We start from the raw sequence: 247,116 nt of genomic DNA on the forward strand, positions 1-247,116 counted from the left end.
GCTGGGCTTTGTGGCTCCAGGAATTTTCATTTATTGTCACTTACAAGACTGGATGCCTCCAAAAGGACACTGACTGCCTCTCGTCACCCCGTGGATCCACTTAATCCTTCTACGCATGATCCGATGACCTGCGTGATGGCGTTCACTGACATGACTGACATGCACGGCGAACAACAACGCGACGAGTCCTTACAGCCCATCATCGCCGGAATACAATCACTCCAGCGGCGAACAACAACGCGACGAGTCCTTACAGCCCATCATCGCCGGAATACAATCACTCCAGTAGCACTGACGACACATGCCGCATGTTCGTGCCGCACAACGGCATCCTCTACCACAGCACTATCAACGCTGATGGCCCTGAGTTGCTCCTTGTCCCTCCTTGTCATCTGCAATCTGTTCTTGAACGTCACGATGCACCGACGGCGGGACACCTTGGAGTTTTGCGTACATACGATCACGTACGACACCGGTTCTTCTGGCTGGGTCTCTACTGCTTACTGCACTCTTATGTCGCAACTTGTGAATTGTGTCAGCACCGAGAGAAACCTCCCCGACCACCTGTCGGATGACTCCATCCAGTTGAAGTTCCTTCCGAACCGTTCTCTCGCTTAGGCCTTGACTTGCCTGGCACTTTTCCGACGACTAGAGTTAACAAGTCGATTGCCGTCGCTACTGATTACACGACACGCTACGCGATAACAAAGGTGTTGCCGACTATAGTTGTGCAACAGACATCGTTGATTTTCTCCATCACTGTTGTGAATGTGACCAAGTTCTCGCGGCATTATATTGTAAATACAGTCTTTCTATACTTCCAACATCCCCATAACAGTATGCTTTGCCTCTGGCATGTTCATGATCACCGATGGCATACAAAATAGTGATGCAGACTAAGCTTCGCAAAGAATTAATGTTCCATCTCTTCCTTACAGGCTGCTGTGTTTCAACTAAATCTGCATTTCCTGTGTCCAGTGGTCTCGTTGCTCAATTAGTGCTTGCCTATTTCTGTTGCACTGCAACCCACTAATGTTAAAATGTGATACTTCTCCTCTTTTCCGTTGTCCTCCTGTCCTTTTACACTGCTGCAAACTTTTAGATTTTGATGCTCGAATGATTAATACAACAATTGATGCTACCATATTATGTGAAGACTGTCATGACGGCAATAATTTAGGTGGACCTGAAACTAAATGAAAAAAAAAAGAAAACAGACGTGTGAGTAGGAATAACTTGTGACCAAACTGGCTCCATGCTAAACTTTGCCTCAAGGAAATTGGTCTTAAAAGTCTCAAACCCTTTTCGTGCTCTCGTGACTGTCTAATAGACAGTCACGGAAGTTGCACAAAAAGGAGTGCCTTTCTGTTGGGGAACTGTTTTTATCACGAGTATGCTATACAGCACCGGTTGTGCTATGAGCAGGCACAACTGCACATACAAGCTATAGCCTGAACTTTAAAATAATTTCAGATCTATTTGTGAACTTCCCAAGCCACTTCACAACTGCAAGCTGAATCTGATGTGTGCTGTCTCAGGGTCATGACCTATATTTGGGGGAAGACTAAGAATGCAGCCTGTGACTGAAGTTTCAGTGTTTTGAGCCCACCATTTCGAAATGCTTTTTATGTGCACTCAGTAGGAGACAGTTCTCCAAGCTTCTTGATATGATTTTCAGTGATACTAGAAGCAAAGCTTATTAGTTGTATTATACTAAATTTTCATATTTTCTCTAATATACTGTGGTCGTGATAGCACCACACTGCTTAAAAGGCATTGAGAATAAAAAAGCTACTTATTTGCCCTAGTATAATGTAGAAATCGGCATTCTGCAGTCTGAAAAGTGAAAACAAAAACATTATCGTTGCAACATTCACAACCACTTTAGCTGCTCATAAAATCATTGATGTACATGTAAAGAGCCTCTATGTTGTGTCTGTTAAAAACATGCTCCATCATGCTGCAGCATTATGCACATTAGCTTCGTGTAGAAGCCACAGCTGTTGCAATGTGCTGCACCGCAATGCACCTTGGTTATGTGGAAAAGCTACCATTGTTGCTATGCTCTTTACTGGTATACACGTCAACCTTGTGGCAAAGCCACTGCACTTCCAATGTGCTGCACCTCAAAACGTTTCAGGTATGTGGGAATGCACACTTGCATGCGCTAGATTTGGGCATTTTTAATGCAAATAATTATTTTTTCATACCAAGCACTTTGCAGTAGGCAATTTTACGTCCCGACTCGTTTCGGTCTTCTGCATTGAAAACAAAAATATGTTACAGTGACCCCGAACCTGTTTCCCAGCATAACAACCTGACACTCTAGCCATTTGACCACTGTCGTGCACATACTTCTTGCTCCCCAATGCATTGCTGTGTGTATGGGATAGTGGCACGTGTATAACAGTGCATAATACATGTCAGAGCATGTGTGCATATACAAGTTGCTTATCAAACTGTGAGCATGTCAGTCTCTCCCATTCTTCCTTTGTAGCTGGACTTCGAGGTGCTTTGTTAGAATGCACCACCTTCGGGATTCGCTCACATTTCCAAGTCCCCCTCACTGTAGCAGCTAGCACAACATGGACACTGTACCTTTATGCTGTAATGTTTCTTCACTGGAGTACAAAAAGGAATTGTGTAGATCCAACATACATGTTAAAAGTGGTTAATGAGAATCTATGAAACATTCATATTTAATGCATTGTTGCAATCCAAATGATGGAAAGCGTATTTGCGTTGGCAAGCTAGCAGTAGCAGATGTCACAGGCATGTTATGCAGGGAAGCCACCTTATCACCTATAGCTGTTCTCTGTGCAGTGAGGATGAAGGTGACATGTGCTTGTTTAGTGAAGAACGTTGACAAGAGGTGTATGCACAGAGACATATGACACTTATCTTAATACTACATGTAAGGCTTGTATACTTGTGTCGCAGCGACACATACCCATTCTATGAGATGGGCCTAGAATAGGCACGTGCCCATTTGCGCATACTGCATAAGCCAAGTTTTCCACTCGTCAAAACAGCTGCCACCACAGTGTTAGGAAAGAGGCAAAGAAACCATGCCTTTGCATTCATACTCTCCTCACAAAGCTTGTGTCATATATGCAATCACTCGCCATACACAAACACATTGGTCAACATTGCAATGTTTGGAAGAACCCAAACCAACGCTACATAGCCATTTACCTGCAACATAAATCCCGACTGTGTCTGGAATCTACATAATGTTTCTTAATTTTTCAGGCATTTGGTGGTAGAGGCCAGCGCATTAGACAGAAATCCTTCTTGACTGCAGCAATGTTCAGAATGTAGTATGAGGTACTCTGTCTAGCTGGAAGTTGAAGATAGATGTTATATTAGTAGTTAAAATATAGTAGCTAGTATTGAAACTACACATGCAATCAAGGCTGAGCCACATGCGAACACGGAAGAGCAGACACACACGGTGGTCACTTGAGCTGGCATTGTGTAGCTTTACCAACAAGCCCAGCTGGACACTGAAGTAAGGCATGTTGTTGGGCTAGTCAGCTTGTAGCTTCAGCAAAATTTTAAACTGTGTGAGGAAGACAGGACATGAACAAAAGCATAGATGCATGCGCAAAGTATAGACTTCCGACTGGCTTTGTTTGGTGAAGGCAGAGAGTTCTTCAAATGGCAAAACAAAAAACATTCGCAAAGAAATTGTGCAAGAGGCAGATATGAAAAATAGCAAGGCCACCTGTGCATTAAGAGTGCAGTAGAGTCCCAAGGTGCCCATCTAAGAATTCTATTTCTTTCCTTGATAGGTATCAAGAAGGTGAGATAACTTAGTTGTCACAAATTTTAGCGATGTGGAATGCTTTGATGACTTCTCTTTCTGCTTTTGAGCTTGCCTTCGAAAGGAATTTATTCTGTTCCAGATGAGGCAGGCAGCTTTTGCTGTCGCAGCTCCTGCACTGCAAGAGGAGATTCTCAAGGAAAGAATTACTCAGATGGGCACATTAAGACTCTCCTGCACTCTTAATGCATACATGGCCATGATATTTTTCATCACTGCCTCATGCACAAATTATTCGCAATTGCTCCTTGTTTTGCTAACTTGAAGTACCGTATATATTCTCTGCTTTCACGAAATAAAACCAGTTGGAAGCCTGTGCTTTGTGTGCGCCTATGTTTCAGTTCATGTCCTGTCTTCCTTGCGGAGTTTAAAATTTTGCCTAACCAGCTGTATAGCTTGTGTATACAATGAGTAATTAATATTATGATGACTGCAGCACAGCAATGGTCTAGTGGCATAGTGTCGACATAGTGTAGAGATCGTACTAAGTAAAAAATCTGGAAATGCCATAAATTGTGAAATCAACCCTTATCCCTTGGTTTCCTACAGCTGCAGAGCACTTGACCACTGCAGCAGTCAGGCATGCTGTATATTGACACGTGTACTTTATCGGGCGACCACTTCTCGCCACCTAACAAATGTAATCGCGCTGCGCAGGACGTGCCTGCATGTAAAAGAAGTTTCTGGAAGTTATCGATGGGTTCCATCCACTGTCTTTCACTGCAACTTGTGTTATCTAAATGCATGTGTGCGTGACGTGAATAATATGAAACTTTGTGAAAGGCACGCGGGTCCCAGCGATTGCTCTGGAACATTCGACGACAGATGTATAAAGGCCGACGCGCTTGACCCGCTCATCAGATTTTCGACGACCGCCGATCGTGTTCGCGGCTACCATCCTTCTTTGAGTGTAGCCTGTTTTTGAGGGCACAACTTCGCCCAATAAAATGCTCGTTTCATTAATCAGAGTTTTGCTGCCCACGTGACAATATTGGGGAGTGCCAGGAATTGAGAGATCGAGACAGACCGCCACTAGAAGTTCCCTGGGCCAGGTGACAACTCAAATGCATCCCAATATTTCTATATTTCACTATATAAACTTTTGTAGAATGAGGAACTTTTCAAGGGTGCAGTTGTTTCACGCAAAAGAAAACTATTACTAAATAGTGACCAGTTTCTTTTGTTTTGTAAGCCAGATTGCATGTATTTGACATTGCTTACTGACTCTTACTTATTCTCGCTGTCCGATACAAGCATATGCCTTCACATGTTTTCAAACAATGTGTGGAGCCATGTTTTTGGTGGAATAAAATTGGTCCCAATACAGAGCTTCGTGGCACACCGGATCTTACTAGCAATCACGGAGAAGAAAATTCATTAGTAGTTACAAATTGGTTCGCGTTAGTTAAAAATTTAGTAATCCAATTCGTAGTCCTGTCAATTCGAAGTTTACTGTCTTTTGTGTATTGGACCAAGCCGATGACCCCTGGCCTGGGCGGGCCCTGGCACTTTACCTAGTGGTGGCCTTTGAAAATAGCAGTGTGGCACCAGTGGTTGCATCAGGATCTAGGCTCATGAAGATAGACAGCAACGTGCACAGGGCAAGGAGTTTGGTGGCCTGGTCCTCGTCACAGTTGTGGAGAACACTATAGTTTTTGCGAGTCCTAGCCCCTACCTAGGGTACCAGTCTGTGCACTGTGTATATATATATATATATATATAGGATGTGCAGGATTGCTTGTTGGCAGCATGTGATCATGCGGCAGCTGACGGGCCTTCTATGTGTTTCGCCCTGGTAGTGCGGTCGTCTTTGTGATTCTAGAGCTGTGCTGGCATTGCCCAAGAACAGGATCTAACGGCATGGTGCAGAATTGCAGAGTTGGGGTGCTCCATTCTATTCCCACTCCATTCCTTCAGAGTTGTGGTTATGCGATTCCAGTCCTTATAACTTGTCAGAATTCTGACAGTTGGACCAGTCCCACTGTTTGAGTGGTCAAACTAATGTACTCCAATCCTCCAATTACAGTAAATAAAACGCTTCCCGTATAATTACTTACTACTTGCGCCCCGATACAGCGATAGCGTAGAGGTAGAGCATCCGCCTCACGTGCAGAAGGACTGTGGTTCAAATCCAAGTGCCAGCATACTTTGCCCCGGCTGACCTTCCACATATGCCCCCATGGGTAATGTCCAAAATACCGGTACGTCTATCTATTCCCGGAATTTCTAAAAAATCGCGAATACCTACCGTCGGCCTCAGACATTTAACACTTGAATATATGTCGAAAGAATATGACTCCTTGGTGAGCGTGTATACAGACGGCTCGGTCTCGTCGTATGCATCTGGTGTGGCTTTTGTCGTGCCTGCGCATCAAGTCATTCGACGGTTTCGTCTGCATAACAAGACGACTACAACATCTACGGAATTAGTGGCAATAAGAGAGGCCGTTCAATATATTGCGCGACAGCCTCCTCAAATATGGACAGTTTTCAGTGACGCAAAATCGGCTCTTCAACTACTTAGAGTGGTGTTGAAAGAAAGCGCTTACAGAGTGTTGGCTCTTCAAACTGCCGAGCTCTACACTTTAGCGCAAGAAAACGGCCACCAGATCACATTTCAGTGGATTCCTAGTCACTGCGGTATACAGGGCAACGAACTGGCCGACGCCGAAACGAAGAAAGCACTCGAAGAACGAGAGTCACTGCTTTCAATTCCTTTTTCAAGAGCGGACGCCAACTGTCTCCTCTCCAGTGTCATCTGAAAATTGACAGCAAAGCACTGGGACAATCCGGATAATCGCCACAGACGACTCCAGAGATCGGACCCCACCATGAATTTTAGGCTACCACCGAAAATTCAACGAAGCTGTGCCAGTCTTCTGCACAGACTAAGGCTGGGGGTAGCGTTTACGCGCGGATACGTGCACCTCATGCGACGCACCGAGTCTCCACACTGTGAGGTGTGCAATGTGACTGAGACTATAGGTCATGTGCTTTGTGACTGCCCTAAGTTTGTGGAAGAGCGTGATAGGTTGGTCAAGGACCTTACGCGTCTCGACGGCGCACCGTTGTCGGAGGACGTTATTTTAGGCCCTTGGCCAGACGCTCAGTCGAGTTTCAAGGCGATCAAGGCATTACTGAACTTTTTAAAAATTACGGGCCTGGATTGCAGACTTTGAGCATGCCAAATTGCTTGCCATATGTTCTACATCTTCCTTCTATCGTCATCGTCACCCATCATGCACCTCTTTCTTCCCTCTTTCTTTCCCTCTTCCCCTTCCCCCAATGCCGAGTAGCTGGCTAGAGGAATATACCTCAGGCCGACCTCTCGGCATTTCGTGTCATTAAACTTCTTTCTCTCTCTCTCCAGGTGCCACACAATTTTCCACCAGATAAAAAAAATCCATGTTGATACAGTTGTATAAACAGGCCTGGTGGCCTGACTCCAGTGACCAGAACTGGTAATGCACTCCCTTACCAGAGCAGGATTGGCCACAACCTCCTATATGAATAGAGCAATCAAACCCAGGTCCTCGGTCCCCAGCAGCTGCGAAGCAACTGACCACAGCGGCGGTCAGACCTGTGACGCCGCAGAGGGTGCTAATAATCTCTGGATCCGGACAGGCCACCATTGGAATCTGAACCTGGCAACGTTTAACGCTAGAACGTTCTCTAGTGAGGCGAGTCGAGCAGTGCTATTGGAGGAATTAGCGGGCATTAAACGGGATATAATAGAGCTCAGTGAGGTTGGGAGGACAAACGAAGCATATACAGGGCTAAAAAGCAGGCACATCCTGTGCCACCGGGGCTTAGCGGAGAGACGAGAACCAGGAGTTGGATTCCTGATTAATAAGGATATAGCTGGTAACATACAGGAATTGTATAGCATTAACGAGAGGGTAGCAGGTCTTGTTGTAAAACTTAAGAAGAGGTACAAATTGAAGGCCGTACATGTCTAGCCGCCTACATCCAGTGACCAGCAAGTGGAAAGCTTCTATGAAGACGTGGAATCGGTGATGGATAAGGTCAAAACAAGATACCTTTCTCCAGCCTGCTTCTTGCCTACCCTGGCATTGAAGTCGCCCATCAGTATAGTAGAGTTTGCAGAATGGAATAATTTGCGGACAATGAATACCTTCTTCCGCAACTGGGATAACCGAAAGTGGACTTGGAGGAGCCCGAATGGCGAGACTAGAAATGAAGTAGACCTCATACCCCGCGCTAACCCTGGCATCATACAAGATGTGGACGTGCTCGGCAAGGTGCGCTACAGTGACCATAGGATGGTAATATCTCGAATTAGCCTAGACTAAAGGAGGGAATGGAAAAAACTGGTACATAAGAAGCCGATCAATGAGTTAGCGGTAAGAGGGAAAGTAGAGGAATTTCGGATCAGGCTGCGGAAGAGGTATTGGGCTTTAACTCAGGAAGAGACCCTCAGTGTTGAAGCAATGAACGATAATCTTATGGGCATCATTAAGGAGTGTGCAATAGAAGTCGGTTGTAACTTCGTTAGACAGGATACCGGTAAGTTATCGCAGGAGATGAAAGATCTAATTAAGAAACCAACCCTTATACATAGCTTTCATTGATTACGAGAAAGCGTTTGATTGAGTAAAAACCTCAGCAGTCATTGTGGAATCGGGGTGTAGACGAGCCTTATGTGAAAATACTGCAAGATATCTACAGCGGCTCCACAGCCACCGTAGTCCTCCATAAAGAAAGCAACAAAATCCCAATAAAGAAGGGCGTCAGGCAGGGAGATACGAACTCTCCTATGCTATTGACGGCGTGTCTACAGGAGGTATTCAGAGACCTGGATTGGGAAGAATTGGGGATAAGAGTTAATGGAGAATACCTTAGTAACTTGCGATTCGCTGATGATATTGCCTTGCTTAGTAACTCAGAGGACCAATTGCAATGCATGCTCACTGACCTGGAGAGGCAAAGCAGAATAGTGGGTCTAAAAATTAGTCTGCAGAAAACTTAAATAATGTTTAACAGTCTCGGAAGAGAACAGCAGTTTACGATAAGTAGTGAGGCACTGGAAGTGGTAAGGGGAATACATCTACTTAGGGTAGGTAGTGACTGCGGATCCGGATCATGAGACTGAAATAATTTGAAGAATAAGAATGGGCTGGGGTGCGTTTGGCAGGCATTCTCGGATCATGAACAGCAGGTTGCCATTATCCCTCAAGAGGAAAGTGTGAAACAGCTGTGTCTTACTAGTACTCACGTACAGGGCAGAAACCTGGAGGCTTACGAAACGGGTTCTACTTAAATTGAAGACATCGCAACGAGCTATGGAAAGAAGAAGAATGATGGGTGTAACATTAAGGGGATAAGATGAGAACAGATTGGGTGAGGGAACAAACGCGAGTTAATGATATCTTAGTTGAAATCAAGAAAAATGGGCAGGGCACGTAATGAGGAGGGAAGATAATCGATGGTCATTAAGGTTTATGGACTGGATTCCAAGAGAGGGGAAGCGTAGCAGGGGGCGGCAGCAAGTTAGGTGGGCGGATGAGATTAATAAGTTTGCAGGGACAACATGGCCACAATTAGGACATGACCGGGGTAGTTGCTGTTTACGCAAGCATTTTGCAAATGCGGCTCGCTTTTAAGCACCCCTCCTTATGTCTAAAAAAACAGAAATAAACATTCAGTATACTTTTTCAACTTTTACTAAGCTTATCATATAGCTCAGTGTTAACATACAGTAATCACAGGCGAGGTTACAAAAAGCAGTAATAATTGACAGTAAACACTGCTTGGATGGTGAAAAACATGGGAATCAGGTCATTTTATTTTTGACAACAACCTTTTTTGGCATAGGAGGCTCGGGAAATGGTGATGTAGCAACACTGTAAAGACTGAATAAGATAGATGTGGAATGCCTTGATGACTTCTGTTTCTGTTTTCTTTATTTTGTCTTCGAAAGGAATTTATTCTGTTCAAGATAAGGGAGGCAGCTTTTGCATCTGCAACAGAACATCGGTGGATGTTGTGCGAAGCACTTTTTCTTTGCTTTTTCACTACCTGAGCAAGGTAACTTTTTTTTGTGCTTCATCGCGCGATTTCTACAGTCAACTTCCATTAATTCTACCCTGACGAGACTGACGGGTCGAATTAAGATGCAAAAACCTGCTGAAACACCGTTGATTCATTTGGCAGTATGTGCTTGCGCAATTTCCCTCTGAATCGAACATGCATCAACTTTCTATTTGTCCAAAGTATAAAACTAAAGTAGAAATGACAACTCCAAACCAAAGTGGAAACCTACGCATACCTGATTTTTTAGTATGCCAGCCAACTTTCTAAAGTCAGCTTCGCTGTATTACAGCCATGATAAGCGGTAAAGCATATACTGAAAAGATTTCGCGCCAAAGAACAACACACACAAGAAAGACGACGACACCATGGGCGCCTGTGGTGTCGTCTTTCATGTGTGTGTTGATTTTTGGCGCAAAATCATTTCAGTATGCAAGATCACCAACTAGCCCAGCAGTTAACTCTTCTAACGTGAAGCATATGAATGCTACAAACATGGTTTTAGTTTCGCACTTGATTGTACAGCTAGGCAATTTTCGGCTCAATGTCCTTGGAAAACAAAAACTGTTCGTTAGAATCAGATACGTACTACAATCAGACATTGTCAGCTACCGTTACAGCTTAAAAATCTTTCTCAGCTGGGTCAAAAATAAGCATTTCAGGCAGGAGATAGCGTTTGTATAACACATTCACTGTCCCCTAAGCTCTGCTCAGGCAGACGTTGCCACTAAAAGGGGTCGTTATTGGGGTCTGGTCAAGTTCGCATTATATGGCGAATGCCAGTTTTAGGATCAAAATACTGAATGTTTAGGCCCATAGAAATGCATGGGCACCGGCCAGGACCGAATTAACTGAAAAATCAAATTAACGAGAGTCGGATTATTGGAAGTTTACTGTACACCCTTTTCTGTTCTACAAGGACTTGTCATTTTAATACGTAGTTTTCTTCTATCAGTGTGGCAATGGTGCTAAATTTAGCATTTGAAATCATCCATCGTTCCAAGGACAAGTTGCAAAGTAGGGGCACACTTTGAGACTTGAAGCATTTGCACATATAAAGGCAGGACACATTAACAGCTGTCCACTTAACATAAGTTGGCTGTATTATCTGCATAGTATGTGGTTGCTTTTTTGGAATGTGGTCATTCTGTAAAAGAAAGTTTTATTTGTTTCAAATAAATTGCTGAACTATTGCTTGTGTGTTTTCCTGTGCTCTCTGTGCTGATTGCGCTTTTGAAAGTGCAGTGAGCGACTGCAGACTGAAATGCACAAGGGTTCACTTCATCATGTCGGGAAGGATTTTTTGGCATGACCAAGGAGCCTTAACCCCTACCATGCATACACACTTTTTTGTATAAACACATCAAATGAAAGAGAGCGACCTCATCTATTTTAAAGCCTGGCAATGTTAGACAGAGTGAAGTACAAATACCATTTGCTGTTAAGAGGAAGCTTTAGCTCGGGCCCATCTCCGACGCGGCCTATTCAAATACATGTAAAACGCAAAAATGTTTTTCTGAGACTACACCTGGACTGATTTTAATGAAATTTGTTGCATTTGAGAAAGAAAGTTAAATTCTAGTGACTGTTGGAAGTGGAATTTCGATTTAGGGCCTAAATTTTGTTAAAAAGATTTTCAAATATTCGACCGTTTGAAAAAAAATAGAAGCACGTTTACAAATTCATAGGTCTGCATCAAGAACAGACATCGCGGTTCGGTTAACAGCATACATTAGATCATTCAAAGCGGACAAATTCGATAGGTCATTTTACATCTTACGTGAATTTGTTACGTTGGTTACAAGGGTTCTGCAAAAGTTGTATTTCCATATTACTAAAATTTTTTATATTCATGTGTACATCAATTTTGTCCGCTTTAGATGTACTATTAGATGCAATTCACAGAATTGTATTATCTTTCATCATTGTCAGTTAGAGTTGTAAACTTGATAGCTTCGTATCTTGGAAATTTTCAATTTCTGCCAATATTTAATAAAAAATTAATGACCTATATCGAAAATTCGGAACCAACATTCACTAGATTTTAAGCTTTTCTTTTAAATGCAACAAACCTCATCAAATTCGTTGCAGTGGTTGCTGAGAAAAATCAATTCTCCTTTTACATGTATTTAGATAGGAGCACCTGAGCTAAAGCTTCCTCTTAAGTATTGCTGCTAAAACCTCATGTTTGTGTATAGTATGCACATGCAGTGCTGGCTATGCCGTGGTTGATCCCCGAAACAGCTTTCTCCACGCTGCTTGCTATAGCATTGCTGTGTTCTGCAAACTGAGGGCAAAACTATAAATATCTAGAAGTTCATCAGCGCAATTGACAGCTATTTCCGTATGTTTGATGCACTCCTGGCCAGGGACTTTTCGTCCTGTAGGCAAAATAGATGGCCGCCTCGGACGCTGTTTTGGAAAAAGTGCAGCATACCTCGAAAGCTTCCTCAGAATGCTTCACCAGCAGGTTCTGCTAGCGAGTGAAGTGGGGCACAATAATCGGACTTTACATGGTGCGGCACAAAACCTTAAAATGCTGCTGCTTCTGGCTTCCATTTACTATGACATGCTGGTGCACCTCAACATGGAGCAACCCCATTTTACTAAAATTCTGAATTCTTCTACCAACATGGTGTGGTGTGGCTATCTATGATCACTGTATAAAACCAGGGCAAAAAGCATGTCTAGAAAGTACAAAAGCTGGTATAACTGTAATGAATGACCTGCAGTCATCCAAAATGTGTAAAATCGCAAGAATTGGTCAAGCTCAAACACTGCAGAGTTTAACTAGTCCTGGCACAATTTTTTTTCTTATGCATGTGTAGCTGTCATTCAGTCAATTACACTATGAAACTTCAAATTCCTTCTATGTGCAACAAATATATCCTTAATGCAAACATTTAAACATGTGCCAAAGGCAGTGTGGCCCCATAACCTGGTGACAACATTGCATGGTAGGTCACAAACAAATGATGCATGCTGCAGTGCATAAGTAAGCCATGCCATTATTAGGTCATTGAAAACTGAGCATGTTAGGACCACTATGCAGCACGACATTGGTCTTTCCTTTCTGTCTTGGTGCACACTGTGGAGTGGGTGCATGTTAAAAACCTCAGGCGATTAAAGTTAAGCCGGAGTCCGCAACTATGGCATGCCTCGTAATCGTATCGTGGTTGTGACTTATAGAACATTAGAATTAAATTAATTTTAATTTAGATGTTTGAGAAGAGTCATAAGAAAATTTATTTAGTGAAGCAAGTCTTAGCACACATTAAGAATCCCTCAAAGCACACGCAGCTTTCAGTGGCATGGTATGGTCATAAAAGTTGCCATGTAGAACCAGATTAATATAAAAAAGTCCAGTCCAAAAGTTTAATGTCAGTGCTCCTTTACATGTAAGCATGAGGGACACATCTTTAAAGGCATCATCTAAATCCTGTGTAAGTATATATTGGTGAATATCAAATGGCCCTACATCTAAGGAAGTTATAGGGTGTTATAACAGGAAGCCACAAGATTTTTGGTATGCACTCTTCCTATAGAGACAATATAGGGCAGCAACAAAATAGTTGGGCCTTGTGAAGAATTCATTCAAGATCTTTGCCAATTTGGCAGGTTCACTATTACTAGAGATAATGAAGGCCAATCACCATGAAATGCTTTCCCAAACCTCATCAGCATTGCATCACTTATTTCAAATAACTTTCTTTTTGTCATTTTGCCAAATTAAAGTTCTCGAAAACCTGCTTGGCTGGTTTCAAGAACTTTTTGAGAACGGTTTGGTTCCATTCGAATGCAGCATTGTCAGTCTTTAGTGAACTAGACCCATCTTTACTGATATGCAATCAAGTAGATCAAAGCAGATGCTGTCAAAGTGCATGTGACAGAGTGTTAGGAGTGGGCATTCCTGGGTGATGTTGCCAAAAAGGGAGTTGTGAGCTTAATGCACATAGCAGCTGTAGCATATGAAAACCAGCACATTACTAATTTTTTGGATACCGCAGGGCTTGCACTGATGCTGGTCATAGTCTACTATAATTTCCACCATATATGGCCCTTGTAATCACAAGTTTTTATTGTCCTACAATATATTCCCTCTGTGTAGAATCAACATCTCTGCCAAGGACAACAGAAACAATACGATTGGAAAATGCAGAATTCTCCATCTGCGGAGGTGGCTGGCTGATTGCCGTATAAGATGCTTTGTGAGCTGGCATTGATGTCTAAATCTCAACTCATCTGCAAGCGTGCAAAATAGGCTTTGGGATACTTTTACCACAAGCAGAGACTAGAATGACTGTTGCCTGTGACATATGGCACATACCCATGACGAGGGATCAGCTAGGATTCCCCATGAATACAACGTCAAATAGCTTTATATTCCCACTAACTTGATAGTACATAATACTGATATGTAACAAAAATAAACAACAAAGTAACTGAAAAACGAACAGGTCTACTACGATTGAGCCACAAAGGGATTAAGATGGAAACATTTGTGTTAATAGTATGAAAAATATGTGCCTAAGATGTCATCTTCCCAGCAGCAACAACATGATCATGCACAAACTAGCATTACTCTTCAGGTGCACCCCAGGCTGCTCACACCATTTTCTACAAGATTTGAAGCCCAACAGGCAGAAGGGGTCACAATTTGGCCAGTCAGAAGGGCAATGCGCTAAATACAAATAAAAAAAAAACCTACAGGCCCACTATGCAATGCTTTTGCCAAACTATCCCAACCTTCAATGTGTGCAAGTCCACAATGACCAGGAAAAGAAGTAAACAAATTCCTTAAAGATGGAATGAAAAAGTGTTGCGGCAATTCAGAAATGAATTCTTTGTACTTTCTAGTGGCACACGGATAGACAGCCGGTGGGCACAATTTGAATTTGAACTCATGGCAGTGCTGCAGGGGCAAATACCACACTCATACTTCTGAAAAGCGTTGGTTACAATGCTGATTTGGAAGGGAAACATTGCAAATACTTCTTCAGAAGTTCAAGCATCTGACCAGTAAGTTGTTGAGCATGACTAGGGGAAATATCAATTTCACAAATAGCACCATTTCAAATAAACTGGCCCACTGCATTACTATTTTTCTAAAAGCCTCTGTGCGCGTTAATACAACCTCAACCTGAGGCAGCTTACATCTAGGTCCCATGGAATCAAAAAATACAGCGGCGAGTATAACACTTAAATTTGCTATCTTGCGAACATGAGCGAAAACTTCAATTTGAAAAGATTTGCTCGAAAGGAAAACTCACGGCTGTAACTCTGCTGCTCGTCGCCAGTTGTGTTAATAATAATAATAAAAAAAACATCTGCACGATGAATAGACACTTCGATATTTGAAGCAGCTCGTTAGTGGATATCAAGGAATGTGCACTGGAAAAGAGCGAAACATGTAACCGACCGACTGACGGAAGTAAGGCTCACAGGATAAGTTTTCTCTTCCTACACCGATAATGCAGAACGTATTGTGCAATTAAATCGCCCGTAATGCGCAGCAATTACCGCACTCGATTGAAGTCGCCATCGCAGCGACGCGCCATTTATTTCAGGACCACGAAAAACAAGGTATTCACTTAAGTACAGCGGCGGTTTACCTGTCGGCAAGCCCCTAACTCGCATATGACGAAAGCAAATCTCACGGAGTCCAAGCCCACGATTGCTCAAGTCAAACTGCGCTCGCACGAATATCGCGCACGTTATACGCTTTCGACACGCACAAAAGCGCGTGCAGAACGTCTTGCAGCCGACACGGCGGCAATGGCTAATCTACGTTCGAGAGTAGCTTTTTCAAAAACGTAAAAACAAGCAACAATGTGACGTCACATCCTACAAGAAAGAGTTGTTCTCCTCTCTTACCTTCTTTCAGCTCACGCATGCGTAGCGACCGCGGAGCCCTCGGGGGCGATGTTCAGGTCTTCCACAACCACTTGCGCAGTTATTCGCATGATGCAAAAGACGAACACGGCGCAACGCAAAATGGGTAGATGGATGCTATGAACGTTCTCTTTGGATTAGAGTGGTGGGTTGCGCCACTACCCCCTTGATATAATACTGTTGAAAAAAAAAAAAAAGAAGCTTCTTGAAGATTTCTCATCACGAAACCTGGGAACGTTTCTTTTTTGTATGCCTTCGTTGTTTGTCGTTTGTCTACTAAAGATGGGTGGAAGGATGGATAAGGCTGAACCCTTTAAATTGGGCGGCGGCATCAACCTCCTTCACTATATACACTCTTAAGCAATACTACCTTTTGCCACACAACGATAATCGTCATCTGTCTTGTCCACGTTTCTTTTCTTTAACGCGGCGAGCCCGGTACTTTCCAGTAACGAAAGGCATGCGAGTTATCAGCATGACAGCATTCCCGACAGGAAAGTAGCGGGCGCGGCGTTTCAAAGGAAACGCAAGCAAGGCAGATGACGATTATCGTTGTGTGGCAGATATACACTCCAAATGGGGTAAACTTTTCCTAAGTGTGTGTATATATATATATATATATATATATATATATATATATATATATATATATATATATATATATATTCTTAGAACGGTTGCACCTATAGAGTTTCTCACTATAACACGATTATTGTTGTGCACTCTAAGAACAGTTTACACCCTTTGGCTTGCCCCTTCTGCCACACAACAATAATCGTCATCTGCCTTATGCGTTTCCTTTCTTTAACGCTGCGAGCCCGGAACTTTCCAGTAACGAAAGGCACGCGCGTACGCCGTTCGTTACTGGAAAGCTCCGGGCTCGCAGCGTTAAAGAAAGGAAACGCATCAAGGCAGAGGACGATTATTGTTTTGTGGCAGAAGGGGCACGCCAAAGGGTGTAAACTGTTCTTACACTCTTAAAACGGTTGCACCCTTTGGGGTGTATATTTGTCCCACAACAATAATCGTCATCCGTGCCGCCCGCGTTTCCTTTCTTTAACGCTGCGAGCCCGGTAGTTACCAGTCACGAACGGCATGCGCCTTATCAGTGTGACGCAGCATTCTCGACAGGAAAGTAGCGAGCGCCGAGTTTTCAGGAAAGGAAACGCAAGCAAGGCAGATGACGATTATTGTTGTGGGACAAATATACACCCCAAAGGGTGCAACCGTTTTAAGAGTGAACGATAATCGTCATCCGCCTTGCTTGCGTTTCCTTTCTTGAAAACTCGGCTCTCGCTACTTTCCAGTCGAGGAGCTGCCTCACACTGATAACGCGCATGCCGTTCTTGACTGGGAAGTACCGGGCTCGCAGCGTTAAAGAAAGGAAACACGGGCAAGACCGATGGCGATTATCGTTGTGGGACAAGATAAGCCCCAAAGGGTGCAACTATTTTTACACTCTACACAGTTCTTAGAAAATAGCTAGTGCAACTGTTTTTAGAGTGTACACTGTACACTCTTAAGAAAAGTTTACACCCCTTGGGTTGTATATTTGCCACGCAATAACAATCGTCATCTGCCTTGCTCGCGTTTCCTATCTTGAAAACTCGGCGCTCGCTATTTTCCTGTTGAGAATTCTGTGTCAAGCTGATAACGCGCAAGCATTTCGTGACTGGGAAGTATTGGGCTTGCAGCGTTAAAGAAAGGAAATGCGGGCAAGACGGAAAGAAAAGTTTACGCCCTTTGACTCATATCTTGCCACACAACAATAAACGTCATCTGTCTTGTCCGCATTTCCTTTCTTAAACGCTGCGAGCCCGGTACTTCCCAGTAACTAACGGCATGCGCGCTATCAGAATGACATATAGCATTGCAGACAGGAAAGTAGCGGGCGCGGCGTTTTCAAGAAAAGAAACGCAAGCAAGGCAGATGACGATTATCGTTGTGTGGCAGATATACACCCCAAAGGGTGCAAACTTTTTTACACTCTTAGAAAAATTTACACCCTTTGGGGCTTATCTTGTCCCACAACAATAATCGTCATCTGCCTTGCCCGCGTTTCCTTTCTTTAACGCTGCGAGCCCGGTACTTCCCAGACACGAACGGCATGCGCGTTATCAGTGTGACGCAGCATTCTCAACAGGAAAGTAACGAGCTCACTGTTTTCAAGAAAGGAAATGCGGGCAAGACAGATTACGATTATCGTTGTGTGGCAAACATACACCCCAAAGGCTGTAATTTTTTAGAGTGTTGTGTGGCTGATATACAACTCAATGGGCGTAAACATTTTTTAGAGTGTACTCTTAAGCAATATTACACCCCTCTGCCACACAACAATAATCGCCATCTGCCTTGATGCGTTTCCTTTCTTGAAAACGCCGCGCCCGCTACTTTCCTGTCGAGAATGCTATCATGCTGATAACACGCATGCCGTTTGTTACTGGGAAGTACCAAGCTCGCAGCGTTAAAGAAAGGAAACGCATCAAGGCAGATGACGATTATTGTTGTGTGGCAGAAGGGGCACGCCAAAGGGTGTAAACTGTTCTTAGAGTGTATGATTGTCATCTGTCTTGTCCGCATTTCCTTTCTTTAATACGGAAAACCCGGTACTTCCAAGTCCCGAACGGCATGCCCGTTACACTCTTAAAACGGTTGCACCCTTTGGTGTGTATATTTGTCCCACAATAATAATCGTCATCTGCCTTGCTTGCGTTACCTTTCTTGAAACTCGGTGCTCGCTACTTTCCTGTCAAGAATGCTGTCATGCTAATAACGTGCATGCCGTTTGTTACTGGGAAGTACTGGACTTGCAGCATTAAAAAACGGAAATGCGGACAAGATAGACGTTTATTGTAGTGTGGCAAGATATGACTCAAAGGGTGTAAACTTTCCTTAGAGTGCACCATACACGGACCGCGCGGAATTGTGTTACTCTACTAGCCAATCACAGAAGCAAACGAAGTCGTCATTATGCGATGTTTTCAAAATCACGTTGTACTTGATGCCTCCGGAGCGCCTGCTGTTCTTGATGGTCTTTTCATTGGTGGAAGCGATACATTGCGCAATAGACATTGACAAAGTGTATCGAGTCTGAACATTTCCCTCTTCGAAAGTCTACGGTACAATTAATTTCACTGCTGAGTCCGTTTTACTCATGAAGCTTCAATGCCGACTGAAGTGAAACTTGACAGTAATAGTTGCAGCGACGTGAACATTTTATTTCAATTCAATAAAGAATTAGGCATTCAACATTCCGATACAGTAGACGAGTGAAAACGTATAAAATTACACGCCAATAATTTTATTTTTGTGGTTACCGACTTGTTTAGGTAACAGGGAAAATTTGAAGTAAGAGCCATTTGCAGCCTAGCGGAGGAACAGTGGCTGGCGGTTATGAGGACATGGGCGGGGCTCCACTGCAGACTTAAGTTGTATTAGACTATAGACCAATTTGTTGCCATATCGTTGATCGTCCAGCTACTATGGGAATGATGGGTAGAACATATTACTCTAAACAAAGTTTACCCCCTTTGGGGTGTATATTTGCCACACAACAATAATCGTTATCTGTCTCGACTGCATTTGCTTTCTTGAAAACACTGCGCTCATTACTTTTCTGTCGAGGATGCTCTGTCATGCTGGTAACGTGTATGCCGTTCGTGACTCGGAAGTACTGGGCTCGCAGCTTAAAGGAAATGCGGGCGAGACAGATGACTATTATTGTATGGCAAATATACACCAAAGAGGGTGCAACTGTTTTTAGAGTGTAGATGCGTTTACCTGTGCTTGTGTCTTTATACATTGTGTCCTTGACTATTACGCTTTATCTGCAATCATTTTCTAAGCAGATAACGGCAACATGTCTCTGTGCACATATGCAATCATTGCAGATTGCCAGATTAATAACGTAGTACGTTTTCGCAAATGACCAGTTCGCAATGTTATAAAGTCTTTTAAAGCAAGAAGTACAAAGTTTAGGCAATACCGTTTTACCACCCATCCTGCTGGCTGAACCATAACCTCTATGGGCTTAACCCCATACTTGCAAGCAAGCTCCCATAAACAATACTAACAAGAAAAAAAAATTATACTGTATTGGAAATGCTCTGCTATTGGTCACAAAACTTCGCTATAGCCAGCAATGGCAGTACAGAGCAGTGTACAGAAACCGTGCAGCTAAATTGCACAATCATTTGTATAATTTTAGCTTATGATAAAAAAATAAAATAGTAGGATTCTATGGCAGCCGCTGCTTCGTAAGTACTTGGATTTCACAAGATCATGCATTTTAGTTCGAAAGGGTTATTAGAAATTGTGACACTGCTTGTTTGCCTGGCTCAAGTGGGAAAAAATAAAATGAAAGACCACAGTTATGCACGCACCTAGTCATTATAGAAGCAATTAGGCTGCTGCGGAGATGTGGACAGCTTTTGACTTCTGCAGGCTTGATGACTAATAGAAAATTTCACACTAGGTCCCACAACAGTTTTTTACTGTTAAAACAATTCACCCTGTAGAACCAGGAATCTGCCGGTGCTGACAATCATTCTTGCATGGGATCCGCAGATCTTTTTCGTGGAAGAACCAGGCAAGTAATACTGCCAAGTGTTTTCATGAAATGGGACGAGCCGTCCCAAAAAATGCAGTTCTGTCAGAAAATTTATGTCCAAGCAAAGCAGAGGTAAGCATAAAGTTTTCTTCTGAAGTTGGAGATAAAAACACAGTTTAAAGCAACTGCAGAGCAAGAACAATGGAGCACCTTGTCAGCGGCTTGTGCCTTTCTGTGAATGTTTGCAGATCACCACTGACCACCCAGACAAAGCCAGGCTATAGCGCCCAGAGAAACGGCACACTGCTTTGTGGCCATTGTGCGTACTAATATTAACTTTCCTTTCTAAGGGAAAAATGTCCCCATTTGAAGCTTTTTTAAAAATATACAATCATGGTTACAATCCCAAGCTATCAGTATAAAGAACAAGAAATGTTTTAAAAAAGAACAAATTTGAAAAACACTTAGGTGCAATGTGCAAGAACATTTGAACAAAACAAAGTTTGCTGAAACTTATCAAACATTTTATATATATATATATATATATATATATATATATATATATATATATATATATATATATATATATATATATATATATGTATGTATGTATATGTGTGTGTGTGTGTATGTGTGTGTGTGCTGGTAAGAGATGACAAACTTTTTGGAAGAAGAGTTTATTAATGTTCTCGGCTGGTGGACCAGCCAAAAACGCACACACACACACAAAATATTTATTACTTTGATTACCTAGTCACGCAAATTTTGATATTTTAGATCAATCGTTCTCAGCCATGGATGAGTCGGGGACCCCTTGTGGAATGGTGGAAGTGATGGGAGACCCCTTGCAGTGACGGGGGGTTATAAATTAACACAACATGCAGTGTGCAACAGGTTCCTTTTATTGCTACCGGGCAAAGAATGGTCAAACAAATGCACCACATCAATTCAATATGAACAGCTTGTCAATGCACGGTGTTGTCACGTTTAAGCAAAGTTGCATATCTGAAGTCACATTCAACCTGTTTCTGAATTTGATTTTCAAGCATCCAAGCCTGAAAAAAGCATGCTCGCATGCATATGTCACAGAAAACTGCAACAAATGCTTTACAACCATCTCAAGGAGAAGGGGAAACAGTTCTGCAGTCCCCAACCAGAGAGCACTATGGCTTGCAATGGCCAAACCCACACACGCAAAAAGTGTGGGTTTCGCAGAAACCCCAAAGATGGCTTCGCAGACCCCCATTTAAGAAATGCTGTTCTAGACCAAAAGGGACAAGACCTTAATTTAAAAAATGTATTCTACCTAGTGAAAACTGCCTTCTCTTAACAGGTGCACAAATACTGGGCAAAACGTCACTCTGTTTAGTTAGCAGCTGCAAACCTTCACAATAATCTGCATAAACTTAAGATAGGATATAATATTGCCAAAATTTCTATGACATCTTGGTACAATAAATCAATCACTCGTAAACGAACAGAAAGTGGAACTCACTGCTGAACAGCTGGAGACTGTGTGGGCTGGCTTTGCAGGTCTCCATTGTCCAAATTTTAACTGCATCACCTGACACTGTCCCCATACTCGCTGCTACTATAGCAGCATCCAAATAAACATCTAAGGACACAGCATAATTGAGGAACTGATGTCGTTCACATGACAGCTCAGTTACCAGAGTGTCTGCAATTTTTGCGATCACTAATGTGCACAATTGCTTCCTCATGGCAAAAAGATATACGCAGAAACCAAAAGTTAACATCTTCGCTTGCATTCTAGATGGCACGGTGAGTTTGCAAGAGTGCCAGGATTGGTCACCCGTGATCTGTGTTTCTAATCGATGTCACCAATACAAGCATGTTTATAGATATCAACACAGGCGTGCCAAAACAGCAGCTCACTGAAATTGCATATCTGGGGTATAGATATACTGGATTACACTTGCATTATTAAAGAAGCAAAACCACCCTGTATACTACCATGCCACTTTATTACACATCTTTGAAGATGAGGGGGAGAACTACGACAGAATTCTTTGCTCCTCGCAAGTTCCACCACCGTCCTAATCGGTGTTCCTGACCCACTGCTGCCACCAGGACATTTCCAGAGCTGTTGAAGACAAGGGCATTCACAAACCCTTCCTAGAAAGAAACAGGAGAAAACAAGGTGGGCCTAATAAGTGAACATATACACCCAGTAAAGCTCACCTTATTCTGCATATAATCTGAACACTACCGTATTTACTCGCATAATGATCGCACCCCTGAATTTTGTCGTCAAAATTTGATTTTTTTTATTTCCCGTGTAATGATCGCACCCCGAACTTGCTGCAGCGATATGTTGTGTGCCAAGTCTAGCTAATGATCACGCTTACCATCTGTCGAATGCTACGCGAACGACTCTTCAAGACGAACCAAGCGGTTTTGCACGTTTTCTCACTTATCTCAAAACATGTTTATGGCTCACTTCACTAGACTGTCGGAGTGATAGCTCATGATCTACAACAGCTAGAGCGCTAATTCTTTCTTTAGCAGAAAGCCTAATCTACATATTAAAAAGTGCTGAGAGCAGAATTTCAAATTTGTGCATATGTATATTTCCATTTTATGAATTTTCTTTTGGTGTGGTAGCCTTAGGTCAAGGAAAGAATTTTGATCACCTCCTGAATGGCTAATTAAAATTTGATTTGAAAACTTTTTGCAGCATTGCAGTTATTGCACATTATAGTATCTAGCCATGCAATAATATTCACTTTCTGCAGAGCCGTTTTTTTTTCATTGTCTCCGGAAACAATAGAGTGGCAGCACGGTCAATCTCCTGAACTAATGAACCTACAAGAAAAATTATTGCATATTTGAAATCAGCACGAAAAACTATGTAAGCTTGTGCATTTTCATCAGATTTGGCCATAAGATGCAGGAAATAATCGCCACAACCCATGTCCCCCCCTTAAGTAGATGCCTCATTTCATTACTTTCATAACTTTCTGCACTTCCATGACTAAAAAAAGCTGCAACCAAACTTGCCTTTATTACGTGTAGGCTTTATAATGGTTGTGGTCAACGACAAAAAGAGGCCCCTTTCGTTTCTTCTCATCTGCACTCGTGGGCACGCAACAAATCGCGAGCAGCAACGATAGCAGCTACCAACGATAGTAGCCACGTTTACACTGATATGTTAAAAGTGTACCCTATTCATACGGCGATGCTTGTAATGCAGCTAAAATATTCGCCCACCCTTAGCGGAAACGTGCTGTATTAGGATAGTAGTGAAGACAGATGCCGCAGTTTCCGCAGCATGCCGGCCATGTGTTTCTATGTCACTGGAAGTTAAGCGCACCCATCTGTATCTGTCCCCTCAAAGTGGACATGGCTACGTTATTGCCGCAAACTTGCCGATATTAACGATATTACTCATTACTGATACGGAAGAAACTGTTTCAACGCACATAATGCACTTACGAGAAGAAAAAAAATCGTGTTCGGCGCGTTCAGCTTGCTTCGCCGGCAGCCATTTTTGTTTTGGTGTCCCGCAGCAAACGCGGGATGAAAAACTTATTTTTTTCGCGGGAAATTTAACTCGCGTAATGATCGCACCCCTGATTTTGCGTCAATTTTTCTGACAAAAAAGTGTGATCATTATGCGAGTAAATAAGGTATATTCAATTGCATACACAATCAAGCCTCCATTAACAAACATATATAACAAAGTGTAATTCTATCACAATTTCTTGCAAACATCAGCATGTAATGAATATATGCTTATAACAAATATTGCATATAGTGACGGTATTTTCATGTTGAGTGCAACTTCATCACAAATTAACAATATAACAAGGTTTGACAGTATTTGACAGCTCACATGCATCAATTCAAAGCCACGACAAGCAAGTAGCAAGCATGAAAAGGTCTAAAGAAAGTGCGGTATAAATGCACAAGGAACAGTCGTTCAGGAGGTCAGCAATGCAAGACACACACAAAAACAACATTACCTCATCTTAAACTTTAAAGTATGTTACCCTCATTCTGTTTCACCAACATACCACTGGTATGCTTGCAACTTCTTTCAGTTTCTTGCACTCTTCTCCGGAACTCCATAGCTTCACTTCTCCATTCCAGGAACCTTAGAGAGAAACAAAAAGAGTGCTCTACTTGTGTACACCATGAGAACACTTTTACTCACAGAACTGGCAACACTTCTAGCCACCATTAGCAAGCCCAGGTCCTCAATATTTTTCACATATCAGTTCTGCATGCAAACTGCATATGGTACATGTGTTGTAGTGCAACTTATATCTCTGCAACAATACGTAACCTTCATTGTGGCAGTTTCAACTAAACACTGCAGTTTGCTAATACATCAGGGGCAAGCAATGCTATAAACAAATTTAGGCTATAAAATGAAATTACAGCGGAGGAAATAAGTGCATTGCATTTAGTTTGAGAAATCAAATAGTGCTGAAGAGAAACACATGATATCTATAAAATTCAACAGCCTGCTTGACCACTAGTCCATTCATTCTGCAAAACACGTGCACCTGTGAACTAAATTACACAGACCAAAGGTTTTGTGAAAAAAACTGGATTCCTCTAACTCGCACATCAAACATGAAATTGGCAAGTTCAGTACACAACATCAAGCTAGGACTGCAGTCCTCGACTTCAGATTACATGCTTAGAATGTGAAACAGCTCTTTTCTTTTACAAAAACCTTATTGAGTATATTATTACCAATAGGTGTACTTTATACAATAGGTGTATTACCAATAGGTGTATTACAATAGGTCTAAATAAAAGCTCTCTAAACATTTGTGTTTATCTTGGTGCTTGAGCAAATGAGAGAGTTGTACTTGGCCCACTGCTAGAAGTGGGTACATACTGCCTTCACTGCACAAAAAAGAGAATTATGCAGATTCAAGGCACATGTTAGAATTTATGAAAAGGAACACTTTTGTGGAGCAGTGAATTGAATTCTATGAAACTATGCTGCACTGCATTTTGCAGCTTAGTGATTACGTGCCTGCCCGGAAAGATGGCAAGATGTCCTTCATCATGTGACCCATGCAACTACGGACCACACTGTCTTTGGGGTGGCGCAGTTTACTACTTGATTGCTTCCAAGACTGGCCCACTTTACTAAGCGAGAAACCAACTGTGCAAGCATGCCAAACCCCGGCGAACAAGACACAGAAAGCTTCACTTTAATAAAGGAATTATGCACTTCAAGATGTGTATTTGTTGCAGTGAGGATATTCAAGTACCGCTTGTTGTTTCATTGCATGAATCGATAGAGAACCAGGACAAGCATGTTCCAGTGTACCTCATTAGAACATCTGTATGGCTATTTACGAGCCGATTCGTTATACGAATGCTGCCCTGTGTGTGAGAAATTCGGCGAGACAGCGGAAGCTGCAGCAACTATGGTCAGCAAATTTCGGGAAGGTTCACACAGGAAGCTTCCCTTAGAAAACTGCAGTTTTGATGTACCTGAAGCTATCAGGTCTGTGCAACGTAGGGCAGCTACTGCAGTAATCCAGAGTGGGGCTCCATCCTGGGAACCGTGCGCTTGATGAACCACAGAAGTCGGTTTCTTCTTTAGAGCAGCCCAAAGGCTGAGTGACCTGCAAGAAAAACAGCATTAATTAAAAACCCTTTTATTACTTTTTATGCACATGAACAGCTTTGTTGAAAATCTAGTGATGCCACACCACGTAAGCATTAGCCAGATAGCATTAATTAAACAGTACTCTATCAACATCTACGAATAATTTTGGTCACAGAAGCTGTATTTCTCTGCCATGGGAAAGCAAGAACACCTCGCATTGGGTGCTGAATCAAAAGTTAAAATTGACAGTGCAGCCTCTCCAGCATCCTTTCAGATGTGAAATCCAGTAGTGATTAGCTGAATAATGAGTTAGGAGTTTCTTACTCTCACTTCCGTCTTGGCTTTTATGTAGGTTTGCTTATACGCTGATGAGCAGAAAAGCCCAGCAAAAAACTTTCATTGTTGTTTTTCTCTATTGTACTTATGCCAAATGACTGAACGCCTATTGTAAACCAGGAACCTATGGGGCTGTCAGTGACTTTTCTTTTTCGTTTGTTGCCGGTCCCCATTCTCAGTGTCCCAAGTCACTTGGGCAATGTCAGAGACCTCGTGGTTTGCACACAAAGGTCACTAAGTAATAAAAGTTTGTCTCAGTGAAAAAGTGCCCACAAATAACTCATCTTTTTTCACTGAATACCCCAACACAAGTTACATAGGCATGGTAACCAAGGTCAAGTCAATCTGAACCTCAGTTAAAGCACAGCATCAGTTACACTTGGGCACACAAAAAATTTCAACACATTTATTAGGTTAACTATGGTAAGCGCATGCGTTCATTCAGTTCTTGTAACTGAGCATAACATCATGGCAGTAGATGAGGTAGGGAATAATTGCGCTTAGCGTACCTGTGTAGTTAGCATTTCTGCGTTAGCATACCGGGTACATATTAAAGGTCAATTTATGATGTATATCTGGGTTTTTTGTTTGTATTAAGAACTCCATTAATGAATTTGTGCACGTTTAGTGCACTTGTCAAGATGTGAATCATCGAGGAATGAACAGTGTTTTGTCAGGATCAATCATGGTAAATTGCCGTGGAAAAAAAATAAGCAAATATAGCAAAATATAGTGGCCTCAATAGGAAAAGGACAATCATAATGATGAAAAAAAAAAGCAGGGCATATATAAACTAGCAGCACAAAATAGCAGCTGAAAGAAGTGCCGTCTTACCCATCATCAGCTCCGGACACAAAGTGCTGCTCGTTGATCATTTTGACACAGTCAACAGAGCAACTGAAAACACAGGAGAGTGAATTGCATTGTGAGAAATGCAACACTAACTCCTGCATGACTGCACACACACATGCATACAATTGAAAAAATAAATAAATAAATAAATAAAATAAATACTAAGGCGGCATAGCATGTGACAAGCATCTCTTTAGTAAAGGCTGTCTTAAGGGACCCTGAAACACCTTTTTAACTAATAACAGTTGACATCACTATCAAATCACGTGGCCTCACAAATCTCCTGCCCCAAAAGTATTTTGAATCTTTCAAGCACAAGCGAAGTTAGACATAGTTATTGGACTGATCAGCGGCTTTCTTTCGTTTCATTTCCACTAGTGCACTGGAAGCTATGCAGGGGAGATGGCAAGGGGGCACAAGGGAGAAATGCCCCGCTGGCCCCGCACAAATGTTGAATGCAACACGACTCGCGGCAACCGCGGTATCTGTGCTACCTCAGAGGCAATGCACAGCAGAAGCAGCAACAGGAAACTATCATGTTTATACCCGCAGCGCTAAGAGGAAATGGTTTTTCTGTCTTTTTGAGATTGCAGACATTGTTAAGAATGGCGAGCTGCAAGGCAAAATTGCCACCCAATTACGACTAGGGGACAAGACGCGCATCCCCCACTCTCCGTTGCTGCAGCCAGGAGGCGTTCGAAGAAGCGGGCTTTGTGCTCAAAACCGCCTCCATCCACCAGCCCCATCGCCATTGTGACGGAACGAGTTCGGTGGACGAACAATGGTGCCGGAGTTCTCCAGCGCGGACCTGACCTGCTACGCATGAACAAGCTGCCGCGGGAAAGCCGTATTATGTTGCTTCCCAGGCCTCGTCCAGACGCAAGACAACGAGCTCCCCACGATTGGCGCCGATACTTTCCGGAACGGCACCCCTCCAACGCCGGCGTCGGGCATCGGAATGTGTGTGCCTTTGTGTACGTAAACTGTTCTGCGGAGCGGCGGGAAATTGGCGATGAGTAAACGAACAGTCGCCGCCTCGTATGGCCGGCAGACCGAGTGTATAAAAACTGTTGTTGTGCGAATGCTGGACACACTTCTCTTGAGCAGTCATGTTAGACTGATACACTTCTCTTGAGCAGTCATGTTAGACTGATACACTTCTCTTGAGCAGTCATGTTAGACTGATACACTTCTCTCGTGCAGTCATGTTAGACTGATTTAATTTCTGTAAATAAACCCATATTCCTCGTTCTCGATGAGAAGCAGTTCTTCACTTCATCAACGTCCTCAGCGTAAATAAGTTGGACGACGGCATGGGCCAGCTACCTTCGAATTCATGCCGTACTCCAATCTTGGCAAAGGACCACGGGCGATGGGATTGAGCCCCCAATCCTGACAACATATATACTTCTCATTTATTTAACTCAAATGAGCAATACTTGTATTACTGAGAATGTTCTCACGATCATAAAATAAACCGATAGTTGTTGCGTGTGCAGCTGCTTGCTGTGACACTGCAGGATGACACTGCAGAAGCGAAGGCAAGCAATTCCCTGCTTTTGACATGAGATTCTAAATTCTCTGCTGCATGCAGTGAAATAATATTTGGTTCACATGTTCACAGAATTCTTATTAACAGATCGGCAATGTTTTCTTACTATGTTCAAGAAGTGTTTTACGGCACCTTTAAATGTCCTTTCGTGTTGGAGTACAAGTTTTATCAGCTATACACAGCAGAAAAATTCAGCCAGGATTTCCAACTGGCACAGCATATGTTATACAATACTAAATGTTACCTGACACATTGAGCAACATGCCGTGATTCATGTTAATATGGTGAGATGTCCTCCAAGTTGGCTTCAACCTTCATACGGACCATTCCATTTTATCCCAAATTAAAAAAACTGCTGACGGAAATACCATCCTCAGAAATAGCTGCAAAGCTCAACCAAAACATGCACAACTAACTGCACCAAGCTTTTAGAGCAAGGAATTTTAAATATAAAGCTATTAAGTCTTGGGGTACCTTCCCTAGTGAATCCAGAATTCAGAGGTGCAGTGTGATGGTTGGTTGCATGGTAAAATACGCACTAAACTTTTCACTTCTGGAGAGAATACATCAATAGTGATCAAAAGTCGTTTTTTTTAAGAACCCGCATCACAATAAGTTTTGCCATTTCAGGGCACACATGGCAGCAAGTAAAAGGCTCGAAGTTGAGCTGGCAAAAAAAGAAGCTTTTGCTAGAATGTTAGATGACTGCAGCTAATGTGACAGCAAGTAAAGGGAAGCTGGCGCACACCTATGACTCTGGTAGACAAGTTGAGACTCCTCTGGGATTTTCCAGACTCGCACCGTGTTGTCCCGACTGCCTGCAGTGACAGCACGCTCACGGGTATAGCTGTCAATTGCAGTGACTGTGTCCTGGTGGCCAAAACTGAGGAAACAAAAGGGCATCTAAATTACAATTTACTGAAGTGGCAACGATGCATTTATTTATTGAGATACCCCCCTTTGCCGAAGGACATGTAAGCAGGAGGATTACAAATTGAAAAAAAAAAAAAGCAGATCATTAATACAGCACACGTGGTCAAAAGACAACCAATTACACTCTGTTACAGGTTGGGCAAGAAATAAATTAGCATAAAGGTTCCTTCTAGTCTGGTGTTCTTGAATTTTAAAGTCATGATCAGATCTTTCAGATATGTAGAGCGGCAGTTTAAGATAAGTGTCCTTGCTGGTACCAGTCTTGCTATGATATATCTGAAATAACTTCAAACGCACTTTTCTGTTGTCAATAGTTTTAAAAAATACGGTTACCTTTTTTTTGCGTAAAAGACACATAAACACATTTTTTCACATTTAGTGCCTTTTTTAGCTTTTCACACCATGAGACAATTTTTGCAAGATTAGTCTGCAAATCAATAGAATCCTGTTCATCTGTGATTTTTCTGTATATGAACGACACAGTCGTCGGCAAACAAATTATATGAAGACATCCCGGCAGGAATATTATAATATAAACCAAAAGCAATAGCGGCCCCAAAACGAACCCCTGAGGAACACCCAATGTGACCTCGACCCAAGAAGGGGTATAGTTCAGTATAACACATTGTCGATGCCGTGACAAGTAACTGGCAATCCAGTTGTACACTTTCCGATCAACATTTGCACTATGAAGTTCAATGCGTCACAAACCACGTTGAATGCCTTTCTAAAATCTGCCCGTCTTCATCCACCTCAGGGACAGAGGCTCTGGATTATTTCAACCATCTGGGGTTAACAGGCACATAGAGCACAATACATGAGTGTTTTTGCATTGTGCCCTCATCAGAAATGTGGCCACTGTGACCATGAATTGAATCCATAAACTTGTGGTCAGCAACATAGCTGCTGAGCTGCTATGGCGGGTAGGCCAAGAGCAAGTAACACATGGAGATAACTGCAGCTGCACTGCACCAGAAGTGTGAGGTGCAGCTAGTGTGGTCGACATCCATATTTAAAAAGAAAGAGAACTGTAACAACAGCAGACAATGAATAAACACACACGCACAGCAGACACTTAACATGCAATATTTTTATCTTGTTTCAAAGTCTCCACTAGTGAGCTCATTTTTGCTTTGCCGTAAATTCTCATTTTTTTAATGCTACTTTGTGCAATAAAAGAGATTCCAATAAAAGAGATTAGTTGTGATGGATGTGCCTGCCCTCTGTGTTCATCGTCTGCTGTTGGTCTGTTGCAATTCTTTCCCCATCAGGCAGAACCAGAACTGAAGCTCTTATTTTCAATGAACTCATGTGCTGTCTTCCTTACAGTGTCTCAACGTAGGCCATCTCATCCAGGTTCCAGACCTTCACAGAACGGTCGGCTGAGCAACTGTACAGCTGGTGGCTTCCAGTTCGAAAAGCAAGACCCTGCATGAGATGAACACCTGATGATTGAATTTATTCTGTAAAAGGATTCCATGTTAACATAGCTTGCATAATTAGTACACAGTTTTTAGTCATATAAAACACAGAATGTGGTGAAAAGACTGTGATAAAGAAAACTGCAAACAGATATTGCACCTGAAGAGCAAGGAAAAGAATGAGGTTCCTGGAAGTGCGACATTAAATGACAGGAAAAAGAAAGAAACGGAAATATGCTACAAGACAGTGGTGAAAGTGAGCGCAATACTTTTGTAAGAGTATTAGAGAGCATGTTGCACTGCTTTATGTACATACCATAACTGGACCTCTGTGACCCTGAAACATGTGGATCCGTTGCATTGTGGTTGGGTTCCAAATAAATATAACCTTGAGTTGACAGCCACTTGCCTGCAGAAAAAGGAAATGGATGAGTGCTGGATACACATCCCGTTGCTCTTAGAGAAAACAAGCCACTGTTCAAAAGAATCCATCTTTAACAGAGCCTAAATGTACTCTTGTGGACACAAATAAGTTGAAGCTAACTAGAACACATTTTTGTTTGTTTCCGATTTCATGAATTTATGTAATGTCGGCATGACTTTGGCTAGTGCGCTTTGTGGGAGACCTGAAACATCTTTGGCGACCTAATAAGCAGCGGTGCAAGATAGCCCTCTTGAGTTTTTATTTATGAAAGGTGCTATATTTCGCAATTTCCCATTCACATTTCAATTGTCTGAACCATCTTTGGCGACCAGATCAGTAGTGGTGAAAGATCGTGCTCTTGAGATTTTGCTTGTGAAAGTGGTTGTACTTTGCAATTTCTTGTTCACATTTCAACTGTCCATAATAATACATGTGTATTTGGTATAGTATACATTGTAGCAGTTCCAAAGGGCATTGAACTGCTACACACCTGTTCAATGACCTTTGGAACTGCTACATACCAGTGTAGTGTTATCACTGGCTCAATTAATACAACACTATTAAAAAAAAAAACATTACAGTGTGCCCTCATAATGTGAGTGGCTGCTCACTACATGCAGATCAGTAAGGGTGGTGCCCAAAATGCATGTGACATTTCATTATCAAAGCTTTGGTGCCTGCTGTCCCACAACAATACGCTGTTAAGCTGGTATCAAAAGGTGTATTAGAGTATTCAATCCATGCCTTTGACATTCTAGTAATATTCATTTAAGGTCATGTTCAACATGATGTGTGATAACACTGAAGTCCAACATAAATACACCCTTTAAGGTTACTGTGCAACTTGCCCTTTCAGTAGTGAAACACCACATTGTCAGAGGCCACTCATAACCTGATGTACATTGTTGCATTGTCAGAAAGTTGGACAACACTTAATAAAAACAATGCTGACACATAAATTATAGAAATCATTTACTACTGCGAAAGAAAAAAATTATGGGGTTTTACGTGCCAAAACTACTTTGTGATTATGAGGCTCGCCGTAGTGGAGGACTCTGGATATTTTGACCACCTGGGGTTCTTTAACGTGCACTTAAATCTAAGTACACGGGTGTTTTCGCATTTCACCCCCATCTAAATGTGGCCGCCGTGGCCGGGATTCAATCCCGCGACCTCGTGCTCAGCAGCCTACTGTGAAAGAACCATTACACCAACAGAGAACCATTCTTACATTTATTATCTCCCTTTGATGCTAAGTCAGATTGATTTTGCTACTTCTAAAACAGTTAGTGATAGAAGAAGGCTGGTCGCTTCTGAAATGACATTTTTGGAAATAAAAGTCCTCTGCAGATGCAATACTGAATATGCTACAGGTTGCTTCCGTCACATTTAAAGGGCATATATTGTATTTGCGAAATATAACAACAAAGACTCTACAGCTAATAAAAAAAAGAGCACTTCGAATAATAATAAAAAAAAAACCTGTACACCACAAAAAAAAAAAAAATGGCACTAAATAAAGCCACATTCTAAAATATTTCAACAATTTGGGACTGTCTTTCTCCATGCTCTAAAGAGAGCACTCATAACAGTAGGGAAGTTAAATTGCACTTGCATACATGTAATTGGACATGTATGTAGCAAACCACTTTTGTGTGGCCATGGCAGCAAATGATAAGACCTAAAGTTGACATGTTCAAAAGAAGCACTGATTATGCAAAACACATGAATACTGTGCCTTTTTGTTAGCGCTCAGTAAATGACACTGAAAAAATTCAATTCACCACCAATAGTTGTGGTCATTCCCACAGACAGACTTCAGTTCCCATCTACTGAAATCATCAAAGCTAAAAGGGTAGCATACAAATTCCACACAGTTGAGTTAGTCAATATATTGTTTAATGCTAACTGACCAGGTATGTGCCATCCGAAGAAATGGAAATGGCTAGGACACGGCCTCCATGCCCAGACTTCGGATCTTGGTTTTTCTTGGCACCTGGTACGGTGAAGAGCTTCTTGCCTGTCTTTGCACACCCTGTGTTTAGAGAAAGTAGAGACTTAGAATAACAAGGCAATAGTCCAGGTGAACACTTACACTTGATTATGCTACAGTCTTTGGAGCCACTGAAGATGTGCTGGCCATCGTGCGAGATCGTCACACATGTTACGGACAGCTTGTGTCCTTTAAGGGTCAAAATGTGCTCCTTGTCAACAGCTTGCACCTAAAGGCAAACAGTATAAAATGCATGTATAAGGCATGCTTAATGTGAGCTTTTCACGTTACCAGGATGCAAAACCTTAACTAGCTGATAACAACCTTTCACACTCACCTTCTCTGCAATCTTCTTGTGAAGCTGTCCGCTTTGTTCTAACTGTTAAAAGAAGAGTAAATGACAGTGAAAAAAAAAGTGTAGCTGGAAATCGGCATGACTTAACGTACCCAACAGTAAATTAATGGCAGCTACTTACTAAGTCAGTACGCAGTCGATGAGATACAACAGAACGGTCTATTTCTTCGGCATCAAGCTTTTCTCTCTCTAAAGAAACAAACATCATCATTTGCCACAATCCTGTCACTTAAAATACGTCATGAAAGGTCGAAATAAAGCGTGACCCACTTACCCTGCTTCTCAATTTCAGCGAGGTACTTTTTTGCTAGCCTTAGCTTTTTCTCTTGCTCAGTTTCAAGCTCTTCCTCGTCCTCCGAGGCGTGATGACGGCCGAGAACGATGCCATTTCTAGCAAGATATCAGGTTCAAGTTCAGTTTATTTCAACATCAACATCTACAAACAGTGATGCTGCGGACAGCGGACAAAAAGCCTCAAGATAAGGCTCGACTGCGTCCACTGACCGTCTACTTGACAGCAGTGCACATAAAGGTTGCATACAAGAGTGTCAAATGGAAGAACACGAGAGGTAATAAAGACACACACTTAGAATCGCAGAAGAAAAAAAAAAGCAATATTATTATTACAAGAAGGCATATGTAAACAATCAGGCACTAAATATATAAAAATAATGTGTACAAATAGCAAACACATATCAAATGCAGGAGGACAAATATATATGAGGACAAATATATATATGAACATAATCAGTTAAGCAAGTTCGGGAGTTGGAAACGCAGCATCTGATCACTGTATTTTGTTTCACCGTATACAGGTCACAGGTAAGACAAAGCACCAGCAGGTCAACCATACATCTACAAAAATAAATCTATCTGTACACAGTAATTTGCCGTAGCGGAAAATTGAAAGCGCTTCCTCGTGGTGCGACAATTTTCACTTACTCTGCTTCCGATTCACTCGACACAATTTCATCAGCACGTCTGCCCTTGGAGAGTACTCTGCTCTTTTTGCTGGTGTGGTTTGCTTTCGCCGAACTTCCAGCGCGTTTCTGGGTCGAGAAACATAACCGGTCAAACAGAACTTCACATAACCACTGTCAAATGACTGACTGAAGCTCGTCTAAGCCACTTACCTTGCGGTCTTTCAAGCGTGGCTGGGACCGACTTCCCCCTCCTGCATTTCTTATGAAGAACGACATTACTGCCTGCGGTTGTTATACAACTTTTCAAAAGTACTGCGAAGTTTCCCTATGCAACAGCAGCAGACATCGCAACACGCAACAGCGTGCTTGGCAGCGTGCGTGCGAGACAACTTGCTAGACGCTAGCCAACGCGCAAGCCACCGCAAGGGGTGATAATGATGATGATAGTTTTGGCGGCTGTTTTAACAGCAGAGTGCAGAGTGGACGGTGGTTTTCTCGCAGGACACTTGCGCAAATATATGCGCGCAAAAATTAGTGCACGACAGTGTGCCTTGTGGACTTAGGAAATATGGCGAGGGGTGTTTTACCTGCAATTCAGTGTTGGCTGGCTGCAAGTGCTCCGTCTACACGTGTCAGCTCAAATCATGGCTCAAATAATCAAGTAAGTGCCATAACTCAAATCACGGAGGCTCAAGACCTGAAGCATTTTGTCTTTGCATAAAGTTAGTATTGTACTAACTCTGTTTCCAACTAGTCACACCTCTGGTACGTGACACATAGGTGCTTCGAAATGCGCCGTAACTATACTCAGCGTTACTCTCTCTTTCCTCAGGATTACGCGGGCAGTGCTCAACGCAACCACCTTTATTCAAAGCATAGTTTTCAATCAGCTCTAGCCTTTTGGCATGACATCACAGCTCACTTAGCGAGGTTTTCTGCCATACATGAATTTCTGGCTTTCCACGGCGAAGACACAGTCGATCGTCTTGTATGCACTAAGATTCTAACAAGCAGCGAGGAAAAAAAATGCATGCGTACTGCATTAAAGCTACTGACGGAGCCCAGCGGGTAATAATTTATAAATATACTAAGCTCAATGTGAAGCAGCGGATACAATTTACAAGAATAAGATCGACAACATATGACTTGGCGCGCACGCACACAGGGGCTACGCGGCGGCGACCGCCGCTCGCCTCGACACCAAGGCGAGGACACGTACACAAGACAGTCTCACGAGACAATACACCAGCGTCACAGTCAAGTTGGCGAGAAGTACGAACACAGTCACCAAAGCGTTGAACAATTCCACCGCCTGTTGGCGCAGCTTTCGCACGTCGGGAGAGGCGATTTTCGGGAAGCCCTTCTTGCAGTCCGCAGCCGTGGCCAGAGCGGCGCTAGAACACGACAGCGGCGCCGCGCACGGATTCTTTGGAGACGTCGGCGTTGGGGCCGAGGCACTGGCCTTGGGCGACGACAGCCTGGATGACGTGAGCTTGCACCGCGAAGGCCTGACCGACCTGTCCCCGGAGCGGGTTTGTCCGAGCGCGGTGCTGGGCATCGGGATGCGCCTTATCGGGCTGCAGCGCCTGGACGTTGTCGGTGCCGTACGTGGGGGAATCGTCGATGCAGGAGGCTCGAGGCTGCGCTTCCGCGCTGGAATTGCAGGAAGTGGTAGCCAGGTCAATTAGGGCAAGTAAGCGGATAACCATTTCAAAGCAGCACGATCCACATATTTCCGGAGTTTTACAAACTCTGCGAAGCGCTTGTCGCAGTAAGAAGTGTGTATATATAAGAGCTTTTCATGGGTGGGAGGGGGTTATTGTTCAAGCCCTCCACCTTATACACTTTCTTTATCACATCTCGAGGACATTCAACGAGATATGAAAATCAACTATGAAATACTAAACATTTTATTTTTTTCGAAAATCTCATACCTTGATCACTTAATTCTGCGTTGTCATGCGCTCGGCTGTGCTGCAATGTGCATGCATTTGGTCCTCAGCCATATGGCTTCCGCTTGTCTCAGCTATGCTCTAGGTGCTAAATTTACAAGCCGTTGACGGTTGCGTAGTCAAAAATTTGTAGAGTTTTTTTCAGAACTCTCCTCATCACAAAGAGACTGAAAGAAGTCACATTTTCTTAGAAATAGAAAATAACTCCCACAAAAATTTTCCATTGTCATTTTCAAGCAGTAGGCATTAACAACCCGGAAGCTAACAATGATAACTTGAATAAAGGTCCCAGCGCTTATACATCCCGTTCTCACCCGTTTAAAACAAAAGCTCTTATGACCAATGCTGAATTATATATAGAAGCTCAGCTGTTACAGTGCAATGCCCTGCTCAGAAAAAAAGCAGCAGCAGCTGTTTTTTGGCTGCTGCAGCAGCAACAGCCATTTAACGCGCTCATGAAACGTGTGCGCTCGATTTGACAGTCAAAGAGAGGTTGCAGATTATTGAATAGCTTTCTTTGACCTCTTTCACCCCTTCACCAGTGGTGGTTGGTGGTTGTACTTTCACCGCCGATACAAAGCTGCCGATGCAAGGAGAAAATGCTCTCGCGCAAACGATTTACGACTCAGACAACACAAAACATCACCTTGGGTGTACCGGAAAGATCCCAACGTCTTGACTTTGGGAAGTTACCGCATGCAGAACACGAGACTTGAAGAAAGGGACAACACAGCTTCGTGTTGTCCCTTTCTCCAAGTCTCGCGTTTTGCTTGCGGTAACTTCCCAAAATCACGAGTAACCAACTGACCTACACCCACACTCTGCTATGTCACATCCGAACGTCCTAGCTTTTTATGGGACATACTGAGGGCGTCCACCGCACCATGCCTACGATGAATTTTAAACATAACATATACTGCTGGACATATCGCGAAGTTAACTTGAGATATATCCGAGCAACATCGTCAGCAGGATGTCCGTAGGACGTTGATTCCAGGTGTACTTATTTGGGAGCTTCATGCTTGCCCGAACGATATTGCGCATAACCAAAAACGGAATCCAAATGGCACTGCCTAAAAAAAAGGCGTTTATTTGTAGACTATTTTGTTTTAAACATTAATTATTATTATTATTATTATTATTATTATTATTATTATTATTATTATTATTATTATTATTATTATTATTATTATTATTGGTCGTGGTGTCTAAAGCGCACTTTCCACCGATGGTCCTCTTGAAGTAGCAAAAGCAGATCTCGAGAGCTATGCTATTGCAAGTGCATAGATGGTGCTGCACCTAGTGTAGTTCGTTTGATACCAAACTGCTTTTTAATGGTGGCAAGAAACAAAGAGGCAAAATTCCTGAGATTTCGGAGCACATGAAAGTGCGTAAATATCAAATCGTAGCCCTTACATTGTGGCTTCTCATATCCAAGCTGCGTTATGCATATATTAACCCACTTCGTAAATAATGTATTGCCCTGTAATTCCAGTGTCAAACAGTAGTGCCTTGGAACACGTCCTGACATCATCCTAAAATGGTCCTCCAATTATGTACCTGGCATGTTCACATTATCTACTCGGGACGGACAAATGAACTCGGAATCGTAGCATGCGTCCCGCGCGCAACCGCAAGCGAGCAACATGAAATTGAAGGCCTCTGTCGTACCCGCGGCCGCTTCTGGAGCCATTTTCAGTCGGGAAGGCTGCCTGGCTGCGCTGGCTACCGTCGGTGCGTGCGAATTTGGCTTGCGACGACGGGCTTCGGGGACCGGCGCGTCCGCAGTCTCCTGCCGTTGCTGATGCAGCGCCGTCGAGGACGGCGTGGCAGCGGCGGCGGCAGGCGGCTTGTCGCCGCCGACGATACACAGCGCGTGCAGCAGAGCCATGGCGGTCCACACGGCTTTGTACAGCTTCTGCACGAACTCCTCGCAGAGCGCCATGGCCCATCGGCCGATCGTGGGCGGCCCTTCCCCGTCACCCAGCAATACCGGGGCACGCAGGAGCGGGGCGCCCTCGCGGCGACCGACGTCGCCGTCGCGCCGGATCGCTTGCACCGGCCCCGTTGCCCGGCGAGCGGCCATGATCGTGAACGGCCCCGCTGCTTCGTCTGCCTCGACCTCGCTCAGTAGAACTGTACGCGCGCTGCTGCGTGTACGGGGCGACGTCTGCACACAGCCGTGATTGTCGGGACGAGCTCGGAACACCAGCAAAATTGGAAGGCAGGAACGAGGTACACAGCAGAAACTTTATTTATGCGTTGTGTCCAACGTTCATATCGAACCATAGCTGCAGATGTAGTGGGGCGCTAATATCTGGTGTGCTAGGTGGTAAATAGAGGGATAGGATCGGGGAAGTGGCTAGACTTGACTAATAACTTCACTAACCCCATCCGATTTTTGGACAATCCCCCTTGTAGGTATGAGCAATGCATAGAGGATAACCTACCAACCAGCGAACTAAAAACCGAACTGAGGCATCCCTTTGGTCATTGAGCGTATAGGTGACCTTCTACTATTGTAGCATGCATATATTTCTATCAAAGGCATAGTTTTGTACATTGTACTCCACAATATTCAACCACAAGGTTCATTCAATCTATAGCGTCTATCCTTAGAGTGATAAAGGATGCACATCTGCTGAGTACCAGTAAAGCGCTGACCGTAGCATGTGTCCCCTGACCAGGTCCTTCGGTCATCGTGCACATGATCGTGCTCGTCGCCAGACAACCGAACTCCCGTTACCCCGACACACGAAGTTTTGTTTTAATATCAACGCACTTCACATCCATTTAGAGCAAAGTGATCATCATCGGCATTGCTGCGGCCAGGCCTTAGCTGATCCAATCCGGACGACCAGCGAAGGACAGGATGCAGCTGGCGCGGCTGGCGTCCCTGTGGTGGCGGACTTGCTCCGCGGCCACGGCGTCGGTGGTCAGCAGCCCGCTGTGCCGCGCCCTGGGCGTCCTGCTCCGCATCGCGGTCATCGTCTTCTTCTGCCTGGTCGTCATAGCGCTCAACTTCTTCAACTTTCTGGGACCCAGGCCCGCTGTTGACGACGTCCCCAACAGAGGCACGTGCCACGCGACCGGCGCTTCTCTACAAACACGCTTTCAGCTCACAAAGATGGCTTGGTGAGCTAGTTCGTCAAGCATCTTAAAGGGTTAACAGCGCACACTGACAGGGACAGAGTGAAGAACGTACGCTGTGTCAGCGCTGTGTCAGCGCTGTGTCCTGTGGTTCGATCCTCACTCTGTCCCCGTCTGTGTGCGCTGTTAACCCTTAAGGATGCTTTCAGCGTCGCATTTTCACTGACGGATGCGATCTGCGAAGCTTTACCGTTGGCAGGTTCACCAAATCTAATCCCGTTGGCGACACATCTCGCTCTTGGCCGACGGCACCCTAGAGTGATTAATCAGATGCGGTGTCAAAAGCTAGTTTCGGTGGGAACAGCCTCATGCACTGATCCTTTATATTTCTAATATTAGTTTCACTACTCTGCAGACCAGGCACGCCTGTTCTTTGAAGTCTCCCTCAAGGAGGCGCGGCGATCATTGCGATTGTAAATAGCTAGCACTCTCAGATCTATATCTAAGCACACACAAATAGCGAAGTTTGTGGACGGATTGATGACCGTTGCTATAGAACAACTGGTAGTGCATCGCCCGCGTAATGCGAAGATTGTGGGTTCGGTCTTCAACGGCGACAACTTATGTTTTCGTCCACTTCCATTTCATTTCATTGTTCCCATTCATTACTTTCTAAATTTCAATTTCAACCACAACTAATTACCCTTATGTTTTTCTTGGATTCATTTGTATGTATGTATGTATGTATGTATGTATGTATGTATGTATGTATGTATGTATGTATGTATGTATGTATGTATGTATGTATGTATGTATGTATGTATGTATGTATGTATGTATGTATGTATGTATGTATGTATGTATGTATGTATGTATGTATGTATGTATGTATGTATGTATGTAACAGGGCGTTCCATTCATGTGTGCTCCTTGCAGATTGCAACGGCGAGCCGCATCATTATCTTGCCGCCTTGGACCCGACCAGGTCGGAGTGCAACTGCTCCAACTACTGAACTTTGTGCGAACAACCAAGGAACTATCGAGTCCCACTCGAGCCGACGCTAGCCGCGCTCGTGCGGCGACTTCTGTGGACAAAAAAGATAGCCGCCGAAGATCGCGGCGGGCTTGTCATGGCCGCCATACAAGCGTTGGGAAGCGCAGAAAAGCTGCGCTATGGTCCTGAGCGCTCTCTCGAGCTAAATGTTGAATTCCCGTAGAAGGCACGACTCCGCAAAAAATTACCGTTTCGGTTACACATTGAAGTAGGGCACTTCAGTTTCAACAGAGGGTCAATTAAAACGTGCTTACTTGCCTTTCAGAAGAGACTTCAATGCCACTGTAGGACTGGAGCTTGTGCCGCTGGTGCTGTTCGTGTGTCTTATTGATCGATTACAGGAGGACTACTGAACTGTTTCAATAAGCTTAAGATAACAATTGTTGAGTCACCTACCCGGGAATACTTTTCAGAGGGAAGGGGGTGGACGCTTGACTGAAAATGGAGGTAGGGTAGGAAAGGGAGGGGAGGCACGTTTCTTGTTTGGCAGACACCACTACCTTGCTTTCAGGCAACACTGAACGCATACTTTACGTGGTACCCATCCAGAGTAACTCTTCTGGACACAATGTCCAGCTGGCGCGCGATCTTGTAGCGGTTCTGAAAGCGAACCGTTCGCTTGCCCTCGCGTGATTCGTCAGTAAAAGCGCGGTTCTGACCAATCAAGCGAGGGCAAGCGAACGGCTCGCTTTCCGAACCGTTAGAAAATCGCGCTCCAGAACCTGATCAAATTCCGCCATGTTGGCGTTTTTATAGTCAGAGACGGCGTAGCCGTCCTATGAGCCAATCGGAGCGGACAAGATGGCGCTTTCAACAATGGGGTGAAATTGTAGTGTCCAGAATGGTTTAGAATAGTATCTAGAGCTACGTCATTTGTAGGCGAACACATCACGTGTGATGGAAGCGCCGGTATGAGCTATTAAAGACGGCCGCCATGATTCACCCAATATCGATACATCTCAAGCGCATGGTGGACCCGCCGAAGCAAATGGGAAGTACGAAGCAGACTAGTGAGAATTGCCGCGATCTGCCGTACAACCACTTTCTCAAGGCTAAAGGCAGTACTCCGGAGCGTGGGCGTGGCGTGCTCCCAAATTGAATTTGTCGATGACTTGATGCGCTTAGTTTGAGCATGCGCTTTGAATCGAGTGTGCCGCCACAAATGACATGTATATCTGTGCAGCTTTCTTTTAAATCTTTCGTCACCTATGCGCTTTCTTTCGGTGCTTTTACAGCAAAGCTGTTTACCTGACGGACCTGTATGGATGAACCGTATGCCTGGTCTCGTAGGGAGGTTATCTGGGCTCGATGTCTGTGAAGTGAACAAAAAAAGATAACAAACGATAGTACTGCTCAGAAGAAAGAAAGGACACGTGATTTCACCGCGCGCCGCACCTACGCAGTGGGGAAGTGCCCTCGCGCTGGCCGCCGTTGCTGCCGGCTGCGCCTGCTGCCATCTGCCCTCCATACAACGGCGCGGCAGTTGCGGCGGGAACACACGGGTTTATGCGCCGCAGTAGCCGCCGGGGTGTGTAAGAACCGGATTGTGCACTGCAAATGTATACCATTGCAACAGTTGCAACTCCAACAAAAATGGGGAAAATGGGAAGACCGCGCATTGTGCGCACAGTCGCAGAACAAGCCGAGTACGAGGAGAGGCGTCGACAGCAGAGACCAACGACAACGTGCTCGTGCGAAAGCGGAGAATGAGGCCAGTGACTCAGCCTCCCAAGAGCGTCAGCGAGGAGTCTAATCGTCGGTGTCGAGAGCAGGCTACCGATGAAGATAGCGCGCTGGAGGCCGTTCGTAGGCGTCAAGCTAGGTCGTTCGAGTCTGCGTCAAAGCGGCAGAGGCGTGAGTTGCCACCTCCTTATAGAGTTTCACAGGGGCGAATTCCAAATTCAAAGAGAATGTTTCTGGACGCGGAGTTCGGCCATAGTTGCTCGGCACAGCTTCGCTGGCTAATCCGCCATGCACCATATGAATGGTTCGGTCCGAAATTTTGTTTGCATTTGATTTCAAGACGTAATGGTCGCAACGTATACTGCGATACATAATGTTATAGCCTGATCACCCGTGTTTTGAATGGATCTATAGCACTAATAATTTCTCAGACAATTGTTTTAGAATTCCCATGTGAAACTCTAAAGAAGCACTTCAAGGAACACGAATGAAAGTAATAATTTGCTATTTTAGTACAAGTACTGAGAGTAACACATATCTGAAATATACAAATTGTGCACGTGAGTTCTAGTTTCCAACGTTTATGATTGAGATTATGCAAAAAAAATTATCATGAAGAGTTGGTGGCATCAATAGCAGCCATAGCGATGACCATGCTATGCGGGAAGGCAGTACCTTCGGAAATGTGAAAACAGGTAAGTTGCTATGTACAAGGAGCATTTGTTTGCACTCGTTGCGGCAGGCACCTGGTTTGTCTTTTACTGCATTCTTTAGGCTCGTGTAGCAATTGTTGTCGGGTCAGGGAGCATGCAGAAGGCTTCTCATACATGATCATTGCGTTCGATCAGCTTTTCTGCGCAAGCAAGGTAGTCTAGTATGCATTGAACTGGCGCTGAAGCATCCACGTGCTTTGTTCAGTTCCTGTACAGTGCTGTACAGTAATGTGGAGTGTTGGACAGTATTGTACAGTAATGAATAAGGGCACTTGCATAGGCGGTGTTCAGAATGTAAGAGAGAGACAGCTAGTCAAGCTTGGCGACTGAAGGTTGTCGGTGAAACATATTTGCGAAAGGCTTGCTGGCCGCTGTTGTAGCAGTACTAGGGTGTTACTTATGGATACGAACTAAGCATCGCCAGCACAACGTGCCAAAAGTAGAATTTTATTACGTGAGCCTCGAAAAAATTTCGCTGTCTAGCCGCACGGTGATTGACTTTCTTGCCAGGTGGTCCCTTGCGTGTAAAAGAAACACAGTTTGGATGATGATTGCGTATATTGGTTGGTAGCTTGATGTCGTTTTATTAGAGCGCAGCTCTTTGGCGTCCGTTCCTGGGTTTCGCGTCGTCGTCGGCGTTGTCGTCGGCCTCGTAACCAGCTCCGCCCCCCTTTCATCCCCCCAGCGCTAGCAGCGACCGACTGATACCGCTGGATGCCGCTGACGCCGCTAGAGAGTCAAGATAACGTGACTGCATAGAACACCGTCGCCGCCATGCAGAAAGAGGAGGAAAGGGTCCCCCCCCCCCCCCTGTTCTTGTGTGGCGGATAGGGTGCTCTTCAGTTGCCGACGCGCCGGTTATTTCACGTAGGCCCCGGCACGTCGACGAATACGTGACCACCTTCCCACGGCTAGACCTGGTTCTTAGCGCTGCGGAAGCGAGGGTATCATATTGTTTGTGTCGGCATCGGCGGCGTTGTCTCTGAAACCAACTCCGCAGCTGGGGTTGACTCACTATCGGCGTCAGCGGCATCAGTCAGTCGCTGCTATCTCTTCCCTCCTCCCTTTATCGTGTTGTCCGCTTGCTGCGCGTGCTTCTGCCCCCATCGTTTGCCGCTGGGTGTACACGCCGCCCCCCTCCCCCCTCTTCCTGCGAGTCTCCGGTTGTCAAAGCGCCGGCTCGAACTTAATTCCCTTCTTCGCTCCTCCTCCAATGCAACCCCTGTGCGGTGGCAATCAGAGAGCCAGATCGGTGGCGGCGGATCTGTATATGTGCACCGCCCGAGCCGAAATTGCCGCTGCCGTTCGCCCTGTGCGGTGGCAATCAGAGAGCCAGATCGGTGGCGGCGGATCTGTATATGTGCACCGCCCGAGCCGAAATTGCCGCTGCCATTCGCCACTGCGAAATTATCTGCCAGTTCTTTCTGAGCCATGACCGAGACGACCGATGGAAGTCCTCCGTCTGCTGCTGCTGCTGCTGCTGCTAAACGAGCTGCCAGAGCAGAGCCGGGAGACATACAGAGCTCGCGAGGCACTTGTATAGATCTCGTCTTTGAGAATCAAGCATTGGTGTACCAAGTCGAACATATATCAGTCTATTTCTCCGACCACAAAGCTTCCTTCATGACTGTCAAGAACTGTTAGTGGAGTCTTTGTTAAAGGAATACGTGTGGAAAAAAAAAATTCTGTGATAGCGCATACATGTGTTGCTCGATTTCTTTGCCTCAATCTATCGAAAAGGTGAAACAGCTTATTTGCTGCGCTCAAATTTCGCATTAGGAAGTAACGTAATCGTCGGTAATTTTTTTTAGACTGGAGTCCTCCGAGGTGTTGGAGCGCAATAACTCTGCGCAGGTTTCAGCTCTCGAGCATTTACTGCATGCGATAATTGAAGCTGACTGCGACGATGTTTCAGCTGCTGAATACAACTGAAGTAATTAATGATTCTCACAGAGGCTGCGTTGTTCGTGTTCACTCGTTTTTAATGACGCCTTTGCTTTTTGCAGAGAGTATTACAAATATGGTGACATCGCGAAGCGATCGTTTAGGGTCACGTGTTATTAACTGAACTCAGATGCGACGGCTTTGAGTTTCCTGATGAAGGCTCATCGCGGCGAGCACAATCTGTGGTCACCTATTCCGGCAACGCCCTGTATCCTGTAGTCGTAATATAACCAAATTGCTGGTAAGCATAGCATCATTAATTTTATCGTGGATGTTGTTGGAAGTGCCGCGTTTGATTGTTCAGTAAGTTAGGCCGGCGGCTGTCGAACGATTATTATTTTACAAGTCGCCTACGAGATACACGGTAATTCGTAATCTCGGCCTTATATACGAACACTTGGTTCAGACAACAATACTTTGCTATAAAATGTGAAATTCTGATACATGGGTGCTGCAGACAACAATGGTATCTCAGCGACGTACCGCGAACGGTGCGCGACAACGACGCTATCTACGGCTCCTCGACGTACTTCGAGAGACATCTCCCATATAACCACGCAATTTATATTATAATTCACAGTGTTCGTTCGTTTCTTATTGCTTTTCGGCCCGCCAAAGCAAGAGCGTACGAGAAAAAAAAAAGAACGTTCTCAACGCGTAGACACCGTGGTTAACCGGTGTCGGGGCTACACCGCTCCGATGCAGCAGCCTTTCCAGATGGCGGCAGGAGCCTCGGCGTCTTTGTACACAAGCCCATCGTAGGTGGCTGAGAAAAGAGAAAAAAGAAATGGAGGAAACAAGTCCGCGCTAAAGCCTATTCTGCAACAAGAGATATACAAGAATAACGAGTGCTGTTGAGCGGGCACCAACGAAGATACTAACTTGCACTGCACTGACAGTTTATTGTAAATACGAAATACGTCAATCCTGCAGGCTTTTAGGGAAGGGAGCGGTTGGGAATGTGCCAGAACACGACACAAAAGCGAAAGGCTGGCGGCGGCCTCACGTTGGAATTCCTACACCAACTAAACTCCCCAGGGCGTCATAGCCTACTGCAATGCCAAAAGCGTGGTTTGCTTAATTGATTGTTAAGAACAGATTTTATCTGTTCTTATCCCCGACTGCAGCAACATCACCATCACCACCATATTAAAATATACTTACAATACTAACGTATTGTAAAGTATTTAGCAAGTATAAGTATTTTAAGTATATTTAGTAAAGGCGTTGGTCCCGGGTTCGAGTCTCGGATCAAAACCAATTTTTCTTCAACTGCGAGGCTTTTCTTTCGACGAACCCGTAAGTGTTTCCTTTGTAGCAATTGCTACAAAGGAAATTGCTACGATTGGGTGGATGTCTGGCTTTCCCGTTATTAAATACTTTAATAAGTGGATGAGCGCTAAACTTTGAGATCTTGTCTTACATTTCAATAGCAAAAAACAGAAGGAAGAACCATCTCTTATGCGTCGTTTATAGATACAAGACGAGTCAACAGTGCTTGACACCGAAGAAAGACAAGATCTTCTTGGGCCCATTAGTGTACCACGTGGTTCGTTGCTTAGACTGCACCACCTTCGGGATCCGTCAAGATACTTGAACTCTGAGCTTAATTTGCATCAACTAGTTTTGCATGATGCGGGAGATCCAAGACTGCACCATCTCCAGGATCGGCCCACATTTTAAGTTGAGTAAAGCCACACTTTCGGTTCCGCTTTTAGCCGCACGCGCAGTGTGAACGTGCGCACATTGGCTTAATTTCGGCCTTTTTGAGCTAATTACGCCTTATTGCTGTTGCGTACGTACATAGCTCTGCGCTAACTTGTTACATCCTTTTCATTCCAATATTCAGTCCGTGCCTTTTTCATTTCTTTGACGAGACGAAAGTGGCCAGAAAGTGGCAGCCAGATAACCACATCCCACGAACACCAAATCAATTTCAAGTCGTCAACGAGTCCTCGTCCTCAAAAAAAAAAAGAAAAGAAAGAAAGAACACGCACGCGGAAAACCGACAAAACTTGTGACTCTGCAGTTAGGATGCTCACAAAAGTTAGACCTTCATTCGCTAAGCCAATTAGGGGTAGTTCATTCTTTTCTTCACCTTCTCTCTCTTTCTCTTCGTCGAAGAAAAGCAAAAACGTGTTCTGCAATAGTAGTCCGATTGCTTAGACTCGGCGAAGTTCAATCAAAAGCTTTGAAAAGCAGCCCTGACTTACAAATGGGTTGGTGGTGAATACAAAATGTGGAGGGGAAGCAGGAACGTGCCGTTATAACTCACCCTAAGTCTAGGCTTCGTTACACAACTACTTGCGTTGCGGCAAAGCTTTTACCGCAACACTAGTAGCTGTGCAGCGAAGCCTACAACAACAGATGTCGGGGTGAGCGATAGTGACTGCAACTAGAAAAAAAAAAAGAAAAGAAAGAAAGCTGCAACGTTATTAGTAGGCCTATTTCATAGGCGATCATTAGACTACTGCTGCAGCACGAGAGTGCGAAGTTTGGCCCGTCGGTTTGAAGTCCCATACAACAACGCTTGTCACCTGCGCTGTTTTTAGAAAGTGCCAGAGCGCAGTCGCAGTATATGCTGGAGTCGCAGGTTTTCGTCACATAATAAATAAATAAATAAATAAATAAATAAATAAATAAATAAATAAATAAATACCTTTCCAATCGCCGATGATGAGGTCCTTGGAGAGGATGTCGGAGCGCGTCGTTGCAGGCACGATCAGGCTGGGCACGAAGTTGGCGCGGCTGAGCGAGACGTTGGCCGCGCGGCCTGGCACCAGCGCCCAGTGGGTGCCGTCCGAGCTGGCCAGGAAGGACTCGCCCGACGAGTCGGAGGCCAGCATGCGGCTGGACTCCGGGTCGAAGCCCAACAGGTGGTTCACGAACGGCTCCAGTACTGCCATTCACGACCACGCGCGAAACGCGTTCACGTCACTACGTAAGCTCTAACGTGGGCTGGAAAGCGACTACAGAGGACTTAACAAAATACACGCGAGACGAATCGATACCCTGAAACGGATATACTGGGGGATACAACGCCGCGCGTTGAATCTAATGGAGCATTTGACCAGTGGTTTCTGAGCACGTTTGCGACGGTTGACAAACGTTGTTTGACAAAGCAACTAAGCTTTACATTACAATAAGCTAGTTCATACAGAGCCAGGACACTAAGAGATAGATTCTCACAAAAAACAAAATGGCAGTAACTAGTATATATCTTAATTATGGCGGACTCCTCAACCGCACAACTATAGTGCGAACGAAGCAGAATGACGCAAGTAAATTTCACTGTTTTCCCAATACCATCGTAGCACTTTGACGGCTCTCTGAGAGAAACTGTCCAATACGCAATAAAAAAAAGAAGACTGTCGTCTCGTTACCTCAGCGTTGTTCCTCCCAAGGACGTATTAAGGACTAGCCCAATCGTCGGTCCTACTGAAGAGTATATTGTATAAGGGCATTGGACCAACTTTCACAATATAGACTCTTACACGTCGTCGACAAATCAATGACAATAAATTATTTGCTCATTGGCAGATTCAGCGATAACAAAGCTGTTCTTTTTTCTTTATCTTTTCCCTGCATTCTTTTGTCAGTATTTCCATCAACCACTAACTTATCTTGAACGTTGCTTCTGTAGAAGACTTGTTATGACTAGATTTCCAAGTTTCTCGCGCGCCCCCTATTAAAGACACATAGATTACGATAAAGAAAAAAATGCGACTTAGTGAGTCATAATATGCATATGGATAAGTGAAGGGAGGCGTACTTATCCAAGTTTTTCCTCCGTCGTTGGAAGAGAAGCAGGCCAAGTGACTGAAACAAAAATACATGGCGCTCAGGGTGGTTCTCACTACATCTCTGGGCACCGCCATTGCAAGCGGCAGTTGTAAATTGTGGCGTGAACGAACTCTGTCTTTCCGTGGAAGTCGCAGAAGTAGACGATGTTGTTGGTCGTGTCCACTGCAAAGTGGCGCGTTTTCTTGGCTGAAAGAAAGAGAAGGATTGCTGCTGTGAGTTTACTGACAGCTCGCGAAAAGAAAAGAGCTCTTTTGTTACGTTTGGAATGAAATGCACAAACACTGAACATCAAAAATAGTAGCACATAAGTACAAAACCTAAAGTCATGTGAGGCGGTTATCCAAGTAAATGTCTTCGTATAATACTAAAAATAACATCATTCTGCTGCATATCATAATATAATGAGAATAGAAGAGCCTCACTGCAAAAGAAAAAGAAATTTAAGAGAGATACGCGCTCTGTTGTTGTTTTTGTGTGTGATGATGTTGCAATTTTCTGGAGGGCCAGCATCGGCCTATTGTTTAATACTGCCTACGGAAATAAAAAAAAAAGACAGAAGCGGGAATCCAGGGACACGTGCACATGATTAGACATAGATGTATACGCACTTTTAACATGAGAGTACCAGGTATTGTCCTCTTCACAAGCAACTGAAAGAAAAGACAATATTTTTTTAGTGGCTTCTATAGTATACTGTCAAGAAATACATTGACCATCCGTAACGTGGCGAACTTGCAGTAATAAATGTGGAAATGCCACATTAACTTCACTGCATTACATGGACCGCGTGTTCTAATATGCACTCACCAGCGGCTCACAACATGTTTTGGCACGTCAGAATTGTCTGCTGCACCGATGAAGACTAAAGAGACGATAAGCTAAGGACCCGCAGAACGATCGATATAACAGTAAATTGTAGGTGTAACGTTAAGAGACAGGACGATGGCAGTGTGACATATGGAAAGCGTGCAGGCGTAGCTGATATTCCGGTTGAAGATGTGGACTCGGGGCAGGTTATGTAATGCGTGGAGCAGGTAACCGGCCGTGTATTGGAGTGACACAATGAGTGACACAATGAGTGACCGACGATTACGTGGTCTGATAAGACTAGAAAGCTTCGCAGGCCTATGATGGAGAGCGCTAACGCAGTACAGGGGAAAGTGTATAGCTGGGAGTTGACATCGTCCTGCAGTGGACATGAAATAGGCCGCTGATGCTGCTGATGATAATGACGGCGATGGTGCACCATGTTGTAACACCGGCTTTTTCGATCGCTGTCAACACTGACCGGGATCAACTCTCTCGATTGCGGTTGCGTCCTTTGCGCAAGCTGAGAAAGGGGGCCCTCCCGTGTGACCAGGATATTACTCACAGGTCCTGCTACATTCGTCGTCATTGTGGCTTTCGCGCAAACATTTCATAAGCTTTCCAGAAAGGCGTGCAACGAAAAAGGCACTTCGCTCACAGCGTGTGCCTTTTCACCAGTATCTCGGAAAGTGGGAGCATGAATGAATTAATTAATCAAGTATTTAATTAATTAATGCTTTGTCGCACAATTGCATCCACGCTAACAACATACGGCTCCTTTGTGCTCGTACGGAAGTATCGGTATAGAAAGGCACTTTTCTATTCCTTCCCAGACGAAATGCAAGCACAGTGACATTTGTAAGTTAGATTACGAAGTGGCCACCGTGCAATGCAGTGACACGTTAGCTAAGCGTAGCATGAGCTAGTTCTGTGAACACATCTATATAGGATAGTACCTCCGTGCTCCTGGTTCAACTCCTCGATATAGCATCCATACAGCTCCAGCTGCATGCCGACCAGGAGCTCGTCCTCCATCTGCGGGTCGGACGCCTCCTCAATGACGAAGCGGATTTGGCGCGCCTGGATTGTCTTCTCGAGCCGGTCGATGGCCACGCCGTTCTTGTGGTCCAGGGATCGAACCTGTGAGCCCGAAACAGCGCTTCGACATGAATACCTGCTTCAGCTATACGGCTATTTGTTTCATTGTGAAGGCCGAAAAGCACACCTTGTTACTATACAGTAATAAAACACGAATAAAGTTCTAAAAGCACCCGTACATCATGGAAACAAATATAAGCGTCAGGCCTCCCTAGCGTTCTAGACCGCATCCTTTCCAACAACAAGAATCGCTCTACTTGTTCGCAAGCATGCAAATGTGTATACCTCAATGAAGGCGCTTCCGACGTATATTCGACGCGCACATCTGACGCGCTGAGCAAGAAGCCTATGGGCTGCGCACTAGCATGCGCATTACCTCGGTGTCACAGATTTTGCCCGACCTCACCGCGCGGTCATCGCGCAGTGTAGCACGAACGCGTCGGCACTTCGCGGCGTCACATGCATACGCCGAGGCGCGTTCCATGGGGTCAGCGCTTGACCAAGGCGTTCTTTGCTGCCGCACGCGGCATCAATTCTTACGTCTCCGTGTTTGTGCCAGTCCTGGCCGTTGTCGCTGTAGAGCAGCCGGTACTTAGATACCCGGCGCGAGCCCGGCACGTACACCACCTCCACCTGGGACACCCTGGTGACACGCATAAAGTTCACCTGCAGGTAGTCGTGCTGTAGGCTCGCCTTCACGGCCGGGGACCACACTGCACATTCACGTGGGGCGACGAAAGGACACGGGTGTAGAGGGTCAAAGCGAGAGAGAGAGAGAGAGAGAGAGAGAGAGAGAGAGAGAGAGAGAGAGCTCTTAATTGAAAAACAGTCATCTCTACCGGCACGTGTACCGGATGCTGAGTAAATAGAAGTGCCAGTTATACATCATTGTTCCAGTTAAACCACGCTCATTCGCTCGAACTCGAATTCCACACAGGGATGAAATTTCACGGTAGATGCAGTTTATTGTTACGTGTGGTCTGCAACGATGCCATAACAAACAAACAAACAAACAAACAAACAAACAAACAAACAAACAAACAAACAAACAAACAAACAAACAAACAAACAAACAGGGTGGTATTGCGCTAGAGTACCAGTAGCGCCGTCTGTAATTGTTAGAGCGAAACCCAACGCTTGCATTGTTTTGCCGTTAAAGCGTGCTTTATCTTAAACATTGTGTTGTGATTCAGTTGCGCGGCAGGAAGATACTTTCCTGCACAACCAGCTTACTGAACCGCAAATATTTGTGCAGTTCGGAAAACGATGACAATAAAGCTGCACGGCGCGGAGAAACAACAGGCGGTGTGGACAAATACGACTTGAGCCAGCGTTACACGGGCTCTGCCTATGGTCTGTAGAAACAACCGCTAGGATGATACGTACCACTGGATCCGCCCTTGCGCACTTCCCACGGCGCGTGCAAGGTGTCAGCTGCCGACGAGGCCGTTATCTGGCAGTTTTCGATTAGTCCACTTTGCAGTCCCAGCTCGAAGACGCACTCTGTGAAAACAGTTAATAGCCACAAGAAAGTAAAGAAGAAACATTGCACGCGCTTTTCAGGTGTTCAAGCGTGGTGCTCTGGACGGCATACACATGAATCATCACAGAGGTTGCACGACTGCCACTTTCTTCACGGAAGGAAGAACAACCATTGTATAACAGAATGACCACAATGTTAAATATAAATGAAACATGCACCACAGGACAAGCGCTTGGAAGCAAGGACGAGCGCACTTTATTGCCACATCACTTATAGGAAGACTACAGGTGAAGTTCCGCCGTCGCCGTCGCCGTGATGTTCAGTATACAAAGCGTTAGTGCGATAAGATCGTATCATGCGCCGCGGTTCCATATGTTGCAGCTGCGAGGGAAAGCGTGAGAGGGTGAGCCTAGAAGGATGGTGGCTTGATGCGCGTCGTCTTCCCACTCGCCAAGTGTTGTGCGCGAAAGGGGAGAGGGGGAGGCAGGTGAGTGGGCGGCTCCAATTCTAGCCCGGCTGTTGCTGCACGTGGCGCGGCTAAGCGCGGCCGCGAGGGCCCTATCTCGGAGGTAATCTGCGGTGGGGTACAAAGGTAAGGCGAGCCGAGATTGCTCGTGGCTCCATGCGCGCTTAGTTCTCGCGCGCCTAGTGTTGTAGGGTCACGTAATTTCAAACTTCGGAGACGCGTTGAAGCGTTCGCTCTCCACTAGAGCTCTTCATAACGCCAGCATCCTGACAGCAAGTGTCATCGAGCGAGATCTGTTCGTGTTTGCCTGTGCGAGCGTGGCACCATGCTTGTTAATACAATGAAGTAAGCGAATGTTTACTGCAGGTTACACGGCCGTTAAAACTACTTAGCTTACTTCGTATAGTTACCTAATAATTTGCTATCGCAGTCAATGTTTCGGCTTTCTGGCGAAACTGCAACTTTGTTTTTCTTTTTGCAGCTTCCTTCTGGTTACGTGTAGTTACATGGTACAAAGTGCACAAAATCAGCTAATACAGTCACTAAGCCAGACCATTGTTTGTTGGAATCAAGTAGCGCTATTATATACGGGTGTCGAAGGGTCTGCTTACTCCTTAATTTTTTGTGCTATGAGATTTCATTTTACTGCTACTGTGCGACCTAAGGCTTTTGTTTGGTTTTATGTTAGATTACTAGCTGTGTGAGCGCCCGATCACGTTCCGCGTGGCCAGTCCTGACATCCTGGGCATGTGTCGTGTGTCGAAGTCATAACATCAAGCGCTTGCCGCGTGGTGCATACAGCATGTGGTGGTGCATACCCGTTTCTCGTTCTTCTCACAGGGATTAATCAAACTACGAGGTCAGCGATGTTCTGACAATGAAGCCCGCGTGCTATCCTTCTGACCAGACCATCGCTGCCAGCAATATACCGTTGGTATCACCCGAACACGATCTATCACCCTCACAGCGTCAGTCGTTAAAAGCTCACCCACGATCGCTCGCGTCCTACACCCGTGCGCTGCCTGTCTGACACCGACAGCACGATCTCGCGGAGTGCAGGGAAGGGGAAGGGCTGCGTCATATTCAAAGGATTTTAATTCAAAATTATTTCACAGAATAATTTTGGCAACATTGTAGGACTGGTAATTGTCGAATAGCTGCCTCAGCAGAGGACGCGTGCAGCTGCTGGTTAGCGGACGTGACGCAAGTATCAGAATGTCGCCTCTGAGATTTTTCAGCGCACCGCGGGCAGCAGCGGGCGGTTCCTAACCGCGGAGGTCGTGCCGAGCCACCAGGCATTCTGAATCACTTCAGGCGAACGGTAATGGCGGCGTTTTTTTATTTTCAGTTTTGGTATTCAAAATGTCCAATTTCTTACGGGATTTTTCTGACTCATTCTCTCTTATTTCTAACGTAAATTTCTGCACGCAGGCTATATCTACACAATCCCAAACTAGACTTTCTACGCGGCCCGAAATTTTGTTGCAGTGGCCTTGATTAACAGATACGCAAGGTACCCTGGAAGCGCGTACAAGCACTTTTTGTCCCCCCCCTTGATATTTGGTTTCAGTTGTGTGAAACCCAATGCACAGAGTCGGCATGCACAGACCGTTGCTGTTGACGGTGAAAACCAAGTGGCTGGTGTTGGCACAGGGCAGCCCCTGCGCCTGCTTCTGCGATCCCCTGGAGGTCTGGTCGCACAGCACGCGGTACGGAATGGTGGCCAGAGTCTCGCCCTTGCCGTAGCCGCGCTTGTTCTCCGGGTCCACGGCCAGCGTCATGTTCAGCTCCACTTGGTCGGCGAACATCAGCGTGGGCAGCTGCGCGTTTATGTGCCTCAGGGCATCGCGGTTGACGCCGCATCGCAACAAAGTTGGCTTTTCCGTTAAACTTTACTGCTGCGCGCGGAAGCCACTTAGCGCGTGGTCACTATGTAAGGATGTTAAGGGGAAGCTTTAGCTCGGGCCCAACTCCGAGGGTGTCTATTAATATACATGTAATACACGGAAACGCTTTTCTGAGGTAACCCCTGATCAAATTTAATGAAATATGTTGCGTTAGAGAGAAAAACTACTTCTAGTGACTGTTGAAGCGGAATTTCGATTTGGGGCTCGGAATCGTTAAAACTTGCCAAACATTGGTAAGCTTGAAATGGAAGCACCGCGTTCACAGCTCCGCAACTCTGTACCGTAAGCGGATATCGGAGCTCTGTAAGCTGCATTTGTTAGAATATTCAAAGCAGACAAATTTGATATATCAATTTATATCTTACGTGAATTTGTTACAATGCTTACGAGAGTTCTTGCAGAGTCCTACTCACGTAGTAGTGGTGTGCTTGAGAGTCATGTATTATACATAAACTTTGTTTGCTTTATATGTGCTATAATATGCAATTTTCAGAATTGTGATACCAAATTTCTTTGCTGAGTTATAAAGTTATAAACTTGACAGTCACGTTTTTCTCAATCTTGCAATTTTAACAACATTTAATAAAAGATCGATGACCTAAATAAGAAACCCGCTTCGTACAGTCACTAGATATTAACGTTTTATGCTAAATGAAATAAATATCAATGAATATGATGCAGTGGTTGCCGACAAGTAAAATTTTTCTTTTCCCATGTATTCATATAGGACGCCCCGAGCTAAAGCTTCCTTATAAGCTGGATTGTTAAAGGGACACTAAAGGCAAAGGGTAAGTCAAGCTGAAGTGATATAAGAATGCTAGAGAATGCCTAAGGCGCCCGATATTAACGAAAACAAACTTTAGTAATCGAGAAGTTGAGGTAGATGCAGTACACAATGTGAGGCTCTACAGGAATATTCAAGTACTAGCCCGATAACGCAGCGACTCATTATAATTCTGTCCCTGGTTGTCAACCACTCGTATTAAAAAGATAATTGCACTGTATATATAAGACCGAAAGAAATGTCACTTGTCTACATTATTCGATTCTTAGAAAAAAAAACTTTTTGACGTTACCCAACGATGCGGGCGGTCGAAATTTAGGTTTCGTCCTTTCTCGACCCTGCGCCACCCGCGCTTTCGCGTTTAGGTAGTTTCGTTAACGCGCAGTGCTGCGCTGGTTTTGCTGACTCGCGAAACTTGCACAAACTGCAAGTAGCAAAGAAAGAGGCCATTCACGACGAGTGTGGAAGGTCTCGCTTATGATTCAGCGCGCGCTTTCCCTTCCTCGTTCGCACTGTCGGCTCTATCTTGGCTCAGTTTCTGGCCACGCTTTTGCGTTTTGAGCAAGAAACCGTAGCGCCGGCTGTCGGCCGTCATTTTACTCACCGATTGCAGTAAAGGGCGATGATGGCGTATGCAACGTCACGACTGAAGCCCCTCCATCAGCTTACGCTTTTCTTTTTCTTTTTTCTTTCTTTCCTTTTTTTTTTACAGCGGCAGCAGTATGAAGGGGTTTTATATATAGTCACGATAGCGCGCTTGGTGGCGGGCGACTTGAATTGCGCTCTCTAGAGGTATGCGGACCCTACAGACGCAATTTTCTCTTAAACTAAGGATTTTCTTCGCACAAAACAAGCGCTGCCGGGTTTCTGGAAAGCTATTTATACAGTCAACGTTCACTTAGTATTCGCCTTTAGTGTCCATCTACCCTGCACTTCCTTATGTTTCACTCACTCACTCACTCACTCACTCACTCACTCACTCACTCACTCACTCACTCACTCACTCACTCACTCACTCACTCACTCACTCACTCACTCACTCACTCACTCACTCACTCACTCACTCACTCACTCACTCACTCACGCACTCACTCACTCACTCACTCACTCACTCACTCACTCACTCACTCACTCACTCACTCACTCACTCACTCACTCACTCACCCACTCACCCACTCACTCACTCACTCACTCACTCACTCACTCACTCACTCACTCACTCACTCACTCACTCACTCACTCACTCACTCACTCACTCACTCACTCACTCACTCACTCACTCACTCACTCACTCACTCTCACTCTGAAGTTGAAGCGCTAGCTCCTCGTGACGTATAATACGATTTTGACAGCGTCTGATCGCAACTAATTAACAGGCTATCGAAAGACAGGGACTACATTGCATAACAAAAGAACCAAAGAGTCGAGTTAGCGAGCTGTGCGAAGACTTTGAGGAATATTCCCAGGGAGCGAGGCACTCAACCTTCAGTCGAAGCGTTGAACAGTCACATGCGCCAGGGAAAACGTTTGCGTTTGGTTTCTTATTTGCCCGGAAGATTTAATTTCGTGTTTTGCTTGTTTTCAATATACAAGAAGACGGAATGAATGATGATGGAAGAAAAAAAAGTTAGATAGCATGTTACACTCCTGTAACATGTGAAGGCGAAAGCCTGCTGAACACGTGGTAATGCATTAAGTTATTCGATCGAAGGGGGTCAGTCTTCTTGCAGGACATAACGAGCCGCAGTGTGAAATAAACGTATGGCGCTGTAGATCGACCTCCTCAACGACACATGACAGCCCCTAATGGACTATCTAAAGGTTCTTTCGTTCTTTCTTTCGTTCTCTCCATCTTTATTCCTTTGTTTTTGCCTTCGTTTTTTTTTCGTTTCTTCACTCATATTCCGCCATTGCATATTTGCTTGCTTACGCGGGTATGAGTCATTCCTGATGATAATATTGTTTGCATCACTGCTTTTTTGTATCATTGGACTTTTTTCGGATACGAGCCATTGCAAACGAGCCACCTAAGGTCTTCGCCTTAATATAGCACGCTATCGGTCGATCCGGGCCTACCAGCGGCTTCTGTGTTCTTCGAAATTTATGCTATCTTTATTTACCGCGAATTTCAGAATGCACGTAATTAGAGCAGCAACCAGCCCGCTTTCTAGTACAGTTTACTATCGTGAGCTCATTATTTGATGCCTTCATTTTATCTTTTTTTGACAGAAGGAACGCACTCAACTAAAAGATAACACGAGCCCTAAATAAACGGCACCCACCTCGATGTCGACGCCGGTGCTAGTGTTCCTGACGACGGGTTGGTAGTGGCTGACCGACACCACCTCGACCAGCGACTCGAAGGTGATGAAGAACGGCAGGAACAGGCGGAATACGAGCTTGCTCGGCTCAGAGGTCGAGTCGTCCGAGTGACGAATGTACGCCGCAATAGAGACCCGGTCCCTGCGCCGGGGAAGAGGTTGCAGACTTCGTTTGGCGTCGGTCCGGTGATACGGGAAGTATAACTGACGCAGAAGTCGAGTGAACCCGCAGTAATTATTGTTAGCCCTATTTCGGAGCGTCGTAATAAGCGGTTACAGTAGGTTGAGCCCGTTGGTTTACACATGCCCACGGTATCCGCCGCGGTGGATACGGCGTTTCGCTGCCGAGAACGAGGTCGCGGGTTCGATTTCCAGCCGCGTCACGAGCATTTAAACGAGGACGAAACACAGAAACGCCGTGCATACCTCGCTTTAGGTGGACATTAAAGAACCACAGGCGGTTAAAATTAATCCCAAGCCCGTCGCTCATAGTCCACTGCGAAGATTCGGGACTTCAAACCCTGCGCTTTAATTTTTTGAACATTATAACACGAAAGGACGCCAAAGTCCTCATTGTGGAAGCGTGCAATCAGTCTATATATAAATTCGCTCGGGTTGCCACCCGGCATAACTTCAGGATACTCGGCTAGAAGTGCTTCTGTTCGGTCATAAGCCAGAAATTTCGACGCGGGTCACTCTCGAGCTTTCGCCAACGCGTCGGCTGTTCGCCGCAAGCGACACGGGGGAAGCCGCGCTCACTCCCTCTCGTAGACGCGGCTGTCGTCGACCAGCACCCGGGCGTCGACCAGCGCGCTCTCCTTTCCTGTGCGCACGATGCGCAGCATGTGGGTGGCCGTGGCGCGCCAGTGGAGCGCGCTGACCTGCAGCGTCACCGGGTGACGGCTGCCGTCGTCGGCCACCGGGTGGTCGGTCATCTCGGCCAGCACCTCCACCACCAGGTCGTCGTCGCCCTGTTGCAGTTTGTCCCGCACGTGGCTGTAGCCTGCGACGCCAAACGGAGGACGGGCACGTCGCGGTGAGAAAGGAGCGTGGATGATGCGAGTCTCACATACCGGAGACGAGTTTTTCGAACTAGAAGTCGCTCAAGACCTGATGCAAAAAGGACAGCTTCTACATTCTATATCATCATGGTTCATAGCCTACTGTACTCTAACCCCCAAAGCTGTGATGTAACGAACTAAAGCGATGTCACTAATTATCAACGTTACGAGCGTAAAATGTATTCCGCCTTTGTTGACCGTGCCCACATTAGGACTAAGACTGACTGTATAGCTTATCTGGAAGAAACAGAAGTCGAGCATGATCTTTGCCGATGGTACTGAAAACCCAGGCCCCCTCATCCTCGGCGCTCGGCACTTTGTATCGGTTTCGTACCCTACAGGTACGAAACCGGAGTAACCGGAGTGTACGCACGTGTCAATGAAAGGTGGCGATGCCGCGTGATCTCATTTAAAGTGAACAGCTGCTTCACTCCGTCCACGCACCGAGCTTCTCTCGAAGCCAATCTCAGCGCTGGATGAAGTTACGTATGGGCAATTATTCCAGCAGACGAGGCTTTTTTGAAACCATACGACCAAGTCCAGGTCGTATGGAAAGATAAGCAGTTGGATGATCACGTATAACGCAACGATATACGAACTCGCACGGTGTTACTCTTTCCCTTAAGGAACGCCTCTGCCGCAAGTTCCGTAATGGAGGAAAAGATCAGAGCGATCGAAATGAGCGCAGCGGTGGCAACCGACCTGGGTTGGCATAGAAGCCCAGCGACGCGGACGCCTTGTCGGTCTGCACGCTGGCAAAAGACGACGTGAGCGTGAAGTTCAGAGGTCGGCTTCGCCAGCAAGGAATGTTGCGGCCCACGGCCTCCACTCGCAGCCCGTGTAGGTTCACGATGCCACTCTTTTCGTGCACGGCGCCTCGGGCCTCGACCTGCGCATGCGCTCCATTTTATTCGCGCTTCTGATCCGCGCGGCACTCACTGTTCGCTACACAATAATGCAGCCTCATACGTGCAGCTCGGCCATGGTTCCCCTTGCCAGGGTGATGTTGAAGGGGATCCAGAGCCGCTGTCGAACTCGGATGTCTGTAGGACCCGGGTTAGAAGACTTGACCTGGGGATCGCCCTGTAACGTCGCCTGACCGTGTAAGTACGCACACAACACAACACCGCGTTATCCATGCAGCGTACGCGGTGGGTACTAACTATCTGTTATGTATGGCCTATAGCTATCGAAGCCGCTGAGTCTGCTCATTTAGGCACCTGTAGTGGACCGTTCCCAAGCACGTACCGTTCCCAATGTCTGGTCCGGCACATCTACGATGCGCAGTCGGGTAGTCGCGGTCTTGCGACTCGATTGTCCAGAGACAGCGGTGGCAGTCATGCTGACCTCCATTCCTGGTAGCAGGCTCGAGTTCCGTTTAAGCAGTAGCGGCACCGTGAACTTCAACTGTGGGCAGAATTGTGAAGTGGTCATGCGGTCTGGCACCGTTTTCGATTGATGGTCATGCCACAACATTCCTGGCGACAGCACTAGGGCATTGACGCATATATGCGTAGTAAATAGAAAATAGAAAATGTGTAGGAGGGTAGACTATGAGTTACAATTCTGGTCATTATTTTTAGTGCCAACAAGTGAACTCATTTATCCCCTTTCTGCGTAATCATAAAAGTTCTGGGCAAATAAATTGTACGAATATTATATAATTGCCATAATTTACCACACTGCATTGATACACCGCGTTTGTGTTACTGTGAATCGGCATTTTCTGACGAACAGCAAGGAGTGTTCTTACCATGTTCTCTTCCTCAGTCTTCCGTTCGATGTACGAGTTGCAGATAAGGTGCAAGTCGTAGTGCCCAAATATTCTTTTTCTGTTGGACAAAGTGAGAAAAAAAATTGCAGGTTATAAGGAAGATTTGGGATGCCATAGCTCTGCTAGAGAATGCGGCCAGTTTAACTAGATTACTTATGGCTAAATTAAGTGTTGATAATTAACAAATATAAGTGCTGAGCACATTGACATCCTTAGCCTTGGTGTTATTTCCAATGGTCAGAAAAGCAATCCACTGTGTTACGGGCACATGTTGCTCCTCGATCAAGTGCCTGCCATGTATGCAAGGCACACTGTCGTAGTCTGTGCCAGGCTCTAGTTAACGGTTGTAACAAAGCTACATTTCCCAGTAGCAGAGTACCACAACTAATGAGTCTGCAAGGCGAGTGCCTCTACAGGGGCAATTTCAGTTGTGCGAAAGCTTAGCGTTGTCGAAGAGGGCTAGCAGGTTAGTTGGGCTGACATGTGTCGTTAACGGTGCTTCTGTACGGAAGACATTGCACTATATCGTAGATGGGGAAGCGATGACGTTTGCCAGAAGAAACCCTCGACTCTGAGCTCTTTGCGACAATTCTTCAGGCGCAACAACTCACGCTGCGTTGACCGGCAGCTTGCTCCACTGGCTGGGCTTGACGCACGGGTAGTTCATGCCCAGGTGCGAGACCCCCTCGTGGCACAGCTCGAAATCGTCCATGGTGGCGGCACCTTCGTCCAGCGTCAGGTCGAAGTTGAGCGTGGACGCGGTGAACGGCTCGAGCTCGAGGAACAGGGTCACCAGGAGCATCGCCCCAGGCGCGAGGCTGTGCAAGGTGGGCTCGTGGGGGCTGACCATCATCTGCCGAGGGGGCTTGGCGAGCTGTGCAGGCAGACGGCGATGGGTCATCACCGATTCCTAGTCACATGAGCCGTTCGATAAGGCCGACAGTTGGAGCTATAACTGGTCTGGGGTCACCGTAACTGGAAAACTATAGAGAAGAAGCCTGCAAAGAACTGCAAGGATTGAACGTGCGCTCCTTGCGGTTCTGCATCTACTTGTTGTGGAGTCGCACCGTCTTCCAGTAACCGTGAGGAATGCACTGCGCTGCTATACGATCTATACTCAGCTGATTTAAGAACGTTCTTTTGACAGAAACTTGTGGCTCCGATCGCTCATGGGCAGCTATAAGCGAAGCATCATTTTCCCGTTAACTATCAGTGCAACTGTCGTAGCGGAATCAGTTCAGATATGTACACTGAAATGCGCGGAAGTGTACGGCAGTTTCTGCCCCTTCCATTTAGATTTCTGCTCAGGAAACGTACAGACACTCTCAGTGACCTCCCCGCTTGGCACCCCACTCAACCCTATACCTACTATATCATTGATCGGCTCTCCAAGTATGACAACATTCATCAGGCTGTTTACGCTCCGGCGATATTGATAACACTTGCAATTCCTACTCCCGGCCGCCACTGACGCATCATTCAGTCCGCTGAGTGCGACGGGCGCGCACACCGCACTCACCGTTTCGTCGTGCTGCGGCGTCCGCGCGGCGGCGCCGCTGGCCACGGGCACGGTGAGGCTCTCCTCGAAGTTGCCCTTGGAGCCGTACGAGATGCGGCACTTGAGCGCCTTGTTCTTGGTGGCCGTCTCCTTGACGCGGATCATGACGGAGAAAACCACCGTGTTCGGGTCCAGGTCCTTCACCGTTCGCATGGGGTACGTGCCTGAGCGAGAGCGACAGCCCGTCAACCGCCGCAGCGATGAATGTCTTAACAAGCGATGACAGCGCGGGGTTAAAGGGACTCTAAAGCACTGTTCAAGAGTGTGGTTACACATTTCCCGAGGTCAGCCATCGCCTCTTGGTTGTCCTTGGTAATATATTCACGAATGTCTAACTCCAGCGTTACTGTTACAAGATATAACATTTCCGGCGTAATTTTATCTCTATTTTTCTCTCTCTATTTAGTTTGGATAGGTGATGGTCTTCTCGCTATTACGTCGATTGTTATCATAAATGGCGAGCATCCAAACCCTGGCCAATGACGGAACGCTCTTAACATAAGAGAAGTTTCATCAATACCATAGCCGAAAGGTATTACAGAGAATATCTCCTAACGACCGGCTGTCCTACTTTAGCCCCAAATTATGTGCGTTGGGATCAATCCATTTCAACTGACACTAATAAAAGAGTACTATACGCAGTCACTCGACTTCAGCCCATACCAGTATCGTTCACATAAAAAAAAAATTCAGTGCTAAATTTTGAGCCCAATGTTTCAGCGAAGGTCTCAAACAAGGGCGCAGTATCTGATCACCGTGTAGTCGCACTTTTAACATGCAGTTCATCGTTGTTCACGAAGTAAATTAAGGAGCCGATGATGCTGAACTCGTGTGGCCACGAAGGCGCCAGAAGGTATCTTCCTCACCGACGTTGGCGAGAGCCTGCAGGGCGATGGAGGCCCTCTTGTTGCCGTCGTTGGGGTCGTCGTGGAGCGCGTACGTGGCCGGCGTGTCGGGGTCCAGACAGGGCATGGTGTCGCCCACCGACTTTATTTTGAGCACGCAGACGCTCACGTCGGTACTCGCCGTGCTCACTTCGACCAGGTACAGGCCCATGCTGCGTGGCGGCGCCTTGAGCACCAGCTCGAACTCGGCCACCATGCCGGGGACGATGGGCGACGTCCACAGAGGCCGCGTGTACGCGAAGATCGGGTTGTTCTGCGCCAGAACGTGCGACGGGGCATCAGGCGTCAGTAATGGGTCCGTTTCGTGAAGTAGAAAGGAGCAGTCAGCTACCGGAGTCTAAGAACGGCGCGTCTCATCGAAATATTTGTGCCTGAAAAGTAAACGACGCTACACAACTGTCACCGTCTTTCGCTTCATTTTAATCGTTTGCCTCTGCCGAGTGGTCATTTTTTTTTCGTGTACGTTGCGAACAGATCTCAAAGGTCCAGGTTAGGGAAAATAAGTGAACGTTTCGGAGAGTGATACTTTTGCAGAAATAAAACAAATAATTACTCTGTAAGTGGGGTAGTGGTAAAAGGGGAAGATGGCGGAGGGCCGTTACTGCATTATTATTAAGAACAAATGATAATCCAAAAAATTACATTTCGTTAAAACTGTCTTCATCGCTTGCATATTATGTCATCCTGCGTTCGTAAACCATGCATCGCGGTGAAGTGGTGATTCAAAACAGACGTGGGTCTCATCGTGCTTATGTCTTTAGGCGTTTACTCGAGACTTGGGACAAATTGCGCGTTCAACTTGCTGAATCTATACGCCATCTTTACCCACCCCTTCTTCAACCCAGCAGTCATTCAGTGACATGCAGGGGAGATGTTCACAACATCAATGGCTAATTAGCTCGCGGTACCGCAGTACACCGTAATGTCTTCCACAGAGCTTTTCAGTCTTTCTAATCAAACCAGACTTGCTAGATGGGCCAGCTGAAAAGTATTCTCGAATGTAGGATAGAACTGGATAGGACTGGTAGGAAGAATTATATTTCTTGACTCGTTTCCCCCCCTACTTTTTGTTTATTTGTTCGCCCTCTACTTGCTGCTCTACCCACTAATGATAGGAGGTCCCCCTGGCAGTTTCTCACTCTGGGACCCCCTGATGCTGTATATAATATGTAAGCCCGTTTCTTCTACAAGCAATAACAATAAACTTGAACTTGAACTTGAAGGTGCATGAAAGCGCACCCGTAGCAAGTCCTTGGAGGGCCCCCTTGTGGCGGCAAACTTCTTCTCCTCGGTGAAGACGCTCTTGCCGCCAATGGACACGGTGGTGACGATGCCGTACGGCGCCCCGTTGGCGAACTCGGCGTCGTCCTGTATGGTGGCCACGAAGTTGATGATCATCTTGCTCTCGGTCAGGTTGCTCAGGCTCTTGGGAATGTGAGACACCGTGCCCAGGGACACCTGCCCCGAGTCTGTGTCGCTACGGGCCGGGTTGCTGCGATTGACGGAGATGAACCAGAAGATTCTACGCTTAATTTCCTTCGCGTAATTTGTTAATTCGCTCACTCGCTCCTCTCGCACTCACTCGCTATCTTTTTACTCACACTTACCTACTAAATCACCTACCAATCTTACTTAGCTGCTCACTCGTTCGTTCGTTGTCAGTCGCTCTCGTACACATTCACTTGCCTCTTTCGCTTAATTGCCGGCTTACTAACTTGCAAGCTTACTTTGCATCTTTTAAAGAATCAGCGCAAATCAAGGCAACGGAGGCAGAAAGAGGGCCACATATATCCTCTCTTTAGCACGCACGCACTATAAATGCAATGCAGGACGCTTTCTCACAGCTTGGGATAGCTGACACCCTCCATGTTGATGGTGTCGCGTACTGCTTGCAGACAGGGCATGGCTCGGCCCACGAAGGACAGCCTGGCGCGGCACACGTGCAGACCGGGCAAGCTCGGGTTGTTCTGGCCCGCCACGTCGACCGTGATGTTGGCGTGTGTCGAGCCCGCTGGCATCGAGACGACCACGTCCAGCGCCACCGCGCCGCTCACGTACAGCTCCCGCCATCCGACCGCGTCCAAGATCTTCACGTCCGGGTTGTACATGTAGCGCTGAAAGGAGAGTCGACGGCACTCACGACATTGTGCCACTTGCAGACCGCAAATATGGTTATTGAGCGTCACCCGAGCTAGTATTTACGAGTCTTCTAAGGCGTTTTTTGAGTAAAGGGCGCTGCCAATACGTGGATTTTATGAAAGGCTGTTTTCTTAAGTTCCTTCTAACTTTAACAAGCACTGTTCATGACCAATTCGGTGGCAGTGCACAGGTGGATAAAAAAACAACCTTAGAGTGTACGCTACGAATCACGCGGCTTCTGCGCGCCCTACCTTAGGTTCGAGGGTGAGCGCCTCGAAAGGGACGAGCAGCCCGTCGTCTCCCTTGCCGACCTTCATCTTGATGGGGAACAGGTTTCCCTCCTTGAGGTTCACGTCCATCGTGTAGTCGACGTACACGAACACCTCCAGCACCAGAGTGTTCTCCCGGGCAGAACTCACCGTACGCTGCACATAGCGGAACGAGAAATCCGTGCTCGTCTCAGAGTATACGAATCAGTGACACGCCAAGGGTTGACTGGCTTGTACAGTATGGACTCTTATTGTAGAAATGCAAGGCGGTGTTCACAAAGTGCTTGCAGATACTAGAATCGGTGTACGAGAAAACAAAAGAGAGAGAGACAGAAGACATTTATATCATTGGGGGCTATGACAGGGGAGAGGGCTGTGACGGTAACAACTTCCTCATTCATGTTTCAGAGCCCCTATCATGTGCATGCGGTTTTTACGACGCTATGTAGAGCTTTAACAGCAGAGGATGAAAAGAAAAAAGAATTAAACATATCGGTCTAAGTTGGTAGAGCTTAGGAGTTGGAAGTGTTTCGGTGTAGTTGTGGTTCAAAGCGACACGTACGGGGGTAGTGCGGTAGTAATGGCCGCTCCGAAGAGGCTTGCAGGCTCCAGTAAAACGATTTTTGTTGAATATTTTAGTGGGTTTCATGCCACTTTCACGTAACTTCAACAAAGCTCTGCGCCGTATATTGTTTACTTCTTCGATCTTCGTTTCAATTTACACGTCATATACAAAAAATATTTACCAGCTGGTTTGATGGGTATCTAGCGTTCGGCTTTATTTTTACCGGGACCGTGTAGTGTAGTGCTTCCTTCGTGAGGCACGAGAACCCTATTACGAGTAGCACAACGATCGACTGCAGCTGACCTGGTGGGAGACGAACACGCGGCCGAGGTCCACCACGTAGTGATCGTTCTCGAGCGTAGCCTCGGCCGAGCTGGTGTTGACCCAGGGCAAGTTGAAGCCGCTTTCCTCGAGGTCGAAACGCGCCGAGCACAGCTGCATCGGGCTTTCGGGATCGACCTCGGCCATCACGCGGATCGCCGTGAAACCGCCGGAAGTGACGTTCAGGTGGAGCGTAAACTTGAGCAGGCTGCCTAGCGTTGTCTTTGTCAGCTCTGTTATCGGAAGGACGTCCTCGATGTTGTTTGTCTGCGTAGCGCACATGGAGGCACACTATACAGCTCATATTTGGTATAAGGTCTGGAGAATATTTTGGTATAAGCACCTGTCGACATAACGCGTCACACATCAGTCACCTTTCCACAAGGAAATCGAAGTTATAGTGGCCAGATATTACTCAGGTGTTTCCTTTAAGAATGAACCACACTGCATGTAATGAGTTATCTTTAGTAAATCAGACCAATAAGCAAGCGTCGACGTAGTTCTTAGACGTAGTTGTAGCACTAGAACGTGCTTAGAACTACGTCTGAGCACGTCTAGTGGCGAATTCTAAGCCGGATAATGCGACAGAACAATAGTGCGGAGCCTCGAGGCATAAAGTCTCGCACTGCAGCCCCGAGGCTGCGTCAATGTTTGTCGTTTTCCCTTGGCGCTTTCTCGTCCTTTCGTCATTTGTAACGCTCGTCAGTGCCACATGGCGAGGGTTGCAATCGGATGTAGCTTGCTCAACAGCAGCAATGCTCGCTCACTAAACAGTGACGACGACGCATATTTCTTTCCTCCGACGTCGTGCACAAGCGTATCGGACCACAGCCGCTATCGTAATCGCAGCTGCAACAACACACTTACTGACGCAACGGAAGCAACGAACGATTGCGAAGAATTCAGGCGCAGCAAGAAGGAGAAGGAAACTTTGCGACAACAACGGAAACGCTGCAACCGTGGCGAGTGTCTGTGCAGCCTGCTTTGCAGAGCGCGATACCAACCGGCTCGTCGAGGTTGATGTCCGTGAGGTTGACGTAGATGGGCTCCTTGTACATGACCTTGTTGGCCACGGTGATCTCGAGCATGGCCGTCTTGGTCTCGCCCACGTACTCCGGCTTGTTCAGGGCGAACAGAGCGAACGTGAAGCTGATCTTGTTCTCGTCGATTCGGGCCTTCTGGTAGATCGAGCCTGCAAAAGAACACGCGGGCAAAGGCTCACCCGTTCGTAGAGGCAGTTCAAAAGGTCGCACATCAAGTGCGATTCTGCTATAGGCGCGTCGCTAATGGCCCTCGACGACGTTGTCGACGCCGGTTTTCTATAGAACACGGAATTTGTACGGCACCATGCTCCACTGTATCTTGCCTCAAGAGCAGAGGGCGGGGGGGAGGGGGGTACGTTCGAGAAAGCGGCACCAGAAGGGCATAGATCGCGTTATAGCTTGTTAATGATTATGAATACATTGGAAAACGGCGCACAGAATACTAAGGACAAGCAAAGGAGACAGGGACGACCACAAGAGTCTTGTGATCGTCCCTGCCTCCTTTTCTTGTCCTTAGTATTCTGTGGCGCCGTTTGTCATCTTGTAATCGTCCCTGCCTCCCTTTATTGTTCCTCGCGTTCTGTGGCACCGTTTGCCGCTATAGTGAACCAACTAGCCCAACAATACGCCCTCATTAGTAATATATATTTTTTTCGTGTTCTTGGTTTGTCTACGTTAATTTTTGAAATTTTCTTTAAACAGTTACTATATTTACAGAAGAGCTTGCTGTTTCACATTTCAATGCCAGAGTTGGCCTTCTGACTGCTTTTGCTCGTTGCTAACAAACACACGTCAAGTTTATGTGGACGGCAAGAGTATAAGTTGGTAAATTTTACGTAGTTTGGAAAGAATATACAATATTGCATGATTATGACGCAGCGGACGGTGGTAGAGTAGCCAGCCGCGAGCTGCAAGTAGGCGCGTGAAGAACCGCCCCTTTGTCACGTATATTTATGCATGGCTAACGGAAGGCGTCGTGAGGTAGATCTTGCAATATGTTTGAGCTTTGCACGTGAGAGAAAATCCAATTAATATACCAGTGCTTGTGATGAGGCCCATGTCGATTTTGGCAGCGCTGTAGGTCTCCTTCGTCGCCGATGGCGTGAGCTCCGTCTTGTAGTGGTTGATATCGTTGGGAACGGCCCGGTAGTTTTCGCTGAAACCTGAAGAACAATAACGCACCTTGAAGATTGCGCGTGTGAAAATACCGACACCTCACATTCGCTCAGATTCAGCAGAAGCGCGCCTTCTATATCCTCTAGCGAAAAATAAAACCACACGGTAACGGAACACGCACGACTACGCACGATAAATGTTTTTAATTCATTAATATATGATCGATGTAGTAGGCGAAACTTACTGCTTGCTCCATAGTAATTGCAGAGAGAAAGTACACACTCAACAGATATTTCCACAACATTTCGCTTGTGTACTCACACACGCACAGATGTACAACTCTTTCACAGGTTCACGTAACAGCAACATCATCTGTAGGAGCTAACGCACAGGCGAGTGGTCGTGGACGCGTTGCAACGTCTTAAATGTAGAAAAAGAGCTGTGCTCGAGAGAAACATAAAGGAAGCGAAGATGATAACAATAGATGTAAAAGTAGGAGGAATAAGAAATGGCCAGTATAAATACCGGCTACATACACTGTGTTGGGTTAGGGAAATAAATAGAATGGGAACGGTATGGAATGAGAACAGTTGCTGTATAACAGGACTCTTACAGTGTATGCATCCGACTCCCGTTAATTCGACTCTTGCCTGCACGCAAAATGTGGTCGAATGATCCAAAAGGTCGAATTTAGAAACGGCGGCCAAATGCAAATGAAAAAGTAATAATTATAATAAATAATAATTGCCCGAAGCTGTTTGTGATGTCTTTCTGCTTTTGCTCTTGAAGCGCGACTCAACCTGCACGCGGCAACAAGCGCCCACATGTTTAGACGCTGCCTTTGCGTGGAACTGAAAGGAAAAGTAAAGTTCTGAGTGTTCTGAAAATAAAAGTAAAGCAGAAGAAAATTAAAACAGCTTCACGCCTCGGGAAGCAGTAGCGCTATGTGCTGAATTTCTTGCGTTTTCTTGCCTTAGTAACCACCGCGGGCACACAAGGGAATGCCGGCGGGGGTCGATTTGAGCGAAACGGCATGCTTTCCCTTTCAAACTAAAATAATTTTCCCTCAATGCCAATGTATGGTGCGTTCCCAGTACGTTCGAATTAAGCGAGAAGTCGAACTAGCCAAGGTCGAATTACCGAGAGTCGACTGTAATATTGTTTTCCTTCGGGAACTTCGAGCGCGCCGTATTTACTCGTCGCTTTCATCACGCAGGCCTCCTTCTTTCATTTTAGATCATAATTCTACGTACGATGCAACCAAAGTCGATAGGTACAGGGCTATCTCGGGGCACCCTTTAGCAAACAGAAAGCAAAGGTGAGTTTTATGCGACTACACGTACGCGCATTGTAGGCCGCGTTACCGTCTTCGAACTCGTTTTAAGTAGTAATAACTCAGCATAGGCAGCTTAGGATGTGATATATGGAGCCTCACAACTATACCGCGCAAGAGCCGTCTCCTTTCTTTTGCATCTGCGCGTTATCGTTCTGCGAAGCTCAAGGAGCCCTCCCCGTCTCCGAGCGTGACATCACCAGCCTCGGAGCGGCAGCACAGGTTAAGATAGTTGCGAACGGACGAATGAACCCTATTGTAACGATCCGTATGTCATTCCAACAATGCCGTGTGTGTCCGTATAGCTCTTGGTTTCTTACGGAATCTATAAAGATTCCGTATGAATTCCGTAAACGGTCCATAAGAGATATACGGAATTGCTGGAATGCATACGGAACGTTTCAACAGCGAACTGACACATTCAGCCAATTTCCACGCTCATAACTGCTGCGTATCGCAAATGTAGGAAGACGTGCACAAGCGTAGAAAAGAGCTCCACGTCCGACGTAGTGGAAGAACGCGCGTATTTTGACTCGCAATACGCTCGTGATTTAAGCGGACACTCACTGGATACCCCAAGGTTTCCGACAGCGAGCAGGTCCTCGAGGTCGGTGGGTCCCGTGACGGAGATGGTGACTCGGTCCGAGCGCATCCTGAGGTACATGTCGACGGTGTAGATGCCTGCGCTGTCCAGCGCGATCTCGTTCGGCCCACTCACATCGACCTCCAGGTTCTTCTCGTCCTCGTTCTGCCATGAGCCACCATTGAGCCATTAGTATTCATTTTGTGTGTGTTTAAAACAGATAAAAATGAAGTAGCCCAAGAGGCATTCTCTGTGTCAGCTTTTCCAGAGCAATTTATTTATGACAAAACAGAGATGAACAGAATACAAATGCCCGCTGAAAAACTGTATGTAGTCTAAATCAATCCAGCGTTTTCTACTTCAGCGCCATGGGTTGTACCAGTGCAGCTTGGGATGCAGACGTAAGGAATTGCTTATTGTGAAAGATGGGGAATTTACAAAATGAAAAGTGCTTCATAGCATCACAAAAGGTGCACTCACCGCTTTGGGCGGGTTAACGGTGACTTCTGTTTGGCCGACCCAGACGTACGTCTCGAAGTCGAACTCGGCGCCGACGGTGACGTAGTGAGTCTTAGACGTCATTCGTGTTCGCACGGCGGTCACTGAGAAGCGGACGAGGATGTTCCTGCTGGTGTCCGGATTGACGATGTTGCCGAATTCTACCACCACCCGGTCGTACTGGGAAGTGATGACGTTCGCCATTAATCGAGCAGCCGTTGGAAAATGCTTCGGCCAAGCAAATGATAAAAGCGAAAGTCTAAGATTATCACAGGTATGACGTCCCGCTTAAGTGTGCCCCGCAGTGAGGGACATTTGCTGTTATGTAAACTTTCTCGTGTGTGTGGAGAAAGGGGATTTATTGGAACGCCTAGGTACTTTTCAGCCCATTTTGGGTGCAAATATTTGGCGAGACTTTCTGTAAACGCACGTGACTTGATTTCTGCCCGGATTCGATTCCGGACTTACAGCATGTTCTCAAAATTTGTTATTTTCGCGACTGAATATTCAGATCCATCGAGACAGTAGTGCACGCATTTCGGAGTGATCCACTGGAAGAGTTGGACTCGGGCTACCCACCGCAAGCAGTGCTTTAAGAAAGACCTGTTCTGTTTTAGAAATAATATGTGGGCTATACAGCAAGGAGGAACTTGCTATCTCCAATCGCTGACAGGCCGCAACACTCACCACGTTCCTCAGGGACTCACTGAGGATCATCTTGGGCTCGGGCTCCCCGACGCTGAAGGTCATCTCGGGCGGCAGGTCCGTCTTCACGTCGAAGATGGCCAGCGGCGGCACGTAGTTCTCCGCGATCACGTCCTTGGTGAAGATGTCGACGAGGAGGTCCAGCCTCTCGGTGGGCGGCACCGTGATCTGCAGCTCGTACTCGAGCACGCGGCCCAGCTCCATGGAGGCCGGGTCGCCGCTCACGATGTTCAGCTTGAAGTCGGTCCGGTAATTCTCCGAGTCCGTCGACGACGGCGGCGCCTGTGCGACCGTACGGCAGCCGTCACTCGTGGCGTGTATATAGTACACGTATGTGTTTTGGCTGTTATTTTGCACCACCTGACGTACCGCGCAATTTAATTGTCAAGTTCGCTTCACCACGTTAGAATTTTGACCGCGATATTGATTTACTTGTTTTATTTAATGATTTAATGAACACGGCAACTTTTGCGCTGTCTCTTCGATAACTGCTGATATTTAACGAGGAGTCTCAAATAACGTGACATGTTTTAAAATACGCTTTCCCGTGGCTAAATAGAGTGATGATTTAAAACAAAGCTAAGTGACGATTGAACAAATTAGAGTTTGACAGCTGCACACGATGTCATCACGGAAACAAACTCGTCGACTATTTACTACCCTCAGAAAGATGCCGTCACGCGGACGTATCCGCTTATTTAATATAAGCGGGAGTCGGGAACGGAACTGCCGTAATTCATTGGTGGTGAGCCCTCACCTGGCGTTTGGTGCGGTTGTGAAAATGGCGAGCCCTGTCAATGTCTCCAGTCAGCGCGTGGCTGTGTTCCTCGTGGTCCTCGGCTGTGTCCAGGTAGAAGGTCACCTGAGATGGGGAATCGGCGAAAGGTGATAAGCTTAGCACAAAAGGTTTTGTCATAAGGCATTTTAACTTTAGCTACCACTGAGCACCATGAGCAAGCTTGTTATCAGTTTAAATTCAGCCTACGTCAGCTATCTTCAAAGAGACATCGCCTGGTTTTAGCTTTACTGCACACCTTTAGCGCTATTCAGCAAAGCCAAGCAAACAAGCTTAATTTTGAATGGCGAATTCTCAGCAGTGGCTAAGCAGATTAAGAGGGCAGCTACAATCAGATAATCATTACCACAATCTCTCGGCTCCGAGGCCACGTTTAGATGCAGGAACACACACAAAAAAGAAAGAAAAGCAATCTTTATTGTATTTACATTTCGAAGACGCAAAGTACGATTCTGTCTTAACGGGTACATCTAGTTAGCAACCCATCTATCGATTACAACATGAGGCATAGCATAAATGCCTGCAGACTATATATTGTTAAAACATAGATATATGCCTGACGCATCACTGTAACTACATCTTTATCCGATCATTTTGAAGAAATATTGTTGCTGTGTTGGTTTCATTGTCATTTAGGCGTTCCCGTTAAGGTTGATCCAAATTGTACGTTAAAAAGCCCCTATCGTGGCATTATTTACGACATAAACCACCGTCGATCCCGTAATCTGGACGCCAGCATTGTTATAGGCCGTTTGCAATTATTGCCACCTTAGTACTGATGCCTGGTCTGTCACTGTAGCTAAAGCTGGCAAACTATCAATAATACTTTTACAAAGATTAGTCGAACTAGGTTACTTCTGCACCTTTCGCTAGAGAATGGATGCCTCTGAAGCCACGTGCACGGACAACTTTCCTCTAAACCGGCACAAACAGTGTTTTGAAAGATGAACGACAAGTGATCGCTCTGCAACCGGAAATGCACGACTGTTGCGTCGTTACCTATGCGCAGATAAACTGTATGTTGGTGGCATCAATGCTTGCCGCCTGGACGGTGTCTTTATGATAACTTAACCTACTGGGGGGAAGCGGCAGACAGCTGGTTACTGAAGCGTTGCTTCTAGGCTTTTACGATGAGCCAACTCTGAAACGGCAGTTTATTCAACCTTCACTTGAGTGCAATCGTTTCAACCTTCAGGTAGTTTTTTTTATTTTAGGCACGTGAACGTTCCTACCTTGAAAGCGTTCGGCTGTAAATATCAACTAGTTTTTACTGCTCCCTTGCTTGTCATTAATATCCCCTTGAAGCATGCCCAGTGCATCGGTGCAACTCCTCGGTCTCTTGTATATGACACACAACGCATGGTTAATACACGATATGATGATTCCACAATGCTTTTATAAAACTGTCCACATTAATTGTAACGAGTTTATAAACACTCTCTGTTTTGCTCTCTAAGCACCATCTGCAATGTGCACGCCACTCTAATAAGTTCTTGTTCTTATATTCTTTAAACACTAGCAATGACAGCGAGACTTCGGTGCAAACCTGCATGGTCGTGTCCGGGTCGGTGTCGTTCTCGAAGCTGCCCGGCGACCAGGCGCCAAAGGTGACAGGGAACGGGACGCCCTCGACCAGGTGGTGCGGGTCTTCGAGAGTCACGTGGCCGGTGACGTTGTCCACTGAGAAGAGCTGGTACCGGTTGCCAGCCACCATGCCGTAGCTGTTTACCGCGCAGGCGCACGGCTCGCGGCCCTCGCACGTGTCCTCGAGGTCGCGGTCCTTGGCCACGGCGCGGAACACGGGCCGGGCGACATCGGGCTCCGAGATGCCGACCACCTCGGACCGGGTCGGAAACGACGGCGGGTACAGGTCCACTGGGCGCCGTTTCGCGCGGTGAAGGCACGCGTCATGCGTGGTATATGTGGTCTATATTTCGACATTAATGGTTCCTGAGTGCAGTTAGAGCGAGGGAGTGCTACTCTGAACGTTTACAAACACCGCTAACCGCGAAATTCGCCATCTTGTCAGCTCTGATTGGCTCACAGGGCTGCTACGGCCTCTCTGATTGGCTAAAAATTCCAACACGGCGGAATGTACAGTGCAGCCAGGGTGCAGTTGATATTCTAGCTGAATTTAAGAAGTATAGTGACGTTTGACAGGTCACGTCATGAGCAGAACTTATAACCGGTGGTCTTCCAGAGCAACAAAATGGCTTGCGAAAGGAATACGTATCTGCATGAATCGGGTTTGCATGCTTGCATGTAACTGCATCCCTCCCCCCCTCCCCCCCCCCCCCCCCATAAGAAAGAAGATATGCAGTCGAGGATTGCAGAGGAATAAGTGGGGTTATGAGATCAGGAGCTTTGCAGGCATAAGGAGGAGTTGAGCTGTCAGCGTCATGGATATATTAAACATGAACGTTTGAGCGCAGTGGGGTCGTGCGGGGACCCAAGGGGCCTGGGAGATTGCAAATTTCTTGTCAAAATAAAGTTTTTTTTCCTCCTCCTCCTCCTTGGCTGATGCAAACTGTGGTTATTGGAGACCTCTGGGAGAGGCTTTTGTCCGGCAGCGGGCACAAAAAAGGCTGCTAACGATGATTAGCGTATTTGAGCAAACCGCCAGTCAGTCACTAGTATGGTGCCCACATGATCGTAAACATCAACTCTTGTTGTATATTGCAACCTGCATATTTTAAACTCCGTATTAAATTAATGCTTTTCCTTATAACACGGAACACCACAGGTAAAAGGAAATTTGTCATATGACAGCACTGTACATCACACACTCGACACAAAATCCCCTCATAAAGAAACACGCTTGAATGATACGCAGGAAGGAAAAAAAAAATATTAAGCATCCATGTTACCGTCACAGACTATCACAGGCAGAGAAAATACCGAACAAAATGCGCCTCACCAAACTCGTCGCAAGAGTCACCTTCCCAGCATGGCTTACAGATACAGCGGCCAAGTCCATCACAAGCTCCGTTGATGCACGGTATCGTTCTGGAAAAGAAGGTTACAGTTTTGCGCTTGCCACGCCAACGTAATCAACTCAAGTCTTAGTCATTATATATATAGTTTCTCCGCTCGTTTAGTCCGAAATGACAATGTCAATGCGCACACAGGCGAATCAACGTGGAATCGTATAACGAACAGTTAAAAACAGTTGGAAAGCTTAAATCTCTTTAAGCAAGCTTCTGTCGATACTCAGGTTGCAAGCGGGTGCTTAGGCGCATATCAGCGTACCTTGATACCGACATCGGTGCACATCATGCCCTCACGGTAACGCAAGTGAACATTGAACGCTGGTGTTAAAGTATCTCATGAGTCTGGTCTAATCTGCTTTCTTGTTATTGTAGGAAAAGGCTTAGGGTAAATCAAGCTTGCTTTTCAGGTATGTGCTGTCGTGTTCGAATGACTTAGCCTCTACTTTAACAGCAATAACGGGTCTGCGACCATGACGTGAAAAGACCAGTTGAGCACTATCAACTAATGTTGAAAACATATGCACTGGTAGACAGACGTTGGTCTTCCTATACTTGAACTTCAGGCTCGTTTCTTTAGAACTGAATGTGGCCGAAACAGTTACTGAGGTATACCTCGACAGCTTAAGATGGCCGGAAAATCGACCATAGAGAAAAAGGAAAAAAAAGGGAGAGAAAATAAAGAAAGAAAAAGGCAGAAGAAGCACATGAAGCTGTATAATCTGGAAGTTCCGTTTGGTAGCTCTTGTGGCGCGTCGTAGAATGTTGTGATGGGAGTTTCGCGTGCCTGGTCGTACACGCGATGGCACACTTTGCGTGCTTGACCTGGGAGAGGAGCAAATTGTGACGACGTGGACAAGACTCCCGAAACGCAACATCATGCTCTTGTTGGTTCGCGCTGAGCAGTTCCTTAAGCGTGCTAATACCGTTTGAGCGTGCCGATGCTTGCATAGACACACACACACACACAAAGAGAGAGAGAGAGAAAGAAAGAAAGAAAGAAAGAAAGAAAGAAAGAAAGAAAGAAAGAAAGAAAGAAAGAAAGAAAGAAAGAAAGAAAGAAAGAAAGAAAGAAAATTATCGTTTGTATTTTGGTGCGACTTACACTTTGCAGTCGCCATCTAAGCAGCTTTCCACAGTTCTTGTGCAACTGCTTCCGTCTGCTGCCCCTGTAGCAATAGAACAAGCTGTGAGCTTGGTCTGAACAAATGAAATCAATGAATTTCTTAATCAGGGAGCCAATGTTCATATTTTTTAGACCGGAAATAGAGATAGTGAGAGAGCGAAGTACAAGAATACTCACTCCAGGACAACAACAACAACAACAACAACAACAACAACAACAACAACAACAACAACAACAACAACAACAACAACAACAACAACAACAACAACAACAACAACAACAACAACAACAACAACAACAACAACAACAACAACAACAACAACAACAACAACAACGACGACGACGACGACGACGACGACGACGACGACGAACAATAAGATTAAGGGGTTAAGAGAAAAGGTTATGTAGATGCAACGCACCTATATGTGAAGCGAAATTTTCGTAAAGCGGTTAATCAAATTCTATAAAGTTGCCCATTTCAGTCCCTGCTTCAATGGTGTAAAAGGAGACTGGTGCGCGCGCATGTGCTATGCAATGTGACACAAGCGGCGATCATTTCGAATAGCTAATTGGCGTTGGCACAGTAGAAGCATAGCTGCCATTGCCGCCTACAATAGGGGTAAAAAAGTGCGATTGTAATGAAGCACACTGGACAGAAGCAATCTTGACGATGAAGGTAAAAAAAAACAATGAAACAGATGGGTAGCAAGGAAGATATCTATCAATGTTTTCGCGAGCATCCATTTGCAATGTACTCCTAGTATCCAAGAATTGGTGCGGAATGAACGTATTGTGCGCATCGCCTTCCAGCATTTATATGACGCACAGGGTCCTTGAAGCATTAATTTGGGCATCGAGCTGTGAGCGAACTAGCAGAACGAACTTGTTCCACTCCGTCAAACGCGGTGGACTTGGACTCGTTCACTAGTTTTGCGGCTAGATGTTTCGCGTTTTATTTTTGTTCGAGACCGAAAGATATCGAATGCGACTGTTCAGATTACTTCCAGAATGTATTGCAAAGTCCAGTGAAGACATGTTCGGTGCTCGGAGAGGATGCATGCACGAACTAGTGCACTCTGTCGATATGTTGGCTGTCAGATTTTCTATGACATACTTCGCACACCGTTTATAATAAATATGCAGAGATATATTACTGACACACTCATTCCAGAACCTCTATATCAATTGACAGAGCGTGGAGGACAAAGACAAAATGTTTTAAAGAGAGTTAACAAATGTCTCCGGTTAAGCCACACGTAAAAAAATCCTTCAACTTGCACACGAACACGCTACCAGCGACAATATGGCTTGTGCGAAAAAGCTCTGTTCGTACCCTGGACGACAAACTGTGTACTCTGCAAGAAGCCTGATACATTTAACACTGTATCTAACGAAACCCGATTTTACGAAGTTCCCGATCTCCGAAGTTCCCGATCCCCGGCAGGTACCCATAGTGTTCAATGTTGTCATCAACCCGAATTAACGAAACTAACTTGGCCCAACTCGATTTAATGAAGTTGTTTCCCTAAATAAAAGTTTAAAACGCGGTTATTTGTTTTTAACTTTGACACAGACGGGTCTTTCTTCGAGCGTGCGCTCTAAAGCTAAGGCGTTAAAACATCTAGGCGCCCTAGTCGAGGCCCTAGCTTTATTTTGTCGAGGCTGCGCGCTGCGCCCATGCACGGAACTGCGGACTAAGCACCGCCTTGGTAGGGGAGGCGGTGGTTGCTTTCGTTATTTCATGGTTTATGCGAGAGGTGGCTGGATTAGCGGCAAATACGGTGCCGCGGTAGCTTTTGCGTGTCGCTACGTTACAATTTTAGGTTTCGAAGGACCGAAAAATTTCTTTCTCAATTTTACAAACTTCCCGATTTAACGAAATAATTCTAGCGTGGTCATCACTTCGTTAAATCGAGTTTCAACTGCACCATTGAGCTTGTTTTCCTGGAATGCTGGGACCCAGCTTTTCACTGGGGCATTCTACAGAGGTTCTGAGAACTGGCTAACCTCCTTATCTTTCAGTCTATTCCTGTTTCCACAGAGGACTATTAAAACAGAGATACCACTACCACTCGATCAGATAGGCATCAGGTTTCTATATAGTTGATGCCGCGGAAATGCCTTATGACGAAGTTATGCTCCTTGGCCTCCACAGCTTGTGAAAAGCGTGCACGCAGGCTAGACACGCTGATGTCAATAAGCGCTCAGTACGCGGAAATTTCATAGAAAGTGTTTGCCTGGACCACGTGATTTGACTAAAGTGCTTGATGACTTAGTTGTACTAAAAATTTTTAAAGCCGGTTCTATTCTGTTTTGTTTTCACAAAACCAGCAATAAAGAAAAAAAAATGCGATTTTGTCGTAATGGTTAGAACGTAGGGCTGCCGTACTGGCGGACCGAGGCTCTCAACATCGAGCACGTAACTCATTTCTTTATTTTTTATTTTTATATGTAAGCTATGCGACATGAAAGGAACATCCAGGAAAGTGCGTGGGGGGGGGGGGCGTCACAGAAACTTTCGCTTTAAAATAACAGGATCAGTAAGAAAAAAAAATTGTGGGATACGAGTGGTACGTTCTCACAGGCCCATCCAAATGAATCAATCAATAAACCGATCAACGAATAAATGCATTAATCAAAACTGCTTTACCTAAATGCATTAAGATTGAAGGGCGAAACATCCGACCTTTTTGTAATGTTGTTTGCCATTAAGCCCGCAATGAGGCAGACAGCCCACATAACCAATGAAGTATAAAAGTAAGAACACTGCATTAGCAAAAGACTGTAGTGCAGTACAGAGAGGAGAGTCAGGGAGTTTAAATAGACTTTGTCTAGTTTGAGTTTGCTACATTGCACTTGGAGAGCGTGACGGGGGAGTGAAAGAGAGATAGACACTACGGGAGTTCAGATAAATAACGCGTACTTGACAAGATGCATCGTGTCTACAGCCATGCACTTTTGAAAGTCCGTCACCCTCAGGTATGCTGTACATGAGCACGTGAAGATTTCTTGGGCTGGTGAGCCGTGCAGCCAGGAGCCCAAGAACATTGCTTCAGTAAAAGATGATCGCGCAATGCTCAATACGGTCAGAATTATTTCTGAGTTTCAGTTAGGTGTAGCACTGTTCTGAATTCAACACCCAGAAAATACAAGCGGTCGTTCCCCTGTAATCCGCCACCAAGAGAATTGCTTAACAGACTGGAGTTTTATTTTGACAAAATGATTGCATTCTGTTCTTCAGATTTCTTGCTCCAGACACAAGTCTGACAACAAGACGAGACAGCGAAGAAAGGAATGGAAGGGAGGTCAACCAACCACGTATATGGTTTGCTCCCTGCGCTGGGCGAAGGAGATGAATGGAGGGGAAGAAAAATAGAAGGGTTAGAAGTGCAGTAACTGTGCGTGTACCTGAAGGCGTGCCAACTAGTCTATTAACTCCACTGTAGACCTGACGAGCGGAGAAACTACAGCGATGCTCGGGAATTTGCTTATGCGTCAGCGATGCACGTGGCCACAGTCCAGACGTATTTGAAAACGGTCTCGCGTTAAGTTGGTTAACGCTATGTGGAGAGCGAGGTACTATACTTAGCAGCGGGCACGAAGGTACGGGAAGAGCTCAATATAGTCTCTTCCCTTTTCGCATCAGCGAGATTCGCGTATAGGTGTTCCACAAATGTGCTTATGCCATTCATTGCTATATCAATCTTACGGGCTGCAGTAAACAAGTCGTTACTCGTCTTGCTTCAACTGCTGCCCCCCCAACCCCCCCTTTTCTCTTGTTTGTGCTTGAATGATTGTCGGCGTTTGATGACCATTATGACGATGATGATTTATTGGCATCCCCTTTGAAACGGGGCGGTTACAAATATTCATCTATCCTGCTTGAGCTAATCGGGTATGCTATACATGCTTTTCAATCTAGCATTTTGTCCACATCTCCGTACTTTTTTTTCTATTTACAAAATCTATATGAAACTTGTACCATTACCTGTTCCTGTAACGGATCAGGCCCTATCAATTTCTTTCGGCCAATCCGCTGCTATCATTCTCTTTCCCTTCAAGGTCGAATCTCGGCGGCCGTTAGAGAAACTACCGCTGCGATGCATGGTACGACCAGTAAAACACGTTGTAGGGCTAGTTGGTGCATTGCATTACGAAAAACCATCCAACACACTGACACAGGAAACATACAAAAAGACAGCAAAAAGGCTCTTTCCTGTCTTCTTGTATGTTTTCTATGTGCGTTTTTCGGTGTGCTGGTTTTTCTTAATGCATGGTACGAGCTATGCAGCGCGCATCCCGAAGCGTCCAGTTGGGCTGAACTAGACTAGCTGCAGGAACTGAGATTTGGACTATGGGTCTAGATTGGTCTGCTTTTCAGTAGCCCGGTCTGCTAAGTGGACAGACCGCTTGAAAGGTATTTGAATAGCGTTGCCGTCGGAACCTCTGTCATTCTTTATCTGACGTTCCGCGCATACGTGACCTGGGTGAGGGAATTCTGGAACTCATTTGCGCGATTTTATTAAAGTATTTTAGTTGTGGAGCCACACCGTTTGTCCGTTCTCATATCTTGTGCTGTGCTTGAACCACAAATGAGGCTAATCTCGCCCGCAGATGTAGCAAACCTCGGTTGTTCTGCGCGATTTCGGGGTCGTTCTTGAGGGACACGGCTGAGTGAGGGAACCCTGGTCTCCACACTCTTTAATCTCTTTTCTCTTATTTTCGCATTCCCGAACGTTATATTTCTTTTCTTTTTTCCCGCTGTGGATGTACGTTTATTCATTGTCGAACGCGGATCGACTCCCGGCACGAACTGCGACAACTGCATCGAGCACATGGAAGCACAAACGGCGATTGGGCTACAGGAGGAAAGAAAGAAAGGGGGGGGGGGGCGCTGAATAAAGAGACTAATCTCCGAGATTGCGTCTCCGAGCCCCGGAGCCCCTGCGCGTGCGCAGCTGTGGCAAGCAGCGGCGGGGCTGCTTGGCAGTCGGCGCGTCGTGCGTGCCGACCGAAGCATGGCCGCGACGGTCCTCCGAGCATGACCGCCGGCACGACCGCGCTTGCGCTGCAAGGAACACACGCACGCAGAACGCGGGTTCCGACGCAGCTGCCGTCAAGGTCGCGCCGCCACCTGAAGGGCACCCGGCTGTGCCCGTGCATCGCGCTGCCTGGCTCCGGTGGATCGATTAAGCCTGCTCAGCGGAGGACTCGTTTAGCACTTCGAATAATAATAATAACAACAACAACAAAAAAAAACGTCGATCACTAAAAGTAAGCAGGCAAATGTCTAAATGATTTTGCGAATAGAGAACAAGAAAGAAGAAAGGCACATTAGAAAAGAAGTATGCAGACCAGGCGCACATTTTGGAAGCTGTGCGAAAGCAAGCTTTCGTGAAGCGGTCAATGAAATGCTGTAGAACTGTTCATCGTCTGCAAAACACTTTGCAGAATAACGATTAAGTGCACGCCTACACGGCAAGAGATGGAGACCCGCACCACAAGTACGGCTTATTACACTGCCTCCGGAATCGGCCAACTTTGCTATGACGCAGTCTCCGGCGTCGGCTCAGTTCTTAATTGCACTGTGTTCAATGTTTTACTATCGTAAAAAAGTAGTGACGCTTCCATTTTTACCGTTGCTGTTCTCTAGGAATTGTGATGTAAGCACGAGCGGCCGATAACACGCGACGTCGGACTTGTTGGCTGATCGTGACACTGAAGCGGCACTTGCAACAAGGATACAAAAATAAGGCGACGCGATTCGCCGACGTGTCGCCTTCTTGTTGGGTGAGTCGGTGCTTGCTAAACGCCGACTTGCGTAGAAGAAAATAAAACGCTGAAAACAATATTGAGTGCACGGAGTACTCTGGAGAACCTGGCTTTGTTGCATGATTTGTTTAACGCGTTAGCATTAGGAGTGTCAAAGGAGGAGAACGTGTGTGTGAAGTGTGGGTAGCCGGTCACGCGGTAGAGATGTTTGCGCGTATGTGTGCGTGTGTGTGTGTGTGTTTGTGTGTGTGTGTGTGTGTGTGTGTGTGAGAGAGAGAGAGAGAGAGGGAGAGAGAGAGAGGGGCAGGAGGTGTGTCGGCAGGAGGTGTATCGAGTGAGCTCCTCAAGAGAACTCTGCAATCTGGCGAACATGGTTTAACTCATGGATCCGGAAACTCAGAAAGGTGCGACGTAATGCTAGCGCATATTGCTCGCATTTACCGCTAAATCGTCCCTGAACTTTTTATATTTCTTTTGTTTGTCGTTTGTGTTTACAAGGTGCAGTTAGAAAGGTTAAGATCCTGGTGTGAACAATGAAAAGTGCGTGAGGCGACATGCGGAACGTTGAAAACACGATATTGACACGTGTACTTATCTTTATCGGGCGACCGCGTTTCGCCGCCTAACAAATGTTATCGCACAGCGCGGGACGCGCCTGCATGTATCCGAAGTTTCTGGAAAGTTATCGATGCTTCTATCAGCTGTCTGTTGTCCCCGAACCTTATGCTATCTGATTTCATCGCCTGACGCGAATGGTGAAGAACTTTGTGGAAGGCACGCGGGTCCCAACGATTAGTCTGGAACATTCGACGATTGATGTATAAAAGCCGACGCGCTTGACCCGTTGATCAAATTTTCGACGATCGCCGACCGTGTTCGCCGCTATCGTTGTGCTATAAATGTAGCCTGTCTTGTGGGCACAGGTTCGCCCAGTAAAAGTTAGTTTTGTCGTTCACAGTATTGCTACTGTGTTCTTCAACGTCACCACCACGTGACAATATATACGAGTGGCGCTTTCGTTAATTTTTTTCCGGAAGTAATCTGTGACCCCTGTACAAGAGCACGATTCTTGCACGCTATATTTAGGAATATCCAACGCGATCTGAAGCGTCTCACGTGCACGTTCCCAAAAGCCTTAAATATACAGCAGAGAGGAGAAGCAAGTTTTGGTTACTTCTCATAAAGGTCGACTGCCGTGGTATTTGCGTACGATCTTATGCAATGGTTGAGCCAAGCAGCGGTGGCACTAGTGATACACTGCCATAAATGCAATTCAAGTGGAATTCAAGCTACTATACCTTGTTAAATGAACAAACGGACCATTATCGGAAAGCGATGTTCCTTCGGCAGAAAAATGGGAAAGACAAGCCATCTATTATGCGTTTCTAATTTTAATTTATAAGCAACGTTAGTTTTTATTTATAATTTATAAATATACATTTATAAGCTCAACGTTACGGTTTATGCAAGAAATAAGGTTGTGCCAGAATGGGGGGGGGGGGAGGGGGATGAAGGGGAGGCGTGCCCATCACATTTAAGACTAGCTGTACTCATACCTGGTGAACGCTCTGATTTAGCCGTTACGTTCGTGTGGCTGTATTCCATTCGCGCTCGAGTACCAATCATGTAAAGCGACAACAAAAAGGATAGCTAAGTAAGTGGCATGTAATTTACATAAATGGCAGACAAATTAAGCGTAAAGGTAAATGCAAAAGCAAATTCTTTTAACTGATAGTGTGCTAACGCGGAGGTAATTATAGTTCATTCTTTAGCCAAAAGTGTGTTGTGATAGCTTTAACTTATGGCACCGTCTTTAATATTTTACTATTGTAAAAAGCAGTGACGCTTCCATTTTTGCCGTTGCTGTGTTGCCGTGCAGCTTTCTGTGACACGCAATGCACGGTGAAAAGCTAAAACGATCCTTTATTTTACTCGCCATAGCAAATATGGCTAGCTGGCTGAGTGAGGGATTAGGGGTTGGCCGAGACGGAAGCACTAAATAAAACAACTACTTATCGAAGTAAAGCCCAAGGGGCCACTTGATATTGCAAATTCAATGGCTTTTCGTCTCTTTGAATCTTTAAGTAAGCTATGCAAAGCATATCTTTCGCTCATTACCCCTACATCCCGCCAAGTTCACATTCAAGGTTGCCAATGGTATGGCTCTAATCTTCGAACCGGCTTCCGAAACCTTTCTCTTTTGCGATGCACAAACGAATGCATTTTAATACGTTGGCGCCAGGGCGACGACATTCATTCATTCGAATTCATTCGAGGCATCTGTTTAGAATTCAGTTCATTACAGAAAAAGAAAGGGAAAAAAAGACGACGACCTAAAACAGCGTCTTCATTCTCGTTTTGCAAGAAGCGATTCCTGTTTTCTATCCGCGTTGCTGACATTCGGCAGACGCCTCGCCAGAGCGTCACGGCAGACGTCACGCATTTGTGAAACCCGCTACGGTGACTCAGCGGTCTTAACTTACTGCTGCTGAGAGTGAAGTCACGTGGGTTCGACTCGTTGCCTCGACGGCTGCATTCAAATGGAGGCCGAACGCGGAACCAGTTGTGCACTTAGATTTACGCACGCACGATCAAGAAGTTGATGCGGTCAAAATTGACCCGTAGCACCCTCCCGCTCCTACTGCAGCCTCTCTTCCAAAGTGTCACTCACTTGGAATTTGGCAATAAATAAATCAGTGAAAAATTCGGAACAGCTCACTGAGCACTATTCACCGCGGTAGCTCAGTGGCTATGCCGCTGCGCTGTTGAGCACGAGATCAAGGGTTCGATTCCGGCGGCAGCCGCATTGGCGATGGGGGCGGAATGCAAACACGCTGCTCTATTGTGAATTGTGTGCACATTAATGAATCGTGATCAAAGTTAATCCGGAACCCCTACTAAGAAAAAAAAATATATATATATATATATATATATATATATATATATATATATATATATATATATATATATATATATATATGCATAGCTGTTGAGAATGAAGTCACAGGGTCGACTCATTGTGCCGACGGCTGCATTCAAGCGGGGAGGAGGGGCTAGTCAAGCTGCCGTTATGCCGGTTTTATCCTGCCATCCCCATCGCTTTGTATACATCAGTGTACTTATGTGGTAAATAAACATCAAACTGCAAATATATGTGCATGCGCCGTAAGAAAAAGAAACTACGTCCTAGAGCCAAAATGCCCACAGCAAACTGTCCAATACACACGAACATATAGATTTCCAAAGCGGAGGCAAGTCGCACTACACTGAGTTCGCACACATAATCAGATCGCGGTGTGGCACGTAAAACCCTGGATTCTTTTCCTTATCACTGATGGCTGCGTAAAGAATGGTGTCCCCTGTGTTGACGAGCCTCTCATATGCAGTAAGGAATTAAGGAGTTTAACAGAAGCGGCTGAGAGCTACCATTACGGGCAACGTCCTAAATCTAAACATGTGCCCTTCACGACGCACGAATGCCGTCAAGATTGGAATTGAAAGGCTAACAGCTTAGGTGCAACTACAGGAATTAAGACGCAATAATGACTGCCTAGAGAAATATCTGCTACAAGCAGTTCAACGGTTCTCTTTATGTATGTAGACCTGCGGCGTAATTAAGCTTTTTTATTTACTTTCCGCGGCAGTTCAGTGACGAATGCGTCCTGTCGCAGAATCATTTAGAGGAGAGCGAAATACACGGTCTCTTGTGTGGCTGAGAATTCACTGCATTACAGAAACATGAAGTGTGCGAAGTTAATCCAAAATTATAAGCCGATCGCCTATTGTGAGTCTTGAACGTAAACTTGTCAACCCGAGAGAGACCGAAAAATAAATCGTGTGCAATTGGTAACGTGCTGCCGCATACCAACCAAAAAAAGAATGAAATAGAAAAAAAAACTATAGAATAGTCTCAGACTGAGCGAGTAAGCGCGCGCGGCATGCATAAGGTAGTATAAAGAAAAGGCATAACGCTGGTAAGAGCTCTGTAACCATTAGAAAGCTTCCGGAATTGATTATAAGCTGTCCCTGTGCTTTAGGTATACAGAACTGCAAAAGCGGGAGTGTCATCACTCTGACAAGATTTACCTAAGATTTAGCGCATACACGGACTAATGCATGGATTGCAAATCACACCCTTTTGAGGACAACTTTCGTAGCATGCGCGACATGATTCCTTGTTCACCGTTTGTCCCTTCCCAAACGTAGTCCCAAGTGTCGTGATTTTAAGCATTTCGTTATCATCGCCTTCCCGCTTAATACGTTTCGCTTATCTATAGGCCGGCATGAGCGCTACACGTGTGATAAGAGGAGTATAGACAAGACAGCGGGTACACTGTCAAGGCGCGTCATAGCGCGATAACCACAGGGACATAAGAGGATACATTGTACAAACACGCCGGACTCCAGCTTACATCTCGACCCTGGTTGGTTACGCTACATAGAGGCCCTTGCCCTGAAAATTCATTGCAAGGACTTCGACCTGAGCCAGAATAAGTGATTATGGCTGATCGGTGGGTTTTAACGTAGCCAAAAAGCACAAGGGCGATGGAGGGCTCTGGATTAATTTTGACCACTTGGGATTCCAGTGCCCGGAGCTGACCACACGAGCGTTCTTGCTTTCAAATCCCGGTGGAAGGCAGCCGAGGCGGCCTAGGAATCGAACCCACCGGCTTCTTGCTAGACCATAGCTACTCAGACAAAACGTCGGCTGATATCGTTTTCCACAGCGCTGATGAGTGTCGACTGAGACGCCAGTGAACGTCGCCACATTTCTGAGGAAGTAGTTATGTAAGCTGTGCTACGCAGGGAATATCTGCTAAATATACTTCATTACTATTCGACTTCAATTATGCAATTGGGATGCGTGACATAATGTCAATAACTACAAAGTTGAACGTTATTGATTACCTAGCCACACATTAAAATTTATAGTAGAGGTAACGTTCACCTCTGCAAATGCAATCTAGCTGATGTCACATAATTGCCCTATCACCCTGGACAATCATTAATAAGTATGCGCATCTACCCAAAAACATACGCAGTACGTACTCTGAGCAATTCACTCTGCTATGACACAACCGTCGTTCCCATTTTCCCCCTAATGCAGAGTAGTGAGAACTCTCCACTGTTTCCATGCACAAATACTCATGCTCTTTCACTCAACTTGCAAGAAATACGCTCTGACGCAAAGTGGGTGACACGGCAAGTGCAAGAAGAGACGTACCGATGATGTCTTGCGCTGAGACCAGAAGACATCCTTGGGTGAACAGGAGGCAAACAAGCGAACAGAAGGACAGCAGCAGTGGCTGTCGCCGTTCCAGGCACCGCGAGAAGGGGTACATCCTGACGCGGTGGCACTGGGCACTCGACACTGGCGACCGACCCTGTGACACAGGACCTGGTTCTGCCTGTTGCCCTGGCGACGGTTCAATCTAACTCGGTTCCTGTCCAGTGCGTTCCGCGACGTGCCCTGCCTCGCATTGCGACGCTGCCACCGGCTGCCTCTTCGCTTCATTGTCGCCTAAATGGAAGCTCTGAAGCGCACCTAGCTTAGACGCTTATGGACGAAGGCAATGTGGAGCGCAGACTTGAACACAGTGCGAGGAATACTGGGAGAGGGTACGGGCTGGTATGAGCAGAGTGAGGCGCACGGTGATGGAAGAATGTGTTCCTGTCATTTGAGCGTCAAAATGAAAGGGACACTCTGAGAGGGATACAGTGATAGGCATAGAGTGAGCAACACGGTGATGAAGGAATCTGTTCCTCTCAGCGAAAACAACACTGAGATGAAAACAGCCAGATGGAGACAGTTGTAGGAACAAAGAAGGGCACAGTGTATGTGAAGGAATATGTTCCTCTCTCAGTGAAAGTAACTCTTAGTGTGAGAGGAACAGAATAAGATGAACACAGAGAGGAACACAGTGAGTGAGAGATGTGTTCCTTTCACCGTGTCCGTCCACATCTGGATGGACACAATTCTTGATTACGGCCATGCGGCTTACCACTCTGCTGAGAAAGAAATGACCACCTATTGTCAAAATTGTGTCGTTGCTCCTACAACAGTCAACTGCTAGGTGGCCGCCATCGTTAATGTACATTGCTTTCATTTCTTTACAGCGAAGCTGTTTATGCGGACCCTGTGCCGTGGCTGTCGGGAGTCCGCTAAAACTATCGTCATCAGCAATGGCACGAACGTCGTCGTCTTCCACAGCTGGCTCCGTTGCCGCTCGTCATTCCAGCGTAGAATTTCACTTTTCTGTCGTCGTAATGGGGAAACCGGGTTTACGGGGGTATGAACCATTGCTTAAGGGGCTACGAGCCATTCATTGTCTTACGTGACGGACAGATTTAATTTTGAAGAATCGCAAGCGGTAATGCCAGGCGGATGCTGCTAACCACGCCACCGAGCCAATAGACATCGAACGCAAGCGACAACGGCGGACTGCGGGCATACCGTCACAGGCGTCATTTCCTCCGTCGCAGCCTAACGTGTGTGTAACCTGATTAAGAAACACAAAAACGTCAATCGTCAAACTAATCCAACCAATCGGTAAAACTATTGCAGCGCCCGCGTCTACAGTGGTGGGCCTGTGCCCAATATACGGAGCTTTGGATTAGTGGTTCCGCACATTCCATCCCAGCTATACAACTATGAGAAGACCACGAGTAGTGCGTACTCCCGAGGAAGAAGCTGCCTACCGCAAAAGGGGAAGTGAGGTGTAAAAATGGTGAACTAACAAAAGATTTACAATATAGACTACTTGCAAAGTTTAACTTGCATGGTGTAACACTCGGTGTAATTAACACAGCTTCACTGTTCAACTATCTTCACGTGCTGGAAGGCGCGGTGATTTTTTTCTTGTTTCTTTGTGATGTAGAATGTCCCAACGCGATTACTGCTGTTCATATCGTTGTTCGGATATGTTGCCGACTGATGCCATACAAAAAACAAGGAGGTGGTTTACAGAAAGATGGAGGCTTGATGTGATTAACAGTGGTAGAACAAGGAATGCTGCTGAAGCCAACGTTTCCATAAGGAAGGAAGGAAGTATTTTAATGATTGGAAAATGTAGAGAGGTCGGCCGGATAATGGAGCATCTGGCCTGCTACTCTACGTAAGGGAGGGGGAAGAGGGGAAGAAAAGGGGTCACAATGATGGATGATAATGGGAGGAACGAGGTGAATGACACGTTACACAACTGGTATCACAGGCGTGAGTCCAGGCCAGGGTCACCTAGGAAACGTGAAAGTGCACGCATTGTCTCTGTCGTCTGCCAACTCTGTGGCCACGCGCCTAGCAAGAGGTCCTCCGACAGTGGTCCATTGTGGAAATGTCTCAATGTATCTGCGAATGTCAGTCTTTCTCGCGCATACTCAGGGCACACCACGAGCACATGTTCTATAGTCTCTACAGCGCCACACACTGAACAGTCCGGGGAGTCTGTCCGTCCAATAATGTGCAAATATTTGCGCGTGAAGGCGACGCCTAATCGCAGTCTGTGTATCAGGCATGTATGAGGGCGTGGAATTCCACGCAGAATAGGAAATTTCCTATCGGGATCCAGGCTTTTAAGGCGGACGTGACGGGCGTCTGGCTGGGCCCAGTATGATCTCGCCGCACCCCTCATTAATTCCGACAGGAGGCATGTGATGTCCGGTCTAGAGAATGGCACTACAGTTCGCATGCCATTGCTGAGGGCGCGCCTTGCTGCAGCATCGGCCATCTCATTACCGTTGAGCCCACAGTGTCCCGGGATCCATTGGAACACTATGCGGTGGTGTTTTTCTTGAGCGTATGAAAGTAGCTCGGTGATCTGCAGGGCCAGAACCTGATATGCGGTGTGGCGCAGGAAGCATCCCAAAATTTGCAGCGCGGGTTTTGAGTCCGTGAAAATGCACCACTCTTGAGGTCTTTCCCCGCAGATGTGGCGAATCGCTTCTCGAATAGCATAAGGAGATTTGTCTTCATCAAGGCAGCAACCGTTGCTGCCCTAACGAATACAACTCCATTCGTTGAACCGTTGGCTTCAGTATAGGGGGGCTGTGGCGTTATCAACTTTCGTTATTCGACTGGTGCCATATAATAGGAAAAGATATATTCGACTCATCAAGCTGCTTATGCGGCGCTTTTTCCTAGACCATCCTCATGCAATTGATCGGCAAATAATCTTCACACTAAATATGACATCTTTTGGGTTTAAAGCAAACCTACGGGCTGCGCGAGACGCCATAGTGGATTGCTGCAGATTAAGTTAGACTGCCTCGGCTTCTTTAACTCGAGTTTAAACTTAATTGCACGAACGTTATTGCATCCCACCCCAATGGCCGGGCATCGAACCCGCGACCTCGTGCTCAGCAGCAGAACGCCTCTGAGCAAGTGCGGCCGATCACCGTCAACCTTCACGCACCGCAAGTCCGGTGTCATCGCGAGTCACAGCAACCACGCTGGAGTACATAGGACAGCCCTGCGGCGATGTAATGACGCGCCATCAGAATGATGGATGGGGAGTTAATTCGCGAGCTTACAGTACTTCCTCCCTTGTTTGAAAATCCTACGGGCAAGCAAGGAGTTGGACACAATGAGATGGAGAGCGTACAGAAAATGCTCAAGCACCTGGTAGAGTCAATGCGCGTGATTCTCGGTGGTCTAGAGAATCCGGCCGCTAAATGTGCCCCGCAGGTGCTCGCCGTGCTGGAGCCGCTTATCGCAGCTCTGTACATGCTATAACGCTTTTGTGTGGTGCTTGTGCTGATCATGCAGGAGAGGCCCACACACCAGCCTCGTCCTAGCGCCTTTAAGTTCACTTGAATTGGTGACTACAGACTTGATACGGAACCTGATAGTTGATTCATGGATAAGAGTTCTGAATGTTTATCATCAGAATGTTGAACTCGCTTTCACCATTGCGCATCCCTCTTTCTATGTCATCGTCATTATCCCTCATCATACCTTTATGTCCCTGTTCCCCCTCTCCATGTGCAGAGTAGCAGGCTAGAGCGCGTTAGCTCAGGCCGACCTCTCTGCCTTCTTTCAATTAAATTATATCTCTCTCTATCTGCGCCAGTATTACGTAATGATTGTTTTCATTTTCCATTCTTGCTTGTCATTCGTTATTGGTTCTCACGAAGCCGCGTCCTGGCCGTTGCTGAGATTGGTCACTAGGCGGGACGGATGATAAGAAATGCATAGATTCGGACAAAGATAATCCTTACATAATAGTCAATCACACCATCGTAGTTTTGTGATGGACAGAATAATTCAATATTTACAAATGTTATTAGATTTGTTTAAGTATTTCTGCGTCTTCGGTAGGCAACAGACGCAAAAGTGTGGCCTTACAGAAAACATTAGAGGCTTCTGACATATACCGGATTGTTTTCCTCTTAACAAAGCTACACTATTGCGGTAACTGCGTTTATTTTTAAAAGGAAGTGTTCTTTGCATAGTTTTTCGTGTGTGGCGTGGCTGCCTTCCTGCTTGGTCGGTCGCTATTTCGGCGGACGTATTTGTGAACATATATACACAAAGCACACTGCGAAAGTACCTGCGGTGTGACTTATTTGACCCTTTTGTGCTGACAAAGTGTGCGCAAAAAAAAAAACATTTTACATAAAATCTGAACATATACTGTCGGCTCGCAGGCATCTCTAACGCACACCGATATGTTAAAGAAATGGTCAATTACATTTTACAAATTCTTTCATGTACTTTACTTTCATAGATTTAGCTATTCGGTGTGTGCCACTGGGCGTGTGCCCGGACTTGGCCAATCCTCCAGAATGGGTGTGTCCCACTTAGAGATGTAAAATTTCATGAAATTTGGAGAGGCGTGAGAAAACTAGCTTCTTTCATGTTTTTCCCCATAACAATGCGATAAATTGAAAAAAAAAGACGATTGTGCCCAGAGCTATGAAAAACCCGAGACATTTATTTCTTTAACACTGAAAAGAATATAATTGTTCCATTATTGCATCACAAAAGTCCCAGCAGAGCTTCCACGGGTTCAAAATCTAGGCAAGATTTCCCGTCAAGGCATTGATTTCACATCAGAGCGCCAAGACCGACATTTATATCATTCTGCGTCCGATTCATTTCTACTTGACGCGTCAACGCTTCGCTGAGCAGCGGACGAAGCCTTTCCGACGTTGAGGTTCGAGTGCACGTACACAAGTTATTGCACGCGATCCCCTGCCAGCCTGTTGCGTAGCTTGGTGCGCACATTTCCCCAACTTGGACCAGTTTCTTTCAGATGCCGCAGAAGAAGGGGGGATCTGCAGTACGCTACACGCGAGGGGGCTGAAGGGTTGGTTGAAGCAAAGTCCTTGCCGCCACATGGATGGATCCAGACGCTTCGCAGACTTCCAAACTCCTTCTTTTGATCAAACTTTTAGATACATCGAAAGGAGGCGCATTGCAACAGAAGAATTCTGCGAGAAAGCTCTGTTTTGTCTTTTCTTCAATTTTATCCTGATGAAACCTGTTCTTTTCCGAAATTTTCAATGTTTTTTTCGACCGCTTACATATCCAGTCCCACTGTGATGCAGGAGATACAAAGTCTCAAAATGCTGCTTGAAAACGTCTCGTACTTTTCTGTGCATGTTCCTGCCATCAACGTTACTCGCTCGACAAGCATCACACATAACCTTCGTCCTTGTGACATCGCTGCTGCGAATGCGTCTCGCACAACGCATCCACCTGAGTCAGAGTTTGCATTTAGGCTTACCCTGTGAACGATGCAGTACATAAGCATAAAAATTGTATGACACTAAAGCTGTGACTTTAGTGGTGGATAAACGGCAAACGTTTCAGGAGATTACACATTGCATATGATGAGAGTAAATAGCACGCATGAAACACTACGCATCGCCCGTTAGTAGTAGAGCATTTATTTAAATGATTTACATAAGCTTCGCTCCGCATACATCCCAACATGTGCGTTGGATCTGCGTAAGTTTTCCGTCCTTACAAATATTGCTGATAGAAAGCATTGCTCAGATACCCGAAACGCCTCGACCAGGTTGCACGGAATCCAAAGGAAACGAGCGCGTTAGCAGAGCGTCCAGTAAGAAGCCTTTGTTTCTTTCGTCCTTTCTTTCCTTCCTCCCTTCTTTCTTTCCTTAGCGTCAGATCTCCTCCAAGATGCCATCGTGCGCACTCCGTACTGACCTTTGTCCCACTCCCAAATTGTTCCGCTATGGTCTCTACGGAAGGGAGTAGCGTATTTCTATCTTAAGACCGTATACGAACGTATCTTCTTGGTTCCTTTTCTGTGCGTTGTACATTTTAGTTTGTAGTATGTGTTACAGGCGAGCGGCACGGATCGTCGCGCTTGAAACTTGAACTGCGAGACGGATAAAAGCCGGTAGACAATATGCCCGCCATTGTCTCTTGTTTCGGAGTTCGCCCGCGGCTTCCGTGTAAGTGCCTCCCACTTACACAACAGGACAATCTGTCTTGGCGATTACGCTTTTATTGTATACGGGTCTCCTCAACTGTAATAGATCTTCCTTTTCGGACTGTCCAGCACCTTCAATGCGGAAGTGATGGTGGGCAGGGTACATAGCCTGAACACTGTCCTCGCATAATCTTGAACAGTGTTCCTGTCTTTCTATTTGCAAGTATACCAGGTAGAATGATTTCCTCCGGTACTCGAAACTATGGTTGCGCCCTGAAAATGGTGATACCGCTCGATTACTCTGTCCTTCCTTGTTCATTGAAGTAGCGCAGAAGCAACAAGACACAAATAAAATGAACATAAGACGAGCGGTATCTGACAACACAAGGTTTATCGGAAAGCAACGTGACGTGTATCCTGATATTACATAACAAAATGTACACTGATAATGGAAACGTTCCCATGAACTTCCAGTTGTCAGACAGAGTTCTTCATATATTCATTGCGCGCTATCTCAACGGACATGTTCGAACTCGACCGGCTTGCCATTCTTCTGCACTTCCTTGTTCGCAGAGGTCAGCTAAAAACGCAATGAAAGCCGAGAGATGGCTCGAACGATCCCAAGGAGATTCACAGATGGTTTTGAATGCACAGTGTTGAGAGTGTCACTGGAAACACTCGGATATGGAAGCAATTAAGTAGCTTTAGTGCCGGTGGCGTATAGCGAGGAGTGAGTTTCAGTGTCAGAACACTGCCAGGGTTTCATTCATTCCCCTTGGAACAATAACAAACAGGCCACGTGCCGGAGGTGAACAGCCTCGGAAAGCAAGTCCTGGCTACGCTACTGCTTGGCCCTGTAGGTCTTGCCGCGTCAATCGACTCGCTTAATCGAGAAAAGAACGTGAACTACAAAGGACGTGATACAATGTACTGAGCGTACAGGAATTCGCGCTAAAATTACTAAAGGAAAATCTCACCCCAGAGTCGTTTAACCACAGTGCTAATGGTGGGTAGAGTCGGACGCATATGTTGAGTAACCGGTGGCTAATCCTAATGGCGTACGCACACTACAGGTTATACATAAATTAAAAAAAGGATAAAAAAATTTGCCGTGGCTTTGGTAAGAAGCCCACTGCGGCTTCTTTTATTATTCTTGGTGGTTGAGCTATGCTGCGGGCTATGTTCACAACTGTTATGCTCACAACTACTTACTTGTTAATTAATTGTTTTAAATACTTCTCCTTTCTATAGGAGATTAGGGCATGGAATAGTTTCCCTAGATTTACGTCTAGTTGAAACAATTTAGATAATTATTAGTTGAAAACAACTTCAGCGCCTCCCAAATATTAACATTAAGTCTATCTTCTCACGTGCACTTTTGCCTAACCTTCTCATCAAGCACTGTAGCACTGTTTCCTACCTTTGTAGTAATGTGCTTGCCATATGTTTCTCGCTTTGGATTAAGTTGAAAAATGTTTTGTAAAATTTATTCATTTTGTACTTTCTTAATTTTCTTGTAACTATTTATGTTATGCTTGTGCCCTTCATGCATCAACACCTACTGGGTATAGCGGTATGTATACAATAAATAAACCTATATGACGTAATTTCTAAAAAATAGAAATAAGCCCGGACACTTTTAAGCATGCACATCACTAAACTTTGAAGACATTTGGGATTTAAAGCTCACTACGAGCGCATTTAAAAAATATTGTGTAGTGTTCTTCTTTTGTAATGTTTTGAAAACAGTAGGACGTTAGAAATTAGGGGGCAAAATAAGGCGAATCACTGACAAACAGCGAATTCGCGATGACGGACTACGTTAGTATAAGAAACCAGAAGACCTGAGAAAGGGCGACGTTCATAGAAATCTGTAGAGTACATCCATCATTTACGAAATGGTTAAAGCGATGTATTGCCGGCGCTCGTAGACACTATAGCGCCATCGGTGCGCAAGCGCATCAATGGGGGTGCAAATAACTTGACATGCGTCAGGCATAGCTTTCAAGGTCTTCCCTTTCACTGATACAAGGGCACCAACTTCAGAAACGGTCCAGTTTGGCTCGCTTAAAGTGGACACATCTTTCATTTAGCGCCGCTATTTCCATCCCGTGCGTTTCCCCTGTGCTCCGGCCTCGTCGCGTTCAGAGAATGGCGCAGTTTGCACAGCCAGCTCCGACCTGCCCAAGTTCCACAAAAAAGGGTGCATATTATAACAGCTGCCCGCAGAGGTATTCACAGCACGAAACCGAACGGAAATTCCTCGTAGCCTGTGTGTGCAGTTGGCCAGCGAAAGTTGCGTGCGCTGTCCGCAGTGACGTTCACTGCATGGACCATACACGATGATTGATTGATTGACTGTCCGATTCAGTAATGGCGCTGACGTTCCATGACAAACACTTAATTGTTGTATGGGAAACACCGTAGCTGGATGCTCCAGATTAATTTTGACCATCTTGTGCTCTTTAATGTGAACCTAACTCTAACAACTTTTTTTGCCCTTCGCCCCCTTGTTCTTTTCCCCTCGGGTAAACGCGAATGAAACGTCGGCCATGTCTTGGTATGGTTCCGCGGTTGCACTTTCTAACTTCCGTTAAGCTGTACGCTACATGTAGATAACTGATTCCTGTTTCGTCTAATTTTGGTTATCACAATGATTGACCCCATTCACGATGAAGGTCTTCGCCAGGGGTCTCCAATTACTCCGCACTGAATCAGCCGAGCCTATCTCATGCTTGCACGTTTTCTACTGTCAGTACTACCTAAACCTCACCACACTGGAATGCGTTTCCTTTCCCTCGGCACCCATCCTGTTTCTCGAATAGAGCACACATCTGTTCAACGTATCACTACATGACTCGTCAACTTCCATTCTCACTCTTAACTACGACGCCATCTCCCAAGCGCTTGTTCTTTAATCCTTACTGCCGTATTTATATTTATGAACCTCACGCCTATCGCTTACCGTTCCGTCGCTCGATGCGCGTGTACATTTCAGTGGCCGTCGAATACGGTTCACTCCTAGGTGCGCCGTTGTTCTGACCACGGGGGAGCCCTTCCTCAGAGGTGCTGCTCCGCCAAGCAAGCGTGCCACTAAAGCCGGCGGGCACACGTGCCTCTTGACGCTGGCGCCGCCTCTTGGCGGGTCGCGCCAGGTAGCGCCGGGCACCACCGCCCGCGCTGCCCAAGGGAAACACGAGCTACGCCGCGGACCGGCTCCATCGGCGTCGACTCCTCGGCGGCTCTTCTTCTTCGCCGCCGCCGCCAGGTGTGTAGCGTCGTGTCCTCCTCGCTTATCCGCGCACGTCTTCTCTCCCAACGCTGCAAACAGCCGTGCGGCGCTCGAGGCGAGCGCGCGACGTCTGATGAGCCGGCCGTCGCGGCAGTTACTCTTCCCAGGCGCTCCCTCGTCGTCGTTCGTCGATGCCCACCGGTAGACGACACAGCGACCATACGACTCGGGCTCCTCGTCGCAGACATCGGGAAACCTTGGAAGGATTAGGGCATCCTCTTCGCCATCTCTGTGGAACATCTCCGTCGGGACATCCTTGGAGGATACTTACCGGACTTGGGCAACGCTGCGACACCATCAGTGCAGCTGCGCGGCGGGGGCAGTCACAGGTGTTACACTTAGCGACTAAGCGAAGTCACCGAGCACTACGCTGATCGCCTACTGCCCAGATCGGTCGACGATTTCGAAGTGTTGCGAGCTCATCCTAACCTTTTAATCGAAGAGGATACGAGAACTCGGCGGCAACTCGGCGACGCCGGATTGTGAGTGGCGCACCCGCATAATTAGCGAAAAGCAGCGAAACTCTGTTCGACATTGACGGAATGTTGTGTTTGTGACTTCCACGTTTTTCGGGTTTCGTTCGTTGGACTGATCGGTTTGAAACGGAATGACGTAACTGTGGATGTGCGCAGTTTGTGTGTGGAAGTGCATGGGAACTGAATGATGGGCGTTTCGCTGTTTACGTCACGCATGGCGCGCTACGCAAGAAATCTCTCTAGCCCATGCTTAGTTGCGTGCTAACGGGCTATTTGAGAGTGATTCGTCTACAGCGCGCTTATTCAGTTATCCGTGAACAACGCATTTCCATTTGCAAACAACACTCGCCGGAGCTGCAGGCGAATGAGATGTGCTGTTCCATTTAAACAAGATTTTTGCTTAAAAAGGAATCGTCTGAGTCGTTGGTTTACCAAATGATCTGCTTAAACACCGCTACGTTTTTTAAGCAATAACGAAGTTTATTTCATGATAATTCAGAACAAAGTTCACGCTTACACATTCAAGGTGGCAGGTCGGAGTATTGCTTCGACACCTGACGGCTTTTTTTCTGTTGTGCCCCGATTCTGCCAGTTGTGCAAGAAGAATATCGCCTAGTTCTAACAAGGATAAACATAGTCCAGGATTTGTCGAAAGACAAGCCGATTTATTAATAACAAGTTATCACCGGCCTGCGTTATCAGCGCCATAAGCCCACACCTGCGCTACGTGATATAATTCCCACGCTTGTCGTTCAGCGCCCTCGTACGGAATCTCCTACATCGTCGAGTTCACTGCAGCACCACTCTAGGCAAATTGAATTTTTCGAGAAACAGTGAAAAGTGATCCACAAAACCTTGTGCTTCGTTGCTAGCTACACGGGTGCCATCACGTGAAAGGACGTTCCAACAGTCTGCGCGGGAATATCGCCGAAGTTACTCAGGTAAGGCTTGATCAGAATCATTACATGTTCTGTTTGATTACCTATGCTGTTTAAACTAACGCTTTCACATTGCCACATACAAATGTTAGTGAAGAAAAAGTTGTCTTGTGCCCGTTGCGCTGAACTAAAAAAACAAAAAAAACAAAAAAAAGAAGCACCCATATAGGTTGGCAAGTAAGCGTCGCCATAACTGATGATATATTGCGAGCAATACTTCAGTTCTCAAACTTGGAGCGCTTGAGCGTTTTTCTGAAAACAACATTTTTTAACTACCATGTCTGTTGGAGTACAGTACGCACTGACGCCGCATAGGCGACGCACTGACGCCGCACTGACGACGCGCAGTACTCTGGCCATAAGGTATACACCTAGAAGCATGCATGCTGCCTGTCATCACTTTGAGCGATCGCCAATATCTGGCGACCGTCACCCATTCGAGGTGACCGGCATGCTGGAGCGAGTCGCTCGAGCTGATGCAGTGGCTGCTCTGCACATTATATGGCTAGAATCTGTTGACGCTAAATGTCTGGGTGTTCAGTGCTGCAAGTCGCAATTGACACTCCGACTCCAAGAAGAAAATCCACCAGTGGCTATCAACATTTCGATGCAGCCTTTAGGACCGTGCTACCTACACTTCACTAAAGTGCTGTCAGCACGGCAACACCATACGTAGACAAAAACGCATAAGTGATATATATTTTTATTAATATGAGAGAGAAGAGAGAGAGAGAGGTATGGGGATGAAGAGAGAGAGCACAGTTTCGCGTTATTAACATGAAATTAAAGGAGAAGTTGGCGCCTCTATCGGCACCAGCTGCTTCTCTTCGCAGCACAAGTAAAGCTAAAAGCAAAAGCACTGTAGACAGCCAAATAACACGGACATTTGTGAAGTTCCGCGCACAGAAGGGAGTAAAAAAAGGGAGAGTAAGAGAGACGCACAGTTCTGTGAAAAAGTAGAATTGCATTGAATGCCGGGATTAATTTTACGTGCCAAAGCCATAATTTGATTATGAGGTACGCCGTAGTATGGGACACTGGATTAATCTTGACTACCGAGGAATCTCTAACGTGCCTCCAATGCACGGAACACGGGCGTTTTCGCATTATTTCGCGCCCGTCGAAATGCGGGCACCGCAGCCGGGATTTGATCCAGCGAGCTCGTACTTATAGCTACAGCGGCGCAACACCATGGCCGCTAAGCCACCACGACGGTTCTTTGTAAGTAAGCGAAAATGTACAAAAGAGTCAGAAAACATGCACATCTCTTGAGTTTCATAGACTAAACGGCTGGCTTAGTTACACATATCTACATAAGAAGACCCCTAACACCATATAATAAAACCAGACGTGAGCTACACAGATGCGACATATACACCCTCTGGTATTTAAAGAAAAATGTAATAGTGTGGTCAGCCACGAACATTTAGTATGAGTCTAATATTTTTGTTTCATTCAAAATGGTTTTAATTAGCACAAGTGCTCTTTTCTGTAGCCCTATTGTTGGCCGTGGACGAAGTGAACCATTTGTATTTCTATAGTTTAAACTAAAACGAGCCCCATAAGTAATATTGAAGGAAACGATCGCCCACCTTCTCTGTGAGTGTCCCCGCTTCAGTGCACCCAGGAAAAAGCTTTGAAGAGTGTGAGATAGTCTTGACAAACGTCCTTTGTCGGACGAAAAGGTCCTGGGACACTGGCCGAGGCCGTCTTCAGCACAGAAGGCTTTGAAAGTGTTGTTGCGCTTCTTGCGGATGTCTGGTCTTATAGACAGACTTCAAGGAGTGCCGTATTCTCCTTTTTTCATCCCCCTCCCTTTTTGTTTGCTCTTCTTTCCTTTGTTTTGTAACATTTCCTTTCTATTATCTTTTATTCCCCTTACGCCCTTTTCCCAGCAGAGGGTAGTCAGCCTGTCTGAGAACTGGCTAACCTTTCTGTCTTTCGGTCTATTCCAGCTTCCTCCTCCTTTAGTCTTTTCATTTGAGTTAGATCAAGGGCGCTACTTGTTCAAACTTCTTTGTGGATGTATATGCCGCCTTGTTCGAAAATTAAGCAGGAGTATCGGCGCAGCAAGTTCTTCAGCTTAGCTGTAATAATCGCAGCAACTGTATGATTTTAGGTGCTTGTGACTGCAAGGTATTGCGGTCGCGCATATATGACGCCATGTTACAAACAGCGTCTAACAACGGGTCGTTGTCAGTGTTTCTGCGTTGTTCAAATAAGTTAACAAGCGATATTTAAAATATAGGAATTTAAGAATATTTTGCCATTTTGGAGCTGCATGCATCGCGTGCATTGCTCAAACTGATATGGGAGCAAATTTACATGCAAGATGTGCTCTTTGTTAACGCGATCTTTGGAACCAATCATAAATGAAGTAAAGAAATTTCAGTTGGCCGCTTTGTGCAACCCAACGCCTGCGCAGTTGTATACAGAGGCTTCCACGACGATATATGATTTATGTCTTGTTTGAGATTGAGGGTTTGCCAGAGAGTGCGTAATATTTTACCTAGATCATCCTGTTGCTGACATTTCTCGTTGACGTGTAGCTTCTTGATGGCGCTGCTTCATATCTAGCATTATAGAGCGTAATTACCACAGTGAAAAAAATCGATGGCTGTGGCGATAAGTATAACGTTTGTAGCGTTTATTGGCAATCATATTATTGGCTAATATGATTCATTTCATCTTTTCTCATTACAATTAATTTCCGTTATATGCTGCCTCTGCTCTTGTTCACATGTAGAGGGATCAGGGCATTGCCTAGTTGCTAACGCAACGTCTTTCTTGACCTCCTTCATATATGTACATTTTTAAGGAAAAACAAGCAAACAACATAGAAGAGAGGCGTAATAAATTGTGACAGCCAAATGTTATATAATGTTTTTGCCTGTTGTGGATATTATTAGTACACAATAAACTTACTTTCGTGTTTTGGGGCACTAGTGAGAAATGCACTTCGCCCGTGTCTGATCGCGCTTTGTGTGGCTTTAAGAGGAAGCTTCGATGCCGCCTATTCAAATACATGTAGAACGCAGAAACATTGTTCAGAGATAAGCACTGGACCGATTTGAAATAAATTTTTTGCCTTCGAGACAAAAAGTTAAATACTAGTGACTGTAAGAAGCAGAATTGCCGTTTAAGGCATCAATTCCTTTAAAGGAATTTTCAAGAATTGGTGAATCTGAAAGAAATAGAAGCCCCAAGCTTATAAATTCGTAGCTCTGCTGCAAGAACAATAGATATCGCAGTTCTGTAAGCTGCAACCGTTAGAGCACCCAAAGCAGACAAATTTTATATATCCATTTATATTTTACGTCAATTTGTTACATCGTTTACAAGGATTTAAAAGTACAACTCACACATTATGGTATATTTGAGAGTCATGTATAATTCATCAATTTTATACACTTTCGATGTATTACTATATTCAATTTACAGAATTTTGATAGCTTTTCCATTGCTGAGTAACAGAGTTGTAAAGTTGATCGTCTCGTTTTCTGAGAATTGGCTAGTTTAAACAATATTAAACAATTTCCACCCTAAATCAAGAACTTGCTGTCAACAGCCACTACATTTGACCGTTTTTCTTTTAAATGCAACAAACTTCAACAAATTTGGTACGATGGTTTCGGAGAAAAATGATTTGTCCTTTCCCACATATTTAGGTAGTAAGCCCCCGAGCTACAGCTTCCACCTAAATATTAACAGTGGGTGTATCACAAGAGAAGCATCAGCCTCGAGGCAACGTTTCGACAAGAGTCAACTTGTCACCGTCGGGACCTTGTCGCCAGGCCGTCGTGGACTCGTCTTTGAGGAAGGGAAAAGCCCCTTGCCGAAACGTCGGATTTTGCGGCCAAGACTTTCCTCGTCAGGCCGCTGCTGGTCTCTTCAATATTTCATCTTCCCGTAAACAATTTGCCTTGCTTAATTTAACTTTAATACAGCCCCACCTTAAGTTCTCCAAATGTATTTACTTCCTTCGCGGACACTAGCTTTTGAGATTCCAGCAAGAGTGTGCCACGCATTTCAATGTTTTACACTGACTAACAGATTGGTCCAGGTAGGCCCTCAAACAAATAGCTCCGTAGAACCGCGCATACATATTAAGATTGGTCGGCAGCAACAGATGTCGGTCAGGAGCACTTTCGGTCGTGCGATTTATGTGGAAACTCGGAACCAAGCTGTAAAACTAAATTAAATACGAAGAGAACAGAGGCCTGCAGACGTTTGTCAAGTGTTTCCGCGCGCACTGTGTGGGCGTTGCGGGCGGTCCACAATTATCCTCGCGGTCATTCTTGATCATTTAACGCCCGAAACGCAACACTTCCTGTTTTTCTTGCAGCCCCACTTTTGTGCAGGAATGACACTGCGTTACTTATTTCAAATCCGAACGAGCGCCACGTTGCGACATCAACGACAGGAAACAAATTTTCTCTGTTCTAGGCGCGTGCCAGACCTTCGGGGCAAGCTGCTAAAGGCGCCAGCAACCGCCACCTCATCCACTTAATTGCCACCGCGGGCGATTACTTAACGAGGTGGGAAAGGCGGAACTGCTTGCTAAAAGTGGCCGCACGCAACCATTGCTAAATATAGCTCTAATCTCTGTTGCTGCCGACCGATCCTATTATGTATGCACAGTTCTACGAAGCTATTTGTTTGAGGGCCTACCTGGACCAGTCTGTTAGAATCAGTGTGAAACACTGAAATACGTGGCACACTTTTGCTGGATTCTCAAAACCCAGTATCCGCGAAGGAAGTAAATACGTTTGGAGAACTTAATGTGGGGCTGGTTTAAAGTTAAAGCAAGAAAAATTGTTTACGGGAAGATGAAATATTGACGAGACCAGCAGCGACCTGACGAGACAAGACGAGCGATGTCTTCGCGCTTACTTGCTTGGGAGAAAAATATTTTCAGAGAAGTTACTTACGTGAAATCATAATCGCGGATGTGCATGTCGATGTGGCAGAACTTGTTGCAACTTGCGGCTTCAGCGACTATTTTTTTTTCGCACTGCTCGAACATTATATCTTAGCTCTCACAACATATAGACGAATACTAGCTCAAATTCCACGTTCACGCAATGACATTACTCGCTGATTTTTTTTTACCACAATGACTTCTTTGCTGAATGAAAAGAAAACAACAACAACACTAAATGCGGCGATCATCACGAAGCACGCACACCGGCATTTTCAAGTCGCGCCAGTTTCCCGTTGAAATTGGACTGCGCCGACTTCCGCTTCACGAGTACGTCTCGCGTGCGACTGTTTGGCCTTACAACAGCACAACTTCCCTCCCGCACCTCGTCCCTCCATCATTTCGACGCGCGTTCCCGCTCCTTTATCAAATGCTCACTGAGCCCCGACAACCGAGTGAATAACGCGACATGGCGATTCGCACGCGCGCCGGCGTCGGGAGACGCATTGTGCGCGAAAACAAAGGCGTACGCGCATACACACTTCGCCGCACTACAAACAGCCTCGGCGCACGCACACGACGAAGACCGCGCGCTAATGAGACGGCTCCTCGACGGAGCGGAACAAAGGAAGTCAGGAGGTCGCCCGACGAGACCCAGCTAGCCGTGACAGCGGTAGCGTGGGCGCACCGTGAACTGCGAAACGCGTACGCGCTCGGATAAGCAGTGAGAAACGTCGTTATGGCGTCTTCGCGGAGGAGAGACGCGGGGTCGACGATACCAGGGGGCGGGGCCACAGGGCTTCGGATGAGCCCGCAGATTTATTTGCACTTTCGGAAATCTGTTACGTTGGTAGTCGGCCCTCTTCTATAGCGAAGTTCACCGTATGTTATAGAGACGTTACAGCAGGTCGAATCACTTTTCCCAAGGCCTCCTGGCAAAGCTTTACGCATGCACGACAAAACATTCCCCAAAGCGCCACATTCAGTGGCGTAGCAACAGGGGGGGCCGGCGGGCCGTGGGCCCCGAGTGCAAGGGGCAAGTGGGGGGGTGGGAGAGTGGGGTGTCATATACGTCTGAAGATACCCCTCTTTCCGCCGGCTACACCTCGGGGGGGGGGGGGGGGGGTTACAGAAGACCTGTGGGACCCGGGTGCCAGACGGCCTAGCTACGCCACTGGCCACATTGTTATACGTTTCAATGTGACGTTTGAATTACGCTAATAAATCTATGCCTATATAGTGACATATTTGCCGGCTTCATTATTGTGACCACTGCCCGTAAAATATCGTGAGAAAGATAGAGAGAGGGAAACAAGGAAAGACAGAGAGGTCAACCAGACGGACGTCCGGTTCGCTAGCATTTATGGGGGAGAGGGGGATCAGGAATTAAAAGAAGATTATCGACGCACCTGTGCTTAATACTCGACCATGAGGCCGATCTCTAAATGTATGACCCTAAAATGTTCGGCATGTTTTTCTGCTATTGCATTGTGGTTTCAGACAGGTTCACTTCGACTCTTGGAATGTCTATGAACCAGTTAACGACCTACAAGGCCCGTATTCACAAATGCTCTTAAGTTAGAAATGTTCGTAAGAGTAAACGCTAGCCAATCCTAATGCTGAACGTATCATTAGGGAAGGCCACCGGCCAGTGGCACTTGGTGTTTTGCGTGGTGGGTGAACTTCACGCTGAAGCATCGCTTTCGTTCACGAAACGAGTCGACATTGAGCTTTGCTGCATTTCGCCCAATGACATTTTTCCTGTATAAGCTGATCACCTTCGCAATATCTTTCTTTACAGACTAAATACTAATGAAGTATTGGCAACTGCTTTTGATAGAGTAACTTATTGTCTCATACTTAAACGCCATTTCAGAGGGTCTTCATATTCAGCTTTGGAGTATGTCTGCTTTTTCAATAAGGAACGTTCACACTGCCTTGTGCCGTGGTATAGAGTGAACGTTTTGTATTGGGGAGTGCAAAAACTCCTAAAGATGAAGTTTAAGTTTGTTTTATTGGCAGTGGTGAGTCTCACACACGGCACGTACTTATACAGCAGGGTGAACCTCACTACAGTGCAGCAGTCCGTCACTTTCACAAAAGGAGTTTATCACCGTTCCCGTTGATCTTAAAACGGCTTAAGCTTTAAGAAGGGCAGTCTGCAAGAACCCGTATAGAGGGTAAACATGGGGACTATATATACATACAGCACGTTCTTCGCGCAGGAGCTATACGTGGCAGCAGGTTATCAGGGAAAACACTGGTGTATAGCAGTACAGTAATTCTAGACTGCGGCGCCCGAGCTTCCTATTAGAACAATATTTAAAAAGAAAACAGCACGAGTCAAAACACCGCTTTTCACCTGTAGCGTTTTTAACTTTGACCTCACTCGCAGATGGTTAAGACAGCGTTTTTTTTTTTTTTTGCCTGACTATACCGACCGCTTTTCAGCGTGACACACGGACCAACTTTCCAGCGGTGTACGGTACAGAGCTTGACACCGTTAACAGTGGCCGAGGCGTCGTGTCTGCCTCGTGCGGCCCTTATTCGGCACGCGGTAAAAACGGTTTTCCGCTTGTCGGCTGAAAAAAGCTCCCGCGCCGATACCTCCTCGTTGTAGGCTGTTCTGTTTCAGTTGTGCATTACCTGAGTCGGCGGCGGTGTCTGCTCTCTAAACCACGACGTGTGCAGAGCAGCCCCTGACCTGCTTAAGGAACGGTCGACGTACGGCGGGGAAGAAACGTGCTTTGTCCAGCTTCTGCTGCGTTCATTTCAAGCGCGCTACTTCACCCCCTCCGTCCACTCCTTTTATGTTTTTCTTCGAAAGTTTGCTCCGTGGCATAAAATGTTTGGTGCGTGCAGGTTCTTGGTCCTCTTTTATTTTTAATATATATTAACGATTTACCTGATAACATTTCCTCACAAATTTGTTTATTTGCTGACGACTGCGTTATATATCGAAAAGTTACTAATGCATCTGATATAGCTACCCTTCAATCCGATTTAAATAACATATCTAACTGGTGCCTCACTTGGTGCATGGAACTCAACATTAATAAATGCAAATCTATGCGGGTTTCTCGTTCTAACACAACTTGCCCTACCTACGCCCTTAATGACTGCCCCATTCAATCCGTTACATGCTACCGTTATCTTGGCATTCATATAACTAACGATCTTTCTTGGAAGCAGCATGTACAGTATGTAATATCTAAAGCTAACCGCTCCTTAGGATATTTGAAGAGAAATTTTTCGCTTGCGCCAGTTTCATTAAAACGGCTGTTGTACACGACATACGTCCGCCCCCAATTAGAATATGCTTCATCCGTTTGGGATCCTCATCAGATCACATTAATTAACGAAATTGAATCGGTGCAAAATCGCTCGGTTCGTTTCATCTTAGCTAACTACCATCGCACTGCTAGTGTTACATTAATGAAGAGAACCCTTCAAATTCCATTATTATCTCTTCGAAGAAAAGAATCACGCATTTCCCTTTTTCATAAAATCTACTACCACAACGCATCTCTTCGCCCTCTTTGGATCCAACCTGCACCTTATTATTCGGCTCGTCGTGACCACTTACACAAAGTTAACGTACCCCGTCATAACACCGTTGCGTGCTCACAATCATTCCTTCCTAGGACTTCAGTCGACTGGAATAACCTACCAACATCATTAGTAAGCATCAGTGACCCCACTCGTTTTAAGAATGCACTAACCAACACAAAATAATGTATGGTAGCAAACGGCATGATTATGTACTTATCCGTCGACATTGTCTGCTTGTTAAAGTGTATTCTTTGTGTATTTTCATGTTATGTAAGCCTCTGAGATTTGTTATGAATGTGTTGCTACTTTTTTCATATTGCTTTTGTTCGTTGGAAATTCCTTGAACTAATCCTGCATTTTTTACTCTTCGAATGTATTCGCGCCCCTCCCCTCTGCAATGTACAATTATGTACCTTGAGGGTATCACAAATAAATAAATAAATAAATACATATATAGTTGGTTACGTCCAACGATATCTAACAAGGATCTATGGTGCGGACCATATATGCACCGGTGGTAGTCAGGTGGGCGGCTTGGGTGCAACCTTCCTTTTGAATAGCTCCTTAATGAGTGCAGTCCGGGACGATTCCACAAGAGGTGCGGTAGATTTGCGAGGACAGTTGGGCGAATTAAGAAGGGACAGGTCGCGCCGAAGGGAGGCCTACGATCCGGAGCCCACAGACAGGTTGCAGATGGCGTCAATGCAGAACCCACACGTATCCTTCTTAACGCAACCTCCTCGCGGCGGTGATCAGGCCGGGCGGGAGGTATGATCCACACGGAGTTATCAATACTCGTGTGGAGTATCGAAAAATTTCCATTTTTGATAGCCGTGTGAGCCCAGGGTCTTGCGGGAAGAGCGGCAGTGGATGTATCACTGGTGGTTGGTGACTGGCCGCGTCTGCCTGGATGTGTCCTTGCGAATATGAACGGGGTATACCCAAACCATTCGCACCGTGCACGTTAACGTCGACACTTCAAGGTGCACTTTTTTGGTGAATGGCAATCCGTTCAATACCTTGAGAAGGTCTTTCACCACTTGGGCTGAATCCGTGAATATAACAAGTTTTTTATACTTCTTGTGGCAATTTTGACAACAAGGTGGTCAATTCGTCGTGTATATCACTTAGAGGGGCTACTATAGATGGCGGAGCAAGTGGTATGTGATATGGCATGTTTGAGACATGATTAAGGCAGGACAGGTTATGGCAGTAACGCATACCTGGCCGGTGACGCTCGCATCGGCAAAAGCCTTGACTTCTCCGGCGTAGGCCCGGCCATCACAAAGTGCTGGTTCTACAATAAAAGTTTATTCCTCCTCCTCCTCCGGTGTCTTCACAGGCAGATGGCAGCTGTGGAGTCGGTCGCGGGTTTAGACAGCGGATGCGATCAAGATGTCGTTCAGTTTGCAAGTTACTTGCGCGACCGTGGTGGTAGGTTGCTATGACCCTGCGATGGAGAAGTGGCGTGGTGTCCCATATAATGGCGTTAGGCTCGAACTGCTGGACTAGTTGAAAGCTTGATATGACGAGACGAGCGCGGCTGGTGAACTTATTCATCTAACGTGCTGAGGCCTGCTTCCCCCTAAAGAAAAGGAATGCGGGTGAGGCGTGGAAGAAGGATGATGGTTCGCATTGCATCTCTGTCTGTCACCTCTAACCGGTCCAAGTATACTTAGCCGTCATATGTTGAAATTGGGCTTGATTAACGAGTCTTGCCTGCAACATACCACGGGCACGCAATCGGGCTATCTCAGATCTAGCGCCGCCGGCCTTTGAAGAGATGCGCCTAACGAGGTGCAGCATCTGGGTTGAGCAACGGCGCACACGGCGCAGCCAAGACAGAAGCCGCAATATCGAGGCCTAAAACGCGAACAGGCTGCTTGTAAGGAGCAGGACGACCGCAAAGGGCAGGAGAAAGAGATCTGCTCCGTAGCCGGCCGTGGCCCCGACGATTAATAACTGAGATCGGGGGCATATTCTCTAGCGAGAGCTAAAGATCGGTGGCCTTGCACCAATTAACCTCCTGCAAAGCGCGCTCCCGTATATCCAACTCACGCTGGGTGAACCACACGGAGATATCATCGCACACCTCGGATAACGCTTCCTGGTTTTCCAACGATGCAGCACGCGCAGTTCGCCGCGCTCGCGTTTGTCTTTTTGTTTTCGATGTTAGCGCGCGCCTGCTTCGGCGCGGGGTAAGTATAACACACGTGCTGACATGGGACCGAAAAAAGGCAGATATATAGACAAGTATATATCGACGACAAGTCGTGTTCGTGCGACATATGCGTGGGTCTTGTTAGAACAGTGCAGTGTTGTGCAAGCTACATAGGACATATTCTGGGACGATCGCTTTCGGCGATATCACTTTCAGTGCTCGCTTGGCTTGGCTGTTTAGCAAAACCAGATGAGCTGATTGGCAGATTGAGCACTGCGACGCGCGAAGGCCATAGTATCGCCGAAAGAGATCGTCCGAGAATACGTCCCCAGCTTGGACCCAGTATCGTCTGGGGCCCGTATTCATAAAAAGCTCTAATTCTAGAATTGTTCGTTGGAGCAGATGCCAGTCAATGCAAGTGCTGAACATATCGTTTGCCAAGGCGGCCGGCTACTGGCAACGAATGCTTACGAAAGGAAAGATTCGCGAATTGGGCGCTGGATTAGCTAAGTTGCTCTCACGTGAGAAAATCTCAAGATTCGTAATTAAGCACGCTCAACCCCTGTGACGACACGTCGCTGTGGAAGCAGGACAGCGGTCTAGCTTATCATCTGGAAGCAGTGGTAACGTAACTTTACATAACTCGATGAAGCGGCCTGTGCGAATTTCTTGAACAGGGCCCGTACCATAGTAATAAAAATAACGATAAATCTGTTCCTGAGAGCACATACCAGCCAATCATGATGTTGGGCATATTATTAGCGAAGGCGACTGGCCAATGGCAAACAGCACTTACGGACGAAAAGCATCGCAAATTTGGTCCCTGCTCTTTGTGGTACGGTTCATATACAATAACCTTGGTGTCATTTCTGCCATTATTCTCTCTTATTCCTCAGGTATGAGCTCATGATGAAGCCTTAATATGACAAACTTTCTTTATTAATATTCTTTTTCTTTGTACTCCTTGCAATTTCTTTTTCAGTTACCGCAGGAGAATCCAGGGACCAAATTCATAAAGCTTTTCGGTCGTAAGCGTTTCTTGCCACTGGCCGGCTGCCTTCGCTAATTATATGTTACGCTAAGTTTCTCTTATACGCTAATTTTCTCTTACGAACGATGGTAGCGTAAGAGCTTTCTTGAATACGCGCTGAAGAAACTCACTGCAGAGGGAACCAAAAAGGTGCTTGGGTTACGCGTTTATTAAGCGTGTCTGAGACGCTTTTAAGGAGGTATGAGGGGCCGTCGCTTGACGCACGGACATTGTGACCGTAATGTCACGCGGTTTATGTGATCACAAACACCTTACGCCATATCCTGCGGATCTGCATTGTAAAGAACTTCGCAATTCTTAGGCGTAATACACCGTCACTGGCACGCGTGAGGTATCTACATCGTCGCTCCGAGGTCGTTTTGTAATTCACCCCTACTATAAGGCAAAGAACGCAGAACTCTACGAAAAAAAAAAATATCGACACAGACGGTGTGCCTGGCACTCAGGAGAAATGAAAGGGGGAAGGTTCTCGACGTGTCACCGCGGCCTTTTATGCTAAACAAATTTCGTAAACCTATTCTGGCGCGCGCGCGAGGCGGTGGGCAATGAACCAACGTCTTGAGCTCTGCGCACGTAATTCTCGCAGGAAAGCCGTTTCGTCGCAATGTGACTGCGACGTTTTCTTGCCTGTCATACCGTCACGGATGCGTTTCGACGGCAAAACAGACACGCCGGTACGGAGTCCTTGAAACGCTGTCCTCCTTATACATTGCACACCGGGGACACATTCAAAGCACAAACGCAATGCGACGGAGAGACTGCCACCAGATTTTGCGCTACCGTACTGTTAGCCACGGTACGGTGGAGTACTGCGGTGTAATATAGTGTCACACCGCACTCTGGAACGCAGACATTTATTCAGTGAGGATCGGTTTGGGCGGAAATTCGGTGCACAGTCCTTTCGCGTCCGCGCTTTCAGAATGACATACACGTCACTATACTATGCAAATCTGTCAACTACTTTATTTATTCTATTATCTTTTGTTGGTTACAAGCACGTAGTGTACTTGGTATGTATGTATTTGGCATTCCTTTATCAATGTGTCCTTGATGTGTAGTCTATATGCATCCGTCGAACAGGGCTACCACTACCTCTGGACAATTTCTTGGAAACATGTGTTCTGTTCCCATGCCAACAAAGTTGGGCAATACTTTCGCCGCCCTATGTTACTTGCCCTACGTCGTAAACCGTCCCGCCTCGAACACACGCACACACGCACGCCCGCACGCGCACTTGTCCGCCGAAAGCGCTAGCGAACCTACGCGTCACTCGCTCGAGCTCTGAAGGAAGACACAACCACGGAATTCACGGATGACCGACCGCGCTGGTCCGAACACGCCTTTTGATGAGTATGTTGTGCTTCGATTGTGGTGTTTTGGCGGCCGGTGATTGAGCCCTTTAGAAGCATCGGACCAATCATCTGGGCTTTCCTCTTGGCGCCCAGCAACCCCAGACGAAAAACTGCGGGCGGGAACGTGTACGGAAATCTACTACGCGCATGTTGGCATGTCCGGACGTGTAGCGGCGTGTAATACGGAGCAAGAAGCCCTTGCTACCCTTCTCGTGCCGGCATATGCGAAGAAAATCGGCTCTGCGCAGTCGACCACCCTTTAAGAGCGGGGTACATAGCGGTCACAAAATAGCATGCGTGAGTACAAGAGCACTAAACATGATTATCAATTATAATGGTCTTACCCTTATATTGCCTCGAACAGAGAGGGCTGCGTAGATATTTTTCTCCGTACCACGAGGCAGTGCTCGACTGAGCGTTTGATCAATGACGCACGGGCAGTGGTTCAGGCACGACTTCGTATAATAGCGCGGATTGACGCAGGCAAATATCGAGGATTTCGTCGCTGAGTCTAGTACATCGGCTTTTTGGACAACGCATATCTCAGTTCTTATGAATTTGGAAATAAGATTGAATATCTGCATATCAAATCGGGCTAGCAATATTTTCTCATGCACTTACGCGATCCGATAAGTTTATAGTACCGAGACAGCTTTATGAGCTTTTCAGTGTTTATTTGTTTTTTTGCGGGTGTATACCTGCTTGAAGGTTAAGTGAATTGAAAGATACCAGTGAATGTGTAATAATTTGTTACTTCGCGGTTACCGCGTTTTGTGTGCAATTTTCCTATCGAACCTTCAAATAAGACGCGCAACGCATTCTGTCCATAAAATTTTCTCATTCCGTAGCGGGTATTTGTTTGCTTTGCTTTGCCCCAAGCTGACCCTAAATTTATTACCAGTGTTATGCCCGCATGAACGTGTTCTGTGTTCTCGTCTAATTTATCTCAATAGGGTGTAAAATTGGGCGAATGGGTTGAGCTTCATGCTAGAAGTACTGCAATAAGACAGCAGCACAAGACAGAAATACACTGGTCAGGTGCTCAACTGCTAACAACTGACCAGTTTACGGCACACACAGGAAAGAATTTCAACGAAGGGAAAAGCCGGAAGAGCCTGTGCCGCTGTAGACAGGATAAAAAACAGGCCAGTCACGAAGAAACCTATTCTCGGTCAATAATCGTAATAGTTTTGTTACTGGTGCCTCTGGTGTTGTTTATAGCATCCCTCTATCTTATGTAAAAGATGTATATTGGACAGACTGGCTAAACCAGTTAATTGTAAACCAGTTATTGACAAAACGCATGTCATCCTCAGCCACGCGGATCAAAAAGCATGTGAAATCATTGAAGCTTTCCACATAAAGAAACACAATGAACATTTCATTTCCGTCCCATCTATAAACCTGAACGACTGTGAAATCAGCCTAGGACGCCAGACATTGTGACGAATTGTGACTATATAGTGGGACATAGAATGCATTAGTGGTAAGTTGACATTCTGAACCCTATGTGACGCCTTCGCAGACTGAGCCCACAGAAACAATTATGTGTTGTATGTGTGTGAATTTTTAAATTTTATTTTCTTATTCATTTTCTCTCATCTAACGCATCCCTTTGCCCCCTGCCCCGGTACGGCATAGTCAACCGGAGATATTCTTTGGTTAACCTCCCTGTCTTTCCTTTGCTTTTCTCTCTCTCCTCGAAATATATGCCAAATACAGTAGCGTCAGGGTGTGCGCGCAGACGGACTGTTTCGTATTTATTCCTTCATGTGCGCAATAAACAGGTCAGTTGTTAGTATAGTTCAGCGCCTGTCTTGTGTATTTCTGCCTTGAGCTGCTGTCTTTTTGCGCTGCCTTTAACATGAATCTATCTGAGTTCGTCAAACACTTTCAGGACAAACTGTCCTCCTCAGTGTTTCTATCATTAGGTTATTTCGAAGCCAAGTCAGGTTTTTATAAGAGACACCTTTTCCCTCTGAATTCTGATGCGCTATCCCGAGGGTGAGTGCCACACCATCGCAGTAGCTCACCAGAAAGTATATGATTATCATGCTATGTAAAGATTCAAAACAAAAAGTTGGGGTTTGTCTCGATCGTAGTACAGCAGATGATGGTCGCCGAACTACTCTGTATACCATGTCACTCGAAGTAGACCACAGAGAAATACAGTACTACAGGTACTCTTTACCTCGATCTCTCCAGAGTATTCATGCACAACTGAACAGAACAGAACCATCTTTTGCCTCGCGTGCCACAGCAGAAAAGAGCTACGAGTGTAGCTGTAGCTATTGCGACTGTTTCGTGATCTTGTAGGAATTTACATTTTAGTGTATGCGTGTGCATAAAAATAAAGAGTACACGGGCCTGCCAAATATTGACCCCCCCCCCCCCTTTTATTTTTGCGTTTATTTCAACAGGCAAACAACGACGAAGAGCACTCTCTCACCACTCAGAGTCTCCTTATCGAACCTTATGTCGCCGTCCTGTGTGCGTACACACTAGAGCTTTGAAGCGCTCCAAACGCAATCTTGTAGCTCGCTACACATACTCGGCGGCGCCAGCGACATGAGCGCGAGCTCTGAAGAGATCAATTATCGAGCACTTCTCGGGCAGTTCTCGAACAGTTCAAGGTTATCGTGTTCAACACCCGCTTAACGGAAGGCGCCATTTCTTTTACAGCACGTAGCTGGTGAGCTCCGACGACTAGCCCTGTCGGCACTTTCTCGCTAACTTTGGCACGCAGTAAAAGTTGCATGTTTATAAGGTTTGCTAACTGCGTTTATGTACTGCGAGAATGTATCGTTAAATTAGCGAAAAACTTAATATGTAAAGGAAAATGTGTAGCCATTGCTACAGCGTGGACCTTTATCTCGAGGTCAGTTTCTTGCGTCGAAAACCTGCTTCCGCCAACTAGTCTCATCTTCCTCCCAACCGTGTGAAATACAGCGCAGCGAGCCAGACGCAGAAGCTTGTCCGGTCGACCTCGCGATTGTGATTTTCTTCTTTCTTTCTTTTTTTTTTCCTCGTTTCCGTCAATCATCCAACCTGATGAGCCCGCTTCTGCTACGTATGAAAGCGGGGCTCTTGGCTAACATTCGAGGACCTTTAGCGAGATAGGTTGCGAAAACGTGCATACCTGCAGAGATAGGAAAACCGCGCTGCAGGACATGTCAGTCGCGTTTACAAGTGCATGCTTTCTTCACAAGCATATATATATATATATATATATATATATATATAGCACTCTATTACGCTAGTGGCTTGCGATCTGAGCAAAGCCGTGCTCCTGCAGCCGTGTGCCTGACTCTGTCTTATCAAAATATAGCATCGCCGTCCACGCATTGTAACCGACTTTAGCCATACATTGCTAAATGCGTGCAGTATTATGGAAACTACTCTATTTCCACGAAAGCACTTGCAAAGTGCGCATTAATCGAAATACATGCTTTAACTGTAGATCCTCCAAGAACACGTTGCAGATATGCGTTACTGGTGCTTTAATCATATTTTCTTGCCAGTTCTAAAGTTTACATCAACCAAAAGAAGTATTGCGCATTACTTACAACACGGAGGTGCACAAAAATGCGGGAATGCGCATCGGCATTTAACAAAAGGTTATGCTGCAATAGCCGGTATAACATGCACGGCTGAAGATCCCGGATTCAATCAATGGATACGCAGTTGGGGTGCCGGTCGATCAAGAAAGCAGCGGTCGCGAACTCTCAAGTCATACCGTTCGTAACTACTTGTTGGTAATTTGATGACCGCTTACTTTGCAGCACGTTCAGCATCAAGGTTGATTCGCCCTTGTTTGGTAAGCAAACTAATCACACACCGTATATGCGAATTGCTTTTTAAGATGGGAGCCCGTTCCGCCGCAGTGGCTCAGTGGATGGTGCTCTGCTGCTGAGCACTAGGTTGCGGGGTCGATTCCCGACCGCTGCGGCCAGATTTAGTTGAGGACGAAATGCAGAAACACTCGTGTGCTGTGCATTAATTTCGTGCACGTTTAAGAACCCCAGGCGGTCAAAATTATTCCGGAGCCCCCCGCTACGGCGTCCATCGTAGCAACAGCTACTTTGTGACCAACCCAAACCCAACTAATATGGCTATGCTGCCAGTACATCTCGCTCATCGGAGGCATACTTCGGTTTTTTTTAGTGTTGCGACGTGTTTTCTGCGTGTTCGTGTATCTGTGTCGTGTACTGTGCGTATCATTTCATTTTTCATCGCACCCATCGGGAGTAGCATGCAGGCATGCCACCAGGCAAACATCTCCAAACTTCATCAGAGAGCCTCTTAATCTTTCTGAAGCCAACGATAGAATATAAATACGGGCTCAGTTTCTGAATTCGGCCGTAGGTAAGACGGCGCCTGCAGCCGCAGGTCGCACGACGCGCCAGCTCTTTTACTGCATCAGTGCAGATCAACGTGTCGTCGTCGTGGTACTCAGAGATGCAGATCGCGTACGTGTTGCCGCTTTACTACACGAAGTCGCCAAACGGGAATGCTATGCAGAGAGAGAGACTCGTTCGGGGGAATGTGCCACGGCGGGCATTGGGCGAAGAGCGCCGTGAGAGCGGATCGCGAGGACCTGGGGGGCATCACCTGTGCGCTCTTCGACGCGAGCGCGTGACGACGAGTCGCGCGGGGGACGGCAACATTCCCCAGCGCGTGCGGGCGGGCGCCCAGTAGTTGAGAATCGGGGGCACTCGTGTAACACTGCGTGGACGCAGCGACGGGCAAGACCGGGTCTCCTTGACAGGAAAGGCAACTTTCACGCCGAGGACGACTCGCTTGGCACTGCGCGGGATGAGTTTGACTCGACAACTACCGCGGCGTGCACGGGAGGAGGGTGAGGGGGGGGAGGGGGGAGTCTCCTCTGATCCCGCTTCGGCCGTGCGCGTGTATGCGGGTCTATACAACGGTAGCGATGAGACGGCTTGGACGATAATACGCGTCCGCTACGAGGAGCGAACGCCCGGCCAAATGAAGGGAGAGGGCGAACGAAGCACGCGTGTCTCTCGATGCGACGGGGCAGGTCGTGACGCTAGTTAGGAGTTGTGATGCAAGCCGCGTGTATACACAGCCGAAATTGGAGCGCTTCGACCACGCTCGTGTGCATGCGAAGTGCCGCGGCTTGTGTCATTGACACAGATGCGTTTCTCTGCTGTCAGCGAGTCGCGGTTTTCCTTTACGTATACGGCATGCCAGCGTGACAGCGTTCGCGATTCGTAGGTGAGCTTCAGTAGCCGCCCGGTGTTATGCAACACGCAGTAGACGAGTGTTAAGCGCTTCGCAACCCCGCATTCAGGCTTACGAGAGAGCAGTGATGTCTTAACTATTCACGCGCCAATCAAATATAGCCTCTCATGTAAGTTTAACCTGTGGAGTCATGAAACCGAAGGAGCATTTTAACTGTGGAGAGACCTGCTTTATAAAAAAGTCGTATAGAAGACTAGGCTGCCTCCAACAGTGCTTTAGCCTCAATGGGAATCATTATAAGTACTTTTTTTCCTTGACCATGGCTTTGTCGCCAACATACTTATAGCTTCTTTTCTTATTCTATATTCATGTAAGCGGTGTTGAAAATTCTCTGATCCTTCCGCTACCGATCGTTTCCGGTGACCGCTGTTTCACAGCGTTGTTTTGTATAAGATGATATCGGCGTGCGTTTTAGAGTTTTATGTGAACCATTCAATAGTTTAACACTTCAAATTCATTGCAGTATGTAGAATGAATACGGCTTTGTACATGCATTTCACCTCATGCGCAGCGCGTTTCACTTTCATGAAGACAAACGGAGACATCACAGTATGCCAAAAGCATGGCCTTTAAAATGTAGGTTCCCACGTTGCTGTATACATGAATAAAATGAACGGAAATAAAAGGATGGAAGCGATTTGTTTCCTCCTACCCCACTTAATTTCTGAATGGATACAAAAGTGCGGAGCTTAACCTAACCTAACTTAAGCGAACATAAAGTAATGCAAAGCTCTCCAGACCTTCGGAATGTGAGCACTAAGACGGCATAAACGATTAAATGATAAAACTAAACAAATGATCGTTTGGCCAAACAGAAACAACAAAACAAAACGGGCTCATGGATACAGCGAACCACAGATCATTCCTCTTGCTTGTTGATTCGGAGCAGTCCTAACTTCCTAACTTGTTTATTGATTCGGAGCAGTCCTAACTTCCTAACTTGCTTATTGTCCTAACTTGTCATAACTTGTTTATTGATTCGGAGCAGCCCAAACTCGGTCTCGAGGGAAGCCGCAATGCCGAGGCTCGTGTCAAGGCTTAGCAGCAGTGATGCTCGGGCTCTCTTCGTCATTACACTGATCCATGACGTAAATCACATCTTGAAGGAATCAACTGCGGAAATGTCTTGAACACCATGCTCTTACGATGAAGCGAAGAGATGAGTCCTCTCTATATATAGCAGATCCAGAACACGTCTTTTTTTTTTAATTCATTTTATGTCGAATAACTTGTGCACCCGCTCGAACAAATTGAAAGGGAGCCCCCTGCTTTCAAGGTGCGATACTGCCTATATATAGGCACTGCCTAAACACACATGCCCCACATAGAAGTACATAACGCAATGAGACTCAATATCCAACGCGAAATTTAGCTACTTGCCACGCTTTAACGCGGGAGATCTGAAACCACCGGTTAACAGTAACCAAAGCCTAAATACGAATTGTCCCCTCTCCTATTGTTCCTTCACACACTGAATAGTCACACACTGGAGAAAGTATGGTTATGACTTCAACAACATGTCTCGCCGAAGATTATATATATATATGTATTTGTATATGTATATGTATATGATTATATATATATATATATATATATATATATATATATATATATATATATATATATATATATATATATATATATATATATATATATATATATATATATATCTTCGGCGAGACATGTTGTTGAAGTCATAACCATACTTTCTCCCTCTCTCTCTCTTGTGTATATATATATATATATATATATATATATATATATATATATATATATATATATATATATATATATATATATATATATATATATATATATATATATATATATATATATATATATATATACACGTGTGTGTGTGTGTTTATATAGTGCAAGTGACGGTGGTCGACTCCGCACCACCGTCAGCTGCACTTGGCTTCTCGAAGAGGCATGACACGTATCGAGAGTGAGCTCCTGAACAACGCTTTGCAATGTGGTCAACACGGTTTAATTCATGGATCCGGGACCTCCAATAGATGCGAGGCAAAACCAACACACTTCTCTCGCATTTACCGTTGAATCGCCACTGCATTTATTTTTCCCCCGTCTATTACAATTTACAAATAAGAGGCGCACAATCGTGCTGCGGTCACTCCAGAGCGCGAAAGACGCCTACCACCACGCTGCGAGAGAGCGGCCAAAGGGGGGCAAACGCACATAAATCAAGCTGGAAATAAGGCCAGGATGCGCCGCGGCGCGCGGAAGCCGCGTCCAGCCCGACTCTCACGGCGCTCAGCGGGGGGTGGGGGTCGTCGAGAGAGAACGCAGTTCTCGGTCAAGTAATAAGGGCGAGCCGTCGTCGGTCGGTCCGAGGATAACCGGCGATTCGCGCGTCCAGCCCTCGGCGGCGGCGGCGGCGGCGAAAGTGCGAGAGCGTGCGCATAACGCGCACATTAGAGTTCCCGTAGTACGCATCTGGCTGCACGTATACCCCACCATGCAGGCACGGAAAATAAACTAAGAGGGTCCGCAAACACACTCGCAGTATACGCAATATTCGGGGTGTGCGGTGCGCTCTCGGCCGCCTTTCGCCCACGGTTTCTGGCGAAGGCCGTGGAGGGAAAGCTTCCCCGAGATGCCGATGGGGGCCCGCAGTCTCGTTACGCAAAGAGGGTCCGCAGGAATAACCTGTGCGGCGTGTGAATGCTTAATCAGTCGAGCGTATACGGAGTGCGCTAGACGAAATGCTCGTGCAAGCCGGCTTGGCTCTCGTGGCAAGATGCCTGCGATGCTCTATCAATGCGCTGACGTTTGGAGGTTCCCAGAATCGATTGAATCGATTAAACAGTAGGCGGTCAAGATACTCCAGTTCTCCATTGATGTAGCGGAACTAGCCAGGCTAAGGACATGTGATTAACTCACTGAGATAAGAGACTGAAAAAAAAAAACACGAAATAAGTAATAAGAAAAATAATAAGAAAAGAGTAAACTAATTGATTAAAAGAAAACTGAAACATCATTCGTCTTTCATAAGGAAACATTAGCGGCAGTCCAGCATTGTCTATAACGGATAGAGTAATAAGACGTGCGGACGAAACGGACGATTCCAACGAAATATACATTAGTGCTCTACGAACCATCATTTTATTACAATTTCTTTTTCTAACGGCGTGAGACTCGAATGATTTCTATTGAGAAACTGGTGCCGGTCTGACGATTCCTATGTTTAGTAAATATCCTTTAAGCCATACCCGGTTTCAATTTCACAACTGAAATATGCACGTCAAGGTTAGGGTCGCGAACCGTCCCGAATTAGCGGGACAGTCCTAATTTCTGTGCAATTATCCTGTGTCCCGACCTGACCCAGTCTGCGAGGCCAAATCTTGTCCCGACTGTTACTCTTATTTTTTACATTGGATAAGAATAAATATAACAGATTTCATTTTTTATAATGCCTGAAAGTTCCTTTGCACATTCTTCTTTCTTGTGTTCTTTTGCATTGTAAACAAAACGGCGGTTTCGTTTTTTGCCGTTTTCCTAGTTCTCAGCATCTCTATTCGTAATGGTAGCCGTGTTAGTCTGGAAACTATGCTGCACCTCTCTTGTTGGAAATCGCGGTATCATATGACTAAAAAATAAAGAAAGTTAAACTTTGTTACACGTACAGACTGGCAGCTCCTGGAAGTGCCACGGTCGGCCGTCGCCAGTCGCCTATGTCCCCTACTGAACATTCCCCTCCCTTTCCGCCCTGACTTCGTTCACTGTAGAGTTGGCAACACTAGAGACAAGGTTGGCTAAGTTACCTAAATATAATTTTTTAACAAAAATTTTACGATTTCTGATGTCTGACAGTGCTACGTACCATAGCGAGCAGAATGTATACCCTTAAGGGTGTAAATGAGTTTAGAACGAAAGGTATTCTCAGAACTGCATTTTAATTGACTTGGCGTAAATAAGATAGCATGATATTAGATAAAATAAAGGGAAAACGCCGCCGTTTTGAATTTGGTGATCGAACCCCAGCGCCGCCAGTAAATCAGTGTGACGTCAAGGACATAAAAAATATTTGGCGCGTTTCGGCGCTGGGAATGTTTAAAACATTTTGATAGGTTGAGCGCTTATGACCATAACATAAACTTTTGTTTCTTTTTTGTTTTTCTTTACCGGTGAGCTGTTGACGAGACCAGAGCGTACATTGTCGAAATGTATTACCTCACTGCAAACCGGCGCGGGAACTTGAACGTGGCGTTGTCTCCTGTTCTTAGTTCTGGCTCTCTTTTTCTAGCTTAGTTAAGTACTCTCTCATGGTATACATTGACCTTTCCTGTTGCAGGAAGCGTAGTCCACTTACCCAGCTTAGTCTAATATTCCCGTTAGTGTACATTTAACGACATGTTGTAGGTATACAGCAAGTGGGCCGCTTGCTGCGACAGGCGCGGGCACGCGCATGTCGTATAATGCACGGCGTTCGACGGTCTTCCGCGGTGTAACGGTAACGACGAGAGACAGTGGTCGCTGGAACACCCTGCCTATGCGAACACGGCGTGCGCGTGCCCGTTTGCAGCAAACCGAATCGCACAATAGGTCGGCTTCGACGCGGCGACCGCCGTGCTTTAACGAACAGGAGCCGACCGGGCGCACACACCGTTAGAGGCAAACAAAAAGGAGGAGAGAGAGAGCGGGGTGCTAGCCGAAAGGCCAAGCGACACGGGAGCTGTATACACTGCGGTGCTCGGCGACCAAAATAGCGCGGCACTATACGCGCGCACGTCCAGTGAGCGGAGCTGGTGCACAAAACGAGCCGCCGAGTGAAACAGGGAGGCCGCGGCCAGCTCGCTGCGGTGCGCGACACGGACGGCGCGCGCCGACGCCACAAACACACGGTCACGCGCGGACGCCCGTGTCCCGTCTCCGGTCGGAGCCACTTTCGGACAGGCCGGAGACGATTGGCGGGCGATGCCAGCGGCCGAAGAAGCAGGAAGAGAAACATGCGACGGGCATCGCGTCTTGAGGGGGGAAAAAAATGGAACTTTTTTTCGCGCCGCTTTGCGGCCAGTGCCCCTGCTGAAGGGCATGCGAAATCGAGGAGTTCGAATGAGGAGCGAAATGGTTACGTGTGAGCGCGCGGAAGCTACAGGGAGCAGGCAGGCGGCTGTAGGACGACGACGCACAAGGGAAGAAACGCGCGCTGACAGAGTGGCTCGAAACTGAATTGGCGACACATAGGGAGGAGCGATTGATTAGAAATGTGATAGTATTAGCGTATAGCGGGTGAGGCCAAGGAAACGAAGGAAGGAAGATAAGCCAAAGGTGAGTTTAGATGTCTAGTCTGTACGCTAACAAAAGTGGTGGATGAGTATGAAGGAGGGAAAGAGGGTGGGGAGGGGGTGCGAAAAGTGGACAAGACAACCGTATTGTCTACTTCTGCGATGTTCGTTTTATTTTTCCTTCTTGTTTTTCCGCGCTTGACGTACACCGTGGTCATTTATACCGACTATGCGAGAAGCCAACCGTGTGGTCTTTCTCCAAAGAATTGCAGAGCTGCACAACTTCGGCGATGTGATATGACGACCGGCGTACTCAGCATGGCCCGACCGGCAGCGCGAAAGAGAAAATAAATAAAAAGAAAGGGCAGCTATAGAAGAAGTTAAAATTGTTGTGACAGACAGAAGGTAGCGGGCAAATAAGCCAAAGAAGGCGACTAGGACCCTTAGCCGCAAGCCAGATCATTTGCCTGAGAATCGAGAGCATACGTCCGGCCTACACATACGAGAGGAGGCTATTTTAGTGCGGCCCAACAGCATAGCACACGGCGTCGCGTACGTGCGCGCGCAAACTCGTGCGCCTTCCTTGCGTGGTGCACTTGCGTACACGCTGCGACGGCAACGGCGAGTGATACACAACGTAGCTGCACATGACGAGAGGCGGCGCAGAGAGAGAGAGAGAGGGGGGGGGGGAAGGAGGCAGGTGCCCGGGGTCAAGCAAGGGGCCTCCGACGGCAACCTTCCGGGTTTACGTAACGAGCCGACTCGGGCCGTTCCCTCGGCTGCGGCTACCGCCCAAAGGCGGCCCTCTTCCCGGGTTCCTTTATCACGTAACGCGTCGCGCCTCCTCGGGAGGCCGGCAGGGCACACGTGCTGCATTGAGCCTCAGACCTGTGTGCCCGGTTTGTTGGCGAGGCTTTTCTCTTTCTGGGTATATTGTTGGCATATATTGTTTGCATACATTGTTTGGCGCGCGGGTAACTTCGCCGTGTGTATGGGCGACGCCGGTGGCTGTTGGCGAGCGTGGGCAGCTGATGCAGAGTCAACGAGAGGTCGTCTGAAAGGAAGCCTCAAATAAGCAGCGTGGCTTCTCTCTATTCCGCCACACCTTCTCCCCGCTCACCTCACCCTGACAAAAAGATGCGTAGTTCGTCCCACCGTTCTACAGAGTATACCGAATGCAAAAAGAATACTTATGCGAGAACCGTTGAAACACAATGACACCACTAAGGCGTTTCCGAGTCATAAAATATTTAAAAACGCAAATCCGTAAGCAAGTATTTCCCGTTTTCCAATAGGAAAAAAAGAAAAGTGGCAAAAAAAAATAAAGCGCTATGGGTCTGAAAACAGTTAAAAAATAATGAAGGATACGGATATTAAAGACATGAAAGGCTACCGTTTCTTTTTAAAAGCAGTGAAGTCGGCCGGCGTAACCATATCTTACAGAACGTTGGCCCGGTTAATGGTCATCACAGTGGAACATGTTAAACGCAGTCGCTGTTGCCTGTCGTCTTCGTGTTCTTTCGTCCGCGCCCAACATGCTCCACTTGACTGGATGACCACTCACACGCAGATGGCCTAAACATGGAAATAGGAAAGTGACAAGATGCGAAGACGTTGTCAACACGTGGACGCGAGAGAACACGCTCTCTGTTTTGCATGCTCATGTGACGTCATCCCCTTCGCGCCCTTCTGATCACTACACCCCTCAGGCTAAAACCCACGCCACAACTGAAGTGTCCGGGAGGCCCCTGGATGACTCTGGCTTTCTACGCATCAACCCCACGCACTGACACAGTCCAGTTCTGCCAAGGGCTACTCGCGTTACCTTCGGTGTAAAAACCAAGTTTTCTTGTTTTTCTTTTTCCAATATTTGAGGAACCAATCGCTCAGATTAGCATGGTTCTAGTCAGGTCGAAAACTAGTGTGGACACAGTGAAACTCAATTGCCGGTTCCTGAAGTCAGGTTAGAGAGTCGAGTATTGCGCCCATAAAATTCACCACTAGGCTCCATGATCGCATTTAATTTTTAGCGAACTGTACTGACAGGGGCAATTATAACAAAGATCGCTGGGTGAGGCCTTCGTGTTGCAATCAACATAACATATAGGCTGGCGATGACTATCAAATGTGTGTGTGTGTGTGTGTGTGCGCGTGTGCGTGCGTGCGTGTGTGTGTGCGTCATATCCAGTAAGTTACCGTTAATGACATATCTCTACCTCACTAGAAAAAAAGAAAAGAAGCAAGCATAGGAGACACTCAGAGGGCAAATCAACGAGGCAAGAAGAAATGCGAAGCGACAATTACACTCCAGGCTGTCTGCCTACAGTTCCCTGGTTAGCAGGGCATAAGTCATATGTCATAAGACATATAGCTGACTCCTTGACCTCATGGCTAGCGCCATCAACAGACAGCACATGAAAAGCAAACAATAGTTAGGAAAGGGCGGGCAGCTCTGCTTTTCTTAGAGACCAGCGGTAATTAGGAACGCGCGAAGAGGTTCAGTAAGCGGGGGAATTGCGAAAACAACGTCGTTTCCTCCCGCCTTTTCCTTTTACGCGCCCCAGTGCCATTCGGTGCTCGCTTTTTCGCTGCACTTCTTAAATGGCCGCTACACTTCCGCCCACTTTATGCCAGCGGAGCTTGGCAGGCGCGTCCACGTCCGGCAGAACCGCAATCAAGCTGTCCTTGCGTCGCCTTTGGCCCCCCATGCGATTCTAATGACCGCGCGCGACAAAAGAAAACACAGCGAGCGGTGCAAAACGGTTGGCCTTCTTTTGTTCTCTCAAGGGACCTCAAATAGACGACTTTCTGACAGATAATTGTTTAGGAGACGTAACTTCAGGGATATCTCTTTTACCGCAATCACCTCTTTAGATTTCTTCTTTCTTTTCTCCCTCTCGCCGCCGTCTACTGCAGATGGGCAAGGACTGCCCAACGTGCCCAACACGCGCTGCAATAGGGAAGGTCTTTTCTGATAAGACCGTCTTTTTCGCGCGCTTTCGCCGGAGAAAAAGAGACGCACCACACGTACTACGTCGCCTCTTTGTTCCTCCATGGCGAGGTTGCGCGAAAGAAAGCGAGGCTCGTATACACCACGGCGGGTGCCGGAGAGAAAGGCGTCGAGCACGACCCAAGTCACGGCACGTCGCGCCTTCTGACTCGGCGGATCAGCGTAACATCCGCGAGGCTCGAGTTCGCACACAGTGTCTAGATGTGTGCGTGTGTTCACGCGCGCGCACGCGCGGTTGAGCCCCGGTCTCTCTCTCTCGTGACAAAGTATATGCGCGCCATTGTTCTTCGCGTGGGTCGCAACGCTGCGCCACTACACGACGGCCTTTACACGCACGCGGTGTGCGGAGGCCTTCGGATGCTCGTCCGCCGTGCCACTTCGTAATGACTGTCACGCTATACGTCTCGCTAATTCCGCGCAGTGTCGCGTACGACACAGCGCTGAGGTCGGGTGAGCAGGTCCTGCGATGTCCAAAGCCATTCGCTCGTGTAAAGCTTACAATATTCGAACATACAAACCGAGTGACAAAAATGTAAATCTCCAGAAAGTCTAAAACACTCTTTCATATAATCTATACATAAGTGCCATGCCGCATATAGGCATTGCGTGGACTAAGTGCATACACAAGGCATAATACACTCAACGACACGTTTTATGGACATTATGGATGTTTTACGAACGTTTTATGGGGTATTTATGTTTACCTATTAGGACAAAACCTGGGAGTGTGTAGCTGATAGACTGCACATACACATTGTACTGAAGGCGTTGGCCAACAACGAATTCTACAAAGCCACGGAAACGGCCCTACGAAGCTTCTCTGCTATATAGTTGACGGCGGCGCTGACTTGCACTGCAGTGCACGGTTCTATAGAGAAAGACTGTGTGTAATGCGCGTCCTCCTCATTAATAACCGTCGCTTATAATGGTTCGAAGCGACGCTGCTTTGTCGCGCGACGACAACCCAGGAAGGAAGAAGCGAGTGAGCGAAAGGGAGAGGATGGCGCACAACTCATGCGGCCACGCTTGGTGCCATCTCCACGACCGCGTATCCTGTTCGTTAATCGTCAGCGTCGCCGAGAATTCTCACGCGTAGCGAAGGCGGCAATGAAAAGCCGAGGTGATTACAAATGCAAAGTAGGCGTCTTGCGGTTCCAAGGACGCAGCGGTGGCATGCACGTTGAAAGGACTGCAGTCCGTGTCACCTTGCCGGTGCGACGAGGTGGACGCGCACGCGGAAAATAAAAATGGTGTCTTTGTGTTTCCGCCATTGTAACCGGTGAATTGCCAGATCCTTGGCGTATAGAAAACGATGAGAAAAGAGCTGCGAAAAAGAACCGCGGAGCATAACAACGCCTTAGTTCTCCTTTCAAATCACAATTTCACAGCTGGCGTGAAATATTCATCATTTCGTCGCCGCATTATTTTATCCCGACGTCTCACATATTTAAAAAAATGTTTTATTCAAGTAATCATCGATAATACACCACCTCCACCGCGTTCATAGCATTTTTCTGTACTGACCTGCAGCATACTCCAGGCTTTGAGTGCTCAATGTCTAGCAACGACACTTTTGAGGAGTTTATACAGAGAGTACCTGCATTTGGCGAGTTGCGCCTGCTCGCACGGTGTTTGGGTAGTACTATAATGCTCTTGTCACATCTCGAAAATGTATCATTACGGCGCGAAAAATGCGCCGCCTGTAGTCAGCGTTTCATAAACGATACCCAAATCCGATCGAATGAACGTACTTGGTTTACTTAGACTTTTTACAGGACACTTTCTTGCAGTCTTAGACGTTCGTTCAAGAAGACTCGACGAGATCCGCTCTATTGGATGCTCGCTGCAACCAGAATCTTATTTTTAGAAACACAAAATACGCATTCAGAGCAGAGGGGTAAACCTGGCCGTTTCCTGCCGACGCCCCTGCAAATCCCCGCGATATTACAATGCAAGCAGGAGGAGAGAACGTCACGGACAGCTCAGGCTCTGCTTCCGGCATGTCTTCGATGCGTGACCTCTCGCACCTCGGAAGCGATGCTCGAGCCACGTATATACACGCCGTTTCCACATTCTCGGTGACCTCCGAGAGGCGTGCACTCTTTTCAAAGAAGGCATTCTCTCGCTGATCATTATTTTCTTCTTTATTTTCCCTCGCACGCGCTATAGCGCACAGGTATGCATAGCTCTTCGGAGCAAGCAGGACGACGCGCGCAGGCATGCACTAGGGAAAAGCCGATGCCTCCACTCCATCACTATATACGTACACACGCGATTGAGCGCCGCTCCTTCGTCTCTGTATTCGTTGCTTCGCGTCTGTCCAGCGTTGGAAGACGGCGAGCGGGTGCTCGAAGCTGTAGCGGTGCTTATCGTGAACGAAGGAGCAGGATGGGGGAGGGCCGTGTGGCACGGATGACTGCACCCCCTGGCGATCCGATGCCGATCGGGGTCCCGTACGCACCGCGCATCGGTAGCAAAATAGCGACAGGCATATCCGGTCCTGAGAGAGCAATCGGCTAACGGTCTCGCTTGCTCTTCCGGGGGTTCCACCTCCCCGTGACGAACGGCTGGATAGAGCGAAAGGAGGGAAGAGGAGAGTTGAAGGGGTGGGTGGGGGGCGCAGTTGTCACGTTGTAGCGGCGCCGCTTCACGCAGGCGCTCGCCCAACACGCACTCACGAGCCCAGTCGCAGCGCGAACTTGGCCGGAAACCGGTCGCCCCTCTCTGGACAACACCGCTATCGCTTGCTGTCCAATTAAGTCCAGAAACAGGTCGATTGCGTGCTCGTTAAGTGCGCGCAGGTGCCTGTGTGTCTGTAAATGAGTGTGCGTAGCGTTTCATGCGCACGTGTTGAAGATGCTTCACGAAGAGGATCCCTTTCCTCCGCTCTACCGTACGCATGTCTGCGGTGCGCTTGCACGAGCGGTCAGCGCCTTTTATTGTGGTTTCTCCCCCGGGTCGCTTCCTCCTCCGTGATGCAGGGTATAGCGGGTCGAAACGGTGCATAACATGCAAGGCAGACCTGGTTTCTTTTTTTTTCACATTTCTTATCACCGCGCGTTTCCCCTCGTGTCTCCTGTGGCACGCTGCTGGGCCTGCGTATGTGCTCTTACTTCTTCCGTGCAAGTTATACCGGATGGCCCAACTCGCCTGCTGTTTCACACGCACCTCTATGGAGGGTCCTGGGGGCTGGAGTCATTTTCACGGTAACAGAGCGAAAGTTGCAGGGCGTGATCACGTGTTCGAGACCACTAGAGACTCATGAGACGAAGCAGTGAATCACGTGAGCATGCGTTGAACGGACCCTTGCATTCGCTTGAGCGCGCTCTTGTTGGGCGGTACCAGCTGCGCGACGGTGTTCTATTAGCGACTGTGATAATGATTATGAAAATGAATAAGCCCGTGTAAAGTATTTTGTTTTCTTTCGTGTTGTTTGCCCTGGGGCAAGCTCCTATTCTTTTTCTATATACCTTGCAGTAAAACATCCGTACTGCGTTTTGCATGGTATTTGAACGTTAAGTATTGTGTTCTTACCACGACTATCATCCTATTAATGTATACTTAAGCTCGAATGCCTCTGCCAGCGACCTTCAGTTACCCCCGGTTGCATCAGCCAACACCACGCAGTGTTTGGAAATTCCCTAATCTCATCTCTCTAGCTAATCGTCTGACACCATACGGTTCCCCTCCAGTGGCACCCGCTTGGTTATTTGCTCTACGCGTTGACCTGCCAGACTGCGCTTACGCTTTATCTCAGCTGATAGAAACGAATGTTTGGACGCAAAATTTCGAACTAGATACAAAATTGTGTGCTGGGCTAAGGGTTACCCCCGGGCACCCGAGATATACGCTTCGTCGCGAGCACGTAGTGACTGGGCTAGCACGTAGCGCGACGGCAGGATGCGTTGGTGCCCGCAACGTTACGTAGGCATGTGGTCCAGTAACTCCGTGCTTGTACAGACTCTTTTTTTCGAACAGACATCAGCTTGGAAGGATGTATGCTTTAGACTTTCAGAGTCTACGACATCGCAGCCATGACTGTTTTAAATTGCAGTTGAAGTAGACGCGCGTCTACTTCATTGCGTATATTTGCCCGGATCCAGAAATGTTTTTTTCTGATATATAAAATGAAGAAGAAAGAACGAAGACAACCTAAAGTTTTTATTTCGCAATAAGTGACCTCGCGCGGGATAAAGGTTACATTCCTCAAGATGACGGGCGTTTTGAAGGGCACGTGTTGCGAGTATTCGGGTTCGCAAGTAGGAAGCGATTACGCCGTCACTATAAAAGAATGGCGCGTCCCTCCCCCTCCTCCCTCTTTGTTTCCTTCCCGACCCGGGCGGCGCTCGCGCCGTAGACACACGCACGCAAGCCCCTCGCCTGAAGCGATTCGGAGGTAACACCTGAAGGGCTCGATCGCGCTGAGCAAAAGGTGCTAATCACGGCAATTTTTATTCTGCCGCTTGAAGACTAAAACAAGGCCCCGTTAGTGCAAAAATAGAAAGAAAAAAAAGGACGAGGGTGGAGGAACCAGTCAGGCCGCTGAACAGGTCCGCCAACTTGTCGGTCAAACGAGATCGCCGCCAGGTACAGCGTGAGCTATTTTTAAAATGCATTTTTGTTTTTCGATGAGTTAGAGCACAGTGCACTGCAACTTCGTGGCTTCGTGAACTTTCGGAGCATACTCTCGCAATGACGGAGGTGAGCGAGTAAGTCGACAGGCGAGTGAGTGGTAGGCGATTGCTTGACTGATCCATTGTGAGTGAGTGAGTGAGTGAGTGAGTGAGTGAGTGAGTGAGTGAGTGAGTGAGTGAGTGAGTGAGTGAGTGAGTGAGTGAGTGAGTGAGTGAGTGAGTGAGTGAGTGAGTGAGCGAGCGAGCGAGCGAGCGAGCATTTAGTAAAATAATCAGTGGATGAGTTTCTTAGATAGTCTGTGAATGGGTGATTAAGGGCGTAAAACATAATCAAATAGGAACCGCATTGATTATAGCTATCTGAAAATTTTGATGTGACTTTTATATTCTTTTTTTTAGCACTTATGGCGTGGACGCATTATGTAATACGTTATTTTGCCCGCGTCTGTACATTTCGAAATTCATTGCACTACTTACTGCAATTACGTATCTTTGTAGTCACTGCCTCCCGGCTGCAATGCGTCATGTACACAGGGGCCCCGATTCGGTCAAGCTACCTACTTTAACTTTTTCCCTGGGATTCCCTCCAAATTTGGGAGAATACAGGCTGATCCAGAAACTGCCTGTTTCGAGAGAAAATGAGAGACGAAATAGATTAAAAAAGAACGGAGATTAACCAGAACTTACAAATTTCGATTCGCTACCCTACGCTGTGAAACGGGAGAAGGGTGGCATAAATATAAGTAGAAACTAAAGAGAGAAACAGAGTGCACAGAAACACAATCACAGGCTTTGACTATCATCGCGCACTATCACAGCACATGATCACTCGCAGCACAAGAATACAGGCTACAGCCGTTTCTGCAGTTCCTCTTGTTCTTGAAAACTGTAGCAGCGTCTTCGTCGCCATCTGCTGCGATAGCTTAGGTGGGATTTCCAAAATGGTTCCCTTTGATAATTGCCTGTTATCAAAGCTAGCTATAGCGCAGTTGCAGCGATCGTCTCTGTACATTGTAGCTATAGGACAGTCACACAGAACGTGTAGAAGGGTGTCCTCGTGACCACAGCCTTCCCACCCAGCGTTGTTGGCCATTACAATGCTACGGCAATAGAGAGAGAGAGAGAGAGAGAGAGAGAGAGAGAGAGAGAGAGAGGCAGGAAGGTTGATTGGAAGGGCTTCTGGTTTGCTACCCTGCACTGAAGGAACAATAAGGGGAAATGAAAAACAAAAAGAATAACCGACAGATAAGGCAAATGCACGAAAAAAAGAAGTCCTCAAACGGCTTAGCAAATCGTAATGGAATGCGAAGGACCAATAGGAACGTCCACCTTCCAGAAGCGTCGTCGTCGTCATCACTGTCATCATGCGAAAAGCGAAATACTTCTTAAATGCTACTCTTATAGCCGTGTCCTAAGGTGACGCTGCAAATCCAATGGGTCCAGCCCCGGAGCTAGCTCAGTGCAGGCAGACGGAGGTCTTCGAGCGCCGTTTCTCCTCGGGCTGAAGGTGGTGGTGGTGTGGAGGGGGAGGGAGGGGCGGGCAATTGGAGCGCGTCTTTCGCGACGCGCCTCGCATAGCGTCGCCTGCAACCCGACCCCCCGACTCCTCGGTTCTCGCGGCACAGCATGGCGTGCACAGCGACGACAAAACGCCAGTCGCGGCGGCCTCCACGCAACCGTGTCCGCAACAACGACAGCGTCGTCTCGGCCGGGCCGCTGGCTGGACGCGATCACTCAGTGGGCACGGATTTCCGACGGGGCGGCCGGGGCGGAACTCTGCTGTTTCTTCTTTTCGTACGTTTCGTGACGCTACCCCCCTCGGTCTCTTCTAGATGCGGTCGCTTCGAGACGGCCCCGTCGCCGCAAAAGGGGGATGACGCCGCATCTGTCAACAGCAACGCAGCTACCTATCCTGCTTCCTATACACCCTGAATCTGAGAAACGCGGCACTGCAGCCGCTGCCTTTGGGTCTGCTATACGGCGGTCCGGAATCTGAGGCGGTTGCCGGGAGAGTGAGATAGATGGACAGAATGACAGCAGAACCCACCTCGTCAATTCTATATACAAGCTATGCTCGTGGATGCGAGTCCCACTGTCCGAGAGATGTGAGCACTCGCAAGGAAGCGCGAAGCTCCGTGACCTCTATCGCCGTTCTAAACCTCCACCCAGCGGCGTTTCACAGTTTCTGTTTTTTGCTGTTCAAGTTTTGTTCGTTTTAGGTAACCCACGTTGCTTCCTGTAATCTTTAATCTTCTTTTTATTCTCGACACGCAATCGCGCAGATGTCTGTCGCTCGAGACAGGAGTGTTACTTGTTTGGCAGGAAGCTGCTGTGTCAGTTTCTTTCATTTGCTTGTTTTCTTGTACGTCAAGAGCGCACCTCTAGGTTCCGCTCCGCTGTCTTTCACGCGATCGTTGCATGAGATATGGTGGCACTTACTCTTATTGCTTTTGTTGACATTTCGGTCGACCCAACAAATCGCGCGCTAAGTTCGCCGGCGTGTCGAAGCGTTCACGAATGAAAAGAGGAAGGGAGGTGAAAAGTGCGCCTCATTGTAAACTTCAAGGAGGTGTCGTGACGAAACAGAGAGAGCGCTCAAATGAAAGGGGCAGTTTGATGAAAACCAACGTGCAAAAGACCGGACAAAGGCAGAGCTTGGCGCTTCCGTGGTCATTACTTGAGCGCGTTCAGAAATGCAATTCATTTCTGTGCCAGGCATATGGAAGAACAAAGCTGCCAGGCCACGACGTCATACTTCCGGCAAATGGAATACAGCGGGTCAAAAAGGAAAGGGAAAAGGAGGCACTTCTCACACATCCTCGGCAGCTGCGCGTTTTGACAGCTGACAGCACTGCATGCGTAACCTTCAGGACAAACCCGCTGATTTCGTTCGCTTCACTGAACACACTAAGTTTTGGCAATCGCTCCCCGAAGTAACATAATAGAAGTCACCGGCTTCACGGAATATGAGCGTATAAATTATAGCCTAGCCTTCCCAGACAGACCTCCCCAGCCTCTGAGATCGCAGGCGCTGCGCACGTAGACAATCTTGGAGGCGCGGTCAGACGACGAAGCGCGTAACGCAGGCGCCACCTATGCAGTGCGAAGGCCTGCCGCTTCACGACTAGGTGCGCATATACCTCGACGCTGCACGGGACGTTGCCGCGACCTTACCCCACTTCAAGATGAAGAGAAAAAAAAATATACGAACGACCAGCCGCTCACGGAGGACGCGACGAGCTTATCGCGTAGTGGGAACTGCGCCTTTGCCTTGTGCGAACCCGACGCGTCCTGCGAGTCGATTCGCGCCGTTGAAGCCGTGGAAAGCGCGCCGCTGATAACGGACCCCGCGGAGCCAGGCAATCTCATAAACACACAATGAAAGCGCCCTTGATTCTACTGGCCCCGACTGGAGGCCCTGTGTCCTACATCCCCTCCCTCTATTGTAACGGATGAGCGTTGCGACGGCGGAGGAGGAACAGAAATTGGAAGCATCTCAGTCGGAAATCTTTGTCCCGATTGGCCGTCACGTGCCTTTTCAAGCACGGGGTTTCCTCCGCCCTGCCTAATACCGAATGCGAGTTACGCGGAACGTGCCGTTGGCACACTTCTCACACTCCACCCTGAAGAAGGGGCACGGTGACTGTGCACGTGACAACCGCGCGCGCCAGGCTCGATCTAATCGGGCCCCGGTGCAAATGAAGTAAAACAGTATATGCGTTGTCTGGTATAGTTTAAGACACGACGAAGACAAAAACCACACGAAGATACCGCGAAGATGGTAAGATGATAAACAGGAGCACGGTGCGACGACGGAACAAAAGACGACGCAAGACACACACAAAAGTTGACTGACCCGCAATTGAATCCTGCGCGGATGCGAATAGTTTTCAGACGATTTCTGCCATGGAAACCTGGGCCCGTATTCGCTGAGGAGCTCTTGCGCAAAAACATTTCGTAAAAGCAGATGCCAGCCTATCATACATGGTGCTGGACATATTATTAACGATGGCGACCGGCAAATGGCGCAGAGCACTTACTATCAAAAAGCTTCGTGAATTCGACCCCTGACGGGTAATAAGCGGGGTGACGACGCCATGATTACGACACATCATGGCCACATGACGACACCACAATGACGACATGGTGACGGCGCTTTGAAACCCGAAAACAGCAAAAGGATGGCAGTTTGAGGGAGCTCATATTCCATCCCGAGTTGCGGTACGCCAACAAAACGCCATGGAAATAGCAAATTGGTGGTTAACACTACCCTTCCGTGCCGTAGCTTCCTAGGCTTCTAACTGCTTATGTGCGAAGGTCAGCTCATCTCTCATGATGGCGAAGGTCCGTGCAGTGCACATCGGCGCTGAAACTCGGTGCAACTCCGAAAGTGGCTTACAGCGGAAAGATAAAAGAATAATTTCATGGCACATTTCCTTTGAACGCGACCTTCGAAGGTACGCTGCCAACAATTCAGCCAAAGACCCGGAAATACCACGTACGCTGTAATTTTCGCAAAAAGGTCGTGCCGTGGAATGGCCCGCAGTCGGACCAGGCCGAACTCTCACCGATTGATTCTGCGCGCCGCTACACACAAGCGCTGAAAGTGTACGAAGGTACAACAATGATAAGAACCACCGTACACTCACTGAAGTTTAAGCTGGCTTATCTTTCTGGCACATATGACCACAGGTAACAGAGGTCGTTCGAGGTAAACTTAAACATATTGCAGTCTCCCCTTTTCACCTCTTCGTTTGGAAAGGAAAGGCAAAGGACGGCTTTTTGCAATCCCGATTGGGTGGTTACTGTGACAATTAATTTACTGAGCCTGTGCTGAGCCGGGATTATGAAGACATCAAAAGCGTGAAGACGTTTCCTCATTTTAATGGTCTTGGCCACTATATGTATAGGTTGGCACTACGAAGGCAATAAATTTGAAGCGCTTGTTCAGAGTGAAGGCGAAGCATATAGTTCATTTGACGAGGTTCTGTTTTCCCCTTAAGACTTCTTTGCTTTCAAACCGGCGTGACGCAATGCCCCTTGCCGACGTGACAGCACGCGTGCAGTTTTTACGTCTAAATACTGTTGTGCCATGTGTCACGCGTATCGCTTCCTACGCATCACGTATCAGCATCGACTCAAGCCTAGCTGCCAGAGGTTGGACCACTGAGCTGACAGATAGTTTTTTTTTTTACCACACTGACAGAACCGCATGTGTCGCATGGCGTAATGCCTTATGTTCTTGTCCTGATTATTCTCGCTTCGTAACTTTGCGACTACGATTACGGCTTGTTAATGGCTCCATTTTTGTGATGTAGCTTGGGCAGCAATCATGCATTTTTCATGAGGGCTCTATTCCCCCCTCTGTTATGGCAAAAAAAAAGTAAGAACAAAGCCACCCACTTTATTAAAGCGGTGCTAGACAATTGTACTTTTTTGCGCTATATATCTTTTGCTATAATGGCGTCTATTGAGGTGCGATCAACTCTACGAGGTGACGTATAGCATAAATGGGTTATCGCAGGCGTTGGATGAAAATGGGGGACGAACCTGAAGCGCCAGTTCAATAACGCGTCCTTCTTTTTCCGCTGGCACGTGCACTGCCATTTTGCCGGGTTCGTCACCCGGGTGAGGCCAGCAAGTACCGTGCAAACGCTCTCTGCATCCAGGATAAAATACTGGCTATTGAGGCAGAGATGGAAAGCCAGTCGCGACAACAGACATATGTTACCGAGAATTCAGCGACCTCCCCGCCGCATCAGCGTATAAATTGAAGGGCGAAAAACCGTACCGTTTTCGCGGGGAAAGAAGAAGGAGTCAGCGGAGCCGTCAAGGCCTCCGTTACGATCCAGTGCTGACGAGCTCTTAGCCGAGAAAGCGCTTGCAAGTGCGCGTGCTCGATGGATGGATGTTATGAGCGTCCCCTTTGGAACGGGGCGGTGGGTTGCGCCGCCAAGCTCTTGCTATTATAGTGCTTAAGGACGATGGTGTGACACGTGCGGCCTCTGCGGGAAACGAAGAGTGCGCGATGACGTCTCTGACCGGCGGGAGTGCGACGCCGCAAAACGTGCTTCGAGTCTGCCCCCGACACGAGAGAAGGATGCGGTGCGGTGAAAGCACTGCGTTCCGCTGCTGCATGGGGGAACACCCATTTATTTCATCTTATAAAACAATATAAGCATGTTTTTTTTTTTTGCAACGAGTAGTTGAATACTAGTGACAGAATTTAACCCAGGAGTGCATTAGTCATCAGGCAAGTCTTTGAATGTCCCGGGGGAGTCTCTATAGTCGCCTTGCAGTATGGCGGAAATTTATACAAGGCGAAAACGCAGGGGGAAGCGTACGCTACGTATATATTACGCGCCGTAGCTGTCTCGAGTGATATCCAAAAAGTTTCTTGCTCGATTCGCGCCACGCGGTATTAATTTCGGTCACTGCGTCTTTTATATAGAGCGCAGATTGTAGGATAAGGTAAGCATGATGCAACAACAGCGACAAGCTGATTGGTCGTTGTCTCGTTGTTCACGCACGTGAAGTTTGCACCGCTCGCTCTATACACTGGGCACTCTGGCAAAAAGCTAAAGAAAGAAAGACAATGAAAGAAAACTGAAGGTATTCTTGTTCTATACTTTCCTTTCTCGATTGCACATGGTAAAATTGCGGTTTCTCCCTTTATTCTCGACGTTTTCTTTTCGCGTGCTCCTTGCCGATGTGTACTTAGCGACTGAGCTGTTGAATGTCTTTGAGATCTGCCAGTTTTAATATTTATTTTTGAGTGCTTGTAATAGCGTAAACCACAAAGATGGGTGCTCTCTAGCTAAGGGGTAGGAATCAAAACGAGAATAAAACACACAAACTACAACATGGAAGAAAGGAAATAAGAAGACACTAAAGATCACATAGACAACATTCCGATATGGTAACAAATTACATATATAATATACCGCGTGTCACAGCCAACGTTATCCAAGCTGTTAAACGAAAAAGAAATATAAAAAAATCACGATGCAAGATACAATTCAAGCTAAGACCTACGGTGTTCGTTTTTTTTAATGTAACTTTTCTTTTTCATTCAACAGCTTGGCTAACGTTAGCTGGGAAGCCTATAAAGTAACATATAGTAGCAGGTCGTGTAAACTCTTCCGTCATGAAAAAAGGTCACATGATCTTAACGATTCAATGTAAGTCAAAAAATCAACCTCAGCAGTCTTACAGCTCAAGGAGAACGCGAAACCTTTCAACGTCATTCTCTGTTACTACGTGCGCTCCCAGGTCATCCTATTTCTTATCTATTTCCTTAAGTACCTCCGACTGCACGGACATTACATAAGTGATGGGAAGCAGACTTCGCAGACGCTTTGTCTTCGGTGTATGTATTAACAAGGGTGCCACGTTAGTCTGTGCGGCGTTTGCTGGCGAGAATACGCTGCATGGGAAGCATGGACGCAAACTTTTCCATTCTTTTTCCTGTTTAGCGACAGAGGAAGGCGCGACGCTTCTTGTCGACTTTGGCTGGCGGACGGGTTAACGAAAAAAAAAATCAAATCTTGCTAGAGAGAACGTGACTGGTTTTAATTTCCTCTCCTGTTTACGGGTGGTCATAACAGACGTTGGGGAAGGGATCATGAGATAGAACGCGGGAGGCAAGCAACTCGGAGAAGCGATTAACGTCATCGCTGAATGCCGCTCCTGCCAAGAACCGATGGGTAAGTTAAGAGGATACTAAATAGCGACACAAAACCTGTTTAGAACGATGAGAGTTTCTTTCGAGTGCCTGTTTGCATTTACTCTGCGGAGAGGAGTTGACCACTCAGCAAATAAAATATAGGATCAACTTCCAATTTTTTAAATGTCATGTCTAGACGGCGCCACCAACTCGACAACGTGACGTCACGGACTTCAAGCTATTTTCGCAAGTTTGTGTCGTACGCACTGTAAACCGATTTACGCGATTTACACGCAAGTGTGCGATTGATAGAGAGAAAACACCGCTAAGGGTGTAAATTGGTTTAGAGTGCACACTGCGTGTTGGGCGCATAGTCGCATCACTTCCGTCGTCATCGATGTCGTAGTCATAATCGTGATCAGCCTGCTTACGTACACTAAGAAATGAAGGCCTGTCCCAGCAAACTCGGATAGCTCACAGGTTTGTTTTGTGTTACGCTTAATCTGCACGGCCTTCCGCACGTGTGCTGCGTGTATATATATATATATATATATATATATATATATATATATATATATATATATATATATATATATATATATATATATATATATATATATATATATATATATATATATATATATATATATATATATATATATATAATGCCATTAGACCTTTTAGTCCTCCGCCGGCCGCATTAGGCTTGTTTTCGTTAACTCGGCATCTATTTTGTTACTCTACAAGATCACCGGTTATCTACTCGCTTTGTCACATGGTCACTTCCGTATCAATCGTCAAATGTCGCAGGATCGAATTCTTTCGCATCTGGTAAAATCGAGCGCACACGTGTTATTCTGGACGAGTGCCGGCTTGCTCTCAAAGCGCAGATATCGGCGAATTCCCTAACGAGTCGATTCGCTCAGATTATAAGTCCACGTTTAGACCGACCCGTGAGTCCTATAGTGAGCCTAGGTAAATTTAAGTGGCTGAGTGTGAGTTCGAAGTTGACCGATTCCATGTGAATCCAAATAGGTGTGAGGCTTCTGAGGGAACCGAGATGTACCGAAGTGGCCGTGAGTCTGGGTGAATCTCTGTCAACTGTATAGCTTGCCTGAATCTGAGCACGCAATAATGACTCCACACGATCTCGAGTTAATCTACTTGCCCACGAGCGGTGCCCGTTGGAACAAGCGAGACTGAGGGCGTGCGAACAGTAAATCACATTTTACCAATGTAACCCGCCAGTTGGAGAGTGATCGAGGATAAAAGGCGAACAGAGAGAACGCTCATAAGCGAAGGAACAGCCGCTCCGAGCAGACCGCAGGCGGTGGTCGCTCAACGACGCCGGGCGGCATTTGTGCACCGCCGCCGCGAGATCGCCCCCTCGACTCGCGCGACTACGTCGGCTCGTGCGGTGAGCCGGCGTGCAAGCCGTGTCCTTTTCGGCTCCGTTCGGCCGTGTCCGCTTCACGCACGGCGACGCAAACAGCTCGCCGTCCGTAGAAGGGCAGGCGCTGGCCAGGAATCTTCTTTCCTTCGCCGAGCCTCATTTACTTTGCTTAGCTCCGCTGCTCGGATGGTTACGCGTCAGGAACTGGCGGCATTACGGGCAGAGCATAGAAGCGCAAACCGATGCCGGCTTTGCCTTTTTTTTTCTATTGTAGTTCGCCGTTGCAATGGAAACAGCAGCGGCTGTAGATTTTGCCTGAGATGTGCAAACATTTGGTTTTATACAAAACACTTTCACATGAAGCTACGGTTCGAAGAGCTGCCCTCGTCGAAGTATTACTATACACCGTCTCACAAGTGGCCGGGTTCATCGCGGCCGCTCGGTCACCCACCTTGTTCACCTTCGAACGACCATGACAAACACATCGAAATAAATAAGAAGCTAGAATAAACTAAACATAGAGCACTCGTTTAGCATGACCACGCAGAGAGCTATGCATGACGACTTTTGGTACATTAGTCAGAATTAAATCATTGCGGATGACCAGACTTAATTTGTGAGCATAGTTATCCGTGACTCCCGCATCTGCGGCAGCTCCGCGTTCTTGTCCTTGCAATAACACCCTCGTCACAACCCCTGTACTATAGCAGTATGCATCGTATTAATGTACGTGGGGTTGCAGCTATAACGTGAAGCGCTCTAGCACTCGATCGAAACCGTGCTCGAGAGTGAACAGACGACGCTATGACGCAGCGAGTGAGGCGGCGTAGTGCCACGTGCAGTTTCACGATCATGCCTCCGATTGGCTAACGGTAGATGCAGCTTCCATTCCTGTGCCACATCAATGCGGAATATAGCGTACGCGTCGCGACTTCTTAAACTGCAGCTTCTGCATGGTGACACACGCGACTTTTCCGCAGCTCCGCTCTACGTGACAAGAAGCCGACGTACAGCTCCGCGATCACGTGAACATGAACTCATATACTGTCTCTTCTCGCCGCATCTGGCAGCTTTCACGCTACTTGACACCGTTCTTTCCTTGCTCGAATAAGGACAATCTTCCTTAATTTATAAAGTAGAGAGAGAGAGAGAGGGCTCTTTATTAGAAAAACAGAGAATTTTGCCGGCGCGTATATAACCGCTGGCATGCTACTCTGTATAGGGATGGGGAATGGGATTAAAAGATTCCAGATAAGAGTGGGAGAAAAAAAAAGGATAAAAATAAATATGGAATGTCCGACTGGACCTGATACTAATTTTTACAGGTGACATGGCGGGTAAATTTAGGCTTTTGTATAGGAAGGATGCAATTCTTAAAGCTTTCCTATTTGACCAATTTCTGTCAGGTATTGGAACAATAAATCCAAAACCCGTCGCTGTTTCGAAGGGCCGGGCATTGGACCTAAGATGGTCGGTAACGTTAACGGTTCGGGGCAAATCATGTCCATTTGGTGCTCAAAAAATTGTCTCTCGTCGCGGTACGCGGGGCATTCTAGTAATACGTGCTCAATTGTCTCTATGTTGCGACAGTTATCACAGTATGGGCTAGTGGTAAGTCCTATGCGGTACAGATAATTATTCGTGTATGCCACGTTCAGTCGAAGACGATGGTATAATGTCTCTAAGTGTCGAGGAAGTGGTCGTGGAATTTTCGGTCTCATTTCTGGGTCAATGTAACGTAGGAAGTTGTCTTGGTGAAGCGGCAGATTCAAGATGCGGTCTTTTTCTTGATAGGCATATTTTTTTGCCATGGTTGAAGCGTCGGCTTTTGTAAAATATGTTCTTCTGAATTTGCGGTATTGGAGTCCATTTCTGGCAGCTTCGTCCGCTCTTTCATTTCCCGAAATGCCGGCATGGCCAGGTATCCACTGGAACTTTATGCAATGCCCAGCAATCTTAGCCCTGTGGTGAAGATAAGCAATGTCAAATGCTGCTGGTTGATTATTGCAACGCTTGTGCCGGTTCCATATACTTTGTAGGGCTGCTTTTGAGTCTGTGAATATCACCCATGTCTTTGTCGGCTGCTGTCGAAGTATATACACAAGGGCCTCCTTAATGCCATAGAGCTCCGCTGAAGTAGATGATGACGCTCGCTCAAGACGAAACGAGAATCGTTGTCCTGTAGAGGGAACAAAAAGTCCGCATGATGAACGATGTGGAGTTGTAGAGCCATCTGTGAAATTGTGCGTTGCGGCTGCGTATTCTTTGTGCATATATTCTAAAGCTATCTGATAAGTCGCTGCTTGAGGCATTTTCTTTTTCGCACTGATTCCAGGTATGTATGACACGATTTCCAGTGGGGACAGTGTCCATGGTGAAATGTTTCGCGGCATAATTTGTGACGCCTGAGCAGGAATCGAAATAGATATGCTTCCGACGGCCTGCCCAAAGCTGGATGTAGCACGGGTTCTGGAAATATCCTTTAAAAAGTGATTCTTCGTATGAATGACGTGGCGGAGGTGTATCCGAAGTGTCTCCTGCGAACATAGCACTTCCAGAGGCAGGCATCCGGCTTCTGCTACAGTCCCTGAGCGGGACGACCCCTTCGGAAGGCCAAGACATACGCGAAGGCAGTTGTTTCGTGCTGCCTCGAGTTTTCTCTTGCTTGTGGGAGACACTTTGTGCAGGATCGGGAGGTAGTATCGTGGTGTTCCGTCGACGTAGGCCTTATGGAGGAGCACCATTGATCGACAGTTGCTGCCCCACTGTGATCCGGCTAAAAATCGGAATACGTGCGACGCCGAGGAAATCTTCTCACTTAATTTTTTCACTTGGGGCGACCATGTGAGGTTCCTATCGATCGTCACTCCAAGAAACCTTTGCGTCTTGACGTATGGAAGGGCGCGACCACCCAACACTAGTGGGTATTTTTCCATACGCCTCCGCGTGAAAGCCATGGCAACGCTTTTGTCGGGGGACAATTTCAGACCCCTTGGATTTAGGTAGGCCGATATATTTGCTAGCGCTCTCTGGAGGCGTTGTTGGGTGGTACTGCGGGAACGCGCCGCACTCCAAATGCAGATGTCGTCCGCATACAGTGTGATTTTGACGCCAGGGGGCAGGTTTCTTTTCAGATGGATGAGGACTAAATTAAATAATATCGGGCTTAACACAGCTCCTTGTGGCACTCCCTTCTCGACGGCATAAAGCGTTGTGGGGCCATCCGGGGTACACATGAAAAGTCGGCGTCCTTGAAGATAGTCTGCAATCCATGCGTAGAGCCGTCCTCCAAGACCAAGAGTTTCCAAAGCGTCAAGAATCGCTGTATGATAGACCGAATCATATGCTGCATGAATGTCTAAAAATAATGCAGTAGGTATGTTTCCAGAGACCAATTCCTCTTCAAGTGATGAAACCAAGGCAATGACATTATCAATTGCGGATCTATTTTGCCGGAAGCCATTCATTTCCTCCGGGTAAACTTTTGCAGTTTCCAGGAACCAATTTAGTCGTTTGTAGATCATTTTTTCGAATAGCTTCCCTACGCAGCTAAGCAGAGATATGGGTCTGAAGGAGGCGTAATTCGTTGGCTGCTTTGATGGTTTCAATATAGGAATGACTTTCGCAAGCTTCCATTCCGTAGGAACCTCCCCAGTTATCCATGAGGTGTCGTAGTACTCCAGAAGGCGTATGCGAGATGTGTGGCATAGTTTTGCGAGCGCTTCATAACTCACGCCGTCATGGCCAGGTGATGATCGCTTGTTTACGTCGCTGATTGCTGCCGTGAGCTCTTCGATGGTGAATGGTAATTCTAAGTCAGGAAGGGTAGCTCGAGGTGGACTAGGCTGACGACTTGCAATTTGCCGCAAAGGTTGTGCCCCGTTGGAAAGGAGCCTGCAGTACTGCTCTGCCACCTCTTTCAGGGATGCGCGCTCATGTAATGAGAGGGCGATAAAAGGATAAAGCTGTTGCGGCTCTTTGCGAATGCCTCTGACGACTCGCCAGATTTTGCTCAGCGGTTGTCGTATGTCCAGTGTCCCACAAAAGTCCCTCCACCTTTTTCGGTCCAGTTTGGTGAGGTAGCGTCGTATATGCCTTTGTGCCCGTCGACAAGTTCTGAGGTCTTCGATATTCTTAGTACGTAGAGCCTTCCTTTCGGCACGCCTTCGAATGGCACATAACCTTTCAAATTCCTCGTCGTTTGTTGGTACATTACAATGCTTAGTGGCAGAGCGGGTACTTTGTTTGAGGCAATGAGCTATTGTCGGTATTATTTCTGTATTTGTAGTCGAGGCTGTGATTCCTTTGTCTACGGCTGCTGTGTAAGCTTCCCAGTCTACCGACTTCAGTTTCACTTTTCTGGGCGACGTCCGAAAATGAAGGGCAGAGATTAGGATCGGGTAGTGATCACTACCTCGAGTCTCGAAATCTGTACACCATCCGAACATCGGGGCCACTTGACTTGATACGAATGTGATGTCAATGCAGCTAACAGTCGTCGGATTTTTCAGGTACGTTATGCTGCCATCGTTCAAGGGCTCTATATTGTATTTTGCAAAAAGCTTCGCCAGCTTGGCACCCCGACCACATGTATGTGAACTGCCCCAGATCTCGCTATGTGCGTTGAAATCGCCACAAATAATATGTGGCGACTGAGTGTCTGTCAACAAGTTTTCCAATCTGGTCACGTCGAAAGGTGATCCTGGTTCCAAGTAGACGCCGATTAGGGTAAACACTTTGGATGCAATCACTGTGGTTGCGCAAATATATTCGTTCTTGTCATGTGGTGTTACGTCAATCGCAGAGGCAGGTATGTCGTTGCGAAATCCAACGAGCAGTCGGCTAATTCCATTTTGTCGCCTTGAATGATGAAAATAATACCCCTTTATCCTAAAGTGCTCGTCGACGCGAGACTCGGAAATGACTAAAAAAGGGAATCGGTACACTCGCGTAAGATGCCTAAAGTCTGCTAACTTCGAGCGCAATCCGCGAGCGTTCCACTGGAATATAGTACATGTGCGGAAGTGTTTGTTGGTGGACACCGCTTGTGAGACGATTGTTGGCGAAGCCATCGTTGCTACTGCGAAGAATCACGGCTTTGCGCCGTGAAAGAAGACGACACTAGCGGTTCCAGAGCCAGGATGGCCTCTACTTCAGGGATGCTCTTAAACGATGGGCTGGCACGGAGAATAGCCTTGAGTGCGGCGAACATCATGGGAATCAGCACACTTGATATCTCATTTGCAGTGCTACCATCTAACGACCTTTCTTGGTTCTTCCTGTTCTTCTGCTGTGACCTTGAGGACACTTGTTGCTGTCGTGGGGTTGAGGTTATATCACTTGAGGGCATTGATGTATTCGTTGCAGTTGAAGGCCTTTGCTGGTTTTCTTTAACGACTGAGGCGTAGGACTTTTTCAAAGTCGTGTCGCTGCGCTGCACCGTGTCGTGGTGCTTTTGGTTTGTAGATGTATACATCACATCCGGATTCGGTGGTGGTTCTCGTCGTTTGCGTACTTTTCCTTGGATTTGCTCCATAGTCCGTGCAAGAGTGGCTGATTTCTTTTTAGGACACCCTCCGTATGACGCAGCATGCTCAGCTCCACAGTTTGCACACCGAGGCTGGGAACGTGACGTGCACTCCTTATGCGTATGTGGACCAGCGCATATCTTGCAGCGGATGGGGCCTTTACAATATTTCGCTATATGTCCGTGTCTTTGACATCTGAAACATTGAGTAGCAGACCCCATGTATTCCGTCACGGGATAACTGCAGAATCCAAGCGACACTCGGTTTGGTAAAGGGGCGTCCTTAGCGAATTCCAGGATGACCGAGCGTCTTCGGGTTTCCGTTACTACGCCATCTTCGTTAGGGACGTAGAAAACTTGCCTTTTAGCAGATATGACGCCTTGTTCGCTCAAATACTCCTTGAGGTTGTCATCTGAGTACTCAACAGGAACGTCCTGTATCCTCCCGTACGTGGCAGAGTAGGAGTATGGAACTCGAGCTTCTACAGGAATGCCCGATAGATCTGTCACTGTGAGGAGACGATTGGCTGCGGGAAGTGTAGACACTGTCACCATGAGGCTTCCATCCTTGTTGAGACGGTGGCTGAGTATCTTTTCTTGGGCTGTTGTCACGACCGCAGAAGCCAGAAGATTTGGGTTTACTTTCCATAAGCTGCTGTCAGGCTGAGTTGGCTTGAATATAACAGGAACACCTGCGGCTCTTTTCTTTTTGTAAGAGACAACAGTGAAGGCTGTCTGATCCATCTCTTCGTTGTCTCCTGCAGATTCTCTTGTGTCGATGTCATCTTCACGTAGCCTTTTCCTTGCTTGTTCATCTTCTCCGTGGTCTACAGAAGCAACGTGCTGACCTGATTGCTGATTGCTTGCGACGGATGCCATCAGAGCATCACGAAGGGCGGCCGACGGCGGAGGCTCGCCTCGCTGCTTCGGTCCGGTGCGCTTCGGGAGCCGCTTGCTGTGCTTCTCTCGCAGGACGGTGACCCCCAGACCGGCGTTCGGTGAAAGAGGTGCACAAAGAGTAAAAAGGAGCTCTACACTTGCTAAAAAAGACTTAAAATTACAGACGGGCGTTCGGAAGCGAGCCTATCACTCGTCGTCTTCGTCTTCCTCATTTATTATTTATTAATTTTTTTTAAATTTATAAAGTAAAAAATTATGGGGTTTTACGTGCCAAAACCACTTTCTGATTATGAGGCACGCCGTAGTGGAAGACCCCGGAAATTTCGACCACCTGGGGTTCTTTAACGTGCACCTAAATCTAAGCACACGGGTGTTTTCGCATTTCGCCCCCATCGAAATGCGGCCGCCTTGGCCGGGATTCGATCCCGCGACCTCGTGCTCAGCAGCCTAACACCATAGCCACTGAGCAACCACGGCGGGTAATTTATAAAGTAGGAGGTGTGGTCAAAAGACGGCCGGCAATTAAAAAAAAAATACGCCGGTTCAACTCGACGTTGGAGCCTAAATGACGCGCTTCTTGTTTGTGTGAGCAAAGTAGCAGCCGTAGCGAAGGACACGAGCAAAGTTCCTTCACACGTAGCTGTTAGCTATCCGTGTCATGAAGAACACAGCGGTGTATGATGCTTGTAGAGAAAAGAATGTCGATAAGATGTGTATGCACGGAAAAGTACGACACACATCTAAATGAACTTAAGGCTTGTGGGGATCGCACGCGCATCCCGATATCTCCGGAGCGGCCACGCGGTTATCACGCGATAATCACGTGCTCGCTCGCGGAGGGTAGCGAGGAGAGGGCACCTTCGCCACTCCCGCTGCTCTTCGCGCCTGGCCGCGACGCTGCAGCCAAGGCACCCCGTTCCCTCCTTTCCCTTTCTTGGAACCGGGGAGACCCCTCTCCGCCGCTCGGGAGAAGCGCTATTCCCCCGACGGATCTTTGTCTCACGGCGGAAGAGCTAGCGAAAGGCCGCATCTCAAATCAGCCGCTGAGACCGCCGCACGCCGTCCCCCTGTGTTGCGCCCGGCCTTTGTGTGCGACTCACCGCCCCAGGGCCCGAGCGCGGATCCACTTTTGGGTGAGCTGAACTCTTATCAGCCTCTTTTGTGGTTCCCACATTGTGCGGTTTGTGTTTCACCCCAGACGTGCGGAATGCTCCGCCGCTGCGGTTGTGTTTTGTGTTGTATTTGTGTGTGTTGTGGCTGTTGTTGTCTGTTGGAATCTCTGTACTCTAAGGTGAATAAACACCTTAGGTCGAGACTCGCCCTGTCCCCACTGGCCTGAACCCGCCGTGGTCGCAACTCACTGCGAACCGCGGGTTAGGGGTCACAGCTCTGACTGCTAGGGCTGCTGCGAAAGTGCTGGGGAGCGACTGCCGCTCCGCCGGCGCTGTGCGATCCAGAGAAGGGTCAGGTGCGCACGCGCGAGCCTGAGTAATACCCCTATATTTGGCGCCCAACGTGGGGCCAGAGGTGTGACAGGTTGAGTCTGTTTGTGTGAGTGTCTACCACTGCACGAACGAACCATGGCAGCATACGGGGCTGATTTACAGCCGTTGTATACGCTGTCGCAGGTTGCTACCAACAGGCAACAATTCGAAGCGGCGGTAACTGCTACCGCTCAGTCATGCCCTGCGGCGGACATTAGCCCTGGGAATTTGATAAGCTTCGAAGAGGGTAGCGCTACACACGAGGCGCTCTCTCCGGCAGGATGTACCCTTGAAGGCGGGAGGCACATTACGCCGAACCCTTCGCCAGTGTTTGCGGAGAGCATGGAGCCACTGCGGCATACTTGCTCGACGCGTTCTGCTCCTGTGCCAGGCATTACTGGCCAGAGCGAGCCTCAACAGGTGCTGTTGCAGGATGCGATGCGCTTGATTGAGAGGTTGACAGGTGCCGTGCAGGACACTCTGCTGACATCTGCCGCCGCTGCTAGACCGAGAGTGAGGGTGGACTTACCCACCTACAGCGGGTATCATGATTCAGTTAGCGTCAACGAATACCTCGATCGCGTGCTGACTTACCAGCGCGCAACGGGGCTGTCCGATGACGAGATGCTGGAACGCGTCGTACCAGTGTCGTTGACTGATCACGCTGCCCGCTGGTTCCGGCTTACTGGCTACCGGTCTAGCACGCTGGCTGAGTTCCGAGCGGGATTACGCGAGGAATTCCTGCCCGCAGATTACGAGCGTCGTCTGCGGCGCGAGTTGGAGCTACGTACTCAGCATCCGGACGAATCCTTGCTCGAGTACGTCAGGGCGATGGACGAACTTTATCGTACCGCTGACCCTACCGCTCCGAACTGCGATAAGGTGGAGAGAGTCACACGACAAGCTCATCCCACCTTCGCAGCGTACCTAAGAGGCAGCAAGTTCAGGGATTTGGATGAGCTGGCCTCGGAGGCAAAGCGCATACAGGCGGACATACTCGCCTTGCGCTCATACCGACCTCCACCCCCAGCGTCGAGGGCACTTGAGCCGCGATGCGCGTGGAACGGGGACACTTTTCGCACTCGTTCCGGTGGAGATGGTGTGGTTGCTTTCAGCGACGGACAACTGAGAAACGGTTGGGGCTTATCTGACCGGGCTCTCGATCCGTACACTTATGCCATGCGTGCAGCATGCGCTGCCGATGGCCGAGGTATGCAGAATCGTGGTCGATATGCCGGCTCGATGATGCGAGAGCAGAGCGTGCCTGCAAGGGAGCAGTCGATACAGAGGAATAACGGTCAAACGGCGCGAGGCACTGGACGCCAAGCCCGTCAAAGGCCGGCTCTCCTCTGTTATCGGTGCAACCAGCCGGGGCACTTCGCCCGGGATTGCAGACAGCCTGCGAACCGAGAGCACGCGCTTTCGGGAAACGAGCGGGGCCGCCGGTGAGCAATGCTGCATGGCCGGCGGCGGTTACAGCGGTGCGAAGTGAGACACACGAACTCCTTGCCCCGCTGGCTTGTCGTTTTGGATTGCCCAGCGACACGCCAGTCCCGCTCATAGAGGTTACAGTCGCCCGGCGCAGGTTTTTTGCGCTGTTAGACACAGGAGCAAGCGCTTCACTATTTGGCGACGAGGTGTGTGAACATCTCCGTCGGAACGCTATCCGACTGAGAGAGAGTAATGTGACCTTCCGACTGGCCAGCGGCACGGCACACGCGAGCTGTGCTGCTAGGCTTGTGGTGCGGTGGGAGAAGCGGGTGAGGCGACAGCGCCTAGCTCACCTTCCCGGCCTGTCGGTTCCTATAATTCTTGGTAGAGATTTCCTCGCCAAGACGGGCATTGTTATTGACGTCTGCAACGGAGGATATAGGGAGCGAGCATGTGGCACCCTGAAACCTTTCGTTTCATTTCAAAAAGCGTCAGAGACAACTTCGTTCGATGATGCTTCGCGCGCAGACCGACCAAACGATTGCCCGAAAAGGTCCCTCAGAACGGTTGCGGCCGGGTCGAAATGCCGTCCGGCCAACCGCGCTGAGAAAAGAGGCGCGGAGGGGAACTGCTCCCCTCCCGCACAGCCCGTAACCCCCGCTGCGGTGGCAGACTGTGCCGCAGTGAGGGGCGAACGATACCACCCGCTGCTGGACGACTCAAGCAGTTTGTCGGGGGAAGAAAAGGCTCGCCTCTCAGCGCTTCTGACTGAATATGATGCCGTATTCACAGAGCGGCCTGGTTGCACTACGCTATACAGGCACAAAATTGAGACAGGCGACGCCTCTCCGTGGAAGTGTAATCCTCGGCCGGTGAGTTTGGCTAAGAGGAAAGCACTAGACAGCGCTCTGGACGAACTGCTCGATACAGGCGTTGTTGAACGATCGGACAGCCCATGGGGTTTTCCTGTGGTGTTGGTTCCTAAAAAGGATGGGACGCCCCGCCTTTGTGTTGACTATCGCCGCCTGAACGAGGTGACACGCAAGGACGCATATCCGCTTCCTAGCATTCCCTCGATCGTATCCAACGTTGGCGGAGCGAAGTACTTCACTACGCTCGATGCAAGCAGAGGATACTTTCAGGTGGAGGTAGATCCCTGTGACCGAGAGAAGACTGCCTTCACGTGTCACAGGGGACTTTTCCAGTTTACCCGTATGCCATTCGGACTTGTCGGTGCGCCTGCGACTTACCAGCGCCTGATGGACCGTGTCTTGGGTGACGCAAGGTGGCACCACGCTCTTGCTTACCTGGACGATGTTGTGGTATACTCGCGTACCTTTGATGGGCACTTACGCCATCTCAGGGACGTGTTGGAGCGTCTGAGGTCTGCGGGGATAACGCTAAACCCGACCAAGACCCAGATCGCGGCAACCCGAGTAACGCTACTGGGGTTTAAACTGGATAACGGACGCCTTCTACCGTGTGATGACAAGGTTCAGGCATTATTGAACTACCCGTCACCGGAAGACATAGGCGGACTGAGACGCTTTTTGGGGCTGGCGAATTTCTATCGACAGTTCATCCCAAACTGCGCTGCACTGCAAGCCCCCTTGACAATGCTGTTGAGGAAAGGTGAGCAGTGGAGGTGGGGTCCCGAGCAAGAGGAGGCACTGCGCAACCTCGTAAACGCGCTCGTGGAAACCACCGAGTTAAGGCTACCTGATTTGAACAAAGAATTTGTCATTCATACGGACGCCAGCGACCTTGGCCTAGGAGCGGTTTTGCTCCAACAGCACGAAGGTAGCTTGCGCCCGGTAGCTTTTGCCAGCCGCTCTTTGACTGCCGCAGAGAAAAATTACTCCGTGACCGAAAAGGAATGTCTGGCGATCATTTTCGCTCTCAAAAAGTTTGATTACTATATTGATGGAGTCCCATTCATAATTGAGACCGATCATATGGCATTAACTTGGCTTAGGCGCTTAGGAGAGCCGAGCGGCCGGCTCGCGCGATGGGCACTTCTCCTGCAGCGATACGATATTACCGTTCGCTACAGGAGAGGAAAGAACAACGTTGTGGCGGACGCACTTTCGCGCGCGCCCGTTGACTGTGAGAAGAGTGATATTACTACTCAACTCACCTCGCCCGAAACTGAGCTTGAGAGCGGACTAACCGCTGCGACGATTGAGGTTGTCAGGAGGGGTAATATTAATACCCATCGTGACCCCTCAGTGACTCAGCCGAAGAGCAGAGTAACTGCTACAATGCTCGACGGCGCTGGTCCTGAAGGAAGGGCGGATGAACCCCCTTCTCAGGACGAAAGCGTGAACCACTTGGACTGCGTCAGTTCAGTGGGGAGCGTGTTCGGCAGAAAGGAGCTGTTAGAGGCACAGCGGGAGGATCCATTTTGTAAGAAAGTGTTTGAGGGGCTCCGGGAGCCCGGCGGCGCGGCCGCGGCGCACATGGACGCAGCTGGTATTGCTGTGGGTGCGCGGCGCTCCGAAACAGCTGGTAATGCTGTGAGCGCGTTGGATTCCTACCTGCTAGACTCTGACGGCGTCCTGCTGAGATACATTCCCGCGGAGAAGGATACACACGAGTCCTTCAAAGCGGTGATTCCACGCACGCTGAGAGGAGCACTTTTACGCTACTTTCACGATACGTGCCTGGCCGGGCATGCGAGTGGCCCTAAGACTTATCTAAAGTTGTGCCGCTTTGCTACCTGGCCTGGAATGAAGCGGGATGTGATGCGCTACGCCCGCTCTTGTAACGTGTGCCAACGCGTGAAGCCGCGTGGTGGACGCCCACCCGGGCTCATGCAGCCGATCAATAGCCGAACACCGTGGCAAATTGCGGCATGTGACGTCATGGGGCCTTACCCCAGGACACCGAGCGGGAACCGATTCCTTCTCGTAGTCACAGACCATTTCAGCAAGTGGGCGGAATTGTTCCCCCTGCGGAAGCTGACGGCACGCGTTATCATGGGAAAGCTGATCGAGGTGTTTACACGATTCGGCTATCCTGAGCAGCTGATAACGGACAATGCGTCCTACTTCACTGCCAAACTCTTCGTGGACTCTTGTGCAGCTCTCGGCATTAAGCACAGGAGAACAACCACGTACCATGCCCAGGCGAATCCCACTGAGCGTGTGAACCGCAACATCAAGCACATGCTAGTTGCATTTGCGGGGACGCACAATGAGTGGGACGCTTGTCTTCCTGAAATTGGATTTGCTATCAGGTCGACAGTGAATCGATCGACTGGGTATACACCCGCCACCCTCAACCTTGGGAGGGAGCTGTTGAATCCGGTTGAACTTACTCTACAGGAACGAAGCAGCACGGAACTGGTTGTTTCGTCGGCACGCGCCGATTATGCGACTGGGCTGCGCGCGAAGGTAACGGAGGCTTTACGAAAAGCGCGACGGAACCTGAGCACTGCACGTGCCGAGCAGAAAGCGCAGTACGACCGCTCTCATCGGGAAGTTCAGTACAAAGTGGGCGACCTGGTGTTGAGACGGAATCACGTCCTGAGCGACGCCAGTAAGAAATTCTCAGCTTCTCTGGCGCCAAAATGGGCAGGACCGTACCGGGTGCGAGAGACTGTCTCTTCGCTCGTGTACAGGCTGGCGGACTTGAAGCTAAGACCGATCAGCCGACCGGTGCATGTCTGCGATCTCAAACCCTACTATGACAGAGGGAACGAGTGGCCCGAGGAGAATGCTCTCCCGCGCCCGCAGGCAGCGGCATCGGGTGGCACGGCTCGAGGTTCGAGCCCGGTGCGGCATTATAACTTGCGATCTCGGCAGAACTAACTCTGTCCGGTTCGCGGAGGCTATTTTATTGTGCGCGATATCGGACGGAATGCTCCTCCGAGGTCTAGCATGCAGGCTTCCAGAGCGAGCACGCGCTTTCTCTTTGGAAGAAGCGAGAGGGGCTAACAGAATTGTCGCAGCAGCAGACCGCCCGTCGGGAGCCGTGCAACAACCATCAAGCAAGAAGGAAAAGACCATCTCCACTGCCGGTGGGGACGAGCAGGCCGCAAGCAGTCAGCAGCGCAGTGCAGGCAACGGGCGGCGAGAAAACATCCTCCGGAGGCTAACAGCGAGGTGAGAGGTGCAGCGGGCGACTTCCGGTCCGGAATGGTCGCGGCGGCGCAGAATTCGCCGAACCGCGCCGCACAGCTCCGCGACCGAGTTGCGAGCCCCGCAACCAAGCACCCAGCCTCAAGGTCGAACGAAAGACTTCGCCCGCAAGGACAGAGTGGACCCCTGCTGCGCAGCGAGGTGCAAGCCATCGTCAGGGGTGGGTCGGCGCGCCTTTGCCGATCTTGCCTGCCGAAACCCGCGAGGGTGCGCCAATACCAGAGGGCAACGACCTCCGAGAACATCAAAAGAGCTGTCCTGCGCCATCTCGAGGCTGGTTCGGGGATCGCGTCAGCGTAATCGAGGCAGCCAAGAAAAATCCAGGGACCCTTTCGCCACCACGGACCCGGCACGTCCGACTGGGCAGGTGACGCCGCCGAGACGCAAGATGACCCGGACCCAGCGCCCTTCTTGCCTCCCACTGCATCCCGCTGCTGTCAAGCTGCTCCGTACCATCCTCCTGCGTTCCGGCCTGGCTCGCGACCACCTACACGGCGACAACGACGGTCTGCAGCTAGAGCTGCTCCCTCACCAACATGGATGGACTCAAACCGTGTTGCTGTCGGAGTAGCATGTCCCTCTCGCAGGAAAGCCTCAGGTGACGGCGGCCTCTTAGCGGCTAAAGGGTTATTTTAAGGAGGGGGGGATGTGGGGATCGCACGCGCATCCCGATATCTCCGGAGCGGCCACGCGGTTATCACGCGATAATCACGTGCTCGCTCGCGGAGGGTAGCGAGGAGAGGGCACCTTCGCCACTCCCGCTGCTCTTCGCGCCTGGCCGCGACGCTGCAGCCAAGGCACCCCGTTCCCTCCTTTCCCTTTCTTGGAACCGGGGAGACCCCTCTCCGCCGCTCGGGAGAAGCGCTATTCCCCCGACGGATCTTTGTCTCACGGCGGAAGAGCTAGCGAAAGGCCGCATCTCAAATCAGCCGCTGAGACCGCCGCACGCCGTCCCCCTGTGTTGCGCCCGGCCTTTGTGTGCGACTCACCGCCCCAGGGCCCGAGCGCGGATCCACTTTTGGGTGAGCTGAACTCTTATCAGCCTCTTTTGTGGTTCCCACATTGTGCGGTTTGTGTTTCACCCCAGACGTGCGGAATGCTCCGCCGCTGCGGTTGTGTTTTGTGTTGTATTTGTGTGTGTTGTGGCTGTTGTTGTCTGTTGGAATCTCTGTACTCTAAGGTGAATAAACACCTTAGGTCGAGACTCACCCTGTCCCCACTGGCCTGAACCCGCCGTGGTCGCAACTCACTGCGAACCGCGGGTTAGGGGTCACAGCTCTGACTGCTAGGGCTGCTGCGAAAGTGCTAGGGAGCGACTGCCGCTCCGCCGGCGCTGTGCGATCCAGAGAAGGGTCAGGTGCGCACGCGCGAGCCTGAGTAATACCCCTATAGGCTTCATAACCCTAGGTGTCACAGTGGCACATTCATTCTGGAGGATTGGCCACGAATGGGCACATACCCAGTTGCACATACCCAGCGTCGAATTTGCCTGTTCAGGCACATACCGGTAGCCCAAGTGCCCACTCGGCAAGACTGCAGCCAGCACATACCCAGCTACCCAAGTTGTCTACGAATACTTATGGAGACATGTCCTACAGCGTTTGACTTCGCTTTCTATTTTTCTTATGCTCTGCGACGTGGAGTGCATTTACTCGCCTTGTACCCGATCAGAGCGAATGTTCTCCATTGGAGGGCATAAGGACACCCGAATGAAGCCAAATATGGGAGAAGTAGCCGCTCTTGCAAAAGCAGTTGGCAGGGCTCTCCTTCCTCTTATATAGAATGAATATTTCGTGCGCTTTCAGTCGCTTTTCATGTTATACACTCGTGAGGCAGATTACTCACATTTCGGCCGAAATAATTCCGTGCGACGCTAACACTATTTCTTTTTCTCTCTTTCTTCCTCCTTCCCTTTTTCGCCTTTCCTAGGTCCACCCAGGTAGCCCACGGTCCAGATGGCAAGTTTCAAGTCAACATCGTCCGCTCGAGCGCAGCGATCGCCCTTGGTCGCGTTGGCGCTGTCGCTGTGGCTGCAGTGGTTCGCCAGCGTGGCCTGTGCCGACGACCCGAGTCCGGCCATCTATCCTGGCCAGGCGAACATCGCGCTGATGATGCCGCTGCGAACCGCGGTGAGAAACGGCACCAGCGACGCCGCGGCGGGATCTGGAAACGGTGGAGACGGCGCGTGTGGCTCCCTGGACCCGCGCCGGGTGCGGCTCGCCCTGGCCGGAGTCTGGGCGGCGCAGCAAGCGAACTTCAGGAAGGCCCCGTCTGACTTCAACCTGGGTACGCGAGCGAGCTTCCTTTGTATGGCTGACGTTGCGCGTTGTTCTCCCCTACCCACCACCATAGATACGAGTTGCATGCAATACAGTCAGCAACGGCATGGGACACATTCGCGAGGCTTTCTGTTTTCTAACTGTTCCTGGCCGATCTATTGACTGGTTACCTTCGCTAATAACATGCCTAACATCATGACTGACAGGCAGCTATTCTTACGAACAATTTTGGCATATAAGAGCAGATGTCAAGCAATCGTGATGTTGGACGTATCATGAGCGAAGGTGACCAGTCAATGGATTGGCAAGGGACACTTTCGAATGGAAAGCCTTGTGAATTCGGCTCTGAATGTTTCCATAACGGCAAATCTTTCATTTTTATGCGCTTATTCACCAGGGCATATATTAATATATACTTGTTGTGCCAATCCCCAAAGCATGGAGGTTTTCTGTTTTAAGGAATACTAAGGCGCAACATTAACTTAGTTTATTTTGGTCTGATCTGGTAAAAAAAAAGGAGTGCGTATTCAGAAAAACGCACTTACGCTATAATTGTTCGTAAGAGAAAAGTTCAACCAATATTGGTATTGGACATATTATTAATGAAGACTATCGGCCGATGTCAAGGTGCACTTATGAACGGAAACCTTTGTGAATTCGACCCCTGATCTGCATTTGCTTGGCGAAAATAGTTTGCAGTTAAACAAAGAGATTCAAGCGGGACGTCTGCCTTTCCGAACTTTGTATCCGAAAAGCAGCGCCAGTGCTTTAGTACGACGTCACTAATTTCAAAGTATTGTCACCCCTTTGTGGCCGCTTTTTGTTCAGAAAAGAAATTGCGAATACTCACTAATTTGAATGTTTTATTGTTTTAGCATGTCAACGTAATCTTTACTTAACGATAAACAATTAACTAGGCCCCAGCAGACGCTGCCCGATTGATACGAGAGGTGGAGTTAGTGCGACGTGTTCGCGGCGACGTCGCAATACGACTTTCGTCTTTTTTATTTTTTCCCGGCTTATAACAGGGCTGCCCTCCCTGCAAGACTCACGTACGTTTCAGGCATTCCGAAGGTGCAGTTTGTAAACCCGGCTAATGTTTCAATCCCCCATTAGCCTTTTAAATACTTATACCGCTAATATACAGAATAATTAGCGTACAGAGTGCAAAACAGAGCAATTAGCGTTTGTACAGAGTACAAACGCCAGCAGTATTAATATACACACACACACAAACACACACGCGCACACACACACACACACCGAGGGCCAATCGTCGCCGGCTCTCCGCGACTACGACACAGCGCTGTCGCGCCAAGTGTCTTTTCCTTCGCCTCCTACACGAAACGTAACAATTACGTTTTATTCTTTTCCTTCTTCGAGTGTTTGTCACGACTTGATGCGCTTCTGGCCCGGGAGGGGAAAATGGCTCGCTGCTGTGCGCACGACGAATGCGCATGACGACTACGAGTGAGGCTCATTCACTCTGAAGATTCGAGAAAGCGCAATGGCGACCTGCGCCGTTCGCGAGATCGTGAGAGTGATTTCCACGGCCACGCCTGTGTGGCTGCGCCGTTTTGCCTGCTGCGTCTGTTTTTCCCATCAGATGCCCATGATTTCGAGCGAGCGTATTCTTTGATGATGATGATGATGTCCTGGATGAGTTTGGCGCTTACCCACTCGCGGGGATAGGCCAAGATTTGCCCGTGCCCCGTTCCTTTTCTTCTTCTAAGACATACGCGCGCGCCGCAGTGACGTCAAGAATCCGCAGATCGATTCCCCATTTGCACAGCAGCGTAAACTCTAATTAAAAGGTGCCCCCCATGCACAGGGGCAGCTTTAGTGATTTGCAGGCACTGCATAGTAGTTAAAGAAAATAAGGTTGAGTGAACTCTGGAACGGGATCACAGTTACCGGTTCAATTAACTGGTACGAACAAGGAATACAATAAGCAGCTCCGAATAATTTGACGTCTATACGTATAATAAGCCGACCTGCGATGACGTGAAGGTGGCGAGGATAAACAACTGGCTACTCAGGAGTGAAATAAACTTTTAAAAGTTATTTTATTTAATCTTACAACAGATTCTACGTTTTATTCTTTTACTCTTCCGAGGTAATGATATTTGACTTATCAAAGTGAATTATTTTCCGATTCCCATTTGTAACAAGTTATACTTATAAGAAAACACCAAAGAAAAGAAAAGAAAAAGATAGACAGAAATGGAGAAGCTGAGAATTGGACAATAGCCTAGTTCTATTGGTAACGATGATGTTTCGAACTTCGTTACTTATAGCCAGAGGTGAGAGAAAAGTTCTTGTGTATTTGAAAAGCGTTTGGTTTAGTCGGAGCATTCTTACTAATACCGTTCCAGCCAGCGAACTATCCATTTTTCTAAGTCACGTGAAGCGCATAAGGAGCTGCTTTCTGGCTAAATATAAGCTCCGAAAAGTTGATACATCACCCCGGTACTAAGAAGGTCGCGCAGCGAAGCTCTCAAAAGGCAGTGGATGTCGATTACGAGCGCTCATCTTTAAATAGCGGAGACCTTCTTTGTTACTAAAGTACGCCGCGCACTTCCGTATTATAAAGCCAAATGCGGCCTAAACGGTTTCACCTTCTCGTGCACTCTCACGCTCTCGCGACGGCGGACATTTTGTCCGCCATTAAAAGGTAATTTCCCCCCTACTTTCCCCGAAGCGTCAGGCAAGTGGAAAGATGCGCGGACGATTCGCGAACGAACAAAAGCTGACTTCCACCATCGACCAGCGCCGTGTTTATTCCTCAAGCTTTCACTTACGGCTTCTGATGATATCGCGCACATTAATGAAGTGACTGTCCTAGTTACGCGCGAGCCTTCTGCTGGAGAAGGGAAAGAAAGAAAAGAAAAAGACGAAGGAAGGAAGGATACGAGAACGAAAGGGGTTCACCAAAACCGGTGAGAAAGAACGAAACGAAGTGCGGGAAATTCCGCCGGTATAACCTTGGCTTGGCGAGCATTTCGCGAGAGCGTCGAATCTCGTATAGCGAGTCGCATTACTCGTGCCTTCCTCGAACGGAACGACGCAGATTGAAATAGATAAAGGAAAAGAAAAAGAAAGAGCGAGAGAGGGTAATACACGAAGGGACGGAACCTAAAAAAAACACGAAAACAAACGGTTCGTCGTAATCGCAAACATCCCCTTATGGAGTTTCGCATAGCCGACAGACGGCGATGCACCCTATCGGTCGTTTCATATATACCATATAAACACGCACTTTCCCGAACTCGACAGGTGCGAGCTTCTTTCCTTGTGGCGTCTTTCTCAAAGGACTGCGGTTATGGTCTGCTTTTCGGCTACGCAGACCATCCGCCGTCGATGCGATGACGTTCATTAAGGTCGTTGAATCGAGTGTGTTGACTCGTTTCCTCAGCTTTCAGTAATAGTTAAATTAAGTGAAATAATAATAATAATAATAATAATAATAATAATAATAATAATAATAATAATAATAATAATAATAATAATAATAATAATAATAATAATAATAATAATAATAACCCTCTAATTTACAAGACCAGGAACTACTGCAAGTTATCATTAGTCACATTGTCTGTCTTGTTAGTCTCGCTTTCTGCTCGCTTCACCTTAAAAGGAAGCTTTATTTCAGGTGCTCCTATCTAAATACATGTAAAAGGAGAATTCGTTTTTCTCGGCAACCACCGCACCAAATTTGGCGAGGTTTGCTAGCATTTAAAAGAAAAACTTAAGATCTAGTGACTGTTTGTTTCGACATTTTGATTTAGGTCCTCATTTCTTTAATAAAGATGAGCAAAAATCGAAAATTTTCAGGAAACTAAACTGTCAAGTTTACAACTCTGTCACTCAGAAATTCAAAATGATATCACAATTTCGTGAATTGCATCTAATAGTACACCTAGAAACATTTTGATTTAGGTCCTCATTTCTTTAATAAAGATGAGCAAAAATCGAAAATTTTCAGGAAACTAAACTGTCAAGTTTACAACTCTGTCACTCAGAAATTCAAAATGATATCACAATTTCGTGAATTGCATCTAATAGTACACCTAGAAACATTTTGATTTAGGTCCTCATTTCTTTAATAAAGATGAGCAAAAATCGAAAATTTTCAGGAAACTAAACTGTCAAGTTTACAACTCTGTCACTCAGAAATTCAAAATGATATCACAATTTCGTGAATTGCATCTAATAGTACACCTAAAGCGGACGAAATTGATATGTTACACATGAATCTCAAAAAATTTAGTTATATGAAAACACAGCTTTTGCCGAACCCTTGTACACAACGTAACAAATTCACGTAAGGTACAAAATGACATATGGAACTTCTCTGCTTTTACTGATCTAATGGGTACCATTTACAGAACTGCGATTTCTATTCTTGATGCAGAGCCATTAATTTGTAAACTTCGTGATTCTGTATTTTTCAAACTTTCGTATTTTGAAAATCTTTTTAACAAAATTCAGGCCTAAATCGAAACTCCGCTTCCAGCAGTCACTAGAATTTAACTTTCTCTCTCAAATGCAACACATTTCATTAACATAGGTACAGGGCTTATCTCACAAAAACATTTTTGCGTTTTACGTGTATTTGAATAGGCCGCGTCGGAATTTGGCCCGAGCTAAAGCTTCCGCGTAAGAACTTCATAAAGCGCAACGAAGACACGGGACAGAAGAAACGACGGTGCAAGGCGCTTCTGCCGCGTCTCTTCGTTGCGCTTTAAGAAAGTTCTCAAGATGAACGACGACCAACTTAGCCGGTTCGTTCATCCCGCTCTCTCGCTTCACGATCTCCCTTCGATTTCCAGGCGTCTACCTGTACGACACCTGCGGGAGCGACAACGTGGCCCTGCGGCAGAGCGTGCGCGTCATCCACCAGGCGGGACACGTGCGCTCCATGGCCTGCCCCACCACGAGGGTGCCGCCCGTGTTCGGTTAGTGGCCCATATTGTATACTATACGCCGCCTTTGCTTCATTCTCGCTGCGCGCGCGCGACAACTTGCGCTACAACGTTTCCCATCCGCGTCGTCGAACGCAGGTGCCATACTGCAGGGCGAACTGGATGCCGTCGAGACGGCGGCCAAGACGCTCGCCTCCTTCTCCATACCGGCGGTGGCCGCCAGGGACGTTCCAGCCGACAGCGTCCGCAGGCTGCGCAACCTCTACAGCACCGCGCCGGCGGCCACTTCGCTCGCAAGGGTTGGTCTCGGTTGACGAGGGAGACACGCTTTATTGAACAATCCCGGTTAGGGTAATGATCGAGCCCCTATAGCTCGAAAAACTCGCTAGTCGCTCGCATCATTGCCGATCCGATGTAAACGGCGAGTCATACCGTTCGTGTCAGGTGGATGTGGCCTGAGTCAGCCACTCGGCGGTGGGGGTCAGGGAGAGTCGAGTTTCGGTGTACCTTATTAATACCGGCCGAGAACTATTCCGTATAGGGACTGGTACAAGAGCTCACCCCCCCTATCAAAGTGCGAATACTGCAACGGGCACGCCAACACAACATACAATTCAAGGGAATGTGGACCCCTACTTCCGTCACTTCTCTTAGATAACAATAGCGACGAAAAAAAAAGAAGAAAAAGAAAGGCAAGGAGGTTAGCCAGAACGAAAAATATGGTTTGCTACCCTGCACTGGGAGACAGGGGAGGTAGGAAGATCAGAAGAAAGCAGAGAGTGAGAGAGAGCACGTGCACAAACTATAACAGCCTGTTACGAGCACCACACGCAATCACAGCAAACGACTAATCATTGACCAGTAGTCACAGGAATCACAGCAAATGACTAGTAACACTAGTCAGTGCTAAAGTCCCTTGTGGACGTATGTTGTCCTTCAAGATAGCAACGACGCATTCGAAACCCTCTGCTGCGACGGCTTTTAGGTCGGTAAAATGATTCGTTCTGACAATGGTCTGTCATCAATGTGAGCAATGGCGAAGTCGCGAGTGATCGTCTCTGTGAACTGTATCGAGGACAGGCACACAAAACGCGTACAATAAGAAGATCCATGTCCGTTCGCGACAGCACGTCGATGACAGTAGCAGCTCGACACGACGGCATTAAACGCTATAGCGCAACACATTTAAAAACGATGGTATGCGAACACGCGAGTGACCTGAGCGTAACGCAATAAGCCCTGCGTATACTGAGCCTCACGGCGCACTCTGTTGCCGGAACGAATTGCTGACTCATGCCCCGAATCGAGCGTGGCGTGGATGAGTTGCGCCGAATCGCGCCCCGGCGCAGATCGGTGCCGATGAATTATGTCACGCTGCGTGACACGGACAGAATCAGCGATGTTGTGCGTCCTTTGCACTACCTTTTAAACCCACGCGAACAAAGGGGAGAGAAAGAAAATAAAGAGAAAAGAAGGTCAACCGGACGACCACTCTAGAGTGATGAAAGGGGATTTTCGAGTAGGTTATGCTACATTATGGTGAACAGCGCGAGCGAGATGATGAACAGCACGACTACAGAGACCGCAAGTGGGCCTGCTGCACTTCGAAAACTGCAGTTGGGCGTCAACAACTTTTAGTGCCCGCGACGGAGGTGGCCATATAGGCCAAGAGAATTCGCGTTACCGAAAATGTACTTCAAGCTGCTTTAATTCTTTCATCGCAGGAGCTAATTTCTACAAGAAATATGGGCATTACTGGAACGACAAAATGGCAAGATAAACTAAGCAAACACCTTTGAATAAAGAAAACGAGTTTATTCGATAGAAACTGAGGAGATTCGCAGTGGTCAGTGCGTGTAACTACCATGCTTGGCTGCCTCCCCGAACTGTCCGTGGAACTCAGCAAAACAGCGTTTATGTTTTCAAACACAAAACATCATACATTCTGGGTGCTTCTAACGCAAGTGATGAGCACTCTTTGTCACCAGCACCTTCCACACCACCTTGTCGTACAACCGCACGAGAAGCTCCACCGCTGTCGCTGAGCAAGCGAAAGATGTCCATCATCACAGGTGTCCGGGCAGAGCTAGAAAGTTACTTTTGCCAGGAATTAAAAGCAGCAAGGTTGAAAAAAATGTGTACGTAAACGGCAAAAAAAGAGGGCTAAAGTGGGACACAGAGAACCAGTTATAGGATAATATTCATGTGCGGTAAACCACGATGCTTTCATAGTTAACGCGGCCTGTAGAGAGAGCAGCTGGTCGTCGTAACGAGGGCCGAGACATGCCAGGTGCTCGACCGACTATTGGCATCGACAGCACTAACACCTTTGTGTACCGGTCGTTCCAAAGCGGAAGCAATTAAGCAGTGAACAGACTGGAAAGGCAAACAACACACAGCGTGCTGACGTAGCGCTCTTTGTTTGTCTTCCTCTTCTCTTGGTTGGTGTATGTGTGTGTGTGCTGAAGGCGCTGAGACACGAATCTCAAGTATGTCATACCAACAAGCCCAGTTTGCTTCAGCGTATATAGACATTAAACGGTTACTACGACATAGCCCAGGAACCACAAAACATGTGGAGTGACCGTGGAGCTGTTTTCACTCACGCTCATAGCTATCAGTCGCTGCAGTTTGGTCGTGAACGGTCAACCGAACTTAGCGACGGCAGCTTTGCAAGCGTCAGCGGGCGTTCCTCGAAAGGAGTCTGGAAGCGTAGTGACTTCTGACGTTCGATTGACTGCGTGTCACTTCTTACATCCGAGGTGTACTGTTGTTCGCAAAAGTTTATTCATTTAAGCTAAGCCAGAAGTCTCTTGCTAATGCATCAGAAGTCGAGGTTCAGGGAACGGTCGATCGAGGGCCTAGCACGACAATCACGGTGATAGTACTTTCAATTTACTTTGAGTTCGAACAAGAGCCATAAAACACATTATCACCGCGCATGCGTGCCACTCATCCTCCGACTGAAATACTCAATTTCTTTCTTCGTGATGCCAAGAGAAGCGGTGTTAATACAGTTATCACCTTCTTTTTTGAGGGCAAATGCCTCAAAACCAATCTGTTACGTTCTGATTTAAACCTACGTAAGAAACGACCACGATCAAAAAGCGGGCTGCACAGACATGCTCGATGCGGATCATAAGATGTCCTGGCTCTGCTGTTGCTTCTACACCACCGAACGGAGTTCTTTCAGCCTATCGTTTAGGTGCCTTCCGGTATGACCAAAATAGCATCGGCCACACGAGAGCGAGATCTTGTAAACCACTTGAGTTACACACGGACCCTTCCTGTTTTACACGAACAGGAAGGTTTACGATAAGCCGTGCCATGGACAATCTGACACATACGCGACAGTTTGTCCCGGAGCTGAGAAGAAAATTGGGATGGCCGAATTTTTCCGCCACTTTCTTTAGCTAGTGTGAATTGTTGTAGCACGCATGTGGGGTAATGATTTTGCATTTGGTGATTGTTGCTTGTGTAGGTTAAGTGAATTTCATTTGTAGTGCAGCGTTCGTGGTGCCTGGGTGTGTTCTCTTAGTGTCCCGGTCTATATTGTGCTGGCAGCATGAATCAATGATCTTGCAACCAACTAGCCCGTTTAACTACGTTGAAAGGCGGGCGAGCGAGATATCTTCATATACAAAGAGTATTTGAAGGTTTTGTTATTAGAAGATTAACAGAAATGAAGGAAACATTAAAAAAATGGATAGGTTACGTAATTTTGTCGCGCACATGTCCGAGATATAGAGGCCGATAGATCGAAGGAAATTGTGGAAAAAGAAGAATGAACCGTGGCGAAATACAACAGTCAAGATAGCCGATATTTTCGCATATGGACGAAACTTGGGTAAAACCAGTCTTGTCACCCTTGGCGTGCTAGTTTTGTGCTGTGCATGGAACGACATGAAGTGTTGTAACCGCCAGCAGCGGGATTTATCGAGACGTTCACTAGCCTAGGCACTTCGCCTGAGCTCATACTTTTTCTTACCAGTAACCAAAACCGGCTACAACAATTTGACTTCGACACATACGAAAATTAAACGGCAAGAGAAACAAAACAAGCGAGAAAGATTCAAGCATTAGAACCATCCTCACGACATTTTCTTTCCTGCTGCGTCTAATCTGGTTTATATCGATGCATTTCAAGCCAACAAATCTAAGAAGCGTATTTGGATTGCTCGTCGCCGAAAAAACAAAGTGCTGTTGCTGCCGTTTCAGAGGTCGTTTTCACCTCTCGTCGCTTTCGTCCCGTCTGCTTCGGGGGAAACCCCGTGCATTTCAGAGGCGCATACGAGTTCCAGCGTCTGCGCGAAGTCCAACGCCGGCTCTGACTTTCGCCGCGCGTCGCAGGCCTTGGCGAGCACACTGCGCCGGCTGGGCTGGTCGTACGTGGCCGTGATGTCAGCGGCGGAGGACAGGCCCCGCGAGCTGTCGCGGGCTTTCCTGCGCGTGGCCCGCGACATGGCCATCGACATCATGAACGCCGACGCACCCGGGGGCTTTTCCTACCAGCAGGTGCAGGAGGCGCTGGGCTCCACGAGGCAGCTCGTCCAGGTAACGAACCAATAGAGAGAGATCGAGAGAGAGAGAGAGAGAGAGAGAGAGAGAGAGAGAGAGATCATCTTTATTCAATTTCATGGTGGTTATCCCATCTCCATTTGGCTGGATCAACGGGCCTACCGAACAGCTTACAATCGCAGTTACGAAGCAGGAAAAAAAAGAAGAGAAAAACGCAAACGCAGCTAGGAAAGGAGAAACACACAAATCGCTTTGGGTGTCCGTCTTCTCTTTCTTTCTTTCTCTTTTTGTTTGGGGGGGGGGGCGTAGAAATCCAAATAAGACAGGTTTACGTCAGGATGGACAGACTAAGGGAAGCTTCAAGCTGGAGCCAATGTTCCGGCAATAAGTTTGTCTTTGTCTAGGCCCTAATGAAGAGAATATGCCTTTGTCAGTACCTAAAAGACTAGACGGAAGATAAGTTGATTGTCAGGACGCTGGCTCCAGGTTTAAGTTTTGCTTGTTCGGCCATTGTGGATCACTGCTCTGCATAGTTTGATATGAATAATACTAGGGGCAAATATGACAAGGTTGTCTGCACGCGACGCCACTATATGACTATTCAGAGAGCATGGGAATGACGGGAAACATTAATTTCTCTGAATTTCGTCCTTGAGAATTGGAACGTCCTTCTTGCAGCCAACTTGCGATCGTAAATCTGCTTCACATGGCGCTGATGAGCCTCATTTATTAAATCATGGGTTTTTACGTGCCAAAACCACGCTCTGATTATGAGGTACGCCATAGCGAGTCTCCGGAATAATTTGGGCCAGCTGGGATTCTTTAACGTGCACCCAAATCTAAGTACACGGGTGTTTTCGCATTTCGCCCCTATCGAAATGCGGCCGCCGTGGATCCTCATCTATAGCGGTCAGTTTCAACGATTACACTCGTTTCCGCAACGTTCCCGTGTCAGAATAATACGAACAAAGTGAACGGTTCAGATTATGAAAGAAAATAGAAGACACCTAAACTTCGCGACAGGCATACTGGAAAGTGTCAATATTAATTTGTGCGTTGAAAATAGCGAGATAAAGTGAATTAAGTGCGAACGTTAAACACTTGAAATGGTGCGAACCTAGCACGCCCGACATAATGAAACCACAAATATTGTTCGAAGAAGCTACAATGGTTTATTACCGAAACCATGCCAAATCATAGAAAATATCGTTGTGCTATCCGGAATTCCTGTTGCGGCTGAATGTCTGCTGCGACAGATTTTCTTCTAGTGTGCTTGATGGGAAACTCTGTGCTTTTTTTCATACGTCTCTTCTCCTTGAGTGCGTTTCACAAGTGCTACTTGGAGATGCTATACAGACAAACCTGGTATTTTGCCTGATAAGCTAGATAAGCGTACATAAAAGTATAGTCCGCTGACCTCTAATGTTTTCGCGAGGGCTGAGTGAGATATTATATATATATATATATATATATATATATATATATATATATATATATATATATATATATATATATATATATATATATATATATATATATATATATATATATATATATATATAGGGTGAGTGAGGAGGGGGAGGGGGAGGATTCGGCGCCCATCGCTTAATACGGGCACGCCATCCGTGCTTCCACGTTGATCCCAGATCAAATAAGAAACACGCAAGGCTGTTATTGGGCTGCGAGTAGGACTTCGACTGCATTCAGTGGAGCCTGACGCCAGCACTCCAGTCTTCTGGATGTAATGTCACTTACCTTGTAGCGATCATAGTCTGAACGACATATAACCTAAAAAGTGATCCTGCCAGCGCAAGGTATAACAGAAGTCACTAGAACTGTTACACTAGGTTGATACTCCTCCCTGCTACTCGACGATGATGCCGACCCTTGGATTTAGTGGGGCGTACCCATAAGCGGCCACTGCTGATCTGATGACGTCGACGTGCCTTGCTTGCTGTTGGCTTGTTTCCATGTTTCCATCTTTCATATGTCTATTTCATCTTAGGACACCTTTCACAATGGAACAAGTAGCGATCACTTACCCATTACTTTTGACATTTTTCTTTCACGTCAGGATCCTATTGTATGGCATAGACGGCTCATTAATGATACAATTTATAACTGCTATAACTGCAGGTTTATCTGCGCTGACCACTTGAGATGAGCAACGGAGAGCTGACTATATGGTATCGCTTTTAAATTCTGCTATTCAGCCCATGAGTTTGCGGTTATGCCTGGCAGCTCGACGTCAACCTCATCTTGGTGGAATGAAGCTTGCACACGGGATTATAGACGAAGAAAAGCAACGTGGAAAAGTCTCCAACATAATCATTCACCGAAAAGTTGGATGGACTATAAATTCTATGCAGCTGTGTTCGACGGAACTGTGGCGATACCTAAAGACGAACAAAAAATGCGCTACATTAAACTTTGTCGAAACCAGAAAGAAGATCGGAACTTTTTAGCTTTTTACGAAACAAAAAATCTGTTCAACAGTCCGCATGGTCCCATTCTGCTATTCTATTCCTCAAAGAAGCGGCGGATTCACTAAATGAGATCATGAAATGGCTTGAAGCACGATTTTCTTCACAGTGTCCCAGACCTAGGAGGTTTAAAAGTTCGGCACCTGAGTTTGCAAAAGTTTCCATGACAGAATTATCCGATGTCATCTTAACTACACATCAATCGGCTCCTGGACCAGACGGTATCGCAACTGCTATGATTAAATTATTATTTAACTCTTTCCCAAATGAACTCTTGAATATAGTTAACTGTTCACTACAATATACATGGATCCCGACCTCTTGGAAAATCAAAAAATCGTGCTATTACTTAAAAATAAAAACCTCGCATATATCTTAGACGAAATTCGGCCTATTGCCCTTACTTCGAATCTAGTCAAAATTGCATAACTAATCCATGTCCGGTTCAATGACTTCACTCCTTCTCAGGGTATTCTGAGCTCGAGTCAAATAGGATTTAAGCCTCAATGTTCCATGAGGTCAGCTCATGTTGATTTGAAAAGCCGCATTCGACTAGCAGGACTATCAGGAGATGTATCAGCATTGGTAACTTTAGATATTTCAAAAGCATATGACAGTGTCGAATTTCTAGATTAATAAGATGTGCTGTTCCATGCTATTTAGTGGCCGGAATACAAGAGTTTCCTTCGGGTAGAGCATTCTTTCGTGTCAAGGATGGGGTGACATCGGGTACCTATAAACAGACGGGAGGTGTACCACAGGGATCAGTTCTTTCACCATTTTTGTTTAATATTTTGTTATCTTCTGTCCCAGTTCATCAGGATGTGCAACTCTATCTATATGCTGATGACATTGCATTTTTCTCCTCATCACGGGATATCAATACGTTATACCGAATTTTGCAATCATATTTGTCTAAACTAGAGTCCTGGCTGGACGGACTGTCCTTTTCGCTTAACGTCAAGAAATGCTCATTACTTGCGTTTACATTGTCAAATCCCGTTTTTATTTCTCTTCATTACCGAAATGAACCGATACCGCAAGTTGCAGCCTTGAAGTATTTAGGTATAACTTATGATGGTAAGCTGAACTGGCAGCAACAAATCGAATCAAATGGTCGAAAAGGGGAACATGCAATGGCATTGTTGCGCCAGTTCAGTAATAAAAACACAGGGATGCGTAGAGCAACGTTACTTATGATTTATGAACTTTACGTCCGCCCTATTCTCGAATTTGGCTGTGTTCTTTTTTCAGGATGTGTAGCATACAAACTACGACCTTTAATATTACTAGAAAGGCAAGCGCTACGCCTCTGCCTTGGGCTGCCAAGTTTTGTGGCTAACAATGTACTTCATTTGGAGTCTGGAATTATTGCACTTGAATCCAGATTTAAGCAACGTACTGTCCTGACCTTCCTGAAGCTTTATGATGCATCCATTTTTCATTTGCGAACCGTTTTCATCAATTCTTCCGAATTATTTTTCATAAAAGCTTGGCGGCGTTGTCAACAGCCACAAGTTGTTTTTGTTCAGGGGCTTTTATCGAAACTTCAAGTTCGTCTGCTGAACCTGATTTCTCCTAAATCTAATTCGTTCAAGGTAAAACTGATCTTCGATGATATTTTTCCAAAACACGCAAAATTTCTTCCGGCGCGCATACTTGAAGGTCTCCTTCAAGATCATCTTAATCCATTTGCGTCTCACTTAATAATTTCAACGGACGCATGACAAAATTTAGAGAAGGCCGGTGTTGGCATTTTTTTTAATTCAACTTAACTGGTCTTTTGCTCTCCGTTTCGCCGATTACACTCCAACATTCCTTGCTGAATTCTTGGCGATAATTTTGGCCATCCGAAAATTGGGTCCACAAATATCTAAGGTAATAGTGGTTACAGACGCACTTTCGGTCTGTACGCATTTAACTTCAACTAATCAGTCACACCTGTTGAGTATATTTTCGACTCCTGTCCCAGACAATTTGTCTGAAGTCCGCTTTGTCTGGCTTCCCAGACAATAGTGGAATCTTTTTAAATGAATCAGCTGACTCGCTCGCGTCATCATCGCTAAATGGTGCGGTCTTAAATGTTCTTCCTGATTTCTCTTTTATAACAGGAGCCAGATTCAAACGCCTTTTATTGTTGACTTGTAATGAATCATTCATACTTTCTGCACATGATATTCAACATCTGAAATTTCAGTGGAACACGAGCAAATGCCTTTCACGCCAATGCGACGTGACGCTAGCAAGTTTTCGCTGTCGAGTTTCCGCCTAAATTTTTACCTACATAGATCTGGTCTGTCCATAACTAACCTCTGTTCTTTTTGTGATGAGCCAGAAACTATTGACCATTTCTTCCTTTCTTGCCGCCGCTTCTCCTCCTTTTGCAAAATGTTTCTCATTTTTCAAACTAGAAAACTAGGTTTACCGCTTACAACACCAAACATTTTGTATTTTGGTGCCTGTCATTTAGGCACAAGCCATTGTTCGATGATTAGTGCTCTGCACAAGCTCATTGAAACATCAGGAAGGTTGCGCTGCTAGGATACCGACTATGGGACATTTCATTTTATTGTTATTTTTTTTCTTCAGCTTCTCAGTTTAATTTTATTTTTATTTATTTATTTGATGTATAGGTAATCACAAAATCGGTGTCATCAGCTAATTGCCAAGTGATTCGTTCTAAATGTTCGCCTTTAATCCTTTTGATATGTTGTTGCGTGTTCGTTTCATTCTATACACTGTGGCCAATCCCTCTCGTGGGTACGAGTCATGTTATGAGGCAACAACGACAATAACAATATGTTGGCCAGTGCTTGCTACCTTTGTAAATACACCCTGTAGATAGTATCCTACTGTGCTTCCGCGTAAATTTCTTAGCGCTATCTTACTGAATGAAAAAACAGAAGAAAAAGAAAACATGCTGAAGAGAGTTACCTCAAATACTTGCGAGTCGGTAGGTAAAAATTACCTTGCCTACTCAAAATTCTGCCGTTACACGTCCGGGCAAAAACCTGGCTCAGGTATGGCTTTCGGTTAAACCGGAGTGCCGATTTGTGTGAGTTGGTCATCATGTCTATGCCCGTGTCTGTGAGCGCAAAAAAAAAAGAAAAATATGTTAGTTTGCTTTTCGGTTCGGTTACACACCGCGGTCGGTGAAAGCGGAACTTCTCACTGTTGCTAATTATCTTTTCCAAACGGCGGCATACAGAATGGCTGCCGCGCGGCTGCGCTGTTCGTGACCCCCGCCGAGGCCAAGGCGTTCCTGGTGAGCTACGAGCCCGACCCTGACGCCGCCTTCTCCTGGGTCCTGGTGACGCCCGGAGACGTGACGGCCTCGCTGGGCGGGTTCCTGACTACGCACAAGCTGCGGCGCCTGCGTCACGTGCTCTTCGCGGCTCCCGACGATGCGCAGCGCCCGTCCGAGTACGGCGACTACCTGCGCGACCTGATGGACAGGGACGGGTCGGCGCCGCTGCTCCAGGAGCTGCGCAAGACGTACTCCAGGTACCACGGTCGCAGACAGACTGCTGCACTCACACCGCGGAGATATATATGTTGGCTTTAATGGAAACCGGCCTCGCGTAGTGCTCTAGTTATATAGAAGGTGACGTGACTTACTGTGGTTACTTAGTGTCTTTGCCGTCGCACTACTAACCACGAGGTCGTGGGATCAAATCCCGGTCATGGTGGCCGCATTTTAATGGCGGCTAAATATGAAAACGCCCGTGCACCTTGCATTAGGTGCACGTTAATGAACTCCTTGCGGTCAAAATTAATCCGGAGTCCGCCAACACGGTTGTGCTGCTAAGCACGAGGTCGCGAGGCCAAATCCCAGTTACGGCGGCCGCATATAGATGAGGGGCGAAATGCAAAACCGCCGTGAACTTAGATTTAGGTGACTCGTCGGAGGACATGCACATTCGGAGAACACGCGCACAACGAGCACGAACAAGTACGGATTCTTCCGCTAGGGCGAATACCACGAAGGGTCGTCGACGTTGCGCCTTACGCAGATGCCACTGTGCAGTAACAAAATATTATTGTGCTGGGCGTTCCAAACTGAAGCTGCTGCACAGAAGATCAGTACTAGAAGATGGGACAAGATAGGAAGGAGCACACAGACACTGCGCTAACAAATGCTAGCACTTATTACCACGATGTGCCTTTTATATAGAGACAGAACAGCCAAGAAAACAAGAAAAAAAAAACGAGAAAAAAAGGTGATACGCGAGTCATTCTCATCACAATTTAGTAGCAAGAAAATAAATTTCTTTCCTGGAGTTTCAGGGAAGGAATGCTGCCACAGTCAACTTTGGGCGATCAATCTCGAGAGCATCTATTATTTGTCTTATCAGGGTGTGTATGAACTCATCAGGGTGTGTATGTAACGCTTCACACTCAGAAAGCATGGGTCTTTTGCATTTGCACTGGCGACAATGCAAGGCAAGATTTCCACAGATTGCAAGCTTTCCTGCGTTATTCTTGCACACTCTGCGTCTGTCGCTAACACACCTGCCTCACTGGCCGACATGTCATTTTCCACACGTCAGACACCAAGAATGCACTACGTCCTGCGCACATATCCTACAAATCAGTTCTTGTGCTTAACTAGGCACACTAGTTGCGTGCGCGTGTCAGAATTGACATGTGCGCAGTTGCTAGTGAGCACAATGTGCTCCTTCCTGTCTTGTCCCGTCTTCTAGCGCTGCTTTTTTGTGATCATGAACCAAATGGCCCTCAAGTCAGTCCTTGCAAGCTGCTGCAGCGCTTGAATGGTAATCAACTGTCCCTAAGTGTGAACCACCACCTACACTCAGCGCCATTTACGAAGCAGCATTGATAAGTGCTATCATGCATAGTAAAGACCATAATCGCCTTTGGTGACTCTAATAAACACTGGCATACACGCAGCGGGACATTTAGTGACAGTCTGCGAGACAGGTTTTGCATTTTTTTTTTAATGAATGAATGAATTTATTTCCATAAATATACAAGTTTATGGAAGATATAAGGAAAAAAGTTACAAAAGAGCAACTTGACTAGTCCTTAATCCTTCTCGTGACAGCAGCAGCAGAAAACAAACGTACTACATAAACGTACAAGCATGCTCTTACTAATGGCAGCTTCGGCAGGTCGTTCTCTCGCGCGCGCTCCCAAAAGACGACTCTTGTTCGGATGGTCGAAAAGGAGCACTCCGGCTACATTCGGATGGTCCTTTCCGATCACCCGACTTCAGAGCAGAGCGCTGAGAAGCGCTCCCGGTATCGACGTAGGAGCAGCCAACGTTCGGAACAGCCGAGAAATCTGGTCAGTTTCCGGTCACGTGACCCCCGCCCGTTCCCGCGATTGCGCTTATCTACGTATACGCTGGTATGTTTTTCATCTAAACGCAGCCGCCACCGCCGCCACCGGCGCTGGTCGCGCTAGCGGATGTTCTCCTCAGCGTTCGCTTCCTTCCCTCTCACTGCTCCGAAAAACAGCCGGTTGTTCGGCTGGCGCAAGATATCTTAGAATCGTTGACTGCTGGGCCAGTTGGTGCGTCATGTTATGTCGCTGAGTGGAACAAAGAAGGAAGTAAACGATGAGGACAGGACAGACGCTCTTACAACTAATGTTTATTGCATAGTTTTTTAAGGAAGCGAAGGGGGGCACACATCCGCAGTCAGAAGGAGGATGCGAGGCTCATATAGATTCGCGTGCCGAAGTTGCAAAAGCCTAACGCCTAATAAGAAAACTTATCCTTTTATCCGCCAGTGCTACTGACGGGGTACTAACGCACATGGTTGATTTTGCGCTTATCTGGCCAGTCTCAACGATTTCCCTCACCAGGCTGTCATTATAGACTTGCTGATAATCGTTGCATTGTCCAAGAGCGAAGTGCAATCGCAATCTTTAATGTGCGCAGGTAGATGCATGCCACCCACTGCAGCCTTCGAAGACGATGAGTGCTCCTTGAGACATTCGTCAACACCCGGACCCGTTTGGCCAATGTAAACTTTACCGTAGCTTAGCGAAATCTTGTTACAGACCTCAGCGGTGCAAGTCACAAAGAGCGTCTGTCCTATCCACATAGTTTCCTTCCGCCCTTATTCCGTTCAATGACACAGCAAGCTACCTCCTTCTTAGGCGCTGAACCGCGCTCCCTAAAGGGCTGCAGAAAATAGTGCCTCTTCTTCTCCACAATTACTCTCGTTCTCTTCTACTTCTCAGAGTGCCTCTGGAATCGGTCCGTTCAGATGCGTAAGATCACTGCGACCATCAGAAGATGACATGAATGTCATTCTTGTAACCTTGAAAATCTTAACTTTATAGTTTGCACTCACTGATGTGTCCGACTGCTGCGGCATTTAGTTGAGCCGAACACAGATCATCTGCATGACGCGTGCGGTGTTCTACTATACGAGTTACGGTGAAGACTTTACCACCGTCCACCTGCATTCTTGTGTATTTGAGCACATGTGCTAAACCTAGCCCTGGCAGTGTTTGCCAGCGGCATTCACGAGCCTATAGTGGCGGATGTGCAGCATCCTTTCAATCGCAGGCGTCACAACGCGCAGGAACTTGAGAGCAGGTCTTTTCTTGCTCTTTCATTTCTCTTTTCTTTCATTAAGAACATGAGTCTTATCGCAAATTCAGCCCTCCTTCACAATTATTTCTACATTTAAAATAAAGAAAATAGGCAATGCTTCCTACACTTTCCTTGGCTTCATTGTCTTTTCGCTTCATATGGTTGCTAGCACATACGTACGCATGTACGCGCACCTAAGAAAGCACTGACACCGACTGGGCAAAGCAGGAGTGTCTAGCATGGAAAGACTAGTTGTTGCGCTTTGTCTGCACATCCTAAATTAATTTTGCGTGTTGTTTGTTTTGTAGCGTTTTACTCTGCGTTTTCAAAGACAATAAGTTAGCTTAGCCCAGTACGCATGGGCGAAGACCGCGCGGTGGCGGTCGGCGTTGCAGGCGCATGCGTATGTGGTTCGAAGAGCTGCATCGTTGGCCGATAGGGCGACCAGGCATGACAGGATAATTCCTCCCCCGCAGGAACGACGTGGTCCGGCGCTGGGACGAAGAGATGAGCGACAGCGCGGACGCGGTGGCCGTCATCCGCGCCGTGTGGGCCATGGGCGCCGCCCTTCGCGCCGTGCAGCGGGTGCAGTGCGGCCGCGGCACCGACTGCCTGTTCGGCGGCCGCCAGGGACTCAGCGCGTCCGTGCTCGAGGCGCTCGACTCGCTCAACTTCAGCATGGCCGGCGCCGGAGTCGCTTCGCTCAGCGACACGCCGCTCAAGTTCTCGCACGAGAGGCACGTGGCCACGCTCAAGTACGCCGTCAAGGCCGTCTCCACCAACGGCGAAGTGCTGCAGGTCAGAGTTGCGGTGTTTGCAAAACGATCTTCGGCTTGCGTGCGCGGGGCCGTAGCTTCACCCGGTGGGCTGCCGCCGCAAGTTAACCCTCCCTTTGTTGATGCTGGAACAGCAGCTCAAAACCGTGTCGCGGAGCGGCTACCAAAGAGTACCGTGAAAACCCAATTTAACCTCAAGTGAAAACACAAGATATTTTTTTTTTTTGCCTGGCTCTGAACCATTCAAGCAGTTTTACTGGCTCAGGTCCTGCTCGTGTGAGTCCTGGCGCTCGCTTTATCCGGCGTCTGGATCTGTGACCGCTCGTGAAAATGGCTTCAAGATAATACGGTAACGGAGAAGAAAGTCGCTCTGGTGACTTCCAGCTAGAGCAAACCCTTGTTTTGCAACTTGTGTCTCCACATGTGAAATTATAGCACACAGCGAAGTCGCGAAAATTCTAGGAGTGCATGATAAAGGAAAATATTTGCACTGTATTTTTCTTGTACGTAGGTAATCCTTGCGAGCTTTCATAGCAAGTACGATCAGCCTTGAAGCCTTATTCAGTCCTCTAGGTGCTAGAGGTCAAGTTCAGTTATCCCTGGCTCTGCTTAGCACAACCAATCCTATTTGTGAAGTAGTGTTAAGTAACACTTTACCAACGCCGCCATTGCGTTGCAAAAGTAAGACAAGAAGCTTGCCTACGCCTAGCAACGCTTTTATACCCCATTCCTCAAACAACGATATTATGGTGGTCAACTTGAACCTGCTCACGTTATTCTCCGCGTTTGCTTACCGCCTTTATTCTTGTGACTAATGGCTTTACTCTATCGCCGTCTTGATGTAGATATCCGGCTACATGGACGATACTGGCCTCGAAGTGGACGATGTCCTGGTGCCGACCCGAGGCCCCGTTATACGAGGATCCGCCGTAGAAGCCGGCAAAACCAGCATCAAGCCGTCCACCAGGCAGCGCTCGTCCAACCTGCGCTCCAGCAACCTGGAGATCCAGAACGAGGGCGAGCCTCAGCCGCTGGACAACGACGCCACCAGCTCGCCGCCGCTCTCGCAGACGGCCTCTGACGAGGACTACGGAGCGCTCGCCGAGAAGGCGCCCACGGCGTCCGGAGCCGTGCGACTGACGAAGCCCAAGCTCTACACCATATGGATGGCGAAGCCCTGGACGCTGGCCATCGTCATCATGTCTGGCATCGGGATTCTTCTCAGTGCCTACGTCGCGGTCTTCCTCCTGATGAAGCTTTGCGAGGGCGTCGTGCGCAAGGGCCACCAATTGACGTCACTCCTGCTGCTACTCTCGGTGGTCAGCCTCTTCTTGTCGGCGCTTCTGTTTACCTTCCGGCCTAGGCCCCGCCTGTGCGCCATCCAGCAGTTGGCACACCACATCAGCTACGCGTTCGCGTTTGGCGCGCTGCTACTCAAGGGAATGCACTTGAACACCATGCAGAGCACCGGACTCGGGGGCCGTGCCAGCGGTCTCAACCAGCTGCTCACCATATGCTTCCTCGTAGCCGTCCAGCTGGCGCTCGAGGCGCAGGCCTGGATGCTCTCTCCGCCTCGCTGGTGCCGGCTGAACCAGGCGCGGTTCTTGCTGCACCAGGCCTATCCGTGCGTGGTGCTGGCCCTCGCCGTGCTCATGGCCTTTCGGACGCGCAACTGTTCTTATCACCGACGCGACGCCAGAAGCCTGTTGTGCACCAGCCTCCTGGCGGTGCCGATCCTCGCGGCGGGACACACGGCGTTCCTGCTGTTGGGGCCCGGAGAACATCAGATAGCGGCGCTCAGCTTTGCGCTCATCGCCACGGGGTTCCTGATTCTCGTAGGCATCTTCGCTCCGTACCTCAGGGCCCTGCACAAACGGGGCGGCTACGGCCACAAGCCGCTAAGCTACTCGGACTCGTCGGCGTCCGCCTTCACCACCTTCCAGCACCACCATAAGGACAGCGGGTCCACGATGCCCGAGTGCTGCTACGTTCGCGGAGGCCGAGCAGTCACCATCGTGCACCAGTCCAACAGAACTGGTGCAGGGCCGTCTCATCATGTCAGGAACCCGCTCTACATTCCAGGGTCTGCTTACCCTTAGGTGCCGGGAACTTCGAAACGGTCGTGCGACCGGCACGCCGCAGGCAGACAGGACTGCGCGAAGCGCGCTCTCAGGGCTCAAGCCGAGCCTGTGACTCTCCTTCATTTTCTGTGGAGAGACATGCGGTTCAACATCCCACCTCTCTCGACGGGTTTAAATAGCCGTGAACTGTGATAACGCAAGGCTGTATACCTTTGTCAGTGAGCGACATCTTTGCCGGCTTTGAAAGCGCTGCTCGCCTCTTTGAGGACAACGTGTTCCTGTGACAGACTGTGACCGTGTCGCATGATTTCTCATATGTGCCCACGTCTAAGGCTGGGTTAAGGGAGAGCCATAGGTGCTGCAGCCCCGGACCTCAACCCCTGAGATTAGGCGTAAGGGGGCCAGGTGTATCACGATGTGCGAGAACGAGGCCCCTATAGTCGCCCTTGATCCACCCATCCGCCTCTGTAAGGAGCTGTGAAGACTATAGCGAAAAGCTTTCTTTCCTTTCTTCTTCTTTTTCTTTTTTTCTTGTTTTGTTTTCTTCTTCCAAGATTATTTTTCGTTTTGCGTGCTGGCGCTAACCAGTGAGATGAGTGCATCTTTGTGCCTAAACGATGTGCCTAAACGATGTGCCTAAACGATGTGCCTAAACGAGACATCGCTATAGAATATTTTCCGCGTTATGTTACAGGTACTCCGGATGCGCATTTAGGCATAGACAATGTTTTGCTTCGTAAGGCGCTAACGTATGTTTTCGCGAACACTGTTGACAAAGCGTGCCGACAACATTTGTGCGCGAAGGCATGTAGTGTAGGAAGTAATTCTTTGTGTCATAGAACATCCTATGTATAGACCCCAGCGCAGCTGCATACAGCGCGATAACGGTGCGTGCAGAAGTGCATTTGCGCTGTGTGCTGTAGGCTAATGGTTCGAGATAAATTACTTTTGCGCATGCATCGTCAGACACAAGCTCGTGCTTTTCGCTACGCAACTGACTCGTACTGCTCCTATTTAACAGCTGCACCGTCCAACGCGAGGCGAGCCAGAGCAGTCACAAAGGTGCAAGCCCGGGACATGTCTTATCGCCTGGCGTGACAGATGAATCATCGCTCACTGCAGCGGCTGACTTAATAAATCTGATGATGCTGATGATGATAATCAAATTCCCCTAAGAAACATGGCGGTGGCATGTATCACTACCTTCCAGAACACTATTTACATTGATCAACTTTAATGTCATATTTCCACTCCTCTAGTCTATAATAAGCGCAAGATCATGCACCAGTTCTTATTCGAGGAGGAAGGAAAAAGTGGAGAAGGAAGGCAGGGAGGTTAACCAGTTTAGCTTAACCGGTTTGCTACCCTACACATGGGAGTGGGATGGGGGAGATGAAAGATGGGAGGAGAGAGAGCACATAACAGAGCGAACACATCGTAGTTCTTATTCGACGTTACTTTGAAAGATTGGTGGATAAAAGTGGAGAAGAATCAGACTTCTCCTGTTAATGTTGAACGAGCTGATTTTTTTACTATCTCATTGCCGTCTTTAATTTCTAAGGCTTCGTGGAGAGTGATGACATTTTTAGTCCAAATGAAAGACGGCGTCGTAGAGAGGTACGAGACAATAGTATATTGCCGACCGTGGCTTGGAGGCGCTTCCACAAAATGATTTGCTTTCCGTATCGCAAGGGACTACTGTGCTACTTGTGACGACTGCAGCAGCGAGGTAAACTATCGAACGTGTTTTTTGCCGACCTCCTCGCCATAGAGTGCACGGACACTCATTCCCGACGGCGTTGGTCTGTCTCGACTACTCGTCTTTTTCGCAACAAGCAATCCTGGGGGGCCACGAAACGTTCTTCACGCCAGAAGTCGGTGAAGGCGCTATTGAAGTTTTTTTTATACGTTAGAGTTCCCCATTAAGGAGATTGATACGCCTGGGCGTTCCCCACCACCTTTTTACTTTCTTTCGCACGCTTTGCTTCTTTCTCCACTGTTTTTCCTTCTTTCTTTCCCCTTTACCCTTCCACCTGCCTAGGGCAGCAAACCAGAAGCTTCTTTGCAAATTAACTTCCCTGACTTTTACATCTCATTTATCTCTCTCTCACTCTCTCGGTGAGATATTTATCTACTTCGGGATGTACACCCTGGAATTGTAACAAGGTTTGTGCAATTGTCTCGGCAGTAATTATACACGATACGCACAAGTAGTCTCTTTGGGAAAACGTCTGTTTTTCGTAACTTCGCGTTCCTAGATAGCCTGCCTCAAAAGGAAGCACAGAGGGCAACGCCTCCAGTGGTGGCTCGCCATTAGTGCACCGTTTGATGAGGGAGGAAAAAAAATTCTCTCGACCCTGCGCATTCCACGAGATGGCGCTGGCGCACGCTCCCGGGTTGGAGACAACTGCGCTGGGGGCAGTATGTAGCTATCATTCCATGCCCTCGCGACGTCTGTTTTTCTTCTTCTTTTTTTTGTATTTCTTATAACATACACAGGAACATTAAGCTTAGGACATTCTTCGGGAACTTCACAGGTGCCACTGGCAGCCTCTACTATTTGTTCCCTAATAAACGGGTGCTGTGTGCCATTCCTATAGCTTTTTCACGTGGTGGAGAGGAGAAAGGTGCTGCTGAGGTTACCAAGACACGAAAGCTGTTTATATGCGCGCTCAAACAGTATTACAAGTCTACCACTTGGGCGCAAACAAAGCATGAAATGGCGGTTTCAAATCGCCGTTTCGTGGAACCTGTGTCGTTTCTTCTCCACTCGTCGCCTTTATTCTCTACGGTGAGAAAATCAGACATTAAGGTGCGGTGAAGCTTGGTGATGAGCTCTTGGGTATGTATCTGTTGTTATATTTCTGTATTTTTCCTGCGTACGGAAAAGAGAAAAAAACGAATTCGACAGTTGTCGTTGTTATGAAAAATAAAGTATTATTTTACGCACGTGTCCATTGTGTGAGTGTGCTTTCCGTTATAACGTTGCTACAACGGCGGCAGTGAAGTTACGATTAAGTGCCGTAAATAAGCATGTTATTAGGAAGGCGCATCCTCTCGACATTGCTAACTGGAAATGGTTGGTACTCGAGCAGCCTTTCGAAAAATCTTTTATTTATTTTTTTAAATGCTGCCCAATGAGTTACGCTGGTGCACTGCGATGAAGTTCGACAGATAGCCGAAACGGCAGTACACGAAACGCCTGGACATTCACTCACGGCCATTAAAGCCCCTTTAATAAGTGCGCTGCGACGGGTTTCAAAAAGGTCATAATCAACAAAGTTTTGGCGAATCAGCTCTGCGGAACCCCGCGAGGTGGAGGAAGGTGGAGTACACCTTTCATCAATCAACAGGGCTGCAAGGTGGTTGCGGTAAGCCGTGTTGCACCATACCATGCGAAATTCTTAGATCGCTCGCCTTAACCATTCACTTCTTCTTAACCGTTGACATAGTTCTGTATTTCGCTCAGAAATCAAACAGGCTGTTTTTCTAAATCAATGGGAAACAACGTCGAGGCGAGTACTTGTAACGACTGTATGCTCGCGGATTAAAATAAATTAACGAAAAGCGGAAGTCGAATTCGACTCTCCCGATGACTTCTGGAAAACTCAAAGCTCTTGCTCCACTCGGTTTTTTTTTTCTGCCAGTGAATTACGAACACAAAAATTGCGCGATTAATGGCCTCTTCAACAACAACGAAATGTAAGCTGCGCTAGACGGAAGTACTAGACGAGATGTGCCTTAACGAAAGGAGCATCGCAGTACACTCACGTAAGTCAAGACCAATAAGAACACGTGGCGAAATCACTAACTTCACGGGCTCAGAAAAAAAAAAGGTAAGCCACTTTCAGCTAATGATAAATAAATAAAGGCTCACGGGATCCAATACACAGAAAATCTGCGCGCAAGTTTCCGACATGACAACTTGCCACACGTTATGTCGAAGAGAGTCGGTATACGCAAGCCTCCTCTTCCGCTTAAACGGACGTCACCACAACCTGTTATTAACGTCTACTTAACGAGTCACGAAAAGCAAATCCTATAGTTTGTCCCGCCTGCGCCTGACAGCCAGAGGGCGCGCTTTTCACGGAACTCGCATATGGTTAGCCGTATAGTCAGGCAAAGTTAGGAAAGCGATACGTACGTGTTGCGAGACTTCGCTTCAGTGTCTGGCTGTCTGCCTTCAAGACAAACTTTTCTGCGCAAATCAATAATGACCACAGGCAACCGAGATGGAGTCTCAGGCGGTGGTGTAATGCTGTTGTGCAACACAGCGTAAGGGAAGCTAAGTGTGGTATTAATTAGAACGCATAAATGGTAAGGAAAAGCGAAATGAACGTGAACGAAAAGACAACTTTTCGCAGGTGGAAGTAAAAAGCACATCTTCCACTCTACGCATGCAGTGCTCTGTCACTTCCACTCTCGCGTCCACTGCCTCGAGTGGCGAACACTCACGGCCAGATCTTGCGCACATAAACAATTAACCGACAAAAGCGGATGGGAGGAAAGCCGCCACCGTAGCTCAAGTGGTAGAGCGTCTTCGTGAATAACATGTCCAGCATCAGGTTGACTACGATTTTCTCTTACGAATGATTCTAACGTAAAAGCGTTTCGTGAATATGGGCCATGAAATTTGTTTTTCATTTTCTCCGCAATGCTATTCCGCACACTGAATGAAAATATAGCTTTCAAATAACAGCTCATAAAATGATTCAGTGTTGCTTTTCAGGGTTACTTTAAGGGCGAACGCGAGCCCTTATTCCAGGTGGTCTTTTACTTTTAAGGGGTAAATGAGCTCTGCTCTTTATAGTATGATAGACGGTGCTGCGCTGTATGAGGGTGCCTGGTGGTGGTGGTGGTTTGTTGCTACAGGCGGGTTTAGCCTAAGTGATCGAGACCGGCAATTGCTCCGCTGAGCGTCTCTTTCATTGCCACTATTACGATCTGTCGAACAGTTCTGTGTCTTGTAAACGTAAGGAGATTGTGTGAAGAGAGGGAGAGAGGAAAGGGGAAAGGCGGGGAGGTTAACCAGAGGGGAAGATCCGGTTTGCTACCCTACGCTGGGGAAAGAGGGGAGGGGGAAGTAAGGTGGTAACAAAGTAGAGATAAAGAAAGAAAGGAGCACAGACATACAATCACAGTCGGTCACTGTCACCGCATATTGCCACCGCACAGCACAGTAGCACTTGCAGCACTATGAACATCTGTCCAGGCTACAGCCGCTTGTCCAATTCTGTTGCCCTTAAAAACTGCAACAGTGCCCTCGTCGCCCTCTGCTGCGATGGCGATATCGTGTGAAGATTCATTGTGTACTATAGCAGATCCTTCCAAAAACAGAAGGCGCTGAAGGCATGCATGTGGGAGGTCTTTCTTTTGCAAGTTCACAAGTAGACTGTCCTTTTTTCTTTTTTTCACCACGGTAGCTTGGGCACGACCACACAAGTGTCCAATGTCTCCCGTCTCATTGCGCGAAGTACACAGCTGAGAACTTTGCTTCGAGCTAGTTGGCGTGTCATATTAAAGCGATGGCGTTAAGGGTCCCGTGTCGCAGAAAACCCGGCGTCGGCGTGCGGCGTCGACTGTCGTTTCGGGAATAATCATTCCTATTCGCGCGTATTGAACCACGCATACACAAGCACGCAGGCCCTCTGTGTAGCGCAAGAAAGTTACGGAACTAATTGAATTGATCAAAGTAAAATGCTTAGAAAAACCACCTACAGACATGACAGCTTCGGACTGTAATTTGAATATACAAGAAAACATAATTATGTAACGCGGAAACTCAAACACAAACCTCTTTTAACGCGATAGCGTTTTCCTTTTCTTTATTATTATGGGGCTTTTACGTGCCAAAACTACTTTGCGATTATGCGGCACGTCGTAGTGGAGGACTGCAGAAATTTCGACCACCTGGGGCTCTTTAACGGGCACCTAAATCTAAGTACACGGGTATTTTCGCATTTCGCCGCCCATCTAAATGCGGCCGCTGTGGGCGGGATTCGATCCCGCGACCTCGCGCTCGGTAGCCCAACACGATAGCCACTGAGCAACCACGGTGGCTGATAGCGCTTTCCAGCTGCCATTTGAGGTCTGTCTTATTAGGGGAGGCGCCGTTCCCTTGGTTCCTTACACCATCAAAAAGAAAAAAAAAAACAAAAGAACCACAAAGCTAGCCTTCGTACATAGCGTTCGCCGCCAGCGTTTCCCGGTAAACATTAGGGTTACATAAGTTGCATGCAGTTGCCGGGAAGCGTGAGAAGCACTAGGAGGTCTTTGAATGCTATTGCGTGAAAGTCGAAGCTTAAGCGTCCTCCAATTTTTTCCAGGAATGTTTGTGTGCAGTGCGCGCGTCCACGCCTGTTTTGGGCCGTTTAATGTTCTTGAAGTACACATGTAGCGGAGGATTGGTATCGTCCCGTCTTGAATAACCATGCAGGGGCACGTGCCACACTTGCTCTTATTCGGTGCAGTATGGTGAGGCTTCCTCTGGTAACCTTTCGCTACGTACTTATTCCGTCCATCGCTAACCCCACTGGATTCACCGATGTGCGGCAGAAACTGGCAGCAGGACTGCCCGTATACATGCGGCCGGGACGTCGCCGAACTCCATAGGCGGTCGACGGCCCGTTCACCTTGAAGATGTTACAGCCGGTCGCAACGCTGTCGCCTCCCGGCAACGGCGTCCCGCGCGAATTTCCTCCTAGTGTAGCGAGAACATCACGCGCCCGGAATGCGCACGAGACGACGTTATGTAGTTAACCGACGAGGCAGCTCTTGAGAACGAGGGGAACGCGGTGGCCCTCATTGCAGAAGTCGACGCAAAACTTGAGCTTTCTGTTCACGTACGCCGCGTGTTTGCTTCTTCCGTTTCGTATGTGTGTGGTGTGCCGCAGCGTGTCTGGGTGTATGTGTGTATCTGCGTGGTTATGCGTGTAAGTTTGTGTGCGCGAGTGTTTTGTGTCTAGCGGGCGCGTGTGTGGCGTTTCGAGTTTAATGATGCGAGGTGCCTCCTCATCCCTGGCGGGCATTTCTACATGCTGAGATAGTCTGGTAAACACGCGCACACCTTCCTGGTTTGTGGTAATGCTCGTTATTGTCTTCTGCAGCGTGAACAGCCGTTTGTCTGGAAGAGCGCTAGCCTTATTTTTACGGCTGATTCAGTTGTATATACTTTGTCCGACGCTGAAATAGTTACGGGAACAGTGAGAAGAACGCGGTTCTTTAATTCAACAAAACAAAATGTTACAAAATAACTTCCCGCGCACGTACGCCGCACCAAAGTATCCAAGCGACGCTCTCGTATACTGAAAAACCATAGACAAAGAATGATGGTAAAAGCGGAGCGAGTAACGATATTTTGGCCATTTTTCGTCAAGGTTGTCTAGGTTAACAACAAACGAAAAGAAAGACAGAAAGCAAGAAGAGGAAATGCAGAGAGATCAATCAGACGAGCGTCTGCTTTGCTGCGTTAAACTGGGTGTCAGAGAAAGACGGAGTAAGAAAGAGGGAAAATGGGAAAGAGTGAGCATTGAGTACACCTGGGACAAGGAAAATAAGGACGGCCATGAAACATTTCAGTAGTAAGCTACAAGTGAATGCGACCCCAGGCGTCAGAAACAGAGTTATCACTGCAAGAAAAAAAGAAAGAGGGAAATTGGCACACATTAATAAAGCAAACAAGCGGATAAACGGGTGTTCATAGGCATGTAAGTGCAGTCAGTCACATTTGCATGTAAAGCGAGATACAATATTGTCTGTGATATCCAACATCATCCTTTCTATAGCGAGACTATTCCCGAGATCCTCAATAAATAATCAGCGGAGAGTCAGATACCACTGTTTTTTGCACGGTCAAGGCGGTTACTGAAAACGCTCCTAGAGAATTTTTCGCCCATGTTCCGAGCGCCCATAGCACTACGCCGAAAGCGCCGAAATACGATGTTTTGCACCGGCACGCCGGGCAAAGTGATGCCTCGCTAGTCAAAATTCGCGTACTCGCAGCCCAGCTTTAGCTCTCGCTGTGCGCAACACGTGATAATACGCAGTACCTCTAGTATGCGGTAGAACACGGTACGCGGTGTTCCCGATAAGACCGCGCCATCTCCCCGCTACAACGGCGTGCTCCACTTTTTCACGTTCGCATGTCGCCTACAGATGTCCCTACTGGTACTGCTCGCTCACTGCCCCGCGTCACTGCGTTCTTCAGCAGGCAAGCAACGATGTACGAATAGGAGGTGCCTGCGAATAGAAATTTTTTTAGATCGAATCGAGCATGAATCGAATCGAATAGTATTCGAACAGTTTTCAAGGAAAGACCAGCCCTCTTCGCCATTATTATAATGAAGAAAACACCGTTTTTACAAATTCCTCGTTTTTACGAACAAGTGCGTATATTACATTGTGTATAGTCCGTACACAATATATTATATGAGTACTATATAGTCTAGTTCAAGCAAGACTACGACACGAGAGGAGCACGTCAACACACAGCTGAACAGCAGCGAGCACGCGAACAACAACAATTTTTATACCTCGGAACCCCGCCTCACTTATACTTGCTGCCTCGCGCGTCACTAAACACGTACAACAGCGTAAACACCCGTGAACAAAAACAACAGATAGAACTGCTGGCACTTATATACGCTAATATCAGCTCATACGCAGGAAATATAGTCCGTTTCTCGAAAGGGCTAAGTAAGGCTCACTATCCATCGCCAACCCTAGGAATTCACTCGAATGCCGTATTCAGTGAGCCACTCGCACTCACTTCCAGAATGTCGAACGGAAACTTTTTTTTCGTTCCGATTTTCGTTTCGGTTCACTGAAAACTGTTTAGTTCCTGTTCACATCCGGAGCGAAAGCACAACAGTTCAAACCGGTTCAAGCTTATTCGCGAGAAACAGCACACATTTGCTTTGTACAAAACATCGATGCTGCTGCTAAGCTGCACTGAAAGATTTGTGCACTGAAAGATCTGCACTGAAAGTTGATTGTGCTTCAGGCCGCACGTAATTAGAAAGGATTATTGAGGATCCAACAGCAATGATGGAATCAATGTGAAGCAACGCTTTATTGAGAGAGAGAGAGAGAGAGAGAGAGAGAGAGAGAGAGAGAGAGAGAGAGAGATAAACAGGAGAATACATTGAGGAAATAATTTTCCCGCGTACTACTCTGCTCAGGGGGAAATAGAAGAGGAGAAATAATGGTAAACTGAGGAGCACTTATGAAGGCAGGCTTCAATGCACAAAACAGCGGTTTCTTTAAAAAATTAACTGGAACGCCAATGCATTTCGACGGACACTTTGAATATTGATATCTCGGAACTGGTGCTGTCCAGAGAACTCTTTCCAAGTGGATACGCCATGCGAACTCAGCGCCTATAATTCGTAGATGTAAATATGTGGCGTATAGTAATTCATTAAAGGATTAATCAGCGCAGTTACGTTAATTATTGAATTGAAGATTTTGATTTCTCGTAGAAGTAATGGCCGTCTCATCGAGTAATTTAGGCCAAGTGTTAGAATTATGCTATCTACCATAGGAAACCTTTAAAAATTTTGGTGCAGTTAAAAACAAAAACACCCTTTATGTGTGTCGACCAAGCTCAAGGTTGCAAGAACAGGAGAAAGGAAAGTGGTACCTCTTAAACGCAAACCGAATCATTATATCGTCATGCAGCGGTGACATGAAAACGCAAGCGTTCTTTAGGCCGCTGATCGTCTCCACCTTGATTAAAAAGTTCGCCCAAATTTACTTCCAGTCTTCCTTCGGAAGACCGCCTAGGCGAGCGGATCCAATTACATCATCGATCGACGTGACAGGATCGCGACGGGATAAATTCCGCAATGAGGCACAATTCGCCTGCACCTTTTGCATGATGATCCCTAAGGGCCACAAAAGTCCGTCTGCGTTTCTTGAAGGACACTGGATTACTTGAACGCTTGTGACAGTGGAGATTCCTTTGCAACTGAGTGCGAATGACTAACCTTTAATTTTTTCTCTCCTTATCTGTTCTTCCTTTTTCCCCTCCCGCACTGCAGGGTAGCCAACCGGGCACGTCCTTGGTTAACCTACCTACCTTTCCCTCTTCGTTTCTCTCTCTCTCTCTCGGCGCGCGACTGCGCAGCAAGCTCTTAGTTTCTACAACACATTAGCGCTGGAGCATATAGGCGCGCATTAAGGACTTTTGCGTATTGCGCGCGTTATCTGCGAGCTCACGTGGTTCGGCGAACGCCGTAATATCGTTGCGCACTCTTGACCGCGATACCGTTGATGAGACCATGCCAGAGGTGACAGGCGATCGTTGCCCCTATTACCTTGTTCGTTTCTCGGACGAACGATAATCACGATACGGCGACGATTGCATTGTGATAAAGGCGAACACGTGTGAGCGCGTACGTCGTGCCAAGGCGCATTTTAAGCGAGCAGGGGAAAAGCGCACCTTGGCGTGGGGAATTTTCCGCACCGAAGCTCTGGTACTCGGGGCGAAAACATTAAGCCCGAATGTTTGCATTCTCTACGTCAACAAGCGGCGTGTCGCAAACGAAGTTTACAGTAGAAGCCGGATGTTGAGCGTCAAATGCGCGTCCAAGTGCAGCTGTGATTGACGTGTAAAGCGACGCCAAATTTATGACATCTCGATGCATTGTGTCAAGTATCCGCAGGCACAAGATAGCGCACGGACTAGAGATAATCGTGCATGTTAATGCGTACACGCAGAGGTACGGGCGTCATGATTTGGAAACATGTGCCCGATAGCGTTGAGATGTACGTAATTACTCGCGCCATTGCACGCGTGAAAGTGATAAGGCAACAATCGACATCATCGCTCAAGATCATCTGCAACGCAGCTTCCTTTTCATGCCCACGTAGCGTCAGCCATGTGCTTGAGGGCGCTCGTATTCTTACCCGTTATCGTTGAGAGCCGTTCGGTTATCACCTGCTGTTGTCTTTTATTTATTTCTCTTGGTCATATGATTTTTCATTAGTCACTTGCCTTTTCTATTTACCTTTCTTCGTTTCTTGTCTCGTCTCTGCTGGCCCTCTCTCTTTCCTCTGCTTTTTTCCTCTCCGTAACCACGTTGAGGCTTTTGCTGTAAAAAGAAACAAAGTGCTCGAATTAATTCTCAGTCACGATTGGATTCTGGTGTTTTACGTGCAGAAACCACGACTTAATTATGAAGCACGCCATAGTGGGGGACTCCGGATTAGTGGGGGACTTCGGAAATGCGGCCGCAGCGGTCGAGATTCAATCCCGCGACCTCATGCTTAGCAGCGCAACACGATAGCAGCTAAGCCACTGCGGCGGGTCTCGGTCACAATCTAGAAATTTTCATACCCACGGGTGATGAGCGTCGCCATATGCCAATCACAATGTCAGTGAACATGAAGGAGCGAGGAGTACAAGTAAACACACACACACACACACACACACACACACACACACACACACACACACACACACACGCACACACACACGCACGCACGCACGCACGCACACACGCACGCACACACGCACGCACGCACGCACGCACACACACACACACACACACACACACACACACGCACACGCACACACATACACACACACACACACCGTAACGCTATACCTAATCTGTACTCTTTAATTAAAATAATTTTGGTTATTCCATTTCATATTGTCCGAGGAGGTATGTATGTATGTATGTATGTATGTATGTATGTATGTATGTATGTATGTATGTATGTATGTATGTATGTATGTATGTATGTATGTATGTATGTATGTATGTATGTATGTATGTATGTATGTATGTATGTATGTATGTATGTATGTATGTATGTATGTATGTATGTATGTATGTATGTATGTATGTATGTATGTATGTATGTATGTATGTATGTATGTGCGCAAGGTGCAGGTCAGGCGTTATAGCAGGTCACACATTAATTTCAGCCACTTCTGGCATAAAAACGTCTACCTTACGCTATAGCTGTTCGTAAGAGCACACTTGAGTCAATGGCGATATGCGACACATTATTAGCGAAGGCGGCCGGCCAATGGCACACAGCTCTTACGAACAAAAAGTTTTGTGAATTCGGCCCCTGAAACATAGAAGCGCATGCAATTATAGCACCGCCGGCTCTTGAAAAACGGCACTTGCACAGCACACGTTGTTTGTAAGTAATATTAGCGTGACGGCATCGCACGGTAAGAGTGCATGACTAAGCCGAACAAAAACTTCAAGAAAACAAACTGCAGAGTTGCTCGCCGACACAACATGGTACTCGACTTCAGTCTGGAACATTTTCTTTTAACAATGTTCCAGCGCCATTGCCTGTCGTTACATGCGTATTGCTCTTTTGTTTCAGCTGACGCTTGACTCGTCGAGTGGTTAGCGATAGACATCAGGCTGTCCCCGCAGTGCATTCAGAGATTGCGAATGCTTTTCTCTGCAATATTTCCCCTCCGCTCCAACATGTGCTCTCTCCTCGGGCTTCCGTTCAGTACGACTGGCACATATGCCCCTTCTCGCTAATAAATAATACCGTGCAGTGTGACGGAATCGAGAGCTGACGTTGCCTAATCAAAGGCCAGGGCCCGTAATGAGAAAAATGTTAATACGCCAAAACGGCTTGTAAGTGAAGATTACAGCCGATTGTGATGTTAAAAGTATAATTGGCAAAGGCGCACGCCCAATGGCAAGCAACACATACGCCGGTACCAGTGCCAGAATCCACGCTAAATTCGTGATTGGCCTGTCCGTTGATGAGGCTTTTGTCGATTTCGCCATTGGGCAGCTCATCGACTACAGTATTTCAAGCTTACTGCGCTTCGTTTCGGCCTGCGCAATTCCTATGCTTCGTTGTCTTCATGATTGGCTCGACCATTGGCTATTGCCGGGTTTGTGAACGGCCATCGGTTAACCATACTTTCGCCGATTACTCGTATGGGTATTCGATAGGGCTTCGCTGACTTAGATAATGACCGGCGCAGTGGCTATGCATTATTTCCTAGGTATACTTTGTGGTACAAAATACATTTCTTGAAAAGGGACAGAAGAAAGGGAGACAGTGAAGCGCTTCACTGTCAGTTGGCGCTTCACTGTCTCCCTTTCTTCTGTCCCTTTTCAAGAAATGTATTTCGCGCCACAAAGTATACCTAGGAAATCTAAGCACCAACTTGCCCAAGAAGAAGTCCTTTTGGCTATGCATTAGTTTGCTTCGTTACTGGTCTGCGCTGTCGCTGTCACCGTGATTGGCTGGAGCGTGTAGGCTATCGCTCGCTTCCAAGTTGGTCTGTCCACTGACCCTACTTTCGTTGACTTCGTGGTTGGTTCGAGCAGCCCCGTTTTCGCTTACCAGCGAGCCGATTGTGCTGCCCATGCTTTTGATCACATCGTTATTGGCGGGCACCTTGGACGCGATCGAGTTGAGGTCGCCGACTCTGTGCCAGGCAGTCGCGGAACATTCCAACGAGCGAACACAGCTCCGCGAAAGTGGAGTCCGATCTGCTGACTTCTGATGGCTTTCGGAGGCGCTGCACGCTTTTGTCGAGACACAGTACATACAGATAGGGCGGGTGACGCGCGCGTCTGAGAATCGGAACTCTCTGTTCAAACAGCGCTCGACGTCGGGAGCGCGGAGCCGGGCCGCGAGCCGCTGCGCACAGATAGCGGCCGCACTCGAACGTCCTTGCGGGTCACTGCCACAAGCTGTCAATTTATGCGGGCACTGCATTCCCATTTTTTTTATCCTCTCCGCGGTTTATACGCGTGCGAAGAACTACGGATGCCAGTATCCTCAAAAAATATTTCCAAACTGTGGGGTTCAACATTACGAAGCTGCATTCGTTAACTTGCCCCATTATTATAAGTATACAGACGAAGGTCCGTTTTATCTTTATTTTTTTCTTCCGTTTCTAATTTCGCCATAAACTAGGCCGCCACGGCTGGGAAGGGCAGCCTCTCTGAAGTATTTATTTTATTTATTTCATGTAGTCAACCCCGCCCTGAGGGATCATTACAGGTTCAAAAAGGGTCATTACATGTGTCAAAAATACGTGATACATAATATTCACGTGATACATAATATTCATAAATCATTATATTCTATGTAACATACACATTCACTGGCTCTATTGGTAATAAAAAAAAACAAGGAACAAAGAGTGATTATATAAAGGAAATTCAACAAATAAATGCTCCTGCCAAAATTTAATATACATCATCATATACACTAAAACAAGTATCAAACGCATTTTTTAAATAGGCAGACCTTTCATTTCTCACAACTGCGTTCGGCAAACCGTTCCACATTTCGATTGTGTCAGGAAAACAAAAAAAAAAGGGGAGAAACATGCTGTAACTGGGCTTAAGCATGGCCGATCATTCGAACAAATGGCGCAACCTTTTCACTATTAGTCAAACCCTGCTCTTGGCCAGATGCATACCAGGGACCAAATTCACAAAGCATTCTCCTTCCCCGAACTGTCGGCTATTTCCCGGTCGTCATTACCCCAAATTCACTGGGCCTTACTATTATGAATCATTCGAGGGAATACGAACTGCACTGTGGATATGTTCCCACGGTCCGTATTCGCAAATTTCCTCTCTCGTGTTCACCGTGGAAGGCGGTGTTGGACCTTTACCTTCGCTAATAACGTGTACGCGGTCCTAGCCGGTGCATGTTCTTACGACTATCTCTAGTATATACGAACTGCTTGTAACACGAACTCCGTCTAAAAACAAAACAAAACAAAAAACATTGCTTTTCATCAACAATCTAACGTTAGAAATATCCAAGTCGTTCGAATGGGGATGACGAGGCGGAGTGCACGCCGTGACAGGGACAGCTACAGGATGCGGAATGAAGGCGCTTTGCGCAGTTTCTGACAATTCACATGAAAACCTTATAGGAGCAAGAAATAAAACATCCTCGTCACGTAACACTAGGAGACGGAAGTTAACATCAGCGTGAACGACACGAATACAATGAATAGTAATTTTGGGAAAGAAAATGGGGTCGGCTTGTCGAGAAAATGCATATCAATAGTGGACATTGCACCACAAGAAACGCTGAAATGAAAATGACAGGGTAATATGGCCTTGTCGCCTCCCGAAAGCAGTGACGCCCCAGTCGCATTAAGTCGATCGTGTGCAAGAGCACGTGATAATAAAACCTACATACGTTGAATGTATACCTAATTGATAAATATGCTACCTAGAAATAATTATCTGTGGGGCGCATGTTGAGTTAGGCTTTTAGTTATTCGTCCGGTAATCTGTGCTTGGGATTCAAGTGGCAGAAGTCGGTGGCATCTGACCAGCTTTGTAAGCTTTTTTTTTTTTTCTCACAGTAGCTGAATTGGTGTTATGTTGCTGCATGTGTGTGGCGGCTCGCTTCGTAAAACAAGTCAAGGTCTCCGATTTGAAAAGTATGAGCTCTTCCTCATATGCTTTTTGTATGCCGCTCTATAGATTTATTTTGTGCTGAGTGCTTCGCTTCCTCTTTAAACGCACGTCGTAGCAGAGGGGCAGCCGACCCCTCTAAGAATCACATATAGACTTCGTTACGTACATGACCGCTAGACGCCGGCAAGCAAGAAAAGATAAAGCCATGGTATTGTATTCGCCTTATCACCTTCCTTACCACGCTCATTTTGACCTTTACTCTTTGTTTCCCACTGGCATCGCGTGCATGTAATGCTCTTAGGCTGAACTATCGTATTTTCCTGTAAACTTCAGTCATAAGCGAGCATCTTTCTTGTCAATATTTTTAGCTGTCTCTCCGTATACTACTTCAACGCTCTCTTAGACCGAAAGTGTCGCACCAACTAGCCAAGCAATTTACTATTCCGAAATAATACAGCACGTCATCTCGACGAACAGCGTTGCCGTGTCGCGCACGTTGACACCGATGACTACTGGTGACTCAAGGCTGGTGACGCTGAGTCACCAGTCGTCCCCGCTGCAGCGTCAACGCCGCAAACCCGCGCTCGCCCGCAAAGCGAAACTCGGACACCCACTCACTCCGTTAACGCTCACTGGCACGACGTAAGAGTCATTCAGTCAGCTTCGCTTTCGAACGCAGCGAGGATAGTACAGGAGATGGAGAGGGGTGGAAAGGGAAGAGAAGCCGCGAATAACCGCGCACACGCGAACCGAAAGTCAACACCCGCTCCGTGCGACGCGCATTCTCACAGGTGTCGTTCGGTTGCGCGAGGGAACAGAAACCGTCGCCAGCCCGAGAGCGTCACCGGCGCGGCGACGTCGTTCGGGGACAACAATCGTCGACGGCGCGAGAAGCAGCGAGTACGAAAACAAGCCGCCGCGCCGAGGGAGCAAAGGCAGCCGTGAAGGCGGTGTCAGGTTTCCCCCATCGATCGCCGATCGGTTCGCGAGGGCGCCACGGAAAGAGGACCTGGCTTTGGCGCCCGCAGCTGGGACCCTGTCGCGGTGAACGGTCGCGACCGCGTGACGCTGGCGCCGCACGGCCGGGGACAACGAAAGCCTATACGCGCGGCCGACTTTCGGCGTCTTCCCGACGCGAGAATCGACTGCGCCAACGAGTTACACATCGGGGAACGCGCAATAAAACCGGCAGCCACGCGGAACGACACAATTTTCCGCGTGGCCGGAACGCGCTGGAACACCGTGCCGACAATGGCGCTGAGGTCATGACAGAAATGCATATTCCACGCGGCTGTCGTTTCTATAGGCGACAAAGGCTTGTGGCGCATCCCTGAAGGCGCGCGGTCGACATATATCGCGAGGCATGAAATACACGGTGATGACACCCAGCGAAAATACCTTCCTGCGTCTCGCTAAACAGTTTGCACTAAGATCAATTAGGTTTGTAACGCTAAATAATGTATTTTTCTTATGGCTAGATTCATTAGTCGTAAAATGACTGGAATAGCCGGCCGTTCGATGTCCTACTTTTCCAATATCTCATAGTTTAATAAACAATAACAACACCAACAATGATACGATGGAAGGTCGAAGACGGTCAGATTATCAAGCAAAGCATTGGCAAAAAGCTAAATTTCAACAACCGAAGGAAATAGGAAACCCTAAAAACGCTTTAGGTGCAGGGCGATGACGTTCGCACCATGGCCAGTCCCCCTCCTACCTGATCTCACTCTTCCACAAATCTATTTTACGTTCGATCAATCAGGTGGGATATGCATACCAAAGCACATCGCTTAACTCACGCACAAATCTAATAAAATAAATTTGAATACAGTCTTAAAGAAGTCACTGAAGAATAACGAATGTGAGTGTTAAGCTCAGCGACAACTAAGAAAGTCTGAAATAAGTCCTTGCGCATATTTTATCGCTGCTTTATTTCCAATTATTGGATACGCATACATTTTCAAACGGCACCCTAAAAACTACCGTGAAATTTTGCCTGTTTCTGCCCGTCAGGTAAAGAAAAAAAATGTGAGGCATCAAACTCGTCAACCTGAGCCAAAAAGAAAGGAAGAAAACCCCTCTACCTTCGCCTTTTCCTTTGGTGATGAATCTGTCACTACGACAGCTGAAAATTGAATCGCGGGGAGTTTGCGCAGCACTAGAAGAATCGCCAATCATTCTGCTGCGAAAATAGGCGTGTAATCCGGAAGGCGAATAGAAAAGGACCAATAAGAGAAGGAGAGAAAACGTCTGCACCAGCCTTCTCGTTTGACAGTGAAGCATCAGTGGCTACTATATTGCTTGTTTCCAGGTGAGAAACGTAATCTTGTAATTGGTCATTTAAATATTGGACTGACATTAATTTAGTATTTGAGGGGAAAATATCATCAAATTCAATCTGGAGGCTTACCTTGGATTTACTTGTTGGGCGAATACGTTGAATTTCCACATTCACCGGTGTCAGCCTTGCCTCTGTGTAAGTGTGGACGCAGAGCGCCCCCCCCCCCCCCCGCCCCTTTCCTAGACCTTAGTGGCACATACCCACTCCGGGGGATTGGCCAAGAACCGGGTAGTTCCTTGTAATAATAAGAAAAAATAATCATAAAATGACTAAATAAAATTGGTGAATAGGCATATAGGAAGTAATAGAAAGACTCTAGCTTACGATTTCAATAGAACGTAGGAATAAATTAGAACAAAAATGCAGCTAATGTAATGAATTTTGAAGGAATATAACAAAGCCTTCAGTTCCGATTTTATAAAGGACAGCTTTTTGACCCTGTCATACAATCCTGGATGCCATCACCAACCTTCCTGACACTTAGCCCAAGGGTCGAGGCCCTCAAAGATAGTAAATTTTCAGCAATTAAGTCCAATCTAAGAAGACGCTTAGGCGTTTCTAATGTTATTTTTCGCAGTTGAGAGTATCTTTGACAATCAATGACAAAATTATCGATTGTTTCATGTTCCCCGTAAGAGGACCAGTTCGGTGAGGGAGCCAGACCAGCTCTGTGTAGGGGGAAGCATTTGAACATGGATTTCGGCAGTGTATAGTCTGGTGATTGCGTGTTCAAGTGCTCGCGTTTCGCAAGTTTACTATCCCAATAATGTGACAAGTGCTGAAAATTTGTAGAGTTTGTTAAAGAAGGGGCGTGAAATTCACGCAGCGTCATTTGCCTCCGAAATCTCGCCCCTATGATGAAAGCTGATGCCGGTAGGATTTCAATGACTGGGCCTTTCAGGGACACTTTCGCCTACAAATCTGCAATTTCGTTGAGAAATAGGCCTTTATGTCCTGGTACCCAAACCAATACAATCAAAGGTAAATGACGGGGCACTAACGATTTGAAAGCTCGCAAAACCTGGGAGCCATCAGAAGCAGTGAAGGAGGAGCACAGATACAGAGAATCCGTCACGACGACTGTAGAACATGTTGATGTATTTAGCTTACGAAGGGCTTAAATTACAGGTAAAAATTCTGCTAGAAAAATGTGTACAATGTCTGGGAGGCGAAGAGAAAGCTACGAATCTTGAATAGGAGAAAATATTTCGATTCTACACTTTTCTTCATTTTTAGAAGTGTCAGTGGCAATAACTGTCTTGATCGGTGTGTGCAGAAAGTGATCCTTTAAGATAGAGCTTAGCATGCAGTAAGATAGTGCCTTTGAATTTTTACTGAATATATAATCGAACCGAACTTCAATAGAATTGGTGTTGCAACAAACAAGAGTCACCTCACTAATTTAGATGTTTAATTGATCAAGGACAGTTTGTACAAAGATAATTTGATGTGTGTGGAATCGCGGCCAGTACAAGCCAAAACACAAATCTGGCTAGGAGATCAAAACGGTTTGTGAACGCCTTATAGGGGATTCATATAACCTTAAAAATGATTGTACAGCTAATAATCGAAACCGCAGTACGAGAGAAGGGATCTTAGCTTTCACATATGAAACTTCATTCGCTACGAGTTCAGGTAGTCCTAAACATTGTCGCAAGGCCTGCCTCTCCAGAATATGCAGGCGCTACAAAGTACAATGCGTACCCAAATTGCCTGCTTGCCCTGTCGACAAGCTTCTTCTTGGTTATTAAATGCCAAGCCTAGGAAGTTTGGCCACAGACAAGGCCGGCTATTTGGAAGTCAAAGAGAGGAAAAGCAACAAACGCAATAAAGATAACGAAAATGCAAAACACCATCAGAAGTCCAGAACAAAATGGCAAATATTAACAGAGCAAGTCTGTGGCTTAAGTACAAAGTAAAGAAGAATAAAAGGTTGTACATATACAACACGAGCGTGGACAGGTCATGGGAACATAGACGAAATCGAAAAGTGGACATTAACTGCAGTTCAAAAAGAACTTATTAATTCACTCAAAATTCCACAGGGCCTCGAAAGCTAGTTTCTGTTAGCCCACGATCAAGGTCCTCAAGATTTTTGTTTTACACAGGAAAAGGGCGTCTGTTCCAAGTGTTCAGATGACTTAGAAAGGTATTTCGATACTGGTCGTGTCATGGGCCTTCAATAAGACAATGGTAAACGGATTCCAACATAGTGCCGTCAAGGCGCGAAGATTCAGACGATGTACTTTCCTTTATACGATGCAAGAAAAAAGGCGTAAGAAATGTATAGAGCGCGTTTAGTGAGTGGTCGGTCTTGAGGTTGACAGAGAATCAAGCCATAGGGTTCGCTTCTCTGTACTCATCTACCACAGAGCAGATGAGTTCGCCCACGCAGCTGTGGATACCGTGGCCGCCGACAGCTCAGCGCATGCTCGGGCTTTTCCCCTTCGCTCCTCCTCCACTTTCCGCTCCATGCTTTCACTGTACCCTCCTCCTCCACTTTCCTCCTGGCGCGCTCTTCTTTCATTTCATGCTGCGCTCCGCGTACGCTTTCATCTTTTGCTTTGATCGTTCGCTCTGTTACGAGGTACAACGCCGCCGAGGCAAACCGACTCTCAACGCAGAAACGGGCCCCTGAGCTCTAAAGAATGAAGTGAGAAACATGAGCGTGTGATCGCACTCGCATAAAGAAATGCGATAGGAACCACAAGCAAACTGGCCATGTTGTCAGCGCAATACTGTTACAAGGCGTAATGCGTTTACTTAGAAGGCTCGATGCTAAAGCACTGGATGGGCTGAGGTCGCCAGACCTAAAGCCGACGGACGATAGATTGATTGTGCCGACGCCGGTTGTGTTCTAAACTGCATTTTACTAGTTTTATATGCGCGAACCAGCACGTACGTGACCTAAATGTTCACGAACCGAAGCCTTATCCCAAAGCTAAAGGTACACCAAAGATGTATATTAACCTGCATTGGTAAATGGCACTACTGGAACAGAGAGTATTAATGTTACCGTGCACGGCCGCTCGGTAAGCTCGAAAAGACAAAAAGTAAAAATAAAAGTATGCCAACATTAAGAAAACATTTCCTTTTTTTTTTGAGCTCAGCTTGTCCCTCAATTAATCGTCATCTAGCTTGCGTCCATTTCCTTTCTTTAAAGCTACGCCTCCTGTACCCGTATTCACAAAAATGTATTCGACTAGAATTCTTCGTAAAAGAAGATTTCAGTCAATCCTGATGCCCGGCATATCATTAGTGAAGGCGGCCGGCCAATGGCAAAGAGTGCTTACGAATGAAAAGCTTTGTGAATTCTGCCCCTGCTACTTTCAGCTTACGAACGGCATGCAAGTATCAGTGGGATGTAGAGTTCCTGATATCAAAGTGTAGAGTGAAGAGTGCTCAAGAAAAGGAATGCACGCGAGATAGGTGGCTATTATTTTGGGACAAGTTAATCTCCAGAGGGTGTAAATTGCTTTTTAGAGCGCAGGTAGCCATGCCCCCTTATTTTCGTGCCCTTGCTTCGCACAGGCTTCGAAAAGCGCACTGAGTGACCTCAGAAGTGTATTGGCATCGATGTCGACAGTACGTTGGTAGATAAATACCCACTCGGATAAAGAAATCATAAAATAAGCAAGTCTTGCACTCTTATTTGCTTCAAGGAAGTGCACAAGAACTTCGAAGTGTTGTAGTAGTTGGGCGTACTATATCTTCTGTATACTATATAAGCTTCTTGTGACTTTGTATGAACGTCGGTGGATGCTTTTGGTTTAGCAGTTTTGCATGTGTTCTTACACGGTTAATTTCTCCCGGGCGCGTCCAAATACAGGTTGTCATTTTTAAGTTTTATGGAATTCTTAAAAATCACCTGTGGCAGATAGCGTAATTATTGTCGTTGAGCTGGATTATTCGGAGAGGCGGACATTACTAGCAAGCAAAATCAAAACACATATTCCACTAATTAGGAAAAGTTAATTATATTATTAATTACCTAATAGTAGAGTTTGCAAGACGCATCCACTTGAAACGCATTACCAAGAACACCAGTTTCGAGGAATTATTTTCCAAAATTAAAGACGAAATACATGGGCGTTCCAGTAACTTTTGTGCCTTTTTGTTACAACAACGTTTTGTTACAAAACGTGGTACAAAACGTTACAGAACGTTTTGTTACAAAAGTGGGCAAACAATGCATTTTTACGGCGAGTTTGATGACGCATATCTCCAAACTGTTGTCATTCTGGAAATTAATTCCAAATGAATACGTTTGACGATCTCGCCGGCTACGAGTAGTTAATTGCAATATGTGCCGTAAAGTAATTAATTAGGAAGTTAATTCGTGATTTCTTGTTAATTGGCTCCGTATTTGTTTCGGTTTTTCGTGCAAGTAATGTGCGCCTCTCAGAAAAAATCCAGCTCAAGGACTAGAATTATGGCATCTGCAGCAGGCGATTTTTGAAAATCGCATAAAACACAAAAAATTGTCACCCCCTGTAACTACGGTTTCATTTTCCCCGTTATTTTGCAGCCTTCGTTCGGAACTCGGCACTGTATATCTATCCAACGGTTATACAAATCGAATGATACTTATACGTTTTCAGTGGCATGCACTATATGCCCGGCCAACTCCGGCCTAATCTGATCCACTCAGTTCTCAGAAGCGGCGGTTGTACCCCAGAGGACGCCTTTTATCTCCTCACGTAGACAGGCGCCTCAAACGAGACACTGTGTTGTGCCATTGTCGAGCCTCGCGTCGGATTTGTTCGTAACCAGAGTCAGCGTCGCTGTGACTGGGAGAGAGCGCACAATTTGTCGTATCCGCCGCTGCAGGCGAGTCAGTCCAATTTCCGCTTCCGGTCGCCCTCTGTTCCGGCCGGCCATGCTGCAGACGCTCGGTCTTCCTCTGCCATCGCGGCTCTTTCTCAACGTCAACACTTCACTCTCAAATCTCGACGCGGAAACGCGGTCGCATGTCGCGCGGTACTATACGAGCCAAACATTAGTGCCTAAAAGGGGGCTGCTCTTGTTGCCTCCATTGTGGCCCAGCTGTTGGGCAAGTTGCCAGCGGAATGCATGTAAACAAACAACAGCGATATAACATGTTTTACGCAACGCTGAGAAAAACCCTTCCGAATACTCATTTGCAGGTCATGCTTCCTCCATACACAAATTTGTGTGTATTTAACGTCGTTGTGTGCACCTATTTGAAATTAGGGCTTTATGGCGGTTATATCACCCAGGCTTCGTCTTGGTAAATCCTTCAGTTTTAAGAAACCAGGGGGTGCAAAAACCTGCCAAACGCATAGGTTAGGTTTTGAGGGTTGGCCAGAGTGAACTGACTGATAACTTCAGCAACATTTCGAATGCAACACGTGCAAAACGCATCGGGTTGTTATGATAACGAGCTTAATTGCTCATAACTTGGAAGAGGCATATCTTCTTCGTAACGAAGAGAAAAGCCTCCAATAATATTAAAATTACGGGAGGATGTTTACAAACCCAAAGAAAGGTTGCAGATAGTGAACGTGCACAGCGAATTCGTAGCCACTTGCACGCGCGCGCGTTAAATCTAATACTGACCCAGTACGCTGTATGTTATTTAACAGCACCTCTTGTGTTTCGGTAACACACTCGAAAATTATATAACAAGTGGTAAGTATTGCTTTCGTGCAGCGAAGCCATGCCAGATGTGTTGAGCATCCGCATACTATTGTGCGTACTTTGGCGAGGTCATTGCTCACGCTTTACCTCGAGCGTCTAGTCAGCACTCGTAACTTAAGTTCGGAATTTCAGCAAATAATCGATCCGCTTCTTGTAAAGTGAAGCAACTTAGAAGTGCACTGAAATAATTATGAGACTTCTGCACAATATACGGTGGCGCCTTGCTGATACTCGCGCATTCATTATTTAATAATCTTTTCTTTTTCTTTTTTGCAAACATAGTGCAGTCTCTTGAAAGATCAAGCAGCTAGTCGCTCTCCCCATCTTACGTTATTTCTTATCTGTTTATGTGGCCTAATGCCTTTGACCAGCTTTCTTTCTTTCCTTCTTCACATACCCTTGTCACTTTCATGTTCTTTTCTAGTATTACTGGCATTGAAACCTTCCTTAAAATTGTTCCACCACTTCTTCCAAAGCCCGACCGCGTATCTACCTATCGCGCTGCCACTGAAGTCAGAAGACATTGCATTCGTGCCACTACATAGCTCACGTATCTACTGATTACGCGCCCGAACGCATTTTAGTCATGCCTGTTGAGCCTTTGTAGAAACATTTACTCAACCCTAACCCCACCTCGGATGTGGTCGTTCCAAAATTTCCTTTCCGCTTCCTAAAAAGCGCCCGCTTGCCATCGCTCGACAGAGACGTTCCTCGCGTCTTTGATGGTCATCAGGCTTGCCTCCAGACGTATAGAGATGCTTACCACCCTGAGGGACATAATAGACGCTCCGGCCATCGCCGCCTAGGGCGCGAGAAAAACATTTCTGCTCACGTCGTCAGAGAAGGAGATATACACTAATCTAGAAGAAGGAAGCTTGCAGATCGAGGGAGAGGAGGTGATATACAGTAGGCGGGAGATGTAAAAACAAAAATAAACATGGAAATAAAATATGAAGGAACTCGACCACTCGAAACAAACGGAGGCATCCATCTGCCGTTCGTCGGTCGACGTCTTGTTCGTCTGTTCCACCAGGAGAATCCAATCTCCGCGAGGTCCACATTCTCGCGAGATTGCGCGATAAGCAAATACTGTAACATCCAGCGGCAGAAGCAGCAGGAGCGGCATTCAGTGCGGAGGAATCTGGGAAGAGATTCCTCCCGTGGCCGCAAAAAGCTGCATGCGTGACTATATCGCCGTTTCCCTCCATTGTTCTCCAGCGCAGCGGGAACAATATCTCTTCGAGTGCTCGCCTCCGGTGATAAGGCATTCAAAGCCGGATCGTCGAGCACCCCCACTTGGCTACTCTGAAAAGAGCGACCCTTCAAGGCTCGCTTCCCATCTTTCTCCCCTCATCTCTCTATCTTTCACCGCAAGTTTCGTCTTTTGTCTTTCTTCATCCGCTGGCGATAAGGGCGCCATCTAGCTTGTCGCGAGTCACCATTCGCTTGCCTGGCTTACACCTGATCCTCTCGAGTGCCCGTGCCCGTTTCGAGTCATTGTTCGCTGCTCGCGATGCCTGTGTCCCGTGGACGTCTACTTCTCTGTGTCCCCTTATTTTTTGCTATATTTTTATACGCAGCGTCAATTACTGCGGTCCAACTGTGTAAACTCTCCCTCGTGGCCGCTCGCTCTTCGCAGGGGGATTGCATGCGCAAGGCATTGTTTGCAGCGCGATACGGCACTCAGTGCGATGCCGTCGGAATTGTTTACTGGACATTTGGCGCCATGTTCGAGTGGCGAGTTGCCGTAACGACGCGACTAGTGGAATGTGTTCTTCACCTCCGCATTAGGAGCGTGCATCTTTCCTTCTGCGCGCCGGTGCTTGAAACTGTTTTCGCTTTCGGGACGCGTTTGTTTTGTTCTGATTTTCTTGTACTTCCTTTTCGACAGTGTTCTGACAGTACAAGTCCCGAATCGAATACCAATAGCCGACAGAAACAACGTTCGAATATCGAATCTAATGCCGAATATTTCGCAATTTCTAAATTAAAGTGCTACATCATCTTGGAAAGGTAGCACTAACGGAAGTACTACAAGAAAGAATGGCAAAAAAAGACAGACACGGCGCTGGCTCGCAACTGAAAAAAATATTGAAGCAACAACCATATACAAAGATCCCAGACGCATAGAGTATTGTGTTTTCCTTCAATAAAAATCCCACTTGCGAATCAGTGCCCTGTCTGTTTCTTTTTACTTTCTTTCTTGCGCACTGCCTTTCCATGATGATGAATGACCAACATGCAGAATTAATGACCTTGTTGAAAGTACTGTAAGAAGACTGCGCGAGGCCTATTTGGCAGAAAAAAAAGAAGAAAAGTTCATAGATATTGTTCCGTTATCTTGCGTTGTTGACGACTGGATGTTCGGTCAACTGGACAGCAAGTCAGTGAGGAACTGGAAGATGACATCTTGTTCACCGTGGCTATAGTAGTAACGAGACAACGGAACAATACATCACTGGATGTGCGTAGAGTGCGGTGTTAGTCGGAAAATGCTGATCCAAAAGTGCAAGCGACTGTCATTGAGAAAAGGAACCGAGTGTTATAGCGTACGGCACAAAGAAACACTATCGAGACATTGCAAAAGCGGCAATATTTGTCGAGTAAAAAACAAAAATCACAAACCGGAACAGGTATAAATGCAAGCCTAAAGGAGATGCGTCCTCATTTGGCGGCTGGAAATTATCATGCAGAATTAGTTGACTCTGCGTGCTCGTTCGAACTGCACGTTTTTACTACGCAGCGAAAAACCTATCCTGCTGCAGAATCATTCGAAGCAGCCACCGCTTGCTGTGTTCTTTTCTACCTGTATATCAAGTATATGCTGCCACCAAAGCTAATATTACCTTGGTTCTGTCCAGGTACGTGGCAGTCACATATTTTAAAACTCTGCCTAAAATTAGCTGGGACACCCTGTATATGTACCAACCTTTCCTTGCATACGTTAAAAAAAAGAAAAAAAAGAAGGCGAACCGCCTTTTGCCTCTTGATTATCTGAGCGCGTGCTGGTGGGCGAGTTGGTTATACATAAGAACAACGAAGGCGCCAAAATAAAACAGCGGACGAAGGAAGGCGACACGGGGCAACCACGTAGGCGCTACGTGGTTGTCCCGTGTCTCCTTCCTTCGTCCGTTGTTTTATTTGGCGCCTTCATTGTAATCATGTCATCTTCATTCTCTACGCGAGTCCAGTTCGCACCTAGTGCGTGCACTCTTCGGAACAAAGAAAAGGCCGATTTAGCCGGTATTCTGGAGATTGCAATTCGAGAGTCTTGAGATACGTCAGAGAGCATTGTACAGGTGGTTGCCGTTATTATCTGCGCATACCACGAAGCGCTCACATAGCGACGACGTTCACACGTCGCGGCTGCCATCCCTTCGGGAATGCTTGTTTGCTCAAATGGCGGCATTCTCACATTTTTTTTTATTGGAATTGTCTGTCGATCGTCTGCTGCAAAGAGATAAAACAGAGGTGCGAACGTGCGTGTCTGCACGACATCCCAGTAAATTTATGACGAAGACGTTATACGCATGCACAAGAAAAATATATACAGTAAATATTTATGTAGATCTGCTTGAACATTTACGGAATTACACATCAATCATAAAAAATGTGTAGCTTCTCGAATTTCTACCGTAATTTCTGGTCTTGTTCCCTATTCATTAATTTACAAAAGTGAACGTGTGACGGCCGTAACGAGGACAATGACCTGCTGCTTGAGCGGCTTGCGCAAACGGCTTACGCGCAGATGTCTTAAATGTACCGTGGATGTATACCATGTTTGGGCGGTGGGTTGCTCCAGTAAGATCTTTTAAATGTGTAAGCTTTTTTATGGTTACCCAACGAGAAAAATGTCCGTCCGTCCTTTTACCTGCCAAAACCACTTTCTGATTATGAGGCACGTGGTAGTAGAGGACTACAGAAATTTTGACCATCTGGGGTTCTTGAACGTGCACCTCAATCTAAGCACACGGCTGTTTCCTGCATTTCACCTCCATCGAAATGCGGCCGCCGTGGCCGGGATTCGATTCCTCGACCTCGTGCTCAGCAGCCCAACACCATAGCCACTGAGCAACCACGGCGGGTCGCTTTCAAGATAGAGCCAGCCAGCTGTGGAAGAAGACGAAAGACGACGACGAACGAGCAGGCAGTGGCACGAATGTGGGGGTGGGCCGACTTGAAATCTGGGGGTAGGCCAAGTTACATTTGGGGGTAGGCCAACCTACATTTGCGGGTGGGCCAACTTGAAATTTGGGGTGGGCCATATTAAATTTGGGGGTGGGCCAACTTTAATGTGACCCTACTTGAAATTTTGAGGTGACCGAATGTTCAATTAAACGCTGCTGAGCGTCCTTCGAGTATTGAACACCTCGTGGGCAAGCGAACGCGTTGAAACGCTTGGCGCGTTTTCGTTGGGCCAGTCAGAACGCAGTTGAGAGCTTGCGTGGACAAGGAATGCGCGCATAACACAGGCTTGCGTGAACGACAGCGAGGGTGACATGGCCTCGCGGAGATGCACTCGCCCCGCACGCAAGGCCTCACGCGCTACGGCGGCAGCTGGCGTTCGCTTTCAATCGCCCTGCTCCGTCGAGGCACGCTCGTGCCTGGCGTTCCGACTCAATTGGCGCAATTGAAGGGGTCGGATGCGGCGAGAAAATCTGTGAATTGTCTACTAAAGGCTAAGCATTACTTGCCATCGAAAGGGCGATGGGTAGACGTACATGGGTAGACGTGCAAAGGCGAGTAAGCAACACTAAGCAAAAACGAAGCCGCAGCCGAGCCAAACAATGCTTACGCAAAATGAGACAATTCTAGGAATTTCTGCAGTTATTTTTTTATGCGAAGCATATTACGAGAGCTCAACCCAGCTCCTCAGGCGCGGCGGTGTCGCCTTGAAACCACGTGACACCGTGACGTCACGACAGAGGAGAAGTGGCTTTGGCTCAACTCTTGCAAGACGGGCTGGGTGGGAATCGAACCAGGGTCTCCGGAGTGTGGGACGGAGACGCTACCACTGAGCCACGAGTACGATGCTTCAAAGCGGTACAAAAGCGCCTCTAGTGAATGCGGTGTTGCCTTAGAAACGAGCTGTTTCTAAGGCGTGCGTCTCTTGCTCAGGCGCACATTTCGTTGCCGCGCCGAACGCTGCTTTGCTCGACGCTCACCGCGTCCAATGCGGGGCGCGTAGTCGCTGCCCTGTAGCCCATTGTCTTACACCCCTTGGCGGGTCGACGGGAACGCTGTCGCGTTCCACTCTTGAAGGCGAAGCAGTAATGCATGAGTTGTTTCTTCGTCTAGCCGAACCAAATATAGCCAAGCAACAGCAGTTCACCAGGCTAAACAGTGGTTCAACAACTAAAATAAAGGCTAGTATGCTTCGCATCCTGGGCTTAACCTTACCTAAGCCACAGCCATTTTTCTGATTTGGCCTAATGTCTTACCTATCCTGATTTTTTGACAGACAATAAATTGACAGTGTCAAACGTTCTGAACCTTTATTGCGAACTTTATTGTCGTATACGCCTCCGTTGTTTGTGGTCTCCTTACTTTTCTGCCAAAAAAGTTCCAACCGACTTTTACTAATCTCTGTTGCGGACATGTTTACTTTCCCCCTGCTATCCCTGAACCCAAAGGCTTCAAGAAAGGCAGCGGAGTCTAAACCGACCGCTGGGTAGATATATCACATTCTAATAAAACATGTTCCATCGTTTCTCTAGCTTTACCGCAGCAAGCACATGTTTCTTCTTCCTTGGTGTACATTCATAACTATTCGTATAAAGGCATCATGATCTCGCTTCGAAAAGTAAGGAGCTTCCCTTTGAGTTATCATAAATTGATTCTTTCCTGATTTTGCTTTTATCTCTTATGTAGTTACTCATAGCCGGTTTCTTTCCCACTGCTGTCACCCAGGATGTTGTCTCAGCCTCTCTGACTTTGCGTTTAACGCTTTTTGTTGCCATGTTGCTTACTATAACGGTCGCATACTTGCTGGTAAGCTTCCTAGTTACTTTTCCTCCACTGTGAGTCAATATTTTTTCTGTGCAAATACGTGAACAGTCTCGCAACCCATTTACTTTCCTTTATATTCCTAGGCCGTTCTTCGAAATCAATTTTACTCTGAGCTTCTTAACTAAAAACTTGCCCAGCTCATATTACCCTGCACAACTTCATTTGTAGACTTCCCGTGAGCGCCAAATGCGAGGCGTCCCACTGATGTTTAGTTGCCATCGAGCCCTGATTGTACCTTTGACTTCAAGCAAACGACCACGTTTCCAAACGTAAGTCCAGGGACTATTACATCCGATTTTCTCACACACCCCGGAGCATCTCGTACCTATTGTATCCCGATAACGCTTTTTGTGTTTTATTATAGTCGCATTTTTCTTCCCCCTTTGCTATTATTCTTTTTTTCCTGTGTTTCCATATGTCTATTGCCCTAGACCAAGGTATTTGTGTTCTTTTAACCGAGGTATTTCCTGGCCCTGTATTGACACTGCAGCACGACGACGACACCTAGCTGGCGTAGCACGACGTACAGCCCAGTAGGTAAAGCCTTCAAGATCTCCGGTGTCAAGCAGCACGCCTTCCCACGAATCGGGAAAGATGTGGTGGTAGCAAGGTACCAAACGAATGAAGAAGGCGGACGCCAGTGGAGGTATACGCGCAAATTCCGCTGTGAGCGCTACATCTGCCCACTTGAGAGCGCGCATATCATCAAGGCTGGACTGCCGCTCGGAAAAAACATGACCGCTACAGGCGTTCGTGTCTCTTTCCCAAGCACGCATGTTGGCCCTTGGAGATAGGCGCAGCTGTGTTGTTACCGACTGACTGCCAGGTTCAAGCTTGTGGAGCGCAAACACATCCAACGGCAGCGAGGGGTTCACTTACAATCACATGTTTCAAAGGTGGAAAGCCCGCGCGAGGCTAAACCACAAACGTGGCTCGTGCTCGCGGATTAGCTTGGAGAATAGAAACTTGCTGCCTGCCTCTATTGTTGTGTCAATGTTATGGTGGAGCATTCTGCCAGTGCTAAATGGAGTGCAAACAGAGAGAGATAAAAGAAAAGGAAAGACAAGGGGTTAACCAGAGGGTATCTCCAGTTGCCTACCCTGCGCTGGGGAAGATGAGAAGAAAGAGAAGGGTAGAATGAATAATATATACTGTTCATTCTTCCCTTCTGCGTGGGTGCCGCACAGTCATATATAATGTCACTGTCCCGCTGAGACACACGACGTCACAGTGAAAATATGTCGCACAATCCGTAATCTCTTAGATAACGACGCAGCGGCATTATAGAGGCTCGCGCTAACATCCGTGCAGGCCAGGGTCCAATAATCTTGTTTACTGTGACTCGGCGTTTGTTCAGCTGCCTATAGTGTGGATGAGAGCGCTGCTCTTTGCTGGTTGAAACGAGGACGCTCGCAAGAAGGTGCGCCATCGTTTCAAAATTACAAAGCGGGCTATTGGTCATTCCAATGATAAATGAGTGTGCGTTTTAAAACGCTCCTCCAAGCCATAACGGGTTAGAAGGGCGCATCCACGTCGTGAGAGGCCGTACGGAATATGAAGCTGTAAATTAGGGTCCAGGGTATGAAGATGAATCCTTCCAAATTCAAATGAATCCTACTGATTCAGCGCTAGGTGACTCGCAAGCACTAAATGTTTCTTTTTCTCTCTGCGTCGGCTCTCGAAGGAGGAATGGCAACACCAGTGACGCCGTCGTGGGAATATCGAACAGCTGCGTGAGCTTGACCATTGCCATCGATTCCACAGTGACTAGGTGACCGCTAAAATATTATCTCGTGTCCTTTGTCAAGTGCACGATGATGTCTTATTTCTGCAAAGAGCTGTTCAAGTGATCCGTGACCAATTGCGAAAGGTAAACTCCGAAGAGGTGCTGTGGAATCAGAATATTGGTATTGACCGCAGATGGCGTGGCTCCTCATTTAGTGAACTGACGAACCGCACGGAGGGCTACGAGCTCAGCAGCTGTTGTTGATGTTACGTGAGACGTTTAGAGTTGTATTTTGACAGATCTTGCAGGAATAACCACCGCGGCAGCTGAACCTTTAGGCGAGGTTGAGCCATTGGTGTAAAAATATAGGCTTCCATTATGCACCTCACCTCGCGTTAATGTAGTCACGTGGCGTGTTGGAGGGCAACAGACTACATGGCGCACTGTTGTTGAGGCTCGCTAGAGGTCGGCGCAGGCACCATAAAGGCGACCACGGTCGTGCTGCAGGCATGCAGTTCGATGACAATGCAGCGCAACTGGCAGCAATCATACGACTGAACATTGCGTGCGGCTTTTCTGCAGGTAGAGAGACAAGGTGGTGAGAAGGTATATACCGGCAACGTGTCGAACATGTACCCTGATAGTGTCGTTGCCTATCTGTACGTTGATGCAGGGTGATCTCGCGCTATGACAATCATTGCCGCTGTAGACTGCAGATGCGTGGAAATCCCATACAAGACAAGGATGTCGAACAGCGCTGGGCACAGGGAATATTAGTGTGAGGAATATCTGACGCAACTTGGAGGTTGATTTGAGCAAGAGTAGGCACAATGAGCGCTCATCAAAGCCGCATATTGGGTGATCGAATGAAATGCTAAACTCAGGATAATGCCCTAGATAGTGGTTGTGCGTGATAGAACTCCACTCACTCACTCACTCACTCACTCACTCACTCACTCACTCACTCACTCACTCACTCACTCACTCACTCACTCACTCACTCACTCACTCACTCACTCACTCACTCACTCACTCACTCACTCACTCACTCACTCACTCACTCACTCACTCACTCACTCACTCACTCACTCACTCACTCACTCACTCACTCGCTCGCTCACTCACTCACTCACTCACTCACTCACTCACTCACTCACTCACTCACTCACTCACTCACTCACTCACTCACTCACTCACTCACTCACTCACTCACTTTCAAGTTTTTCGGCTTCTCGAAAGGGTGCGTGTGCGGTCAGCAGGTGTTGTCTGAAAAAGAACGACATCCGATGTTCACCAAAGGCTTGCGTTTATTCGCAATACGTCGATGCCTCATGGCCAGCGCAATGTGTCACGCGGGTAGGCGATTGTCTTGTTCGTTGAAGGCACACCTGCACTGTAAACTGATACCATAAAGCCTGAAAGGGGTACGCTTGCGCTTTCTTTTTATTTCCTTTTTGGGTGTATGGATCCAAGGCAGACGAACCCACACCAATAAGACTCGCCGCGCTGGCTCAGTCGCTATGGGCTTCTGCTGCTGAGTACGAGGTCTTGAGGACGACCCCCCCCCCCCCCTCCCTCTACATTCCTACGGGAGGAGGCAAAGGACCCTCCTCGGCGTTGCGGAAGCCCGCGACCCCATTTGTCATTGCCAGACTATTGTCACCCACACCTGAGGTTTCTCTACAGATATTTCTCTCATTTCTCTCTCGTTAAATCTTTCAGTTGACTAAAATCTTGTTATAAAATTGTTAGGGCGGGCGGACGCGCTGCGCATTTTATTAATTCACATTTTCCCCTAAATTTTGGGAATGCTGATCATAGAGGGAAAATCGCATTAAAGAAGAATATAGCAAACTAACCTTCATTTATAATGATACGGACAACTTCTACCTATAGAGAATAAACACGCTGCTAAATGTTCACATTGCTTCAACAATTGCGCAGCAAGCTTTTCATGCGAATTTGTTAGTGGGACTAGAAGCGCTCGATTACGTTATATATGCGTGCATTATGGGTGTCCTGGCAGAACTAGATAATTCTTGTAGTTTATATTTAGAGCTTAAAGGCACACTAAAAAGAAGAAAAAAACATTTGAGCTGCGTTAGTAAATTGCCGTTTGCAATATCAAAAAGCATCTTGCCCTTCAGAAAAAACATTAAGGCGTGTTCGGTAATTAAGGGCCAAATTACAATGAACAAGCCTTCGTTTTTTGCCTATGTAGAGATGTTGTTAAAGCTCTCACAGTGTTTCGCCGTTTGCCAGTGTGTTATAATTATTGTACATGACACGAAGTTCACATTCAGTGAAAATGGGGGCCATATTAGGCGAGACGTGTGAAAAAAAAAAAACGTTTAACGTTTTTGGCATGATTACAATCACTGAAAGTAAACTGCTGAATATTCGATAGTTTTCTGCCTGTTTTCATGCGCGCCACTAAGCACGATGCCTTTACCTGATGACCCCGGCGAACTCAACGAAGGATTTGTTTTGTATTTGGTGAAAATAAAGGCGGTAGATGTGTAGGCAAAGTTCAGAGTGCGTGGGTCGATGTCGGCCTTCCAGGCAAATTACATATGCGAGTGCTCCGGAACGTTATAAGTGTCATTTACGAACGGCGTAGAAATTGACCTGCCCGAACTCACATGACTGCCACCAAGACGAAATTTCTTAAAAGTGGCGAAGGGGATCCATTATAGTCAAAGTGCGTGCGTAGTTAGATGTGTCATAAATTATGCAGCCTCTAACAACCGGTGTAATTCATCGAGTGCTCTAATGCGTTATGCTGCTGTTGTCCGCTATGTTTCCCAAAGCCTGGAGAAAATTGTACGTCACACCATGTTCATAATTGGTAAAAATTGGGGGCATGTTGAGTGAAATGTGTGGCGAAACGTTAACGTCTGTGGATTCATTAGGAGCGTCGCAATTATTTATTGAACCGCCATTTTCTCCCTGTTATCATGCGTTATGTGAAACGCCCTGTTTTAATGCAACAAACTTTGTCAAATTTGGTGCACTGGTTGCCGAGAAAAACGAATTCTCCTTCTACATGTATTTAGATTGGAGCGCTCGAGCTAAAGCTTCATTTTAAAGAGGAGGCCGAGGTGCAACTTGAGCCCTCCTCGAACGAAATTTCTGGCTACGCCACTGATGCGCAGTTATGCGAGTGCTGGTTGTTTTGTGCCAAGTGCACATTACGTGCGCGAACAATTCCACCGATAAAGCACGTAATTATCTAAAATTCACTAATTAAGCGTGTAAGCAATAATTATGTGATCATGTTGTAATGCGAAACTGGAGTCATCTAGTGCGTACTGAATACCCATTCGCCAGCGATCTGGCGCCTTGCACCAACAAGAAAATACATTCTCCTGTCCAAACTGTTGGGTCTGGCACGTGCACGTGCTATAATAATAGGACGACTTTGCTGTTAAACCACTGCGTTTGCAGAGCATTGACCTCCCTGCGCTTTTTTTATAACTAGTTCAATCGTGCACTTGCAAGAAAATAAGCCAACGCGGCGAAGATATAACTGCTGAAACGGCTAGAAGAAGATCGTATGATAAGAAAGCGCTGCTGTGAACGTGTAGCGCGCGTGAGCATGTTCGTGATATCATGTGCAGCGTGTGTCCGTATAAGTATCAGAGTATGCTTATGCGTGCGTGATTGTGCGTGCGTGTTCGGGAGGATGTAGGCCGCACACAGCCCGCTATGCGTGCAGAACGTTCAGCATTGATACAGTTGTCGACGGGGTGGAGTCCATTGCAAGAGGCACAGCGACAAGCCTGAATGAAAGGGGGATAGCGGGCATGTGTAAAGCCGGGAAAGGAATTCGACCTACTTAGTCGGGAGAAGTTATCGTGCCAGAATTCGCGCAATGACCAGATTCTTTTTCTCCGTATTGTTCGCCATGAGATACTGCCATGAACTGAGTTAATTATAGATCGCTCCATGAGCTCTCTGATACCATCCACCCTCTGTCCGCTTCGCCAAGGCGGCCAAAAAGAAAAAAAAAGATTATCTAGCGTCATGGGATTACGAGAACGACCATTGTTGCATCAAATTTTCGGGATGTTCGCTCTTTGTTCGCACCTATTAAGCAAGAATCGTGACACCGATCGCGACAACGGTGGCACATTGAAAGCTGTAGTTTGCACAGTCACAGGCATTTGCATTTGCATTTGCATTTGCACAGGCATTTGCACAGTCTCGTATATCGACTACAAGCGTTTATTGCACTCATCTTTCTCAGTTGTCCCGTTGCCCTACTTCGCGGTATGGCAGTCAACCGTACGCTGGTCATCTTAACGTTCGTGCATTCGTCACTTTCATGTCTTTTTGTTTCTACCTCTTCTTCGCTACACCTAAAGAGCACTGTAAGCCAACCTAAAATTCCATACCACTGGCCAAGAAAAACAGCGGCGTCAAATATTTTCAGAATTTGCGCGCCCTATCAGGCCCCTACGTGTGCGAAAGCTTGCGCGCGCAGCCGCCGTCAGAGTTGACTAAAACAATGGAGACACACCTCATAGCGGTTTTAACAGACACGGGCTGTAAGGCACAAACACCGAATGCTTCGGAAGGAAGGCGCATTAAACTATACACTGTTCAAGGCGCCCCGATCAGAGATTGGGAGAAGGGTGTGATACCACGCGCGCCCACGTTATCGGTGGCGATATGCATGTACCTATATGGGCTGCGCAGCTTTTATCGAAACGAAGGCAGTTTCAGCCAGTTTCAGCCAACCTGCTGCAGGCCTTTCTGGGACTATGCCGATTCTAATAAAGCTCAGTTGATAGTCCCGTCGTTGTGGTGTGAACATCTCTTCTTGTCCTTCGTCTTTTGTGACTGCTTTTTTTCCTTCAACTCGCCAAGTGTGCTGTCGCACCCGCAATCTCGTGGTGCTAGAAAATTCTACAAAGCGAGGACGAGGGTTAGCCTCCTTCTTCACACTTGTTTGAGCCGCGCGGACGCGAAATAAACCATTAACTGCAGGCGTCAACTGCGGTCGTGCACACACTGGCTACTCCACCGCCGCACCCATCCCCTGCCTATGTTCCACTCTTCGTTGTCTATAATCTCAGTTCGCCGTATATAACAGATGGTTAGCGTCACTTAGGGTGCCTAGCGTTTTTTCTGGACGCATGGCTTCAAAGACGAGGCATTGCCTTCTGGTCCTGGCAGTGCTGGCCAGAATGCGTAGTGCCGTTTAAGCAGGAAGCCTAAGTGCTGAACACTTCTCCCAAAAGCTGTCGCCTGCACATAGCGCGTACTTTCCCTCATAGCTTTTTCACGCTGAGCCTCCAGCTTCACAGAACCAAATTTCGCGGTCAGCATGTTCTGTGCTCTCTACGAGATATGTGTACCCGAACAACTCGTCACTCTTTCCATAAAGTTCCGCAGTCGGAGTGGACAGTGTGTCGAGCGTGCAATATTTCAAAGCAACCACATCTATACGGTTTGCCGCTGCGGCTCTCGCATCTGCAAGCTCTGCTCGTCGGCCTGTGGAAAACGCGAAACGTGGCATATATAAACCGAAATACGATTGGATTGAATCAGAATTTGACTGACTGATTGATTGATCAATTTAGTGAATCTTCGTTTCATTTACGTACATATAGCGCTGTCCCAGCACTGAAACATTGCAAGAGAAGTTACGCATAAAACCTAAGCTAGAAACCAAATACACCGTAAGACAGTTCCTTCATAAATTGATTGCATGCAACTCATCGTAATGCACCATTTAATTAATTACATAAATCAACCGCGAATGAGAAGGAGTAAAAGTTAATCGAAATTCCAAGTATGCCGTGAAAGGCTTGATTTTTCAGCTGGTGGGCACGATTAAATACGCGAGCGCAAGTCTCCATATATATAGGGGAAATGGGCCACGTCGACATCACTTTGCCTGTTTACGCACTTTTGAAGAGCTTAAAAAATTGGCAGTTTCGCACGAAGGTCGAAACTGACAATTCGAAAGTGGCCACTTTCTTCAGATACGGTGACCAAAAGTTCATTCAATTCGCCCTGCACTTCGTGTACTGAAGGAAAAAAAAAAACAGTCATAAAACACAAAGGACAAGAAGAGAGGTTCACACCACGACTAGTGTGAACCTTCTTGTTTTTTGTGTTTTGTGACTTTTTTCTTTCAACTATGTACCAATTGGCCTGGATTTCAACCCTTCGTGAACTGGTTCCCGCTAGGTCAGTGCCAGTTCGTGAAGAACAGTCACGGCACGACCTACACAACCTGCACGAGCCCTGCACTATCTTTTGAAAGAGTGCAGGGAATGCCGTGGACTCGTCTTGCGCGAAGCGGGCACTGCGAGAGACGAATGGCGACGTGCAGATGCTGCCACGTTGAACTAGTGAAACGTACACAGAAGTGCGCGACCTACTGAACTAGTTCCGAAAGTGAGGGCGAATCGAATTGACCTTACGTTACGTTTTCGCGCGCCCTATATACCACAAAAAGGGTATATGGAGGCCAGATGGTTTTGCAAGTATACCGCTCAGTTTCCGAGAAGCGCTCTACTGCTTACTTTCGCAAACGTTACGTATACCCACGAGTGGTTGATTGCCGGAATGCAAACAAAGCCATAGCGCACGCGTGATCTGCAGAGATAACTTTTATCTGACAATTGCATTACCGAGAACTAGCGGCTACTGCAGGCAAGCCATCGCCGTGGGGAAGTGTTTATAATCGCGCAAAAGAGAAGGACGGAACTGATCACGAGCCTATAAGCCTCTCGATCTCTTCCTGTGAAGTGGACAGCGGCATTCCATTATGCTTCTAGATTAGCGCTTATCGCCTGATCTACGCACGTAATGCCGTGGCAGCGCTCCAGAGACAAATCCCACTGCGTGGACCTCGTGGCCTTCTCGGGCAGCACAGCGAGCCGCAGTATACCGGCGCGCTCTTTCAACTTGAGTGCACACGGGCGCACGCACGCTTTGTTTTCTGCGTGGTCAACTTAAGTGCGCTTTATCGCAAGGCATATTGAGACGCTTCACACCTACGGGGGGGTTACGAGATCACAGATAGCGATTGCGGAAGCGCAGGGACAATGGCGACTTGGCATTTGTTTGCGTCGCAACAGGTGCCAGGTGGCGAAAGGGAGTCGCAGTAACGCTTTAGGGTTAGCTCTTGGAAATTACAATAGTTTTTCGACTGATCATTGCGTTGGGAAATTTGTGTCCAGGATTGACCTTAAAGCATCGTGTCAGTTAAGTGCATTCATGTCGCAGATGCGGCAGATGAGATTCTTGCCGGTTTCATCGTGATCTCCTTCATTATCATCGTCGTCGTTGTGACGAGCACATTTGATGTTCTCCGCGGGGGGAATGCTTTTCCTATAGCCCCTTCGGTCGTGGCCTACACGTTTGTGCACACGGCTTATTTTTGCCACCTCGGTGCTGTGGTTGCAAGCAATGAACCACGAACCTTAAGCATACGGTAAATTGAACATTCGGCTTACCGAAAGAGCACCTTGATTTTACTTCTGTGTGAAATCTATGGCTACGGACAACCGCTTTGGTGAAGGCACATTCGTGTTTGACGTGAGGTTTAACCTGAGGCGTTTTGGTAGCAACTGCGAAATATTGTTTTTCCCCTTTCTAGTAATGATCGCCGCCAATAATTAATTAACTTAAGCATGTAATTCGAACGGGTGATTGCATTGTTTTCATGACGAAACATAGAATGACTGACTGTACAATATTTAGATATTAATTTGCTCTGTAATTATGATGACTCATAAAATTAAGAAAAAAGTTATTCTACCACCTTGACTCTTTTTTAATGGAGTCCCCAGCACCTTGGCATCAGATTATGTCAATTTCCTATATTTATCGACAGCCTATCATAATTCGTGACTGAAGGAGTAGAAACATACAAGTACCCGCGTCGGGAGTTCCTCTAGCCGACCACGGCTTATCAGCTCCACTAGTTCCGATTAAACCATACCCCTTATGTAAAAACTCCACAAGGGGTCTCCAAGGAAAATAAACTGAACTGAAATCACCGCAAACGTCACTATATTATAAGACGATGCAATGCATTGCTTGTGTAATGTTGCAGCGAACCTACATATACGCAATGTGTTGTCGCAACGCTTTGCATTGCGGCCATGTATGAAAATGTTTGCACTTCCGTTGCGTCGCCATTATGATGGAAGCTGAATGAAATAAACCTGTGATTCGCACTTATTGTCGCGGCTGTTCGGAATGTATTGCGGCTTTCGTTCGATGGATCTGCTCCATTTGCCTGATAGCGCGTTATCAGCAGCGGCACTCCACGTCTTCGTTTGCCAAAGCAGCGATTGCTCGGAAACGTATCAGCGGTTCCCGAAATCGGTGAATGTATCTCTTACAGCCACGATCTCGTGTAATTTTCCTCCGTTTTATCGCTAGTTCCGTTTTGACGACTACATACACGATAATGCAACGTTGCTTCATCTCGTCTGCTGTTCACCAAAGTTAAATTAAGTTCTGGCGTTTTACGTGACACAACCCCGATCGGATTATGAGGCACGCTGCAATGGGGGACTCCGGATTAATTATGACCGCACGAGGTTCTTTAACGTGTACTTAAGTCTCGACATGTTCCTTGTTATCTTAAACCGAGAGTGCGCACTCACTACGGTAAAGCAACAAGACGCTATTATGTTCCTGCTATCTTCAATGAACTACCGAACGATGTATTTTCTTTGTCCACCCGCAAAACACTGAGAGTTGCTGTTCAAGCGTTAGAGAACCTTTAATATGTACTGATGCTATCAGTGCATCTTTGATAATGTGTGTTGGTTGTGCCAAATGCACGACCAGCTTCTGATGGAGTTCTGGTGTGGCGCGTAGATTGCCGCGGCTGCCGGTTGTCGCCGCACAAGCCCTCTTGTGGCTTCGGCGCTTCCGTTTTGTATACTGTTCTAACTATACTGAATAAAGATTATTATTATTATTAAACGCACGAGCTTTCTTGCGGCCGGGATCGAATCCATGGCCTCGAGCTCAGCAGCGCAACGCGATAGCCTCTAGACAGTCGCGGCGGGTTTTTTTTTCAGTTCATCAGCAAGTGGAAAGACATCATAGACATCATCATCATAAACACTTGCTGCTGAAGCTTTGTGATTAGACCACCGTGACTTCTAATTCGTCACTCATAAAATCGTTTCATCTCTAAACCTAATTTTCTTTATTGTATAGTTTCGTTTTCAGCAACAAGATCGCCCACTCCCCTCAAACAGCGTGTAACTGCCCGCGCACCTTCCAGTCATTACTGCTAATCGTCGCTTAATACCCCTGTCACACGGACGCGGCTAAAGTCCTTTTAACTCCTTTCAACCAAGGACGTCTTTATCTCGAGGGAGATGCGCGCCGTGTCACACGGCAGTCCTTTAGCAAAGGAAGTTCAAGGAAGTTCCTAGCGAAAGGAGATGGAAGATCTCCCTTGCAGACTGAAGGGAGTACTCTTGTTCCCAGCGTGCTTGAATTTCGAGTCAAGAAATCACCCTCATTTTTAATAATTTCACTTTTACCAGCAATTATAACTCTTTTTATTGCATATAATATAGTATTTGAGCACTCACGAAAGATATTTGAGTTGAGCAGCTACATTCGACTCTCGAACCGGGAGTTCTCGGAATTTTTTGTCTTTAAGATAGATGACATTTTTAAAATGCAATGCATATATATTTGTATTTTGTAAGAAAAGACTAGTAACCAAAACTTTTTAGCAATATATAACGTGTTTCTTTCATGGCTTCGTACGAGGTGAGCAGCGCCTAATGGGCCCCCAGCGGCAGCTTTCAAAAGCGCGCTTACAGACCGTGTGACAGGGAGCTAACTCCTTTGAGGTGAAACTCCCTTGCGGTCCCTTAAGGGAAGGAAGTTTGAAGGACATCCGAGTTGCCCGTGTGACACGGGTATAAGATACTATACCCCACATACACCGATGACGTATGGATGTCGTTGGCTTTAAGAAGACCAATCAGGTCTTGCGTTTACGTTTATGAAGCAACCACAGATTCGCTCCTTCACATAGAGCTGTGGATGACTACCATAAGAATGCTGGAACCTGTGTTCACGCATCGCCTTCATCGTACACGTTTCCTTGTCCAAACGGCATGACCCCAGTTATTGCAATCATAGCGTCCTTCTTATCTATTCTTCCCCCTTCCACACAGGAGGCTGTTACAGCATTGTGGTCAGTACGCTACCCTCTACCGTTAAGAAATATCCACGACCAATTCGTTATCAGGTATGATGATACGAAAGAAACAAAGACCAGATAATCTGATAAAGATTCCAGGAGTTCACAACTGGTTCAATTCGGCACTACCGAGGTCGCAGGAAATGACGACAAACAGCAAAAGCATCAGCGCATTGATGATTCGGTACGTGTATTAGCTCAAGTATAGCTCGAGTACATTGAAAGCAATCAATCAATCAATCAATCAATTAATCGGTCGGCCGGTCGGTCAGGTACTGCTGTTCTCCTAAAGTAAATAAATGAGTAAATAACCTTTTTTTAAAGAATATCTGGCTTCGCTGACATTATCAAGAAGCGCGTTCTCATTGGTTACATCACCCCACGGGCTTCACCTTGCAGAAATGCGCCGTAAGGACCGGTAACGCGATGCCACCTGATGAACAGGCACGTATAGATAAGGAACCACACAATTGCCCGCATTTCGCTGTCCTTCAAGTGAAACCACTCAGAGTGCTCGCCTTATCTGTTAGAAGTTGCGCTCCCCCTTCCACGGTCCCCGACATTGCCCCCGAGCGTTCATCAACTGCTTTATCGCTCGTACATGAAGGCATACACGATCAGGTGGGGTGAAGAAAGAATGAGGCGCGCTGTACAAAGGAGCGTATACAGTATTGCTCGCGTCGGACTTTTTCCTTCAAGGGGGAGAGCGGCTTATCGTTCATCAATGTTACAAGATCACACAGTTTTTGCCGTTGGCTAAAAGAAGAAAGGTCAGGTGCCGGGAAACAGCGCTCGGGCCACCTTTTCTCGCCGGTGTAGGTCACGCCCTCGCGCTCTAAACGCATGTCACCATGGAGATATAAGTAGCCGATTTTTAATACGCATACACGAGTTATGATCACGACGTACTCACGAGCATGATTACGCCTGAATTTTTTTTACTTCCTTTTTGTCAGCTACGTGATTTTGTAACATATCAGGAACTGTGTCAGAGAACAAAAGATGTATACTGCTGCGTCGAAGCAGTTGGCTGGCGCTAAATCTGCCGTGCCCCTTTCTTGGAGAGATTCAAGGTTTGCTTCCTTGCTTTCTTTGTCTGATTGATTGACTGATCAGTTGTTTGCTTTTTATGATTGACCAATCGATGCACGGATCGCACAGTACAACAGCGCTGCGCGCTTTAATGACCTCAATGCGTTTTCTTACTCTGCGGGCTTTTGTCGTTTCCCTACACTCCACTTCATACATATGTATAAGTATTAAATAAAATCACTGATACCTATTGTCACCAATTTTCAACGCGCGGAAGAAATTAACTCCTAGCTGAGTTCTTGAGTTCTATATTTGCACATGCAACCCTGTAAGCGAGAGAGTTACAAAGAAAAGGTAGTAAGGTTAATCGGAAAAATTCCGGTTTGGCGCGATAATTTACAAGAATCTACCGACTATAGATGAACATTATTATTATTATTATTATTATTATTATTACGCAATTAACATTGCAAACATCATGTACCGTTCAACCTTTATCAAAAGTCGATATCAGATGCAGATCGTAATAGCGTGCGTAACAAGCGTAATCTTCCACACGGACAAGTACAGACATCATGATATATACATAATGACACGACACTATGCAGTGAAAAAAAAAATATATATATATATATATATATATATATATAAAAACGAGAAGAAAGGGGGTTAACCGAGGGACCCGATAATTATTAGTCATATAGTGAGAAGCCAACAAACAAGCTACCGCGGGAAACGCCGCCGCGGTAGCTCAATTGGTAGAGCATCGCACGCGACATGCGAAGGTTGTGGGTTCGGTTCCCACCTGCGGCTAGTTGTTTTTTCATCCACTTTAATTTCCATTAATTTATCATTACTTTATTTCATTTATTAAGCACATGCAATTTCCCATATGTTGTACTTGGTGTCAGTGTTTGTTGGCTTCTCATTATATGACTAATAATTATCGGGTCCCTCGGTTAACCCCCTTTCTTCTCGTTTATTACATAACGAGGGTCTCGAATCCGGCAACATTGATGCCTTCAGGTAGCATATGTGGGTTTATTAACCAGTTGCCTTCACCCGAAAAGATCACGTTCTCGTGACGCCTGCGGCAAAAAAGACGTTCCACGTCCGCCGCCAAGGTCTGTGAGTGGGGGCGCTGGCTAACACTCCCAGGGTTCTACTAGTACACATAAATACCCAAGAAAGTGGATGGGGAAACGCCGCCGCGGTAGCTCAATCGGTAGAGCATCGCACGCGACATGCGAAGGTTGTGGGTTCGGTTCCCACCTGCGGCTAGTTGTTTTTTCATCCACTTTAATTTCCATTAATTTATCATTACTTTATTTCATTTATTAAGCACATGCAATTTCCCATATGTTGTACTTGGTGTCAGTGTTTGTTGGCTTCTCATTATATGACTAATAATTATCGGGTCCCTCGGTTAACCCCCTTTCTTCTCGTTTATTACATAACGAGGGTCTCGAATCCGGCAACATTTATGCCTTCAGGTAGCATATGTGGGTTTATTAACCAGTTGCCTTCACCCGAAAAGATCACGTTCTCGTGACGCCTGCGGCAAAAAAGACGTTCCACGTCCGCCGCCAAGGTCTGTGAGTGGGGGCGCTGGCTAACACTCCCAGGGTTCTACTAGTACACATAAATACCCAAGAAAGTGGACGGGGAAACGCCGCCGCGGTAGCTCAATTGGTAGAGCATCGCACGCGACATGCGAAGGTTGTGGGTTCGGTTCCCACCTGCGGCTAGTTGTTTTTTCATCCACTTTAATTTCCATTAATTTATCATTACTTTATTTCATTTATTAAGCCCATGCAATTTCCCATATGTTGTACTTGGTGTCAGTGTTTGTTGGCTTCTCATTATATGACTATATATATATATATATATATATATATATATATTCTTCCGCAATTTCAGAGTTTTCCAGAAAGCTCTTTAGCGCGCTTCAAGCATCATTTGGGGTGATATCGTTGACCAAGCAGAAACTATCTTTATTGTCTTGTACATTACCGTGTCTTCCAGCAAGACCTACTAAGTGTCGCGAAACAATAACCTGTGGTAGTGCAGTATACTGCAATAACGTGTAGTAAACTTGTAGTATACGGATTGTTCTCACTTGCTCAAGGTCGAACGCAGCAACAGCAGTTGTAAAAAGAGCTCCGTATGCTCCTTTCCGTCGCTTATGATGCGATATTACACTTTGTTCTGATACGACACCAATGGGCCCGTTATGTATGCTCCTAAGTGAAGCACGCTTTTCCGTCTGACACGATAGCGTGTTCTCGCACTCGGCCACGTGTGTAGGCAATTGAGACTCAGTTGTTGCGGTTGCAAAGCGACAAGAATAACACATTTCGGGAAAGCTGGTTGCGAATAACCACATAACTTAACTTAAAAATTTAAGATATGCAAGTGACAAGTAGCTGGACAGAACCAAGATAATGTTGCTTGCCTTCGCTTGGAGCAAGCCATACTATATTTTTTTTTATTTTGCCTAATTACATACTTATGTCCTATTAAATAAAGAACTTATCAAATATCATAATCAAACCAAAATTGTTAAGCAGGAACTAGTAGGCCGTCTTGTAAATTCCTGATTCATCTTTTTGTTGCTCAATACGTGCTACATAAAAGTTTTTTCGAAGCGCTAAAGAAAGCCCGCAAGAGCACGCGAGAAGTGTCGCGTGGCACCGTTGTATTTCGCCTAATTATGTAATACAAACATATAAACGTGCACTGTATAAATGTGCACTGTATAAACGTGCACCTGTACAAACGTGCACTCTAAACAGTGTGCAATTTCTCACGTTTAATGGGCAACCGGCAGATACATCAAATAATCGTTAACAGCATCGTAGATTCAGATGTATTAGCCATTTCTTCATAGGTCTGAAGGTAGCATCAGTCATCACTGTTATAAAAATCTACAAGGGCAATATACTATCGACTCCGACGACAGGCACCATGTTAGCATCCTCTAACGCGACATCTGGTATCGATGTAATCTGTGGTTTGCTCCTGTAAGTTTTACTCCAATTGATGTCAGATTTCAGCCTGTAACAAAAATGTGAAAAAAAAAATCAAAATCGGGCGGGCATCATCATTATCCAAGGTAAGAGCGCCAGTTACCTATATTATGAGTTCATTTGCAACTTTGTAAAGGTTACCGCGAATCAAGTGTAATGTACACGCACACACAAAAAAAAAGAATTAAAAAAGAAAAGCATAGAGCACCTTTGTTATGATCGTCGCGGGAGAGGACTTGCTTGTCGGAGTTTCTTTCCAAGATGGCATGAAGAAGAGAGGTGTAAACTAATAAATGGAATATGAGACGTCTACCCAACAGCAGCAGTTGCTACAAAGGTACAACAGCTGCTACAACAGTTGCTAGAACATTGACACGATTGGATGGACGTCTCATTTTCCCTTTATTAATTACTTCTCCCCACCTTGCGGGTTTCCTCAGAACTATTACGTCAGAGATGTAAACTAGTTGGCGTTGTCACAGCTAGTTGGCGTTAACAGGATTTAAGAATGTGTGCGATTGTGACATGACGATTATTACATCGAGATGTGATATGCCGTGGGACCGAGGTTCGAGTCCATTGTCGAGTAAGCTCGCCTTTTTTTGTTATTACTTATGAGCTATTCAGTGAGACCGCAGTAGCGGCCCCGGTCAGAAAAGTCTGGGAGGGTTCGAAAAGAAAGCTTCGCTTTAGAACGAATTTCCACGTGAAACCTGAACATATAATCTCGTCTCATAGGTATCCATAAAGCGCACCGACATGTTAAAGGAATGGCGCATTATGTTTACAAGGTTCTTTGGTTCACTTGACTTTATTTAATTGAGCCATTGCGTATGTGCGACTGCGTGCGCCCATTGGTGGCCAGTCCTTCAGAGTGACATGGTCCGCCGTGACGCAGCATAAAAACTGCATGCGAATAAAGTTGTGGCCATTGTGGTAGACAAACAAACATCGCATCGGATTACAGGTTGCATAGGATTAAAGTTGACAATATATAGTGGGCATTGTCTTTAGTTGTTATTTGGTTAACCGCTTCACATAGATTCCAAAGTGTGTGCTGGATCCGCATGTACAGGGTGTCCGAGCTAATTTTGGCCAGAGTTTAATAATATGCGAATGCCACGCAGCTGGACAGCACCAAGGTAATGTTCCTTTCCATAGCTTGGAGATACTCAGATTATTTTCTTTTTCATTCCGCCTAATCAGATAATTAGTCTTAATTAATCAACTTCTCAAATATTATACTTAGATGAAAAGTGTCAATGATAAAATTGAAGTGCGACACGAAAAACTCCCGATACAGCTATCTGTCGCTCAATACGTGCTACATACAAGTGTCTTTCCGAGCGTGAAAGACGCCCGCAAATGCAGGTAAAATTGCCGCGCGACTGGCCGACTCGAGGCACTTTGCGTGCATTCGCGGGCTTCTTTCACGTTCAGAAAGACACTTCGCCGGGGGAGGACTTCACCCTGCACTGGACATAAAAATAGGCCGATGATGATGATGATGACGATGTTGATGATGATGTTGATGAGGATAAGTACATGTTATGTAATACTATATTGCCGCAGCCATCGAGCGGCGACACTCGGCACTCTCCCAGCCGGTTCATAAAGGGCCAGCTCGATGAACAGTATCGCGCCCGGTTTCGCCACAGGTTTCGCCTCTATGGCGTCGCCTGCATTTCAGCCAGGTTTTTCACCGTCAGGCGATGGCAGGCAGGCGCCAAGCCGTTTCGATACCGACAGACGTGACCACTGTCTGACCTGTCCTAGTTCCGAGAATTGCACGTCACCGATAACCCTCCATCGCAAGGCCGATAAGGGCCATACTGAATTGACGTCTGCGCACGTTTGCTTTGCCTTAATGCTTTATCCCGATGCGCATCTGTCTCGTCGACATTGTCAATGAAGTAAATGGATACGGCCCACACTTGACTAAACTGATTAAATTCCGAGGATTTAAGTGCCAGAACCACGATTTGATTATGAGGCGCGCGGTAGTAATGGACTCCGGATTAATTTTGACCACCTGGGGTTCTTTAACGCGCACCTACTGCACGGTTCACGCGCATTCCTGCCTCTCGGCCCCACAGAAATGCGGCCGGGAGGCACAAACACAACACAAAGAAGAGACTTGGTCACACAAATGTTTCAAGATGATCGGATACCAGCTAGCCCAATTATCGACATTACTGATATGCGACATGATTCTCTTGCGACGTCAACACCTTGTCGTTCTATGGAATAGGGGACACATTTGGCGGATGTAAGCACAATATTTGCAACAGAAGCATTTCGACACTTCTACCTCGAGTTGTTAACTAGGAAAGGCTTCTAACGGTGCTGCAAAGCACAAGTTGTTACGCCAATCCTGCGAAGAGCAAAATAGTTCTACAAACGTGCCTTGTGGTGCGTCAGAGCTATTTTTCTCAGCTACCGCCGAAGCGCGCAATTGACGAAAAAAATATCTCATATTGTGCGCCCAGTGTTTTCAACGTGAAATCGAAGGTACAAGCCAAATTGTAGAAACGGCGCAAGCCAGGATGGATGCCAGGGTCGCAAGTGCCCATTTGACAAAACCTGAGACTACTAGCATTTGTATAGGCCATCCACAAAACGTGACGTCAAGTTGGTGCTGCCTTCAGTACTTATCAGCGTATAGGAAAAACGAGGTGATGGAGAGTGATACGATGGAGAGCGATGTCTCTAGGGAGTGATGCGAACGAACGTTGAATGCCTGAATGGTGCAATTACTACAGAGCTCAGTGTCACTTCTTTATTACATTATTTCACAAGGCAAAATTATTATCTTGGGAGAAAGTTTTCAGCATACTCTGATGATTGCTAACGCTTAAGGTCATGGACAGTGCGAAGAAGCGGCCCAGAATCGGCGCATGTCCGTCGATTCTATCGTTATAGAATGCCTGCTTCATTCACAAACGTGCGACCCGAAAGATCAATAGTCACTGACACGTTTGCTTCGCTGAATTACACCATACAATTGTACGATTTCATTTGGACCGGGCAAAGCAGCGAATACACTGCTGTTGTGATCGGAGCCACGGTATAAGGACACCGTGACACACCGAAAGAGAAACAAAAACGTCAGCTATTGAAGAAGTGCAGGGACGCGCTGCTTACGTGAAACAATGCCTCACTGGGTGACCTGCTCCTTATTCGCACGCAGCTCAAGTACGTTGGTGTCGCTGAATAGGCGGGCGACGAAAAGAATATAAACTGGCAGCCGACCTTCCCGAAGATATCTGCGGGACGGAGAGCACGGGGGGAAACCCTTGAGTCGCTCGAGTGCCGATTCGATTGGTCGCGCATTGTCCTTTTTGGGTGGGAATGCTTCGTTTGAGCCAGATTGCAACATCGGACCACTCGACGAAGCGCGAGGCTTGCGACGGGATCAGTGTGACAGCTGGAACATGAAGCACGTGCAAACAAGGCCAGTCGAGAGGAAAGGTCGCGTAGCTATCAATTCACGAGTACTGTGCTATACACATGCATCGCTCTGTCATCCGCGACCCAGTCGAGGCAACATCAAATATGCTCGTCTATTTGCGGTCTTCTAGCTCGTTTCACAGCTCAAATGGAGTTGTCGCATTGCTCTATTACATTATTGCTACAACTTCGGAAATCGACAGGTCTCAATGACCGGTAGTAGATGTAATGGGAAGTCCCACATGAGTCCACTGCAATCGCTTCCCTCCCTTGCTCCTTCACTATTTCGTTTCTCTTCTTTTTCTGTCCTTAATCTTATTTCACTTTATGTAGGGTAACAAACCGGCCGCACATTTTGTTGATCTCCCTGTCTCCTCTTTTTCTTTCTTTCTTTCTTCTCCTATTATGTATCTCCTTCATACACTAGTGATCCTGAAAAAGTAGTCGGCGGAACCCTCTCTTGACACCATGCCGAACTATTGTGGCCCACATTCACACCCACGGCCCGGATGTTAACTAAGCATTTCCCCTCCCCTGCCTGCAGATGTGCGCTTGAGTCATCAAGTCAATACGGTTGTTCTCTCTCTCTCTCTCTCTCTGTATCTTTTATCTAGGTTGTACACTATGTTATTTTACAGAAGGAACACTTGTTACTTCTTCTATGAAGGCAAATTAGGTGGTAATGGCAGCGACGTGGTGGGGAAGCCGTTCCAGTCTTTAGCTGTGCGGTGAAAAAATGATGACGTGCAGGTGACAGTGCGTGCACAAGGGCGAGCAGCATTTAGTGGGTGGCTTGTGAGCAGCGATAAGCGTGAATGCGATAAAATGTAAAGTGCATGCATGCAGAAGCGAACTGGTGTAGAATTTATGGAATAATGATAAGCTCGCGATACGGCGACGGTGCGCTAGTGTTTCCAAACCAGAATCTACTTATATATATATATATATATATATATATATATATATATATATATATATATATATGTATATATATATATATATGTGTGTGTGTGTGTGTGTGCGTGTGCGTGTGTGTGTGCGCGTGTGTCTGTCTGTCTGTCTGCCTGTCTGTCTGTCTGTCTGTCTGTCTGTCTGTCTGTCTGTCTGTCTGTCTGTCTGTCTGTCTGTCTGTCTGTCTGTCTGTCTGTCTGTCTGTTTACTGTACTCGATTACTTCTTCAGCTCATGCTTAACTTTTTTGTAACCCTCCTTCTAGAATGAGCCTGCTGCAGATTGGTATTTTGCTTATGTTCAAGCAGATACACATAGCGACTGTTCTGCGCCTATCATCGTATATCCGGTGAAAGGCAGGAACTTTAAACTGCCCCTACATAGCGGGTGTGTTAAACCGAACCTTTCATTGTATGCGTTGTTGCGTAGACTGTATCCTTTACTATGATTGACGTCAAATTAAATAAAAATGTAACGTTCAAAAATGCTGCCAGCTTTTAGGCCTAATATTGCTTTGAGCCTTACGTCAGCTTTATTTTGGGCAAATTATCATCTCTTAAGATTGATTGATTGATTGATTGATTGATTGATTGATTGATTGATTGATTGATTGATTGATTGATTGATTGATTGATTGATTGGTTGATTGATTGATTGAGTAGCGCCCCACAGCAGGACCGACGCCATGAGAGACGCTGTATGATGTTAGAGCACCGGATTAATTTTGACCGCCTCTTTAACGCGCAGCTACGTCGATGTACATGAACGTTCTTGCATTTCGCTTCCATCGAAACGCAGCCGCCAGGTGCAGAAATCGATCCCAAGCCAAGTCCTCGTGCGCTCTGCAGCAGAACGCCACAGTCAGTGATTGAGCTGTATATCGCGACGGATGCTGAACACTAATTCACATCGCTTAAGACATATTGCCACAATTCAAGGGCAAAGGGTGCCGGCTACCAATAAACGTCAAAAACGCGCACGGTTGCCGTGTTTAGAATGCACAGTGCATCGCGACAGCGTTGTGACATCCCCTTCCGCCCTTTCCCCCTTCCCGAGCAGTACGGAAAACGTTACCTCCGCTGCGAGTGTACGTTCCATGGAAGACGCGGGGTCGACGCCAGACAGACGTCGACGTGTTGACAATGCCAATCGATGCGTCACGGATGACAAACGCGATCCGTTCCTCTCCGCTTTCTTTGCTTTTCAAACAGAAACTTGACAGTTCGGTCTCCGAGTACACAGCTTAGCTGTCTTTTTCTAAACTGACGAACGTACTGGAGTTGCATGCCAATGAGTGTGCGCCGCTATTAAAAGCCAGAGACGAGACGGGGAACGTGTTTTAACGTCTATATACTGCGCATCTGTATAGATTAAGAAGATTAAGGATAAACATTTTAGTGTCGGCAATACTGTGCAACTTTGAGGGAGGCACGCTGATGTCACGGGCTGACATTGAAAAGTCTCCCACCATTTTGCTATTGCTGGCACACGACAGGCCGACTATAGTCCACTCTCGCTGACATGGTAAATTTTCTCTACAGTTATTGCTTGCGTTTTACTCGTTTGCCATAATGATTATGCGCCGTCCGCGTCTGTGGTCTTTCCGCAGATGTACGGCAGCTGATTGATGTTCTTTCTTGATTCGTTTCTAATGTGGTCGTTCTCGTTCTATTTTAGAAATTCTCGAATACATCTAACCGATAAAATCGGCCCGCTTGTCAAGTGGCAAACCGTGCACGTTGCTACGCGAGCTGACATCTTCTGCGCTTCGTTTAAGCATTCGAACTATATTTGCTGCGAAAGAAAACTTTACGAGGATACGGATAAGGATAGACTGACAGCAAAAAGTGGCGCCCCGTTTGGGCAATGAATTTCACCGCATATTCGCAACTTGTCTACACTGTTATTCCGAATGGTTTGTACTTTTTGCAGGCGTATAATTATGTGTAGAATGCCTGCAACACTATTACCGCACTATTAGTAACGCTCATGATGAACTTACTCTTCAGGAAAATATTAGCAGCGTACTTAATTGGTGTGACTACTGGCTAATGTCCCTCAATCCTACTAAATGCAAACTTGTGTCCTTTTATCGTTGCCATCCGCATCGCTTGAAAACATGTCCGCATCGTCCATGTATTCCACCGCTAACATCCCTTTGAATTAGTACCATTTTATAAATATCTAGGAATAACCTTGTCTTATGATTTATCATGGCGTACCCACATTAGTAACAACATTTCAGCATCAAATAAAATGCTCTGTTTTCTAAAGCGCCATCTGCGCCTTGCGCTCCAAATGTAAAACTGCTCGCGTATAAGTCACTCATCAGACCAAAATTAGAATGTTCATCTGCTTTCTGGAGCCCGCGCACCAAGCGTAATTAATAAAGACATTAGAAGCAGTTTAAAATCGCGCCGCTAGATTCATTCATTCTTCATGCTCATATGACATCACCATTTCATCTTTGAAAGCTAAATCTGAATTACAGCCCCTTTCGTTGCGTCGGCGCATTGCCAGTCTCGCCCTTTATCATAATATATTTCATTCTTCACTAAATCAGCCCCATTATATAACAGCTGCAACACGCATATCTCACCGCACCAGTCATCCATTTCAGGTTGCCCGCCCATCATCACGTACTACTACTTTTTCCGCCTCGTTCTTTAATCGAGCAGCTACAGACGAACGGCCTTCCCCGGGACATCGCCATCATCGCTTCGACATCTACTTTCCAAGATGGTGGTAGTGATCACACTAAATGTTAATTAACCTTCCTTGCTTGTTCGTTATGTAAATATAAAACCTACCCCTTATGTAATGCCCCCCAGAAAGGGGCCTTTAAGGTATTAAAACAACTGAACAGTTGTTACTTACTGACATTATTTGCTAAGTCCGCTGTACTTTTATTTTTGTTACATATCTTCAACGCTAGTTTTGTTAAAAGTGCCCCCAACCTGACAGCTTCTACCTCGGAATCGCATTATTTTTCATGCAGTTTATTGTAACATTAAATGAATCCTTAAAACCTGAATGATTGCAGTAATTAAGACAATCAATAATAAAGTCGCAACGTCATGAAAGTATCTTCTATGTTTGTTTTCCCTCTCGGTTAGCCCAGTAAAGCTGTCCAATCTCAATTATATCAGTGCTATATAACTTATCTCTTTCAAAGAACAGAATACAATAGGTACATCTGCTGACGGGCTGTTCGCACGTTTCATAACTCATTATCACACAGCCCCAGATAACTGCTCTTTATAATTTACAAGCTCTTCAGTAAACCGGATGTCCAGTTATGAACGAAATGGAATTCATGTACCAAATGATGTAGATACGGTTCGTGCGTTTTTTAAGTGGTCTTCACACAAGCTGTACATTCCACTTTGATTAGAAACGAAAAAAAAAGATGTTCGATTCGACGTTCGAAGGTTGTCTCTCAAATATTCGCATTCGTTTTCATTCCGGAATGCCACTATGGTCACCTGCGATGAAGCTTTACACAGTCGACAGCAACGCCAGAAGCCTTGCGAGCGATGGAAGCAAAATGTGTGTGTGTGGGGGGGGGGGGGGTGGGGGGTGGGGGGGGGGTGCGATATCAACACTCGATCACTTCCGATCACTTCTCACGAGTCAAGAGCGTCCTAGATGCTAAAATGTCGAAGTGCGCATGCTCTGCTTATGACTGGTCATGTTTGCAATCGAGATAAGAAGCGCAAACATTCGTGAGCTTGAGCTCGGCTAAAGCCCCAAGGTGTATTGGACGACGCGAAGAAGTCATTCGATGAAGTCATTAAGGCCGTTGTCATTTGAAATGGCGTCTCATTTTCTTCGCGTCCTTAGCGGCCGGTGTTCGCGACGTCGTAGCGCCCTCTGGCCCGTGAAGCTAAACAGTGCCGGCGTGCGCGCCCGAGTTCGCAGACACAACCCCGAAGGAACGACACAAGCGAACTGTGCACGTATGCAAAATTTACGTGTTTACATGGTTCCAGGGGTAGCGGTAAGCCGACATGGGGCGAAAGCAAGACGCAAGACTGACATAATTTATTAAGAATGCGTTTACGGAAGCGCCATGCTAACCGTGCGCTAGTCATACGCAGGAAAAGGGGGGGCAAAAGGGAAAAAGATAGGCAAGGGCACTTAGGTATTCCTACGCCGATGAATGCGAAAGCATTGCGACGTCTTCCCGATGAAGACTCGTTTTACGAAACGTAATGGTATTGTTTTCACGTTGCCTTGTATCATTTCTCGCATCACGTTCCTCGGCCTCGTCCGCGTACTTGCGTGGACGTCCAAAGGAACCGGACGAAGCTACTGACTGAGAAATCGAAGTCGAAGGTTCGTCCATCCGAGCGCACAACAGAACTCGCCGAAATCCGCGCACCGAGTGGCATCGCCGCGACGCGCGGCGGTATTTATAGACCGGCCACCAGCGCGGTCTGTCTCTGTGACCACGTGACTTTTTGTACCATCTCCGTCGAAGGTTCGTCCATGGGAGCACACGACAGAACTCACCGAAATCACCGCACCGACTGGCAGTGGACCAGTTCCGTCAGCGCCTTCGCAGATGGAGCATTGTGAGCGGAATCGGTGCCAGCTGTGGAAGAGGACGACGATGAACGCGCGAGCAGTCGCACGAGCGCTTCTCTGTGACCACGTGACTTTTTCTACTATTTCTATCTACGGCACCGGATCTTCCGCTTCATGAGCCATATAATTCTTTCGCATTAGAAGTAATGTAGCTGGGTCTACTGCAATAGTCCCGAAGCTAAAAAAAAAGAACACAAGAATATATCAAACAACCGCACGTTTTGGTTGTCCATTACGCAAGTATTATTGCGCAACAAAAAAAAAAAAAAGACACGGACGTAAGAAAAGAACACACACCAAGCGCAAACTTTCAACTGAATTTATTGTGCCCCTGAAACGGTTTAGGTATGTGAAGAAGTACAGACTGCGCATGCGCTTACATGAAGAAAACGAACTGCGCATTATGCGCAGTTCGTCCTAATCATTCCTCTCACCCTGTCCCTTTTCTCCCCCTCCTCCAACCCCAACATCACCTCTGGCCACTGTTCAGGTGTCAACGCGCCAGCAGGCGTATACCTATAGCAGGATTTGGGTACGGGCTAGTTAGTACGCCATTGCAAACGTTACTTACAGCGCATGCAAGACACGGGGACAGAAATAACGACGAAGACGAGCGCTAACTTACGAGTGAATTTTTATTTCCAGTAGCAAGCATATGTGACCAAGACAAAAGTGCGCTTGTCTTCGTCGTCCTTTCTGTCCCCTTGTCTATGTATGCGCTGTAAGTCACGTTTGCAGTATAGATAGCTAGACAGTTACAACGCGGTCGGCAATAACTTCCTTATTCTCCTTTTCCTCGTTATATTTAAAACAAGCAGCCGATTACTATTACTACTATACTGCTCGTCGGTGCAATGGGAAACCATTCGAACCCACCTAGGGAAGTGTTGACATAAGGCGGACGCTTAAAGCGCACGCAAACGGGGAGCAAAGGCCGGCCTCTCGGCTGAAGTCGAGAAGCCGACTATTTCCCTCTAAAACATGCGAGCGTGGCCCAACAGCTGAGCGAACAACACGCTTCGCACGTGAGCGCGCTTGCCTGTGGCCGGCCGACGGGCGCGCAAGTCGAAGAGGAAACAAGACCGGTCGGTCGGGGGCCTTCGAACGGCGGCACACGCACCTCCGTTTGCACCGGCGCTTGCAACAGACGAAAAAAAAAACGCTATAATAAAAGAAAGAGATAAAGCACGTGATTAGAGTTTTTATTCTTACGTTCACTTCCTCCCGCACGACGTGCTAGTCGTGTCAAATGCGCGTTGCCTCTGACGTCACGCGTTCGCTAGTGAAATCATCGACGCTACGCGTTTTTTCTTTTTCTTCTTCTTCTCCTTATGTTTTTCTGTTTTCGGGAAACGTACGAAACGGGTGAAAACTGAGAACGAGAGCGAGCGTATGGCAGCCTCTACAAGTTTTTGATCTTCGCAGAAATCGGCCAGAGTGAGTCATATGGGCCGCTTTTATTTCACTTTTTTTTATGTTGTTTCCTCTTAACATGCATTTACCGCTCGCTCATTATGCCTTACCGCTGACTCACGTTCCAATACTTTCTCAAGCAAAGTTTTCTACCGTCCTGCCTGCCAAAACTTTGTATAGGCTGCGCAACACGCTTCATGTAAAAACTAAATTACCGTATTTACTCGAATTAAACCCGTGATTTTTTTTCTCAGTTTTTACCGGCTGCTGGCCTTACACGAGGCAGGGCTCATGGCTACTCATTGAAGCCTCGAACTGCACTCAGGTAGCTCAGGCCGCTATGCAAATGAATGCAACAAGTGGCGGCCGACAATGAACACATTTACATTCGCCAACCGATTTTTCGGACACGGACCGGTGCCATCTCGTAGTGGCTCGTGGAAATTAACCATGCACGGAACTCTAAGTGAAACCTTTGTCCCACATTTTCCCACTCCAATGGGGGGGTGCTGGCCTTACACAATGGCGGGTCTTACACGAGTATATACGGTAAATCGTGAGGTTGAATGTCTCTAAAAATGCACAGTGGGTCATGACAAACGCCATATCGGAGGGCTAAAAAAAAATTAAATTGTGGGGTTTAGCGTGCCTGGAGTGCACGGTGGGTAATTAGGGATGCCGCATTAGCTTCGACTGCCTGGGAGTTCTACGCCATCCTGTTCCATGCCATTCGGTACATCCTATGATTTTATTCCATTTTGTGTATAAAATCGGATGTCTTGTCGGGCCTGTAAATTAACCAAAGATAGGTACAGGCGTATTTGTTTTGGAGCCCACGGCAAAACCACAAATGAGGCAGCTCAGGGTGACATGGATTGGGCCTCGTTTGAAGTCAGAAAAGCGCAGAGCAAAATCAGTTTTGAAGAATGACGCGAGAACATGAATCAAAATAAATTGGCGGCTAAAGTGCACAAGTGTATGTACCTGAAAAGCGTGCACAGAAAATGGAGGAAGCGGTCAAGAATGTTGGCAACCAGTTGCAGAGTAACTGAAAGCGTAAATAGACAACCAACAGTCATCAGAAAGCAAGTGAAAGAAACAGAGACAGTGAATTGGATGCAAATAATGGAAACAAGAAAGACAATGGATAGTTGTAAGAATAAGAAAGAAACTTGAAGGGAAAATGTGTACGACAACACAGAAGGAAGTGCCTTGCTATCTGAGGCTCGAGCTGGTTGCCTAATGATAAAAACATACCGGAGCAAATGTTCGCAACTATATGAGGCATGTGTATGCTGCAGCAAAACTCAGGAGACCAGTAAGCACATCCTAATGGAATGCAAAAGGATTCACCCAGTGTGACCCGTATAGGTAACGTACTCCTTCCAGAAGCGCTTAGATTTAAAGTAGATGGAAGCATCAACCTGTCAGCAGTCGAGATAGGCAAGAGACGCTTAGAGTATTGGTGAGAAAAAAAAAAAACAGGGAGAGATTGATACGACCGGACCCGTTGCAAGCACAGGTAGCGGTACAAGGTAGATGGAGACGCTTTGATGAAGGAAAAAAAAAGATTGAAGAGATGTATACAAGGAGGCTAGATTGAAAGGCGTCTATGGCACACCTGAGTGAGACAAGTAGGCTGCTGACTGTGTGCGTCGCCCCGCTTCAAAGGGGATGCAAATAATAATAATAATAATAATAATAATAATAATAATAATAATAATAATAATAATAATAATAATAATAATTGAGATGCCGGGCAGCAAATGTGCGTGCAAACAAACAATAAGCCTGCGGTACATAATGCTCCCAGCGCTGTCGAAATGATTATGTTTGTTGCAAGATAGAAGACTTCATGAAAAACTAGTTCTTATTGCTTTCGATAAAATATCCCTGGACATACGATTTGCTTAGTCGAACATATTCCGTGCTTTAGTTATCTGCGATCCGCTTATACTCTAAAAAAGCTGCTAACATTATCCTTGATATTTTATTTCTCTAGCGTTCTGGTTCTTGCTTGAGGTTTCGCACGTAAAAAAATGGCTTAACGGTTGGTATACTAATTATGTCTTGCAGACTCCCACGCGGTTGCTCGGAAATTTCAAGACCTTCAAGTTTTATGCCTGTGCGGAGATAGCATAAAGTTAACACAGAAGTGTCACATATTACATACTAAAATACTACAAAGTTTATTTGGCCTTGCAAATCCTTTTATCTTAGCGTGCCAGTCACTGTAACGACTACGCTCATTAACAGGATGAAGTCATCGTTAGTCGCACAACGTCTTTCATATTGCGGGTGAATTCATTATGTGGCATGTTCGATACTTACAGTACATATGTATGTATATGCCTCATTATAACCCAAGGGCCATCCTCCGCCTTGCAATTGCAACCTATACTTCCCATCAGCTGTAGTATTTGCAGTAACAACAAAAAAGTAAAAGAAAGAAACCAGGACGCAGGTAATGGCGTATTAAGCTGGCTCGAGCTATCATATATACACAACAAAAACAGAAAGAAAAATTGGGAACCTTTCATCGAATATATACAAAAGAAGTCATCATGCCTTTATACAAATGATAGCTCACCGGAGTTTCTCACCGACAAAAATAAATAAAAGTGATAAGACATATTGTCTTCACACACAAAAGATCAAAAAAGAAAACAAGTGGAATTGACGAAAATAAGAACAATGCTGAACTTGAAACACGCTCTATAGTTCAACTTCTGGCTGTATGAGCTTATAGCTGGTGAATTAACTGCTACAAATCTTGGGCATTATTTCAGAACACGTGATGGGTGGGACGGGGAGAGATGTATTTCCTTTCAGAGGCGATAAGCGCAATCCGCCTTATAGCACAACGTATAATATACCTTGCCAAGGTTGAAGCTAGTATAACATAACAAGCTTCGGCGTCCTCCAACCCGCATTCTTGCTTTCGCTTCCCTTTCTCTCAGTTCTCGCGAACAGATTACAACTACCCCCCCCCCCCCCCACCTCAACGAGGTGACACACTAATGGGGGGAGGGAGCTCGGCCTCACGCGCTCATATAGTAATGACAGCTAACCATCACGTTTTTCAGAATCGAACCGCGCGCACTGACGTTATAATCGCCAACGTGGCCGCTTTCGCTGTGTAACAGGGCATCGCCAAGCCCCCGTCTATTCCCATAACGCGTGCGCACTTTCCCCTTGTACCTATAGCCAATTAGTCGTTACGGCCAGCAGTCAAGATTGCGTCAGCCTCGATACCCGCGAGCCCGTTTTTCAGAATAAAGAAGAAAATGACCTCCCCCCCCATATATATATATATATATATATATATATATATATATATATATATAGAGAGAGAGAGAGAGAGAGAGAGAGAGAGAGAATGCATTTGACCCGGCCATCGTCACCGACACCGCGCCACAGGGAGTCAGTATACGAGCGACACGACGACGACGACGCGTATATCTGCGTTTCCCTCTTTCGCTCATTCTTCTCTCTTTTTTTTTCCGTTGTCTCTTTTTCTGGCACGGCGCCCGCAGGTGTTTTGTCTCGTCGGGGAAGAAAATAGTGACCCCGGCGGTCATTTGGTTCCAGCCGCGGCGTCAGCATTCTGCGCACGCGCCGGAGTTGAAAGCCGACGGAGGAGCGCGGCCATGCTAATAATGCTCGCTCCCCCCCCCCCCCCTCTCCTCCTCCGTGGCACGTGTAAACAGCCGCAGGCGCACGCTTTGCTATTCGGCTCGATCGAGTCGAGCGGCGCGCGCACTCGCGCTTGATCATCGCCGCAGCACCCGATCGGTCGTTATGGTGTATTGCACGCACTGCGAGAAGTGCCTCGAAGCGGAACTGTGACACACTATTATAAGGCGAGGAGGCTGTCCTGCGTTTCTTTGTTTTCTTTCGTTCTCTCTCTCTCTCTCTTACTTATTTTGCTTCTCTTGAGAGCGGAATGCCGTTCTTTCGATTTCGCAAGCGAGCGACGCGGAAAATAAATGCGAGAGATCGGAGATGAGTCGCTCCCGTCGACGGATGCGCGAGAGCATCCGGCACGAGAACCGCTTGTTGCGCGATATTCCAGCAGCCCTTTTTTTTTGTGATACCTGACGGAGTTGCGTGAGTGGGCTCCATTGCGAGGCGAGAATAGCAAAACAGCCGCGGATAACGCCGTATACGGATCCCGTTCTAAGCAACCAATTTGTTAATTTCCTTTAATATCGATAACAGCCGGAGAAAAAAATTAGCGGTAGGGTGGGGATGGCGAAAAAGTCATAACGCTGAAAATTATTTACAGGTTAAGAAATACCCACCGCAGAGGCAGGCTCATGTGGCTACAGCAGTGCACTGTTTCCCCGCCCCATTTTTTTTTAAATTTTCTTTTTGTCTGTTTTTGCTTACGCTGAAACTCATGACAATCTCGAATAATAAAAGAAAACAAGAGAGTACTAGTTTCAGAGAAATGGTTAGAACTGATTGATTGATTGATTGATTGATTGATTGATTGATTGATTGATTGATTGATTGATTGATTGATTGATTGATTGATTGATTGATTGATTTTAACATACCAAGGCAACGCCTGTGCTATCCCTCCGAATTAATCTCGACCATCCAGTCTCATTTAATGCGCCTCGATAAGTACAACTGCTCAGAACAGATAATATTGACCGCACGTTCAATCACATGTACGCACGACAAGAACCGTCTATGCTATCTCCTAACTTCTATCGCCCTACTGTATTCAGCAGAAGTCGTTTCAATCGTGTCATCTGCTTTCTTCCTCTTCTTCTTTCTGCCTCTCTTTGATACAGGTAGTCAGGTCACAGTCTTTTCCAGGGAACATTGGCACCTAACAGCAACAGGGATGATTCAGACGTTTAAAAATAAAGAGAACAGAAAAAAAAACACCAAGAATCGCTGAAGTAAAACCCAGAGACGGCGCAGGCTGGCTCAAATTGCAAGGCGCTTTCTGCGAAGCATGCAAGGCACTTCATTTCCTCGTTTCTGCGAGTTGATACTGTTAGCGGTAATGACACAAGAGGTTACGACGGTTGCGTCATTGCAAGCGGGAGAGACCGGTCAAGGGCTACGAAGCGTAGACGCCGGGTAAAGCGATTTGCATGAACGCGCTGCCGGGCATTCCCGCTTTGCGTATACACTTAGAATGTGCGAGCGAAAGCGTTTTGTTGCAACGCGCGCATACAAGCGACAAAACAACAACAAAGCATAAGGAAAAATCATAATAAAGAAAGAAGAAAGAAAAACAAAAAAAGGATGAAAAGGAACAAGGTTAAAACAAAATGAGGGAGTTCCCGGCGCTGTTGCATCCAAATTCGGCCACGCAAGCTGTTTGACCAGCAAATAAACTAAATTCAATTCAATTCCTAGGTATACTTTGTGGCGCAAAATACATTTCTTGAAAAAGGTACAGAAGAAAGGAAGACAGTGAATTCTTCTGTCCCTTTTCAAGAAATGTATTTTGCGCCACAATGTATACCTAGGAAATCTAAGCACCAACTTTCCCAAAGAAGAAGTCCTTTTTCAATTCAATTCAATTTTGTATTGCTCTACAAGCTAAGTAATGCGGCGCCTGTGTGTGCGTCTTACGTTTCCGTTTCGTCCAGGTCCTTTCGCGCTGCTTTATCTTTCCTATAACACATGAGAAACTACTTGCACATACTACGAGGAAAGCAGCGCAAATCCTTCAACCAAGAGCCCGCACGCGAACTCTTAACACATATCGGTTTAGGTATGAGTTTTCCTTACGAAGGATAATCAAAAACTGGCTTACTCACGCGCTACCACAATTAGTGATACGGCGTGCCTCGACCGCAAGACGCAGCACTTCATTCCTGTGTCCGAATAGAACGTCTCCACATTCAAATTTGAGAATACAGGCGCCAAATAAAGTTTACGGAGCAGGGGTTCCACAACAAATGTGACTTTCTGCTTAGTTAACGCGTGGCGCTATTAATTTGCTGTATCACTCCGTATAAGTCGAAAAAGCTATACGTATAAAATTATGGCTTTCGTCGTAGCTTTTATAGTGTCATTCCTAGTTTCATATGTAGTTTCATGGCATTCATAGTTCAATTCGTAGCCTCAAATTCACATATAAATTCGAGGTTTTGTGCCCAAGCTTCGGCGGAAATTCAGCTTTCTTTGCAAAACCCGTCTCACGAAAGCTTTTGAGGCCGACTGTGCATTTACATTCGCGACAGCACAACGAAAGGTTAGACGGGAGTTTCACCTGTCGACGGCTGTTCGTGCTGACTTGATATCTGATCGAGACAAGTTACCTGAGTGCCCTATGCAAAAACGACAAAAGCTAAAACCATGTACCATCACCAGCTAGCTCAAATTTATGATGTCTTACGACGGGTTTTCCGTTGTGGCAAACTAGCGCGGAATTTCTACACACTCACGTTATTCAGCGAAGTTTTCATTACGACATTCGAGTAAAACTCGGAGACAAAATTTCTGTCGTAAAACAGGATCGTGCTTCGTTTTACGTCTCTTGTTTCATTTCTGATAATTCTTTGCCGCACTGTTATACCTGTTGCGTTGTGTCCAAGAACAGTGAAAGGTGGGCGAGTTAATACGTATTCGTGCATTTGTCGGCATAGGGTTCACAAGCACTTACTTAGAGATCAACGTATAATTATAAAATTGTGTGAGCAGCATCGAGAAACGCGCTAATGAGGCTTTCTCGATAGGCGCCTAGCCGCGTAAATCTTTCTGGAACGAAAGAAAAGCGATCATGACGCGTCGGAGAAATCAGCACTTTACAAACGATACGACTTGACACTGAACACAAAAGTATCGAAAAGGATGTCCGTGATGGTTATTGTATAGCCTTAAATCTATCTATCTATCTATCTATCTATCTATCTATCTATCTATCTATCTATCTATCTATCTATCTATCTATCTATCTATCTATCTATCTATCTATCTATCTATCTATCTATCTATCTATCTATCTATCTATCTATCTATCTATCTATCTATCTATCTATCTATCTATCTATCTATCTATCTATCTATCTATCTATCTATCTATCTATCTATCTATCTATCTATCTATCTATCTATCTATCTATCTATCTATCTATCTATCTATCTATCTATCTATCTATCTATCTATCTATCTATCTATCTATCTATCTATCTATCTATCTATCTATCTATCTATCTATCTATCTATCTATCTATCTATCTATCTATCTATCTATCTATCTATCTATCTATCTATCTATCTATCTATCTATCTATCTATCTATCTATCTATGCCTCGGTGCTCTCATGGTCGTTTCGTTAATTTGGTATGTACCAAAGTTGGCATAGTATGTCAAGATTGTATGGCGAGCATAAATGATAGGTGATAACATAAATCCGATGACATGCGTATCATGTAGGTCATGTAACCGCCACCTACGTCATGGTATGTACCAAAATTGGCATAATATGACAGGAGTGTATGACGGACATAATGATCGGTCATGACATGAATATCATGACATGTGTGTCATGTAAGTCATGAAACAGCCGCCTACAGCTTGGTGCTCTCATGGTCGTTTAGTTAACTTGGCATCTACCAAAAGTGGCATAGTGTGTCAAGAGTGTATGGCGAACATAAATGACAGGTCATGACAGGAATGCCACGACATGCGTGTCATGTAGGTCATGAAACAGCTGCCTACGTCTTGGTGCTCTCATGGTCATCTCGTTAATTTGGTAGGCTCCCCGCACACTGCTTCTCATAACATCGATTCCCAATGGACGTGGGATCTGCCGTGTTTTTTTCTGGTGACAGTGCAGAAGATGACCACGACGAGAATAAATGATATTAATCAATTAATAAACGTTGATGACGTAATAACACCAATATAGCGTTGACCGATACCTTTTAATGCAGGGCAGACGGTCTCCTTTCTTTCTAAATTACGTTTCATTGGCTTACTCTCCAGATAAAAAGAAATGGCTACGCAAAGCTACGCTTCCCGGGAACGATTTCTTTCACTGTTTTAAGCCCACTCTTAAAATCTTCAACTAACATCACGGTCATTGCTTACTTCAGAAGTCGTTTGAATAATATTTTTCAAAGTACCAAAGTACTGTCAGCAACGATACAACGATCGCAGCAATAAGTGTTTAGTCGCTTACTCGAAGATGCTTCCGCTACCTTCTGAACAGTGTGCCCATTTCGTTGGCAAATACTTTGCCACGCCAGCCGGCAGTCAAAGGGAACCTAAAGAGCGCCTCCTGCGATGCTAGATTAGTGGCGGCATCCCACTTAATACAGAATGAGGTGCGCGAGCTATTCGTCCAGCGAAAACGTTTGCTAAAAGCTTCTCATACATAACAAGATAATGCGAACATGAAGCTAAAACGCGCCAGGACAGTTAACTTACACCTTAAAGAAAAGTATCTCGTCAGTGTTGGTGCGGCGCCGGGCCAAGTACTAGCTAAATTTCTTTAAAAAATTTTTTGCAGGCACACTTGAACAACATCGCAGGTAGAGGAACTTTCAGCATAGGCAATACCTATGTCCTGTCAATTAAATCAATACGCCGGTTCGTTTCGCGGTATCATGCAGCAATATTTTATTAATCGGTACAGAATGGAAATGTGGCTTGCGTTGTCGCACACCCTCCCCTACCTCCATAAAACAAACAAAAACAAATAAAAAGACAGACAAAAGGTAGCTCCTAAACGGCGACAGCTTTGCGCAGTGCCGATAATGCGTATCGACATGCGATTTTTTTATCTCCTTCAGGCAATCGCAGCTACAGCCGTTGCTGCAGTAATATCGTATCACACGTGCACGGCTTCGCAGTAATCCCCGGCGAGCGCTCGCTCCATTCACGCTTGCGAGTGCGCAAAGACGCAGGCGCGCGTATTACTCGCTCTGTGGAGCGATTACGAGGAGGGAGGGGGAGGTTGCATTGAAGCGGTGGAAAGGCGGCGCTTCAAAACCTATCGCCTTTATCACGTGCGCCCGCGAGCGCCAATCGAGGCGGCGAGAGTGTTCGCGTGCGACGTGACGTGAACGGCGACGCAGAGGAGAAGAGTAGGCACCGAGTGGGGACGGCCAGAAACCGTGCCAACCGTCCGGCGTTACGGACACCCCGTCGATTCGCGGAAGAAACGGCAACGCTCTCGCACCGCGCTCAGTCGCTTTCCGCCGCCGGTGTTTTCTGCAAGTGATGTTAACGAGCGACGTGTAAGGAGAATTAAAGAAACCTGTCGCGCAATGCCAGCCGCCGCGGCTGCTGATTTTGCGATGGACGGCGGTATTTCAACGCTGCCCGCTGCCGGCACGGCGGCTTTCTCTTTCGATGACCTGTCCCTGGACGAACTGGGAACCGACCTGGACTCGCTCTTCTCCAGCGACAGCCTACAGGACGACGACAGTGCTTCGACGTCAGCCTGCCACCAGGCCGTCGGCACGGATGCCGCGATGCTGCAGCTGCCGGAGTTCGGCATCTTCACCGAGCCGTGCTACCCGCTGTTCTGCGCCGAGCCGTCGGCCGCCCAGAGCGTGTGGACCGCCACAGGCCACGACTACCACCAGAAGGCGGCGGACTTCAGCCCGGACTCGGGCTACGAGGACGCCACCTCGGCTACGTCTCCTTCGCCGACACCCGAAGGGTGTCTCGAGGTTGACTGGTGCGACGAGTTCCCCGCCGACGGTTTGGACGACTTCGTCGTCCTCGGCGTCGGTCTCAAGACGCTCATGTCCAGCCTCAGCGAAGGTGACTCGTTCAGCTGCAACTTGCTGTCCTCGTCTAGTCCCGTGTTGTCCGTTCCGCAGCCTCCTCCCCCACCGCCGCCGCCTCTGACGAGAAAGCCTAACCAAAACTGGCTACCGCAGCGGCAACGAGCGACGGGTTCCGGACGCAAGCCAAAGTCTTCCAGCGTCGTCGCCGGCTGTGCGAGCGCGCCGCAGCAGCGGCGGCCGGGCGGTCGCGCTCCGCCGCCGACGCCCGTTGCCGCCAACGAGGAAGAGAAGCTCTTCTGCTGTTCCTACCCGGGCTGCAGCAAGGTGTACTCCAAGAGTTCGCACCTGAAGGCCCACCTGCGGCGGCACACGGGCGAGAAGCCGTTCGCGTGCCAGTGGCCCGGATGCGGCTGGCGCTTCTCGCGCTCCGACGAGCTGGCGCGTCACAAGCGCTCCCACTCGGGCATCAAGCCGTACCGCTGCCAGATCTGCGACAAGCGCTTCTCCCGGTCCGACCACCTCGCCAAGCACCTCAAGGTGCACCGGAGGGACAAGGTGAACGCGGGACCACTGACCGCCGGCCGGTCGCGGTCATCCGGCGTTGCTCGCGCCTGACCCCCCCTCTCATCGCCATCGTCACCTGCCGTTAATACTCTTGGACCTGAAGTGACAGCGCGGCCGAACCGCGCGTCTACGCCGTTGTCTTCGTTGCCATTCGTGCCCAGTGCCAATCTCAGGACCCCATTACTTGCGTGGCGGATTCCCGCTGGATAGAAGACGGGTGCGCTTTGTGCTGGTGCCGTGAGACCCACGAACTTTTCTTCTTTGTGACATCCCTTGCTTTCCCATAGGGACTCGGGCCTGTCTAATAAAGCGCCGTTCATATTTTTTTCCCCTCTGCACATTGGACTTGTGGCTTTGTCTTGGTCGCTGTCGCGGACGCCGCGTATCGTTCACGTGGTTTGTCGGAGTGCGCGTGCTCATTATCGGCCGTCAGTTCGGTCGTCGCGTTATCCGTGCCATTAGTCAGAGGGCCCGGAATTTTCCCTCCGCCGCTGCCCAACTTCCGCGCGGATGCCGTTGTCTACAAAACTCTGCTGCGCGAGCGCCATTCGCTCAGGCCACGCACTCAACCAACCAGGATATCCGGAAGCAAAGAGTCGCATAATCACGCGCGCGGTGGCCCTGAGTGCGGTCATTGCTTGCTTTGACTCAGATTAGTCCCGGTTGCAGAAGCGCGGTTAAGTCACCACGTATTTTCGTTCCCATGCAAGCGGCGCATGTATTTCCTTGGGCTTCTAGAAACACGTACGCCGCGATGCTCACGTCGCACACTTCTGTGCGTTCGGAATAGAAGAGAACGCGTTGTCGCAAACCGGCTCTGCGTTCAAAACATTTCGGTGTGTCGCGGTATAGTGCCTTCGTAAGCACTGTTTTCGTGCAGTTTGCGGCGATGCGCACACAGCACCTTATCATGCTTATCTAGAGCGTTTGCTCGGTGAGACAGTAGTGCGGTGCAGACGCTTTCAGTTCTCGTTTCTTTTCAGCGATTCCAATGTCGAGGCACTTTTCATGTTACATTTCAATGCGCGTTAGTGTAAGCGGCTGTCTCGAGAACAGTAACACGATAGTTCCTACTGCAATCCGTATCGCCGGTAGCACGTGCTGCGGTTGATGCATTACTGTGGCTGGTTGCAGGGGGACCTCTGGTCAGAATGCATTTTTTTTTTTTCGGTGCACGTATATTTCGTCTTCCACCCCGCAAGTATATGTGCAACGTGTATGTTATACTTATCTGGAAAAAAGAAAACTATCGGCGCTTAACTGTACTTACGTGCACAATTTGTACTCTCTCATACAATTTCGAGCATGAGTGTCTTGAACAGCTCTTCTCATGAAACCAAATTTAGAGACCTTCATTAAAAGCACAGTAAAATTTATGTATCCGGTTGCGTTTGTAATTATGTTCGTTTGAACTTTACTTTTACAGAAATTAGTTGCACCGACGACGTCAGCGAAACAGATTCCCAGTTCGATTTATTGCGACATCAGCGGCCCAACCTCGGCGACCTATTTGAGGATTAAAAAAGGTGGTTTTACGTGTCAGAATCACGATCAGTTTGAGGCACGCCGTAGTGGGAGAATCTGAATTAATTTTAACCCCCTGGATTTATTTAATGCGCCTAAATCTAAGCACCACAAGCGATTCTACATTTCGCCTACATCGAAGTGCAGGTACCGCGGCCGGGATTCAACAATCGAGCTCAGCATCGCAACACCATAGCTACTAAGCTATGCTGAGGCGCATTCCAGGTATGCAAACAAATTGTGCGCTCCGTACGCGGAAGACATATATAGACAGTTGACACTGTATATAGCGCTTGTCGGCGTCTTCTTTCTTCCATGGACTTGCATACTATTGTTTAGACAACTGGCACGATATGTGGGCGAGGAGAAAGCGCTGCGCGCGCCACCTGGTGGGGCGGAGCCCCCTAGCGAGCTGCGCACGAAGCGCACCTTACGCGCTCTCTCCGGTGCTGACGTCAGAGCATTATACGAGCGCGCGTAGCTGTTGCAAGTGAGCGAGCGATCAGGTGGGCGCCGGGAGAGGAGAAGCGAGATAGGAGGGAGTGACGTCACATCCGCTCTGCTAGGCAGATGTTCAGTCTACGCCAGGCAACTGTTTTCCATTAATTAACCGGTCAAATATCACTTCACCTTCTTGTGCGTGACGTCATTACTTCCACTTTCTACATCCGGCTTTTCAGGAATTTCACCAAAGTCGTGTTCACGTGGCGGGTCTCTAACGTATACGATCCTGTGCTTCGGTGTGTGGTAATCAGTCATTTCTATTTAATCCTAACTATTCCAAACACCTCAGTAACTCAACTTGTCTCCAAACTTATATTCTAATATATCTATAACGAAACCCATGAATTTTGTACGTTATCATTCTTTTTCTTTGTTTTTTTCTGATATTGAATCTCGTCTCCAGTCGTCTCAGTAGGTGAACCGGAGGGGAAGTTCTGCGCAAGGAACAGGAGTGTCACTCGGTGCTCGTGCGACTGAAAGAAAGAAAAAAGCAGAATATTTCCCGAGCCTGGGCCCGCCGACGGAATTTCAAATGTGCAACGTGTACAAGTGCACGCGACCAACATAATGTTGTACTGTTTAAATGAGCGCGATAAAAACTTTGCCGACGTTCGACTTTTTTCGCGCAACCCGCGTCCCGTAAGCTTTTAACCCCGCCAGTATATTTGTAGTCCCTGAAAAGGCGGTGTGTACTGTAGGTTTTGGATTTTGTCGAGAAGGAAGCGCTGCCTCTGAAGCAAGCAATCGAACACAAGACCCACAGCTTACTGCCTAATCGCCATTGGTAGTCTACTTCCATGGACTACAACTTCGTGTTACCATGAGTTACAGTGGGCAAGCATGTTCGATTTTAAGAAGCAACGTGCTTAAACCTTGACGTTTCTACTTGTCTTACATCCTAATCTTGAAGGTATGTTAACGGATCACGTACGTAAAGCTGTTACAACGCGGACGATTGCAGGTGCACTTGAAAGGTTTTGCGAACCAAAAGTTAGGGAAAGCAAACCACCACGCGTACAAAAGAACGCAAGAAGTTATACAAAAGAACACAAGCAGGGCGCAGGGGTTTGGGTACTCAAAGACGCTTGGTTGCGCTATTTCTGAATATCTATATTAGCACCCTTAAGGGTGTTAAATGGGTGTCTGAATGTACACAGATTGTCACATCCTTGAATCACTTTATATGCCAGATGTTTTATATACACCCTACAAAATGGGCGTCATCATACCCATAAGGGCGTTCGTCACCCTTGATACCTGTCTTTGCACCCGTAAGGGTGTTTAGAATAGGGTTCAAGTGTGACGAACTTATTTTCTGCGATGTCTGAAATACTGGTGTATACAGGGTGTCCCAGCTAACTTTAGCCAGAGTTTAAAAATATGCGAATGCCACGTAGTTGGACAGGACCATGCAAGGTAATGTTGTTTGCCGCCGCTTGGACATACTGAAATTATTTTTTTCAGTCCACCTAATTAGGTAATTAGTCTTAATTAATTAATCAACTTCTCAAATATTATAGTTACATGCAAAGTGTCAATGAGAAAATTGTGGAGCGACACGAAAAACTCATGACACAGCTTTCTCTTGTTCAATACGTGCTACATACAAGTGTTTTTCCGAGCGTGAAAGAAGCCCGCGTATACACGAAAAGTGCCTCGAGCGGCCAGTCGCGCGGCAATTTTGCGTGCATTTTCGAGCTTTTTTCACGCTAGGAAAAGCACTTGTATGTAGCACGTATTGAGCGACAGAAAGCTGTATCGGGAGTTTTTCGTGTCACTCTTCAATTTTATCATTGCCACTTTTCATCCAATTATAATTTTTGAGAAGTTGATTAATTGAGACTAATTATCTGATTAGGCGGAATGAAAAAGAAAATAATCTGAGTATCTCCAAGCGATGGAAAACAACATTATCTTGGTGCTGTCCAGCTACGTGGCACTTGCATATTTTTAAACACTGGTTAAAATTAGCAGGGACACCGTGTACATATGCTGGTTCCTTTGCAGCTTCCTGATACGTACGGGTGGATGTCAATTCTTTCCTTTCATGCAGCATCCTCAACCTTGCGGAATTCCGCAGAACTGATTTGCCATACTGGTACATATACCTACTTTCGACGACCGTTTCAAGATTTCTTGCGAAATGAAGCACCTTGACGACAGAAAGCTTAAAATTTAGGAATAAGTTAGCTTAGGTAACAATAATATCCCAAAACATTTTTCGCCAGTACATCTGTTACAGACACATCAAAGCTTCCACGTTGTCTTATACGACAACGTTACAACAAATTATCAGTCGCGATGCGTCCGGTTCAACCAAGTCATCACGATGCTGCCGCTCAGGGCGAATGACGTTTCGTTGCTGGCCACACCACGAACTCTAGAATTACCGAAACACATTGTTGGCTTGGACGGTGCAAGAGGGGCAAGCAAGCTTCACACAAGTTTCTGGTCAAACTACAATAATTACCAATGCGTGAAAGCTGTCGTGCCGTGAAGTGGATAGTGTGTTCGGCTGTCGCCTAAGTTCGAATAAAACTGTAGTGCGCTACTTCCACGACCTGTTTACGATTGGATCATTCGTCATTTCATTCAATATGTGCAATAATGCTCCGAGCTGAGCTAGAGAGAGGATGACGTGTCTGTGCAAAACCTATCCCACTAAGTCACTGCGCAGGTGATCCGTGTTTTGCCAATCCTGCCCTGCAGTGGCAAGGAAAACACCACGCACTGGAACTGCAGCTCCACGGAGCCATAGAAGGCAAAATTACTGACTGTATACACTAAATCGATAGTCAGTTACTCTGTAGTTACGAGTAGCCATTGAATATGCCCAAAAGGTCATCCTGCTAGCTATACCTTTTTTTTGTCACTTCAGGCAGTCTGCAGCGTCTTATTATATAACCTTGACACGTTTATTGAGAGTCAATAAGCCGCTGTGACTCAAGAGGGCATCTATTATTTCTGTCCTAGTTCCGCCGAGTATATCCTTGCTGAAGTATATTGGCCTCGTTAGGTTGCTTGTATGGACAGGTTAAGGGTACTCCCCTGACGACAAATGCATTTATGCCCTAAATGGTGCTAAAATGCTTACGATGCAGATATGCATAAAAAAAAAGAGAGGCAGCTCGCTCCGCCGCTGGTTATCAAAAGGCACTGACAAAGCA

The 247,116-nt window shown here is 46.9% G+C and overlaps 5 protein-coding genes and 2 long non-coding RNA genes across 8 annotated transcripts; 2 read left to right on the forward strand and 5 right to left on the reverse strand.

The window, feature by feature from the left end:
• Positions 1–25: 25 nt before the first annotated feature.
• Positions 26–15,778, reverse strand: LOC139060197 (uncharacterized). Its single transcript, XR_011514657.1, has 3 exons — positions 15,490–15,778; positions 15,148–15,268; positions 26–9,807 (listed from the first exon to the last, which is right to left on the reverse strand). It is a non-coding gene; the product is annotated as an uncharacterized lncRNA (long non-coding RNA).
• A 6,506-nt stretch (positions 15,779–22,284) lies between these two features.
• LOC139060198 (U3 small nucleolar RNA-interacting protein 2-like) lies at positions 22,285–35,116 on the reverse strand. Its single transcript, XM_070539161.1, has 14 exons — positions 34,917–35,116; positions 34,726–34,832; positions 34,058–34,173; positions 33,905–33,972; positions 33,766–33,807; positions 33,531–33,657; positions 33,349–33,470; positions 31,328–31,420; positions 30,918–31,018; positions 29,406–29,540; positions 27,088–27,150; positions 25,800–25,933; positions 24,356–24,435; positions 22,285–22,454 (listed from the first exon to the last, which is right to left on the reverse strand). Exons 1-14 carry the CDS (start codon positions 34,980–34,982, stop codon positions 22,305–22,307), a joined length of 1,404 nt encoding a protein of 467 aa, XP_070395262.1. The 5' UTR covers positions 34,983–35,116; the 3' UTR covers positions 22,285–22,304.
• Positions 35,117–35,763: 647 nt separating this feature from the next.
• LOC135906212 (uncharacterized) lies at positions 35,764–38,784 on the reverse strand. Its single transcript, XM_065437477.2, has 2 exons — positions 38,330–38,784; positions 35,764–36,359 (listed from the first exon to the last, which is right to left on the reverse strand). The coding sequence occupies exons 1-2, from the start codon at positions 38,742–38,744 to the stop codon at positions 35,875–35,877; spliced, it is 900 nt and encodes a 299-aa protein (XP_065293549.2). The 5' UTR covers positions 38,745–38,784; the 3' UTR covers positions 35,764–35,874.
• Positions 38,785–45,159: 6,375 nt separating this feature from the next.
• LOC139060199 (uncharacterized) lies at positions 45,160–96,942 on the reverse strand. The gene is made up of 32 exons (XM_070539163.1): positions 96,725–96,942; positions 76,571–76,634; positions 75,396–75,484; positions 74,025–74,353; positions 72,440–72,544; positions 71,665–71,964; positions 70,960–71,157; positions 70,464–70,644; positions 68,485–68,610; positions 67,409–67,596; positions 66,387–66,671; positions 65,501–65,674; positions 64,953–65,224; positions 64,350–64,602; positions 63,072–63,363; positions 62,167–62,369; positions 61,259–61,521; positions 60,627–60,705; positions 60,122–60,280; positions 59,843–59,956; positions 59,576–59,762; positions 58,572–58,815; positions 57,774–57,954; positions 54,410–54,620; positions 52,238–52,354; positions 51,392–51,564; positions 50,710–50,893; positions 49,555–49,596; positions 49,057–49,132; positions 48,915–48,961; positions 47,802–48,041; positions 45,160–45,908 (listed from the first exon to the last, which is right to left on the reverse strand). Exons 1-32 carry the CDS (start codon positions 96,750–96,752, stop codon positions 45,829–45,831), a joined length of 5,484 nt encoding a protein of 1,827 aa, XP_070395264.1. The 5' UTR covers positions 96,753–96,942; the 3' UTR covers positions 45,160–45,828.
• Positions 96,943–97,057: 115 nt separating this feature from the next.
• On the forward strand, positions 97,058–178,789 carry LOC135897641 (metabotropic glutamate receptor 3-like). The gene is made up of 8 exons (XM_070539164.1): positions 97,058–98,468; positions 154,136–154,492; positions 159,318–159,443; positions 159,549–159,709; positions 163,761–163,964; positions 169,620–169,915; positions 173,456–173,777; positions 174,601–178,789. The coding sequence occupies exons 2-8, from the start codon at positions 154,162–154,164 to the stop codon at positions 175,852–175,854; spliced, it is 2,694 nt and encodes an 897-aa protein (XP_070395265.1). The 5' UTR covers positions 97,058–98,468; positions 154,136–154,161; the 3' UTR covers positions 175,855–178,789.
• Positions 154,354–230,556, reverse strand: LOC135897642 (uncharacterized). 2 transcript variants are annotated; one of them, XR_010563104.1, is made up of 3 exons: positions 230,152–230,556; positions 186,846–186,929; positions 154,354–154,488 (listed from the first exon to the last, which is right to left on the reverse strand). It is a non-coding gene; the product is annotated as an uncharacterized lncRNA (long non-coding RNA). The 2 variants fall into 2 exon arrangements; XR_011514658.1 differs by having other exon boundaries at positions 154,364–154,488; positions 186,833–186,929.
• Positions 230,557–240,603: 10,047 nt separating this feature from the next.
• LOC135897628 (Krueppel-like factor 6) lies at positions 240,604–242,259 on the forward strand. Its single transcript, XM_065426312.1, has one exon. The coding sequence runs from the start codon at positions 240,890–240,892 to the stop codon at positions 241,970–241,972; it is 1,083 nt and encodes a 360-aa protein (XP_065282384.1). The 5' UTR covers positions 240,604–240,889; the 3' UTR covers positions 241,973–242,259.
• Positions 242,260–247,116: the final 4,857 nt, after the last annotated feature.

Source organism: Dermacentor albipictus, chromosome 5 (genome assembly GCF_038994185.2).
Source record: "Dermacentor albipictus isolate Rhodes 1998 colony chromosome 5, USDA_Dalb.pri_finalv2, whole genome shotgun sequence".
NCBI lineage: Eukaryota > Metazoa > Arthropoda > Arachnida > Ixodida > Ixodidae > Dermacentor > Dermacentor albipictus.

Excerpts from the sequence above, each read along its gene's own strand:
- LOC135897641 (XM_070539164.1), top strand. The coding sequence starts at position 154,162 with ATGGCAAGTTTCAAGTCAACATCGTCCGCTCGAGCGCAGCGATCGCCC. Across the intron at positions 154,493-159,317 it reads CCCGTCTGACTTCAACCTGG|GCGTCTACCTGTACGACACC; the intron begins GTACGCGAGCGA and ends TTCGATTTCCAG. Across the intron at positions 159,444-159,548 it reads GAGGGTGCCGCCCGTGTTCG|GTGCCATACTGCAGGGCGAA; the intron begins GTTAGTGGCCCA and ends CGTCGAACGCAG.
- LOC139060198 (XM_070539161.1), bottom strand. The coding sequence starts at position 34,982 with ATGTCGTTCTTCATAAGAAATGCAGGAGGGGGAAGTCGGTCCCAGCCA. Across the intron at positions 34,833-34,916 it reads CACGCTTGAAAGACCGCAAG|AAACGCGCTGGAAGTTCGGC; the intron begins GTAAGTGGCTTA and ends TTCTCGACCCAG. Across the intron at positions 33,808-33,904 it reads ATCGACTGCGTACTGACTTA|TTAGAACAAAGCGGACAGCT; the intron begins GTAAGTAGCTGC and ends TTCTTTTAACAG.
- LOC139060199 (XM_070539163.1), bottom strand. The coding sequence starts at position 96,752 with ATGTACACGCGCATCGAGCGACGGAACG. Across the intron at positions 76,635-96,724 it reads GCGCATCGAGCGACGGAACG|GGGCAGCAGACGGAAGCAGT; the intron begins GTAAGCGATAGG and ends CTATTGCTACAG. Across the intron at positions 64,603-64,952 it reads GGTGTCAGCTATCCCAAGCT|CAACCCGGCCCGTAGCGACA; the intron begins GTGAGAAAGCGT and ends CGTCAATCGCAG.
- LOC135897628 (XM_065426312.1), top strand. The coding sequence starts at position 240,890 with ATGCCAGCCGCCGCGGCTGCTGATTTTGCGATGGACGGCGGTATTTCA.
- LOC135906212 (XM_065437477.2), bottom strand. The coding sequence starts at position 38,744 with ATGGCCGCTCGCCGGGCAACGGGGCCGGTGCAAGCGATCCGGCGCGAC. Across the intron at positions 36,360-38,329 it reads GGCTCCAGAAGCGGCCGCGG|CGCGGAAGCGCAGCCTCGAG; the intron begins GTACGACAGAGG and ends CTGCAATTCCAG.